General features: G+C 37.3%; 9 protein-coding genes across 10 annotated transcripts; 3 read left to right on the top strand and 6 right to left on the bottom strand.

Moving 5' to 3' along the window:
* Positions 1–102,889: 102,889 nt before the first annotated feature.
* LOC100370516 (E3 ubiquitin-protein ligase arih1-like) lies at positions 102,890–130,906 on the bottom strand. 2 transcript variants are annotated; one of them, XM_006818883.3, is made up of 12 exons: positions 130,366–130,906; positions 127,768–127,923; positions 126,574–126,657; positions 124,352–124,444; positions 122,286–122,341; positions 121,219–121,392; positions 120,945–120,987; positions 119,088–119,237; positions 118,867–118,983; positions 107,999–108,259; positions 105,509–105,621; positions 102,890–104,614 (listed from the first exon to the last, which is right to left on the bottom strand). In XM_006818883.3, the coding sequence occupies exons 1-12, from the start codon at positions 130,588–130,590 to the stop codon at positions 104,530–104,532; spliced, it is 1,557 nt and encodes a 518-aa protein (XP_006818946.1). In that variant the 5' UTR covers positions 130,591–130,906; the 3' UTR covers positions 102,890–104,529. The 2 variants fall into 2 exon arrangements, with proteins under 2 accessions (XP_006818946.1, XP_002736743.1); XM_002736697.4 differs by having other exon boundaries at positions 118,873–118,983.
* An 11,893-nt stretch (positions 130,907–142,799) lies between these two features.
* LOC100371577 (pentatricopeptide repeat-containing protein 2, mitochondrial-like) lies at positions 142,800–166,692 on the bottom strand. Its single transcript, XM_002736704.4, has 11 exons — positions 166,600–166,692; positions 155,828–155,920; positions 153,104–153,233; positions 151,929–152,046; positions 150,555–150,633; positions 150,275–150,366; positions 149,414–149,527; positions 149,178–149,252; positions 148,543–148,656; positions 145,577–145,633; positions 142,800–144,020 (listed from the first exon to the last, which is right to left on the bottom strand). The coding sequence occupies exons 1-11, from the start codon at positions 166,676–166,678 to the stop codon at positions 143,856–143,858; spliced, it is 1,116 nt and encodes a 371-aa protein (XP_002736750.4). The 5' UTR covers positions 166,679–166,692; the 3' UTR covers positions 142,800–143,855.
* A 4,722-nt stretch (positions 166,693–171,414) lies between these two features.
* On the top strand, positions 171,415–173,593 carry LOC100371420 (uronyl 2-sulfotransferase-like). Its single transcript, XM_002736703.3, has one exon. The coding sequence runs from the start codon at positions 171,415–171,417 to the stop codon at positions 172,828–172,830; it is 1,416 nt and encodes a 471-aa protein (XP_002736749.2). The 3' UTR covers positions 172,831–173,593.
* A 12,056-nt stretch (positions 173,594–185,649) lies between these two features.
* LOC100370370 (elongation factor 2b-like) lies at positions 185,650–198,827 on the bottom strand. Its single transcript, XM_002736696.4, has 14 exons — positions 198,722–198,827; positions 196,235–196,449; positions 195,936–196,117; positions 195,116–195,324; positions 193,290–193,523; positions 192,435–192,687; positions 191,776–191,971; positions 191,284–191,422; positions 190,924–191,151; positions 190,083–190,226; positions 189,375–189,584; positions 188,980–189,162; positions 186,597–186,729; positions 185,650–186,239 (listed from the first exon to the last, which is right to left on the bottom strand). Exons 1-14 carry the CDS (start codon positions 198,722–198,724, stop codon positions 186,046–186,048), a joined length of 2,523 nt encoding a protein of 840 aa, XP_002736742.1. The 5' UTR covers positions 198,725–198,827; the 3' UTR covers positions 185,650–186,045.
* A 2,145-nt stretch (positions 198,828–200,972) lies between these two features.
* On the bottom strand, positions 200,973–208,271 carry LOC146734945 (uncharacterized). Its single transcript, XM_085506836.1, has 5 exons — positions 207,929–208,271; positions 204,075–204,718; positions 203,166–203,316; positions 202,559–202,706; positions 200,973–201,891 (listed from the first exon to the last, which is right to left on the bottom strand). Exons 1-5 carry the CDS (start codon positions 208,268–208,270, stop codon positions 201,743–201,745), a joined length of 1,434 nt encoding a protein of 477 aa, XP_085362962.1. The 5' UTR covers position 208,271; the 3' UTR covers positions 200,973–201,742.
* A 2,414-nt stretch (positions 208,272–210,685) lies between these two features.
* LOC100370964 (protein fem-1 homolog B-like) lies at positions 210,686–213,127 on the top strand. The gene has a single exon (XM_002736700.3). The coding sequence runs from the start codon at positions 210,769–210,771 to the stop codon at positions 212,677–212,679; it is 1,911 nt and encodes a 636-aa protein (XP_002736746.1). The 5' UTR covers positions 210,686–210,768; the 3' UTR covers positions 212,680–213,127.
* A 1,107-nt stretch (positions 213,128–214,234) lies between these two features.
* LOC100370813 (proton-coupled zinc antiporter SLC30A5-like) lies at positions 214,235–229,977 on the top strand. The gene is made up of 15 exons (XM_085506879.1): positions 214,235–214,389; positions 215,853–215,975; positions 216,459–216,525; positions 220,203–220,288; positions 220,778–220,862; positions 221,517–221,601; positions 221,874–221,950; positions 222,385–222,555; positions 223,569–223,860; positions 225,059–225,270; positions 225,683–225,840; positions 226,824–226,953; positions 227,104–227,323; positions 228,112–228,338; positions 229,073–229,977. The coding sequence occupies exons 1-15, from the start codon at positions 214,322–214,324 to the stop codon at positions 229,385–229,387; spliced, it is 2,316 nt and encodes a 771-aa protein (XP_085363005.1). The 5' UTR covers positions 214,235–214,321; the 3' UTR covers positions 229,388–229,977.
* A 1,693-nt stretch (positions 229,978–231,670) lies between these two features.
* On the bottom strand, positions 231,671–244,942 carry LOC100370666 (uncharacterized). Its single transcript, XM_085506835.1, has 11 exons — positions 243,905–244,942; positions 242,816–243,018; positions 242,411–242,517; positions 240,326–240,489; positions 239,736–239,843; positions 239,375–239,498; positions 238,804–238,882; positions 233,815–233,872; positions 233,388–233,476; positions 233,185–233,260; positions 231,671–232,659 (listed from the first exon to the last, which is right to left on the bottom strand). The coding sequence occupies exons 1-11, from the start codon at positions 244,868–244,870 to the stop codon at positions 232,492–232,494; spliced, it is 2,142 nt and encodes a 713-aa protein (XP_085362961.1). The 5' UTR covers positions 244,871–244,942; the 3' UTR covers positions 231,671–232,491.
* Positions 244,943–249,287: 4,345 nt separating this feature from the next.
* LOC102802231 (N6-Methyl-AMP deaminase-like) lies at positions 249,288–288,110 on the bottom strand. Its single transcript, XM_085506697.1, has 9 exons — positions 288,047–288,110; positions 265,724–265,869; positions 264,421–264,569; positions 263,345–263,426; positions 261,794–261,920; positions 261,098–261,175; positions 260,818–260,953; positions 252,785–252,885; positions 249,288–249,563 (listed from the first exon to the last, which is right to left on the bottom strand). Exons 1-9 carry the CDS (start codon positions 288,098–288,100, stop codon positions 249,372–249,374), a joined length of 1,065 nt encoding a protein of 354 aa, XP_085362823.1. The 5' UTR covers positions 288,101–288,110; the 3' UTR covers positions 249,288–249,371.
* Positions 288,111–288,358: the final 248 nt, after the last annotated feature.

Below are 288,358 nucleotides of genomic sequence, written 5' to 3'. Positions count from 1 at the left end.
AGGTATGGGAATATCAACATTCTCACATAGCTGAATCATGTGAACAATGTGTGTGAATATCAACATTCAAGCATAACTGTTCCAGGTTAACAATGTTCAAAAATATCGGCATTCTCACATAGCTGAATCATGTGAACAGTGTGTGTGAATATCAACATTCCAGCATAGCTGATCCACGTGAACAAGGTATGGGAATATCAACATTCTCACATAGCTGAATCATGTGAACAATGTTCGACAATATCATCATTCCCACATAGCTGAATCATGTGAACAGTGTGTGTGAATATCAACATGCCAGCATAGCTGATCCACGTGAACAAGATATGGGAATATCAACATTCTCACATAGCTGAATCATGTGAACAGTGTGTGTGTATATCAACATTCCAGTATAGCTAATCCACGTGAACAAGTTATGGGAATATCATCATTCTCACATAGCTGAATCATGTGAACAGTGTGTGTGAATATCAACATTCCAGCATAGCTGGCTCACGTGAACAATGTATGGGAATATCAACATTCTCACATAGCTGAATCATGTGAATATCAACATTCTAGCATAGCTGATCCAGGTGAACAAGGTATGGGAATATCAACATTCTCACATAGCTGAATCATGTGAACAGTGTGTGTGAATATCAACATGCCAGCATAGCTGATCCACGTGAACAAGGTATGGGAATATCAACATTCTCACATAGCTGAATCATGTGAACAGTGTGTGTGTGTATCAACATTCCAGCATAGCTGATCCACGTGAACAAGGTATGGGAATTTCGACATTCTCACATAGCTGATCCACGTGAACAAGGTATGGGAATATCAATATTTTCACATAGCTGAATCATGTGAACAATGTTCGACAAAATCATCATTCTCTCATAGCTGAATCATGTGAACAGTGTGTGTGAATATCAACATTCCAGCATAGCTGATCCACGTGAATAAGGTATGGGAATATCAACATTCTCACATAGCTGAAACATGTGAAAAATGTGTGTGTATATCAACATTCCAGCATAGCTGATCCACGTGAACAAGGTATGGGAATATCGACATTCTCACATAGCTGATCCACGTGAACAAGGTATGGGAATATCAACATTCTCACATAGCTGAATCATGTGAACAATGTGTGTGAATATCAACATTTCAGCATAGCTGATCCAGGTGAACAAGGTATGGGAATATCAACATTCTCACATAGCTGAATCATGTGAACAATGTTCGACAATATCATCATTCTCACATAGCTGAATCATGTGAACAGTGTGTGTGTGTGTGTGAATATCAACATTCCAGCATAGCTGATCCACGTGAACGAGGTATGGGAATATCAACATTCTCAAATAGCTGATTCATGTGAAGAATGTGTGTGAATATCAACATTCCAGCATAGCTGATCCAGGTGAACAATGTTCGAGAATATCGACATTCTCACATAGCTGAATCATGTGAACATTGTGTGTGAATATCAACATTCCGGCATAGCCGAATCATATGAACAATGTGTGGGAATATCAACATTCTCACATAGCTGAATCATGTGAACAATGTGTGTGAATATCAACATTCCAGCATAGCTGAATCATATGAACAAGGTATGGGAATATCAACATTCTCACATAGCTGAATCATGTGAACAATGTGTGTGAATATCAACATTTCAGCATAGCTGATCCAGGTGAACAAGGTATGGGAATATCAACATTCTCACATAGCTGAATCATGTGAACAATGTTCGACAATATCATCATTCTCACATAGCTGAATCATGTGAACAGTGTGTGTGTGTGTGTGTGAATATCAACATTCCAGCATAGCTGATCCACGTGAACGAGGTATGGGAATATCAACATTCTCAAATAGCTGATTCATGTGAAGAATGTGTGTGAATATCAACATTCCAGCATAGCTGATCCAGGTGAACAATGTTCGAGAATATCGACATTCTCACATAGCTGAATCATGTGAACAATGTGTGTGAATATCAACATTCCGGCATAGCCGAATCATATGAACAATGTGTGGGAATATCAACATTCTCACATAGCTGAATCATGTGAACAATGTGTGTGAATATCAACATTTCAGCATAGCTGATCCAGGTGAACAAGGTATGGGAATATCAACATTCTCACATAGCTGAATCATGTGAACAATGTTCGACAATATCATCATTCTCACATAGCTGAATCATGTGAACAGTGTGTGTGTGTGTGTGAATATCAACATTCCAGCATAGCTGATCCACGTGAACGAGGTATGGGAATATCAACATTCTCAAATAGCTGATTCATGTGAAGAATGTGTGTGAATATCAACATTCCAGCATAGCTGATCAAGGTGAACAATGTTCGAGAATATCGACATTCTCACATAGCTGAATCATGTGAACAATGTGTGTGAATATCAACATTCGAGCATAGCTGATCCAGGTGAACAAGGTATGGGAATATCAACATTCCCACATAGCTGATCCATGTAAAGAATGTGTGTGAATATCAACATTCCAGCATAACTGATTCACGTGACCAATGTTCGAGAATATCAACATTCTCACATAGCTGAATCATGTGAACAGTGTGTGTGAATATCAACATTCCAGCATAGCTGATCCAGGTGAACAAGGTATGGGAATATCAACATTCGAGCATAGCTGATCCATGTGAAGAATGTGTGTGAATAACAACATTCGAGCATAACTGTTCCAGGTGAACAATGTTCAAAAATATCAGCATTCTCACATAGCTGAATCATGTGAACAATGTGTGTGAATATCAACATTCAAGCATAACTGTTCCAGGTTAACAATGTTCAAAAATATCGGCATTCTCACATAGCTGAATCATGTGAACAGTGTGTGTGAATATCAACATTCCAGCATAGCTGATCCACGTGAACAAGGTATGGGAATATCAACATTCTCACATAGCTGAATCATGTGAACAATGTTCGACAATATCACCATTCCCACATAGCTGAATCATGTGAACAGTGTGTGTGAATATCAACATGCCAGCATAGCTGATCCACGTGAACAAGGTATGGGAATATCAACATTCTCACATAGCTGATCCACGTGAACAAGGTATGGGAATATCAACATTCGAGCATAGCTGATCCAGGTGAACAATGTGTGTGAATATCAACATTCCAGCATAGCTGATCCAGGTGAACAAGGTATGGGAATATCAACATTCTCACATAGCTGAATCATGTGAACAATGTTCGACAATATCATCATTCTCACATAGCTGAATCATGTGAACAGTGTGTGTGTGTGTGTGTGTGTGTGTGTGTGTGTGTGTGTGTGTGTGTGTGTGTGTGTGTGTGTGTGTGTGTGTGTGTGTGTGTGTGTGTGTGTGTGTGTGTGTGTGTGAATATCAACATTCCAGCATAGCTGATCCACGTGAACAAGGTATGGGAATATCAACATTCCCACATAGCTGATCCATGTAAAGAATGTGTGTGAATATCAACATTCCAGCATAACTGATTCACGTGACAATTGTTCGAGAATATCAACATTCTCACATAGCTGAATCATGTGAACAGTGTGTGTGAATATCAACATTCCAGCATAGCTGATCCAGGTGAACAAGGTATGGGAATATCAACATTCGAGCATAGCTGATCCATGTGAAGAATGTGTGTGAATAACAACATTCGAGCATAACTGTTCCAGGTGAACAATATTCAAAAATATCAGCATTCTCACATAGCTGAATCATGTGAACAATGTGTGTGAATATCAACATTCAAGCATAACTGTTCCAGGTTAACAATGTTCAAAAATATCGGCATTCTCACATAGCTGAATCATGTGAACAGTGTGTGTGAATATCAACATTCCAGCATAGCTGATCCACGTGAACAAGGTATGGGAATATCAACATTCTCACATAGCTGATCCATGTGAACAATGTGTGTGAATATCAACATTCCAGCATAGCTGATCCATGTGAAGAATGTGTGTGAATATCAACATTCGAGTATATCTGTTCCAGGTTAACAATGTTCAAAAATATCGGCATTCTCACATAGCTGAATCATGTGAACAATGTGTGTGAATATCAACATTCGAGCATAGCTGATCCAGGTGAACAAGGTATGGGAATATCAACATTCCCACATAGCTGATCCATGTAAAGAATGTGTGTGAATATCTACATTCCAGCATAGCTGATCCACGTGAACAAGGTATGGGAATATCAACATTCTCACATAGCTGAATCATGTGAACAGTGTGTGTGTATATCAACATTCCAGTATAGCTAATCGACGTGAACAAGTTATGGGAATATCATCATTCTCACATAGCTGAATCATGTGAACAGTGTGTGTGTGAATATCAACATTCCAGCATAGCTGGCTCACGTGAACAATGTATGGGAATATCAACATTCTCACATAGCTGAATCATGTGAATATCAACATTTCAGCATAGCTGATCCAGGTGAACAAGGTATGGGAATATCAACATTCTCACATAGCTGAATCATGTGAACAATGTTCGACAATATCATCATTCCCACATAGCTGAATCATGTGAACAGTGTGTGTGAATATCAACATGCCAGCATAGCTGATCCACGTGAACAAGGTATGGGAATATCAACATTCTCACATAGCTGAATCATGTGAACAGTGTGTGTGTGTATCAACATTCCAGCATAGCTGATCCACGTGAACAAGGTATGGGAATTTCGACATTCTCACATAGCTGATCCACGTGAACAAGGTATGGGAATATCAATATTCTCACATAGCTGAATCATGTGAACAATGTTCGACAAAATCATCATTCTCTCATAGCTGAATCATGTGAACAGTGTGTGTGAATATCAACATTCCAGCATAGCTGATCCACGTGAATAAGGTATGGGAATATCAACATTCTCACATAGCTGAATCATGTGAACAATGTGTGTGTATATCAACATTCCAGCATAGCTGATCCACGTGAACAAGGTATGGGAATATCGACATTCTCACATAGCTGATCCACGTGAACAAGGTATGGGAATATCAACATTCTCACATAGCTGAATCATGTGAACAATGTGTGTGAATATCAACATTCAAGCATAACTGTTCCAGGTTAACAATGTTCAAAAATATCGGCCTTCTCACATAGCTGAATCATGTGAACAGTGTGTGTGAATATCAACATTCCAGCATAGCTGATCCACGTGTACAAGGTATGGGAATATCAACATTCTCACATAGCTGAATCATGTGAACAATGTTCGACAATATCATCATTCCCACATAGCTGAATCATGTGAACAGTGTGTGTGAATATCAACATGCCAGCATAGCTGATCCACGTGAACAAGATATGGGAATATCAACATTCTCACATAGCTGAATCATGTGAACAGTGTGTGTGTATATCAACATTCCAGTATAGCTAATCCACGTGAACAAGTTATGGGAATATCATCATTCTCACATAGCTGAATCATGTGAACAGTGTGTGTGAATATCAACATGCCAGCATAGCTGATCCACGTGAACAAGGTATGGGAATATCAACATTCTCACATAGCTGAATCATGTGAACAGTGTGTGTGTGTATCAACATTCCAGCATAGCTGATCCACGTGAACAAGGTATGGGAATTTCGACATTCTCACATAGCTGATCCACGTGAACAAGGTATGGGAATATCAATATTCTCACATAGCTGAATCATGTGAACAATGTTCGACAAAATCATCATTCTCTCATAGCTGAATCATGTGAACAGTGTGTGTGAATATCAACATTCCAGCATAGCTGATCCACGTGAATAAGGTATGGGAATATCAACATTCTCACATAGCTGAATCATGTGAACAATGTGTGTGTATATCAACATTCCAGCATAGCTGATCCACGTGAACAAGGTATGGGAATATCGACATTCTCACATAGCTGATCCACGTGAACAAGGTATGGGAATATCAACATTCTCACATAGCTGAATCATGTGAACAATGTGTGTGAATATCAACATTTCAGCATAGCTGATCCAGGTGAACAAGGTATGGGAATATCAACATTCTCACATAGCTGAATCATGTGAACAATGTTCGACAATATCATCATTCTCACATAGCTGAATCATGTGAACAGTGTGTGTGTGTGTGAATATCAACATTCCAGCATAGCTGATCCACGTGAACGAGGTATGGGAATATCAACATTCTCAAATAGCTGATTCATGTGAAGAATGTGTGTGAATATCAACATTCCAGCATAGCTGATCCAGGTGAACAATGTTCGAGAATATCGACATTCTCACATAGCTGAATCATGTGAACAATGTGTGTGAATATCAACATTCCGGCATAGCCGAATCATATGAACAATGTGTGGGAATATCAACATTCTCACATAGCTGAATCATGTGAACAATGTGTGTGAATATCAACATTCCAGCATAGCTGAATCATATGAACAATGTTCGAGAATATCAACATTCTCACATAGCTGAATCATGTGAACAATATGTGTGAATATCAACATTCCGGCATAGCCGAATCAGATGAACAATGTGTGGGAATATCAACATTTCAGCATAGCTGATCCAGGTGAACAATGTACGAGAATATCAACATTCGAGAATAGCTGATGCACATGAACAATGTATGGGAATATCAACATTCCCACATAGCTGATCCATGTGAAGAATGTGTGTGAATATCAACATTCCAGCATAGCTGATCCAGGTGAACAAGGTATGGGAATATCAACATTCTCACATAGCTGAATCATGTGAACAATGTTCGACAATATCATCATTCCCACATAGCTGAATCATGTGAACAGTGTGTGTGAATATCAACATGCCAGCATAGCTGATCCACGTGAACAAGGTATGGGAATATCAACATTCTCACATAGCTGAATCATGTGAACAGTGTGTGTGTATATCAACATTCCAGTATAGCTAATCCACGTGAACAAGTTATGGGAATATCATCATTCTCACATAGCTGAATCATGTGAACAGTGTGTGTGAATATCAACATTCCAGCATAGCTGGCTCACGTGAACAATGTATGGGAATATCAACATTCTCACATAGCTGAATCATGTGAATATCAACATTCCAGCATAGCTGATCCAGGTGAACAAGGTATGGGAATATCAACATTCTCACATAGCTGAATCATGTGAACAATGTTCGACAATATCATCATTCCCACATAGCTGAATCATGTGAACAGTGTGTGTGAATATCAACATGCCAGCATAGCTGATCCACGTGAACAAGGTATGGGAATATCAACATTCTCACATAGCTGAATCATGTGAACAGTGTGTGTGTGTGTCAACATTCCAGCATAGCTGATCCACGTGAACAAGGTATGGGAATTTCGACATTCTCACATAGCTGATCCACGTGAACAAGGTATGGGAATATCAATATTCTCACATAGCTGAATCATGTGAACAATGTTCGACAAAATCATCATTCTCTCATAGCTGAATCATGTGAACAGTGTGTGTGAATATCAACATTCCAGCATAGCTGATCCACGTGAATAAGGTATGGGAATATCAACATTCTCACATAGCTGAATCATGTGAACAATGTGTGTGTATATCAACATTCCAGCATAGCTGATCCACGTGAACAAGGTATGGGAATATCGACATTCTCACATAGCTGATCCACGTGAACAAGGTATGGGAATATCAACATTCTCACATAGCTGAATCATGTGAACAATGTGTGTGAATATCAACATTCAAGCATAACTGGTCCAGGTTAACAATGTTCAAAAATATCGGCATTCTCACATAGCTGAATCATGTGAACAGTGTGTGTGAATATCAACATTCCAGCATAGCTGATCCACGTGAACAAGGTATGGGAATATCAACATTCTCACATAGCTGAATCATGTGAACAATGTTCGACAATATCATCATTCCCACATAGCTGAATCATGTGAACAGTATGAGTGAATATCAACATTCCAGCATAGCTGATCCACGTGAATAAGGTATGGGAATATCATCATTCTCACATAGCTGAATCATGTGAACAGTGTGTGTGAATATCAACATTCCAGCATAGCTGGCTCACGTGAACAATGTATGGGAATATCAACATTCTCACATAGCTGAATCATGTGAACAATGTTCGACAAAATCATCATTCTCTCATAGCTGAATCATGTGAACAGTATGAGTGAATATCAACATTCCAGCATAGCTGATCCACGTGAATAAGGTATGGGAATATCAACATTCTCACATAGCTGAATCATGTGAACAATATGTGTGAATATCAACATTCCGGAATAGCCGAATCAGATGAACAATGTGTGGGAATATCAACATTTCAGCATAGCTGATCCAGGTGAACAATGTACGAGAATATCAACATTCGAGAATAGCTGATGCACATGAACAATGTATGGGAATATCAACATTCCCACATAGCTGATCCATGTGAAGAATGTGTGTGAATATCAACATTCCAGCATAGCTGATCCAGGTGAACAAGGTATGGGAATATCAACATTCTCACATAGCTGAATCATGTGAACAATGTTCGACAATATCATCATTCCCACATAGCTGAATCATGTGAACAGTGTGTGTGAATATCAACATGCCAGCATAGCTGATCCACGTGAACAAGGTATGGGAATATCAACATTCTCACATAGCTGAATCATGTGAACAGTGTGTGTGTATATCAACATTCCAGTATAGCTAATCCACGTGAACAAGTTATGGGAATATCATCATTCTCACATAGCTGAATCATGTGAACAGTGTGTGTGAATATCAACATTCCAGCATAGCTGGCTCACGTGAACAATGTATGGGAATATCAACATTCTCACATAGCTGAATCATGTGAATATCAACATTCCAGCATAGCTGATCCAGGTGAACAAGGTATGGGAATATCAACATTCTCACATAGCTGAATCATGTGAACAATGTTCGACAATATCATCATTCCCACATAGCTGAATCATGTGAACAGTGTGTGTGAATATCAACATGCCAGCATAGCTGATCCACGTGAACAAGGTATGGGAATATCAACATTCTCACATAGCTGAATCATGTGAACAGTGTGTGTGTGTATCAACATTCCAGCATAGCTGATCCACGTGAACAAGGTATGGGAATTTCGACATTCTCACATAGCTGATCCACGTGAACAAGGTATGGGAATATCAATATTCTCACATAGCTGAATCATGTGAACAATGTTCGACAAAATCATCATTCTCTCATAGCTGAATCATGTGAACAGTGTGTGTGAATATCAACATTCCAGCATAGCTGATCCACGTGAATAAGGTATGGGAATATCAACATTCTCACATAGCTGAATCATGTGAACAATGTGTGTGTATATCAACATTCCAGCATAGCTGATCCACGTGAACAAGGTATGGGAATATCGACATTCTCACATAGCTGATCCACGTGAACAAGGTATGGGAATATCAACATTCTCACATAGCTGAATCATGTGAACAATGTGTGTGAATATCAACATTCAAGCATAACTGTTCCAGGTTAACAATGTTCAAAAATATCGGCATTCTCACATAGCTGAATCATGTGAACAGTGTGTGTGAATATCAACATTCCAGCATAGCTGATCCACGTGAACAAGGTATGGGAATATCAACATTCTCACATAGCTGAATCATGTGAACAATGTTCGACAATATCATCATTCCCACATAGCTGAATCATGTGAACAGTGTGTGTGAATATCAACATGCCAGCATAGCTGATCCACGTGAACAAGATATGGGAATATCAACATTCTCACATAGCTGAATCATGTGAACAGTGTGTGTGTATATCAACATTCCAGTATAGCTAATCCACGTGAACAAGTTATGGGAATATCATCATTCTCACATAGCTGAATCATGTGAACAGTGTGTGTGAATATCAACATTCCAGCATAGCTGGCTCACGTGAACAATGTATGGGAATATCAACATTCTCACATAGCTGAATCATGTGAATATCAACATTCTAGCATAGCTGATCCAGGTGAACAAGGTATGGGAATATCAACATTCTCACATAGCTGAATCATGTGAACAGTGTGTGTGAATATCAACATGCCAGCATAGCTGATCCACGTGAACAAGGTATGGGAATATCAACATTCTCACATAGCTGAATCATGTGAACAGTGTGTGTGTGTATCAACATTCCAGCATAGCTGATCCACGTGAACAAGGTATGGGAATTTCGACATTCTCACATAGCTGATCCACGTGAACAAGGTATGGGAATATCAATATTTTCACATAGCTGAATCATGTGAACAATGTTCGACAAAATCATCATTCTCTCATAGCTGAATCATGTGAACAGTGTGTGTGAATATCAACATTCCAGCATAGCTGATCCACGTGAATAAGGTATGGGAATATCAACATTCTCACATAGCTGAAACATGTGAACAATGTGTGTGTATATCAACATTCCAGCATAGCTGATCCACGTGAACAAGGTATGGGAATATCGACATTCTCACATAGCTGATCCACGTGAACAAGGTATGGGAATATCAACATTCTCACATAGCTGAATCATGTGAACAATGTGTGTGAATATCAACATTTCAGCATAGCTGATCCAGGTGAACAAGGTATGGGAATATCAACATTCTCACATAGCTGAATCATGTGAACAATGTTCGACAATATCATCATTCTCACATAGCTGAATCATGTGAACAGTGTGTGTGTGTGTGAATATCAACATTCCAGCATAGCTGATCCACGTGAACGAGGTATGGGAATATCAACATTCTCAAATAGCTGATTCATGTGAAGAATGTGTGTGAATATCAACATTCCAGCATAGCTGATCCAGGTGAACAATGTTCGAGAATATCGACATTCTCACATAGCTGAATCATGTGAACAATGTGTGTGAATATCAACATTCCGGCATAGCCGAATCATATGAACAATGTGTGGGAATATCAACATTCTCACATAGCTGAATCATGTGAACAATGTGTGTGAATATCAACATTCCAGCATAGCTGAATCATATGAACAATGTTCGAGAATATCAACATTCTCACATAGCTGAATCATGTGAACAATATGTGTAAATATCAACATTCCGGCATAGCCGAATCAGATGAACAATGTGTGGGAATATCAACATTTCAGCATAGCTGATCCAGGTGAACAATGTACGAGAATATCAACATTCGAGAATAGCTGATGCACATGAACAATGTATGGGAATATCAATATTCCCACATAGCTGATCCATGTGAAGAATGTGTGTGAATATCAACATTCCAGCATAGCTGATCCATGTGAAGAATGTGTGTGAATATCAACATTCCAGCATATCTGTTCCAGGTTAACAATGTTCAAAAATATCGGCATTCTCACATAGCTGAATCATGTGAACAATGTGTGTGAATATCAACATTCGAGCATAGCTGATCCAGGTGAACAAGGTATGGGAATATCAACATTCCCACATAGCTGATCCATGTAAAGAATGTGTGTGAATATCAACATTCCAGCATAACTGATTCACGTGACCAATGTTCGAGAATATCAACATTCTCACATAGCTGAATCATGTGAACAGTGTGTGTGAATATCAACATTCCAGCATAGCTGATCCAGGTGAACAAGGTATGGGAATATCAACATTCGAGCATAGCTGATCCATGTGAAGAATGTGTGTGAATAACAACATTCGAGCATAACTGTTCCAGGTGAACAATGTTCAAAAATATCAGCATTCTCACATAGCTGAATCATGTGAACAATGTGTGTGAATATCAACATTCAAGCATAACTGTTCCAGGTTAACAATGTTCAAAAATATCGGCATTCTCACATAGCTGAATCATGTGAACAGTGTGTGTGAATATCAACATTCCAGCATAGCTGATCCACGTGAACAAGGTATGGGAATATCAACATTCTCACATAGCTGATCCATGTGAACAATGTGTGTGAATATCAACATTCCAGCATAGCTGATCCATGTGAAGAATGTGTGTGAATATCAACATTCGAGTATATCTGTTCCAGGTTAACAATGTTCAAAAATATCGGCATTCTCACATATCTGAATCATGTGAACAATGTGTGTGAATATCAACATTCGAGCATAGCTGATCCAGGTGAACAAGGTATGGGAATATCAACATTCCCACATAGCTGATCCATGTAAAGAATGTGTGTGAATATCTACATTCCAGCATAACTGATTCACGTGACCAATGTTCGAGAATATCAACATTCTCACATAGCTGAATCATGTGAACAGTGTGTGTGAATATCAACATTCCAGCATAGCTGATCCAGGTGAACAAGGTATGGGAATATCAACATTCGAGCATAGCTGATCCATGTGAAGAATGTGTGTGAATATCAACATTCGAGCATAACTGTTCCAGGTGAACAATGTTCAAAAATATCGGCATTCTCACATAGCTGAATCATGTGAACAATGTGTGTGAATATCAACATTCGAGCATAGCTGATCCAGGTGAACAAGGTATGGGAATATCAACATTCCCACATAGCTGATCCATGTAAAGAATGTGTGTGAATATCTACATTCCAGCATAACTGATTCACGTGACCAATGTTCGAGAATATCAACATTCTCACATAGCTGAATCATGTGAACAGTGTGTGTGAATATCAACATTCCAGCATAGCTGATCCAGGTGAACAAGGTATGGGAATATCAACATTCGAGCATAGCTGATCCATGTGAAGAATGTGTGTGAATATCAACATTCGAGCATAACTGTTCCAGGTGAACAATGTTCAAAAATATCGGCATTCTCACATAGCTGAATCATGTGAACAGTGTGTGTGAATATCAACATTCCAGCATAGCTGATCCACGTGAACAATGTACGAGAATATCAACATTCGAGAATAGCTGATGCACATGAACAATGTATGGGAATATCAATATTCCCACATAGCTGATCCATGTGAAGAATGTGTGTGAATATCAACATTCCAGCATAGCTGATCCATGTGAAGAATGTGTGTGAATATCAACATTCGAGCATATCTGTTCCAGGTTAACAATGTTCAAAAATATCGGCATTCTCACATAGCTGAATCATGTGAACAATGTGTGTGAATATCAACATTCGAGCATAGCTGATCCAGGTGAACAAGGTATGGGAATATCAACATTCCCACATAGCTGATCCATGTAAAGAATGTGTGTGAATATCAACATTCCAGCATAACTGATTCACGTGACCAATGTTCGAGAATATCAACATTCTCACATAGCTGAATCATGTGAACAGTGTGTGTGAATATCAACATTCCAGCATAGCTGATCCAGGTGAACAAGGTATGGGAATATCAACATTCGAGCATAGCTGATCCATGTGAAGAATGTGTGTGAATAACAACATTCGAGCATAACTGTTCCAGGTGAACAATGTTCAAAAATATCAGCATTCTCACATAGCTGAATCATGTGAACAATGTGTGTGAATATCAACATTCAAGCATAACTGTTCCAGGTTAACAATGTTCAAAAATATCGGCATTCTCACATAGCTGAATCATGTGAACAGTGTGTGTGAATATCAACATTCCAGCATAGCTGATCCACGTGAACAAGGTATGGGAATATCAACATTCTCACATAGCTGATCCATGTGAACAATGTGTGTGAATATCAACATTCCAGCATAGCTGATCCATGTGAAGAATGTGTGTGAATATCAACATTCGAGTATATCTGTTCCAGGTTAACAATGTTCAAAAATATCGGCATTCTCACATAGCTGAATCATGTGAACAAAGTGTGTGAATATCAACATTCGAGCATAGCTGATCCAGGTGAACAAGGTATGGGAATATCAACATTCCCACATAGCTGATCCATGTAAAGAATGTGTGTGAATATCTACATTCCAGCATAACTGATTCACGTGACCAATGTTCGAGAATATCAACATTCTCACATAGCTGAATCATGTGAACAGTGTGTGTGAATATCAACATTCCAGCATAGCTGATCCAGGTGAACAAGGTATGGGAATATCAACATTCGAGCATAGCTGATCCATGTGAAGAATGTGTGTGAATATCAACATTCGAGCATAACTGTTCCAGGTGAACAATGTTCAAAAATATCGGCATTCTCACATAGCTGAATCATGTGAACAGTGTGTGTGAATATCAACATTCCAGCATAGCTGATCCACGTGAACAAGGTATGGGAATATCAACATTCTCACATAGCTGATCCACGTGAACAAGGTATGGGAATATCAAAATTCGAGCATAGCTGATCCAGGTGAACAAAGTATGGGAATATCAACATTCCCACATAGCTGAATAATGTGAACAATGTGTGTGAATATCAACATTCGAGCATAGCTGATCCAGGTGAACAGGGTATGGGAATATCAACATTCCCACACAGCTGATCCATGTGAAGAATGTGTGAGAATATCAACATTCCAGCATAGCTGATTCAGGTGAACAAGGTATAAGAATATTAACATTCTCACATAGCTGAATCATGTGAACAATGTTCGACAATATCATCATTCACACATAGCTGAATCATGTGAACAGTGTGTGTGAATATCAACATTCCAGCATAGCTGATCCACGTGAACAAGGTATGGGAATATCAACATTCTCACATAGCTGAATCATGTGAACAATGTTCGACAATATCATCATTCACACATAGCTGAATCATGTGAACAGTGTGTGTGAATATCAACATTCCAGCATAGCTGATCCACGTGAACAAGGTATGGGAATATCAACATTCTCACATAGCTGAATCATGTGAACAATGTTCGACAATATCAACATTCTCACATAGCTGAATCATGTGAACAGTGTGTGTGAATATCAACATTCTAGCATAGCTGATCCAGGTGAACAAGGTATGGGAATATCAACATTCGAGCATAGCTGATCCATGTGAAGTATGTGTGTGAATATCAACATTCGAGCATAACTGTTCCAGGTGAACAATGTTCAAAAATATCGGCATTCTCACATAGCTGAATCATGTGAACAATGTGTGTGAATATCAACATTCAAGCATAACTGTTCCAGGTTAACAATGTTCAAAAATATCGGCATTCTCACATAGCTGAATCATGTGAACAGTGTGTGTGAATATCAACATTCCAGCATAGCTGATCCACGTGAACAAGGTATGGGAATATCAACATTCTCACATAGCTGATCCACGTGAACAAGGTATGGGAATATCAACATTCGAGCATAGCTGATCCATGTGAAGAATGTGTGTGAATATCAACATTCGAGTATATCTGTTCCAGGTTAACAATGTTCAAAAATATCGGCATTCTCACATAGCTGAATCATGTGAACAATGTGTGTGAATATTAACATTCGAGCATAGCTGATCCAGGTGAACAAGGTATGGGAATATCAACATTCCCACATAGCTGATCCATGTAAAGAATGTGTGTGAATATCTACATTCCAGCATAACTGATTCACGTGACCAATGTTCGAGAATATCAACATTCTCACATAGCTGAATCATGTGAACAGTGTGTGTGAATATCAACATTCCAGCATAGCTGATCCAGGTGAACAAGGTATGGGAATATCAACATTCGAGCATAGCTGATCCATGTGAAGAATGTGTGTGAATATCAACATTCGAGCATAACTGTTCCAGGTGAACAATGTTCAAAAATATCGGCATTCTCACAAAGCTGAATCATGTGAACAATGTGTGTGAATATCAACATTCAAGCATAACTGTTCCAGGTTAACAATGTTCAAAAATATCGGCATTCTCACATAGCTGAATCATGTGAACAGTGTGTGTGAATATCAACATTCCAGCATAGCTGATCCACGTGAACAAGGTATGGGAATATCAACATTCTCACATAGCAGATCCACGTGAACAAGGTATGGGAATATCAAAATTCGAGCATAGCTGATCCAGGTGAACAAAGTATGGGAATATCAACATTCCCACATAGCTGAATAATGTGAACAATGTGTGTGAATATCAACATTCGAGCATAGCTGATCCAGGTGAACAGGGTATGGGAATATCAACATTCCCACACAGCTGATCCATGTGAAGAATGTGTGAGAATATCAACATTCCAGCATAGCTGATTCAGGTGAACAAGGTATGGGAATATTAACATTCTCACATAGCTGAATCATGTGAACAATGTTCGACAATATCATCAATCTCACATAGCTGAATCATGTGAACAGTGTGTGTGAATATCAACATTCCAGCATAGCTGATCCACGTGAACAAGGTATGGGAATATCAACATTCTCACATAGCTGAATCATGTGAACAATGTTCGACAATATCATCATTCACACATAGCTGAATCATGTGAACAGTGTGTGTGAATATCAACATTCCAGCATAGTTGATCCACGTGAACAAGGTATGGGAATATCAACATTCTCACATAGCTGAATCATGTGAACAATGTTCGACAATATCAACATTCTCACATAGCTGAATCATGTGAACAGTGTGTGTGAATATCAACATTCTAGCATAGCTGATCCAGGTGAACAAGGTATGGGAATATCAACATTCGAGCATAGCTGATCCATGTGAAGTATGTGTGTGAATATCAACATTCGAGCATAACTGTTCCAGGTGAACAATGTTCAAAAATATCGGCATTCTCACATAGCTGAATCATGTGAACAATGTGTGTGAATATCAACATTCAAGCATAACTGTTCCAGGTTAACAATGTTCAAAAATATCGGCATTCTCACATAGCTGAATCATGTGAACAGTGTGTGTGAATATCAACATTCCAGCATAGCTGATCCACGTGAACAAGGTATGGGAATATCAACATTCTCACATAGCTGATCCACGTGAACAAGGTATGGGAATATCAACATTCGAGCATAGCTGATCCAGGTGAACAATGTGTGTGAATATCAACATTCCAGCATAGCTGATCCAGGTGAACAAGGTATGGGAATATCAACATTCTCACATAGCTGAATCATGTGAACAATGTTCGACAATATCATCATTCTCACATAGCTGAATCATGTGAACAGTGTGTGTGTGTGTGTGTGTGTGTGTGTGTGTGTGTGTGTGTGTGTGTGTGTGAATATCAACATTCCAGCATAGCTGATCCACGTGAACGAGGTATGGGAATATCAACATTCTCACATTGCTGAATCATGTGAACAATGTGTGTGAATATCAACAGTCCAGCATAGCTGATCCACGTGAACAATGTTCGAGAATATCAACATTCTAACATAGCTGATCCAGGTGAACAATGTTCGAGAATATCAAAATTATAACACAGCTGATCCATGTTAAAAATGTGTGGGAATATTAACATTCTCACATGGCTGAATCATGTGAACAATGTGTGTTGATATCAGTATTCTCACGTAGCTGATCCATGTGAAGAATGTGTGTGAATAACAACATTCCAGCATAGCTGATCCAGGTGAACAATGTTCGAGAATATCGACATTCTCACATAGCTGATCCACGTGAACAATGTTCGACAATATCAACATTCTCACATTGCTGAATCATGTGAACAATGTGTGTGAATATCAACATTCCAGCATAGCTGATCCACGTGAACAATGTTCGAGAATATCAACATTCTAACATAGCTAATCCAGGTGAACAATGTTCGAGAATATCAACATTCTAACATAGCTGATCCATGTTTAAAATGTGTGGGAATATTAACATTCTCACATGGCTGAATCATGTGAACAATGTGTGTTGATATCAACATTCTCACATAGTTGAATCATGTGTACAATGTGTGTGAATATCAACATTCCAGCATAGCTGATCCACGTGAACAATGTTCGAGAATATCAACATTCTAACATAGTTGAACCATGTGTACAATGTGTGTGAATATCAACATTCCAGCATAGCTGATCCTCGTGAACAAGGTATGGGAATATCAACATTCTCAAATAGCTGATCCATGTGAAGAATGTATGGGAATATCAACATCCTCACATAGCCGATCCACGTGAACAATGTTCGACAATATCATTATTCTCACATAGCTGAATCATGTGAACAATGTGTGTGAATATCAACATTCCAGCATAGCTGATCCACGTGAACAATGTATGGGAATATCAACATTCCAGCATAGCTGATCCAGGTGAACAAGGTATGGGAATATCAACATTCTCACATAGCTGAATCATGTGAACAATGTTCGACAAAATCATCAATCTCACATAGCTGAATCATGTGAACAATGTGTGTGAACATCAACATTCGAGCATAGCTGATCCAGGTGAACAAGGTATGGGAATATCAACATTCCCACATAGCTGATCCATGTGAAGAATGTGTGTGAATATCAACATTCCAGCATAGCTGATCCAGGTGAACAAGGTATGGGAATATCAACATTCGAGCATAGCTGATCCATGTGAAGAATGTGTGTGAATATCAACATTCGAGCATAGCTAATCCACATGAACAAGTTATGGGAATATCATCATTCTCACATAGCTGAATCATGTGAACAGTGTGTGTGAATATCAACATTCCAGCATAGCTGGCCCACGTGAACAATGTATGGGAATATCAAAATTCTCACATAGCTGAATCATGTGAACAATGTGTGCGAATATCAACATTCCAGCATAGCTGATTCAGGTGAACAAGGTATGGGAATATCAACATTCTCACATGGCTGAATCATGTGAACAATGTTCGACAATATCATCATTCCCATATAGCTGAATCATGTGAACAGTGTGTGTGAATATCAACATGCCAGCATAGCTGATCCACGTGAACAAGGTATGGGAAGATCAACATTCTCACATAGCTGAATAATGTGAACAATGTGTGTGAATATCAACATTCCAGCATAGCTGATCCAGGTGAACAAGGTATGGGAATATCAACATTCTCACATAGCTGAATCATGTGAACAAGGTATGGGAATATCAACATTCTCACATAGCTGAATCATGTGAACAATGTGTGTGAATATCAACATTCCAGCATAGCTGATCCAGGTGAACAAGGTATGGGAATATCAACATTCTCACATAGCTGAATCATGTGAACAATGTTCGACAATATCATCATTCTCACATAGCTGAATCATGTGAACAGTGTGTGTGTGTGTGTGTGTGTGTGTGTGTGTGTGTGTGAATATCAACATTCCAGCATAGCTGATCCACGTGAACGAGGTATGGGAATATCAACATTCTCACATTGCTGAATCATGTGAACAATGTGTGTGAATATCAACAGTCCAGCATAGCTGATCCACGTGAACAATGTTCGAGAATATCAACATTCTCACATTGCTGAATCATGTGAACAATGTGTGTGAATATCAACATTCCAGCATAGCTGATCCACGTGAACAATGTTCGAGAATATCAACATTCTAACATAGCTAATCCAGGTGAACAATGTTCGAGAATATCAACATTCTAACATAGCTGATCCATGTTTAAAATGTGTGGGAATGTTAACATTCTCACATGGCTGAATCATGTGAACAATGAGTGTTGATATCAACATTCTCACGTAGCTGATCCATGTGAACAATGTGTGTGAATATCAACATTCCAGCATAGCTGATCCACGTGAACAACGTTCGAGAATATCAACATTCTCACATAGCTGAATCATGTGTACAATGTGTGTGAATATCAACATTCCAGCATAGCTGATCCACGTGAACAATGTTCGAGAATATCAACATTCTAACATAGTTGAACCATGTGTACAATGTGTGTGAATATCAACATTCCAGCATAGCTGATCCTCGTGAACAAGGTATGGGAATATCAACATTCTCAAATAGCTGATCCATGTGAAGAATGTATGGGAATATCAACATCCTCACATAGCCGATCCACGTGAACAATGTTCGACAATATCATTATTCTCACATAGCTGAATCATGTGAACAATGTGTGTGAATATCAACATTCCAGCATAGCTGATCCACGTGAACAATGTATGGGAATATCAACATTCTCACATAGCTGAATCATGTGAACAATGTTCGACAATATCATCATTCTCACATAGCTGAATCATGTGAACAGCGTGTGAATATCAACATTCCAGCATAGCTGATCAAGGTGAACAAGGTATGGGAATATCAACATTCGAGCATAGCTGATCCATGTGAAGTATGTGTGTGAATATCAACATTCGAGCATAACTGTTCCAGGTGAACAATGTTCAAAAATATCGGCATTCTCACATAGCTGAATCATGTGAACAATGTGTGTGAATATCAACATTCAAGCATAACTGTTCCAGGTTAACAATGTTCAAAAATATCGGCATTCTCACATAGCTGAATCATGTGAACAGTGTGTGTGAATATCAACATTCCAGCATAGCTGGCCCACGTGAACAATGTATGGGAATATCAAAATTCTCACATAGCTGAATCATGTGAACAATGTGTGCGAATATCAACATTCCAGCATAGCTGATTCAGGTGAAGAATGTGTGTGAATATCAACATTCGAGTATATCTGTTCCAGGTTAACAATGTTCAAAAATATCGGCATTCTCACATAGCTGAATCATGTGAACAATGTGTGTGAATATCAACATTCGAGCATAGCTGATCCAGGTGAACAAGGTATGGGAATATCAACATTCCCACATAGCTGATCCATGTAAAGAATGTGTGTGAATATCTACATTCCAGCATAGCTGATCCACGTGAACAAGGTATGGGAATATCAACATTCTCACATAGCTGAATCATGTGAACAGTGTGTGTGTATATCAACATTCCAGTATAGCTAATCGACGTGAACAAGTTATGGGAATATCATCATTCTCACATAGCTGAATCATGTGAACAGTGTGTGTGTGAATATCAACATTCCAGCATAGCTGGCTCACGTGAACAATGTATGGGAATATCAACATTCTCACATAGCTGAATCATGTGAATATCAACATTTCAGCATAGCTGATCCAGGTGAACAAGGTATGGGAATATCAACATTCTCACATAGCTGAATAATGTGAACAATGTTCGACAATATCATCATTCCCACATAGCTGAATCATGTGAACAGTGTGTGTGAATATCAACATGCCAGCATAGCTGATCCACGTGAACAAGGTATGGGAATATCAACATTCTCACATAGCTGAATCATGTGAACAGTGTGTGTGTGTATCAACATTCCAGCATAGCTGATCCACGTGAACAAGGTATGGGAATTTCGACATTCTCACATAGCTGATCCACGTGAACAAGGTATGGGAATATCAATATTCTCACATAGCTGAATCATGTGAACAATGTTCGACAAAATCATCATTCTCTCATAGCTGAATCATGTGAACAGTGTGTGTGAATATCAACATTCCAGCATAGCTGATCCACGTGAATAAGGTATGGGAATATCAACATTCTCACATAGCTGAATCATGTGAACAATGTGTGTGTATATCAACATTCCAGCATAGCTGATCCACGTGAACAAGGTATGGGAATATCGACATTCTCACATAGCTGATCCACGTGAACAAGGTGTGGGAATATCAACATTCTCACATAGCTGAATCATGTGAACAATGTGTGTGAATATCAACATTCAAGCATAACTGTTCCAGGTTAACAATGTTCAAAAATATCGGCCTTCTCACATAGCTGAATCATGTGAACAGTGTGTGTGAATATCAACATTCCAGCATAGCTGATCCACGTGAACAAGGTATGGGAATATCAACATTCTCACATAGCTGAATCATGTGAACAATGTTCGACAATATCATCATTCCCACATAGCTGAATCATGTGAACAGTGTGTGTGAATATCAACATGCCAGCATAGCTGATCCACGTGAACAAGATATGGGAATATCAACATTCTCACATAGCTGAATCATGTGAACAGTGTGTGTGTATATCAACATTCCAGTATAGCTAATCCACGTGAACAAGTTATGGGAATATCATCATTCTCACATAGCTGAATCATGTGAACAGTGTGTGTGAATATCAACATTCCAGCATAGCTGGCTCACGTGAACAATGTATGGGAATATCAACATTCTCACATAGCTGAATCATGTGAATATCAACATTCTAGCATAGCTGATCCAGGTGAACAAGGTATGGGAATATCAACATTCTCACATAGCTGAATCATGTGAACAGTGTGTGTGAATATCAACATGCCAGCATAGCTGATCCACGTGAACAAGGTATGGGAATATCAACATTCTCACATAGCTGAATCATGTGAACAGTGTGTGTGTGTATCAACATTCCAGCATAGCTGATCCACGTGAACAAGGTATGGGAATTTCGACATTCTCACATAGCTGATCCACGTGAACAAGGTATGGGAATATCAATATTCTCACATAGCTGAATCATGTGAACAATGTTCGACAAAATCATCATTCTCTCATAGCTGAATCATGTGAACAGTGTGTGTGAATATCAACATTCCAGCATAGCTGATCCACGTGAATAAGGTATGGGAATATCAACATTCTCACATAGCTGAATCATGTGAACAATGTGTGTGTATATCAACATTCCAGCATAGCTGATCCACGTGAACAAGGTATGGGAATATCGACATTCTCACATAGCTGATCCACGTGAACAAGGTATGGGAATATCAACATTCTCACATAGCTGAATCATGTGAACAATGTGTGTGAATATCAACATTTCAGCATAGCTGATCCAGGTGAACAAGGTATGGGAATATCAACATTCTCACATAGCTGAATCATGTGAACAATGTTCGACAATATCATCATTCTCACATAGCTGAATCATGTGAACAGTGTGTGTGTGTGAATATCAACATTCCAGCATAGCTGATCCACGTGAACGAGGTATGGGAATATCAACATTCTCAAATAGCTGATTCATGTGAAGAATGTGTGTGAATATCAACATTCCAGCATAGCTGATCCAGGTGAACAATGTTCGAGAATATCGACATTCTCACATAGCTGAATCATGTGAACAATGTGTGTGAATATCAACATTCCGGCATAGCCGAATCATATGAACAATGTGTGGGAATATCAACATTCTCACATAGCTGAATCATGTGAACAATGTGTGTGAATATCAACATTCCAGCATAGCTGAATCATATGAACAATGTTCGAGAATATCAACATTCTCACATAGCTGAATCATGTGAACAATATGTGTGAATATCAACATTCCGGCATAGCCGAATCAGATGAACAATGTGTGGGAATATCAACATTTCAGCATAGCTGATCCAGGTGAACAATGTACGAGAATATCAACATTCGAGAATAGCTGATGCACATGAACAATGTATGGGAATATCAACATTCCCACATAGCTGATCCATGTGAAGAATGTGTGTGAATATCAACATTCCAGCATAGCTGATCCAGGTGAACAAGGTATGGGAATATCAACATTCTCACATAGCTGAATCATGTGAACAATGTTCGACAATATCATCATTCCCACATAGCTGAATCATGTGAACAGTGTGTGTGAATATCAACATGCCAGCATAGCTGATCCACGTGAACAAGGTATGGGAATATCAACATTCTCACATAGCTGAATCATGTGAACAGTGTGTGTGTATATCAACATTCCAGTATAGCTAATCCACGTGAACAAGTTATGGGAATATCATCATTCTCACATAGCTGAATCATGTGAACAGTGTGTGTGAATATCAACATTCCAGCATAGCTGGCTCACGTGAACAATGTATGGGAATATCAACATTCTCACATAGCTGAATCATGTGAATATCAACATTCCAGCATAGCTGATCCAGGTGAACAAGGTATGGGAATATCAACATTCTCACATAGCTGAATCATGTGAACAATGTTCGACAATATCATCATTCCCACATAGCTGAATCATGTGAACAGTGTGTGTGAATATCAACATGCCAGCATAGCTGATCCACGTGAACAAGGTATGGGAATATCAACATTCTCACATAGCTGAATCATGTGAACAGTGTGTGTGTGTGTCAACATTCCAGCATAGCTGATCCACGTGAACAAGGTATGGGAATTTCGACATTCTCACATAGCTGATCCACGTGAACAAGGTATGGGAATATCAATATTCTCACATAGCTGAATCATGTGAACAATGTTCGACAAAATCATCATTCTCTCATAGCTGAATCATGTGAACAGTGTGTGTGAATATCAACATTCCAGCATAGCTGATCCACGTGAATAAGGTATGGGAATATCAACATTCTCACATAGCTGAATCATGTGAACAATGTGTGTGTATATCAACATTCCAGCATAGCTGATCCACGTGAACAAGGTATGGGAATATCGACATTCTCACATAGCTGATCCACGTGAACAAGGTATGGGAATATCAACATTCTCACATAGCTGAATCATGTGAACAATGTGTGTGAATATCAACATTCAAGCATAACTGGTCCAGGTTAACAATGTTCAAAAATATCGGCATTCTCACATAGCTGAATCATGTGAACAGTGTGTGTGAATATCAACATTCCAGCATAGCTGATCCACGTGAACAAGGTATGGGAATATCAACATTCTCACATAGCTGAATCATGTGAACAATGTTCGACAATATCATCATTCCCACATAGCTGAATCATGTGAACAGTGTGTGTGAATATCAACATGCCAGCATAGCTGATCCACGTGAACAAGATATGGGAATATCAACATTCTCACATAGCTGAATCATGTGAACAGTGTGTGTGTATATCAACATTCCAGTATAGCTAATCCACGTGAACAAGTTATGGGAATATCATCATTCTCACATAGCAGAATCATGTGAACAGTGTGTGTGAATATCAACATTCCAGCATAGCTGGCTCACGTGAACAATGTATGGGAATATCAACATTCTCACATAGCTGAATCATGTGAACAATGTTCGACAAAATCATCATTCTCTCATAGCTGAATCATGTGAACAGTATGTGTGAATATCAACATTCCAGCATAGCTGATCCACGTGAATAAGGTATGGGAATATCAACATTCTCACATAGCTGAATCATGTGAACAATATGTGTGAATATCAACATTCCGGCATAGCCGAATCAGATGAACAATGTGTGGGAATATCAACATTCCCACATAGCTGAATAATGTGAAAAATGTGTGTGAATATCAACATTCGAGCATAGCTGATCCAGGTGAACAGGGTATGGGAATATCAACATTCCCACACAGCTGATCCATGTGAAGAATGTGTGAGAATATCAACATTCCAGCATAGCTGATTCAGGTGAACAAGGTATAAGAATATTAACATTCTCACATAGCTGAATCATGTGAACAATGTTCGACAATATCATCATTCACACATAGCTGAATCATGTGAACAGTGTGTGTGAATATCAACATTCCAGCATAGCTGATCCACGTGAACAAGGTATGGGAATATCAACATTCTCACATAGCTGAATCATGTGAACAATGTTCGACAATATCATCATTCACACATAGCTGAATCATGTGAACAGTGTGTGTGAATATCAACATTCCAGCATAGCTGATCCACGTGAACAAGGTATGGGAATATCAACATTCTCACATAGCTGAATCATGTGAACAATGTTCGACAATATCAACATTCTCACATAGCTGAATCATGTGAACAGTGTGTGTGAATATCAACATTCTAGCATAGCTGATCCAGGTGAACAAGGTATGGGAATATCAACATTCGAGCATAGCTGATCCATGTGAAGTATGTGTGTGAATATCAACATTCGAGCATAACTGTTCCAGGTGAACAATGTTCAAAAATATCGGCATTCTCACATAGCTGAATCATGTGAACAATGTGTGTGAATATCAACATTCAAGCATAACTGTTCCAGGTTAACAATGTTCAAAAATATCGGCATTCTCACATAGCTGAATCATGTGAACAGTGTGTGTGAATATCAACATTCCAGCATAGCTGATCCACGTGAACAAGGTATGGGAATATCAACATTCTCACATAGCTGATCCACGTGAACAAGGTATGGGAATATCAACATTCGAGCATAGCTGATCCATGTGAAGAATGTGTGTGAATATCAACATTCGAGTATATCTGTTCCAGGTTAACAATGTTCAAAAATATCGGCATTCTCACATAGCTGAATCATGTGAACAATGTGTGTGAATATTAACATTCGAGCATAGCTGATCCAGGTGAACAAGGTATGGGAATATCAACATTCCCACATAGCTGATCCATGTAAAGAATGTGTGTGAATATCTACATTCCAGCATAACTGATTCACGTGACCAATGTTCGAGAATATCAACATTCTCACATAGCTGAATCATGTGAACAGTGTGTGTGAATATCAACATTCCAGCATAGCTGATCCAGGTGAACAAGGTATGGGAATATCAACATTCGAGCATAGCTGATCCATGTGAAGAATGTGTGTGAATATCAACATTCGAGCATAACTGTTCCAGGTGAACAATGTTCAAAAATATCGGCATTCTCACAAAGCTGAATCATGTGAACAATGTGTGTGAATATCAACATTCAAGCATAACTGTTCCAGGTTAACAATGTTCAAAAATATCGGCATTCTCACATAGCTGAATCATGTGAACAGTGTGTGTGAATATCAACATTCCAGCATAGCTGATCCACGTGAACAAGGTATGGGAATATCAACATTCTCACATAGCAGATCCACGTGAACAAGGTATGGGAATATCAAAATTCGAGCATAGCTGATCCAGGTGAACAAAGTATGGGAATATCAACATTCCCACATAGCTGAATAATGTGAACAATGTGTGTGAATATCAACATTCGAGCATAGCTGATCCAGGTGAACAGGGTATGGGAATATCAACATTCCCACACAGCTGATCCATGTGAAGAATGTGTGAGAATATCAACATTCCAGCATAGCTGATTCAGGTGAACAAGGTATGGGAATATTAACATTCTCACATAGCTGAATCATGTGAACAATGTTCGACAATATCATCAATCTCACATAGCTGAATCATGTGAACAGTGTGTGTGAATATCAACATTCCAGCATAGCTGATCCACGTGAACAAGGTATGGGAATATCAACATTCTCACATAGCTGAATCATGTGAACAATGTTCGACAATATCATCATTCACACATAGCTGAATCATGTGAACAGTGTGTGTGAATATCAACATTCCAGCATAGTTGATCCACGTGAACAAGGTATGGGAATATCAACATTCTCACATAGCTGAATCATGTGAACAATGTTCGACAATATCAACATTCTCACATAGCTGAATCATGTGAACAGTGTGTGTGAATATCAACATTCTAGCATAGCTGATCCAGGTGAACAAGGTATGGGAATATCAACATTCGAGCATAGCTGATCCATGTGAAGTATGTGTGTGAATATCAACATTCGAGCATAACTGTTCCAGGTGAACAATGTTCAAAAATATCGGCATTCTCACATAGCTGAATCATGTGAACAATGTGTGTGAATATCAACATTCAAGCATAACTGTTCCAGGTTAACAATGTTCAAAAATATCGGCATTCTCACATAGCTGAATCATGTGAACAGTGTGTGTGAATATCAACATTCCAGCATAGCTGATCCACGTGAACAAGGTATGGGAATATCAACATTCTCACATAGCTGATCCACGTGAACAAGGTATGGGAATATCAACATTCGAGCATAGCTGATCCAGGTGAACAATGTGTGTGAATATCAACATTCCAGCATAGCTGATCCAGGTGAACAAGGTATGGGAATATCAACATTCTCACATAGCTGAATCATGTGAACAATGTTCGACAATATCATCATTCTCACATAGCTGAATCATGTGAACAGTGTGTGTGTGTGTGTGTGTGTGTGTGTGTGTGTGTGTGTGTGTGTGTGTGTGTGTGTGTGAATATCAACATTCCAGCATAGCTGATCCACGTGAACGAGGTATGGGAATATCAACATTCTCACATTGCTGAATCATGTGAACAATGTGTGTGAATATCAACAGTCCAGCATAGCTGATCCACGTGAACAATGTTCGAGAATATCAACATTCTAACATAGCTGATCCAGGTGAACAATGTTCGAGAATATCAAAATTATAACACAGCTGATCCATGTTAAAAATGTGTGGGAATATTAACATTCTCACATGGCTGAATCATGTGAACAATGTGTGTTGATATCAGTATTCTCACGTAGCTGATCCATGTGAAGAATGTGTGTGAATAACAACATTCCAGCATAGCTGATCCAGGTGAACAATGTTCGAGAATATTGACATTCTCACATAGCTGATCCACGTGAACAATGTTCGACAATATCAACATTCTCACATTGCTGAATCATGTGAACAATGTGTGTGAATATCAACATTCCAGCATAGCTGATCCACGTGAACAATGTTCGAGAATATCAACATTCTAACATAGCTAATCCAGGTGAACAATGTTCGAGAATATCAACATTCTAACATAGCTGATCCATGTTTAAAATGTGTGGGAATATTAACATTCTCACATGGCTGAATCATGTGAACAATGTGTGTTGATATCAACATTCTCACATAGTTGAATCATGTGTACAATGTGTGTGAATATCAACATTCCAGCATAGCTGATCCACGTGAACAATGTTCGAGAATATCAACATTCTAACATAGTTGAACCATGTGTACAATGTGTGTGAATATCAACATTCCAGCATAGCTGATCCTCGTGAACAAGGTATGGGAATATCAACATTCTCAAATAGCTGATCCATGTGAAGAATGTATGGGAATATCAACATCCTCACATAGCCGATCCACGTGAACAATGTTCGACAATATCATTATTCTCACATAGCTGAATCATGTGAACAATGTGTGTGAATATCAACATTCCAGCATAGCTGATCCACGTGAACAATGTATGGGAATATCAACATTCCAGCATAGCTGATCCAGGTGAACAAGGTATGGGAATATCAACATTCTCACATAGCTGAATCATGTGAACAATGTTCGACAAAATCATCAATCTCACATAGCTGAATCATGTGAACAATGTGTGTGAACATCAACATTCGAGCATAGCTGATCCAGGTGAACAAGGTATGGGAATATCAACATTCCCACATAGCTGATCCATGTGAAGAATGTGTGTGAATATCAACATTCCAGCATAGCTGATCCAGGTGAACAAGGTATGGGAATATTAACATTCGAGCATAGCTGATCCATGTGAAGAATGTGTGTGAATATCAACATTCGAGCATAGCTAATCCACATGAACAAGTTATGGGAATATCATCATTCTCACATAGCTGAATCATGTGAACAGTGTGTGTGAATATCAACATTCCAGCATAGCTGGCCCACGTGAACAATGTATGGGAATATCAAAATTCTCACATAGCTGAATCATGTGAACAATGTGTGCGAATATCAACATTCCAGCATAGCTGATTCAGGTGAACAAGGTATGGGAATATCAACATTCTCACATGGCTGAATCATGTGAACAATGTTCGACAATATCATCATTCCCATATAGCTGAATCATGTGAACAGTGTGTGTGAATATCAACATGCCAGCATAGCTGATCCACGTGAACAAGGTATGGGAAGATCAACATTCTCACATAGCTGAATAATGTGAACAATGTGTGTGAATATCAACATTCCAGCATAGCTGATCCAGGTGAACAAGGTATGGGAATATCAACATTCTCACATAGCTGAATCATGTGAACAAGGTATGGGAATATCAACATTCTCACATAGCTGAATCATGTGAACAATGTGTGTGAATATCAACATTCCAGCATAGCTGATCCAGGTGAACAAGGTATGGGAATATCAACATTCTCACATAGCTGAATCATGTGAACAATGTTCGACAATATCATCATTCTCACATAGCTGAATCATGTGAACAGTGTGTGTGTGTGTGTGTGTGTGTGTGTGTGTGTGTGTGTGTGTGTGTGTGTGTGAATATCAACATTCCAGCATAGCTGATCCACGTGAACGAGGTATGGGAATATCAACATTCTCACATTGCTGAATCATGTGAACAATGTGTGTGAATATCAACAGTCCAGCATAGCTGATCCACGTGAACAATGTTCGAGAATATCAACATTCTCACATTGCTGAATCATGTGAACAATGTGTGTGAATATCAACATTCCAGCATAGCTGATCCACGTGAACAATGTTCGAGAATATCAACATTCTAACATAGCTAATCCAGGTGAACAATGTTCGAGAATATCAACATTCTAACATAGCTGATCCATGTTTAAAATGTGTGGGAATGTTAACATTCTCACATGGCTGAATCATGTGAACAATGAGTGTTGATATCAACATTCTCACGTAGCTGATCCATGTGAACAATGTGTGTGAATATCAACATTCCAGCATAGCTGATCCACGTGAACAACGTTCGAGAATATCAACATTCTCACATAGCTGAATCATGTGTACAATGTGTGTGAATATCAACATTCCAGCATAGCTGATCCACGTGAACAATGTTCGAGAATATCAACATTCTAACATAGTTGAACCATGTGTACAATGTGTGTGAATATCAACATTCCAGCATAGCTGATCCTCGTGAACAAGGTATGGGAATATCAACATTCTCAAATAGCTGATCCATGTGAAGAATGTATGGGAATATCAACATCCTCACATAGCCGATCCACGTGAACAATGTTCGACAATATCATTATTCTCACATAGCTGAATCATGTGAACAATGTGTGTGAATATCAACATTCCAGCATAGCTGATCCACGTGAACAATGTATGGGAATATCAACATTCTCACATAGCTGAATCATGTGAACAATGTTCGACAATATCATCATTCTCACATAGCTGAATCATGTGAACAGCGTGTGAATATCAACATTCCAGCATAGCTGATCAAGGTGAACAAGGTATGGGAATATCAACATTCGAGCATAGCTGATCCATGTGAAGTATGTGTGTGAATATCAACATTCGAGCATAACTGTTCCAGGTGAACAATGTTCAAAAATATCGGCATTCTCACATAGCTGAATCATGTGAACAATGTGTGTGAATATCAACATTCAAGCATAACTGTTCCAGGTTAACAATGTTCAAAAATATCGGCATTCTCACATAGCTGAATCATGTGAACAGTGTGTGTGAATATCAACATTCCAGCATAGCTGGCCCACGTGAACAATGTATGGGAATATCAAAATTCTCACATAGCTGAATCATGTGAACAATGTGTGCGAATATCAACATTCCAGCATAGCTGATTCAGGTGAACAAGGTATGGGAATATCAACATTCTCACATGGCTGAATCATGTGAACAATGTTCGACAATATCATCATTCCCATATAGCTGAATCATGTGAACAGTGTGTGTGAATATCAACATGCCAGCATAGCTGATCCACGTGAACAAGGTATGGGAAGATCAACATTCTCACATAGCTGAATAATGTGAACAATGTGTGTGAATATCAACATTCCAGCATAGCTGATCCAGGTGAACAAGGTATGGGAATATCAACATTCTCACATAGCTGAATCATGTGAACAAGGTATGGGAATATCAACATTCTCACATAGCTGAATCATGTGAACAATGTGTGTGAATATCAACATTCCAGCATAGCTGATCCAGGTGAACAAGGTATGGGAATATCAACATTCTCACATAGCTGAATCATGTGAACAATGTTCGACAATATCATCATTCTCACATAGCTGAATCATGTGAACAGTGTGTGTGTGTGTGTGTGTGTGTGTGTGTGTGTGTGTGTGTGTGTGTGTGTGTGAATATCAACATTCCAGCATAGCTGATCCACGTGAACGAGGTATGGGAATATCAACATTCTCACATTGCTGAATCATGTGAACAATGTGTGTGAATATCAACAGTCCAGCATAGCTGATCCACGTGAACAATGTTCGAGAATATCAACATTCTCACATTGCTGAATCATGTGAACAATGTGTGTGAATATCAACATTCCAGCATAGCTGATCCACGTGAACAATGTTCGAGAATATCAACATTCTAACATAGCTAATCCAGGTGAACAATGTTCGAGAATATCAACATTCTAACATAGCTGATCCATGTTTAAAATGTGTGGGAATGTTAACATTCTCACATGGCTGAATCATGTGAACAATGAGTGTTGATATCAACATTCTCACGTAGCTGATCCATGTGAACAATGTGTGTGAATATCAACATTCCAGCATAGCTGATCCACGTGAACAACGTTCGAGAATATCAACATTCTCACATAGCTGAATCATGTGTACAATGTGTGTGAATATCAACATTCCAGCATAGCTGATCCACGTGAACAATGTTCGAGAATATCAACATTCTAACATAGTTGAACCATGTGTACAATGTGTGTGAATATCAACATTCCAGCATAGCTGATCCTCGTGAACAATGTATGGGAATATCAACATTCTCAAATAGCTGATCCATGTGAAGAATGTATGGGAATATCAACATCCTCACATAGCCGATCCACGTGAACAATGTTCGACAATATCATTATTCTCACATAGCTGAATCATGTGAACAATGTGTGTGAATATCAACATTCCAGCATAGCTGATCCACGTGAACAATGTATGGGAATATCAACATTCTCACATAGCTGAATCATGTGAACAATGTTCGACAATATCATCATTCTCACATAGCTGAATCATGTGAACAGCGTGTGAATATCAACATTCCAGCATAGCTGATCAAGGTGAACAAGGTATGGGAATATCAACATTCGAGCATAGCTGATCCATGTGAAGTATGTGTGTGAATATCAACATTCGAGCATAACTGTTCCAGGTGAACAATGTTCAAAAATATCGGCATTCTCACATAGCTGAATCATGTGAACAATGTGTGTGAATATCAACATTCAAGCATAACTGTTCCAGGTTAACAATGTTCAAAAATATCGGCATTCTCACATAGCTGAATCATGTGAACAGTGTGTGTGAATATCAACATTCCAGCATAGCTGGCCCACGTGAACAATGTATGGGAATATCAAAATTCTCACATAGCTGAATCATGTGAACAATGTGTGCGAATATCAACATTCCAGCATAGCTGATTCAGGTGAACAAGGTATGGGAATATCAACATTCTCACATGGCTGAATCATGTGAACAATGTTCGACAATATCATCATTCCCACATAGCTGAATCATGTGAACAGTGTGTGTGAATATCAACATGCCAGCATAGCTGATCCACGTGAACAAGGTATGGGAAGATCAACATTCTCACATAGCTGAATCATGTGAACAATGTGTGTGAATATCAACATTCCAGCATAGCTGATCCAGGTGAACAAGGTATGGGAATATCAACATTCTCACATAGCTGAATCATGTGAACAATGTTCGACAATATCATCATTCTCACATAGCTGAATCATGTGAACAGTGTGTGTGTGTGTGTGTGTGTGAATATCAACATTCCAGCATAGCTGATCCACGTGAACGAGGTATGGGAATATCAACATTCTCACATTGCTGAATCATGTGAACAATGTGTGTGAATATAAGCAGTCCAGCATAGCTGATCCACGTGAACAATGTTCGAGAATATCAACATTCTAACATAGCTGATCCAGGTGAACAATGTTCGAGAATATCAAAATTCTAACACAGCTGATCCATGTTAAAAATGTGTGGGAATATTAACATTCTCACATGGCTGAATCATGTGAACAATGTGTGTTGATAACAGTATTCTCACGTAGCTGATCCATGTGAAGAATGTGTGTGAATATTAACATTCCAGCATAGCTGATCCAGGTGAACAATGTTCGAGAATATCGACATTCTCACATAGCTGATCCACGTGAACAATGTTCGACAATATCAATATTCTCACATTGCTGAATCATGTGAACAATGTGTGTGAATATCAACATTCCAGCATAGCTGATCCACGTGAACAATGTTCGAGAATATCAACATTCTAACATAGCTAATCCAGGTGAACAATGTTCGAGAATATCAACATTCTAACATAGCTTATCCATGTTTAAAATGTGTGGGAATATTAACATTCTCACATGGCTGAATCATGTGAACAATGTGTGTTGATATCAACATTCTCACGTAGCTGATCCATGTGAACAATGTGTGTGAATATCAACATTCCAGCATAGCTGATCCACGTGAACAACGTTCGAGAATATCAACATTCTCACATAGCTGAATCATGTGTACAATGTGTGTGAATATCAACATTCCAGCATAGCTGATCCACGTGAACAATGTTCGAGAATATCAACATTCTAACATAGTTGAACCATGTGTACAATGTGTGTGAATATCAACATTCCAGCATAGCTGATCCTCGTGAACAAGGTATGGGAATATCAACATTCTCAAATAGCTGATCCATGTGAAGAATGTATGGGAATATCAACATCCTCACATAGCCGATCCACGTGAACAATGTTCGACAATATCATTATTCTCACATAGCTGGATCATGTGAACAATGTGTGTGAATATCAACATTCCAGCATAGCTGATCCACGTGAACAATGTATGGGAATATCAACATTCTCACATAGCTGAATCATGTGAACAATGTTCGACAATATCATCATTCTCACATAGCTGAATCATGTGAACAGCGTGTGAATATCAACATTCCAGCATAGCTGATCAAGGTGAACAAGGTATGGGAATATCAACATTCGAGCATAGCTGATCCATGTGAAGTATGTGTGTGAATATCAACATTCGAGCATAACTGTTCCAGGTGAACAATGTTCAAAAATATCGGCATTCTCACATAGCTGAATCATGTGAACAATGTGTGTGAATATCAACATTCAAGCATAACTGTTCCAGGTTAACAATGTTCAAAAATATCGGCATTCTCACATAGCTGAATCATGTGAACAGTGTGTGTGAATATCAACATTTCAGCATAGCTGATCCAGGTGAACAAGGTATGGGAATATCAACATTCTCACATAGCTGAATCATGTGAACAATGTTCGACAATATCATCATTCTCACATAGCTGAATCATGTGAACAGTGTGTGTGTGTGAATATCAACATTCCAGCATAGCTGATCCACGTGAACGAGGTATGGGAATATCAACATTCTCAAATAGCTGATTCATGTGAAGAATGTGTGTGAATATCAACATTCCAGCATAGCTGATCCAGGTGAACAATGTTCGAGAATATCGACATTCTCACATAGCTGAATCATGTGAACAATGTGTGTGAATATCAACATTCCGGCATAGCCGAATCATATGAACAATGTGTGGGAATATCAACATTCTCACATAGCTGAATCATGTGAACAATGTGTGTGAATATCAACATTCCAGCATAGCTGAATCATATGAACAATGTTCGAGAATATCAACATTCTCACATAGCTGAATCATGTGAACAATGTGTGTGAATATCAACATTCCGGCATAGCCGAATCAGATGAACAATGTGTGGGAATATCAATATTTCAGCATAGCTGATCCAGGTGAACAATGTACGAGAATATCAACATTCGAGAATAGCTGATGCACATGAACAATGTATGGGAATATCAACATTCCCACATAGCTGATCCATGTGAAGAATGTGTGTGAATAACAACATTCGAGCATAACTGTTCCAGGTGAACAATGTTCAAAAATATCAGCATTCTCACATAGCTGAATCATGTGAACAATGTGTGTGAATATCAACATTCAAGCATAACTGTTCCAGGTTAACAATGTTCAAAAATATCGGCATTCTCACATAGCTGAATCATGTGAACAATGTGTGTGAATATCAACATTCAAGCATAACTGATCCAGGTGAACAAGGTATGGGAATATCAACTTTCTCACATAGCTGAATCATGTGAACAATGTTCGACAATATCATCATTCCCACATAGCTGAATCATGTGAACAGTGTGTGTGAATATCAACATGCCAGCATAGCTGATCCACGTGAACAAGTTATGGGAATATCATCATTCTCACATAGCTGAATCATGTGAACAGTGTGTGTGAATATCAACATTCCAGCATAGCTGGCCCACGTGAACAATGTATGGGAATATCAACATTCTCACATAGCTGAATCATGTGAACAGTGTGTGTGAATATCAACATTCCAGCATAGCTGATCCACGTGAACAAGGTATGGGAATATCAACATTCTCACATAGCTGATCCATGTGAACAATGTGTGTGAATATCAACATTCCAGCATAGCTGATCCATGTGAAGAATGTGTGTGAATATCAACATTCGAGCATATCTGTTCCAGGTTAACAATGTTCAAAAATATCGGCATTCTCACATAGCTGAATCATGTGAACAATGTGTGTGAATATCAACATTCGAGCATAGCTGATCCAGGTGAACAAGGTATGGGAATATCAACATTCCCACATAGCTGATCCATGTAAAGAATGTGTGTGAATATCAACATTCCAGCATAACTGATTCACGTGACCAATGTTCGAGAATATCAACATTCTCACATAGCTGAATCATGTGAACAGTGTGTGTGAATATCAACATTCCAGCATAGCTGATCCAGGTGAACAAGGTATGGGAATATCAACATTCGAGCATAGCTGATCCATGTGAAGAATGTGTGTGAATAACAACATTCGAGCATAACTGTTCCAGGTGAACAATGTTCAAAAATATCAGCATTCTCACATAGCTGAATCATGTGAACAATGTGTGTGAATATCAACATTCAAGCATAACTGTTCCAGGTTAACAATGTTCAAAAATATCGGCATTCTCACATAGCTGAATCATGTGAACAGTGTGTGTGAATATCAACATTCCAGCATAGCTGATCCACGTGAACAAGGTATGGGAATATCAACATTCTCACATAGCTGATCCATGTGAACAATGTGTGTGAATATCAACATTCCAGCATAGCTGATCCATGTGAAGAATGTGTGTGAATATCAACATTCGAGCATATCTGTTCCAGGTTAACAATGTTCAAAAATATCGGCATTCTCACATAGCTGAATCATGTGAACAATGTGTGTGAATATCAACATTCGAGCATAGCTGATCCAGGTGAACAAGGTATGGGAATATCAACATTCCCACATAGCTGATCCATGTAAAGAATGTGTGTGAATATCAACATTCCAGCATAACTGATTCACGTGACCAATGTTCGAGAATATCAACATTCTCACATAGCTGAATCATGTGAACAGTGTGTGTGAATATCAACATTCCAGCATAGCTGATCCAGGTGAACAAGGTATGGGAATATCAACATTCGAGCATAGCTGATCCATGTGAAGAATGTGTGTGAATATCAACATTCGAGCATAACTGTTCCAGGTGAACAATGTTCAAAAATATCGGCATTCTCACATAGCTGAATCATGTGAACAGTGTGTGTGAATATCAACTTTCCAGCATAGCTGATCCACGTGAACAAGGTATGGGAATATCAACATTCTCACATAGCTGATCCACGTGAACAAGGTATGGGAATATCAAAATTCGAGCATAGCTGATCCAGGTGAACAAAGTATGGGAATATCAACATTCCCACATAGCTGAATAATGTGAACAATGTGTGTGAATATCAACATTCGAGCATAGCTGATCCAGGTGAACAGGGTATGGGAATATCAACATTCCCAAATAGCTGATCCATGTGAAGAATGTGTGAGAATATCAACATTCCAGCATAGCTGATTCAGGTGAACAAGGTATGGGAATATTAACATTCTCACATAGCTGAATCATGTGAACAATGTTCGACAATATCATCAATCTCACATAGCTGAATCATGTGAACAGTGTGTGTGAATATCAACATTCCAGCATAGCTGATCCACGTGAACAAGGTATGGGAATATCAACATTCTCACATAGCTGAATCATGTGAACAATGTTCGACAATATCATCATTCACACATAGCTGAATCATGTGAACAGTGTGTGTGAATATCAACATTCCAGCATAGCTGATCCACGTGAACAAGGTATGGGAATATCAACATTCTCACATAGCTGAATCATGTGAACAATGTTCGACAATATCAACATTCTCACATAGCTGAATCATGTGAACAGTGTGTGTGAATATCAACATTCTAGCATAGCTGATCCAGGTGAACAAGGTATGGGAATATCAACATTCGAGCATAGCTGATCCATGTGAAGTATGTGTGTGAATATCAACATTCGAGCATAACTGTTCCAGGTGAACAATGTTCAAAAATATCGGCATTCTCACATAGCTGAATCATGTGAACAATGTGTGTGAATATCAACATTCAAGCATAACTGTTCCAGGTTAACAATGTTCAAAAATATCGGCATTCTCACATAGCTGAATCATGTGAACAGTGTGTGTGAATATCAACATTCCAGCATAGCTGATCCACGTGAACAAGGTATGGGAATATCAACATTCTCACATAGCTGATCCACGTGAACAAGGTATGGGAATATCAACATTCGAGCATAGCTGATCCAGGTGAACAATGTGTGTGAATATCAACATTCCAGCATAGCTGATCCAGGTGAACAAGGTATGGGAATATCAACATTCTCACATAGCTGAATCATGTGAACAATGTTCGACAATATCATCATTCTCACATAGCTGAATCATGTGAACAGTGTGTGTGTGTGTGTGTGTGTGTGTGTGTGTGTGTGTGTGTGTGTGTGTGTGTGTGTGTGTGTGTGTGTGTGTGTGTGTGTGTGTGTGTGTGTGTGTGTGTGTGTGTGTGAATATCAACATTCCAGCATAGCTGATCCACGTGAACGAGGTATGGGAATATCAACATTCTCACATTGCTGAATCATGTGAACAATGTGTGTGAATATCAACAGTCCAGCATAGCTGATCCACGTGAACAATGTTCGAGAATATCAACATTCTAACATAGCTGATCCAGGTGAACAATGTTCGAGAATATCAAAATTATAACACAGCTGATCCATGTTAAAAATATGTGGGAATATTAACATTCTCACATGGCTGAATCATGTGAACAATGTGTGTTGATATCAGTATTCTCACGTAGCTGATCCACGTGAACAAGGTATGGGAATATCAACATTCTCACATAGCTGATCCACGTGAACAAGGTATGGGAATATCAACATTCGAGCATAGCTGATCCAGGTGAACAGTGTGTGTGAATATCAACATTCCAGCATAGCTGATCAAGGTGAACAATGTTCGAGAATATCGACATTCTCACATAGCTGATCCACGTGAACAATGTTCGACAATATCAACATTCTCACATTGCTGAATCATGTGAACAATGTTCGAGAATATCAACATTCTAACATAGCTAATCCAGGTGAACAATGTTCGAGAATATCAACATTCTAACATAGCTGATCCATGTTTAAAATGTGTGAGAATATTAACATTCTCACATGGCTGAATCATGTGAACAATGTGTGTTGATATCAACATTCTCACATAGCTGAATCATGTGTACAATGTGTGTGAATATCAACATTCCAGCATAGCTGATCCACGTGAACAATGTTCGAGAATATCAACATTCTAACATAGTTGAACCATGTGTACAATGTGTGTGAATATCAACATTCCAGCATAGCTGATCCTCGTGAACAAGGTATGGGAACATCAACATTCTCAAATAGCTGATCCATGTGAAGAATGTATGGGAATATCAACATCCTCACATAGCCGATCCACGTGAACAATGTTCGACAATATCATTATTCTCACATAGCTGAATCATGTGAACAATGAGTGTGAATATCAACATTCCAGCATAGCTGATCCACGTGAACAATGTATGGGAATATCAACATTCCAGCATAGCTGATCCAGGTGAACAAGGTATGGGAATATCAACATTCTCACATAGCTGAATCATGTGAACAATGTTCGACAATATCATCAATCTCACATAGCTGAATCATGTGAACAATGTGTGTGAACATCAACATTCGAGCATAGCTGATCCAGGTGAACAAGGTATGGGAATATCAACATTCCCACATAGCTGATCCATGTGAAGAATGTGTGTGAATATCAACATTCCAGCATAGCTGATCCAGGTGAACAAGGTATGGGAATATCAACATTCGAGCATAGCTGATCCATGTGAAGAATGTGTGTGAATATCAACATTCGAGCATAGCTAATCCACGTGAACAATGTATGGGAATATCAACATTCCAGCATAGCTGATCCAGGTGAACAAGGTATGGGAATATCAACATTCTCACATAGCTGAATCATGTGAACAATGTTCGACAATATCATCAATCTCACATAGCTGAATCATGTGAACAGTGTGTGTGAATATCAACATTCCAGCATAGCTGGCCCACGTGAACAATGTATGGGAATATCAAAATTCTCACATAGCTGAATCATGTGAACAATGTGTGCGAATATCAACATTCCAGCATAGCTGATTCAGGTGAACAAGGTATGGGAATATCAACATTCTCACATGGCTGAATCATGTGAACAATGTTCGACAATATCATCATTCCCACATAGCTGAATCATGTGAACAGTGTGTGTGAATATCAACATGCCAGCATAGCTGATCCACGTGAACAAGGTATGGGAAGATCAACATTCTCACATAGCTGAATAACGTGAACAATGTGTGTGAATATCAACATTCCAGCATAGCTGATCCAGGTGAACAAGGTATGGGAATATCAACATTCTCACATAGCTGAATCATGTGAACAAGGTATGGGAATATCAACATTCTCACATAGCTGAATCATGTGAACAATGTGTGTGAATATCAACATTCCAGCATAGCTGATCCAGGTGAACAAGGTATGGGAATATCAACATTCTCACATAGCTGAATCATGTGAACAATGTTCGACAATATCATCATTCTCACATAGCTGAATCATGTGAACAGTGTGTGTGTGTGTGTGTGAATATCAACATTCCAGCATAGCTGATCCACGTGAACGAGGTATGGGAATATCAACATTCTCACATTGCTGAATCATGTGAACAATGTGTGTGAATATCAACAGTCCAGCATAGCTGATCCACGTGAACAATGTTCGAGAATATCAACATTCTAACATAGCTGATCCAGGTGAACAATGTTCGAGAATATCAAAATTCTAACACAGCTGATCCATGTTAAAAATGTGTGGGAATATTAACATTCTCACATGGCTGAATCATGTGAACAATGTGTGTTGATATCAGTATTCTCACGTAGCTGATCCATGTGAAGAATGTGTGTGAATATTAACATTCCAGCATAGCTGATCCAGGTGAACAATGTTCGAGAATATCGACATTCTCACATAGCTGATCCACGTGAACAATGTTCGACAATATCAACATTCTCACATTGCTGAATCATGTGAACAATGTGTGTGAATATCAACATTCCAGCATAGCTGATCCACGTGAACAATGTTCGAGAATATCAACATTCTAACATAGCTAATCCAGGTGAACAATGTTCGAGAATATCAACATTCTAACATAGCTGATCCATGTTTAAAATGTGTGGGAATATTAACATTCTCACATGGCTGAATCATGTGAACAATGTGTGTTGATATCAACATTCTCACGTAGCTGATCCATGTGAAGAATGTGTGTGAATATCAACATTCCAGCATAGCTGATCCACGTGAACAACGTTCGAGAATATCAACATTCTCACATAGCTGAATCATGTGTACAATGTGTGTGAATATCAACATTCCAGCATAGCTGATCCACGTGAACAATGTTCGAGAATATCAACATTCTAACATAGTTGAACCATGTGTACAATGTGTGTGAATATCAACATTCCAGCATAGCTGATCCTCGTGAACAAGGTATGGGAATATCAACATTCTCAAATAGCTGATCCATGTGAAGAATGTATGGGAATATCAACATCCTCACATAGCCGATCCACGTGAACAATGTTCGACAATATCATTATTCTCACATAGCTGAATCATGTGAACAATGTGTGTGAATATCAACATTCCAGCATAGCTGATCCACGTGAACAATGTATGGGAATATCAACATTCTCACATAGCTGAATCATGTGAACAATGTTCGACAATATCATCATTCTCACATAGCTGAATCATGTGAACAGCGTGTGAATATCAACATTCCAGCATAGCTGATCAAGGTGAACAAGGTATGGGAATATCAACATTCGAGCATAGCTGATCCATGTGAAGTATGTGTGTGAATATCAACATTCGAGCATAACTGTTCCAGGTGAACAATGTTCAAAATATCGGCATTCTCACATAGCTGAATCATGTGAACAATGTGTGTGAATATCAACATTCAAGCATAACTGTTCCAGGTTAACAATGTTCAAAAATATCGGCATTCTCACATAGCTGAATCATGTGAACAGTGTGTGTGAATATCAACATTCCAGCATAGCTGATCCACGTGAACAAGGTATGGGAATATCAACATTCTCACATAGCTGAATCATGTGAATATCAACATTCCAGCATAGCTGATCCAAGTGAACAAGGTATGGGAATATCAACATTCTCACATAGCTGAATCATGTGAACAATGTTCGACAATATCATCATTCCCACATAGCTGAATCATGTGAACAGTGTGTGTGAATATCAACATGCCAGCATAGCTGATCCACGTGAACAAGGTATGGGAATATCAACATTCTCACATAGCTGAATCATGTGAACAGTGTGTGTGTGTGTATCAACATTCCAGCATAGCTGATCCACGTGAACAAGGTATGGGAATTTCGACATTCTCACATAGCTGATCCACGTGAACAAGGTATGGGAATATCAATATTCTCACATAGCTGAATCATGTGAACAATGTTCGACAAAATCATCATTCTCTCATAGCTGAATCATGTGAACAGTGTGTGTGAATATCAACATTCCAGCATAGCTGATCCACGTGAATAAGGTATGGGAATATCAACATTCTCACATAGCTGAATCATGTGAACAATGTGTGTGTATATCAACATTCCAGCATAGCTGATCCACGTGAACAAGGTATGGGAATATCGACATTCTCACATACCTGATCCACGTGAACAAGGTATGGGAATATCAACATTCTCACATAGCTGAATCATGTGAACAATGTGTGTGAATATCAACATTTCAGCATAGCTGATCCAGGTGAACAAGGTATGGGAATATCAACATTCTCACATAGCTGAATCATGTGAACAATGTTCGACAATATCATCATTCTCACATAGCTGAATCATGTGAACAGTATGTGTGTGTGAATATCAACATTCCAGCATAGCTGATCCACGTGAACGAGGTATGGGAATATCAACATTCTCAAATAGCTGATTCATGTGAAGAATGTGTGTGAATATCAACATTCCAGCATAGCTGATCCAGGTGAACAATGTTCGAGAATATCGACATTCTCACATAGCTGAATCATGTGAACAATGTGTGTGAATATCAACATTCCGGCATAGCCGAATCATATGAACAATGTGTGGGAATATCAACATTCTCACATAGCTGAATCATGTGAACAATGTGTGTGAATATCAACATTCCAGCATAGCTGAATCATATGGACAATGTTCGAGAATATCAACATTCTCACATAGCTGAATCATGTGAACAATGTGTGTGAATATCAACATTCCAGCATAGCTGATCCATGTGAAGAATGTGTGTGAATATCAACATTCGAGCATATCTGTTCCAGGTTAACAATGTTCAAAAAAATCGGCATTCTCACATAGCTGAATCATGTGAACAATGTGTGTGAATATCAACATTCGAGCATAGCTGATCCAGGTGAACAAGGTATGGGAATATCAACATTCCCACATAGCTGATCCATGTAAAGAATGTGTGTGAATATCAACATTCCAGCATAACTGATTCACGTGACCAATGTTCGAGAATATCAACATTCTCACATAGCTGAATCATGTGAACAGTGTGTGTGAATATCAACATTCCAGCATAGCTGATCCAGGTGAACAAAGTATGGGAATATCAACATTCGAGCATAGCTGATCCATGTGAAGAATGTGTGTGAATAACAACATTCGAGCATAACTGTTCCAGGTGAACAATGTTCAAAAATATCAGCATTCTCACATAGCTGAATCATGTGAACAATGTGTGTGAATATCAACATTTAAGCATAACTGTTCCAGGTTAACAATGTTCAAAAATATCGGCATTCTCACATAGCTGAATCATGTGAACAGTGTGTGTGAATATCAACATTCCAGCATAGCTGATCCACGTGAACAATGTATGGGAATATCAACATTCTCACATAGCTGAATCATGTGAACAATGTTCGACAATATCATCATTCTCACATAGCTGAATCATGTGAACAGCGTGTGAATATCAACATTCCAGCATAGCTGATCAAGGTGAACAAGGTATGGGAATATCAACATTCGAGCATAGCTGATCCATGTGAAGTATGTGTGTGAATATCAACATTCGAGCATAACTGTTCCAGGTGAACAATGTTCAAAAATATCGGCATTCTCACATAGCTGAATCATGTGAACAATGTGTGTGAATATCAACATTCAAGCATAACTGTTCCAGGTTAACAATGTTCAAAAATATCGGCATTCTCACATAGCTGAATCATGTGAACAGTGTGTGTGAATATCAACATTCCAGCATAGCTGATCCACGTGAACAAGGTATGGGAATATCAACATTCTCACATAGCTGAATCATGTGAATATCAACATTCCAGCATAGCTGATCCAAGTGAACAAGGTATGGGAATATCAACATTCTCACATAGCTGAATCATGTGAATAATGTTCGACAATATCATCATTCCCACATAGCTGAATCATGTGAACAGTGTGTGTGAATATCAACATGCCAGCATAGCTGATCCACGTGAACAAGGTATGGGAATATCAACATTCTCACATAGCTGAATCATGTGAACAGTGTGTGTGTGTGTATCAACATTCCAGCATAGCTGATCCACGTGAACAAGGTATGGGAATTTCGACATTCTCACATAGCTGATCCACGTGAACAAGGTATGGGAATATCAATATTCTCACATAGCTGAATCATGTGAACAATGTTCGACAAAATCATCATTCTCTCATAGCTGAATCATGTGAACAGTGTGTGTGAATATCAACATTCCAGCATAGCTGATCCACGTGAATAAGGTATGGGAATATCAACATTCTCACATAGCTGAATCATGTGAACAATGTGTGTGTATATCAACATTCCAGCATAGCTGATCCACGTGAACAAGGTATGGGAATATCGACATTCTCACATACCTGATCCACGTGAACAAGGTATGGGAATATCAACATTCTCACATAGCTGAATCATGTGAACAATGTGTGTGAATATCAACATTTCAGCATAGCTGATCCAGGTGAACAAGGTATGGGAATATCAACATTCTCACATAGCTGAATCATGTGAACAATGTTCGACAATATCATCATTCTCACATAGCTGAATCATGTGAACAGTATGTGTGTGTGAATATCAACATTCCAGCATAGCTGATCCACGTGAACGAGGTATGGGAATATCAACATTCTCAAATAGCTGATTCATGTGAAGAATGTGTGTGAATATCAACATTCCAGCATAGCTGATCCAGGTGAACAATGTTCGAGAATATCGACATTCTCACATAGCTGAATCATGTGAACAATGTGTGTGAATATCAACATTCCGGCATAGCCGAATCATATGAACAATGTGTGGGAATATCAACATTCTCACATAGCTGAATCATGTGAACAATGTGTGTGAATATCAACATTCCAGCATAGCTGAATCATATGGACAATGTTCGAGAATATCAACATTCTCACATAGCTGAATCATGTGAACAATGTGTGTGAATATCAACATTCCAGCATAGCTGATCCATGTGAAGAATGTGTGTGAATATCAACATTCGAGCATATCTGTTCCAGGTTAACAATGTTCAAAAAAATCGGCATTCTCACATAGCTGAATCATGTGAACAATGTGTGTGAATATCAACATTCGAGCATAGCTGATCCAGGTGAACAAGGTATGGGAATATCAACATTCCCACATAGCTGATCCATGTAAAGAATGTGTGTGAATATCAACATTCCAGCATAACTGATTCACGTGACCAATGTTCGAGAATATCAACATTCTCACATAGCTGAATCATGTGAACAGTGTGTGTGAATATCAACATTCCAGCATAGCTGATCCAGGTGAACAAGGTATGGGAATATCAACATTCGAGCATAGCTGATCCATGTGAAGAATGTGTGTGAATAACAACATTCGAGCATAACTGTTCCAGGTGAACAATGTTCAAAAATATCAGCATTCTCACATAGCTGAATCATGTGAACAATGTGTGTGAATATCAACATTTAAGCATAACTGTTCCAGGTTAACAATGTTCAAAAATATCGGCATTCTCACATAGCTGAATCATGTGAACAGTGTGTGTGAATATCAACATTCCAGCATAGCTGATCCACGTGAACAAGGTATGGGAATATCAACATTCTCACATAGCTGATCCATGTGAACAATGTGTGTGAATATCAACATTCCAGCATAGCTGATCCATGTGAAGAATGTGTGTGAATATCAACATTCGAGCATATCTGTTCCAGGTTAACAATGTTCAAAAATATCGGCATTCTCACATAGCTGAATCATGTGAACAATGTGTGTGAATATCAACATTCGAGCATAGCTGATCCAGGTGAACAAGGTATGGGAATATCAACATTCCCACATAGCTGATCCATGTAAAGAATGTGTGTGAATATCAACATTCCAGCATAACTGATTCACTTGACCAATGTTCGAGAATATCAACATTCTCACATAGCTGAATCATGTGAACAGTGTGTGTGAATATCAACATTCCAGCATAGCTGATCCAGGTGAACAAGGTATGGGAATATCAACATTCCAGCATAGCTGATCCATGTGAAGAATGTGTGTGAATATCAACATTCGAGCATAACTGTTCCAGGTGAACAATGTTCAAAAATATCAGCATTCTCACATAGCTGAATCATGTGAACAATGTGTGTGAATATCAACATTCAAGCATAACTGTTCCAGGTTAACAATGTTCAAAAATATCGGCATTCTCACATAGCTGAATCATGTGAACAGTGTGTGTGAATATCAACATTCCAGCATAGCTGATCCACGTGAACAAGGTATGGGAATATCAACATTCTCACATAGCTGATCCATGTGAACAATGTGTGTGAATATCAACATTCCAGCATAGCTGATCCATGTGAAGAATGTGTGTGAATATCAACATTCGAGCATATCTGTTCCAGGTTAACAATGTTCAAAAATATCGGCATTCTCACATAGCTGAATCATGTGAACAATGTGTGTGAATATCAACATTCGAGCATAGCTGATCCAGGTGAACAAGGTATGGGAATATCAACATTCCCACATAGCTGATCCATGTAAAGAATGTGTGTGAATATCAACATTCCAGCATAACTGATTCACGTGAACAATGTTCGAGAATATCAACATTCTCACATAGCTGAATCATGTGAACAGTGTGTGTGAATATCAACATTCCAGCATAGCTGATCCAGGTGAACAAGGTATGGGAATATCAACATTCGAGCATAGCTGATCCATGTGAAGAATGTGTGTGAATATCAACATTCGAGCATAACTGTTCCAGGTGAACAATGTTCAAAAATATCGGCATTCTCACATAGCTGAATCATGTGAACAATGTGTGTGAATATCAACATTCAAGCATAACTGTTCCAGGTTAACAATGTTCAAAAATATCGGCATTCTCACATAGCTGAATCATGTGAACAGTGTGTGTGAATATCAACATTCCAGCATAGCTGATCCACGTGAACAAGGTATGGGAATATCAACATTCTCACATAGCTGATCCACGTGAACAAGGTATGGGAATATCAACATTCGAGCATAGCTGATCCAGGTGAACAAAGTATGGGAATATGAACATTCCCACATAGCTGAATAATGTGAACAATGTGTGTGAATATCAACATTCGAGCATAGCTGATCCAGGTGAACAGGGTATGGGAATATCAACATTCCCACATAGCTGATCCATGTGAAGAATGTGTGAGAATATCAACATTCCAGCATAGCTGATTCAGGTGAACAAGGTATGGGAATATTAACATTCTCACATAGCTGAATCATGTGAACAATGTTCGACAATATCATCAATCTCACATAGCTGAATCATGTGAACAGTGTGTGTGAATATCAACATTCCAGCATAGCTGATCCACGTGAACAAGGTATGGGAATATCAACATTCTCACATAGCCGAATCATATGAACAATGTGTGGGAATATCAACATTTCAGCATAGCTGATCCAGGTGAACAATGTACGAGAATATCAACATTCGAGAATAGCTGATGCACATGAACAATGTATGGGAATATCAACATTCCCACATAGCTGATCCATGTGAAGAATGTGTGTGAATATCAACATTCCAGCATAACTGATTCACGTGACCAATGTTCGAGAATATCAACATTCTCACATAGCTGAATCATGTGAACAATGTGTGTGAATATCAACATTCCAGCATAGCTGATCCATGTGAAGAATGTGTGTGAATATTAACATTCGAGCATATCTGTTCCAGGTTAACAATGTTCAAAAATATCGGCATTCTCACATAGCTGAATCATGTGAACAATGTGTGTGAATATCAACATTCGAGCATAGCTGATCCAGGTGAACAAGGTATGGGAATATCAACATTCCCACATAGCTGATCCATGTAAAGAATGTGTGTGAATATCAACATTCCAGCATAACTGATTCACGTGACCAATGTTCGAGAATATCAACATTCTCACATAGCTGAATCATGTGAACAGTGTGTGTGAATATCAACATTCCAGCATAGCTGATCCAGGTGAACAAGGTATGGGAATATCAACATTCGAGCATAGCTGATCCATGTGAAGAATGTGTGTGAATAACAACATTCGAGCATAACTGTTCCAGGTGAACAATGTTCAAAAATATCAGCATTCTCACATAGCTGAATCATGTGAACAATGTGTGTGAATATCAACATTCAAGCATAACTGTTCCAGGTTAACAATGTTCAAAAATATCGGCATTCTCACATAGCTGAATCATGTGAACAGTGTGTGTGAATATCAACATTCCAGCATAGCTGATCCACGTGAACATGGTATGGGAATATCAACATTCTCACATAGCTGAATCATGTGAAAAATGTTCGACAATATCATCATTCCCACATAGCTGAATCATGTGAACAGTGTGTGTGAATATCAACATGCCAGCATAGCTGATCCACGTGAACAAGGTATGGGAGTATCAACATTCTCACATAGCTGAATCATGTGAACAGTGTGTGTGTGTGTATCAACATTCCAGCATAGCTGATCCACGTGAACAAGGTATGGGAATTTCGACATTCTCACATAGCTGATCCACGTGAACAAGGTATGGGAATATCAATATTCTCACATAGGTGAATCATGTGAACAATGTTCGACAAAATCATCATTCTCTCATAGCTGAATCATGTGAACAGTGTGTGTGTGTGTGTGTGAATATCAACATTCCAGCATAGCTGATCCACGTGAATAAGGTATGGGAATATCAACATTCTCACATAGCTGAATCATGTGAACAATGTGTGTGTATATCAACATTCCAGCATAGCTGATCCACGTGAACAAGGTATGGGAATATCGACATTCTCACATAGCTGATCCACGTGAACAAGGTATGGGAATATCAACATTCTCACATAGCTGAATCATGTGAACAATGTGTGTGAATATCAACATTTCATCATAGCTGATCCAGGTGAACAAGGTATGGGAATATCAACATTCTCACATAGCTGAATCATGTGAACAATGTTCGACAATATCATCATTCTCACATAGCTGAATCATGTGAACAGTGTGTGTGTGTGAATATCAACATTCCAGCATAGCTGATCCACGTGAACGAGGTATGGGAATATCAACATTCTCAAATAGCTGATTCATGTGAAGAATGTGTGTGAATATCAACATTCCGGCATAGCCGAATCATATGAACAATGTGTGGGAATATCAACATTCTCACATAGCTGAATCATGTGAACAATGTGTGTGAATATCAACATTCCAGCATAGCTGAATCATATGAACAATGTTCGAGAAAATCAACATTCTCACATAGCTGAATCATGTGAACAATGTGTGTGAATATCAACATTCCGGCATAGCCGAATCAGATGAACAATGTGTGGGAATATCAACATTTCAGCATAGCTGATCCAGGTGAACAATGTACGAGAATATCAACATTCGAGAATAGCTGATGCACATGAACAATGTATGGTAATATCAACATTCCCACATAGCTGATCCATGTGAAGAATGTGTGTGAATATCAACATTCCAGCATAACTGATTCACGTGACCAATGTTCGAGAATATCAACATTCTCACATAGCTGAATCATGTGAACAATGTGTGTGAATATCAACATTCCAGCATAGCTGATCCATGTGAAGAATGTGTGTGAATATCAACATTCGAGCATATCTGTTCCAGGTTAACAATGTTCAAAAATATTGGCATTCTCACATAGCTAAATCATGTGAACAATGTGTGTGAATATCAACATTCGAGCATAGCTGATCCCGGTGAACAAGGTATGGGAATATCAACATTCCCACATAGCTGATCCATGTAACGAATGTGTGTGAATATCAACATTCCAGCATAACTGATTCACGTGACCAATGTTCGAGAATATCAACATTCTCACATAGCTAAATCATGTGAACAGTGTGTGTGAATATCAACATTCCAGCATAGCTGATCCAGGTGAACAAGGTATGGGAATATCAACATTCGAGCATAGCTGATCCATGTGAAGAATGTGTGTGAATAACAACGTTCGAGCATAACTGTTCCAGGTGAACAATGTTCAAAAATATCAGCATTCTCACATAGCTGAATCATGTGAACAATGTGTGTGAATATCAACATTCAAGCATAACTGTTCCAGGTTAACAATGTTCAAAAATATCGGCATTCTCACATAGCTGAATCATGTGAACAGTGTGTGTGAATATCAACATTCCAGCATAGCTGATCCACGTGAACGAGGTATGGGAATATCAACATTCTCAAATAGCTGATTCATGTGAAGAATGTGTGTGAATATCAACATTCCAGCATAGCTGATCCAGGTGAACAATGTTCGAGAATATCGACATTCTCACATAGCTGAATCATGTGAACAATGTGTGTGAATATCAACATTCCGGCATAGCCGAAACATATGAACAATGTGTGGGAATATCAACATTCTCACATAGCTGAATCATGTGAACAATGTGTGTGAATATCAACATTCCAGCATAGCTGAATCATATGAACAATGTTCGAGAATATCAACATTATCACATAGCTGAATCATGTGAACAATGTGTGTGAATATCAACATTCCGGCATAGCCGAATCAGATGAACAATGTGTGGGAATATCAACATTTCAGCATAGCTGATCCAGGTGAACAATGAACGAGAATATCAACATTCGAGAATAGCTGATGCACATGAACAATGTATGGGAATATCAACATTCCCACATAGCTGATCCATGTGAAGAATGTGTGCGAATATCAACATTCCAGCATAACTGATTCACGTGACCAATGTTCGAGAATATCAACATTCTCACATAGCTGAATCATGTGAACAGTGTGTGTGAATATCAACATTCCAGCATAGCTGATCCAGGTGAACAAGGTATGGGAATATCAACATTCGAGCATAGCTGATCCATGTGAAGAATGTGTGTGAATAACAACATTCGAGCATAACTGTTCCAGGTGAACAATGCTCAAAAATATCAGCATTCTCACATAGCTGAATCATGTGAACAATGTGTGTGAATATCAACATTCAAGCATAACTGTTCCAGGTTAACAATGTTCAAAAATATCGGCATTCTCACATAGCTGAATCATGTGAACAGTGTGTGTGAATATCAACATTCCAGCATAGCTGATCCACGTGAACAAGGTATGGGAATATCAACATTCTCACATAGCTGATCCATGTGAACAATGTGTGTGAATATCAACATTCCAGCATAGCTGATCCATGTGAAGAATGTGTGTGAATATCAACATTCGAGCATATCTGTTCCAGGTTAACAATGTTCAAAAATATCGGCATTCTCACATAGCTGAATCATGTGAACAATGTGTGTGAATATCAACATTCGAGCATAGCTGATCCAGGTGAACAAGGTATGGGAATATCAACATTCCCACATAGCTGATCCATGTAAAGAATGTGTGTGAATATCAACATTCCAGCATAACTGATTCACGTGACCAATGTTCGAGAATATCAACATTCTCACATAGCTGAATCATGTGAACAGTGTGTGTGAATATCAACATTCCAGCATAGCTGATCCAGGTGAACAAGGTATGGGAATATCAACATTCGAGCATAGCTGATCCATGTGAAGAATGTGTGTGAATATCAACATTCGAGCATAACTGTTCCAGGTGAACAATGTTCAAAAATATCGGCATTCTCACATAGCTGAATCATGTGAACAATGTGTGTGAATATCAACATTCAAGCATAACTGTTCCAGGTTAACAATGTTCAAAAATATCGGCATTCTCACATAGCTGAATCATGTGAACAGTGTGTGTGAATATCAACATTCCAGCATAGCTGATCCACGTGAACAAGGTATGGGAATATCAACATTCTCACATAGCTGATCCACGTGAACAAGGTATGGGAATATCAAAATTCGAGCATAGCTGATCCAGGTGAACAAAGTATGGGAATATCAACATTCCCACATAGCTGAATAATGTGAACAATGTGTGTGAATATCAACATTCGAGCATAGCTGATCCAGGTGAACAGGGTATGGGAATATCAACATTCCCACATAGCTGATCCATGTGAAGAATGTGTGAGAATATCAACATTCCAGCATAGCTGATTCAGGTGAACAAGGTATGGGAATATTAACATTCTCACATAGCTGAATCATGTGAACAATGTTCGACAATATCATCAATCTCACATAGCTGAATCATGTGAACAGTGTGTGTGAATATCAACATTCCAGCATAGCTGATCCACGTGAACAAGGTATGGGAATATCAACATTCTCACATAGCTGAATCATGTGAACAATGTTCGACACTATCATCATTCACACATAGCTGAATCATGTGAACAGTGTGTGTGAATATCAACATTCCAGCATAGCTGATCCACGTGAACAAGGTATGGGAATATCAACATTCTCACATAGCTGATCCACGTGAACAAGGTATGGGAATATCAAAATTCGAGCATAGCTGATCCAGGTGAACAAAGTATGGGAATATCAACATTCCCACATAGCTGAATAATGTGAACAATGTGTGTGAATATCAACATTCGAGCATAGCTGATCCAGGTGAACAGGGTATGGGAATATCAACATTCCCACATAGCTGATCCATGTGAAGAATGTGTGAGAATATCAACATTCCAGCATAGCTGATTCAGGTGAACAAGGTATGGGAATATTAACATTCTCACATAGCTGAATCATGTGAACAATGTTCGACAATATCATCAATCTCACATAGCTGAATCATGTGAACAGTGTGTGTGAATATCAACATTCCAGCATAGCTGATCCACGTGAACAAGGTATGGGAATATCAACATTCTCACATAGCTGAATCATGTGAACAATGTTCGACACTATCATCATTCACACATAGCTGAATCATGTGAACAGTGTGTGTGAATATCAACATTCCAGCATAGCTGATCCACGTGAACAAGGTATGGGAATATCAACATTCTCACATAGCTGAATCATGTGAACAATGTTCGACAAAATCAACATTCTCACATAGCTGAATCATGTGAACAGTGTGTGTGAATATCAACATTCTAGCAAAGCTGATCCAGGTGAACAAGGTATGGGAATATCAACATTCGAGCATAGCTGATCCATGTGAAGTATGTGTGTGAATATCAACATTCGAGCATAACTGTTCCAGGTGAACAATGTTCAAAAATATCGGCATTCTCACATAGCTGAATCATGTGAACAATGTGTGTGAATATCAACATTCAAGCATAACTGTTCCAGGTTAACAATGTTCAAAAATATCGGCATTCTCACATAGCTGAATCATGTGAACAGTGTGTGTGAATATCAACATTCCAGCATAGCTGATCCACGTGAACAAGGTATGGGAATATCAACATTCTCACATAGCTGATCCACGTGAACAAGGTATGGGAATATCAACATTCGAGCATAGCTGATCCAGGTGAACAATGTGTGTGAATATCAACATTCCAGCATAGCTGATCCAGGTGAACAAGGTATGGGAATATCAACATTCTCACATAGCTGAATCATGTGAACAATGTTCGACAATATCATCATTCTCACATAGCTGAATCATGTGAACAGTGTGTGTGTGTGTGTGTGTGTGTGTGTGTGTGTGTGTGTGTGTGTGAATATCAACATTCCAGCATAGCTGATCCACGTGAACGAGGTATGGGAATATCAACATTCTCACATTGCTGAATCATGTGAACAATGTGTGTGAATATCAACAGTCCAGCATAGCTGATCCACGTGAACAATGTTCGAGAATATCAACATTCTAACATAGCTGATCCAGGTGAACAATGTTCGAGAATATCAAAATTATAACACAGCTGATCCATGTTAAAAATGTGTGGGAATATTAACATTCTCACATGGCTGAATCATGTGAACAATGTGTGTTGATATCAGTATTCTCACGTAGCTGATCCACGTGAACAAGGTATGGGAATATCAACATTCTCACATAGCTGATCCACGTGAACAAGGTATGGGAATATCAACATTCGAGCATAGCTGATCCAGGTGAACAATGTGTGTGAATATCAACATTCCAGCATAGCTGATCCAGGTGAACAAGGTATGGGAATATCAACATTCTCACATAGCTGAATCATGTGAACAATGTTCGACAATATCATCATTCTCACATAGCTGAATCATGTGAACAGTGTGTGTGTGTGTGTGTGTGTGTGTGTGTGTGTGTGTGTGTGTGTGTGTGTGTGTGTGTGTGTGTGTGTGTGTGTGTGTGTGTGTGAATATCAGCATTCCAGCATAGCTGATCCACGTGAACGAGGTATGGGAATATCAACATTCTCACATTGCTGAATCATGTGAACAATGTGTGTGAATATCAACAGTCCAGCATAGCTGATCCACGTGAACAATGTTCGAGAATATCAACATTCTAACATAGCTGATCCAGGTGAACAATGTTCGAGAATATCAAAATTATAACACAGCTGATCCATGTTAAAAATGTGTGGGAATATTAACATTCTCACATGGCTGAATCATGTGAACAATGTGTGTTGATATCAGTATTCTCACGTAGCTGATCCATGTGAAGAATGTGTGTGAATATCAACATTCCAGCATAGCTGATCCAGGTGAACAATGTTCGAGAATATCGACATTCTCACATAGCTGATCCACGTGAACAATGTTCGACAATATCAACATTCTCACATTGCTGAATCATGTGAACAATGTTCGAGAATATCAACATTCTAACATAGCTAATCCAGGTGAACAATGTTCGAGAATATCAACATTCTAACATAGCTGATCCATGTTTAAAATGTGTGGGAATATTAACATTCTCACATGGCTGAATCATGTGAACAATGTGTGTTGATATCAACATTCTCACATAGCTGAATCATGTGTACAATGTGTGTGAATATCAACATTCCAGCATAGCTGATCCACGTGAACAATGTTCGAGAATATCAACATTCTAACATAGTTGAACCATGTGTACAATGTGTGTGAATATCAACATTCCAGCATAGCTGATCCTCGTGAACAAGGTATGGGAATATCAACATTCTCAAATAGCTGATCCATGTGAACAATGTTCGACAATATCATCAATCTCACATAGCTGAATCATGTGAACTATGTGTGTGAACATCAACATTCGAGCATAGCTGATCCAGGTGAACAAGGTATGGGAATATCAACATTCCCACATAGCTGATCCATGTGAAGAATGTGTGTGAATATCAACATTCCAGCATAGCTGATCCAGGTGAACAAGGTATGGGAATATCAACATTCGAGCATAGCTGATCCAGGTGAAGAATGTCTGTGAATATCAACATTCGAGCATAGCTAATCCACGTGAACAAGTTATGGGAATATCATCATTCTCACATAGCTGAATCATGTGAACAGTGTGTGTGTGAACATCAACATTCGAGCATAGCTGATCCACGTGAACAATGTATGGGAATATCAAAATTCTCACATAGCTGAATCATGTGAACAATGTTCGACAATATCATCATTCCCACATAGCTGAATCATGTGAACAGTGTGTGTGAATATCAACATGCCAGCATAGCTGATCCACGTGAACAAGGTATGGGAAGATCAACATTCTCACATAGCTGAATAATGTGAACAATGTGTGTGAATATCAACATTCCAGCATAGCTGATCCAGGTGAACAAGGTATGGGAATATCAACATTCTCACATAGCTGAATCATGTGAACAAGGTATGGGAATATCAACATTCTCACATAGCTGAATCATGTGAACAATGTGTGTGAATATCAACATTCCAGCATAGCTGATCCAGGTGAACAAGGTATGGGAATATCAACATTCTCACATAGCTGAATCATGTGAACAATGTTCGACAATATCATCATTCTCACATAGCTGAATCATGTGAACAGTGTGTGTGTGTGTGTGTGTGTGTGTGAATATCAACATTCCAGCATAGCTGATCCACGTGAACGAGGTATGGGAATATCAACATTCTCACATTGCTGAATCATGTGAACAATGTGTGTGAATATCAACAGTCCAGCATAGCTGATCCACGTGAACAATGTTCGAGAATATCAACATTCTAACATAGCTGATCCAGGTGAACAATGTTCGAGAATATCAAAATTCTAACACAGCTGATCCATGTTAAAAATGTGTGGGAATATTAACATTCTCACATGGCTGAATCATGTGAACAATGTGTGTTGATATCAGTATTCTCACGTAGCTGATCCATGTGAAGAATGTGTGTGAATATTAACATTCCAGCATAGCTGATCCAGGTGAACAATGTTCGAGAATATCGACATTCTCACATAGCTGATCCACGTGAACAATGTTCGACAATATCAAAATTCTCACATTGCTGAATCATGTGAACAATGTGTGTGAATATCAACATTCCAGCATAGCTGATCCACGTGAACAATGTTCGAGAATATCAACATTCTAACATAGCTAATCCAGGTGAACAATGTTCGAGAATATCAACATTCTAACATAGCTGATCCATGTTTAAAATGTGTGGGAATATTAACATTCTCACATGGCTGAATCATGTGAACAATGTGTGTTGATATCAACATTCTCACGTAGCTGATCCATGTGAAGAATGTGTGTGAATATCAACATTCCAGCATAGCTGATCCACGTGAACAACGTTCGAGAATATCAACATTCTCACATAGCTGAATCATGTGTACAATGTGTGTGAATATCAACATTCCAGCATAGCTGATCCACGTGAACAATGTTCGAGAATATCAACATTCTAACATAGTTGAACCATGTGTACAATGTGTGTGAATATCAACATTCCAGCATAGCTGATCCTCGTGAACAAGGTATGGGAATATCAACATTCTCAAATAGCTGATCCATGTGAAGAATGTATGGGAATATCAACATCCTCACATAGCTGATCCACGTGAACAACGTTCGAGAATATCAACATTCTCACATAGCTGAATCATGTGTACAATGTGTGTGAATATCAACATTCGAGCATAACTGTTCCAGGTGAACAATGTTCAAAAATATCGGCATTCTCACATAGCTGAATCATGTGAACAATGTGTGTGAATATCAACATTCAAGCATAACTGTTCCAGGTTAACAATGTTCAAAAATATCGGCATTCTCACATAGCTGAATCATGTGAACAGTGTGTGTGAATATCAACATTCCAGCATAGCTGATCCACGTGAACAAGGTATGGGAATATCAACATTCTCACATAGCTGAATCATGTGAATATCAACATTCCAGCATAGCTGATCCAGGTGAACAAGGTATGGGAATATCAACATTCTCACATAGCTGAATCATGTGAACAATGTTCGACAATATCATCATTCCCACATAGCTGAATCATGTGAACAGTGTGTGTGAATATCAACATGCCAGCATAGCTGATCCACGTGAACAAGGTATGGGAATATCAACATTCTCACATAGCTGAATCATGTGAACAGTGTGTGTGTGTATCAACATTCCAGCATAGCTGATCCACGTGAACAAGGTATGGGAATTTCGACATTCTCACATAGCTGATCCAGGTGAACAAGGTATGGGAATATCAATATTCTCACATAGCTGAATCATGTGAACAATGTTCGACAAAATCATCATTCTCTCATAGCTGAATCATGTGAACAGTGTGTGTGAATATCAACATTCCAGCATAGCTGATCCACGTGAACGAGGTATGGGAATATCAACATTCTCAAATAGCTGATTCATGTGAAGAATGTGTGTGAATATCAACATTCCGGCATAGCCGAATCATATGAACAATGTGTGGGAATATCAACATTCTCACATAGCTGAATCATGTGAACAATGTGTGTGAATATCAACATTCCAGCATAGCTGAATCATATGAACAATGTTCGAGAAAATCAACATTCTCACATAGCTGAATCATGTGAACAATGTGTGTGAATATCAACATTCCGGCATAGCCGAATCAGATGAACAATGTGTGGGAATATCAACATTTCAGCATAGCTGATCCAGGTGAACAATGTACGAGAATATCAACATTCGAGAATAGCTGATGCACATGAACAATGTATGGGAATATCAACATTCCCACATAGCTGATCCATGTGAAGAATGTGTGTGAATATCAACATTCCAGCATAACTGATTCACGTGACCAATGTTCGAGAATATCAACATTCTCACATAGCTGAATCATGTGAACAATGTGTGTGAATATCAACATTCCAGCATAGCTGATCCATGTGAAGAATGTGTGTGAATATCAACATTCGAGCATATCTGTTCCAGGTTAACAATGTTCAAAAATATTGGCATTCTCACATAGCTAAATCATGTGAACAATGTGTGTGAATATCAACATTCGAGCATAGCTGATCCCGGTGAACAAGGTATGGGAATATCAACATTCCCACATAGCTGATCCATGTAACGAATGTGTGTGAATATCAACATTCCAGCATAACTGATTCACGTGACCAATGTTCGAGAATATCAACATTCTCACATAGCTAAATCATGTGAACAGTGTGTGTGAATATCAACATTCCAGCATAGCTGATCCAGGTGAACAAGGTATGGGAATATCAACATTCGAGCATAGCTGATCCATGTGAAGAATGTGTGTGAATAACAACGTTCGAGCATAACTGTTCCAGGTGAACAATGTTCAAAAATATCAGCATTCTCACATAGCTGAATCATGTGAACAATGTGTGTGAATATCAACATTCAAGCATAACTGTTCCAGGTTAACAATGTTCAAAAATATCGGCATTCTCACATAGCTGAATCATGTGAACAGTGTGTGTGAATATCAACATTCCAGCATAGCTGATCCACGTGAACGAGGTATGGGAATATCAACATTCTCAAATAGCTGATTCATGTGAAGAATGTGTGTGAATATCAACATTCCAGCATAGCTGATCCAGGTGAACAATGTTCGAGAATATCGACATTCTCACATAGCTGAATCATGTGAACAATGTGTGTGAATATCAACATTCCGGCATAGCCGAATCATATGAACAATGTGTGGGAATATCAACATTCTCACATAGCTGAATCATGTGAACAATGTGTGTGAATATCAACATTCCAGCATAGCTGAATCATATGAACAATGTTCGAGAATATCAACATTATCACATAGCTGAATCATGTGAACAATGTGTGTGAATATCAACATTCCGGCATAGCCGAATCAGATGAACAATGTGTGGGAATATCAACATTTCAGCATAGCTGATCCAGGTGAACAATGAACGAGAATATCAACATTCGAGAATAGCTGATGCACATGAACAATGTATGGGAATATCAACATTCCCACATAGCTGATCCATGTGAAGAATGTGTGCGAATATCAACATTCCAGCATAACTGATTCACGTGACCAATGTTCGAGAATATCAACATTCTCACATAGCTGAATCATGTGAACAGTGTGTGTGAATATCAACATTCCAGCATAGCTGATCCAGGTGAACAAGGTATGGGAATATCAACATTCGAGCATAGCTGATCCATGTGAAGAATGTGTGTGAATAACAACATTCGAGCATAACTGTTCCAGGTGAACAATGCTCAAAAATATCAGCATTCTCACATAGCTGAATCATGTGAACAATGTGTGTGAATATCAACATTCAAGCATAACTGTTCCAGGTTAACAATGTTCAAAAATATCGGCATTCTCACATAGCTGAATCATGTGAACAGTGTGTGTGAATATCAACATTCCAGCATAGCTGATCCACGTGAACAAGGTATGGGAATATCAACATTCTCACATAGCTGATCCATGTGAACAATGTGTGTGAATATCAACATTCCAGCATAGCTGATCCATGTGAAGAATGTGTGTGAATATCAACATTCGAGCATATCTGTTCCAGGTTAACAATGTTCAAAAATATCGGCATTCTCACATAGCTGAATCATGTGAACAATGTGTGTGAATATCAACATTCGAGCATAGCTGATCCAGGTGAACAAGGTATGGGAATATCAACATTCCCACATAGCTGATCCATGTAAAGAATGTGTGTGAATATCAACATTCCAGCATAACTGATTCACGTGACCAATGTTCGAGAATATCAACATTCTCACATAGCTGAATCATGTGAACAGTGTGTGTGAATATCAACATTCCAGCATAGCTGATCCAGGTGAACAAGGTATGGGAATATCAACATTCGAGCATAGCTGATCCATGTGAAGAATGTGTGTGAATATCAACATTCGAGCATAACTGTTCCAGGTGAACAATGTTCAAAAATATCGGCATTCTCACATAGCTGAATCATGTGAACAATGTGTGTGAATATCAACATTCAAGCATAACTGTTCCAGGTTAACAATGTTCAAAAATATCGGCATTCTCACATAGCTGAATCATGTGAACAGTGTGTGTGAATATCAACATTCCAGCATAGCTGATCCACGTGAACAAGGTATGGGAATATCAACATTCTCACATAGCTGATCCACGTGAACAAGGTATGGGAATATCAAAATTCGAGCATAGCTGATCCAGGTGAACAAAGTATGGGAATATCAACATTCCCACATAGCTGAATAATGTGAACAATGTGTGTGAATATCAACATTCGAGCATAGCTGATCCAGGTGAACAGGGTATGGGAATATCAACATTCCCACATAGCTGATCCATGTGAAGAATGTGTGAGAATATCAACATTCCAGCATAGCTGATTCAGGTGAACAAGGTATGGGAATATTAACATTCTCACATAGCTGAATCATGTGAACAATGTTCGACAATATCATCAATCTCACATAGCTGAATCATGTGAACAGTGTGTGTGAATATCAACATTCCAGCATAGCTGATCCACGTGAACAAGGTATGGGAATATCAACATTCTCACATAGCTGAATCATGTGAACAATGTTCGACACTATCATCATTCACACATAGCTGAATCATGTGAACAGTGTGTGTGAATATCAACATTCCAGCATAGCTGATCCACGTGAACAAGGTATGGGAATATCAACATTCTCACATAGCTGAATCATGTGAACAATGTTCGACAAAATCAACATTCTCACATAGCTGAATCATGTGAACAGTGTGTGTGAATATCAACATTCTAGCAAAGCTGATCCAGGTGAACAAGGTATGGGAATATCAACATTCGAGCATAGCTGATCCATGTGAAGTATGTGTGTGAATATCAACATTCGAGCATAACTGTTCCAGGTGAACAATGTTCAAAAATATCGGCATTCTCACATAGCTGAATCATGTGAACAATGTGTGTGAATATCAACATTCAAGCATAACTGTTCCAGGTTAACAATGTTCAAAAATATCGGCATTCTCACATAGCTGAATCATGTGAACAGTGTGTGTGAATATCAACATTCCAGCATAGCTGATCCACGTGAACAAGGTATGGGAATATCAACATTCTCACATAGCTGATCCACGTGAACAAGGTATGGGAATATCAACATTCGAGCATAGCTGATCCAGGTGAACAATGTGTGTGAATATCAACATTCCAGCATAGCTGATCCAGGTGAACAAGGTATGGGAATATCAACATTCTCACATAGCTGAATCATGTGAACAATGTTCGACAATATCATCATTCTCACATAGCTGAATCATGTGAACAGTGTGTGTGTGTGTGTGTGTGTGTGTGTGTGTGTGTGTGTGTGTGTGTGTGTGTGTGTGTGTGTGTGTGTGAATATCAACATTCCAGCATAGCTGATCCACGTGAACGAGGTATGGGAATATCAACATTCTCACATTGCTGAATCATGTGAACAATGTGTGTGAATATCAACAGTCCAGCATAGCTGATCCACGTGAACAATGTTCGAGAATATCAACATTCTAACATAGCTGATCCAGGTGAACAATGTTCGAGAATATCAAAATTATAACACAGCTGATCCATGTTAAAAATGTGTGGGAATATTAACATTCTCACATGGCTGAATCATGTGAACAATGTGTGTTGATATCAGTATTCTCACGTAGCTGATCCACGTGAACAAGGTATGGGAATATCAACATTCTCACATAGCTGATCCACGTGAACAAGGTATGGGAATATCAACATTCGAGCATAGCTGATCCAGGTGAACAATGTGTGTGAATATCAACATTCCAGCATAGCTGATCCAGGTGAACAAGGTATGGGAATATCAACATTCTCACATAGCTGAATCATGTGAACAATGTTCGACAATATCATCATTCTCACATAGCTGAATCATGTGAACAGTGTGTGTGTGTGTGTGTGTGTGTGTGTGTGTGTGTGTGTGTGTGTGTGTGTGTGTGTGTGTGTGTGTGTGTGAATATCAGCATTCCAGCATAGCTGATCCACGTGAACGAGGTATGGGAATATCAACATTCTCACATTGCTGAATCATGTGAACAATGTGTGTGAATATCAACAGTCCAGCATAGCTGATCCACGTGAACAATGTTCGAGAATATCAACATTCTAACATAGCTGATCCAGGTGAACAATGTTCGAGAATATCAAAATTATAACACAGCTGATCCATGTTAAAAATGTGTGGGAATATTAACATTCTCACATGGCTGAATCATGTGAACAATGTGTGTTGATATCAGTATTCTCACGTAGCTGATCCATGTGAAGAATGTGTGTGAATATCAACATTCCAGCATAGCTGATCCAGGTGAACAATGTTCGAGAATATCGACATTCTCACATAGCTGATCCACGTGAACAATGTTCGACAATATCAACATTCTCACATTGCTGAATCATGTGAACAATGTTCGAGAATATCAACATTCTAACATAGCTAATCCAGGTGAACAATGTTCGAGAATATCAACATTCTAACATAGCTGATCCATGTTTAAAATGTGTGGGAATATTAACATTCTCACATGGCTGAATCATGTGAACAATGTGTGTTGATATCAACATTCTCACATAGCTGAATCATGTGTACAATGTGTGTGAATATCAACATTCCAGCATAGCTGATCCACGTGAACAATGTTCGAGAATATCAACATTCTAACATAGTTGAACCATGTGTACAATGTGTGTGAATATCAACATTCCAGCATAGCTGATCCTCGTGAACAAGGTATGGGAATATCAACATTCTCAAATAGCTGATCCATGTGAACAATGTTCGACAATATCATCAATCTCACATAGCTGAATCATGTGAACTATGTGTGTGAACATCAACATTCGAGCATAGCTGATCCAGGTGAACAAGGTATGGGAATATCAACATTCCCACATAGCTGATCCATGTGAAGAATGTGTGTGAATATCAACATTCCAGCATAGCTGATCCAGGTGAACAAGGTATGGGAATATCAACATTCGAGCATAGCTGATCCAGGTGAAGAATGTCTGTGAATATCAACATTCGAGCATAGCTAATCCACGTGAACAAGTTATGGGAATATCATCATTCTCACATAGCTGAATCATGTGAACAATGTGTGCGAATATCAACATTCCAGCATAGCTGATTCAGGTGAACAAGGTATGGGAATATCAACATTCTCACATGGCTGAATCATGTGAACAATGTTCGACAATATCATCATTCCCACATAGCTGAATCATGTGAACAGTGTGTGTGAATATCAACATGCCAGCATAGCTGATCCACGTGAACAAGGTATGGGAAGATCAACATTCTCACATAGCTGAATAATGTGAACAATGTGTGTGAATATCAACATTCCAGCATAGCTGATCCAGGTGAACAAGGTATGGGAATATCAACATTCTCACATAGCTGAATCATGTGAACAAGGTATGGGAATATCAACATTCTCACATAGCTGAATCATGTGAACAATGTGTGTGAATATCAACATTCCAGCATAGCTGATCCAGGTGAACAAGGTATGGGAATATCAACATTCTCACATAGCTGAATCATGTGAACAATGTTCGACAATATCATCATTCTCACATAGCTGAATCATGTGAACAGTGTGTGTGTGTGTGTGTGTGTGAATATCAACATTCCAGCATAGCTGATCCACGTGAACGAGGTATGGGAATATCAACATTCTCACATTGCTGAATCATGTGAACAATGTGTGTGAATATCAACAGTCCAGCATAGCTGATCCACGTGAACAATGTTCGAGAATATCAACATTCTAACATAGCTGATCCAGGTGAACAATGTTCGAGAATATCAAAATTCTAACACAGCTGATCCATGTTAAAAATGTGTGGGAATATTAACATTCTCACATGGCTGAATCATGTGAACAATGTGTGTTGATATCAGTATTCTCACGTAGCTGATCCATGTGAAGAATGTGTGTGAATATTAACATTCCAGCATAGCTGATCCAGGTGAACAATGTTCGAGAATATCGACATTCTCACATAGCTGATCCACGTGAACAATGTTCGACAATATCAAAATTCTCACATTGCTGAATCATGTGAACAATGTGTGTGAATATCAACATTCCAGCATAGCTGATCCACGTGAACAATGTTCGAGAATATCAACATTCTAACATAGCTAATCCAGGTGAACAATGTTCGAGAATATCAACATTCTAACATAGCTGATCCATGTTTAAAATGTGTGGGAATATTAACATTCTCACATGGCTGAATCATGTGAACAATGTGTGTTGATATCAACATTCTCACGTAGCTGATCCATGTGAAGAATGTGTGTGAATATCAACATTCCAGCATAGCTGATCCACGTGAACAACGTTCGAGAATATCAACATTCTCACATAGCTGAATCATGTGTACAATGTGTGTGAATATCAACATTCCAGCATAGCTGATCCACGTGAACAATGTTCGAGAATATCAACATTCTAACATAGTTGAACCATGTGTACAATGTGTGTGAATATCAACATTCCAGCATAGCTGATCCTCGTGAACAAGGTATGGGAATATCAACATTCTCAAATAGCTGATCCATGTGAAGAATGTATGGGAATATCAACATCCTCACATAGCTGATCCACGTGAACAACGTTCGAGAATATCAACATTCTCACATAGCTGAATCATGTGTACAATGTGTGTGAATATCAACATTCGAGCATAACTGTTCCAGGTGAACAATGTTCAAAAATATCGGCATTCTCACATAGCTGAATCATGTGAACAATGTGTGTGAATATCAACATTCAAGCATAACTGTTCCAGGTTAACAATGTTCAAAAATATCGGCATTCTCACATAGCTGAATCATGTGAACAGTGTGTGTGAATATCAACATTCCAGCATAGCTGATCCACGTGAACAAGGTATGGGAATATCAACATTCTCACATAGCTGAATCATGTGAATATCAACATTCCAGCATAGCTGATCCAGGTGAACAAGGTATGGGAATATCAACATTCTCACATAGCTGAATCATGTGAACAATGTTCGACAATATCATCATTCCCACATAGCTGAATCATGTGAACAGTGTGTGTGAATATCAACATGCCAGCATAGCTGATCCACGTGAACAAGGTATGGGAATATCAACATTCTCACATAGCTGAATCATGTGAACAGTGTGTGTGTGTATCAACATTCCAGCATAGCTGATCCACGTGAACAAGGTATGGGAATTTCGACATTCTCACATAGCTGATCCAGGTGAACAAGGTATGGGAATATCAATATTCTCACATAGCTGAATCATGTGAACAATGTTCGACAAAATCATCATTCTCTCATAGCTGAATCATGTGAACAGTGTGTGTGAATATCAACATTCCAGCATAGCTGATCCACGTGAATAAGGTATGGGAATATCAACATTCTCACATAGCTGAATCATGTGAACAATGTGTGTGTATATCAACATTCCAGCATAGCTGATCCACGTGAACAAGGTATGGGAATATCGACATTCTCACATAGCTGATCCACGTGAACAAGGTATGGGAATATCAACATTCTCACATAGCTGAATCATGTGAACAATGTGTGTGAATATCAACATTTCAGCATAGCTGATCCAGGTGAACAAGGTATGGGAATATCAACATTCTCACATAGCTGAATCATGTGAACAATGTTCGACAATATCATCATTCTCACATAGCTGAATCATGTGAACAGTGTGTGTGTGTGAATATCAACATTCCAGCATAGCTGATCCACGTGAACGAGGTATGGGAATATCAACATTCTCAAATAGCTGATTCATGTGAAGAATGTGTGTGAATATCAACATTCCAGCATAGCTGATCCAGGTGAACAATGTTCGAGAATATCGACATTCTCACATAGCTGAATCATGTGAACAATGTGTGTGAATATCAACATTCCGGCATAGCCGAATCATATGAACAATGTGTGGGAATATCAACATTCTCACATAGCTGAATCATGTGAACAATGTGTGTGAATATCAACATTCCAGCATAGCTGAATCATATGAACAATGTTCGAGAATATCAACATTCTCACATAGCTGAATCATGTGAACAATGTGTGTGAATATCAACATTCCGGCATAGCCGAATCAGATGAACAATGTGTAGGAATATCAACATTTCAGCATAGCTGATCCAGGTGAACAATGTACGAGAATATCAACATTCGAGAATAGCTGATGCACATGAACAATGTATGGGAATATCAACATTTCCACATACTGTAAAGGGGGTAATTATTCACTGGGTTTTAATTTAGCTTATTTCGCTGACTGGAAAAATGCGCTAAATTAAAACACAGTGAATATGTAAAATTTAGCATAGAACACATTATCTAAATGATAAAACCGTGAATTTAAAACCCACTGAATATGCCTGAAATGGTAAATCAGTGAAATTTAAACCCAGTGAAAATTAGTCATTTTACAGTAGCTGATCCATGTGAAGAATGTGTGTGAATAACAACATTCGAGCATAACTGTTCCAGGTGAACAATGTTCAAAAATATCAGCATTCTCACATAGCTGAATCATGTGAACAATGTGTGTGAATATCAACATTCAAGCATAACTGTTCCAGGTTAACAATGTTCAAAAATATCGGCATTCTCACATAGCTGAATCATGTGAACAGTGTGTGTGAATATCAACATTCCAGCATAGCTGATCCACGTGAACAAGGTATGGGAATATCAACATTCTCACATAGCTGATCCATGTGAACAATGTGTGTGAATATCAACATTCCAGCATAGCTGATCCATGTGAAGAATGTGTGTGAATATCAACATTCGAGCATATCTGTTCCAGGTTAACAATGTTCAAAAATATCAACATTCCCACATAGTTGATCCATGTAAAGAATGTGTGTGAATATCAACATTCCAGCATAACTGATTCACTTGACCAATGTTCGAGAATATCAACATTCTCACATAGCTGAATCATGTGAACAGTGTGTGTGAATATCAACATTCCAGCATAGCTGATCCAGGTGAACAAGGTATGGGAATATCAACATTCGAGCATAGCTGATCCATGTGAAGAATGTGTGTGAATAACAACATTCGAGCATAACTGTTCCAGGTGAACAATGTTCAAAAATATCAGCATTCTCACATAGCTGAATCATGTGAACAATGTGTGTGAATATCAACATTCAAGCATAACTGTTCCAGGTTAACAATGTTCAAAAATATCGGCATTCTCACATAGCTGAATCATGTGAACAGTGTGTGTGAATATCAACATTCCAGCATAGCTGATCCAGGTGAACAATGTTCGAGAATATCGACATTCTCACATAGCTGAATCATGTGAACAATGTGTGTGAATATCAACATTCCGGCATAGCCGAATCATATGAACAATGTGTGGGAATATCAACATTCTCACATAGCTGAATCATGTGAACAATGTGTGTGAATATCAACATTCCAGCATAGCTGAATCATATGAACAATGTTCGAGAATATCAACATTCTCACATAGCTGAATCATGTGAACAATGTGTGTGAATATCAACATTCCGGCATAGCCGAATCAGATGAACAATGTGTGGGAATATCAACATTTCAGCATAGCTGATCCAGGTGAACAATGTACGAGAATATCAACATTTGAGAATAGCTGATGCACATGAACAATGTATGGGAATATCAACATTTCCACATAGCTGATCCATGTGAAGAATGTGTGTGAATAACAACATTCGAGCATAACTGTTCCAGGTGAACAATGTTCAAAAATATCAGCATTCTCACATAGCTGAATCATGTGAACAATGTGTGTGAATATCAACATTCAAGCATAACTGTTCCAGGTTAACAATGTTCAAAAATATCGGCATTCTCACATAGCTGAATCATGTGAACAGTGTGTGTGAATATCAACATTCCAGCATAGCTGATCCACGTGAACAAGGTATGGGAATATCAACATTCTCACATAGCTGATCCATGTGAACAATGTGTGTGAATATCAACATTCCAGCATAGCTGATCCATGTGAAGAATGTGTGTGAATATCAACATTCGAGCATATCTGTTCCAGGTTAACAATGTTCAAAAATATCGGCATTCTCACATAGCTGAATCATGTGAACAATGTGTGTGAATATCAACATTCGAGCATAGCTGATCCAGGTGAACAAGGTATGGGAATATCAACATTCCCACATAGCTGATCCATGTAAAGAATGTGTGTGAATATCAACATTCCAGCATAACTGATTCACTTGACCAATGTTCGAGAATATCAACATTCTCACATAGCTGAATCATGTGAACAGTGTGTGTGAATATCAACATTCCAGCATAGCTGATCCAGGTGAACAAGGTATGGGAATATCAACATTCGAGCATAGCTGATCCATGTGAAGAATGTGTGTGAATAACAACATTCGAGCATAACTGTTCCAGGTGAACAATGTTCAAAAATATCAGCATTCTCACATAGCTGAATCATGTGAACAATGTGTGTGAATATCAACATTCAAGCATAACTGTTCCAGGTTAACAATGTTCAAAAATATCGGCATTCTCACATAGCTGAATCATGTGAACAGTGTGTGTGAATATCAACATTCCAGCATAGCTGATCCACGTGAACAAGGTATGGGAATATCAACATTCTCACATAGCTGATCCATGTGAACAATGTGTGTGAATATCAACATTCCAGCATAGCTGATCCATGTGAAGAATGTGTGTGAATATCAACATTCGAGCATATCTGTTCCAGGTTAACAATGTTCAAAAATATCGGCATTCTCACATAGCTGAATCATGTGAACAATGTGTGTGAATATCAACATTCGAGCATAGCTGATCCAGGTGAACAAGGTATGGGAATATCAACATTCCCACATAGCTGATCCATGTAAAGAATGTGTGTGAATATCAACATTCCAGCATAACTGATTCACGTGACCAATGTTCGAGAATATCAACATTCTCACATAGCTGAATCATGTGAACAGTGTGTGTGAATATCAACATTCCAGCATAGCTGATCCAGGTGAACAAGGTATGGGAATATCAACATTCGAGCATAGCTGATCCATGTGAAGAATGTGTGTGAATATCAACATTCGAGCATAACTGTTCCAGGTGAACAATGTTCAAAAATATCGGCATTCTCACATAGCTGAATCATGTGAACAATGTGTGTGAATATCAACATTCAAGCATAACTGTTCCAGGTTAACAATGTTCAAAAATATCGGCATTCTCACATAGCTGAATCATGTGAACATTGTGTGTGAATATCAACATTCCAGCATAGCTGATCCACGTGAACAAGGTATGGGAATATCAACATTCTCACATAGCTGATCCACGTGAACAAGGTATGGGAATATCAACATTCGAGCATAGCTGATCCAGGTGAACAAAGTATGGGAATATGAACATTCCCACATAGCTGAATAATGTGAACAATGTGTGTGAATATCAACATTCGAGCATAGCTGATCCAGGTGAACAGGGTATGGGAATATCAACATTCCCACATAGCTGATCCATGTGAAGAATGTGTGAGAATATCAACATTCCAGCATAGCTGATTCAGGTGAACAAGGTATGGGAATATTAACATTCTCACATAGCTGAATCATGTGAACAATGTTCGACAATATCATCAATCTCACATAGCTGAATCATGTGAACAGTGTGTGTGAATATCAACATTCCAGCATAGCTGATCCACGTGAACAAGGTATGGGAATATCAACATTCTCACATAGCTGAATCATGTGAACAATGTTCGACAATATCATCATTCACACATAGCTGAATCATGTGAACAGTGTGTGTGAATATCAACATTCCAGCATAGCTGAATCATATGAACAATGTTCGAGAATATCAACATTCTCACATAGCTGAATCATGTGAACAATGTGTGTGAATATCAACATTCCGGCATAGCCGAATCATATGAACAATGTGTGGGAATATCAACATTTCAGCATAGCTGATCCAGGTGAACAATGTACGAGAATATCAACATTCGAGAATAGCTGATGCACATGAACAATGTATGGGAATATCAACATTCCCACATAGCTGATCCATGTGAAGAATGTGTGTGAATATCAACATTCCAGCATAACTGATTCACGTGACCAATGTTCGAGAATATCAACATTCTCACATAGCTGAATCATGTGAACAATGTGTGTGAATATCAACATTCCAGCATAGCTGATCCATGTGAAGAATGTGTGTGAATATCAACATTCGAGCATATCTGTTCCAGGTTAACAATGTTCAAAAATATCGGCATTCTCACATAGCTGAATCATGTGAACAATGTGTGTGAATATCAACATTCGAGCATAGCTGATCCAGGTGAACAAGGTATGGGAATATCAACATTCCCACATAGCTGATCCATGTAAAGAATGTGTGTGAATATCAACATTCCAGCATAACTGATTCACGTGACCAATGTTCGAGAATATCAACATTCTCACATAGCTGAATCATGTGAACAGTGTGTGTGAATATCAACATTCCAGCATAGCTGATCCAGGTGAACAAGGTATGGGAATATCAACATTCGAGCATAGCTGATCCATGTGAAGAATGTGTGTGAATAACAACATTCGAGCATAACTGTTCCAGGTGAACAATGATCAAAAATATCAGCATTCTCACATAGCTGAATCATGTGAACAATGTGTGTGAATATCAACATTCAAGCATAACTGTTCCAGGTTAACAATGTTCAAAAATATCGGCATTCTCACATAGCTGAATCATGTGAACAGTGTGTGTGAATATCAACATTCCAGCATAGCTGATCCACGTGAACAAGGTATGGGAATATCAACATTCTCACATAGCTGAATCATGTGAACAATGTTCGACAATATCATCATTCCCACATAGCTGAATCATGTGAACAGTGTGTGTGAATATCAACATGCCAGCATAGCTGATCCACGTGAACAAGGTATGGGAATATCAACATTCTCACATAGCTGAATCATGTGAACAGTGTGTGTGTATATCAACATTCCAGTATAGCTAATCCACGTGAACAAGTTATGGGAATATCATCATTCTCACATAGCTGAATCATGTGAACAGTGTGTGTGAATATCAACATTCCAGCATAGCTGGCTCACGTGAACAATGTATGGGAATATCAACATTCTCACATAGCTGAATCATGTGAATATCAACATTCCAGCATAGCTGATCCAGGTGAACAAGGTATGGGAATATCAACATTCTCACATAGCTGAATCATGTGAACAATGTTCGACAATATCATCATTCCCACATAGCTGAATCATGTGAACAGTGTATGTGAATATCAACATGCCAGCATAGCTGATCCACGTGAACAAGGTATGGGAGTATCAACATTCTCACATAGCTGAATCATGTGAACAGTGTGTGTGTGTATCAACATTCCAGCATAGCTGATCCACGTGAACAAGGTATGGGAATTTCGACATTCTCACATAGCTGATCCACGTGAACAAGGTATGGGAATATCAATATTCTCACATAGGTGAATCATGTGAAAAATGTTCGACAAAATCATCATTCTCTCATAGCTGAATCATGTGAACAGTGTGTGTGTGTGTGTGAATATCAACATTCCAGCATAGCTGATCCACGTGAATAAGGTATGGGAATATCAACATTCTCACATAGCTGAATCATGTGAACAATGTGTGTGTATATCAACATTCCAGCATAGCTGATCCACGTGAACAAGGTATGGGAATATCGACATTCTCACATAGCTGATCCACGTGAACAAGGTATGGGAATATCAACATTCTCACATAGCTGAATCATGTGAACAATGTGTGTGAATATCAACATTCCAGCATAGCTGATCCAGGTGAACAAGGTATGGGAATATCAACATTCTCACATAGCTGAATCATGTGAACAATGTGTGTGAATATCAACATTCCGGCATAGCCGAATCATATGAACAATGTGTGGGAATATCAACATTCTCACATAGCTGAATCATGTGAACAATGTGTGTGAATATCAACATTCCAGCATAGCTGAATCATATGAACAATGTTCGAGAATATCAACATTCTCACATAGCTGAATCATGTGAACAATGTGTGTGAATATCAACATTCCGGCATAGCCGAATCAGATGAACAATGTGTGGGAATATCAACATTTCAGCATAGCTGATCCAGGTGAACAATGTACGAGAATATCAACATTCGAGAATAGCTGATGCACATGAACAATGTATGGGAATATCAACATTCCCACATAGCTGATTCATGTGAAGAATGTGTGTGAATATCAACATTCCAGCATAACTGATTCACGTGACCAATGTTCGAGAATATCAACATTCTCACATAGCTGAATCATGTGAACAATGTGTGTGAATATCAACATTCCAGCATAGCTGATCCATGTGAAGAATGTGTGTGAATATCAACATTCGAGCATATCTGTTCCAGGTTAACAATGTTCAAAAATATCGGCATTCTCACATAGCTGAATCATGTGAACAATGTGTGTGAATATCAACATTCGAGCATAGCTGATCCAGGTGAACAAGGTATGGGAATATCAACATTCCCACATAGCTGATCCATGTAAAGAATGTGTGTGAATATCAACATTCCAGCATAACTGATTCACGTGACCAATGTTCGAGAATATCAACATTCTCACATAGCTGAATCATGTGAACAGTGTGTGTGAATATCAACATTCCAGCATAGCTGATCCAGGTGAACAAGGTATGGGAATATCAACATTCGAGCATAGCTGATCCATGTGAAGAATGTGTGTGAATAACAACATTCGAGCATAACTGTTCCAGGTGAACAATGTTCAAAAATATCAGCATTCTCACATAGCTGAATCATGTGAACAATGTGTGTGAATATCAACATTCAAGCATAACTGTTCCAGGTTAACAATGTTCAAAAATATCGGCATTCTCACATAGCTGAATCATGTGAACAGTGTGTGTGAATATCAACATTCCAGCATAGCTGATCCACGTGAACAAGGTATGGGAATATCAACATTCTCACATAGCTGAATCATGTGAACAATGTTCGACAATATCATCATTCCCACATAGCTGAATCATGTGAACAGTGTGTGTGAATATCAACATGCCAGCATAGCTGATCCACGTGAACAAGGTATGGGAATATCAACATTCTCACATAGCTGAATCATGTGAACAGTGTGTGTGTATATCAACATTCCAGTATAGCTAATCCACGTGAACAAGTTATGGGAATATCATCATTCTCACATAGCTGAATCATGTGAACAGTGTGTGTGAATATCAACATTCCAGCATAGCTGGCTCACGTGAACAATGTATGGGAATATCAACATTCTCACATAGCTGAATCATGTGAATATCAACATTCCAGCATAGCTGATCCAGGTGAACAAGGTATGGGAATATCAACATTCTCACATAGCTGAATCATGTGAACAATGTTCGACAATATCATCATTCCCACATAGCTGAATCATGTGAACAGTGTGTGTGAATATCAACATGCCAGCATAGCTGATCCACGTGAACAAGGTATGGGAGTATCAACATTCTCACATAGCTGAATCATGTGAACAGTGTGTGTGTGTATCAACATTCCAGCATAGCTGATCCACGTGAACAAGGTATGGGAATTTCGACATTCTCACATAGCTGATCCACGTGAACAAGGTATGGGAATATCAATATTCTCACATAGGTGAATCATGTGAACAATGTTCGACAAAATCATCATTCTCTCATAGCTGAATCATGTGAACAGTGTGTGTGTGTGAATATCAACATTCCAGCATAGCTGATCCACGTGAATAAGGTATGGGAATATCAACATTCTCACATAGCTGAATCATGTGAACAATGTGTGTGTATATCAACATTCCAGCATAGCTGATCCACGTGAACAAGGTATGGGAATATCGACATTCTCACATAGCTGATCCACGTGAACAAGGTATGGGAATATCAACATTCTCACATAGCTGAATCATGTGAACAATGTGTGTGAATATCAACATTTCAGCATAGCTGATCCAGGTGAACAAGGTATGGGAATATCAACATTCTCACATAGCTGAATCATGTGAACAATGTTCGACAATATCATCATTCTCACATAGCTGAATCATGTGAACAGTGTGTGTGTGTGAATATCAACATTCCAGCATAGCTGATCCACGTGAACGAGGTATGGGAATATCAACATTCTCAAATAGCTGATTCATGTGAAGAATGTGTGTGAATATCAACATTCCAGCATAGCTGATCCAGGTGAACAATGTTCGAGAATATCGACATTCTCACATAGCTGAATCATGTGAACAATGTGTGTGAATATCAACATTCCGGCATAGCCGAATCATATGAACAATGTGTGGGAATATAAACATTCTCACATAGCTGAATCATGTGAACAATGTGTGTGAATATCAACATTCCAGCATAGCTGAATCATATGAACAATGTTCGAGAATATCAACATTCTCACATAGCTGAATCATGTGAACAATGTGTGTGAATATCAACATTCCGGCATAGCCGAATCAGATGAACAATGTGTGGGAATATCAACATTTCAGCATAGCTGATCCAGGTGAACAATGTACGAGAATATCAACATTCGAGAATAGCTGATGCACATGAACAATGTATGGGAATATCAACATTCCCACATAGCTGATCCATGTGAAGAATGTGTGTGAATATCAACATTCCAGCATAACTGATTCACGTGACCAATGTTCGAGAATATCAACATTCTCACATAGCTGAATCATGTGAACAATGTGTGTGAATATCAACATTCCAGCATAGCTGATCCATGTGAAGAATGTGTGTGAATATCAACATTCGAGCATATCTGTTCCAGGTTAACAATGTTCAAAAATATCGGCATTCTCACATAGCTGAATCATGTGAACAATGTGTGTGAATATCAACATTCGAGCATAGCTGATCCAGGTGAACAAGGTATGGGAATATCAACATTCCCACATAGCTGATCCATGTAAAGAATGTGTGTGAATATCAACATTCCAGCATAACTGATTCACGTGACCAATGTTCGAGAATATCAACATTCTCACATAGCTGAATCATGTGAACAGTGTGTGTGAATATCAACATTCCAGCATAGCTGATCCAGGTGAACAAGGTATGGGAATATCAACATTCGAGCATAGCTGATCCATGTGAAGAATGTGTGTGAATAACAACATTCGAGCATAACTGTTCCAGGTGAACAATGTTCAAAAATATCAGCATTCTCACATAGCTGAATCATGTGAACAATGTGTGTGAATATCAACATTCAAGCATAACTGTTCCAGGTTAACAATGTTCAAAAATATCGGCATTCTCACATAGCTGAATCATGTGAACAGTGTGTGTGAATATCAACATTCCAGCATAGCTGATCCACGTGAACAAGGTATGGGAATATCAACATTCTCACATAGCTGAATCATGTGAACAATGTTCGACAATATCATCATTCCCACATAGCTGAATCATGTGAACAGTGTGTGTGAATATCAACATGCCAGCATAGCTGATCCACGTGAACAAGGTATGGGAATATCAACATTCTCACATAGCTGAATCATGTGAACAGTGTGTGTGTATATCAACATTCCAGTATAGCTAATCCACGTGAACAAGTTATGGGAATATCATCATTCTCATATAGCTGAATCATGTGAACAGTGTGTGTGTGAATATCAACATTCCAGCATAGCTGGCTCACGTGAACAATGTATGGGAATATCAACATTCTCACATAGCTGAATCATGTGAATATCAACATTCCAGCATAGCTGATCCAGGTGAACAAGGTATGGGAATATCAACATTCTCACATAGCTGAATCATGTGAACAATGTTCGACAATATCATCATTCCCACATAGCTGAATCATGTGAACAGTGTGTGTGAATATCAACATGCCAGCATAGCTGATCCACGTGAACAAGGTATGGGAGTATCAACATTCTCACATAGCTGAATCATGTGAACAGTGTGTGTGTGTATCAACATTCCAGCATAGCTGATCCACGTGAACAAGGTATGGGAATTTCGACATTCTCACATAGCTGATCCACGTGAACAAGGTATGGGAATATCAATATTCTCACATAGGTGAATCATGTGAACAATGTTCGACAAAATCATCATTCTGTCATAGCTGAATCATGTGAACAGTGTGTGTGTGAATATCAACATTCCAGCATAGCTGATCCACGTGAATAAGGTATGGGAATATCAACATTCTCACATAGCTGAATCATGTGAACAATGTGTGTGTATATCAACATTCCAGCATAGCTGATCCACGTGAACAAGGTATGGGAATATCGACATTCTCACATAGCTGATCCACGTGAACAAGGTATGGGAATATCAACATTCTCACATAGCTGAATCATGTGAACAATGTGTGTGAATATCAACATTTCAGCATAGCTGATCCAGGTGAACAAGGTATGGGAATATCAACATTCTCACATAGCTGAATCATGTGAACAATGTTCGACAATATCATCATTCTCACATAGCTGAATCATGTGAACAGTGTGTGTGTGTGTGAATATCAACATTCCAGCATAGCTGATCCACGTGAACGAGGTATGGGAATATCAACATTCTCAAATAGCTGATTCATGTGAAGAATGTGTGTGAATATCAACATTCCAGCATAGCTGATCCAGGTGAACAATGTTCGAGAATATCGACATTCTCACATAGCTGAATCATGTGAACAATGTGTGTGAATATCAACATTCCGGCATAGCCGAATCATATGAACAATGTGTGGGAATATCAACATTCTCACATAGCTGAATCATGTGAACAATGTGTGTGAATATCAACATTCCAGCATAGCTGAATCATATGAACAATGTTCGAGAATATCAACATTCTCACATAGCTGAATCATGTGAACAATGTGTGTGAATATCAACATTCCGGCATAGCCGAATCAGATGAACAATGTGTGGGAATATCAACATTTCAGCATAGCTGATCCAGGTGAACAATGTACGAGAATATCAACATTCGAGAATAGCTGATGCACATGAACAATGTATGGGAATATCAACATTCCCACATAGCTGATCCATGTGAAGAATGTGTGTGAATATCAACATTCCAGCATAACTGATTCACTTGACCAATGTTCGAGAATATCAACATTCTCACATAGCTGAATCATGTGAACAATGTGTGTGAATATCAACATTCCAGCATAGCTGATCCATGTGAAGAATGTGTGTGAATATCAACATTCGAGCATATCTGTTCCAGGTTAACAATGTTCAAAAATATCGGCATTCTCACATAGCTGAATCATGTGAACAATGTGTGTGAATATCAACATTCGAGCATAGCTGATCCCGGTGAACAAGGTATGGGAATATCAACATTCCCACATAGCTGATCCATGTAAAGAATGTGTGTGAATATCAACATTCCAGCATAACTGATTCACGTGACCAATGTTCGAGAATATCAACATTCTCACATAGCTAAATCATGTGAACAGTGTGTGTGAATATCAACATTCCAGCATAGCTGATCCAGGTGAACAAGGTATGGGAATATCAACATTCGAGCATAGCTGATCCATGTGAAGAATGTGTGTGAATAACAACATTCGAGCATAACTGTTCCAGGTGAACAATGTTCAAAAATATCAGCATTCTCACATAGCTGAATCATGTGAACAATGTGTGTGAATATCAACATTCAAGCATAACTGTTCCAGGTTAACAATGTTCAAAAATATCGGCATTCTCACATAGCTGAATCATGTGAACAGTGTGTGTGAATATCAACATTCCAGCATAGCTGATCCACGTGAACGAGGTATGGGAATATCAACATTCTCACATAGCTGAATCATGTGTACAATGTGTGTGAATATCAACATTCCGGCATAGCCGAATCATATGAACAATGTGTGGGAATATCAACATTCTCACATAGCTGAATCATGTGAACAATGTGTGTGAATATCAACATTCCAGCATAGCTGAATCATATGAACAATGTTCGAGAATATCAACATTATCACATAGCTGAATCATGTGAACAATGTGTGTGAATATCAACATTCCGGCATAGCCGAATCAGATGAACAATGTGTGGGAATATCAACATTTCAGCATAGCTGATCCAGGTGAACAATGTACGAGAATATCAACATTCGAGAATAGCTGATGCACATGAACAATGTATGGGAATATCAACATTCCCACATAGCTGATCCATGTGAAGAATGTGTGTGAATATCAACATTCCAGCATAACTGATTCACGTGACCAATGTTCGAGAATATCAACATTCTCACATAGCTGAATCATGTGAATAATGTGTGTGAATATCAACATTCCAGCATAGCTGATCCATGTGAAGAATGTGTGTGAATATCAACATTCGAGCATATATGTTCCAAGTTAACAATGTTCAAAAATATCGGCATTCTCACATAGCTGAATCATGTGAACAATGTGTGTGAATATCAACATTCGAGCATAGCTGATCCAGGTGAACAAGGTATGGGAATATCAACATTCCCACATAGCTGATCCATGTAAAGAATGTGTGTGAATATCAACATTCCAGCATAACTGATTCACGTGACCAATGTTCGAGAATATCAACATTCTCACATAGCTGAATCATGTGAACAGTGTGTGTGAATATCAACATTCCAGCATAGCTGATCCAGGTGAACAAGGTATGGGAATATCAACATTCGAGCATAGCTGATCCATGTGAAGAATGTGTGTGAATAACAACATTCGAGCATAACTGTTCCAGGTGAACAATGTTCAAAAATATCAGCATTCTCACATAGCTGAATCATGTGAACAATGTGTGTGAATATCAACATTCAAGCATAACTGTTCCAGGTTAACAATGTTCAAAAATATCGGCATTCTCACATAGCTGAATCATGTGAACAGTGTGTGTGAATATCAACATTCCAGCATAGCTGATCCACGTGAACAATGTATGGGAATATCAACATTCTCACATAGCTGATCCATGTGAACAATGTGTGTGAATATCAACATTCCAGCATAGCTGATCCATGTGAAGAATGTGTGTGAATATCAACATTCGAGCATATCTGTTCCAGGTTAACAATGTTCAAAAATATCGGCATTCTCACATAGCTGAATCATGTGAACAATGTGTGTGAATATCAACATTCGAGCATAGCTGATCCAGGTGAACAAGGTATGGGAATATCAACATTCCCACATAGCTGATCCATGTAAAGAATGTGTGTGAATATCAACATTCCAGCATAACTGATTCACGTGACCAATGTTCGAGAATATCAACATTCTCACATAGCTGAATCATGTGAACAGTGTGTGTGAATATCAACATTCCAGCATAGCTGATCCAGGTGAACAAGGTATGGGAATATCAACATTCGAGCATAGCTGATCCATGTGAAGAATGTGTGTGAATATCAACATTCGAGCATAACTGTTCCAGGTGAACAATATCGGCATTCTCACATAGCTGAATCATGTGAACAATGTGTGTGAATATCAACATTCAAGCATAACTGTTCCAGGTTAACAATGTTCAAAAATATCGGCATTCTCACATAGCTGAATCATGTGAACAGTGTGTGTGAATATCAACATTCCAGCATAGCTGATCCACGTGAACAAGGTATGGGAATATCAACATTCTCACATAGCTGATCCACGTGAACAAGGTATGGGAATATCAAAATTCGAGCATAGCTGATCCAGGTGAACAAAGTATGGGAATATCAACATTCCCACATAGCTGAATAATGTGAACAATGTGTGTGAATATCAACATTCGAGCATAGCTGATCCAGGTGAACAGGGTATGAGAATATCAACATTCCCACATAGCTGATCCATGTGAAGAATGTGTGAGAATATCAACATTCCAGCATAGCTGATTCAGGTGAACAAGGTATGGGAATATCAACATTCTCACATAGCTGATCCACGTGAACAAGGTATGGGAATATCAACATTCGAGCATAGCTGATCCAGGTGAACAATGTGTGTGAATATCAACATTCCAGCATAGCTGATCCAGGTGAACAAGGTATGGGAATATCAACATTCTCACATAGCTGAATCATGTGAACAATGCTCGACAATATCATCATTCTCACATAGCTGAATCATGTGAACAGTGTGTGTGTGTGTGTGTGTGTGTGTGTGTGTGTGTGTGTGTGTGTGTGTGTGTGTGTGTGTGTGTGTGTGTGTGTGTGTGTGTGTGTGTGTGTGTGTGTGTGTGTGTGAATATCAACATTCCAGCATAGCTGATCCACGTGAACGAGGTATGGGAATATCAACATTCTCACATTGCTGAATCATGTGAACAATGTGTGTGAATATCAACAGTCCAGCATAGCTGATCCACGTGAACAATGTTCGAGAATATCAACATTCTAACATAGCTGATCCAGGTGAACAATGTTCGAGAATATCAAAATTATAACACAGCTGATCCATGTTAAAAATGTGTGGGAATATTAACATTCTCACATGGCTGAATCATGTGAACAATGTGTGTTGATATCAGTATTCTCACGTAGCTGATCCATGTGAAGAATGTGTGTGAATATCAACATTCCAGCATAGCTGATCCAGGTGAACAATGTTCGAGAATATCGACATTCTCACATAGCTGATCCACGTGAACAATGTTCGACAATATCAACATTCTCACATTGCTGAATCATGTGAACAATGTGTGTGAATATCAACATTCCAGCATAGCTGATCCACGTGAACAATGTTCGAGAATATCAACATTCTAACATAGCTAATCCAGGTGAACAATGTTCGAGAATATCAACATTCTAACATAGCTGATCCATGTTTAAAATGTGTGGGAATATTAACATTCTCACATGGCTGAATCATGTGAACAATGTGTGTTGATATCAACATTCTCACATAGCTGAATCATGTGTACAATGTGTGTGAATATCAACATTCCAGCATAGCTGATCCACGTGAACAATGTTCGAGAATATCAACATTCTAACATAGTTGAACCATGTGTACAATGTGTGTGAATATCAACATTCCAGCATAGCTGATCCTCGTGAACAAGGTATGGGAATATCAACATTCTCAAATAGCTGATCCATGTGAAGAATGTATGGGAATATCAACATCCTCACATAGCCGATCCACGTGAACAATGTTCGACAATATCATTATTCTCACATAGCTGAATCATGTGAACAATGTGTGTGAATATCAACATTCCAGCATAGCTGATCCACGTGAACAATGTATGGGAATATCAACATTCCAGCACAGCTGATCCAGGTGAACAAGGTATGGGAATATCAACATTCTCACATAGCTGAATCATGTGAACAATGTTCGACAATATCATCAATCTCACATAGCTGAATCATGTGAACAATGTGTGTGAACATCAACATTCGAGCATAGCTGATCCATGTGAAGAATGTGTGTGAATATCAACATTCCAGCATAGCTGATCCAGGTGAACAAGGTATGGGAATATCAACATTCGAGCATAGCTGATCCATGTGAAGAATGTGTGTGAATATCAACATTCGAGCATAGCTAATCCACGTGAACAAGTTATGGGAATATCATCATTCTCACATAGCTGAATCATGTGAACAGTGTGTGTGAATATCAACATTCCAGCATAGCTGGCCCACGTGAACAATGTATGGGAATATCAAAATTCTCACATAGCTGAATCATGTGAACAATGTGTGCGAATATCAACATTCCAGCATAGCTGATTCAGGTGAACAAGGTATGGGAATATCAACATTCTCACATGGCTGAATCATGTGAACAATGTTCGACAATATCATCATTCCCACATAGCTGAATCATGTGAACAGTGTGTGTGAATATCAACATGCCAGCATAGCTGATCCACGTGAACAAGGTATGGGAAGATCAACATTCTCACATAGCTGAATAATGTGAACAATGTGTGTGAATATCAACATTCCAGCATAGCTGATCCAGGTGAACAAGTTATGGGAATATCAACATTCTCACATAGCTGAATCATGTGAACAAGGTATGGGAATATCAACATTCTCACATAGCTGAATCATGTGAACAATGTGTGTGAATATCAACATTCCAGCATAGCTGATCCAGGTGAACAAGGTATGGGAATATCAACATTCTCACATAGCTGAATCATGTGAACAATGTTCGACAATATCATCATTCTCACATAGCTGAATCATGTGAACAGTGTGTGTGTGTATCAACATTCCAGCATAGCTGATCCACGTGAACAAGGTATGGGAATTTCGACATTCTCACATAGCTGATCCACGTGAACAAGGTATGGGAATATCAATATTCTCACATAGGTGAATCATGTGAACAATGTTCGACAAAATCATCATTCTCTCATAGCTGAATCATGTGAACAGTGTGTGTGTGTGTGAATATCAACATTCCAGCATAGCTGATCCACGTGAATAAGGTATGGGAATATCAACATTCTCACATAGCTGAATCATGTGAACAATGTGTGTGTATATCAACATTCCAGCATAGCTGATCCACGTGAACAAGGTATGGGAATATCGACATTCTCACATAGCTGATCCACGTGAACAAGGTATGGGAATATCAACATTCTCACATAGCTGAATCATGTGAACAATGTGTGTGAATATCAACATTTCAGCATAGCTGATCCAGGTGAACAAGGTATGGGAATATCAACATTCTCACATAGCTGAATCATGTGAACAATGTTCGACAATATCATCATTCTCACATAGCTGAATCATGTGAACAGTGTGTGTGTGTGAATATCAACATTCCAGCATAGCTGATCCACGTGAACGAGGTATGGGAATATCAACATTCTCAAATAGCTGATTCATGTGAAGAATGTGTGTGAATATCAACATTCCAGCATAGCTGATCCAGGTGAACAATGTTCGAGAATATCGACATTCTCACATAGCTGAATCATGTGAACAATGTGTGTGAATATCAACATTCCGGCATAGCCGAATCATATGAACAATGTGTGGGAATATAAACATTCTCACATAGCTGAATCATGTGAACAATGTGTGTGAATATCAACATTCCAGCATAGCTGAATCATATGAACAATGTTCGAGAATATCAACATTCTCACATAGCTGAATCATGTGAACAATGTGTGTGAATATCAACATTCCGGCATAGCCGAATCAGATGAACAATGTGTGGGAATATCAACATTTCAGCATAGCTGATCCAGGTGAACAATGTACGAGAATATCAACATTCGAGAATAGCTGATGCACATGAACAATGTATGGGAATATCAACATTCCCACATAGCTAATCCATGTGAAGAATGTGTGTGAATATCAACATTCCAGCATAACTGATTCACGTGACCAATGTTCGAGAATATCAACATTCTCACATAGCTGAATCATGTGAACAATGTGTGTGAATATCAACATTCCAGCATAGCTGATCCATGTGAAGAATGTGTGTGAATATCAACATTCGAGCATATCTGTTCCAGGTTAACAATGTTCAAAAATATCGGCATTCTCACATAGCTGAATCATGTGAACAATGTGTGTGAATATCAACATTCGAGCATAGCTGATCCAGGTGAACAAGGTATGGGAATATCAACATTCCCACATAGCTGATCCATGTAAAGAATGTGTGTGAATATCAACATTCCAGCATAACTGATTCACGTGACCAATGTTCGAGAATATCAACATTCTCACATAGCTGAATCATGTGAACAGTGTGTGTGAATATCAACATTCCAGCATAGCTGATCCAGGTGAACAAGGTATGGGAATATCAACATTCGAGCATAGCTGATCCATGTGAAGAATGTGTGTGAATAACAACATTCGAGCATAACTGTTCCAGGTGAACAATGTTCAAAAATATCAGCATTCTCACATAGCTGAATCATGTGAACAATGTGTGTGAATATCAACATTCAAGCATAACTGTTCCAGGTTAACAATGTTCAAAAATATCGGCATTCTCACATAGCTGAATCATGTGAACAGTGTGTGTGAATATCAACATTCCAGCATAGCTGATCCACGTGAACAAGGTATGGGAATATCAACATTCTCACATAGCTGAATCATGTGAACAATGTTCGACAATATCATCATTCCCACATAGCTGAATCATGTGAACAGTGTGTGTGAATATCAACATGCCAGCATAGCTGATCCACGTGAACAAGGTATGGGAATATCAACATTCTCACATAGCTGAATCATGTGAACAGTGTGTGTGTATATCAACATTCCAGTATAGCTAATCCACTTGAACAAGTTATGGGAATATCATCATTCTCATATAGCTGAATCATGTGAACAGTGTGTGTGAATATCAACATTCCAGCATAGCTGGCTCACGTGAACAATGTATGGGAATATCAACATTCTCACATAGCTGAATCATGTGAATATCAACATTCCAGCATAGCTGATCCAGGTGAACAAGGTATGGGAATATCAACATTCTCACATAGCTGAATCATGTGAACAATGTTCGACAATATCATCATTCCCACATAGCTGAATCATGTGAACAGTGTGTGTGAATATCAACATGCCAGCATAGCTGATCCACGTGAACAAGGTATGGGAGTATCAACATTCTCACATAGCTGAATCATGTGAACAGTGTGTGTGTGTATCAACATTCCAGCATAGCTGATCCACGTGAACAAGGTATGGGAATTTCGACATTCTCACATAGCTGATCCACGTGAACAAGGTATGGGAATATCAATATTCTCACATAGGTGAATCATGTGAACAATGTTCGACAAAATCATCATTCTCTCATAGCTGAATCATGTGAACAGTGTGTGTGTGAATATCAACATTCCAGCATAGCTGATCCACGTGAATAAGGTATGGGAATATCAACATTCTCACATAGCTGAATCATGTGAACAAAGTGTGTATATCAACATTCCAGCATAGCTGATCCACGTGAACAAGGTATGGGAATATCGACATTCTCACATAGCTGATCCACGTGAACAAGGTATGGGAATATCAACATTCTCACATAGCTGAATCATGTGAACAATGTGTGTGAATATCAACATTTCAGCATAGCTGATCCAGGTGAACAAGGTATGGGAATATCAACATTCTCACATAGCTGAATCATGTGAACAATGTTCGACAATATCATCATTCTCACATAGCTGAATCATGTGAACAGTGTGTGTGTGTGAATATCAACATTCCAGCATAGCTGATCCACGTGAACGAGGTATGGGAATATCAACATTCTCAAATAGCTGATTCATGTGAAGAATGTGTGTGAATATCAACATTCCAGCATAGCTGATCCAGGTGAACAATGTTCGAGAATATCGACATTCTCACATAGCTGAATCATGTGAACAATGTGTGTGAATATCAACATTCCGGCATAGCCGAATCATATGAACAATGTGTGGGAATATCAACATTCTCACATAGCTGAATCATGTGAACAATGTGTGTGAATATCAACATTCCAGCATAGCTGAATCATATGAACAATGTTCGAGAATATCAACATTCTCACATAGCTGAATCATGTGAACAATGTGTGTGAATATCAACATTCCGGCATAGCCGAATCAGATGAACAATGTGTGGGAATATCAACATTTCAGCATAGCTGATCCAGGTGAACAATGTACGAGAATATCAACATTCGAGAATAGCTGATGCACATGAACAATGTATGGGAATATCAACATTCCCACATAGCTGATCCATGTGAAGAATGTGTGTGAATATCAACATTCCAGCATAACTGATTCACTTGACCAATGTTCGAGAATATCAACATTCTCACATAGCTGAATCATGTGAACAATGTGTGTGAATATCAACATTCCAGCATAGCTGATCCATGTGAAGAATGTGTGTGAATATCAACATTCGAGCATATCTGTTCCAGGTTAACAATGTTCAAAAATATCGGCATTCTCACATAGCTGAATCATGTGAACAATGTGTGTGAATATCAACATTCGAGCATAGCTGATCCCGGTGAACAAGGTATGGGAATATCAACATTCCCACATAGCTGATCCATGTAAAGAATGTGTGTGAATATCAACATTCCAGCATAATGATTCGTGACACAATGTTGAGAATATCATCAACATTCTCACATAGCTAAATCATGTGAACAGTGTGTGTGAATATCAACATTCCAGCATAGCTGATCCAGGTGAACAAGGTATGGGAATATCAACATTCGAGCATAGCTGATCCATGTGAAGAATGTGTGTGAATAACAACATTCGAGCATAACTGTTCCAGGTGAACAATGTTCAAAAATATCAGCATTCTCACATAGCTGAATCATGTGAACAATGTGTGTGAATATCAACATTCAAGCATAACTGTTCCAGGTTAACAATGTTCAAAAATATCGGCATTCTCACATAGCTGAATCATGTGAACAGTGTGTGTGAATATCAACATTCCAGCATAGCTGATCCACGTGAACGAGGTATGGGAATATCAACATTCTCACATAGCTGAATCATGTGTACAATGTGTGTGAATATCAACATTCCGGCATAGCCGAATCATATGAACAATGTGTGGGAATATCAACATTCTCACATAGCTGAATCATGTGAACAATGTGTGTGAATATCAACATTCCAGCATAGCTGAATCATATGAACAATGTTCGAGAATATCAACATTATCACATAGCTGAATCATGTGAACAATGTGTGTGAATATCAACATTCCGGCATAGCCGAATCAGATGAACAATGTGTGGGAATATCAACATTTCAGCATAGCTGATCCAGGTGAACAATGTACGAGAATATCAACATTCGAGAATAGCTGATGCACATGAACAATGTATGGGAATATCAACATTCCCACATAGCTGATCCATGTGAAGAATGTGTGTGAATATCAACATTCCAGCATAACTGATTCACGTGACCAATGTTCGAGAATATCAACATTCTCACATAGCTGAATCATGTGAATAATGTGTGTGAATATCAACATTCCAGCATAGCTGATCCATGTGAAGAATGTGTGTGAATATCAACATTCGAGCATATATGTTCCAAGTTAACAATGTTCAAAAATATCGGCATTCTCACATAGCTGAATCATGTGAACAATGTGTGTGAATATCAACATTCGAGCATAGCTGATCCAGGTGAACAAGGTATGGGAATATCAACATTCCCACATAGCTGATCCATGTAAAGAATGTGTGTGAATATCAACATTCCAGCATAACTGATTCACGTGACCAATGTTCGAGAATATCAACATTCTCACATAGCTGAATCATGTGAACAGTGTGTGTGAATATCAACATTCCAGCATAGCTGATCCAGGTGAACAAGGTATGGGAATATCAACATTCGAGCATAGCTGATCCATGTGAAGAATGTGTGTGAATAACAACATTCGAGCATAACTGTTCCAGGTGAACAATGTTCAAAAATATCAGCATTCTCACATAGCTGAATCATGTGAACAATGTGTGTGAATATCAACATTCAAGCATAACTGTTCCAGGTTAACAATGTTCAAAAATATCGGCATTCTCACATAGCTGAATCATGTGAACAGTGTGTGTGAATATCAACATTCCAGCATAGCTGATCCACGTGAACAATGTATGGGAATATCAACATTCTCACATAGCTGATCCATGTGAACAATGTGTGTGAATATCAACATTCCAGCATAGCTGATCCATGTGAAGAATGTGTGTGAATATCAACATTCGAGCATATCTGTTCCAGGTTAACAATGTTCAAAAATATCGGCATTCTCACATAGCTGAATCATGTGAACAATGTGTGTGAATATCAACATTCGAGCATAGCTGATCCAGGTGAACAAGGTATGGGAATATCAACATTCCCACATAGCTGATCCATGTAAAGAATGTGTGTGAATATCAACATTCCAGCATAACTGATTCACGTGACCAATGTTCGAGAATATCAACATTCTCACATAGCTGAATCATGTGAACAGTGTGTGTGAATATCAACATTCCAGCATAGCTGATCCAGGTGAACAAGGTATGGGAATATCAACATTCGAGCATAGCTGATCCATGTGAAGAATGTGTGTGAATATCAACATTCGAGCATAACTGTTCCAGGTGAACAATATCGGCATTCTCACATAGCTGAATCATGTGAACAATGTGTGTGAATATCAACATTCAAGCATAACTGTTCCAGGTTAACAATGTTCAAAAATATCGGCATTCTCACATAGCTGAATCATGTGAACAGTGTGTGTGAATATCAACATTCCAGCATAGCTGATCCACGTGAACAAGGTATGGGAATATCAACATTCTCACATAGCTGATCCACGTGAACAAGGTATGGGAATATCAAAATTCGAGCATAGCTGATCCAGGTGAACAAAGTATGGGAATATCAACATTCCCACATAGCTGAATAATGTGAACAATGTGTGTGAATATCAACATTCGAGCATAGCTGATCCAGGTGAACAGGGTATGAGAATATCAACATTCCCACATAGCTGATCCATGTGAAGAATGTGTGAGAATATCAACATTCCAGCATAGCTGATTCAGGTGAACAAGGTATGGGAATATCAACATTCTCACATAGCTGATCCACGTGAACAAGGTATGGGAATATCAACATTCGAGCATAGCTGATCCAGGTGAACAATGTGTGTGAATATCAACATTCCAGCATAGCTGATCCAGGTGAACAAGGTATGGGAATATCAACATTCTCACATAGCTGAATCATGTGAACAATGCTCGACAATATCATCATTCTCACATAGCTGAATCATGTGAACAGTGTGTGTGTGTGTGTGTGTGTGTGTGTGTGTGTGTGTGTGTGTGTGTGTGTGTGTGTGTGTGTGTGTGTGTGTGTGTGTGTGTGTGTGTGTGTGTGTGTGTGAATATCAACATTCCAGCATAGCTGATCCACGTGAACGAGGTATGGGAATATCAACATTCTCACATTGCTGAATCATGTGAACAATGTGTGTGAATATCAACAGTCCAGCATAGCTGATCCACGTGAACAATGTTCGAGAATATCAACATTCTAACATAGCTGATCCAGGTGAACAATGTTCGAGAATATCAAAATTATAACACAGCTGATCCATGTTAAAAATGTGTGGGAATATTAACATTCTCACATGGCTGAATCATGTGAACAATGTGTGTTGATATCAGTATTCTCACGTAGCTGATCCATGTGAAGAATGTGTGTGAATATCAACATTCCAGCATAGCTGATCCAGGTGAACAATGTTCGAGAATATCGACATTCTCACATAGCTGATCCACGTGAACAATGTTCGACAATATCAACATTCTCACATTGCTGAATCATGTGAACAATGTGTGTGAATATCAACATTCCAGCATAGCTGATCCACGTGAACAATGTTCGAGAATATCAACATTCTAACATAGCTAATCCAGGTGAACAATGTTCGAGAATATCAACATTCTAACATAGCTGATCCATGTTTAAAATGTGTGGGAATATTAACATTCTCACATGGCTGAATCATGTGAACAATGTGTGTTGATATCAACATTCTCACATAGCTGAATCATGTGTACAATGTGTGTGAATATCAACATTCCAGCATAGCTGATCCACGTGAACAATGTTCGAGAATATCAACATTCTAACATAGTTGAACCATGTGTACAATGTGTGTGAATATCAACATTCCAGCATAGCTGATCCTCGTGAACAAGGTATGGGAATATCAACATTCTCAAATAGCTGATCCATGTGAAGAATGTATGGGGATATCAACATCCTCACATAGCCGATCCACGTGAACAATGTTCGACAATATCATTATTCTCACATAGCTGAATCATGTGAACAATGTGTGTGAATATCAACATTCCAGCATAGCTGATCCACGTGAACAATGTATGGGAATATCAACATTCCAGCACAGCTGATCCAGGTGAACAAGGTATGGGAATATCAACATTCTCACATAGCTGAATCATGTGAACAATGTTCGACAATATCATCAATCTCACATAGCTGAATCATGTGAACAATGTGTGTGAACATCAACATTCGAGCATAGCTGATCCATGTGAAGAATGTGTGTGAATATCAACATTCCAGCATAGCTGATCCAGGTGAACAAGGTATGGGAATATCAACATTCGAGCATAGCTGATCCATGTGAAGAATGTGTGTGAATATCAACATTCGAGCATAGCTAATCCACGTGAACAAGTTATGGGAATATCATCATTCTCACATAGCTGAATCATGTGAACAGTGTGTGTGAATATCAACATTCCAGCATAGCTGGCCCACGTGAACAATGTATGGGAATATCAAAATTCTCACATAGCTGAATCATGTGAACAATGTGTGCGAATATCAACATTCCAGCATAGCTGATTCAGGTGAACAAGGTATGGGAATATCAACATTCTCACATGGCTGAATCATGTGAACAATGTTCGACAATATCATCATTCCCACATAGCTGAATCATGTGAACAGTGTGTGTGAATATCAACATGCCAGCATAGCTGATCCACGTGAACAAGGTATGGGAAGATCAACATTCTCACATAGCTGAATAATGTGAACAATGTGTGTGAATATCAACATTCCAGCATAGCTGATCCAGGTGAACAAGGTATGGGAATATCAACATTCTCACATAGCTGAATCATGTGAACAAGGTATGGGAATATCAACATTCTCACATAGCTGAATCATGTGAACAATGTGTGTGAATATCAACATTCCAGCATAGCTGATCCAGGTGAACAAGGTATGGGAATATCAACATTCTCACATAGCTGAATCATGTGAACAATGTTCGACAATATCATCATTCTCACATAGCTGAATCATGTGAACAGTGTGTGTGTGTGTGAATATCAACATTCCAGCATAGCTGATCCACGTGAACGAGGTATGGGAATATCAACATTCTCACATTGCTGAATCATGTGAACAATGTGTGTGAATATCAACAGTCCAGCATAGCTGATCCACGTGAACAATGTTCGAGAATATCAACATTCTAACATAGCTGATCCAGGTGAACAATGTTCGAGAATATCAAAATTCTAACACAGCTGATCCATGTTAAAAATGTGTGGGAATATTAACATTCTCACATGGCTGAATCATGTGAACAATGTGTGTTGATATCAACATTCTCACATAGCTGAATCATGTGTACAATGTGTGTGAATATCAACATTCCAGCATAGCTGATCCACGTGAACAATGTTCGAGAATATCAACATTCTAACATAGTTGAACCATGTGTACAATGTGTGTGAATATCAACATTCCAGCATAGCTGATCCTCGTGAACAAGGTATGGGAATATCAACATTCTCAAATAGCTGATCCATGTGAAGAATGTATGGGAATATCAACATCCTCACATAGCCGATCCACGTGAACAATGTTCGACAATATCATTATTCTCACATAGCTGAATCATGTGAACAATGTGTGTGAATATCAACATTCCAGCATAGCTGATCCACGTGAACAATGTATGGGAATATCAACATTCTCACATAGCCGATCCACGTGAACAATGTTCGACAATATCAACATTCTCAAATAGCTGATCCATGTGAAGAATGTGTGTGAATATCAACATTCCAGTATAGCTGATCCAGGTGAAAAATGTTCGAGAATATCGACATTCTCACATAGCTGATCCACGTGAACAATGTTCGACAATATCATCATTCTCACATAGCTGAATCATGTGAACATGTGTGTGAATATCAACATTCCAGCATAGCTGATCCAGGTGAAAAATGTTCGAGAATATCGACATTCTCACATAGCTGATCCACGTGAACAATGTTCGACAATATCATCATTCTCTCATAGCTGAATCATGTGAACAATGTGTGTGAATATCAACATTCGAGCATATCTGTTCCACGTGAACAATTTTCGAGAATATCAACATTCTCACATAGCTAAATCATATGAACAATGTGTGTTGACATCAACATTCTCACGTAGCTGATCCATGTGAACATTGTGTGTGAATATCCACATTCCAGCATAGCTGACCCACCTGAACAATATTCGAGAATATCAACATCCTCATATAGCTGAGTCATGTGAACAACGTGTGGGAATATCAAGATTCTAACGTAGCTGAATCATGTGAACAATGTGTGTGAATATCAACATTCTAACATAGGTGAATCATGTGAACAATGTGTGGGAATATCAACTTTCTGATATTCATTGCTGATCCATTTTTCAACTAAGAATCAAATTAATTTACAACTGCAAGATGTACTGCATTGTGACTATAAATACCGGGTCGATTGAAGCGCAGATTTATTTCCTCTATTTTATTAAAATTTGTTCAGTAGTATACTTTCAGCGTGAAGGCATGCAATTCTTAGATCAAAAACAAAAAAAGTGTTGCTTCTTACCTCAAAATATTCAAGTCGGCCTTTAAATATACTCTCAATAATTATGCCATACATTCAAAATTTGGCTTTGGTTTTGAATGTGACAGTTTTGTGCACCGTTTCCATATAGTTGAGTTGAACACGTACTATTAAACTCCGATGTCGCAATCGTAATACAATTTCATGAAGATGAAAGTTTATTTTTGTTGAGATTCTATGCAATATGGCTGACCAGCAGCCATTTTGTTTGATGAAAATTGACGATTATGCTTATATTTCAAATTCACACCGTCGAATGATGCCCAAACTTGGTTTACAGACAATTGTGTGCTAGCACATCAACAAAAGTTAATTTGTGTTACATTTCAATCCAAGTCGGTCGACTGTTGGCTATTATTTTTGACACAAATCAAAAAATTTTGTCTTTTTAACAAATTTCTGCCTATTCTCGGGGACATCCGGGCATTTTCACCGCATGGCGACCGTCACAGTGAAAACAAATGCCGAAAACTGCGTGTATAACACATATAAATCTGGTTGTTTAGGATTACAATCCATTCAGGATGGTCGCCTAGTAGCCATTTTGTTTGACGAAAATCTCGAAATCTGAAATAACTATCCAACATTGCACTACAATTTGGAATTGCGATATATGTTTTACATTTTGCCGACATAGAGACTCGCACATAATAAATTGTCTGGCAGCCGAGTGATTTGTTCAATGTAAAACTGGTACCAATATGATTAAATGAAGTCGCAGTTAGAGTTTTTTTTTTTTTTTTTTTTGGAAATATAATTTGGTTAAAATTTTATTCATGAGTGAGCTTTCGCGATTACCAAAACTTCAAAAAATACCAGCAAATAAATTCGAATAAAAGAAAATGTATGAAAAAAAATCTTATTTTAACCAAATGTTCAATGTCCAAGAACAGAGGGGTTGTGACATTTTCAATGGCTTTGAATTATTTGTCGTTAAATAAGATGTCCATACTAACGATTTATGAAATAAGCGTCCTCATCTTAGGCAAAAAGCGGGGGGAGGGGTTGGCACGAGAGGGCGCCATCCGATCTGAATGGAACGTTTGGAAGTCAGTCGACCGAAGCCTATCGTCAAAGCAATAAAGTCCCTTTTACGAACAGATAATAATTTCAGCAATTTCTTTACAGAATAATCCTCAACAAAACTTAGAAACATTTCATAGAAAAATACAGGCTCCAAAATTCTGTCTATTGCAAAACTATTCGACCGACAGCCAGATTGACGCCACAATTTATTGTTGGAGCCCGAGTTCTACACGTGATTTTATTGCGTTCAAAACTGTTCCATTTCAAACTGAGCATGCACACACATTGTGGTTTGTCGAAATGCATAATAATTAGAAAAAAATGAACTGAAAAAATAGTGAGAAATTTTGAGCAGTAGTAATAGAGTGAAATATAAACGTGCCTCTGCGTTCTCCATGAATTTCGTAACTTGCTATGATCAGGGTAAAGAAAAAATCTGTGCAACAGTTTGCTAGAGTCTGATTGAAAACGTCTCAAAAATCACCTTTACGTCAGTTTTTCGATTATTTTTTTCAGCTCGTAACGATAGAATCAGTCAATTTAGAACTATCGTACATGTTATCGGAAAGCATTTTGGCACAATTGTACTGAAAAGACGAGTTTTTCATTGCTCGTGAATATTAATTTATATTAAAGACGATTATTTCAACCAATCGTGCCATGTACCCCCTCCCCCGGGCTAAAAGAATGAAAGTTATTGATGCGTGACCGCCGCCCCAGCAAATTAATTCCAAAAAATATATATATGAAAAAACATAAACTAAATTATATTTCATAGCAGCCCTAACTAAGATCTTATTTTAATCGAATTGTACAAGAACAGAAGGGTTGTGACATTTTCAATGGCTTTGAATTATTTGTCAACAAATAAGAAGCCTATACTGAAAATTTATGAAATAGGCGTTCTCATCTTAGGCCTAACGAATGAAAGTTAGAAATGACTGTCCATCGTCCATCCATCAAAACATTAACTGAACGCGGTTCAACCCATCTCTATGACAACGATACACAAATCTGCCACAGCTAAAGACAAAGTCGACCGCGGAGCTAAAAAAAGGGACATGGTGAACAAAAGTATTGACGGGATCTCTATATTATGCACTTTATTTAACTTTTTACAAAACAATAATATGTTTAAATTTGGGACTCTTACAGCCATTTTAATTGTGAGCACTAGCAAACTTCATTCTGAGTGAATGAATGAATGGTTGCAAATTAGCCATTATCTCCACTTGTGTTTTTCAGTTTACCAGGGAAGTTCAAATCTAAATAGCTCTCATAATTATTATTTCAAGTAAAACTTTCACACTACGTTTATCAATTGTTTATTAACAAATCGGCATCCGGGGGCATAAATAGCATGTTTTGTTTTCATATTACAAAGTTGTCAAGCAGGATGTGTGCCGTTTATTCAATCCTAGTCAGTATTGCACACTCTATGTGAAATTACATATATATATTTGGTTATTATCAACTTACATGCAATATTTCAGGCTGTAGTATTTTGTGTTGGCATTTGTTAATCAAAATGAACTTCTCACATTCGGCAAGGGGTATTTTCGTAAGCTGTAATCAATTGTTTTTATTTTCATAATAATGTAATTTAAATAAATGGAAAACGTAAATTCGTAGACATGGGCAAGGTGACGTAAGGGAAAAAAGTCTTGAGGTCATGGGTCGTCTCCGACCTAGATTTTATCTCTCCGTCATTGGCAGAATCGCTGATTAATGCCTACAGTTCTAAATAGTAATTTTGACTGACCGGAGTCTATGGTGGGTATGAACTATGTGAATAGGCTGGTTCGGAGAACCCTCTGCCTAAATTCACTACGTTCAATTACCCGCCATAGACTCTGGTCAGTCGAAATGACTACTGTATTTTGAACTGTAGGCAGAGTTAGACGCCGATAGGTGGCGGGTTTTCCGAGCAAACAGAAAATGATGAGAGTCCGAGTCCGGAATGATACACTCTACACCACTCATCACCTAGATAGCTAAGACCCCCAAAAGAGGGTGGTGTCTTACCTTGCCTGTGCTGTCCCCGGAGCAAAAAGCCCAAAATGCTGCTACGGTAACAGGGTTTGGTGTTCCCGAGAAAGCTAGACCTAAAACCCAGTTCAGGCGGTTGTATGTAGACCGAAACAGTTCTGCATGAGGATATAGGTCGAAAAACGAGACCTGGAAACATCCAAGGAGTGTTGATGGTAGACAAATCGAGGGCCAGTAGAAAGACTGTTTTCCACGTAACAAATTTGAGTGGTGCTGATCGGAGAGGCTCAAAGGCGGTCTACTTAGCAGACAACACACCTGACAAATCCCAGTTGGGTGGTTCCCTTGTACGGGGTCTCGACCTCTGATTATGGGAAGCAGTAAATAGTCTCCTAATAATAGAACAATCGGCTAGTCTTGTTCCCAAGGCGTTCTCAATAGCGGGGGACAAGGCCGACCTGTAGCCAATGATTGCTGTGTGGGACAAACTCACTTCGTCAAACAGGTGTACAAAGGAGTCTGCTACCTGGCCAATAGAGGGATGGTATGAATCAACCTTGCTACCGCTACACCAATCAGTGTATGCTCGCCACCTAGAATTGTAGGCAGCATTGGTGGAATCCCTGTTTGCCCTGGCCAGGACGTTAGCAGCCCGCTCAGATAAACCTTTCGTCTGTGCGAGTCTACTGAGAGTCTCTATGCATGTAAGTGATACACTGCTGGGCTCGTTGGTAGTGCGCAATCCGGTTGGGACAGCAGGTTCGGTAAGTCCGGAAGCACTACTGGTGTTTCAACTAGCATTTCCAACAGAAGTGGAAACTAGGCCTTGGTTGGCCAATCGGGTGTGACCAATGTCAATATGCAGGTGTGCACCTGTCGAAGTTTTCTCCGGTGCCCAGTGAACTAGCAGGAAGGGAGAGAAGGCGTACACATCGGGGTGTGGCAAGCCGGTTTATCTTTGGACCCTCCCACAGCCAGAACAGCCTAGAGACTACCCACTGGGGTATCTGCCACTCCGTGTTCTGGAGACAGAGACGCTTTGAAAGGGTGTCTGCCAGACTGTTCCTCACCCCTCGAAGGTGGTGAGTGGTTAGCTCCACATTGTACTCCAGTCACCAAAAGTAAATTTGCTCTGCTAGGACTGACAACGATGGAGAACGCCCCCCCCCCACCCTCCGCTTGTTGAAGGAGACCACCGCTGTGCTGCCTGTGCTAAGTGCACTGCTATCAGTTTGAGCCGGTTGATATGGCGATCCCAAAACTAATTCCGGGGGCCATATACCTTGGGCTTATTCGTCCAATAGATGCGCTCCCCAACCTTGGAGGGAGGCATCTGTTACTAGAGTCCTAGTTGCAGTGAGTGGGTCCAAGGGGACCCCCTGTTTAAGGTTGATTGGTGATGTAGCAACAAGCGTTGTACCTGGCGGCTACGTAATGCGGCCTGGGGAACTATCCTTCGAACCGAGGTCATCATTCCGATGATCCACATTAGTTCTCGGTGGGACACTGTGAGAACGCTGACTAGGCATTTGGCTAGGCTGCTTAGTGCCAAGCAACACGCTTGAAATAGATATACCAAGCATACCTCTGTGTCGAACTCCATGCCCAGGAACACCAACTGTTGCGTTGGATAGGGATGGGACTTTGTCTGATTTACTAAAGAGCCCAACTGGTGAAGTAAATCCTGTGTTAGCCTTACTTGCTCGGCTAATAACCCCTTGTTTGGGTTATGTAATAACCAGTTTCCTAGGTATGGATTGATGTGTACTGACGTTTGGTGAAGCAGCAGCATCACCTGTTCCATCCATTCTGGTGAAATGTAGGAGCTGTGCATAACCCGAAGGGGGGGGGGGGCACCCGAGATTCGAATACTTGGCCCAGCTGGGTGACTCGAAGGAGATGGCAACTTGCTGGGTGCATCAGTATGTGCAGGTAGGCTCCGCTTAAGTCTAGTGAGGCTAGCCAGTCAAAACGGTGGATGGAGAGAAGAACGCTGCATGGCGTCTCCATGTGGAACCAATCGAGGAGCACATACTAATTCAGTCTGCCTAAGTCCAGAACTGGATACCCACCACCTATAGATTTGGTACTACAAACACATTTGAGTAGAAGCCTGGACTTAATGCCGGCTGATCTACCTTGTGTATGGCACCTTTTTCCAGCCGTTGCGAGGTGGGTGCTCTATTCTCCCATGAGGTGAGTTTCCCAAAGGCCTGGAGCAGTCACTAAGTTGTGACCTGGCCACTCGCCAAACACATGCCTGTCCCCTGGACGCAGATGTAAGCGTCAAACATGCTCTACTCTCTGTTGGGTGGACGACCGCCCGAGGAGGATGAGGAGCCACCACCTGGTACCTTCTTCCCTGGGGTTGTGCCGCTACTCTTCCCTCCCTCAGAAATGTATGAGCGCTTGCCTCCTGGCTGACTCTGGCTAGCGGACGTTGCCTTAGGGCGTTGTGTTTCCTGTGCTTGGGGCACCCTCCATTTACCCTTGGCAGTGGCCAACTGGCTAGCGGATTCGACCTGAACCATCTGGTTTGTTGCACTCCGAAGCTCCAGGACTGCACCCCCCCCCCCATCAAAGAGGGTGGCAAATGTCCAGTCTGCGTAACTGAGGCGGTGACGTACCCCTGACTCAGTTCACCGGTGAAAACATATGCATCTAAAACTGCGTCTCGTTGCACAGTGGTAGCCCCGGCCAGGAGAGCCAGGTGACACTGGAGGATGTCGCATGTAGCTATACGGTGGCCACCAGTAAATGTGTCGCCTGGTCTAGGAGGCTGGTGCGCTCTGCCTCAGAGGTCTCAGAGTTCTGGGTTTGCACAATAATGCGCTCCAGCAACTCTGTCCTCAGGGCGTGATGGGTCGTCTCAGGCTTAGCTAGCGAGAACGCCCATGGAATGGGTCTGTCCCTCTTTGCCTGGTTTGCCAAACAGAAAGTCGTGGTACTGGGGTATGGGGGAGGAGCCTTGGGATCCGGTTGAAAACGTTTGGTCTTATCCCACACTTTGGGGTCTGATTTCGAAACCACCCGACCGGGTAGCGCTTGGTCCAGCGGAAAGCGTTTACCTAAGATTTACCCCACCTGGGGGCCTTAGGCGTTACCTCCTCCGCGGCTGACCAACACCGTCTGCACCTTGCGCCCCACTCAGCACTCGGCCGGGGTTGCTTTAGATCCCGGTGCCTGTGATCCTAGAAGCGTTGAAGCAACAGTAAGTAGTTGTCTTAGGATCGTGGGTGAGGGTATATACATCGATCACTAGGGTCGATGATACATCACTTTAACAGTGTGGTTCACTGAGTCGTTACGGCTGGAAGACTCTGAGGGACCGCCCGAGGTACCAGCTGCATCCGAAGCGGACAAGCTGTCTCCTTTCAACTTAAATATGTGAGCAAGAGCGTGCTCGACTGTGCGTCTCATGACAGGGTCGATTCCCTTTGGGGACGCTCGTGGGTCAGCAAGAAGGAAGTCAAACCCACAGTGGAGCCCAGACTCAATGGTAAATTCCTGACTCCGGTACTGCGTGACGTTCCCTGGCCGGCTGAGAGTAGGGGGAGGCACAACATGTGCCCTGACACGAGAGCCTTGCCCCAAAATCGGAGGCTTGGCTGCCAGCATCCCTGTTGGCATTCAATGCCCGAGGTCCCGGAGGAGACTCGGTGCAACTAGCATGAGCCTCGGCCTCACTCAAATCATTGGGAGAGTCCCGACTGGGAACGGGGGGTTCCTCGGAAGAGACATGTTTTGAATGCGAACGATGCTTTCTGTGTTTATTCTTGTTTGCCGGTCTAGGGGCCACAGTGGAGACAGCTCGCTCTGACTGCATCTGATCTACCCGGCCTGCCAGGGACACAATTTGCCCCAACAGTCCTTCGACCAAAGCCCTCATCTCAGAGGCAAACCTGGTGCTGTGTGAGGACGGATCCACAAAGGGACCCGCAAGGGGCCCCATAGGAAGAAAGACCTCCAGGGGCATAGCCTCGTCGTTGCCGGTAAAATCGGGTAAACCAGTGCCTGAATAAACAGACTGTGAAGATGCCCTCCAATCAGCGGGGAGAGACCGAAAAATATCAGTACCTCCACCGTCAGACCTCCTACTCGACGTCTCACTTTCCACTCATGCCAACACACAACTCACTTTAACCGATTTTTACTGGACGCGCGACCTTGCTGTGAAATACGAGTGAAGCGGTCAGTCTCAGCGATTTTGCATAGCTCTGGAAAACATCCCAGGCCTCAGAACCCCAGTGAAAACACACGCCTTATAGGTGGGGCACGTAGACACGGCAAAAATAGCATTTCAGTTCCATGCTGGTAAATTCTGATTATAACCAATGAGGAGACAAAACCGGCGGCGAGTCTCTGGTGCTGTCATTAGATCTATCCATTTCTAAATACATAATGTACAAAATAAAAATGAACACGACATGCATGAGGGAAACGAAATACAGTTGGAAAAGGCAACACAAAGAAAACCAACGTGGTTTAATTGTGTCGCTGGGTTTTTCTTTGTCGTAAAAAATTATACAGACAAAGGGGAAAAACGACACGTGGGTAAAAATATTAAGAAAAACTTATCCTACCAGCCAGTGTCGGCTGCAGCGCCAGCAGCAGCAACCCAAGCCAGAAACCCAGACAGAAAAAGGCAGGCCTTCCAGGCAGAGCCGCTTGACTTCATCCCCGTCGGTACGGAAAAAAGGGTGAATTACAGAGTCACATGGTTCGAGACGCAAGGGAAAAAAATATTGGGGTCATGGGGCGTCCCCTAACATAGATTTTATCTCTCAGTCATTTAGCGAAACCGCTGATTAATGCCTACAGTTCAAAATAGTCATTTCACCCACCGGAGTCTATGGTGGGTAATTGAACGTAGTGAATTCCACTATTTCTCTATTAATCTTCTTTTAGTGTACATCTTTGTTTTATCAAAATGATCAATCAAAAGAGTACTATTTAGTAGGCACTAATCAGACTTTGTGAATAAGGTAAACATGAACAATACAGCATCAGCGATTTTTGTTACCGGTAAATTTACACATTTCACTATCCGAATATAAAAACAAACAAAATATTCTGGTAAAAATTAACAAATAGACATTTAAAAGTAAAAAAAAAAAATTGTTGAGACTGTTTTTTTTTGTTTTATTCTATCTTTTTCAAGAAAAAAAAATTGTGTTATCCTTTTAATTTTTTCACATTATCTATTTGAATGATGGATTTATTTACTTAGTAGTCATGTGACCACATGAAGGTTATAATGTATCATTTTTTACATAGTGCCAGCTATGAGCTTTTATAAAGTATACAAGTTTGACATGATTTAAAGACATTCTTCTATGAAAATAATTAGCGTGAATTTCACTTCTGAAATCTCTACAGCATCCTTATTCAAGCATTTAATTTGTTTTATGGATTTTTCTGAAAGTAAATGATGGGTGTTGACACCTTATTGCTGAGCATGGGCAAGAGGTCAAGAGGTAGCTGGTATTCTGGTTGGCAGAGAAATGATGCAAGCTGCATGCATAATTAACCAGAATAGCAACATTTTAAAAATAATCTCCAGATTGATATCATAGTAAAAGTTTTAGAAATTAGAATGTTTTCATAATTTGTACTACAAGGGTCATGGCATGATTTTCAAAACCACTGCTCATACACAGAAACGGCTGGTCCCGTACCGATGACCCTCAGTGACTGGGACTAATCAATGATAAACTTTATACCAAACCTTGAGATCCATTGTACTATACATCTCTTGGAATTGGGTGTATCAATGCCACACAGGAGCAGTTTCATGGCAATTTGCTTTAAAAGTGTATACAAAATAACTCACAAAGCATTTTTTTTTCAATGATTGGGGTTTATTACTGAAAAAAATGGCTGCAGGTGGAAAAAGTCAATGAACCAAGTACGCATGGATGAGGTATAGCTACCAAACATCTAAAAACAATACTGTAATTTTTAAAAAAAGGAATCAAATTGTTTTAATGAAAACACAAGTTACTCTATAAAATATTTGGACAACTTTTCAATGTGCCAACAAGTTCTGCCCACTATCATCACGAGTAGTTTAGATGAACTGCCCTGGAATTCAAGTTCTTAGTAGACTTTTCAAGTACCAACCACACTTGAATAGATTTGACAGAATAAATCAAGAAAATGCATAGAACAGAAGCAGTAGTCTAATTTGAAAACACTTTGTACAACACACTAAAATCTGCTCATACAGGTGTATCTTTCCCTGTGACAAGTGGTGTATTAGGAGTACACATCAAGAACCTTTAATGCGTCCCGTCCCATCAAAATATTTGCACTTGGCAGCATATGCTGCTATTTTAAGGAAATAAAGATGAATATTCTAAAAATAGATATTTTAATTATGGGTTATAGACGAGTTTCTAAAGAGAATTGTAAACTATATCAAGGCAATCCAATGTCATTCAATTACACCACCAAAGTCAACAAACATTAAAGGTAGCACCACAGTGACCTGGTTAATCAGCATTGCATGTCAGACTTATAAGCACATGCTTAAAATTCTGACAAATACAAACATTGTTTCACACAGCAAGGATTACATTGTTTTACAATAATTCTATCTTTCTTCTTAAAAAAAAAAAGTGCCATGAAGTAAGTACTATGTGCAGTTGACATATAGAGAAATATTATACAGGCTACTGTTTCATTACTTGTTGGCAGAAGACACTTCAAATATTTTTAATTGACACTTGTTTCAATTATCTGAGTGTGGAAGGGGGGGGGGGGCTTTTATAAAATTTATATATTTGCACAAGCAGCAGAACTCGAGCTTGGACACAAAAAGGCTGGGGCTAAAAGCATTAATCAGAACAGTTGTAACACACCCCTTCCCCTACCATACCATACCATATTTGCTCTATTAAGGGCACATCTCCCATAAGACTGGTCAAAAAATTACATTACCATACGCTTGGTCATTAAAACATGACCTCAGTTTGACCACAGACACTTAAATAAGTGCAACTAATAGAAGAAATATGGTAGCTGAAGCTGGTAATGTTAGTGGATTGTCACTAAGTTTATTCCAGTCACATCTAACCATGTATATTCACTCAGCCAATCACATTTGTCTTATCAGGAACAAAGTTTTAATTCCCAAGCAGAGCAACATGCATGTATGTATGTATGTATGTATGTATAAAACTGTTTGACTTTAAATAAAATATAACAGTAGTTTTCAGCAAAAAACAACAAATTTTCTCCTATAATACATTTGCGGATTTTCCTACATTACCATATAAATTACAATAATTCTTATAAAGGCAATAAGAACATAATTAAATATTTTTATAAAGTGCACAATGCAAGTAAAAGCACAGATAATAGTTTTCACCAAGCTTTATTTTTAAGTATGTCCTCTCCTAGAGAACCCTTCCCCTTACTATGACAACTTTACAGTGGATGTGTAAATTCTATACAAGACTGTACAGTGTAATTCAGTTACAATTCTGTATACTCCCATAGTTCCTTGTCATACCCCTCGTGCACATGTTCCAGTAACACCTTTCTTCTACTTTCACAGTACCTACATAGATTAAGTACAGAAATAAGTTATTTTCATTATAGTCATAGATCCTGCATGTAGGTAATGCTTCTCATGATTGAACATGTTAGATTGAAACCTGCACCTCACATTTTTTTTAGCAGGAAAGTGTGCCACATGCATTCAAATAATTAGTGACAACAAAAAACATTAGACGCGATATACATGTTGCCTCATTTGTTGTCAGAAAAGCAACAGTTCTGCAATTACCCAAAAAAGATTATGAATACGAGTTTTATTTTAAAAAGTGCAAATCTCCTCTTCAAAATCATACTGCAATACCAGGTACTGACAGGTAAATATTTTTTTAAAAATTAAATTGAAGCCTAAATTTGAGTCAAACCATTGTGCCAGGAGGAAAATCTGAAGTGAGTGAAATTTTGGAGAACAAAAAAAAGCATAATTTTGTGACCGACTGGAATCCTAAATGCCAATAAATTATGAAAACCTGCTAAATAAATAGGTGGTCGAATTTTTAGAGTGGATGGAATTTTTATGGTTTGGTGGAATGGGGAAATGTTGATTGTGTTATCCTATGATAAGATTAAGAACTGTCACTGATTAAGAACTGTCACTGATTAAGAACGTTTGAATCAATAATGAGAAATGCTTTCAACATTAACATTAAAAATTTGACTTCAGAAATAGTCTTTTTTCAGAGCATCAAAAGGAAAAAACCAGAGGATGAATTGGTGATGACCCCCTCAGATTCTGAAAACATAATCAACAGAAATGCTTGGTAAAGCTATTTGCAAGAAACAATTGCTTTTATTACATCATAGACTTTCATTGTAGTATTAGTGACAATACAGCGTAAAAGATAACAGTCACGATTTGCATGATATGCCAACATACTTGTAGTGAACGAGAACTCACCTATATTTATCTTGCACCTTTTGTTTAATGTCTACTAAAGAATCTTGAGTAATATCTCTTTCTAAATACTCTGACAACTTTTCTGTAGCATGTTCAAGGTCTTTCTGGTTATCCTATAAAGGCATCAATAATATGGTAAATAAAATGATGTGCATCAAGGTCCCATAATGTTGAATGTATGCACCAAGTTTCAACAAAATCCATCTGGAAATGCTTGACTTTGATGATTTTCCAGCACAAAAATGACTGCCATTCGGCCATCTTGAATTAGAATGTTAAACAAATTGATATGTATATGTATGTATAATATTATGTATGATGTATGTATGAAGTTTGAATGTAATCAGTCCAGGCATGTCAAGATACAGGTCCGGACACACAAACAGAGGTCAATCCATATATCCAGTTTTCGGACTGTGTTCGAATGAGAACTAAAAATGATGTGCAACAAGAACCAATAATGACTAATGTATGTGCCAAGTTTGAACAAAATCCATCCATAAACAACCAAGATCTGGTTTCGAAATGCCAGAAATGCTTGATTTGTATGATATTCTAAAACAAAAATGACCTCTACTTGGTCATTTTGAATCTGATCGTAAACCAATACATCTGTATATCAAATTTGAACATAATCATGTCTAAGATAAAGGTCCGGACGGAAGCTCGACCATATAGACACACAGACACATGCATATAAGTCAATCCATAAGTTCCTGTTTTCAACAAAACTGTTGAAGGGATGTCTGAGAAATGATTAAAGACACTAAAAAAAATAAAAAATATTACTATTACAACCTTGCCCATTGAGAATCTAGATATTAAATAACGAATGAAAAGCCAGGATGGATAACTATCTAGACTCTGTTCATTATACTGGTGATTATCTGACTGAAAGAATATAAATTATAAACAAGTCATTGTCAATGACAAGTCCCAGTCAAGTTTACTCTTAACATGAGTGACAAATAATTGTTTACATTCAAGTGATATACATGAATGGAACCAGTTTATATGTGTGATTCATTTCTTTATTCTGCCTGTGACATTCATAAAGCTTTTCTAAGCATGAAAATGATGTTTGGCCATCTTGAATCCAGATACTACATTATCTAAGCAACAGATATTAGTAGGAGAGTATATTACTGAAATCTTGTTCTCATGAGCATCAGTGCAAATGTCTCCATTTCTGCATTTATTTCTATGTCTTAACAAATATTTTATTGTAGACAAATTTTCACCAAAATCTTGAAAATCAGACATGCTTGTCCACCAAAATTGGTTGATACTGATTGAAAATATTTACATAAAATGATGTGATAAAAATTGTTTTACTTATTGTAACCACAAGACAATTTTAAGTTTTTTAGAATTTTTTAGAATATCTTTAAAAATAAACAAGTGAATCATATCGTAATTGAACTTGGGCAGCATTTCATACTGAATAATATGATTATCAAGTTTATAGATGATTGGATAAGAATTGTTATAAGTTATTGTAACCACAAGAAACAGAGTTAACAACTAGATATTTTTCACTGCATATCCTTTCATTAACATCACAGGCAAGCTAAAACAAGCCATGCATGGCACAGTCCCCATTAGTTATCAAATTTATAATATATAGTTTTGTTTATAGTAATATATAGCTGGAACATAAACATGTCAGGAATATGATTATGATGATTGTTCAACATTAAAATGATTGACATTTGTATCTGATCGTCAAACGAGTATTGAGAGATATTGCTCTGGAACAGCATTAATTAAAACAAAATCAGCCATTTTGAATACATGTATAATGAATATATAAAATTTGAACATAATCAGTCAAAGCATGTCAGAGATATGGCTCTAGAAGCCCATTCATTAAAACAAAATGGCCACCAGTCAGCCATTTTGAATCCGAATAAAATGACGTGCATCAGGAACCTGTTATGTTTAATGTATGTTACAAGTTTGAACGAAATCCATCCATAAATGCCAGAAATGCTTGATATTTGGTGATTTTTTAGCACAAAAATGGCCACCATTCGGCCATCTTGAATCAGATCGTAAAACAAATTGCATGATGTATGTGTGAAGTTTGATTGTGATTTGTCCAGGCATTTCTAAGATACAGGTCTGGACGCACGCACGTACAGACACATAGAAACACGGACGCACGGAGGTCAAAACACAAGTCCCCGCTTTCGGACTGTGTCCGAACAGGGACTAATTAACCATTCTCAATTTAATCATGAAAACAAAATAAAGCATCAGTAGTCCAACATGTATGATTTATATCAATTATTAATGAAATTAGCCATGCCTATATAACAATAAATGGAATGTTGACATATTGTATATGTAACACATTGCTCATTCGTTTTCACTATCTGTTGAGGCTTATAATAGGTGATGTGTTAACAAAACTGCATGCAAACAATCTGAAACAAACTAATAATGGCATTTTTAGACAGGACCAAATAAATTAGTGACATCACTTACCTCAAATATTATGGATTGATTGTTCTTTCTTAAATAATAAGCAAATACGTAGGTATACATAAGGGTTTGGCGACACAGGCATAAAACATCTACAGCTTTCTTTAAAAATTGTACTTCAATCCAAGACATGTTATGGTGCTGCATCTCGTCCATTTTAGCTCTAATTTGTGCATACAGCTTATGTTCAAACCTTAGACTTTGCATATGGTTCATGTAACGATTACAGTAGAATAAGTAACGCTGGAGAGCTGCCCGCGACCTCTGAAATGACACAAATCACCAAGACTAAAATAGTGCCCTCTAGTATTTCCATACAGATTAGAGAGAAAAATTAATACAGCAGTTGTAGTAGTTAATGTGTGTAGGTCAGTATACCTTGAAGTCAATACTGCAATGGTTGGAGTTTATGTGTGTAGGTCAGTATATACCTTGAAGTCAATACTGCAATGGTTGTAGTTTATGTGTGTAGGTCAGTATACCTTGAAGTCAATACTACAATGGTTGGAGTTTATGTGTGTAGGTCAGTATATACCTTGAAGTCAATACTGCAATGGTTGGAGTTTATGTGTGTAGGTCAGTATACCTTGAAGTCAATACTACAATGGTTGGAGTTTATGTGTGTAGGTCAGTATATACCTTGAAGTCAATACTGCAATGGTTGTAGTTTATGTGTGTAGGTCAGTATACCTTGAAGTCAATACTGCAATGGTTGTAGTTTATGTGTGTAGGTCAGTATATACCTTGAAGTCAATACTGCAATGGTTGTAGTTTATGTGTGTAGGTCAGTATATACCTTGAAGTCAATACTACAATGGTTGGAGTTTATGTGTGTAGGTCAGTATACCTTGAAGTCAATACTGCAATGGTTGTAGTTTATGTGTGTAGGTCAGTATATACCTTGAAGTCAATACTGCAATGGTTGTAGTTTATGTGTGTAGGTCAGTATACCTTGAAGTCAATACTGCAATGGTTGTAGTTTATGTGTGTAGGTCAGTATATACCTTGAAGTCAATACTGCAATGGTTGTAGTTTATGTGTGTAGGTCAGTATATACCTTGAAGTCAATACTGCAATGGTTGTAGTTTATGTGTGCAGGTCAGTATACCTTGAAGTCAATACTGCAATGGTTGTAGTTTATGTGTGTAGGTCAGTATACATTGAAGTCAATACTGCAATGGTTGTAGTTTATGTGTGTAGGTCAGTATACCTTGAAGTCAATACTGCAATGGTTGTAGTTTATGTGTGTAGGTCAGTATATACCTTGAAGTCAATACTACAATGGTTGGAGTTTATGTGTGTAGATCAGTATATACCTTGAAGTCAATACTGCAATGGTTGTAGTTTATGTGTGTAGGTCAGTATATACCTTGAAGTCAATACTGCAATGGTTGTAGTTTATGTGTGTAGGTCAGTATACCTTGAAGTCAATACTGCAATGGTTGTAGTTTATGTGTGTAGGTCAGTATACCTTGAAGTCAATACTGCAATGGTTGTAGTTTATGTGTGTAGGTCAGTATACCTTGAAGTCAATACTGCAATGGTTGTAGTTTATGTGTGTAGGTCAGTATACCTTGAAGTCAATACTGCAATGGTTGTAGTTTATGTGTGTAGGTCAGTATATACCTTGAAGTCAATACTGCAATGGTTGTAGTTTATGTGTGTAGGTCAGTATATACCTTGAAGTCAATACTACAATGGTTGGAGTTTATGTGTGTAGGTCAGTATATACCTTGAAGTCAATACTGCAATGGTTGTAGTTTATGTGTGTAGGTCAGTATATACCTTGAAGTCAATACTGCAATGGTTGTAGTTTATGTGTGTAGGTCAGTATATACCTTGAAGTCAATACTACAATGGTTGGAGTTTATGTGTGTAGGTCAGTATATACCTTGAAGTCAATACTGCAATGGTTGTAGTTTATGTGTGTAGGTCAGTATACCTTGAAGTCAATACTGCAATGGTTGTAGTTTATGTGTGTAGGTCAGTATACCTTGAAGTCAATACTGCAATGGTTGTAGTTTATGTGTGTAGGTCAGTATACCTTGAAGTCAATACTGCAATGGTTGTAGTTTATGTGTGTAGGTCAGTATACCTTGAAGTCAATACTGCAATGGTTGTAGTTTATGTGTGTAGGTCAGTATACCTTGAAGTCAATACTGCAATGGTTGTAGTTTATGTGTGTAGGTCAGTATACCTTGAAGTCAATACTGCAATGGTTGTAGTTTATGTGTGTAGGTCAGTATACCTTGAAGTCAATACTGCAATGGTTGTAGTTTATGTGTGTAGGTCAGCATATACCTTGAAGTCAATACTGCAATGGTTGTAGTTTATGTGTGTAGGTCAGTATATACCTTGAAGTCAATACTACAATGGTTGGAGTTTATGTGTGTAGGTCAGTATATACCTTGAAGTCAATACTGCAATGGTTGTAGTTTATGTGTGTAGGTCAGTATATACCTTGAAGTCAATACTGCAATGGTTGTAGTTTATGTGTGTAGGTCAGTATATACCTTGAAGTCAATACTACAATGGTTGGAGTTTATGTGTGTAGGTCAGTATATACCTTGAAGTCAATACTGCAATGGTTGTAGTTTATGTGTGTAGGTCAGTATACCTTGAAGTCAATACTGCAATGGTTGTAGTTTATGTGTGTAGGTCAGTATACCTTGAAGTCAATACTGCAATGGTTGTAGTTTATGTGTGTAGGTCAGTATACCTTGAAGTCAATACTGCAATGGTTGTAGTTTATGTGTGTAGGTCAGTATACCTTGAAGTCAATACTGCAATGGTTGTAGTTTATGTGTGTAGGTCAGTATACCTTGAAGTCAATACTGCAATGGTTGTAGTTTATGTGTGTAGGTCAGTATACCTTGAAGTCAATACTGCAATGGTTGTAGTTTATGTGTGTAGGTCAGTATACCTTGAAGTCAATACTGCAATGGTTGTAGTTTATGTGTGTAGGTCAGTATACCTTGAAGTCAATACTGCAATGGTTGTAGTTTATGTGTGTAGGTCAGTATACCTTGAAGTCAATACTGCAATGGTTGTAGTTTATGTGTGTAGGTCAGTATACCTTGAAGTCAATACTGCAATGGTTGTAGTTTATGTGTGTAGGTCAGTATACCTTGAAGTCAATACTGCAATGGTTGTAGTTTATGTGTGTAGGTCAGTATACCTTGAAGTCAATACTGCAATGGTTGTAGTTTATGTGTGTAGGTCAGTATATACCTTGAAGTCAATACTGCAATGGTTGTAGTTTATGTGTGTAGGTCAGTATACCTTGAAGTCAATACTGCAATGGTTGTAGTTTATGTGTGTAGGTCAGTATATACCTTGAAGTCAATACTGCAATGGTTGTAGTTTATGTGTGTAGGTCAGTATACCTTGAAGTCAATACTGCAATGGTTGTAGTTTATGTGTGTAGGTCAGTATACCTTGAAGTCAATACTGCAATGGTTGTAGTTTATGTGTGTAGGTCAGTATACCTTGAAGTCAATACTGCAATGGTTGTAGTTTATGTGTGTAGGTCAGTATACCTTGAAGTCAATACTGCAATGGTTGTAGTTTATGTGTGTAGGTCAGTATATACCTTGAAGTCAATACTGCAATGGTTGTAGTTTATGTGTGTAGGTCAGTATACCTTGAAGTCAATACTGCAATGGTTGTAGTTTATGTGTGTAGGTCAGTATATACCTTGAAGTCAATACTGCAATGGTTGTAGTTTATGTGTGTAGGTCAGTATACCTTGAAGTCAATACTGCAATGGTTGTAGTTTATGTGTGTAGGTCAGTATATACCTTGAAGTCAATACTGCAATGGTTGTAGTTTATGTGTGTAGGTCAGTATACCTTGAAGTCAATACTGCAATGGTTGTAGTTTATGTGTGTAGGTCAGTATATACCTTGAAGTCAATACTGCAATGGTTGTAGTTTATGTGTGTAGGTCAGTATACCTTGAAGTCAATACTGCAATGGTTGTAGTTTATGTGTGTAGGTCAGTATACCTTGAAGTCAATACTGCAATGGTTGTAGTTTATGTGTGTAGGTCAGTATACCTTGAAGTCAATACTGCAATGGTTGTAGTTTATGTGTGTAGGTCAGTATACCTTGAAGTCAATACTGCAATGGTTGTAGTTTATGTGTGTAGGTCAGTATATACCTTGAAGTCAATACTGCAATGGTTGTAGTTTATGTGTGTAGGTCAGTATACCTTGAAGTCAATACTGCAATGGTTGTAGTTTATGTGTGTAGGTCAGTATATACCTTGAAGTCAATACTGCAATGGTTGTAGTTTATGTGTGTAGGTCAGTATACCTTGAAGTCAATACTGCAATGGTTGTAGTTTATGTGTGTAGGTCAGTATATACCTTGAAGTCAATACTACAATGGTTGGAGTTTATGTGTGTAGGTCAGTATATACCTTGAAGTCAATACTGCAATGGTTGTAGTTTATGTGTGTAGGTCAGTATATACCTTGAAGTCAATACTGCAATGGTTGTAGTTTATGTGTGTAGGTCAGTATACCTTGAAGTCAATACTGCAATGGTTGTAGTTTATGTGTGTAGGTCAGTATATACCTTGAAGTCAATACTACAATGGTTGGAGTTTATGTGTGTAGGTCAGTATATACCTTGAAGTCAATACTGCAATGGTTGTAGTTTATGTGTGTAGGTCAGTATACCTTGAAGTCAATACTGCAATGGTTGTAGTTTATGTGTGTAGGTCAGTATACCTTGAAGTCAATACTGCAATGGTTGTAGTTTATGTGTGTAGGTCAGTATACCTTGAAGTCAATACTGCAATGGTTGTAGTTTATGTGTGTAGGTCAGTATGCCTTGAAGTCAATACTACAATGGTTGGAGTTTATGTGTGTAGGTCAGTATACCTTGAAGTCAATACTGCAATGGTTGTAGTTTATGTGTGTAGGTCAGTATATACCTTGAAGTCAATACTACAATGGTTGGAGTTTATGTGTGTAGGTCAGTATATACCTTGAAGTCAATACTGCAATGGTTGTAGTTTATGTGTGTAGGTCAGTATGCCTTGAAGTCAATACTGCAATGGTTGTAGTTTATGTGTGTCAGTGATTATACCTTGACTAATATGGAAGATTATTTGTTGCACAAAGACAAACGCAGAATTTGGATTATTTAACAAGTGACTGTTTGAAAATGGTCTCACAAACTTGTATACAATATATGCTGGAGATGAATCCAATGAATTCTTTACTTTCAAGTAATATAAAGTATCACTGGTAGCATAGTGGTTGTCGCATCAGACTCATGATCGGTAGACCCGAGTTTAAATCCAACCTTAGGCTGAACATCAAAGGGTTGACCCCTACCCTGGGTGAGTGTGCCACAGACTCAATGGGAAGGCCAATTCCACTTGCCGAGATTCATTCACTAACGAATGCGACTTTGAGGGAACCTTGGTTAAGGTTCGCAGGTGCTTGTGTTCGACCGGGCCTGGTTGACGCCAGGATAGCGCATTAAAATTGCCATTTGATAGGGAGATGGCCACACAGCCCTGTCATGTAGTCCCAAACAGGAAATGACTTCTGTGGCAAAATGCACTATGTGTCAGCACTAGCACTTGCACTTACAAAAAAAAAGTCAGGAGAGACAACAGTGACATTCAATGTCTGGAACTGTCGCCTGGCACAAAAACATTTATTAAAAAAAAAAGTATATTGAAGGGAATTTTATAGACAGATAATGTGTTTTCAATTGGTGTGGCCTAAAAAAGATATGGTTAACAACAAGATAAAGTAGTGATACTTTACATAAAACTCTACACTGGCAAATCCTGGTATTGTGTCTGACCCATCAAGGCCATACAAGCTATCAGAAACAAAACCATTAAACGAACTGGTTACTTAATACCCTAAATTAGATGGCCTGTTTTTAAAATCCCTGATAATTATCTTGATATACCTTGTACTTGAGTCAGATCATATGGTTTTTATAGGTCCATGAAAGTCAGAAGTCAGTTCAGTCGAGCTGGTGCTAACTGACTTTGCAAAAAAATTAATTTCTGGTAAATAACCAGGCTACAGGTACAGCACAGCTCACAACTTGTAACCAAAATGCTAGCCTTGCGCACTAACCATTGCTGACACTATATTATCGCAAAGCTAACGTGTGTTAGCACCTATCTAACATGCCTATGCATAGGCGCATTTCGCTGTTAATTGCCATGATGTTGTCTCTACTTTCTTATTCATACAGTGTTGTTCAACTTAAAAACACAACTACATGTATTAGAATTAAGCTTGTCGTATAAAAAGTGACAACCTCCAACAAGTCCTGTTAAAAAATGGTACAGTGATATAAAATGGTTAAACTATTCCTTTCTGAACTTCTTGGAAATCTGTACACAACCTGACCCTTTTACCTAGATTTGCTCTAACGTATTATTTTATATTCAATTCTCACAACTCTGCTGCTGTGTGCATTTTTAGTGACTGTGGTTGTCATTTTGCATCGCCAACCATCAATCGGCGGTAGACAAGTTGCAATGAAGCTTGAAACTGACTTCATAAATGAGTGAAACAAGACTCAGATAATAGTCTCAGATAAACTGCTTTGACCACCCTAAGTTGAACAGTCATGGGGCTTGGTGTATATTCACACAACTTGTATAATATTGTTTTACTGCTCCCTTAATAGCTTTGTGCATGTGGTGGTAATGTGCATACCACATGTCAACAACATGGCCACTTTTAAAAACTATCAATCTCAGTTGAGTCTTGTTTATTTTCCTGCTCAAAATGGAGGTTAATTGTGCTTTCTAAACATTTAAACTGTACTCCTGACTGAATCAGTAAGGAAATAAATAGCTGATTATGAAAATGTGTCTCTTGTGACAGAGGTTTGATTTACCATTAAACTTTCTTCGGTGTGTCTAGTTTTCCACAATCAACGATGAAGGAAAGCCATAGATGTAGTCATTTCTCTGGCAATCTCGGGACTACTTTTATTTCAAAGCTATTTTAAAAGTGATGATAGATTCATTGATAGTGAATTACTTCTAAATTTCATCACTTCCTTCAATCAGTGTTGGTTGGCTAAACTTGACTAGTATTTTTCATGATAATTCTAGTTTAGTGCGTTCTCATGTTTATTAGCTTTCTACACTATTAGCTTCACACTTTCTTTCAGCCTACTAGAAGTATTCTACAGTCAAACCTGTGTTAACGGCCACCTGGATACAGTGGCCACCTGCCTATAGTGGTCACAACCGAACAGTCCCTACGAATTTTACATGTTAAAGTACGCTTCAGCGGCCGCAGTGATCAGTTGAACTGCATATAACGGACATAGTTCCCGGATATCTTGCAGACTACTGCCTTCCATCTCAGACAACTAATAAGCTCACAAAGGACAAAGTTAGCACGTTTTCACACCTTTCATTCAACCGATGGCTTCGACAATTATGTTTTATTCTTATTTATAATTTAGTTTACCACGGCAAGCACACCGTACCGATGGCTATGGAACGCCAAAAACATAATTAAGAATTTGAAAGTGTCTTGATAAAAAAACATGCTGTCATTAATGTTTTGTTGAAATATGTATACCATGAGAATAACTTACTAGTACAATTTTGTTCAATGAATGAATGAAACCAACCACAACGATGACGACCCGCAAAAGTTTTGTGAGTCGCCGGGACACAGTCATAGTCCCTATGCATGTGGCTGGGGTGAATCGGAATGCCGAAGGAAAATTCCCGATCGAATTGATTACCAACAAAAAAACATAACAACTCACTTGTTATTTAGTATTGATATTTATTCACTTTGAACTCCTATAAATATCGATAAATACGCATGTAACTGGAACTGATAGCGAAAATGAAAAAAACCAACGCAACGACCATGTCTGTTGTTTATCCATCCAAATAAATTATGCTAACTAGCCTTGCGCATGCGTGTTCTTGTTCTTCCGGGGTTATGATAACTCGGGCCAAAAAGTAGAGTCGCTTCCGTTACTGCCTATCGATCACTGTGAGGGAATCTGTGTGCAGTATCGTCTCGTTGTCCAACTAAATTAATTCAACTATTTTGTTTTCTCGGTTGCTACTGCCTCGGTACATTTAACAATAGATGCTTTTAACAATGATGTTAAATTGACTACAGTTCACTGGCCAAAGTCGCCAGGCATATTTCACATGTTTCTATTGTTGCATCAGTACAATAACATGGAAGTCGCACAGATTTCGATTTCGCAAAGTAATGTTTTGATTAGGGATCAACCATTTCATAAGTGAGGTAGGTCGAGAAGATTTTTGAAAAAAAATTAACAAAATGTTAAGGGAATTGTGATTGGGGAGGAAACTTTCAAGTTGTCACGTAACTGGAAGGAGATCCATCACTACAATAGATGAGTGTTTTTTTCGTATACGTTGTAGGGATCAATAAAGCACTGCTAACTGTCCCTCTCCCTTCTCCTTGAAAGAATTTGCTATAGTCCAAAGACACTCCGATTTATTAGAACAGTTACCAGACACAATAGATATTAAAAGAAACATACAAATTCAGAATAGCTAAGCAAAGCAAGCCGAGTGATTTTTTTAGTAGGAAATGAGACTCAAACTGCTGCTGAACATGAACTTTACTGTACAAATCTTCAAACAACTCATTATTGTGCAATGATCAATTTTTGTGAAATTATTTCAGTTTACATAATACAATTTAAAATCAACATTTTTTATTTGTAATAAAGTGTTTGGATACTGTGTACAGTAGTGTAAGGTATGTCAACTCTAGACAGGAGTTTATTGAGTACTTTATCAATAGCATGGCAAACCTGTTTCCACAAGAATACAGTGTTCTCCACGAGGGGTTTAAGAGGGGCGCAGCGCCCCTCTTCAATTTGTAGCGCCCCTCTATTTATCTTCAGCATCATCCTTTGTTTTTGGTAAACAGCTGTTTCACGAGTCCCGGAAGATGTCCCAACGACATTATTGAGAGACCTTTTATTATGAAATTGACAGGCGATAAAACAAAGAACTAAGAGACATATAGTGGCATAGGTGACAACTAGGACAATGGATTGGATGTCTGGGGAAAAACTGGCTGAATAAATAAACAAAAAACAATGACTAGATGCGTGAAGTGATTGTCACAAGTATTGTGTTAATCACGCAATGGGGGGGGGGGGAGTCAAAACAAGCTCCCTCATCATTCCTGAATTAGCTTAAATACTTAAGAACAGAAGAACCAACAACAATTTATTGGTCCAATTGCTTGTTACTTGCCTTTTATTGGTGAAAAGTAAAAAGAATCATAAAAAGAATCAGCAAAACAAAACATACGGTAAACACCGAAACATGGATGATACGGTATCTGATTTGACCTTCGTCCTCAGTACCCACAATGCAATCAACATAATGATCAATTTATTTACAGTCATCGGATTCGATTTTTTCTTTTTTCTTTTAAATGATAATTTTGTTATGTGAAAATATTTTTCTTCTTATTACTTGAGTTTTTTCAACTATTACAATATGTCAGTGAATTTATAAAATTGATGAAAATGAGAAATACTTGAAAGAAATTTAAAAGAAATGAATGAAAGGCTAGAATTTCACAACTTGTTCTATTACAGAGAGTAAAATGGATATTATTCATCTGTCCATGGAGCTAAAAATCTGTTTACCCCTCCATGATCTGTCAAAGTTGATATTATTTTACATCAAGTGGTTTAATTTATTCATCAAAATAATTCAAGAACATTAATATTGTATTTGTACACAGTATTTGAAGGTTGATGTAAATATATAAAAGTGCTAAGAATTTTCTTTGAAATGTTTGATTAGTATGCTAATCATATGCAAATTAGATATGCCAATTTTATGTAAATTAGCACCCCTCTTTAAATTTTATTTGTGGACAACACTGCTGATATACTCGTCTGTTTATACAAAGTTTTGAATGCCAGCAAATTTCCAGAGGGAGATGCCAGACTATGCAATCACTGCCTTGAAGTATTGGGTACAGTGGTTGATTATTTCAAAGATTATGATAATATTGTTTTCACCAACAACGTTGGCGAATCTAAAAACACACACACAAAGCCATTTCAAATCTGAAGTGAACGATATTTCGTTGGTCCATGCTGGATGAAACAGCGAAAGAGATTTTACTGAACTCACACCAGAATTAGTGCACAAAATAGTGGCATTAATAAATTTGTCCAAACCAGACAACACACCAACAATGAACAGTTGCTATTTATTTAAATGATGTGATTTGCAAGTACAATTCATACAACACCATGATTTGAAACATGTAACTCATTCAATTTGTAACATATGTTGAATAATGTAACATAATTTGTTACTCCAATACAAAAACCAAGCCACACTTTAGCAGTCTTGTTTTGAAATGTTTTGTTTGCAAATGTCCAGCTACCTTGTTGTTTTCAGTTGCATGAAAACAATGTGCAAAATTAATGAGCAAAGCTACATGCGCAAATAAAATGTGAATAAGGTGTAATGCAGTGCCATCGTACCCAATAAGCAATAATTTTGAGCTGTACTGTAACCGATCATTTGTCGCAACAAAAGTTTTGAAGTAATATAAAATGCCAGATAAACCAATAACAGGGATTGAACTTCGGAGTTGAGATGGCACTCATTTTCAAAGCAAAATTTTATAAAATTGCCTTAGCATTTAGGAATTGTATAGGAAAAATCAGTAGTTTTTGAAGAGCATCAAAGCAAACTTTATGGACATCAAGGCAATTGCCTATAATGCCTCTGTGAAGTTCAAGCCCTGCAATTTCATTCCTTATTCCTTTGTTGTATGTATTTTATTGTGCATGTTGAGAGAGATAATAAAAGCATTTCGCTGGTACTTACGCTTACCTCTTGGGAATCCCTCGCTTTCTTCGCTTCATCCTCATTGTAACGATTACAATTATACCAGGATGAACCATGTGGCTCCCAAGGGCCTAAACAAACCCAACAGAAATCAGCCTGCAATAAACAAGAACAGACAGATGGTACAGGGATGTAAAATAACATACATATAAACAGATATGTATGAATATCACAACTGGCATCTTTGAGAAGCAACTTACTTTACAGTTTTGATTTCTGCAAACCATATGGTTACATCCACCGTCTTTCTCTATAGTTACATGGCACTTAGGGCATTCTTTAGTATTAGCAGCAATCCAATTGGAAGTCTCACTGTCATCATCACATTTCTTTATCCATTTCCTCAACCACTACAATACAAATACAGAATACAATTGAATATAATATTGCACTGAAAGGTATACATTTAGGGTGCAAATGTAGCGTATCAATCTGATAATCTATTCACAACCACTATCATTTCTCTTCTTTTGACACATTGATCTGTATACTGTAAATGCATTAATTATTCACTGGGTTTTAATTTAGCTGATAAATAACATAGTTGAACTCTGGTGACCTTGCCCTTTGTCATATAATATAATTCCCTTTATCATAGTTTGTTTAAATATAAATATGCATTGTCATAATTAATTTTGAATACAAAAAAGTTTTGGGGTTGAACCAACAGTGGGGAATCAGTCTACCGAATGTCCTTAAAAGATGTAAATATCTTACAAAAACATTGGTGCCTTATTTGTTTAACTATTTTAAGGGACATAATTTCCAGCTTTATTCAAAGTAATTCACATATTTTAGTATAAAAACAAATGTCTCATTGCAAAAAAAAAAAGTGCTGCATTTAGATGTGAATAGATTCATAAAACATGCAAGATAACAGACAATTTTAGCTGGCTTTAGTCCAAGTATTTTGTACAGGTGTCTGTCAAAAATTAATGATTTACTGAGACAAATATGAACTGCCTCATTGTGTGACTACTGTATTATATGAAAAGTAAAAAAACACCCTTTATGAATTGCTATCATGTTGCAAGCTCTGCTTTGTATGCAAATCAACTTAAATAGTTAGTTGGTGTCCAGTGGAGGGAGAAGTCAACAGTACTGTTGCCTCCTGAGAATCTACATCTTCAAACACTGCAATCTTTGAAGTGCGTTTTTAAACTAGTATTATAAAAACTCTATCATTCTGTTCTAATAGCTGAAACATATTCCTGTGAGTTTTCATTTGTCGAATGAACTGTTTGTCAAATACAGAATACATATATTTTAGAATAATTTTCTTTTTAAAATGTGGATGAAATGTTTTGCTTTTAATGTATTTTTTATGTATTGTTTTTGATTTGATAACTTTGAACTAAACAGATTTTCTATTAGCTTCAGATCTTGATCAAAGTTAGGCACCCAGTTCATAGGAGTGCTTATATTGATTTTCTGACATCTTGTTTTCTGTAAAGATTTTATTGGTAGCTTTGCAAATGTGTATCAGACTGTGCAATCTCTCCACGAGTTGGTTTTGAAACCCAGTATGGGATTCTGAGATACATTACCAAGGATATTATTACAAGATAAATCATTTGCTTCATTGAACACATACAACAATGCATATTTCCACTGAGCTCAGTTACCTTTGATGTGTATCACCAGTGATCAGTCAAGTAGAAACAGTCAAAATATTTTATCAGATTTTCTCAATTTTTGCATATTTTCATACAGGACATCTGTTGTTCAAACTCAGGGAAGACTTTATACTGATGAATAAGGTGACCAAGTTTGATAAAGTTTGGAATAGAATTAGTAAAGTTATTATGCACACAATAACAATTATTAACGACGACGACAACGCCGGACAAAATTTTTCCCTTAATATACCCTTTCCCTTCCATCTTTGATGGTACAGGCAAGGTAAAGATCCACTAAATTAAATCTACATGTAAAATAACAACAAAACTCATTGTTTCTCGGTCAAATTTGTGCAACTAAAACACAGCGAATAGGTTTAGAGTATTAAAATAGTGAACTTAAATGTTGGGGAAAATAAATTGTTTCATAGTACACACCTTACACCGAACTGGATCATGCCAATTCTCCTGACAATTGAAACTAAAAGAAAAAATCAGAATTAGTGTACATCAAAAATAGTTGTGATCATGATCTAAATAGGAATAAACAAAGGTTCTATTGCTGATATCAACAAATAATAGTAACATAGCCACATAAATTGTAGATGACATACACAATTGTGTATGACTGAAAAAATCTTGTAACAATGTAACAATAAATTTCCTCCTAAATATCCCCCTAAGATTGTTGAATTAAATAAACAATACTTACCAGAATATGTGTCCACATGCACATGTCACAGGTTTTGCATCAACATAAATAACTTTAACAGCATTTGGACAGTCTGGCGCAGGGCACCATTTCATTAAACGGTTACATTCCACAAAGCTATTGGTGATAATATGTTGATATTTTAGTTTTACTTTACCATCTTTGACTAATTTCCTAACAAAGAAACAAGAAAAAACGAGTTAGGTAACTGCTAGGTAAACTGTGTCAGTAGCTGACAGTAGTGTCAGTCAGGTAAACATGTCATTTTCTATGGGTTCTCTCAAGACCTTACACAAAGCATTTCATGTTGTGATGAACAAGAAAATATAGGGTACTGTTTATAACAACCAAGAATTATTTGGACAGTCAGTCAGCAAGATTGCTTGCAACTTTACAAAACAGTTTGTATTCAATCATGACTTGACGGCTCTGTATCACTGACATGTGTACAGATAAGATCATTCCATTATCATACTAGATTTGGGTTAAGTGCAGTTTTTCAATATGAAAAGTGTTTATTAGAATATTCGAACAGGTTATTTTCATTTTCATTTTAACATTTCTTGGATTTCCAAACAATATAGATAAAACAAGAACTAAAGAATAGTAATTGAATATGTATACTATAATCACCCTATATTAGTGAAATATACACAGCACGCCATTTGTCAAATAGTGCTGCCAAGTCTACAACTAAGCAAAAGCCAAATGTTTTGCAAAGTTGTGAGCCATCTTGCTGAGTTTCGTATTTTTTTTTAGTTTGATCAAGATCCTGGCATAACTTTGATGTTGCAGCTGTCTAAAATTATCTAGATTTATTTTATCATCAAAATTTGGCTTTGCTATTCAAGGGAATGATTTTTTTACAAATTTTATGTTGGCAATTATTTATTTTATCAAATTATTTTCTTATTTTCATATGCCAATGACTGCATGTAGCTGTGAAAGCATGGAAAATCTTGTATTACTCTTGTATGGTTTTACAGTATTCAGATTTCCCTAGTCAGTCCCTAACTATAAATGTAATAAGAATACAATAGCACAGTTAGCCATTATTTTATACTTACATAACAGTAGCATCGTCTACTAAAATATCACAGGCATGGGCAGCACAGGATATAGTCTATAAAATAAAAGTTGTTTTGATTTGATTTGATTTGATTTAGAGTGCTGTACAATCTACTTTTGGTAACTATCAAAATGCAAATGTTTAACACACTTTTTTTAATTTAAAGCATGAAACAAGATACAACAAGTCATTGTCAATGACACGTCCCCGTTCCGTTCATATTTGAGTGACATATACATTCAAAGCAGATCATGACCAAAATGCACCTGCATATGTACAACACATTGTGCTAAATCTGAACAAAATCCATCCATGCATGACTGAGATCCGGTTCTGGAATTGTGAAAATACGTGATTTTGATGCATTTTCGGCCTTAAAATGGCCATCATTTCGCTATTGTTAAGCAGATCATGAAACAAAGGCACATATCTATTTGTGACATGATGTACCATGTGTGTGTGAAGTTTGAACTTGATCAATCCAGACATGTCTTGGATACGGATCCAGAACTGAATTCTTTAACAAAATGGCCGCCAGTCGGCCATTTCGAACTTGATCCGAAAAAAAAAAAGACGTGCATCAAGGTCCTATTATGTTTAATGTATGTACCAAATTTGAACAAAATCCATCCATGCATAACTGAGATACGGGTCCGGAATGGTGAAAATGTGCGATTTCAATGCATTTTCGGCCTTAAAGCGGCCGCCATTTGGCTATCGTTAATGAGATCATGATACAAATGCACATACATATTTGTGACATGATGTACCTTGTGTGTGTGAAGTTTGAACTCGATCAATCCAAGCATGTCTCGGATACGGATCCAGAACTGAATTCTTTAAAACAAAATGGCCGCCAGTCGGCTATTTCGAACTTGATCCGAAAAAAAAATGACGTGCATCAAGGTCCTATTATGTTTAATGTATGTACCAAGTTTGAATGAAATCCGTCCATGCATAACTGAGATCCGGGTCCGGAATGGTGAAAATGTGCGATTTCAATGCAGTTTCGGCCTTAAAGCGGCCGCCATTTGGCTATCGTTAATGAGATCATGAAACAAATACACATACATATTTGTGACATGATGTACCTTGTGTGTGTGAAGTTTGAACTTGATCAATCCAGACATGTCTCGGATACGGATCCAGAACTGAATTCTTTAAAACAAAATGGCCGCCAGTCGGCTATTTCGAACTTGATCCGAAAAAAAAAATGACGTGCATCAAGGTCCTATTATGTTTAATGTATGTACCAAATTTGAATGAAATCCGTCCATGCATAACTGAGATCCGGGTCCGGAATGGTGAAAATGTGCGATTTCAATGCATTTTCGGCCTTAAAGCGGCCGCCATTTGGCTATCGTTAATGAGATCATGAAACAAATGCACATACATATTTGTGACATGATGTACCTTGTGTGTGTGAAGTTTGAACTCGATCAATCCAAGCATGTCTCAGATACGGATCCAGAACTGAATTCTTTAAAACAAAATGGCCGCCAGTCGGCCATTTCGAACTCGATCCAAAAAAAAAAATGACGTGCATCAAGGTCCTATTATGTTTAATGTATGTACCAAATTTGAACAAAATCCGTCCATGCATAACTGAGATCCGGGTCCGGAATGGTGAAAATGTGCGATTTTGATGCATTTTCGGCCTTAAAATGGCCGCTATTCGGCTATCGTTAATCGGATCATGAAAAAAATGCATGTGCATATGTCCCATATAATGTGTGATGTATGAGTGAAGTTTGAACTCAATCGGTCCATGCATGTTCGAGATACAGGTGATCACGGACGCACGGACGCACGGAAGCACGGACGCACGGACGCACGGACGCACACAGGGCAAAACATAAGTCCCCGTTTTCGGACTGCGTCCGAACGGGGACTAATAAGTACTCTCGAACAGAATTTTCGGAAACAAAATGCATTTTAAATATATTTCACGAAAGAAATCAAGAAAAACTGAAAGCTGCTATTATTGGAAACAATGTCAATGTGACGCATTAAAAAACTGAAATAATAAAGAGGTGGAAAAAAAAGAAGTTATTCAAGCCTTACTTGTCCCATGCCTTCTTCCATGATTTTGGTAGTTAAATATTCTGTCCAGCATTCTACACAAAATTTATGACCACACTCCAAACCAGTCAAACACTACAAGAATTACAGTGAGTAAATACATCAGTTTTACAATCTTTCATGACTGACAGTACAACACAGCATTCTGATTGGTTAGTAGCATTCTTATCAAAACATCATATTAGGACATCACATTCACATTAATCATTTCACCACCAGTTCCCTCTTTTCATCACAAATTCACAAATAGTCCTGTTTATAGTTTGCACTTTCTTTCAGAACATTGCACAAAAATAGCGAAATGTTTTGATTAAAAATTAACTCAAATTTTGTCTGTTGGCTCCAAAATTAGGATTCATTTCCAGAAATGTTAAAGAATATAAAATAAATGCAGAAAAATTGGGCAAAGAAGTCTGGTGGCAAAAAGGTAAGGTGTTTGCGAGGACTAAAGCCAGTCAGTCACCAGAAAACAAAGATGACTTAACTTTTTAACCATCTTCGTCAGTTGCCATGTTTAATTATCAGTGTGTGATTCTATAAAACTATCCAATTTGAATCTACTTGAAATGCAATCTGATTAAAATCAGATCTTTTTTTTTTTAATTGCGCATACAGAAACTACACTAAGCAATACAATGAGCAAATCTGAGTGCCAACAGTTACCTAAGGTACTTGCAATTAAAATGACAGCAATATGATATTATTTTGAAATACAAATTTTAAATGATCAGTAATAGAAATATGTCTGGACCATCGACTATATCAACAGTAAAGATTGAAAATACAGCAGCAGTGTTCTCCACAAGGGTTTTAGGTGGGCGACCCACCCATCAAGTTTTACGGCCGCCTAGTAATTCTCAACACCCGCCCAACAGCGTACATCCAGCTGAAATTATTTGTAAAAAGCTTGCATTGTTCTTCCCAAGACTAAACAAAAGAGTAGTTGCCCAACCCTTTATTTTGCTATTGTTTCAAGAGTCCAAACATAAACAATGACCACTGGAAGTCTGCAAGCAGTTATCAAGTGTATTCATGGCGATGTGTCAATTGCCTAAATTCATTGTCGGCTGACATTGTTGCCACTTATTGCTCACAAAACGCAACTACAGTGGTTTCAATTTACAGCTGTATTTTTAATAATCGTCTTCCGACCACGAACGAAAGAAGTAAATACGAACGAAATGTATATGCACAGAAAATAAACAAATATATTAGCAGATTGCATGTAAACTCGAACAAAAATTAAAATTCTAGCCGTATTTACAACGTTCGCTCGATTTTCATCGTGAAAACAGCATGGAGAAGGCAAACTGATGCCCTTTTGGCCTACCCCATTCAACGACCGTCGGCCACCCACCGCTGTTGGCGCTGTAACGATTTAGTATTTAAATTGCATAGGGGAACAGTGCATTCTGGGTGTTCGTGTACTGATTAGTTTACCGCGAGTATTTGTAATTGAATAATATTTTAGTTATCTTTTCCACGTACTTTTTTCAATTTATCCATTTTTTATGTCTAATCTTTCGAGAACATATCAGATTCTTTTATTTTGCCGATTGCTAGCATTTTTTCTTGAATTCCAAAACAACGTGTGAAAACGCAACGTATCGTGACAGTACATGCGTAAATGCATCCTACCGTCTGTCGGCACGGGTGAGTACTGTTGCCACAAATAAAAATGTTATGGGTTTTGTTTTGACAAATCGTCTGTTTTGGCTTTGGGGGCAAATTACCTCGTATATTTTCTACATTATAACTCAATTATGTTTTTAACTTGCTCTTGGTCATTCGAATTGCATTTCATGAACGCAGAATAATTTGCGAATGTATAAATCACAGATTTCAAACTTTTTGCATTTCGTAAATATTGATAGTGACCAATCTGTTTGTATTTCAAAAAATTGTAACATGTTTCAATTAAATTAAAAAGAGAATAGTAAATAACTTAGTGTGTATTGCAGTTCATGTCATATATGCTAGAATGCTGTATGTAAATGATATGCAAATTAATATGCAAATTTATGCTAATTAGACCCACCAGCTATTTTGGATTGTGGAGAACACTGAGCAGTCAACACTGATTTGACATGTAGTCAAAATTTGGCACTGATAACATGTGTTAGGCAAACACAAAATATTATTTTCCAAATAGCAGCAGAATCATGCGGCAAATAAATGGAAGGGCAGACTTACTGATCACTTACCGAATGAGAAAAACTACTCAAACAAATTTCACATACTACTTCGGCAGCTGCTAATAGTGATGATGACCTTGTATTCATATGCGACTGAAACAGTAAAACAGTTTTACATTTAACAAATAAACTGAGTGTGACAAAATTATATTTGAATTGACACGAATGAAAATTTACAAAAGGTTTTCCATTAGCAAAATAATTACTAGTCAATTTACCAAATTTTGAGCAAATTTATCAAAGCTTCCAAATTACTTTGAACAGATTCAAAGAACCATTCAACAGGGGTCAGATCATTGAAGATTATTTACTGATATTAACACTTGAATGAATGCACAATAAAAACAAATGGAGTAAATCATATTGTACATAATGCCACAGTAGATAGTAATACAGTATAATTCACAACGCTTTTTGATCAGTGTGTACATCCATGCAAAAGAAACATCTCACACCTTTTTACTTGTGTCTGACAAAATATTGTGAAAATAAAAGAAAAAACGACAACACCAACTGAAAAAAACATGCTCAGGACCAGAAATTTGTGTTTTTATTATAGCTTTACTTTATAGCTAACAGCTGTACTCAACAGAACATGTGTAACATATCATTCATTGCATCAAACCAAATCATGAATATCAGCTTTGAGTGCTTCATTCAAGTAGTACATGTCATTTTTGAGTGTGTCAACAAATTAAAATAAAATTTTAACAGTGAATTTTCAAATATTTTCCTACAACTCAGTCCCAGCGCAGTTACAGACAGCTTTGCTATGTACTATGTCTTAAAGATCATCATGGGACTAGATTCTCACAATACACACAAAATAGTCCCACTAAGTTTCCAACTCATTGCTACGCAAGTCTCAAAATAATCATTTTTACTAAGGTTTGCCATTTGAGTGAATGCGTGCTAACTCTATTAGCATTATAATGCAATGCACTAGATATTCAACAGCAATTGTGTTCTGAGACTGCATATTATATTTATTTTTTTATTTGTCATACAGGAATTTATATGATTGAATAAAATAAATTGAAAGAAAATTACATCTTCTATTGATAATCAACATGTTCGTTAGTATTAGTCTCCAGTTCATGATAGTTTGACTCGGCTTGTTCAAATCACGCAACAATCTAAAGAAGCTCATAGCAAATTAGTCAGTAGCAAAGAATGTTATTGTTTGGGCAATTCTCAACTTACTCTAGTTTGTTTAGCTGATGATGATGTTCTATGTGGGTTAACAACATGTGCTTCTGCAAACAATTTTTCTTGATCTTCTCCATAATATCTTTCCATTAATTTTTCTTTATCCCATTTGAAATGATTCAATAAAATTCTAGTAATAGTAGCTGGTATCTGGATAAAAAATAAGACCAATTGTGGAATGTGTTAGACATAACTATCTAAATATAAAACAATTCATAGTGTAATGTGTGAGACATAACTTTCTAAATACAAGACAACTAAGTGTTGTACATTTTCATTCAGTTAAAGTTAAACTGTATGTTTATCAATTCTATTATACTTTCACAAACCAGTTTACCTTGGTGCCCTTTAAAATTATATATATTTTATTCTTATAGGGTAAAGCAGCTTTATCTAACTTGGCCTTTAAACATTTTAATAACAATGATATAATGTTTGAGTGTAAAATACAGAGTACCGTAAAATCTGTATTAGCTGGTTCCCTAGTAGCGACTTCGCACACATTCATGTGTAGATGATTTAATAGAAGCCGCATTCCCTCTGTTGCATTGTACCATTTTAATAGAAGCTGCTGCTTCTAATAAGGGTTTACCATACTTTTCAATAGTGGTAAATCAGTGAAAGTGATATTGCTTTGAATTAACAAGAGACAGGTTTTAAGAGTATTTAAAAATTACAATTTGAGGTAGTGTCATTTGCGTTCTTAAAAACAATGACTTCTACTAAAGTATGAAATTATCAAGTAGAGTTAAATGTCTATGCATATAGTAAGTGAAATGGAATATATAAATAGAAAGTTGAATAACAACTAAGGCATGCAATACTGGAATGATTTGATGAAATTTGAACCTTCTACTCAGGTATATTTTTATATAATTATAAGCAAAATATATAGCATTCACTGACAGTTTACTGTTTAAAGCTTAATTATTCACTGGCTTTTACTTTCACTTATTTAATACACAATGTAGCTGAATGATTTAAACTAAAAACCTAGTGAATATTCAAAGTCTATATTGTTTCTATCACATTTTAAATATTAAATATAATTAGTGAGTCCCTGCATCAAATCAGCTGAAATTAAACATAAGGAAATTTCTCCCTCTAGAATAATTTCACTTGACTTTGGTAGTGTTTTGAATTTATATGAATATTGTAATTTTTGAACGGGGCTCCAAGAGCAACTAGTTTATAGATCATGCTGTGACATACATTTGTAATTTTACTTTGCACTAATTTTAGACTGCTATGAATGTTTTTATAAAAACTATTTAAAAATTTTAGATACCAGTTGAAAAAAACTGGACCAATCACATATAGAATTCACAACTGTCAGCAAATCTTTGACCTGTCACAATTTCACTGCTATCTAAAATTAAATTTGTTTTACAATTTAAACATTCCTTACCAAATTGTAGTGATGCTGTTACTTTTAGTACTAATCAAGCAGTTCATGTAAAGCAGTTCAAATACATTGATAGGATTTCGTTCCACATATTTTAGCTGCAATTATTTGTTGTTTGGGTTGATGCATAAATTGACATGGTTGTTGATGTTTGCGAAATTTTGTCTTCATGAATTTATTTGGGAGATTATGAACAATAATATTTACTTAAAATAATCAAGACTGGAATATGATTGAATAATCAAGAGTGACAGCCATTTTAGTGTTAATTATCCAGTGCTGCAACAAATTTCATAACCACAATTTCATAAACAAGACCATGTTTATTTCATTTCACTTGCTTCAGCGCCAAATAAAATTTGTATTTGGGAAATCACAGAAAAGGCTACAAGATCATCATTAGAAGCTAATCTACAGGCATCTGAGAGATTACCTAAAGTGCTGAATATATAGAGCAGTTTGTGTTAACTTTCCCTTGCCCCAGACATGGACTTAGAGAGGCCCCAATGATGGCATTCATTCTTTAGCATGACATCCAAATGAAAGACAGGGATGCTTTAGAGGACTATGGTAAAACATATTTCAAAATTAGACACGTAATTGAACAAATTGAAATTAAAAAAATCAGTAGTAAGTAACACTACAAACGAGGTATGTATACAGTGTGGATTTGGAGATTGACAACATTCACAAAGACAGGAAACAAAATGTGGCAACTGTGACTCAGTTGCATTCAAAATATACATGCAATTGTATTACGTCCACAAACGAAAAACAATCAAACTATCTCCGGTTATCAAAATACACTGCATATAGCCAGCCAATGGTAGTCTGCTGTTGTATTTTATAAATCATATGTCACTGTTGAACAAAGGGCAGACGAGGTCAAATGAGCCAAAACAACTGCGTTTCGCATATCTTTTATGTCCACAGCATGTTATTAGTTGACTCCATGTAGCAAATAGCAGTGGATATCCCGGACAAAACTCATTTATAACGACGAAATAGAATATATAAACACAACGACGCTGTGTCGATTGCGACTCGAACTTGGTTGTCGCATGGAGGTTGTCGCCATCTTGAATTGCTGCCCTTTCTAACTTGCCGGACTCCCTTTCATTTTGGGATTAATTCCTAATATGTCGAGTGCTTTTGTGTGATTTTCATGAAACCAATAAATTATATACCTCTACAACCACATTCACTTCTTTTATACAATCTACCATGTGCTGGACGATTTTATCAGGAGTAAGAACTTCGAATGGGAATTCGTCCTCCCGATCGTGATGGTCAGTATGAACTGATGGTTCAGCCTCAATTCCCATGTCAAAATGATCGTCTTCCACACTACTGGACCCGGCCTCCGCCTCATCTTCGTCGTCATCATACAAGAAATCCTCGTCTGAGTCCATGGTTATTAAAATGATCAATAACAGTATTTATTTGCCGATAGATAGGTTCCGATCGTGTGTCTGGTCTGGCTTGTACACAACCCAACTCTGCTTGCCTGTACTATTCGCGTTTATCTAGATGACGTCATTTTCGGCTACACTATATACCAATGACACAATTTCTGAAAATAGACGTTACTTTATAAAGTTAATGGCCGGAAGGGTCATGAGTATAACGCGATGGTGTCCGTGAAATAACTCGTCTCCCGACAGCCTGACAATTGTGTCAAATCCCAGATAAAGTGAATGGTTTCCGAAGATGACGTCACCTTCGTGTGTCATTGTGCGTGTTGCATTATGGGAATATTCATTCGTTCTCGGCAGCTTGTCGGGATTGTCAGATGGTCATTTCATTTCGTATCATTAAAACCACACTGGAAGATTCACGCGTTTTTGTTTTGTTTAAAAATGTCCCATACTCAAATTGTTGATTTAGACACTTATCTGCTTTCAAATCTCGCATGATTTTTTTAGCATATGAAGCAATTTACCCAAGCTGCTAGTGAAAAATATTGAAGCGGAGAAAAATGATAGAGACAGCTGGGGTAGACGCAATTATGGTGAAATGCTAAAAACATCATGCGTCATTGACTCATTTTTTGTGCGAAAAGTAGTTTGGTGAGCATACTTTTTTTTTATTTGGACTTTATAGGTAACATAAAGCCATGCAGTAAAAGTCGAGGATAGCCGGTTGACATGTTTTAATGACAACCTGGGGAATTCAATACATTACAGGCTTACTAGCATGTTACTGCATATACACGCAAAGCCTTACGGGAGATATCCCCACGGGCTGACCCCCCACCCCCCCCCCCCCCATTGTACAAGCTGAAAAAACTGCAATATTACCGTTGCATTTTTCTTGTGGTCACAGTAATATCACTAATAAACATGAACATTTGTGCCATTTTTTGTGACATTTTAAACTCTTGTCTCTCGAAGTGTCTTTATTTCTTTTCCACAGAAGGCGTAATTATAAACAGGTTTTGACATTGCATGTTGCCATGCTATATTCAAGGGCGGAAGAAAGCTCCAACATTTTCAATGATACAATTGACCCATAGAGGGCGCTTCTTTATCCGGGGCGGCTAAGTGTTCTTAGATATTATACCACTGGATTATATAATATTGTACATGTACATCCATTGTTAAAGATGAATGTGTTTGCGATTGTATCTCGACAAAACAATGTTGTATGATTTTGCTACCTAAAGGGGTATTTTTATGGAAAACTATATTCCATTTTTATCAAAATATGCAATATAGAAACACATGTTAACATCTAAAAAGACTTGTTGTTCGTAAAACTTCGTCAACCCTATCTATTTTCAAATTATATTCATGAAATTTAATTCCTCACCTCTTGACCCCTTGGCTATAATTATGTAAATTCTTTATAAAACTACTCCCTGAAATGTTAACGTGGCAGTCTAGCGATATTTACGTCATTTTAGGTAAAGACACACATGCACAATCTGGATAGCAAATACATTCCGAGAAGACATGATTTATATTATTGATAATGTAGCAAGAATTTATGTAAATATGAATGAGAAACCATTTTTACGATTTAATCACCGAAAAGCTGTATTTATTTGATTGATTCGAATATAAAATGTGTGAGCTCGGGATTATACAATATTTTTGAGTCATTGTCACATCTCTCCCATAACTGTGAATGTGGATAGACTACTGGCTGTCGACAGCTCAATTTGGCAGATAAGTGTATCATATATGTGGTTGACAACGGTCACAGTAGATGGGAGTCTTGACACGAGTTTTCGTTTTGGTTTCAATCGAGTGTGGTCTTTCTTTTCAAAACAAAACTTTGTTTTCAAGTGGTTTGTTCCCTTTTCAAATGGAATCCAGTATAAATTACATACACCATGATGGTTTTAAACCGAGATGTTTTCTCAGAGCTAGCAAATATTGGATTACTAGTACTTGTATAGTGTTATTCGGGTAATGTTTATGTGCCCGTCTTTAAAAGGGTATTTCGATTCCAACTCTATCTACGTAAATATTGGTTTGAATTATTATAATATCATATAATATGAGGTCCTGGGGGACATCCTGAATTTTGTGGACGTTGCTTACGTATTTCTCCTGGACTTATAACAAAATAAACGATAATGTCTGGCTTCAGATTTCATTCTTTGGATTCTCGTCTGTGACATGATATAACAAATGTATCACAGCATTAGCATATACCTAGTTTTAGAGGGTCTATGATCATAGCAGGCAAATATATGGTATGTGTTTTTTTTAAATTATTTAAAGGGCGCGAGATATATGAGTTTCATATAAACATGATGGCGACTTTAACTGTTGCGCAGATCAATGAGTACAAACTGAGACGTTACCAAGCTTTAACTAGGTATTTGTATGTGATTGGACGGTATCGAAGGAGTCGCCGTCGGTATTCAGTGTAAGTCGCGCCCAGGTCAAATCTCATACACGTGATTTCCAGTTGAAGTGCGCATTGGATTGTGGGACAATCAATGTTTATCAACACAAGGGTCGCACATGCGCAGCGCGACGACCACCACCCTTTAATAAATTCTCTCACTACTAGTACATTGTATATCGATTATATTATTTTAATTATAATTATTGACACGTTTCTCTGAGTATAAGTAGTCACACAAACAGTTTAATTTTAAGTCAGTGAATTGTTAGCCCCTGGTACGAAAACAAATACAATCATACGTATATAGTGTTTGTGGGCAATTATTTATAAGACTTTTCTTACTGCAAAATCAACATACAATTGAGCAGGACTGTTTATTGTTTTTTACAAGGTGACCTGGACCCCTGTAGCCCACTTAAACTTGGCCCTGTATATCTTTCACTATTCAATAAGATATTATATCACTCTTGGTCATGTGACCCATTGCTCTGGCCGTTGATTTACACACTTTTTTTCATAAGCAGAATATAATTTCCATAGTTGTATTCATATGACGAGTGTAACAGCTACAGTTAAATGTACATAGCTTGCAGACCGGCATTGTCTTAGCCACGTAACTGAGACAGTACATAGCTTGCAAACCGGCATTGTCTTAGCTACGTAACTGAGACATATTTTGTAAATTAGCTGCGCAGCTTTGGTCAAAGTGCCACATCTGGAGGTGGCTAAGAGACACAGTTCTTTCTCAACTATTAAAAAGTTGGCCAAGGAATGGGTCCGACCAGTCATTCAGTGTTGAATAAAATAGGAAACCTGAACTTAGAAGGTTCATTTCAATGTCAAGTGGTAACTTTGAATTATTCATACGCCAATGACAAAGTGTACAATATATCTTTTGTATTTATGTAAATTAATAAACGTTCAGCACTGTGTACTGCAGCTCATCGCCGAATCTTTCACTTTGTTCGTTTTTTCGCGGTATAATTATAAATAATTGTCTGATATAACGCTAGAGATAATCGTCGGATCACTTCATCAAATGTATTTGCCACGAAATACGCAACAAAGATTAAACGTGTGGTGGCGCCCTTTACGAAGTAGGGATTCGTATTTTCAGACTTTCAAAGCGAAGCTGAAACGATTGTGTGATTTCTCCGGATCAAACTTCACCTGATAGACTGGAATGCCGTATATTTAATTATTTTGTCTGATATGAAGCCAAAACACAGTTACATTTTACCTTCTTGATTATCCACACATTCAACGTATGTACGGGGAATACGCAACGTATTGTATATTCACACATTCGGAACATACTGATACGTAAATATACACAGCAGTATATTTACGCAGACCGGAAGTATACAGTGCGCACATTAACGTACACCTAATCACCGTCCCTCATCTCGGTGTTGAGGGACGGTGACCTAATGCAGAACAATGCTGTCTAACGTATTCCTACGTATACGTAGTACTGTGGAATACTTTATTTTCGCTGGAATTAATTTTCGCTGAAAAGGCTTTTTGGGGGTTTTGCTTGGAATTTATTTTCACTGATTTTTCATGAGTTTAATGTGAAATATAGGAAAAAAAGTATATTCACTGGATTTTATTTTCACGGAATCATCCCTTCAGCGAAAATAAATTCCAAGCGAAAATAAAGTATTCTACAGTATATACGAACACGTGATAAACCACTGCACAGAGTTAATACTGACGCAGATCGACGTATACGTAGCGTATACGGTCACGCAATAAACCAGTGCACACAATTAACATCGGCGTAGATCTACGTATATTTTGCGTATACTTGGCATATTTAAAGCGCATGCTATTGGCTGATTATTCAGGAACATTTGCATACAGGTCACATATTTTAGGTCATGCTTCATTTCCGGTTAATCATTCACGTAGTAATTTGGTTCTTGGGCGCCGCACGTGCTTGTAATTTTTCTAGGTACTAGTATTTTGTTAAGAAATAAAGTATCGATAGTATTACTCGTGTTCGCTACCGCAACACATTTATTTATAAACACAATACAACAACCTAACAATATCACGAGCTCCTGTTATAGTCATATACATGTAAAGATAAAGAAATGGTTATTGCCACACCCATGGCCATCCCAGTGATCATACGTTTTTTTTTTATGAACACAGGACCAGCAACGAGGCATTAACCCTTTCTTTATCTGTAAGTTACAAGTGACTGTTCTCCCGTGACTTGCATCAGACTAGATCGCATGCCACAGGAAATTAAACGTGGGAGGTGATTCACAATGACATATTTGGCCACTCGATGTTCAACACAAGTAGGATCAGGGCAACGTGAACAGTTCATAATCGGAAATAACGTTTACAGTAGATCTACGGTCAACGATAACACATTGCAAATAATGCAATTTCGTGTTAATTAATATTGAGGAGTTGTTTTTGGGTAATTGCAAAGGTGGGAATAAAAGACATACATTTGTGATTCAAGTGATTTAGTATTTATTTGTAATTAACAATACACACACAAGTACACAAATCTTCCTCGACATACATAAATAAATCATATGAGGTTTTAATTCCAATTTAATTGAAGGTGAAAAATAAGTTCATTTCAAGTGGTTTAAATTTAGTAGAATTCTTTAACAGAAATAACGAAATTCAACAATTAATGCATTTAAAGTCAAGTAATTTATAAATTCAATGAAACAAAAGAAATAAAATTCCAGTTATAAGCTAAAAATATTGAAAGGGTTTGGGTTTGGGTAGGAATCAGAAAAAATCACGCTGGTCATCAAAACTTAGGGCAATCACGTGGGGTTTGACAGGTACATGGTGGTCCTACTTAATTCTGGAGCATGCGGATCGGTTGTCTCCTTGCCACTCGGTTGTCTTAATCCAAAATCAAGTCGTTCAGTGCCATGACCTGAATGTCGGAGACCTCACAATGAACATTCCTTTCCGATCTTCTTCGCCGTCTTCCTCATCTGACATCATAAGGTCCACAACTTTCGTCACCATCTCCCACATCTCTTGTTCTTCCTCTTTAACCTCTTTTCCCGACATTCCGTCACCTGCAATGATAGAAATGTTATTTATAACTAACACTATATTTATTATTACTGCTATTTTAACAAGCTTGAATAAAACGAATTCAAAATTATAAAAACTATAAATTAACACTTACTCATCTCCTCCTTGGTTCTTTATTTGTTTTTTCCAAGCTGTATAAAAACACTCTCGTCTTTCACTGTCATTTTCTGGTAACAGTATCTAAAATAGAATATGTAACAGTTTAATTGAGATTTGTCAAGCAAATTTGAATAGGAAAAGGTGTTGTATTATAATGTTTGGTGACCTGGACAGTTTTTACTCAATATATTACCGACTCAACAGTGGGCAATGAGATTCAAACCTACCTCCCCCTCGAAATCAAAATGTGCTAATCATTGTAGTAATAACTTATGTATTTTATATTTAAATTTATAGGGGTGAAAAATGTGTTAAGAAAACGCAAGCCAATCACCAAGAATAAAAAATGCACGCGAGCTGTAGCTGGAACAAACGTTGACACATTCAAGAAAAAATAAAAAAAAATATAAATAAGACAGCGTGAAAAAAATTAATTGCAATGGTCATATCCCGTGATTTCAAATGTTTGCCTCAAATATTATGCCACATAAAACTGTTGTTAAAATGCAAGTTGGTATGAAGTATTAGTGCTATATGACCACATCCACCCACACTTGCTTACAGGAAGTCAGTAGAAGACAAAAGATTTGTTCGTTAGTGTGGGGAAACGTTGGTCAGCGTGGGGGGGGGGGGGAACAGAGGTGTTAATCCGAAAATTCATTGTCTGTTCTTGTTTGTGATTGGTTCAGGCAACGTTTCAAGGATCGCGTCGTAGCTCCTTCGTTGGTAGTGGGAGCGTGTAAATGGTGAGAGCCGGGTTACCACGAAAGTTGGGTTACCGCTATCGCCATTTATACACTAGCATATTTTATTTAATAAAAAAATAAAACAAGAGACTGTATGCAAGTCTAACGCCCACTTTACACTAGCCTGTATCGGTTAATTGCTGAACAGCCTGAGCTCTTTGTCAATTTGAGTAGAGCCCTTTGAAAACAATGAAAGATCAGACAAAAGCATGGAACAACGGACATCATATGATATAACCAGGCCAACATGAATTACTAGTAATTTGGGTGAGGAGGTCAATTGATTAGATCGGACATCAATTTTCGACTTTCGCATACTTGCGTTTTTTCTGACACATAAAATAAAATTGCGTATATAGCGATTTACAGGCTGTAATCAAAATCGATGCACTGAATACAAGTTATAATAGTTACAATGAAATGGTATGAACTAAGTGTGAAAAATTGAACAGCGACTTTTCTATGCGTGTTTGAAATGACACAGCTAGACACGCTACATCGACTGAAAGTTAAACACAACTTACACAAATACTGCAGGGTCAATCCGGACACGCTGATTTTCAGAACTTCTAAAAGGGTTGGTATCATTCTCTTGTGGTGACTTGGTGTCGGTTTTTAAAATAGCACGCGTTTTTCTGTCTGTTTTGATGTAGCCATGACTTCCTTGCGCAAACGATTTACTGTTGTAACTAAAGATCGCATAATGTTGGTGATCCGAGATGCTTGAAGACTGTGGGCGAGATCTATCAAAACTTCCGAATAAACTTTGACTTGGTGAAGATGAGATGGGGATTGAGATCAGCCTGAACGTCAGACAATCGACAACTACGATGGAAATGGGACATCTTGTTCCTGGATTAATGCAACAATTACGTAACTGATTTCAAAAGGGCTCATCACTTCAGTCACGTTAGCGTATATAGCATTTTGTTAGTAGGGGTGTGCGATTGCGAAATTCGACATTTCACAGTTTCATCATGTTCGATTATTATTTTATTTCCACCAGTAATATAGATATTTGTTATTTTACTATTCTGTACGTACTAAAAACGTAGTGTTTGATTTGTTAGTGACGACGGTTCCAACTCAGCCCATAATGATAACGTCCAACCAGTGTATTGCGCCCTCATTATTTTGGACAGTGTGAATTCTACGGACGCCTGTTCGCGCAAAGAGTTGTGGGACACAAAGATGAAATGAATATATATATATACCCGAACGAGAGACTGCACCATTGGAGTATCTCTCACGTATACCATAGACTATGGAAAACGGAAAATTTCTAGTAAAATGTATTTAGGAATTCAAATGATAGTAAGAGACAAACATTTATTTAAATTTATAAATGAAACCTGATAACAAAATACAAGTTTACAGACAGATTCGGAAAAGAATCGTCGTGATCTAAGTATAAATAGGCTTCTAAACAATATGAATTATTTCTTTGCAATTCTTGCTGCAGTAAACAGTAGATGTGTGTGGCTATGAATATCACTGCAGTTATTCAATGTTGTATTTATGACAATAATTAAAGATAAAATTAAGATTTTGTTGAATAAAGGTACCAAAAAAAAAACATGAACCGGTAAACCGTTGCGCTGCTAAGCATAAATAACTGATGTCAATCGATGTCACGTGATGTGAATGCACTAAAACATGAATCGTCAGTCTAGTTTTCACAAACATTTACACAGTTCCTAATATGTTGCCAAGTACCACATAGCAGGTTCAACCATAGACTGTCTATGGTTCAACGAAGACAATGAGAATTGTGTTCGCAAATCTGAAACGTCACTGCAAAGAGTACTAGCCAGAAATATCCATAGTTGTTTTAAATGAAAATGCGATGTTTAGCGTTGTTCACTGTATGTGTTCCGAGTGTATGTGGTGATATCACAGTCACTCTACTAGTAGAGTGACTGTGGTGATATAGATCGTATTCTGAAAATAACGCAGCGTACGATGGTAAATGGAATAAAAATGAAACTCCGTAATCAAACGATCCCTAGAAATTGCGATGACAGCAAATTCGACCAATTTTGTTACATGTGTCTCAGTGAGAATTCATTTCACTTTCTTGGTATGGACTTTGTGGCTATTCTTACCAAAATGCCGATCGGCCAACATTCACGTGTTTGAGACCACAAGCCGGCCCCGAGAAACACGCACACGACCCGAATGGAAAGTATTTTAACACTCGCCAAAATATTCACAACTGTATTGTTCGCATTCATTCAGACTTGCGAATGATATTGCAATTAATCAACGTATACTCTATTGTGCAATTTCCTGTCTTGTGTTCGAATTCACCAGTGTATAGTGAGACAAATGAAGACGTCACGTTAATATCAAAGTGATGGTACACTTCAGTCAGGAAATGTTTTTTTTTTTTTTTTTTTTTTTAGAAATTAGTAACAACCGTTTCTAAATTGTACCTGTACATAGCCATTTCTCAATTACATGTACTCGGCAAAACAGGAGACGTTTTTAGATCGATTTAAGACGCCATGCGAGTCGACAGTTCCGGTAATTATTTATAAGTACTGGCGGCCGCGATCCCAAATAAAACCGGACAATTCCACGCGCACAGTATACTCCACGTATGCGTAAATATACAGACTTCGTAAAACAACGTTAACTGTACTACGAGAATGCATGTAAAATACGTACGTATACGCTGCGTGCCACCCAAGGCGGGCATGTGTGAAAGAAACCATAAAAATACGTAGCGCATATGTACGTATATTCAACGATTTGTATACGTAATCATATCTGCGTATACTAAACGTATACCGTGAATATACACAAAATGTATATCTGCGTATACAATCGTATGTCAACGATTTTGCCCAGTGTATAGTGTATTAATAAGTTATTACGATCATATTTACACGTTCTATTTATACTTGAATTGCTTTAAAACACACCATGACACGCTCCATGACAACCCCAAAAAGCATATCGACAGATACCCAGCCGTGTTGTCGCAATAACTGACGATCGCCAATAATCTGCTCCATGCAAACTCACATACAATATAACACTTTGGCTTATTTCACTTTGAATTGTTACAAACTAGAATGAAGAAGTAACACATCGATGAGAATCCCTCTGACCTGGTCCTTCTTCCCCTCCAACGTTAAGTTTTAATAGTTTTACCCCAACAAAATACTTCCAACGTGTATCTATTTTTATATTCAAATGTTGGATCGTTTCATTGTTCTACTCTTCAGCTGGAAATAAATATAGGAAGGTGAATCATAAACTCTCTTTCAGGGGGTCTATGGGCGAATTAAGGATTTTGGTCTGGTTAACAATTGCAATGAAATCGAGCTAGTAACCATGCTTTGCATATTTACCTTGCTGGATTTGTGAATTTAAAAACCGACAGGCACGAGACTAGAACATTGCCCTACACAAATGCTTGCATACTATAACCATACATTTATAATCGATGATGCATATAGCAAATTATTTACACTAAAAAACAAACTTGATAGTCACATGATATATGATAATAGTTGCGTTCACGCACAGCTCCTTAGCACGGGCTAAGAGGTCAAATTCCTTAGCCCGTGCTAAGAAAACGTGCGTGAACGCTTAGCACGGGCTAAGGAATGCTAAGTACGGGTTAAATCTGATCCGAATTTAAGACGCGGTCTGGACCTTAGCACGGGCTAACGAAGTATGCGCGAACGCTTAGCCCAGGGCTAAGCGCCCTCTGCGGCGACCTTTGGGTGTGAAAATTGTCCCATGTTCGTATAACGACACTATTCCACCAGTCATTACTCCGCACTCGCTTCCACACTAATCGGGTCACTGTAGTAGTAGAGCGTACAGCAGCTCCAATCGTAGACAAAAAAAAATTGGTTCGCTGTCTGCGACATGCATTAATAAAACGCTGTATTCTGTTACGCCCGTTGTATACTGTTTATGTGCATCCAAATAAGTTGGGTCAGTCTTCTCTCGCGTTCCTGTGCACGTCGCTTCAAAATTAGAACGAAACATGCCAGCAGCAGAAATAGAACCTAGCGCGTGTCATCCATTTTTCGTTCGTAAATAGCGGCTTACCAAAGGTCACCGACTAATGGCACCCCTTAGCCCGTGCTAACGACTGGCCCTCCCTGTGCGTGGACGCAATTGGGTCTAGCCAAAATGCAAATATGCTAGATAAGCCTAAATCAGCTTAAATCTTAGTTCGTGTAACGTGAACACAACTAATGTACTGAAGAAAAATATGCCTTTGTCATGCGTACATGGTAATCTAAATATGGATCAAAAGGGAAAGACAACGACAATCAATCACTGTGTAAAATTGTAGCCCTGTGCTTCGCGCCATGATTTACCCCCAGTCTCAGCCTGCACTTTGAAATGTTGTTGCCCAAAGCCATTAAATCATGCAATTTTACATCTTTGGGTAGTTTGGATTTGCATATGCTAGCCTAATGGTCCCAAAAAACCATCTAGGCAGATTAGCACAGCTTGCTGGAAACAAGTCTACCCTTGGCATGAAAAATGGACATTTAAGACAGAGCGGCGCTGACCTCCTGTGTGTGGCACTGGCGCTTGTTATGTGCAGCAGCAGTAGTAGTGCCACGCGTGCATTGGACACAGAGTCAGGTGCCCCCCCCCCCCCCGTTGAACTGGTAGCAGGTATTAACCATGTGGATGTGTAAGGAGACAGCTGGTTAACTTAGCCTTAGGATTTTAGCCCCATAGAGCTGATTGGTTCACGAGGTGACAGAGTTTACTTGAAAGACGACTCGCTGCATCACCTATCCAACAACAAGAAGAGTCTTCAAGACACCAATACTAAAGACTAAGCAGGTTAGAAACCTTGGTGGTGTAATGCTCAGTGAGTGTTAAAATGCTTTAACATGTAAATCTTGGCAAAGCTCCTACCCAGAATGACCAACTGTAGTGTTTATAGCAGCTTTGATATAGAGGGCGCTTTCAGATCTGTGTTAGCTATGTGGAAATTTACCAAATGGGGCACAGAAAGAATGGGTTCTGTGTTAATGAAACGAATTCCTCCACCACATTTCCAAAGAGTTTGTCAAAATTGAGAAAGTCACGTGAAGTAGGATGTTTGAGGATGGTCCACCACAGCGGGGTTTGCTGAACAGTCTAACATACAAGTCCAGATTTTTCAGGGACAATTTCTATGTCTGAATAACTGAACAGATCTGGCACGAGATGTTGTTTGAGGCACCAGACCCACTTACAGTCAAAACATGTTAACTGTACCCATAAGTTGGGAGTGTTGTTGACTGTACAGCAGGATGGGTCACACATTGCCTGATTTTTTCATGGCATTTGTCCAGAGGGGGTCAATCATTGGAGTGTATCTATATTCATCCCAAGGCGAGGCAGATTTTGCCTTATTGAAAATAATCCCCAGTGATCACTCACAGTAGAAGGCAGAATGGTATTTTGTCCCCATATTCTACATTCGAGTGGCTGTGAAAGACCCCTTCTGCTGCACCACACAATAGTAGACAGAGTGTGGCAGAACACAGTCCCTCAAGGTGTTGTAAAAGTAGTGGAGACAGTGTGTCTAGGCATGAAGTAAGTGACTTGATCTGACTTAAAGGTTAACTTGTGTAAAGAAGAATTTTTAGAAATGAATCAACTTTAAGCCAGATTTGAATACTGAAACAGTCTCCATAACTATGCATGCAACAGGCTTAACACAACATTGAAGCACGAGTTGACAAAGAATTTGTGAAAGGATGCAGTAAATGCTAGTAATGAGATCTATACAAGATATTCAAATGTGCATGTATGTAGGACAATTTCAACAACAAAAATAAAATCACTTAAGCAACTCATTTATAGAAGTAACAAATTTTATCTTTTATACTTGAAATGAAATTAAAATTGACACGCACGTTATTTTCAAAATACAATATCCTGTCAAATACAATTGTAGAGTTGAATTGACCCATAAACTCCCAGGAACATTGATGATGTTTCTATAATTATTTTTCACATTTACTGTGTTTTTACATCACCTTTGGAGTGGTCAAAATATGATTAAATGGGGAAAATGCGCAATGCCAAAATGAGGTGTAAAAATTCATGTTGAAACTGATTGAGACTCAAACATATCAACAGCCATTCAGTCGTCACTCCGTTTTGATGAATGATTCTCTGGAAAATATGCAAATGAGCATGCAATTTACATCATTTTTCCACTAGAACTGTAAGACCATCACACACACACACCAAGTTTTAAATGATGAGTTTTGAATTGTTTAGTTATAACTTGTACACACCTGTATAAACAAGCAGACACTGAGATATATAACAGGTTATAAACCTGTATGGTTACCAGTTATGAAAGCCGGTAGTCATATGCTTATGCTAGGTAGTTCCAATTTAATATTGGGAAGTCTTAAGAGTGGTGAATACAAATGAATATTGCTATATTGGTCAATTTGTGTATGACATCAACAAGGTTGAAGTATCAATTCTTTGAAAATGGCTAGTTGAATTACTAATTTGGAATAATGGTAGTCTTAGAACAAGAAATATTAGTCTGTGTGACTTGGGAGCCTTGCTACACAATAAATATATAAAAAAAAAATGGAAGGTGGTTTTCAAACAGAGACTAAACTTTTTCATTTAATATATGCACAATATATTAATAGGTGTACCCAGTCATCTGTGCACACAGTGAATGGCAGATAAGATTACAGTCCAGTTTTGCAAGTAGTGTTCTATTTTTCATATGAACAACGACAGGTCCTCGTTGATCATTGTCTCGATGAATGACAATAATAGTGTGTGAAGAATCCATAGGGCTAATAGGAATTCTTGTCGAATGAAGTGGTCTGTTCTTCCACCAGTATAGAGCTAATAGAATTCAAGTCTAATAAAGTATTTTATTCTTCCATTAGTGAAGGGCTGACACGTTTAAATGACTTCCTTCTATTTGAGCCATTGTCGAAATTAAATTTCTTCATTTTCACTACGGGTATTGCACACAATAAATTCTCTATTGTCTCTGTGCATATATGCTCCCCTGTTTCAAGACATCTGTATATTTCCTGCAATCAAACATAACAAATACAAACCAGCTGATTTAATTAAATCTATGATATTAAAAATCTATTGACTCAAAACAACACTGTTGGTATTAATTTGCATAGAATAAGAACAAAGAAAATAAGATCTGTTCTTTCAAATGCACAACAAGCATGCATATGTAAATTACTCTTTTCTCGAGCATGAATTAAAAAGATACTTTGAGCAATTAGATAAATAAATTCATTCTATGTTTATGACTGGAGTTTACAGTTGAAGCAGAAATTATTTCAATTGAATAAATAGTATTTATTAAAATTGATTCATAGTTTTCAGATAAAAAAAAATGATAACTGAATTTGTAATAATGTGATACAACATAGGAAGGTTGAGAAATTCACCTACATGGCATAGTTGAGGATGGATGCCTTGCAATATGCCAACAAAATGGATAATGTCACATTCAATTTACAGTCAACACAAACATTCAGATACTGTAAAATGCTTTATTTTCGCTTGCAGCTAATTTTCGCTGAAGGAGTGATTTAGTGAAAGTAAAACCCAGCGAATATACCTTTTTTTCTACATTTTACATTCAACTCATCAAAAATCAGTGAAAAAAAATTCCAAACAAAACACCCAAAAAGTCTTTTCAGCGAAAATTAATTCCATCAAAAGTAAAGTATTTTACAGTAACAGGAAGTCTGGTTTCTCCCATCAACCAGCAACAATTTATGATAAAAGTTAATTGTTTGAGTAACCTAAAATCTAATCAGAATTTCAAAATTATACAATTAGACATAATTGGTATCCATCATACTAAACTATGACATTGAGTCAAGCAGTTATTCAATCAATTAATGTCACGCAAGGCGTCCATATGTAGTTGTTTGCGTTGAACTCAAGAATGATCTTTCAACAACATGGCAATGTCAGGATTATCAAAGTTCTTTGAATTCATCTAATGATCTATGCATTATCTCAAAGCATTATTTTTTTTGCCACATGACAGTAGTAATGTTCCAGATACAAGTTCACATTTTGATGAAATGTGCAGTATTGATAGTGAGGTAAATAAGGAACAATTTAATAAACATCCGGTTTTATGACATGCTTTATTTTTATCTTAATTCTCTTGAAAGAGGGAATTATATAGAACTAAAATGTTGGTAGATATTTAAGTTTAAGGCTGTGAATCGGAATTACTATATATTTAAATTAAGTGAATAAGAGGTGTATATCACTTAATATTAGAGTTGATTGATACTTGTGATGTCATGAGTTGACATCATTTTATTGATAATAGTAGCAATGATGTCACTTGTATCAACCGGCTCTACAAACAGGTGATATCATGTGATGACCACCCTTTGCCTTCCCACAATGCTTTGTATTTATTTAATTTAGATAGGAGCGATTTTTAGTATTGGCTGATCACTATTTAAACACTCCAAGATGTCAAATCATTTATGTGCATTTCTTGCATATTTGCCTACCATAGTAACCAAACAAATAGTAGAATATATTTTATGAAGTTAACTGAATGGTAGAAGAAACAAGAATTAAATGGAAAACTCACCTCAAACTCTGATGATATTTCGTCATTTTCCTGTACTTTTGATCGCAATGCATCAAGCTAAAATCAAACAATGTAAATTATCAATATAATAGTATATTTTCAGTTCATTCAACTTGCAGCCAATCAGAACCCAGTAACCCTGCATGTATTGTTAAAATTCAACTTGCAGCCAATCAGAACCCAGTAATCCTGCATGCATTGTATACAATTCAAATCATAGCCAATCAGAATCCAGTAACCCTGCATGCATTGTATACAATTTAAGTCACAGCCAATCAAAAAACATAGTTGAACTCTGGGGACCTTGCCCTTTGTTATATAATATAATTCCCTTTAACATAGTTTGTTTCAATATAAATATACATTGTCATAATTAATTTTGAATACAAAAAAGTTTTGGGGTTGAACTAACAGTGGGGAATCAGTCTACCGAATGTCCTTTAAAGATGTAAATATCTTACAAAAACATTGGTGCCTTATTTGTTTAATTATTTTAAGGGACATAATTTCCAGCTTTATTCAAAGTAATTCAGATATTTTAGTATAAAAACAAATGCCTCATTGCAAAAAAAAAGTGCTGCATTTAGACGTGAATAGATTCATAAAACATGCAAGATAACAGAAAATCTTAGCTAGCTTTTGTCCAAGTATTTTGTACAGGTGTCTGTCAAAAATTAATGATTCACTGAGACAAATATGAACTGCCTCATTGTGTGACTACTGTATTATATGAAAAGTAAAAAAAAAAACACCCTTTATGAATAGCTATCATGTTGCAAGCTCTGCTTTAAATAGTTAGTTGGTGTCCAGTGGAGGGAGAAGTCAACAGTACTGTTGCCTCCTGAGAACCTACATCTTCAAACACTGCAATCTTTGTTTGAAGTGAGTTTTTAAACTAGTATTATAAAAACTCTATCATTCTGTTCTAATAGCTGAAACATATTCCTGTGAGTTTTCATTTGTCGAACGAACTGTTTGTCAAATACAGAATACATATATTTTAGAACAATTTTCTTTTTAAAATGTGGATGAAATGTTTTGCTTTTTAATATGTATTTTTTATGTATTGTTTTTGATTTGATAACTTTGAACTAAACAGATTTTCTATTAGCTTCAGATCTTGATCAAAGTTTGGCACCCAGTTCATAGCAGTGCTTATATTGATTTTCTGACATCTTGTTTTCTGTAAAGATTTATTGGTAGGTTTGCAAATGTGTATCAAACTGTGCAATCTCTCCATGAGTTGGTTTTGAAACCCAGTAAGGGATTCTGAGATACATTACCAAGGATATTATTACAAGATAAATCATTTGCTTCATTGAACACATACAACAATGCATATTTCCACTGAGATCAGTGACCTTTGATGTGTATCACCAGTGATCAGTCAAGTAGAAACAGTCGAAATATTTTATCAGTTTTTCTCAATTTTTGCATGATATTTTCATACAGGACATCTGTTGTTCAAACTCAGGGAAGACTTTATACTGATGAACAAGGTGACCAAGTTTGATGAAGTTTGGAATAGAATTAGTAAAGTTATCATGCACACAATAACAATTATTAACGACGACAACGACGACGACGACAACGCCGGACAAAATCTTTCCCTTAATATACCTTTCCCTTCCATCTTTGATGGTACGGGCAAGGTAAAAATTAAACCTGCACACATTTTTTTAAAAATTAAAGTCACAGCTCAGAGCGACTTCCTCAGGGCATTCAACTTGCAGCCAATCAGAACCCATTAACCCTGCACGCTCACAGTGACTCCCCCAGTGCATTCAACTTGCAGCCAATCAGAACCCAGTAATCCTGCATGCATTGTTAAAATTCAACTTGCAGCCAATCAGAACCCAGTAACCCTGCATGCAATGTTAAAATTCAATTTGCAGCCAATCAGAACCTAGTAACCCTGCATGCATCGTATACAATTCAAGTCATAGCCAATCAGAACCCAGTAACCCTGCATGCATTGTTAAAATTCAATTTGCAGCCAATCAGAACCTAGTAATCCTGCATGCATTGTTAAAATTCAATTTGCAGCCAATCAGAACCCAGTAACCCTGCATGCATTGTTAAAATTCAATTTGCAGCCAATCAGAACCCAGTAACCTTGCATGCATTGTTAAAATTCAACTTGCAGCCAATCAGAACCCAGTAACCCTGCATACATTGTTAAAATTCAACTTGCAGCCAATCAGAACCCAGTAACCCTGCATGAATTGTATACAATTCAAGTCATAGCCAATCAGAACCCAGTAACCCTGCATGCATTGTTAAAATTCAACTTGCAGCCAATCAGAACCCAGTAATCCTGCATGCATTGTATACAATTCAAGTCATAGCCAATCAGAATCCAGTAACCCTGCATGCGTTGTATACAATTTAAGTCATAGCCAATCAGAATCCAGTAACCCTGCATGCATTGTATACAATTTAAGTCACAGTCAATCAGAACCCAGTAACCCTTCATGCATTGTATACAATTTAAGTCATAGCAAATCAGAACCCAGTAACCCTGCATGCATTGTATACAATTCAAGTCACAGTCAATCAGAACCCAGTAACTCTTCATGCATTGTATACAATTTAAGTCATAGCCAATCAGAATCTAGTAACCCTGCATGCATTGTATACAATTCAACTCACAGCCAATCAGAACCCAGTAACCCTGCATGCATTGTATACAATTCAACTCACAGCCAATCAGAACCCAGTAACCCTGCATGTATTGTATACAATTTAAGTCACAGTCAATCAGAAAAAAATTAAACCTGCACACATTTTTTTTTAAATTAAAGTCACAGCTCAGAGCGACTTCCCCAGTGCATTCAACTTGCAGCCAATCAGAACCCAGTAATCCTGCATGTATTGTATACAATTCAACTCACAGCCAATCAGAACCCAGTAATCCTGCATGCTCACAGTGACTCCCCCACTTTAAAGTTTACTATTCAACTCACAGTCTCCTGACAAATTTTCCATTTCTGCACAAAAACAGGAACATCTCTGTTGTATATACTCTGCAATGACTGGAAGGCTTCAGTGTATCTTTCTAACATTGTTAATCCAATCACCTGCAAGTAAAACAAATTGTATTGCATGCTCTCACTCAGTAGTTGACATCACCTAGTATGTTTCTATAAGATTAACCTTTTCACCACCAGACTTTCTTGCCCAAATTTTTTAGCACTTTCTATTTATATTCTTCAATATTTCTGGAAATGAACCATAATTTTGGATTCGACAGACACAATTTAAGTAAATTTTCAGTTTTTACTAAAAAAATATGGCTATTTTTGTACCAATCTTTTAACGGACAGAACAGACTATAAACGGGACTATTTTGTGAATTTGTGATGAAAAAGGGAACCTGTCGTGACAAGATTCAACAGTAATGCATGATAACATTTGTCCAATGATTTGCATTTACATGTGGTGTTCAATGCAATTAGCAATTTTCACTGCTAGAAATTTTTGTGATTTGTTCTATGATTTTCATTTGTTTTTTCTGAAATTAAAGTGGTTTACTGTAGATAAAACTCTTATGAGTAATTTATCAATGAATTTATTTTTAAATTATACTTATTTTTATTACCTGTAAACTTCGACAGATTTCATGGTCAGCATTCCGTACAAAAGACAGTATTGTCAGTGCTCTTTCGGCATTATTCTACAAATAAATAACAAAGATATGTCAATTAAACAAAAAGATATGTCAGTTAAACCACGAGATATGTCAGTTAAACCACGAGATATGTCAGTTAAACCACGAGATATGTCAGTTAAACAAAAACAAGGCATTTAAATTAAATATGTTGAAAACCATCTTACTTGATTGATGGCTAGTGCTGCGGCAAAGTTGTATCCCAATCTGGTCATACCTTTGTCTCTTATCTGGCATTCTTCCAGTATTGTTTGTGACAAGTCATATGACTCTGTTGTATTCTGAAATTAATGAATTACACATGCATGATAATCAAGCAATGATGGTTTCGAAACATTCTGTCCCAGCAATACAGGGCAGATTTAAATAAAATATAGGCAGCTGTGATTTCTGCTTGATAGGGCAATCAAATTTACTGTTCCAAATACTGGATCAGATGAGGAACACTTTCTATCGGCTTGTCGGAAATATGATACTGAATGAAAATTCTTTAACAAAATCAAAATTTCATCAATGATGAAAAACAGTAGAAATCTATTTACATATTTACTTTCAAGTACAGATACTAACATTATTTTATATTTAGCTAAATATATGTATTCTTGAACTAATATTTACTTACATTCTATCGCATTTCACAAAACATCACTTTTTGCTATACCCCAATGCCTGAGAAATACGACCAAATGTTGATTTTTGTTTTTGTTTTTTGTTTTTTAACAAAATGGGTCACTAGCCAGTTAAAGGTCAACCAAATGAAAAAAAAAATAACATGCATATGTAATCTATTACGACTCATCTTTTAACAAAATCTGTCAACATATGTCTGAGAAAAAATGACAAACAACGGGAAAGATGGATGGACAAATGGACAGAGGGAACCCAAAGCATAAGTCCTTGGTTTTGAACCACGTCCAATGGGGAGTATTAATCACCATGTAGCACATTTAGGATAGGGTAGATAATACATACATATAACAGAAAACTTGTCCTGATGATTTAATATTAATATTGACATGAGAACATACCAATCGATAACAAGCAGCAAGCGTCAATGTGTAAGCATCTTTCAGTTTCATTATATTTTGTAATTCCATTTCTTTATAAACTTCTAAAACCTCTGAAAAATGAGTGGTGAGTGAGAGTATGGTTCTTCTCAGATTTTCTTTCATAAACAATGCAGTACATAGCACAAAACTGATAACTATGTATGTACAATAATGGGCGTGAATAAATACGACAAATTTACTGTTGCTGACCCCCCTCCCCTCATTAATGATCGACAGTTCCTAACATAATTAAACTTACTGTTGTATTGTTCTGATTCAAAATAAGCATCCATGGCTAGAATGAAAGATGTGGAATCACTGAAAAATCCTTGGAGTTCCTGCAGACATAAAATTAAGTAAATAGACATTATGTTTGTTACATATTTCACATTGTATCTCATATTCTCAGACATACCACACAGTATGTATGCATATACCAAAACATATGTATATCGAGACATAACTATATACTGCATACCAACATACATCTTTCTCATTGTATCTCATATTCTCAGACATACCACACAGTATGTGTTCATATACCAAAACATATGTATATCAAGACATAACTATATACTGCATACCAACATACATCTTTCTCATTGTATCTCATATTCTCAGACATACCACACAGTATGTGTTCATATACCAAAACATATGTATATCAAGACATAACTATATACTGCATACCAACATACATCTTTCTCATTGTATCTCATATTCTCAGACATACCACACAGTATGTGTTCATATACCAAAACATATGTATATCAAGACATAACTATATACTGCATACCAACATACATCTTTCTCATTGTATCTCATATTCTCAGACATACCACACAGTATGTGTTCATATACCAAAACATATGTATATCGAGACATAACTATATACTGAATACCAACATACATCTATGTATAACCATCCATATCTATATATTCATACATACCAGGGGGTTTTCTGCAAACAAAATTTTAAGAAGGAGCACACTTCTAAAGAAAGTAATTATAGGACCTGAAACCTCAGAAACTAAGACTACATAAACTGTTGAGCATATCTGTAAGAGGGTACAAGTCTGAGGTATGAGGGAGCTGCACCCCTATTCCTGTCTGAATGAACCCCTGCATACCTATATGCCCAGATCATTTGTACACCCAGACATACATTTGTATACCCAGACATACATTTGTACACCCAGACATACATTTGTATACCCAGACATACATTTGTACACCCAGACATACATTTGTACACCCAGACATACAATTGTACACCCAGACATACATTTGTATACCCAGACATACATTTGTACACCCAGACATACATTTGTACACCCAGACATACATTTGTACACCCAGACATACATTTGTATACCCAGACATACATTTGTACACCCAGACATACATTTGTATACCCAGACATACATTTGTACACCCAGACATACATTTGTACACCCAGATATACATTTGTATACCCACACATACATTTGTACACCCAGACATACATTTGTACACCCAGACATACATGCACATAACTGTTATGTTGATATGATACATTATAACTTATTCTACAAATATTAAATTTTGTTTACAACCCAGAAGAACATTGTACATAATAAGAAAAGTGCAATACCTTATCTTTTAGAAGATCTAACATTTTATCACATAGTTGCAAATTATGAAACATTCTCATAACAATTGAACCAAAGCGAAACTGCTGAAAAGGAGCATTACGGATTTTGCTGTGATACCTGTCAGAAAAAGAAAATATGTTTGTTAGTTATAAAAGTCACTGTAAATGGCATAACCTCTACATTGGATGGACATTAACCATCCACCCAACCAACCAGAACTCTATTCAACTAACCAGGTCAATCATGAATACATGCACAAAATATAAGTCCCCATTTTTGAACTACGTCTCAACAGTTCAAAATTACAACATATAGTATTTCGCACTGTGTGCATGTTTGTGTTCAGTGACAGGATTCTATTTCTATCATGTGATAGAAGCACTGCTCTATTTGAAGTAAACAAAGGAAAGTGTTAAAATATGATGCACAATTTCCAATTAAAGAAGACATTCAAGTGCGCACGTAACACTTTCGGACACGTCTGTATGGCATTTTATGGACGGTAAAAATTACATTTAATTACAGATGTATAATAATTACATTTACAATTTAATCAAGGTTTGAGTCTTTAGGTGGGCACTGCTGTCCACAATAGTAAAATAACTAACTCATGTACAGGTACTGTGCAGATTATGTCTCCTGTATTTGAGTTGACTATTGGAGTATCCTGTGCTTTTTTCAAGTATCATTGCTTTGTAAATCAACCTACCAGACTACATGTAAAAAAATTAAAAATAATATTAATAATTTTACAAATCTCAAAAGACCATGAAAGTATCAAAAGAAAAATGTCTGCCACTTTTGTTGGTTTCAAGAAAAGTTGATAATATCATTTTCTTATGAAAAATGACAAAAAAATTTGCTAAAAAGTTATTGTCAAAACAAATTTATAGGAAGCCACTTAATGTACCCTACATGCCAAGTATCAAACCAATCAGACTGATAGTTTTCAAAAAGTAGAAAATTTATAGGTTTTTCTAACAATGCATTGTCAACTACATCATTCACATCCAGATTTAGTAATCTATAATTATAATTAAAGGTTGGGAGCAGTATTCAGCATGATAACTACAATGCCACCACATCCAGGTTTTGTTCAATCAAAGTGGCACCTAATAATATCAAGCAAGATAAATAGCAAGATGGCAGCATGAGGATGGCTGGCAATACTTACATCTTCATTATTTGAATTGCTAATTCCGCATCTTCTGCACTATTACACGTATGAAGCATAACTTTCAACTCATCAGTAAATATCACGTCGTCTCTCTTCACTTTTTTGTCCATTGCTTTGTGAAAAGTATCTGAATAAAATGAATCAATATGAGATTACAACTGCAGAGAAGGGAGAGAATGTCTCAGAGTTGTTGGATTGAGCTCATGATCGGTAAGAAGTGTATCAGAAAGAACATGCAGGAATCTTGGATGACAAGTCATTAAAAAAGACACAGTCCCCGTTAAATTTTTGAAAGTTCTCTTTGTGCTCGTCATATTAAAGTGGAGGGGTTGTCGCAAGCATGTCCTTGAAACTTGAGTCCAAAATGGCGTATACAACAGATTGTTTATTCACATCAAATTCGAACACATGTTGCATGATGACCAAAAAATAGATCACAAGTGAAAGCATGTCCAAGTTATTACATTTCAAACAAACAAGATGGCCGCGTGGCGGCCATATTTGATCAAATTGCAAATTGAATTGACATGTTCATGTATCCATTTATGACATGCTAAATATCAATAAAAATGATACATGGGTGACAGAGATATAGTACTATGGCTAAAAACAAAACAGCCGTTATTCGGCCATCTTTGATCTGATTATGAAACAAAGTGACATGTATGATGTATGTGCCAAAAAGTCAGATGGCTGTCAATCGGCCATCCTTGATCCGATTTTGAAACAAATTGCCACGGACATGTATCCTAACATGTATAAAGTACGTGCCAAATTTGAATGAAAACTGACAAAGCATGTCCAAGATACCACATTTAAAAAAACAAGATGGCTGCCAGTCGGCCATCTTTTATCCAATTGCGATAGAAATTGTCATGGACATGTATCCTAACATGTATAATCTATGTACCAAAGTATGTCCAAAATACAACATTTTCAAAAAACAAGATGGCTGCCAGTTGGCCATTTTGAATCGAATCGCTAAAGTTCTATGCACATGCAAAGAATGAATAGAATTGATCAAAAGAAATCTGAAATATGACTCTGGACGCTCAGACGGATGGACGGAAAGACGGATACAAGGATGGTCAGTGGACATGTATCCTAACGTGTATAATCTATGTACCAAATTTAAATGAAAACTGACAAAGCATGTCAAAAATACGACATTTTCAAAAAACAAGATGGCTGCCAATCGGCCATTTTGAATTGAATCGCTGAACCACTGCATGTGCATATGTCCCACATAAAATACTGGGCACATACAAATAATGAACCAAACAGAGACCGAATTATAAGTCCCCGTTTTCAGATTTTGTCCAAACAGGGACTAACAAGGAGACATGCAGGCATCTTGTATAACAAGAAAACATGCAGCCATCTTGGATAACGAGGAGACATGCAGCCATCTTGGATAACAAGGAGACATGCAGCCATCTTGGATAACGAGGAGACATGCAGCCATCTTGTATAACAAGAAAACATGCAGCCATCTTGGATAACGAGGAGACATGCAGCCATCTTGGATAACAAGGAGACATGCAGCCATCTTGGATAACGAGGAGGCATGCAGCCATTTTGGATAACAAAGGGACATGCAACCATCTTGGAGAACAAGGTGCATGCAGCCATTTCGGATAACAAAGGGACATGCAACCATCTTGGAGAACAAGGTGCATGCAGCCATTTTGGATAACAAAGGGACATGCAACCATCTTGGAGAACAAGGTGCATGCAGCCATTTTGGATAACAAAGGGACATGCAGCCATTTTGGATAACAAAGGGACATGCAGCCATCTTGGAGAACAAGGTGCATGCAGCCATTTCGGATAACAAAGGGACATGCAACCATCTTGGAGAACAAGGTGCATGTAGCCATTTCGGATAACAAAGGGACATGCAACCATCTTGGAGAACAAGGTGCATGCAGCCATTTCGGATAACAAAGGGACATGCAACCATCTTGGAGAACAAGGTGCATGCAGCCATTTTGGATAACAAAGGGACATGCAACCATCTTGGAGAACAAGGTGCATGCAGCCATTTTGGATAACAAAGGGACATGCAACTATCTTGGAGAACAAGGTGCATGCAGCCATTTCGGATAACAAAGGGACATGCAACCATCTTGGAGAACAAGGTACATGCAGCCATTTTGGATAACAAAGGGACATGCAACCATCTTGGAGAACAAGGTGCATGCAGCCATTTCGGATAACAAAGGGACATGCAACCATCTTGGAGAACAAGGGACATGCAACCATTTCGGATAACAAAGGGACATGCAACCATCTTGGAGAACAAGGTGCATGCAACCATTTCGGATAACAAAGGGACATGCAACCATCTTGGAGAACAAGGGACATGCAACCATTTCGGATAACAAAGGGACATGCAACCATCTTGGAGAACAAGGTGCATGCAACCATCTTGGATAACAAAGGGACATGCAGCCATCTTGGAGAACAAGGTGCATGCAACCATTTCGGATAACAAAGGGACATGCAACCATCTTGGAGAACAAGGTGCATGCAGCCATTTCGGATAACAAAAAGAACACAGCCAACTATGATTACAAGGTGCATGCAGTCCACTATGAACTGCCACATTTTCGTCTCAGACTAATGTTAGTATTTTAACTCCAAAAAGCAACTTGAATTATAGTTTCTGCTTTCAGAAGTATTCACATGATGTTTCAATAAATAGGTCACATGTCTTACCTATTTCTCCAAATAGTTTTTCTTCTGTTCTGTACTTTTGTGTTTTGAAGTGTTCATATTTAGTGACTTCTGCAGGGAGTAAATACCTTACATCTGTTGAAGAAATATAATTGTTAATCATTAATGGAATCATGATCAGCATCAATTTTGGTGTGAAATGTTTCTTTAGAAATATGTTAGTACTGTAAAATCACATAATTATAAGACTTTTGTAATTTTTGGCTTTCAAAATTCTGATTGCATTGGAAAAAAACATTTTAGGACAAATCAACACTTTTGTTTCTGTATTTTGTCTTTCATTTTCTCTTGTCAGTCACTATCATGCCATGCTGGCAAGCCAACGACAAGTAATTGAAAAAATATGGCTTGACATAGGCAATGAACCTCAGCTAACTAAACACAACTATCTCAAATTTCACTCAAACACTATGGTAACACGAGTAACACAGCCATCCTATAAATACAAAGGCCAATATTTACAGGAGATAACTCAAGAATTGGGTGTTCATTTCTAACGAATCTTAATGATTCACATATAAATATTGTTTTTGTAGCTCGATAATTCATTTTCAGTCATCAACCGGAAGGCCAGAGTAATAATAATAATACATGTAATTTCCAGACAATAATCCCTCAAAAAATGTGTTTAGACTGGCACAGACTCTTCAGTACATCACATGAAATGCTTCTCATGTATTTGCAAACAGAATTACAGGAAGTTGCTATTATTTGTAACAGATAATATGAAAAGTCATAATGATACATGTGCTTGTTTGGGTCTGCAGCCCAGTCACGTTTGAGACCAACTTTGAATCTATTTATTACTACCGTATTACCCCGGGCACGCACCCTTCCCTGGGCAAGCGCCCACCCCCCTGTTTTCACAAAAGTTACATGTTGGGGACATCCTTGGTTAAACGCCGAGGGTGATTTTTAGCCAAGAACGGGGTCAACAATAAAGTATTATTTGTCAAAAACGAACGCGCTTGATTTATTTAAATAGTGTGTTTGTTACGGTAGTTCTCTTTTGGGAGTGTGTGGTAGCCCTGAAAAGGGCCGTTTTGTTTGTGTTTTTATGTAAAAACTCATTAAAACTTAACGACGTGAGATGAACCACGCAGCATGTGGCGCACACGTTCTGCTTTCTCTTCATTCACGATGAATCCAATTATGCAATAATCCATACCTTGGTGAGTGGTTTGAAGCACTTAGCTTTGGTTTCAAAACGTAGCATCGCCAGGCGATGGGCGCGGGGCTTTTTGGCAACGACCGCAAACGTATCCGTGTCCAGCCATTGGTTGGCCACGTAGAAGTCAAAATACGCGTTCTATTTTTATGCGTTGAGTTTGGCTCTTCCGTTTCACCCCCTCCGGAATGTTCTACTTTCGCAGCCTAATCGCAGGTTTTTCAAAAAACGTCGAAAAAAACACAAGAATTAGTAGAAATGTTCCTGTTTTGGGCGGATTATTGATAGAAAATAATGTCTTTATTACAAAAATGCTGAATAACCGCGAGTTTTTGCCTTAGTTATTTTTTATTGGCGAAAAACTGCGAACTCGGCAAATTTGGTTGCACAACTTCCCTTTATCCACAGTCAGCTGGCGCACACGTGATAATAAAATAAATATGATATTTACTATATGGGGGCCGCCATCTTGAATGACGCATAAAACTAAATAAGAGACAAGTTGTGAAACGCGTTTTTCAGATTCCTACAAATCTGGACAAAAATACCAATCTTTCACAAAATTGCGATCCATTGATTGAGGTTATATTAAGCCAACCGATAACAAAATTCGGCCGAATTCGGCGTTTTTTGCGTGGAAAAATCTCTTGCATACAAACACCTAATTACGCGAAGAAATTAGAACACTAAGCCGGGGTATTTGAAACCGAAATTGTCATCTAAGCCGTCGCTGATTGGCTGCTGAGCTGGAATGCCAATTTTTAGTTTTAAATACCCCGGCTTAGTGTTTTAGGTTCTTCGCGTAATTAGGTGTTTGTATGCAAGGGATTTTTCCACATAAAAACCACAAATTCGACCGAATTTTGTTATCGGTTGGCTTAATATAACTCAAACGGACCGTATTTTTGTGAAAGATTGGTATTTTTGTCTTGATTTCTGGGAATCTGAAAAACGCGTTTCACAACTTGTCTCTTATTTAGTTTTATGCGTCATTCAAGACGGCGGCCCCCATTTAGTAAATATTGTATTTATTTTAATAAACACGTGTGCGCCAGCTGACTGTGCCTTTATCATATACACCCAGCGACACCGGTGCCAGCTGACTGTGAACAGGAGCTAGCACTTTTGAGACATCACGTCGTAAACTTGCTACTTTCTTTCCATCCTTCATCACAGCTATGGCATTACGGTCATGTGGATTATTTTTCTGTCGTTGAAGAAAAAACATTTTGCTGACCTCAAGTCTATTACGATAACCATAATGAGGCATGCTGACGATGGGAACTTGTTGCATCATAATTTTGTCATGTGTGTGGGTGCGTGAATAAATCATGTTAATGAGGTCGACCAGAGTTTATTTTCAGTCTGTTTTTTATGTATCGCCATTTAAGCATGTATTCACAATAGTTTGTAAACATTTCACATCAGTAATAAAAGGTTTATTTGTTTCATAACCCTGTCTGCTATTCTTCAGTAATTACGATGCGATGTATCAATACGTGCGTGAACAAAATTATGCTAATGAGGTCATCGCCATCTTGGATTACAAGTGAGTAATACAACTTTATTCGCTGACATAAAATAAGTTTTATTCTTGAAATTCGACCCTATGTCTTAGTGTTCCCACAGTTTTTGACCGAGTGCTCACGTTTATTGAAACCTCGCATAAATCAAGAAATAAGTACATGTACAAAGTGTACGAAAGCATTCCTTTATTTGACCTTATCATACGATCACAAAAACAACTTTTTTAAATCTTTTTTGGAGTGGTCCTCGGGTAAGCGCCTACCCCCAATTTTCACGATTTTGTATGTTCAGGCCCCTGGGCGCGTGCCCGGGGTAATACACTCTTTATCAGCTCTTACTTACTGTGTTTTTGTTTTTTTTTGATCTGCCATTCCACAATGAAGTCCAGTTTAAAATTTTCAACTTGGAATATTTATGGCAGTCTAGTCCAGAAAATTAATGACGTAGATTTTTTAAATAGTATTAGTGATTTTGATTTTGTTAGTTTAGTTGAAACCAAAACTGATTTTGGTTCAAAAATTAAAATCCCCAACTATTGCCACTTTCATTCCTTTAGGAGGGAAAAATATAAAAATGCTCGTACTAACTCTGGTGGGATTGTTATGTATTTTAAAAACTTGTATAAACAGGGTGTAAAACAAATGGCAAGAAGCAGTGATGACTTTATCTGGGCTCGCCTAGATAAAGAATTCTTTCAACTAGATGAAGATATATTTCTGTGTGCATTATACTTGAGTCCTCAGTCATCCAGCATTTTTCGTTGGAAAAATTCTAACCTATTTGAACTACTGGAAAATGATATCACAAGATATTCTCAATTTGGCTCAGTAATGCTTACGGGAGACTTTAATGCACGTATAAAAAATGAAAAAGATGTGGCATCTTTCGACAACCCTATTTACCAGCAGTCTGGAAATACTAAAAACCCATAAAGAGAAAGAACAACACAAGATCTAACAGTTAAAAACTAGTATGGTAACCAACTGATAGAACTGTGTATTGGTGCAGACCTAATTATACTAAATGGAAGGTGCATAGGCGACCTCACTGGCAAATTTACCTGCTATCAAAGCAAAGGACGTAGTATTGTAGATTATAGTATTGTTAGTAGCAACTTATTTAAACACATTTCCTTTTTTCAAATACATCCACTTAATTTGACACTTTCGGATCACTGTCAAATGTCTTTTCTCCTTCAAACAAATGCTGTAACAAATTGTGAAACTGCTAAAACTAATCAAAATAATTATACTACAATTCATGGCCCGAAATACTTTTATTCTTGGCATGATAATTCTAAGCTTCTTTATAATGATGCTTTACACAGCAAAGAGATTTATAAGCTAATCAATAATTTCTCCAATGCAAACTTTGATGACACACAACAGGCAGTTGATGAAGCAGAACATTTACTCTCAAATATTTACCATGAGGCAGCTGGTAAAAGTCTTAAAAAAAACTTTATTAGAAAAAACAAAAAACATCAAAAAATTAAACCAAAATGGTACTCCAATGATCTTGGCAATCTTAAAAAAGATGTCCAGAAAATATCCAGGAAATTAAGTTCTGACCCATACAATAATGATTTGAGAAACAACTGCTATAGTCTGAAAAGGAAATACAAACAAATGGTTAAGAGAACGAAAAGAAACTATAAAAAAAATATACTAAATAAACTTGAAGAGATGGGTAATTCTTCTCCAAAGGAATATTGGAATTTGATCAAGGAGCTTAGAAATGGTCAAATTAATAATGACAGTGAAAACATTGAAGACCAAAAATGGTATGAACATTTCAGACAATTAAATGCAATAAATAATACTGATGAAAGCACTTTAAACGAAGAGATTGCTAAGCTTGAAAATGAAATTAAACCTACTACTGAGCTAGACCAAAATATTTCACAGTTAGAAATACAAACTGCAATTAGCAACTTGAAAAATAAAAAATCTCCAGGCATTGATAATATTAGAAATGAGATGATTAAAACAGGGAGAAATGTGCTCATCAAACCTCTACAAAAAATGTTCAATCTCATCCTAACGAGTGGCCACTTAGCTCTTGGAATTTGGGCATTATCACTCCAATATTTAAAAAAGGGGAAAAATCTGATCCAGGCAACTACAGAGGGATAACTCTCTTAAACAGTCTTAGCAAGCTCTTCACAGCCGTATTGAAACAAAGGTTGACCAAACATGTAAAAAGCAATAATATCATAATTAAAGAGCAAATTGGTTTTCTTCCAAAATTCAGCACAGCGGACCATATCTTTGTTCTCAAACAGCTAATAACAAAATATCTTAATAAAGGAAACTATTTATTTGCATGTTTCATCGACTTTAAGAAGGCGTTTGATTCCATTTGGCACCTCGGTCTTTTATATAAACTTCACAAAAACAAAATCTCAGGAAAATTTCACAACATAATTAAATCTATTTATCAGAATGCCACTGGCTGTGTTAAACTAAAAGGTGGTTTGACTGCTAGCTTTCCAGTTCAAAGGGGTATCAGACAGGGAGATGGTTTAAGCCCACTCCTTTTCAATCTTTTCATTAATGATATCAAATGCCAGATAGAATCATCCAATAATGAACCTCCTTTACTTTTAAACAATCATTTGTCATGTTTGATGTATGCGGATGACCTCCTCCTTCTATCACAATCTAAAAATGGTCTGCAAAATGCAATACGCACAGTGGAAACATACTGCAAACAATGGAAACTAGATATCAATGTGTCAAAATCAAAAATTATCATTTTTAACAAGCAAGGTAAAATACTTAGTAAGTTCAGATTTCAAATTTATAGCCAAAAATTGGAAAACGTCTCATCATACTCCTACCTTGGTGTTAAAATCAATGCTACTGGTAAACTGAACAGGGCTCAAGAAGACCTTAGTCACAGAGCAATGAAGGCACTTTATAAACTAAAACAATTACTCTATGCAGACCCAAATATCCCAATCAAAACACATCTGAAATTGTTTGATGCTATGGTTAAACCAATTTTACTCTACTGTAGTGAAATCTGGGCAAGCGATATTATTAATATGCACTCAACAGACTTGTTTAAACAATCCTTGCCTATGGAAAAATTACATCACAAAATGTGTAAGTACCTACTACAAGTAAACTGTAAAGCCACAAACTTGGCATGTTTACTTGAACTGGGAAGATATCCACTTATCATCTCAAGCATCAAACGTATGATTAATTACTGGCTGAAAATAAAACATATGGATGAAAACACTCTGATCTCTGAGGCCTACAAACTTGGCACCAATTTGGACAAAGAAATCGTCAGTAATTGGACCACAGGCATAAAAAAATTACTGAACCTTTTAGAAATTAGTGATGTTTGCGAAAAAAACTGTATTATCCCATTAGCTACAAAAAAACTAAAAAATATGTTTGGGAAACACTGCACAGAAACAATGCATAATGACAATAAAGGCACTAATCACAAAAATAAACTTCGTACCTACAGACAGCTGAAAACTGATTTTGCACTTGAAAAATATCTTGAAATTATTAAAAAACCCATCCACAGATCTTCTATGACTAAACTCAGGATAAGTGCCCACATACTTCAGATTGAAGTTGGGCGATATCACAACATAGATGTCTCAAATAGAACATGCCCTGTCTGTGACTCCAATGAAATTGAAGATGAAGAACACTTCCTCTTCAATTGTAACCTGTACAAATTTGAAAGAGATGCTTTGTTTGAAAACGTAAACTTATCCGGTAATCTGAAAGCACTTCTCAATAACAAAAATTCTGAAACCGTCCAAGCAATTGCCAAGTTTATCAGCGACTGTTTCAATAAAAGAGAGAATGGCACAGATCTAGAAGCAGTACCTACACACGAATTGGTGACGTCATAAAATACATGACCTTCAATCGGGGTCGTTTCCTCGGTATATACGAATTGGTATATACAAATTACAATAAAGATACTTAAGACATTACACATAAGGTAAAACAAATCACGTGACAATATAATGATAATAACGGTAATAAATCCTAGCTTAACAGTTGAACAGAACGCTCGTATAGTCAGTCGGGTGACGCCGAAGGTCACGAACTGTGTTGCAAAATGGCCGTGTGGTTGAAACTGGGTCATGGCGTGACGGGTGAGGAAGACATCATTAAACACTCAAAATCACAATAAAACGGGGAAGTGGTTGCATATTACGGCGTAGCTAACATGGAAAATAAAAAAACGCCCAATACAAACGACATGGGTTCGAATCACACTAGATACACACTCACCAGAACCGAAGCAATCAGAAACCAGCAATCGTTTTGGCTTTTCCGTTCAACTCATCGGAACACTGGAGTAGTTAGAAAAATGAACACCACTTAACGACCAACATCGTGGCGTGGTACACAAGCGTGCCATCAAAATAAAACAAAATTAGCTTGAAAAGACAGTGGGTTCGAGTCCCGCTCAGAGCTACCGTAAAAACGTAAATCAAATAAACTGAAATCTCTCAAACCGTAAACAAGTAAACAAAGAACGTCGCAAAAAAATAATAAACCTCACAAAACTCCACCATACAAAACTGAATGAATAAATAATAAAATAACTAACGTCTTAAACTGGACGACGCGCAATTTGTTCAACAGTTTCCAGATTGTGACAAGAGATAAACAAGACCTAAGTCAAGGTAAGTTTTGTTAAAGTGTCGATGGCGTTCCCTATATTACGAAAACAATTCAGACAACAGACGAATATCTTCTGTGGTGTTGTGGAATTTATACCGTGTCTGCGGAATTGTTGATTGAGGGTTCGAAGCCAGCAGTTAACAATTTGTTAGAAAGTTTCACAATTAAATCAAATATCCAATGATACCAGTATATTTATTTCATTATTTTAACAACTTGCAATGGTGGAAGTTGGTCAAACAAGAGTTCTTACACCTAAATAAGTATCAAATATTTGTCGACACATTTATTCTCTCAACCTTGTAGAGGTGGAAATTAATTAAACAACAGGTTTTTACTCACAAATATAATGGTCAATATTTGTCCATACATTCATTCTGTCAATTTAAGAACTTGTAATTGTTGGAATTAATCAAATGAGAGTTGTCTACACCAAAATAAGTTTCAAATACTTGTCCATACATTTCTTCTCTCAATTTAACAACTTGTAATGGTGTAAAATAATTAAACGAGAGTTGTCTACACCAAAATAAGTCTAAAATATTTGTCCGCACATTTATTCTCTCAATTTAACAACTTGTAATGGTGTAAAATAATTAAACGAGAGCTGTCTTCACCAAAATAAGTCTAAAATATTTGCCCATACATTTATTCTCTCACGTTAACAACTTGTAATGGTGTAAAATAATTAAACGAGAGTTGTCTACACCAAAATAAGTCTAAAATATTTGTCCGCACATTTATTCTCTCAATTTAACAACTTGTAATGGTGTAAAATAATTAAACGATAGCTGTCTACACCAAAATAAGTCTAAAATATTTGTCCGTACATTTATTCTCTCAATTTAACAACTTGTAATTGTGGGAATTAATCAAACGAGAGCTGTCTACACCAAAATAAGTCTAAAATATTTGTCCGCACACTTATTCTCTCAATTTAACAACTTGTAATGGTGTAAAATAATTAAACGAGAGCTGTCTACACCAAAATAAGTCTAAAATATTTGTCCATAAATTTATTCTCTCAATTTAACAACTTGGAATTGTGTAAAATAATTAAACGAGAGCTGTCTACACCAAAATAAGTCTAAAATATTTGTCCGCACATTTATTCTTTCAATTTAACAACCTGTAATTGTGGGAATTAATCAAACGTGAGTTGTTTACATCAAACTAAGTATTTAATATTTGTTGAGACATTTATTCTCTCAATTTAACAACTTGTAATGGTGTAAAATAATTAAACGAGAGCTGTCTACACCAAAATAAGTCTAAAATATTTGTCCATACATTTATTCTCTCAATTTAACAACTTGGAATTGTGTAAAATAATTAAACGAGAGCTGTCTACACCAAAATAAGTCTAAAATATTTGTCCGCACATTTATTCTTTCAATTTAACAACCTGTAATTGTGGGAATTAATCAAACGTGAGTTGTTTACATCAAACTAAGTATTTAATATTTGTTGAGACATTTATTCTCTCAATTTAACAACTTGTAATGGTGTAAAATAATTAAACGAGAGTTGTCTACACCAAAATTAATCTCAAATATTTGTCCACACATTTATTGTCACAATTTAACCACTTGTTAATAGTGGAAATTACTTAAATGCGACTTGTTTAATCAGTTGACATCAATGCAACTTACTGTAAATGGGGTAATTATTCACTGGGTTTTAATTTAGCTTATTTCACTGACTGGAAAATGCGCTAAATTAAAACACAGTGAATATGTACAATTTAGCATAGAACACATTATCTAAATGACGAAACCGTGAATTTAAAACCCACTTAATATGCCTGAAATGGTAAATCAGTGAAAATTAAACCCAATGAAAATTAGTCATTTTACAGTACCCGCAGACAGTGCACAACAGAGTATCATTATTGAGCAATTATAAACAGGAACGTGTCTTGGCATTAGGGTTAGGGTCGGGTCAGGTATGGGCAACGCAAATGGCAAACACCCAATTGGCAAGATGTACACTAACGGGTTATGGCATGCATATAGTTTACACAAGTAAAAACACAAAATTGGCAATTTTTTGGACAATTGTAACTCAATAATAGAAATATGTTGTATTTCTATATATATACACACTATATAGTCTTATCAAATGCAAACACATCCAGTTAATCCATTGTGGTCTTGTGGGTCAGTTCTGTACATAGTGATCAGGAGGACCTGGGTTCAATTCCCTTGCCTGCCCATCTTTTTCTCGCAAACACCATTTGGCAATAAAGCTAAATATGACTACAAATTATTTAATTTGCATGACCACCCACATAGCTCAGTTGATTTGTACTATGTCAGCAATGTGAGCGATCGCTGGTTCAAATCCAGTATGTTTAGTTAGATTTTTGAATGCTAGTGAAGACAGTGCTCCTATGAGTAGGACTTAAATCCTAACTCCTGTGTGAAGACACTCGTGGTACAGTGGACAAGACAGTGCGCTGGGAACTCAAAGATCGCAAGTTCGAATCACGGATTGGACACTCCTACAAAAGACATGAAAGACGTTAAAAACATAAACAGCGGATTCAAAAACTCAAGTCAGGAAAACAGAACACAAGAATACTACCCCACATGGAAGCCAGTCGAAGAACGAACACAGTTGACAGCTGTAGGTCACGTGCAACAACAGACACGAGGAGCATGGCTGCTCTCCAAATGGGTCCCTTCTTTTGTATTGACCCCCTAAGGATTGCTAATCCCCCTTTCTAACTCTTCCCCCAAAAATAATATATCGCCCCTTTTAAAATGTATTGAGCCACAAATTAATGAATATTCATGAGCACAGAAACTGCTACGTCATGAATAAATTAGCATAATTTTAAAAAATTTGCATAAAGTGTAGGTACTCCTTCTGGAGCTCTGCCGAGAGAATTTCATGAAAAGCAATTTACCAGCTGCCTCAAAATAACACCAAAAAATATACTTATGTATTTTATTGTTCCTTATATCCTTATTGTATTCTAATCTAGATCCCAGAAGGGATACGATATCAATAAAGGTTGTTACATTTACGGTAATAGCAGATAAAGTATTCTGGCTCAAGTGATTCCAGTCATTAAGTACAACTTTGACTGGAATGAATTTAGCTCTTCGATTAACAGCTTTACATGTTCTATATTACCCTGACCCACATATTTCTTTCTGTGTTGATCAGGCGACCTAATGGGCAATGGTTTGGGCGATCGACTGTCCGTAATATGATCTAACCCCTTCACCACCACCACCACCCACCACCACTGCACGCATGTCAGGCTTCAACACAATTCTGCCGACAAAACAACTTTGGCGAATGTGACAAGGCCATGCAAGATTCAACGGATCGCAATTCTTAGACCGATATTTACGGAACTATAACAAAGAGGCACTTACTGATAACATTAGGTTGGAAAACACGCCGCCAATTGCTAGAAAGTGGTCCAGCACACCGACGAGCCATGAGGGCAGCCATGTTTAAATGAATTTAAAAGTATTCATATTTTTTTCAGACCGTGTGTTCGTAGCTCGGTTTACTGAGACTCACACAGCCCATTCTACGTCAGTACTATAACATATAAATTTATATTTTGACTATTGATAGTGTATAGTGATATTTGGATATTGCTACATTTATAGATTTTACATTCTCGCTAGCGATGGTTTTCCCTCTACATTTGTTGCCGTAACCATCAAGTGCCGCAAAAAGGCCACAGTTTTACGACAATGAGGCGGATTGGTCAAAGTGTGATATAATGGAGAGAATTTGATACGTCAACAAAAACTGTGAACAAACAAGCTGCTCTCTGATGGCTGAAATGTGTACATTTGACTTCTCAAAAGGATTGACATCCAGATTCAGATATAAAAAAATAAAATTTTCATAAATGCAGCCCTCCCACACACATTTGCATGCAAAACAGAATGATGTATCAGACATAAAAATATGTATAAATAATACTACTAATAATAACTTCATTACACAACTGCACCATCAGTGGGTGCTGTATGGTACTGATACAGATCAAAAAAGACAAAAAAAGTTTCAAATTACAAATATAACAAACTAAAGGATATATATGAAATACGGATTCACAATTAGGTTTTATAAATTGTGTTTTTGCAAGTGCAGTACTACTATTTAATATGCAAGTGAATATTAAACTGATTAAAGCGCGGTGGTCGTCGCGCAGCGCGTGTTCGAATTTCATGTAAATAAACAATGTATTGTACACGCGTTGTATCTCGTTATGAGTCCCATATCGAACAGGGCGCGGCACGACGACTGCCGCCTTTTAAATTTTGGTTAGCTGTAATATATGTAATTTACAGTCTTCTAAGAGAGTACAGTCAAGGATGAAATGTTCTTCATCTTCTACAGTACCCGTGTTGCATTTTTTACACAATCTGTTGTTTGCCTCAATTCTTGGGAATTTTCTCCTGCCTAATTCTATTTCCAAATTATGGTCACTAAGTCGAAATTTGGTAGCCATTCTTCTCAAATTGAAATCCTGAATTTCTGTTAAATATCCTTCAAACTCATATTCCATTTTAAACTGTTTATACGTCGTAATTTGTTTCCTGGATTTCTGTTTTTTGGGACATGACTAAGCTGCTAATTCCATGTATAAGTCACATGACTAACTTCAGATATTAAATCTTGAACTCCAGGACCTATCGTTTGTTCCTCTGTTGATGACGCAAATTTGTCGAGAAATGTAAGTTCAATAAAGTTTTGAATATTACAATTGTACAGCAGTTACAAAGATGTGTTCGAGCAGTCATTATTCTTGATATATCTTGATATAGATATCGGTCGACACCTCATCCCACACACACACACTGGCTTGGAGTACAGTTTATAGTTTCTGGGCTCCTCGCTGAACATGTACACCGGGGTCTATATCGAAAGTACCTATTGAGGACGCGACGCTTTAATGGGTTCTGTTTTTCAATATTCTATGTATATATGGGTCTCATTTACTGTCCAAATACGTATCATAATGAATTCAGGGTATAAATATCTGGCGGATTGTAGCTGTCCGGATAGCATTTTTGAATAAATATGGATTACAAATCTCGGATTCCAGGATCTTGATTACAAAGCAGCAGACTGATTCATGGACATATGGACTCAGATGAGACTGTACAACCATCCACAGTTTCGCCCACAACTTGTGATTCATAACACTTGAGTCTTCGTTTCTCCTTATTAGAAAATCTGTACGACAGTATTTATAAACACGTGAGTGAGACTGCCGAGGTAGTTCACCAGCACGATGACGTGTGAAACGCTTCATATAATGAATTGAAAGACATGTCGTAGAATAGGATTAATTTGTTATGTTGTTTTCTTCTTTATATTTTTATAACACTTTACAACAAATCTCATACATTAATAATGTGGACCACTGATTCTGGGCGAGATAAAAACAAACATAAAACGTTCGTCTTCTCTGTAATTTTTAGCCTCACATTGTAAGCGTGAGTAGGCCATCGCCGGCCGAACGGCATCACATTTGTTGTTGGCGACCTCGTCAGGCACGTTTCAATTTATAAATACTTAAACCATAATCGAGAGGGGGTAAACCTACCAACTACAATTTTTAGTTTATGTAAATTATCGATGTTCTATCCACAACAAATGGGATAACAATTAGGTAAAATAAAATTAAAACCCTACCTACCCAGTATTTTTTTTCTACTATGCAACTTATTTCCTCCAGGTTTTGAGTTCGTTTTGTCTTAAGCTTTGCTCTAACAAATACGCGTGGGATTATTTTCATGAATACTTTTTTTTGTAACTTTTGCTGTAGATTTCTGTTTCTCAAAATCAGCCCAATAGTTTGAATGGTTAATCACCAAGGAGCTGGAGCTAATGACCAACTGATTTACAATTTAGATTTAGAAAGTTCTTGACCAATGACTACATAATATAAGATACATGTTTCAGAACTAAAAATGAGCCAAAACTGAAAATATATATGAAAATAATTGTCTCGATGTGTAGAATATGACTACGTTATGAATTGAATAAGTTTGTTTTGAATTATTCGGATTTTAATGACAGAAATTATGATTTTTCGAAACAAATTAAAAAAAAAACTATTTTCTGCAATTTTGAAAACTAAGGCTCGAGCGTCATTTTTTTTAAACCAAAAGGGATAATGTGAACTGGCAGACTTTCTTGATGTTTCATAATGCATACCAAAAAATGAAAAATTCCATAAAAATCATTTATCAATGTATGATTTTATATTAGAACTAAATTCAACATTACAGCGTCTTTCATTTGATATATCACATAATGTTTGTTTCTGTGTGTTGAATATAGAGTAATAATAATACGATTACATCATTTCTGAACCTAAATATGCAAAATAAGTAGGAACAGTCCGAGCATGTATAATGCTAAAACGGGAGGGTCGTCACCTGCGCACGCGCGGGAATTGAGTCCCAAACGACGATAACAACTCACGTGATAACAACTCACGCTAAAAATGCAAAAGCTCATGGGTAGACGCTTGTTTGTAAACAATGACACGCTATGGCCATCTGGCGCATGCGCAGGTGACGACTCCCCGGCTTTAATACCATTTCCCTTTATATAGGCACCCTGTAGACATTACATCAACTAAAAACTCTTGCATATAGCGCAGGCTAAAAGCTGCTGGTTTTTCTTGTTCATCATAAATAAAACCTGATCCACATAAATCATGGACTACATATATCACTACGGGGAAACGTTCCTGCGTAAAGTGGGTGTACGTGGCCAGCACACACACACGTATCGTCTTTCACCAAATATGTATTTATCATGCTGTTAATTTCATACTTTAGCCTGATAATTTGATTCGCTATGAGTATGAAAATCAAATCATTCGTATTGCCAATGAATCCATTTAATGTGTTTAATTGCGTTAAATGTTCCATGTTAAATCAATTTAATATCATAATATGTGCCAAATTTGGCAGATGAATACCAAACACTGATATTAATGGATTACTACACTCTTACCATTGTTATAACCAACAGCTGTGGTTCGTACGACAGCTTGGTATCTGCATGACAGACGCCTTCTACAGGCGAAACACTGCCTCCACGCACATGCATCGTGACTGTACATACGTCTCTGTCGATGTTATCGGACAGTCCGTCATATATCATCCGTACGCAGTGCCAAACTCATGAAATGGATAAACAATAATGACAACAATTTACTAAATGGTAAGTACGTTTTTTTTCACGGAATTAAGTTTACCAAGTGATAAATATCATCTGAATGTGTTACTATGTGTATTATATCAAAAACATTATAAACAATTTGGCAAATCTAAGAGCACAAGCAACAATCTTGAAATCAATATGTCTAATCTCACTGTGCTGTCCAGAATCCAAGTGAATGTACTTGCTGCCAATATTTGGAAAAATGAACGCTATAATTTGAACGCAACTACAAATTTGGTGCAACTTACACAATTTATGTATTTTTTAGAATTTCTAGATAGTTTTATACCAAATAGACATAATTTCTCATTGCCTACAAGTCTTGATCAAAACATTTTATGAATGGTGACAAAAGGGTAAAGATGAAATGTTTTTGTGGGTGATCACGTGACAAGACGCCCATCCGGTTGTCCGGGAGAGGGGCGGTTGCTATGGAAATATTTGGTGATTTGAAGCATTTATACGAATTGTTATGTGAGTTATGCTTTACAAATAAAAGTACATATAACACATATAGATGCTATTACTATTCAACTATGCAAATTAACAACATGTAGCTGGTCGTTCATTCACGTAAGCTCGGATGAGTTTGTAATCGCGATACGACCATAGTTGCAGAATAAATGTTTCATTTCCCAGAACAAAGTGTACAAGCTGTGTTCATCGTGTATTTGAATAAAGCAGAGACATTGTATTTACACAAACCTGTCATCGTCATATGTCGACAGCTGCAATGCTTACAGGCTCTTTTGTCTATGAAGACAAATATTTCATTACAGCAAAAACATTATGTTTTCTCAATTTATTATATTTAATTTCCACCAACCATGATTCATTTCATATTCACAAAACTCGACTTATGTTAATTTTATATTTTTTTACACAGAGAACAGAGAAAAACATTCGAACGCTGTTGTTTATAGTTGTTCGCTCGTCTGTCGATATTAGGTGTACCACGTGACCACAACATGTTAAGTCGAAACATGCTCAACTTTGTTCTTTTTATTGTGTGTATGGCAACTGTCGCAAACACACTATTTTACCTTTCTGTCACTCAAGACATTAAATTCACACCAAACGAAGATTCTTCGCTAGATGGTTTACGGAAATATGGCGAGTCCTTTCACAAAGTTGCCATCGACAGGGTGAATGATTTTGTTAAGTACGGCGGGAAATTACAAAATGCCACCTCTATGATGATGCAGCAGTTGTTGGAAAAAAGGCAGAGAATGAGCGGTGGAATGACCATCACCGATATGTATGATATACTGTGGCAAAAAACAAAACTCGCCCACGCCTCGGCCATGGATAAAATTTACGATCTGTATCATCAGTTTAGGTCAAGACAATCGAACGAAGTAGAGAGTGACTTTGACGAAGATATAGGGGACCCAGTATTTCTTGAAATGTTGGAAAATCTTACCAGAGTGGAAGTGATCGAGAACGAGAATGTAATCCCAAGTAATGCTACCGTCATTGGTGTTCTACCCAATGACACAGACTTGTCAACAAACGGATACATTGCACAATCTCCCCCAGATGCAGGTTCATCTTTGTTGCCAGAGACGTCACCGATTCACCCCTCTTCCAAACTACCATTGGACATAACGGCGCATTGGAACGATACACGCCTTGTATACAACCGTGTCGATAAATGCGGTAGTCAAACGCTATTGGCAGTAATCGGCATTCTCTCATTTGATAACGACTACAGAAGTATTTGGAGTCGTGTCTGGAATATCTACAACGTCACTGAAACTCGTCAGAAATGGATAGCAAGTATTATCAACAAACAGAAACCGCCGTACATTTTTAATCGTCATCTCCATTATTTGAATTTGAGTAAGTTCGGATTTGAACAGATTCCTTATATTAACATAATCCGTGACCCCCTACCTAGATTCATTTCACGTTACTACTTTAAAAGATTCGGTGATAACTTGCAACCGAACGAAGATTTTCAAGGCAACAGAACACAAACTTTTGATGAGTGCGTTTTTGAAAATAAACCGGAGTGTATGGAAGAAATGGCGTTTCAGATGATACCATACTTCTGTGGACAGGAGCCCGAGTGTCGAGTTCCGTCCCGATGGGCTCTAGAGATGGCGAAGAATCGAGTTGTGAGCGATTACGTATTTGTTGGAGTTTTAGAAGACTTTGAACAATCACTTCGTATCTTTGAAATATTATTACCACAGTTCTTCGAAAGCGGCCTCAAAGTCTATAAAACCATGATATTCGGCTTAAAGAAATACGAAGAATTCCAATCCCCGGCGAAATTTACGCCATCAACGATGGCTTTAGAAATAATGAGTCAGCGACTCGCTCTGGAATACGAATTTTATGATTTTGTAAGAGCTCGGATGGAATTGATCAAGGAACAACTGCAACTTGCTTAATAAGAAAGCATTATAAGGTTGATATTCTGACATTTCTGTATCGCACGGTACAGAATTATTTCCTATTTTAGTTTCAAATTTCATTGAATTTTCCGTTTTTATCAATCCTAATTGGTGCAGAGCGCGATTTGTGAGTTGCTGCAACAAACACTGACATGTCAAATAAGAAATATGAACATCGAAATCATGTTTTTTTTTGCGCTAGCAGTATACATGAAATTCAGTAGATGGGGTTCAAGTGCTTTAAGCACTTATTTGTGATTTGTACTCTAAATAGCTTTCATCTGATATTCTGTAAATAAAGATAACAACCAAACCCGATACTTACACATCATGTTGTACAATTGTAGTTTTTGAATATACTATGGCCATCAATTTTACAACTACATACGTGGCCACCAGGTGGCCATCTTGAATCGGAACATAGAACATGACGTACTTTTGTTTGTGTGACATTTACCAGTCTGAGAATTCATTATCAAACATTGTAAGAAAATTCGTTGCGAGACATTGTACCACAGTTCATTGTCAGTTATTTTACCAGAATTCACCACGAGATATTGTACCACAGTTCATTATCAGTTATATTACCAGAATTCACTACGAGATATTGTACCACAGTTCATTATCAGTTATTTTACCAGAATTCACTACGAGATATTGTACCAGGATAATTAGTTATGTGTTGATATCTATTTTGATGTCAAAACATAGAAGTTTTGTATTAGCAAAAATTGTTCGATTAAAGAGTATTAATGAGAAATTTATTGTACTGATATTTTGATTAATATTTACAAAATATTCCGATAATACAAAATAAACTATCAATGCGTTATGTGATCTGTGCCTGTATAGGTAGAATATGTTATAAATAAACAAGATAGGAATATAAATAGATAGGCATAAAGGAATTTTCTCAGTAAACAAGAAACCCCGTGGCGTTTTGAGAGTGTAAAGTCAAGTCTCAGTGCGCATAAAGGCAGACGTGAAAATATGAAATACCTTTCAAATGTAGATTTTCATTTATTAGTCATGTGCTGTAATTGCTTTCACGAAGTACAACGCCACATAAACGAAATGCGCCAGAATTATAATGTATATGATGTATTATTATTATAAGGCCGACATGGAGAGGAATAGTAAACGGGAGATAGACACATCACAACAGTACGTTTGTTAATTTATTTGGAATATACAACATTAGCATACGAACATGATATAACCAAAAGTTATTTTCAATGAGAACTTGGGGCAGTTTTGTTGGGGTGGGCAGTGTTGAAATTTCGTCAAGTTACTGCAGATTCGGATCTGGCGTAACATCACAGTTTCAGTACCGGACATATACATATTCAGGGTGAACGGAACCTTACCAAATAGCTAGGCTAGGCTAGGTTATATTGGGTTCAAGTTTAGTTTACAAAAAACTGTTTTCAGAAAAGTCACACAACAAAATTAAATATAAAAAGTACACTATATTGTATACCTAATAGGCTATAACTCTTTCTTTAAAACATATTTTCTACATGAGAATTTATCCATGTACATTAGATAGACCATTTTCATGAAATCAGCGCGTACATATTTACGCTTGTAAGCAGGCCTCTACATTATTAATGTGTATAACAAACAAAAGCCGCGAATATGGTTCTAATTATCAAAGCAAATTGATATAGATCAGAAAAAATAGTCCTCAAACGATGCATGCGTAGTATTCGGAGTTCCATGCGAATTTAACTTCTTGGGTAATATGCAATAATTCACCTTACAAAACACCTTTTAAGATCTAAGGATACAACCCCAACCATCCCTTCCATAGTATAAATCGTCAAGGAAATCTTCAGAGAGGCACAACAGGCCTGTTTCAATGGAATGGCCATTTTTAATGCCTGACTGAGGGGCAGTAGATAGACTGTTTGAACTTTGGTTGTATAATTGTTATAATCATTCAAATGCCTTGAAGAGGGTCGGCAAGAGGTATTTTCGGAAGCCGTAATCAATTGTTTTTTTTTCTCGTAATAATGTAATTTAAATAAATAAAAAAACGTAAACTTGTAGACATTGGCAAGGTGTAAAATGTAATTAGCTATTTTATTCGTCCGTAATTTGTACAAAGATCTTATTTTTCGTAAGCGTATAAAGCATTTTTCACATTAAATGTCGTAATTTTTACGCAATTTCAGGATTTTGATTCTAAAACACAAATTATCAAATATATCATAAAATGTAAAATGAAATTTGGAGTTTGCTTTATCTGCAAAGTGTAAAAAAAAAAACAAACTATTTTTTACTGTACATGGAACTTTTGTTTTATTTCTTGTATAAACGTATTTCCTGTAACCCCCTTGCCCCCTTGAAATAAATCTATAAACTCCCAGATTTGTCCGCGTCTACCGATTTTGAAATCAACGCTCTTTTTAGAATATTTAGACAATTACCGATTTACTGAGAAACCTGTCACTATGAGATATGACAGAAGCGCACATCTTCAGTAACTTCAGCCTGGATCTTATCATGGTCAGCAGAACAACAACAATATTACATATTTTAGATATATTTAAATCAAGAATTATATTATATCTATTATATACTAAAATAACGTATTTCTCTCAAGTTGAAATGTAAACTGGTAATTTATGAAATACGTAGTGCTCGCTGAGAATGTGGGAAAGGGAGAAACAATGTTATAACCTATTAATATCCCAACAACTCTTTCCTTATGAGTTCCATTCGGGATTTTACAAAATAATAAAATTCATATTCCAACTCAAGTCGTTTGGTCATTTCCTGTAACGCAGTTTGCGATGGTGGGTGTTTCAGAGACGAGACATTTCGATCAAACAGTTCAAGTCCAACCACGGAGTTGTATACTTTGAGTGCACTCCCGAAAAACTGTGGTAGTAAAATCTCAAATATGCGTAGGGAATTTTCAAAATCTTCCAAAATTCCAACAAATATATAATCGTTGACCACTCGTTGTTTTGCCTTTTCCAGTGCCCATCGTCCAGGAATTCGACATCCAGGTTCTTGACCGCAGAAAAATGGTATGATGAAAAAAGTGTAATATTGCACATTGTTCAGGGAACACTCTGCTCTATGTCTCAGTACGCAGTCGTCGAATGTCTCGTACCGTTCTGTTTCGTTCAAGATGAATACCGGGTTGAACATTGAATCCCCGAACCTTCTAAAGTAATAATAAGAAATGAACCGCTGCAGGGGATCTCGTATCACATTTATGTAGTATGGCTGCTCAAAGCCAAATTTAGCAAAGTCTAAAAAATGTAAATGTCGCTCGTATATGAATGGTGGTTCTTGAGTGTTGATAATTCTAGCTAAATATTCTTGATGTTTTTCGGACAAGTATTTGAGGTGAAAAACTTGATTTCGTATGCTGATGAATCCATGTCCGAACGAAAGAAATGCAATCATGGTTAAGAACATTCGGCTTCCACATTTTTCAATTCGGTTGTATACGAGTCTGGAAACGTTTGCATAAAAAGTAGCATCGAGTGGTAAGCCGGTATCTGGTAAGACGGGGTCTGGTAAAACGAGTCGCGGCCATGGCTCGCTAGGAGTCGTGTTCTCACCAAATATCGTGGACGAGTTTAACCAGTTACCACTTTCGTCCTTGTACAACTTTTGTTCTTCGCTCAAGACGACCACTGTGGTGTTATTGAGCACCATTTCAATTAACGCTCTTTTACCTTCTCTAGATCGGTAATTGATATTAAATATCTTTCCCGCAACCTTAGCATACTGCCACGAGTTACTGTAAAAGTTGTTGGCCGGTAAACGTTCATCGAGTCCCAGAAATTTCATGAACTCTTTAACCTTTTTGATTCTCGCATCGCGGACGACATCATCTTTGTCTGTCTCCCAAAGTTCATTCAAGGTTGACGACATCGTGTCAATGGCAACGAGGCGACTGGTCACGTGATACGATACGAAGACGTAATATATGCAAGTAGTGACGACAGAAAAAATCAGAACAAGACACAAACACATGCATCTTTTACTTTTGCTGTTACGTACACAACACATCTTGAAACGCCACGTCACACAACAAAAGGTTGGCAGGCTGCTTTGTCTTGTAAAATGAAGTCAGAAATCTGTGCAAAGCAAAAATAATTACCATCAATTACTGTTTGAATAAAATAAATGAAACTCATAGACAAAACACATCGTGGAACATTAAATGCAACAAATGCATCCAATAAATAAATATATCGTCAGATCAACTAATTCCGTAAAAACACCATGCCGGTGTATATTCTGACCAACCAATACACCATGCCGTTGTATATTCTAACCAACCAATACACCATGCCCTTTATATTCTGACCAGCCAATACACCATGCCGTTGTATATTTTGATATTTTGGCCAACCCATACTCCACGATGGTGAAATTGTATAAATATAGAATAAGTTTGTTTGTCTTTGTTTGAAAAACTGATTCTAAAACCGGCCACACAATAATCCAATCAACTGTTATATCAGCAACGTAGACAAATTTGAATAGCCATGCTGATGAAGTCAAACAAAGGTCAATGTCACACTACTGTCGGATTACCATTGTTACGTGTGCTATTATGACTAATATGTTAAACCGAATACATCGATCAAACCCGGTCGAAAATATATCTGGACCCATTCAAATAGAAGTGTTCTCATATAACCCGAAGACAATTATGTTCCCTAGTGTCAAGTATTGGTATGAACATACCTTTTACACCAAGGAACATGGGCGAAACAAGAAACCGATAACAAATATAAAACGAACCTGTAACTGCAATTCTGATTTCTACGTTTCCACAAGCAAACGCATTACCAAAATAACATGCATGCAATCCACCATTTTGTGTTCATCTGGACTGAACATACCGTAAGTTAATCATTTGTAACTTTTCGATTGTGAAGAGCGCCCCCAATATATCAATATCCGTCTGAAATAGTTTGAATACTGGGCTTTCTATCCCGCCATCACCGATGCCTATGTTATAATACATTACGTAATGTAATATAGACGAAACTACGTTGGTCAAACTGCTCGCATTATTGGGATTTTTTAAGAACCACATTTTATAAAAAAAAAAAAAATACTCGATCGGCACATAACCTCATCAATAGAGGGCGTTGCTTAGTGGCGAAATAAGAGGGGAAAAGAGCTGCTCGTATTTTATGACGAGTATCAAATAGTCTTGGTTTCTAGATTTAAATATCATTTATTTATTTATTTAATTTACATGGCGATGTTTCAAATATGAATAAATTTGAACTGTCAAAATTCGCCTTGAACCAGAACGTTATTTATTTTATGTGCCTGGCTCCGTTGACCATCTTTGAAAAAAGACTAGAAAAGGGACATTGAAAGAAGATGTATATCGTGTTTTAGTAAATATTCCGTATTTAATATTATTTTACACTTTCTTGATATACTAAATTCTTGGGATTTTTGAGGAAATCTATGATGGCAGCTTATCTTTATCATTCATTGAAACTAAGATAAGACATTTACAAAAATAAACAGTTATGTGATTTTACAGTATGTTTTATTATTTGCTTAAGTTACTATTTCATAACTCATAGTTGGAAGATCAAAATTTACTGAAATACCCAGGGTCTTTTGATTACCAATCAAAAATGTAATACCTAGAGGTTTTTTTCTTTCAAAATCTCTGCTCCAAACATAAGTTGGGGGCGCATGTCACATTTGAATATCGTGGAACGGTAGTTAATTAATAACTTAACGCATGTGGTAGAAAAGGGTCCAGAGTCCAATGTAGCAGAGTTGTGAATTGAAATCAACAAAATCTGAAACAATTCTGAAACAGCAACGAGCAGCCGTGAGTGTATATTGTGTCAGCAACGCATGGTGGTTACTTACGATAACATACAAGAGTACGTAGATTTGTCTGCATTGCCATTAATCAACACAATCATAATAGTCATATTTATTGCCATAATCTGATCAGGTTGTTTGAGATTAATAATCATTTGATATATGCGCCATACGGTAATATGATATGTATCACGTGATACCAAGTGTATATTTTTAAGCGGCAGGGTCACGGTTTCCCTTAAACCGACGTGTTGCATAAACTATCAGTTATCAAACATGGAACTCAAGACATTATAGTACATACTGACAACTTAGTAACTGTTTTTTGTTTTTCAGATATACACAACCGATCTCGTTTGGACTTCCAGTGTAACACAATGCGTTGCTGTAGTAGAAAATGTAGGCGATACTGTTGTCTCTGTTTAATTTTGTTGACTTCTGTTGTCACGACTTCCATGTATTACGTCTTCACAACATACCACGTGACCAGTCGTCTCAAAGCCATTCACACTGTGTCATCAACCTTGACTGAACTTTGGGAGAATGATAAAGACGATGTCGTCCGCGATGCGAGAATCGAGAAGGTAAAGGAATTTCTGAAATATTTAGGGATTGGTGAAGATTGGGCCATCAACACTGGATACAGTACCTTGTGGCAATATACACAGCTTACCCGCAAAATATATAACGTTTATCGAGAGTCAGACGACGGTAAACGACTATTCATGACAATGGTAGCAAACATGTCGACGGTCGTGATGTTGGACGAAGAGGAACAACTTTACAAGGATAGAAATGGTAATTGGTTGAACCAGACAATAATTTTTGGGGAGAATACAACTCCGATAGCTACATCTGCAGAAATAGTGACGTCATATTCTCCGTTACTCGACACAATATCGCCACATACCGGTCTACCACTCGATGTGTCAGCGACTAGAAAGGTCTCCAGACTCGTGTACAACCGCGTCGATAAATGTGGGAGTCGTTTATTCTTAGCGGCGATTGCGTTCCTGTCGTTCGGTCACGGTTACATCAATATATGGAGCCGAGTTTATCATCTTAAATACTTGTCCGAAAAACATCAAAAATATTTAGCTAGAATTATCAACACTCAAGAACCACCATTCATATACGAGCGACATTTACATTTTTTAGACTTCGCTAAATTTGGCTTTGAGCAGCCATACTACATAAATGTGATACGAGATCCCCTGCAGCGGTTCATTTCTTATTATTACTTTAGAAGGTTCGGGGATTCGTTAGTATCCGACCCATTCTTCGCTGGAAACGAAACAGAGCGGTACCAGACATTTGACGAATGTGTTTTGCAACACAGTATCGAGTGCTCAATGAAAAATCCGTATATGTTTTTCATCATACCATTCTTCTGTGGTCAAGAACCTGAGTGTCGAGTACCTGGAATATGGGCACTGGAGAAGGCAAAACAACGAGTGGTCAACGATTATATATTTGTTGGAATTTTGGAAGATTTTGAAAATTCTTTACGCATATTTGAGATTTTACTACCACAGTTTTTTGGAAGTGCGCTCAAAATATACAACTCTGTGATTGAACTTGAACTTTTCGATAGAAACGCATCATCATTAAAACATACGCCCTCTACGGCTGCAATACAAGAAATGACAAAACGACTTGAGTTGGAGTATCAATTTTATTATTTTGTGAAATCACGAATGGAACTAATAAGAAAACAGTTATTGGGGGTACTAAACTAACTTTGTATTTTTGTTTCCGATCTTGAACTGTACGCGCTAAGTACAGAAGGAAAATTCTTTCTAATTCTGTACTTTGGTCTATATATAGATCAGTGAACAGTTTGAAGAACTTTGGTCAATTACGATTTGTCACATGGAAATTTATGGTTGTTTTAGTAAATGAATAACTGAGAAGAAATGGAAAAGAGAATCAAAGAAAGCTTAGAAGGTATTGGGGGCAAATACAGAATTTGCAAATACAGAATTTAAAAATATAACTGCAAGCAATGATCTGGGGGGTTCCAACTAGCTATGATTTAACAATATAAATATTTAATGAAATAATGACCATATATGATGACTTAATATTTTGGTCATATATCTTGTCAGACAAAATTATAGCTCAAGTTGCATGACCCTATCAGCAACAACACTTATGAAACATTGATTTCAGCCCCAGGGCATCCATGTACCACATTTCATCTGTTGAATGGTACTTGAGAAACAAATGAAAATGCCTATAATGTGCTAATAAATATGCAAATTAGGTTATTAATATGCATAGATTTTTAACATTATGTACCAAGTTGAAATATTAAGATTAGTACTTGAACATCAGCAGCAGAAAATTTACTAATTACACAAATTAGATAACATGCACGAATATTAATCCAATACATATCATGTATATATCATATCATTATGCAAATTAATATGCATGAAGTTGCTACCCAAAACTGCGCATTAGCCCAGAGCATCTATGCATCAAGTTTCATCAAAAACCAACATATGGTTCTTAAGATAACAGTGGAACAGACAGACACACACATAGTCTAACTGCAAAGACGCCCATTGCTTTGCACACTGGAGTAATCAAAGAAAGCTTAGAAAGAACTCCCATGTGCTGAGAGTATTGGAGACACATTAAATATAATTCGAAATTACTTAGCTGAAAATTAATTATGAAAATCAGAAAATTAATATGACCAGATTTGAGTGTAAAACTAATGAGGTCTGCGCAATGTAACAGAAAATCTATGTCTCCAAGTTTAATTGAAATGTGATTAGAACCAAAAAATTATGAATTATTATGCTTATTAGGGAATTAATATGAACAGATTTTTACCCCAAACTATTTAGGTTTGTACATTGTCCTAGAGCATCTTTGTACTAAGTTTCATTGAAATGGAATAATTAGTACCGTGAAAATTCCAAAATTTCGACCCCTCTAAAAATTCGTCCGCCTATTTATTTGCCGGGTTTCGGTGTTTTATTTACCTCCAAATTTTCGACTCCACTAAAAATTGCCGACTCATTCTTATTCGAAAATTGCGACCAGTTTTAGTTTTCCCCCAAACGAAAAAAAAAACGATGTGAGCGTTCAAACGGGACCTTCCTCGAAGGCATGAATCCGGGTTTCTGATTGACTGAGAGATTTTTATTTTATTGGTAACGAAAATATATTCTAAATAAACGAAGTTTCAAATAAAAACGAACACAAAAATCTCGGCATGCTGCGTTTCTGAATTGTTGATTATTACTGTACTCAGTAGTGATTATAATAATGTACACAAAATAAATTTGTTGAATGGTTATGAAATACAAATAAAAGTCAACTTAGTTTCATCGTAAGCGAATGATTCCGGTCTCGTATAAACGTTTGATGCTGTAGGATATCCGCCATGTTCTCTTAGGTCAAATAGGTCAAATCGCTAATTAACCAATCAAAAAGCTGGATGATGCCAACGTGTTCAAATTACCATAGCTTATTTAAATATGTTAATGTTATTGAACGCAATGCGGAAGAGATTGATGTTGTAGTACGATATTTTGGCTTGGATTTTGATGCGAAAACGGCATGATTTTTTTTAAATAAAAAAAATTAGTTGTTTTTAAAAAATAAACTGGTCATCTGAAGAATAATTTAACATTGTTCACAGTGATAACAGCTCATTCTCGAAAGGAAGCTTACCCGCTCACGCTAGTCACGATAAAAATCATACATGTGTACTCTTGAATAGACAAACATCAATGACTACGGTAAAACTTAGACTCTATTTTAGCCGGCAGGATTGATTGAAATATCCGAAAAATGACGCCAAAATACACCTTAAAAGTCCCATTTTATTTTCTTAAATCCCATTTTATTTTTTAATCCAAGGGCGAATTTACGGCAGAATTTGGTCCCTCAAATAAGGGACACGTGAGCTTTGATTCTAACCGGATACATTGCACTGGGTCGGGGAGATAGTTTGCTAAACTTCCATGCATCTTTTGTCCAAAATGCAACTTAATTTTGACTCTAAAAACACGTCACATATCTAACACCAATTATTTAAAACCGGTCGAAATTTTGGAGTTTTTACGGTACTTTAGATATCAATGTGAAAGCTTAAAATTGGTTAATTATGCAAATTAGGTAATTAATATGTACAGATTTTAACCCACAATTATTCAGGTCTGTCTATTGTCCTACAGCATCCATGTACATTCATTGATATGTGATGTATAGTACCTGAGATATCAGTGTGAAAGTTGGTTAATTATGCAAATTAGGTGATTAATATGCACAAATATTTACCGGAAACTAATTGGGTCTGCATAATTCTAGATTCATTGAAATGTGATGATTAGTACTTTAGATATCAGTAGAAAAGCTGAAAATTAATTATGCAAATTAGGTAATTAATATGCACAATTATTTACCCTAAAACTAATCAGGTCTCTGCATAGTCCTAAAGGATCTATGTACCAAGTTTCATTGAAATGCGATGATTAGTACTTGAGATACCCGTGGAAAAGCTGAAAATTAACTAATTATGCAAACTAGGTGATTAATATGCACAAATATTTATCGAAAACAATCAATCTCTGCATAGTCCTTGAGTATGTAAGTACCAAGTTTCATTGAAATGTAATGCTAACTACTTATATCAAATGCTGAAAATTAATTAATTATGCAAATTAGGTAATTAATATGTACTGATATTACCATAAAAACTATCAGGTCTGTGCAGTGTCGTATGACATCTATGTACCAAGTTTCATTGAAATGTGATGATTAGTACTTGAGATATCAGTGGAAAAACTGAAAATTGACTAATCATTATGCAAATTAGGTAATTAGTATCCACGGATTATTACCAAAAACTAATCAAAACCTAGCATTAGTTCAGAGCATCTATGTACCAAGTTTCATCAAAATCCAATGAGTGGTTGTTTAGATATCAGTGGAACAGTCATGGAACCACTAAAAAATAGCTAATTATCATGCAAATTAGGTAATTAATATGCACGGATTTTTACCAAAAATTAATCAAATCTGCGCATATGTTCAGAGCATCTATGTACCAAGTTTCATCAAAATCCAATGAGTGGTTCTTTAGATATCAGTGGAACAGTCATAGAACAGCAAAAAATTAGCTAATTATCATGCAAATTAGGTAATTAACGAGCATGGATTTTTACCAAAACCTAATCAAATCTGCGCATTGGCCCAGAGCATCTATGCACCAAGTTTCATCAAAAACAGATGTATGGTTCTTGAGATAGCAGTGGAACAGTCGGACACACATACACACACACATACACACACACACACACACACACACTAACTGCAAAGACTCCCATTTTGTGCTTCGCACATGGGAGTCAAAAATTGCTTTCTGCAGTATTAGTAAATTATGTCGGGTTGTTAATCGCCCGACGAATTTTCAACATGTACTAATTCTACTTGGAAGATCAATTTTACATTTCCTTAATCCAACTGTTAAATCATGCGATTAATTTTAGTCGTTACCCTGCACATGTGATTGACAGTGTACATATGACCACCAATCCATGCAACAATTTTAGGCGAGGTGAGAGGTTTAATAGAGCGCCAGTTCACATCAGCCCAACTATTACTTCAACTTTGTGACAATTTCATCTAAGGATTCTCAACTATTACAACACTGTACGCTATCCAATTTTGTTTTCGCACTGATTGTACAATTGTTCACACAATCATACAATTTACTTTTAATGCTATGCATTTGTTAACCAACCTGAATTAATCAAACACATCCCACTCATTTCAAATCAATGATACGTACACATCCTACAACTTATTTTGTGTATAAAACGAGCTGTACCACTCTTTGCCTCATGTCAATTGATCCAAGCAAGAAGTTTATTTTGTGCAGCAATTCCTTTGTCAGCATTTATGAGGCAAGTACTGCATTTATTAGGAGCGTACTGTTCTAAACACATTGTGTTCACTAGTTTTTCATATGATCTAAGAGGTACATCCTGGATTTGAATCTACAAGCAGTAGATGCAGTCACTCTAGCAATTTGTGATGGAATAAATGAAATGTGTATTAGGTGTGGCATCAACAGGTTATTGGCCTTCATACAAAAGTTGCACAACAAACTGCCCACAATGGGGTGTACATGGAAGGGAAAAACTCCCTACAGCTTTGTGTTAAAGTAGTCCTACTAGGTAGTTATTAATACAATTCTTGAGCATTGTCGGACGAGGATAGCTACCTCGGTCGGTCAGTCACACCAACCACTCTTTGCATCATACAATTGATCTTGGTGTAATACTTTCAATGGACAGTTTGGTAGAAATCCTTTGCATTTACAAAGGTAGTTTTATTAATCTGCATTACTAGTTCTATTGTTCACAATACCAGTTTACTTTGGATGTTTGTTTAAAATTTACGAGTCTTATTCAGAACAGGGTTGTTCTTATATCAAAGTATGGAGTAAGGACATTTTTTGTAGTAAAAACCACGACTAAAACAATTTTCATATCCCGGAGCTGTATGGATGACACCACCACAAAGTGCCACCCATGCACATTAGGGGAATGGCGAGCACCAGATAAGGAATCCTCATTGCAAACCACTATTTTTTTTCAATGCACTAAATTGGCAGCCATCTTGAAAATTTAAATACAATTTGCCAAGGGCATGTCCAACATAAAGGTGTGCAATTACAAGTCTTGTTTTTAAGACTACATCCTAACAGGAAGTAACGTTTTGGGCTCTGATGGAGCAAATGCCATGGTAAAGCATTATCGGTAGTTTTTCCATGCACAATTATCAATATCTCTTGCATTGAAACCTGAACATTTGGTAGATATCAATTAAACCATACAAGGTTTCTTTTATTGAGGCATGTGCAATCTTTCCAGGTAATTTACTTATGAACTGAATTGACATAGCATGCATACATACAGCATACAAGTAAAGAATAAATGCTGGTTTCAAAAAACCTTATTTTGTAACTGATGTTTTATTAACTTAGGTAGGTAATCTTTCTATTTTTCAGACCTTCTGCAGAACAGGTCTGGCAATTCTTTATGAACAAATATATTCTTTTTTTCTCACCCACTTTGAATGGGACATTTCTCATCTTCACACCTATTTAAAATAAAAAGGTGATCAAGCCCAGAGGAACAGTATTTCAAGCTTTTAATAGCATACAATTCAAGCAGTTCCTTAGAATAAAAGTCTTTGCAATTTTTAGTCTGCTGCCAGTTACATTCATCAATAAACATACAATTGTTTTGATATTATTAAATTTAGGGTACTTGACAAATTGGTGAAGATGCTAGTGATTTTTCTTGATCAGTTGTATTTGTTTTTCAGGTTTGTTCAAATGGGTTGTGTTTAGAGCTTGTCCAGGTAGTTCTCCAATGCTGGAACACCTTCTTTCAGACCCTTACGCTTCCTTGTATCAGCAACAACTGTGAATGGTTTTGAACCATGGTCAAATGGATCACCGGGAAGAACTTGCCAATGGTTGAATACACACTGCGGGAAGGCCTGGCCACCAGTGTTGGAGCGCAGATCAGCTGTGAAACCTAAAACAATTATATAATGAAACTGTCAATGTGAAGCTTGTGCCTGATTGGTTAACCAACCATAACCTTTAACAGACCAAATCAGAGCACAACTTGTTGACAGTTTTTTTTTAAACATGTCAAATACTACCTTGTGTATACAAGTGAAACTTTGCAGTCACTCAAGGCAAACTAAAATGTACATCAGCATGTTTCTGAGTTGCATTGTATTTTTTGTCATAGTTCACTGAAAATTGAAACAAGTTTTATCAGGTCAAGGATGTAAAACCCGAAAGTGTGGGGAAATCACAATTGACTTCACAGTTTTGTGTTGTGTTAATTAGGTTTGAGGCTTGTGAAAATGAAAGTACAACTTACCGAAAGATTCCATTACTGGCAAATATGCTTTTACTAAAAACATAGGAGTACCAGCAACTTGGTTTTCTTCAAATACATGACCACGCCTTCTCGTCAACACGCCATAAATACCACCAACGGCTACTTCAGGACACTAAGAAAACAGATCAAATGAATAGCATTACTACTTCGATAACATAGTTGAACTCTGGTGACCTTGCCCTTTGTTATATAATATAATCCCATTTATCATAGTTTGTTTCAATATAAATATGCATTGTCATAATTAGTTTTGAATGCAAACAAGTTTTGGGGTTGAACCAACAGTGGGGAATCAGTCTTCCGAATGTCCTTAACCCTTTGCACACCATACTTTGTTGCAACAATGTTGCAGGGCCCATTACTAATTTGCACTCCCATTACCCAAAACTTTTTACCAATTCAGTGTGAGCCAGGTAGGTTGACATGTACACAGGGAAAAGACTATGACACTAGTTTAGTTTCATTTCATTTTAAAAAAAAACACATTTTATTTACAATTCACTTTGTTTCTAATTTATTATAAACAAATATTACTCAATGCTGTAGCATACAGGCATGGTATCCGAGATAAAGCACTCATCTTTACACAGAAATACATTACAAAACTTGCACCCAAATGAAGTCTCCACAGAATAACCCTTAGGAGTTTTCTTACCAATTCTAGAACAATATTTACAAGAACGTTTCTTTCGCTTGGCATTTGGTTGCATCATTTCACACTTATGAGTAGGGAGGTTGGCGTAACTCAAGCTGTTTTCAACACCGAGTGACTGGTTGTGGCCCACGTTTTTTACGACTACAGGACCCAGCAATGAGCTGACTTGATAAATCAAGACGAAAATCTAATTGCCTATACCTTCTTGGATTAGGGGAGTGAGCAATTAAATATAAAATAAAAGAATCAACAATCATTCGTTGGATAAAGAAGAAAAAAAGATACTTCGAATATTTCATATACTTTTTACTAATGGAATAGTAAGATGCCAACTGGTCACTCAGATGTCCTGATTATATTGCAAAACAGAATCAAAGAAAGCTTAGAAAGAACTCCCGTGTGCTGAGAGTATTGAAGACACATTAAAAATTAATTCAAAATTACTTGTACACGAGATATTGATGGAAAAGCTGAAAACTAATTATGTAAATCAGGTATCTAATATGAACAGAACAGAACAAAAAAATTATGAATTATTATGCTAATTAGAGAATTAATATTAATCAAAATTAATCAGGCCTGTCTATTGTCCTGGAGCATTTATGTACCAAATTTTATTCAAATGTGATGATCAGTAATTGAGATATCAGTGTTAATTATGTTAATTAGGTGATTAATAAGCATAAATATTTACCAAAAACTAATTGGGTTTCTGCATAGTTCTCTTTAAAAGTTTCATTAAAATCCAATTTGTGGTTCTTTATATATCAGTGGAACATTATGCAAATTAGGTAATTAATATCCAATTAAACCTAATCAGGTGTCTGCATAATCCTAGAAGATCTATGTAGCAAGTCTCATTGAAATATGATGATTACTACTTGATATATCAAAAGCTGAAAATTAATTATGCAAATTAGGTATTTAATATGTACTCATATTACCATAACAACTATCAGGTCTGTGCAGTGTCCTACGACATCTATGTACCAAATTTTATTGAAATGTGATTATTACTTGAAATATCAAAAGCTGAAAATTAATTATGCAAATTAGCTAATATATACTGATATTACCCTAAAAACTATCAGGTCTGTGCAGTGTCCTATGACATCTATGTACCAAGTGTCATTGAAATGTGATGATTACTACTTGAGATATCAATGGAAAAGCCGAAAATTGATTAATCATTATGCAAATTAGGTAATTAATTTTGCACAGATTTTTACCCAAAACTAATCAAATCTGCGCATTACTTTGGAGCATATGTGTGCTAAGTTTCATCAAAATCCAATAAGTGGTTCTTTAGATATCAGTGGAACAGTCATGGAACAGCTAAAAATTAGCTAATTATCATGCAAATTAGGTAATTAATATGCATGGCTTTCTATCAAAACCTAATCAAATCTGCGCATTGGCCCAGAGCATCTATGCACCAAGTTTCATCAAAAACTGATGTATGGTTCTTGAGATATCAGTGGGACAGACACACACACATACAGACACACTAACTGCAAAGACTCCCTCTTTGTGCTTCGCACACTGGAGTCAAAAATGCACAAAGTAGCAAGTTTGACTGAATGTGGCTAATGCAGGTCTGAGAAATTACTCAAATCTACCAAATACAATTGGTCCAGAAATGAATATTTAAAACTAGATAAAACGGAAGTCATGGTCACTTTGTGTAAAGCTAGAACAGTAACTCACCTGTACTTCTACTAAATACACAGGTTCAAGAAGACGAGGAGTTGCTGTGAGTGCACAGGCGTACAGAACTCTCCTTGTTGTGGGTATAATTTGGCCACCACCACGATGAATAGCATCAGCATGAAGAGTCACATCATGAATATTGAACCGGATACCACGCATATTTTCTTCACAAAGTACACCCTATGAATAAAAGACAGTAATAACAGGACTGAAACACCAGTGTGTCATTGATTACAAAGCAAAAAATATTCAGTAATATTGAGACAATTCAAGTATGATGACTTATAAACTTATTGACCAATCTGTAGCACTCTGCCCACCACAATCAAGTTATCACAAACTGAATGGTTACACTGGTTACACTTGAACACAAATGCACCAAGCATGCTTACCTCTTTTGAAGCCCACTGAAAACCAGCAATAACGCTGTCTTTAATTTCACTCAAGTACTGTACTCCTTTTGTGCAATCAATAACTAGATTGGGACCTGTGCCTTCAGGACCGAAGCACCAAATTTTACGAGCTTCAGTGAGGTCAAATTCATATTTCTCTGCTAGGTATCTTGCTCTAGACTTCACTTCCTGTTTTGGTGTAACCTCATCCTGAAATACACAAACATGGTTAATCTTTTTATCACCAGACTGCAGGCAAATTTGTCTGCACTTTTTTACATTCTTTAATATTTATGGATATGAAACCTAAATTTGGAGCCAACATACAAATTTGAGTCAATTTTCTGTTTGGAATGCACTTCTCTAAAGTTGGTAAATAAACAAGCAATCTCTTGACTGGGATAGCTCCACTGTCTGTACATTTCAATCAAAGAACTGAAGATATTAGAAAAAAAACAAATCTGTCAAAAATATCACTTTTAACCAGTTTAATCCTGCAGTTCAATCACAAAACATACTGAAATTTCACAAAAGACCAGATTCATTAATGATTCTAATGTGTTAATTTTCAAAAAAAGAATTTTTACAGTATCTTGATAGTATTGAAAAGTAAACATGCATTTCATTTTCATTGTTGTCCCGTGCTAAATATGGTTATCTGGTCAACCAGACTACTTGTCTTAACATGAATGAAGAATTTCATCTTACATTGTCAATGTCTTCTGCAAGGCCATCAGGTAGAGGAGCTGCCCTCATGAAAAGTCTGTTGTGCTTGTTTGGGGATTTAGCCAGACACATCCTGTCAGACATCTCAGTAACAGTTTCACGGTAGGATACAACAGGATCAGATGCCTGCAAAAATGGAAAAAAATATGCTGATTCGTCCATAGACAAATTGCGTAGACCACTTCTATCACAATGAAATGCAAATAGTGGATTCACATTCACGAGTGCAAATGAGTGCAAATGAGTAGGAAGAAGGTAATTAACATTTTCACAAATTGGCATGAAACAAGTCCATCTAATACACCAACCTACCCACATTTAAAATTAGCAATTGCACTTTGTTTTCTAGAAACACGTAATTTACCATTAACACAAGATGGGGGGGGGGGGGGGGGGAAGAGAAATGGACAATCACCAATGTGACTTATTTGGTAAACTTTTATGTTTGAAAACAAGAATTCTCATGAAAGAGGATCTGAACAATAATACAATCATAACCTTGCCCTTTGTTCACATAACAGATGAACTAGAACTATTAGAAAAGTTTGAAGGTGTAATTAGGTGTTAAAGATAGCCAAACGCATATTCTGAACGACTTTCAATATCAGTTTTGAGCAATGAATGAAATGATGTAGGAATTTCATAAAATATTAATTTCAAAATACATCGTTGTCACAATATCCCAAGGATTGTCAGGTTACAACCTCCAATACCAAAAATTTGGTTGTCTAAACGAGCTTTTGAGTGCATGCAAGTCTTGTTTTTTTGCAACTATGAACAAAATTGATCTGGGCATGTCAAGAAATTTAATGAGTAATATTACCTTGATTTGTATACAAGCATGGTCCTCTTCTAAATCCTTGAGGCAAATTTCTAAATGTAATTCACCAGCTCCAGCAATGATGTGTTCACCAGACTCTTCAATAATACACTGAACCATAGGATCAGACTTGGCAAGACGTTTCAAACCTTCAACCAGCTTTGGAAGTTCAGAAGGGTTCTTTGCTTCAACTGCAATACGTACTACTGGACTGACCGAAAATTTCATAACCTGCAAAGTAATAACATACAAGTTTTATTCATTACTAAGAATCTTTAAAGAAATTGCAGGCGACAACAGGTAACTATAAGTATATTTTATAACAGAAACAACTATATAGGGGAATTTAAAAGCAAAACTTACTCTCAAATTGTGAGCACCATCAAATGTAGTGATAGTACCGGTCTTAACAAGGTACTGATCTACACCAACAAGACCAACAATATTTCCGCATGGAACTTCTGGAATGGGTTCAATGTAACGTCCCATCATAAGAATAGTTCTAAAGCAAAAAGAAGCAAGGTTAGAAAAATCCCCAAAACATTAACAACTTTCTCATTCAATTATCAGGATTAATTTTTCTTTCACAAGCATGTAAAGCCAGTTTGGAAAATATTCAAAACAAGTATACAATGCATTTGGCACATTTTGCACTATTGAAGATAATGAATACCAGCAAAATGTGGAACATTGTCAATAAGCTCACCACCGTTGTAAACTATGAATGAAACATTGCACAAATAAAGGAAGCAATGCGCAGTCTAATTCCACTCATCTTTTACAACACAGGCTTAAAAAATCCGAGATTGAAAACTGGTCACACACATACGCAAAACAAGTCTATAAAATACACACCTTTGAATAGGTTTGATGTACAAATCCTCTTTCTTTCCTGGAACATAATTTGGTCCCATGATTCGGGCTTTCATGCCAGTGGACACAATACCAGAGAACACACGGCCAAAAGCATAGAAACGTCCTTTATCAGTAGTAGGCACCATCTTTGAGATGTACATCATCAATGGTCCATTGGGATCACAGTTCTTGATACCTAGATTCAAAATAAAACATTTTTAATCCTTCAAACGCACAATTTTAGCGATTTCTTAAGCACTTGTTTTATACATATTCCTCCAGCACAGCTAATTCTAACAAAAGATAAAAACAAGCAGCCTGTCAGCCGAGATAGCTTCGCTGTTAGTAATGCACATGGCAATTAATGAACAGAAGATATCATTAGAAAATGCACAAATCTGAGAGAGGTCCACATGTAGTAACCTATATGTATAGTATCAAAGCAATTGGACTTGCAGTTTTCAACAAGAAGTCGAACAAGTAAAACATTGACACAGACGACGACGGACGACAATCACTCATATGATAAGCTCTGCTCGACAAAATCGACAGCGGAGCTCAAAAAATGGTATCTGTCTGATACAATGTATGCGTAAAGCTTGGATGTGGCCAAGAAATTTCCGATGAGTCTTAATTATAACTATGGTAGCTGTATATACCTAATGCAGCTTCATCATCATGAGGACCTTCATAAAGTAGCTCCATACGATACTTCTGTGCTGTCACAGGTGATGGTAAATGGATGGTGATCATTTTCAACAGAGCATCACCAGCAGGAAGCCAGTTACGCATAACAACTTTCAGCAAAGGCTTTCCTTCTTTATCTTTGTCATCTCCAGTTAACTTAATAGAAAGCTTCTCTAGAAGTTTGACAGTGTCGTCCTTCTTGAAATTCATAATTGCATCAAAGACCTATTAAAAGACAGTGTTCAAGATGAAAACATTTGTACCATATTTGAAGACTATAACAGAGTGCATGTGCACACATCTTATGATACATATTTATAATAGTACAAATATTCTAGTTATCAACCAAACTCGTGCATTAATGCCTGATATTCTTAATCAAGACGTTCTTGATCACAAGGCATGTGCAATAAACAGCAACATATTGGCATTTAGCACTGCATGTTAATGTGCATCACAATGCAAATTTCAAATTGTCTAGGTTTTCAGATTGCTCTAGAAATGGCCACCCTTAAGCCATTTTCAAACTAATCTGTATAACAAACTAACATGCACGAAGGCCCTATTGTGTTCAATAGAAGTACCAATTTGTATAATCCATCAATACACGACCAATATCTGAAATGATGACTGTTTTGATGAATTTTATAGCCATCTTGACTTAAAATGCACATGCAAATGAGGTTTATGTACATAAAGATTAACGTTATCAGTCCATTCAGATAACAGAAATAGATTCATCCACACTCACACAGAAGTGAATCTACCGGTCACCAAAAAGACCCTAACAAAATATCCTTGCAAATCTGCCACGAGTATTGTCTTACCTTGTAAATTGGGTCCAAAATAAACTGGACAAATCCTCTCACATAGCCCGCACCAGAATTTTTAGACCACTTTCTCTCTTTAGGATTAAAGAACTGATCACCCCATAGTCGCTTCATCATTTTGCCACGGTCAATCTTGAACTTATCACAGTACATTTCGGCAAACTGCATTAGGGTGAAAGCCCAACCATGAAGACCTGAACCAAATCCAACAGTACCCTTTGATGGGTCAACCTGCAATACAAAGTTAAACAGGTATTAAACAAGCAAAATTCTTCAGAAAGTAAATTTATTTATTGTACAAGAACAATTTTGATCAAAGAATATCTTTCCATTAACTAAAATAGATACAGATAATCTTTAATATGTAATGTCATCACATTTAATTAAAATTTTCAGTGTACATAATCAAATGTTGGCATAACCACATCTTGCACCCAAAATAGCGACTATTCACCAATATTTGATTAAAACCAGAAATTCCAATTTGCATGCGCAGAACTCAAAATTAGTAGCCCAAGAAACTGATTCAATTCTTCAAATAATTAATCTAACTACTACTAGAAATTGTCAACTTATTAATTTCTTCGCCATGATATACTAAAATAAAGTATGGGTTGTTCTACACAAAGCGAGTTGGTTATTTTTATGTTACTTTATTGTTAGGCCACAAGCTTTTGAATTAGGTAGTCCACTACCAATTTAAATCTGTGAGACATCGTCCGCCTGCACAGTGTTGTTCCGTTCGGATATTCCTCCCTCTACGTGCGGTAATTCTATTCATAGCCGTGTATGTCACATGGTTGCGCGATAGAAAGTTTACCGACCAATAGAAAGCTTTGTTACAATGACTGCCAGAAACAACTGGAGCTTTGCATTTGTGATGTTTTCGGCTTCATTTCTGCCGATGTATCTTGCAGTGACGACATGAACTTTGCGGTATAGCACCTACTCTTCTATAATACTCAACAGTGGTGACAACACAATTACCACGCTCGATGGTCGCAAGGCCGGTAAAGCATAATAACATAAAAATTTACTATTTCCAGTGCGACTAAAAACGAACACAGACACGGCACTAAGTATAGTTTGAATAGCTTTAGTCTGAATATGAGTGAGTTGCATGATGTATGGGTATCGTCGCTGTATTGCCTTGACACCCAAGCCAACACAGCTTCCACTGTGCGCAGCAAAATTTATTCTCGGGTCAAGCATTTTCACCGTCTGTCAACCATCATGGTGAAAACAAAGTCCAATAAATTCTAAGAAAACTATTTTGAGATGGTCGTTGACACCACTGAACAGTGCAACAAGATTACCCCTACATATGCAACATATTTAAATTTGGTTGTTTAGTTAAGGATGTGCCGTTCTCGTATTTAGCTGTTTTCACCGGCTTTTCGACCGGTACTTAACAGCAGCTCGCGCAGAGCCCATAGAAATAAATACATGGTAGAGTGGAGTGCGTCTTTAATAGCAGCGTGGGGCATCTCGTGAAGACTTTGATAGCTTGGTCAAGTGCATTTTAGAAAGAAGCAATATGATTGGCTGTTGGTAAATTGATTCTAAACTGTGAGGGCATTGTCACATACACATATTCCTAATGAAGGTGATAAGCGAGTTCTTCGCCGAACACTCACCTTGAAAATTCAAGATGGCGAGACATGTAATACATGAATCTTTCTATGAAGTTTACAAAACAAGTCAGAAATTTTATGTTGTATTGAAAATAAGACTAAACATTTACAAATTTACTACAACAAACCAATCAATAACTTCGGCTTAAACATATGCTAAAGTAACAACCAGGAAATTGTATAATTTACCATGACATTGCCCATTGGGCCGTCTTCATCACCGTATGTTGCAACGATAACATTGATATTTTCAACAATTCTCTGGAAAGTCTGATAAAGATCTTCTTTGTCCAACTGAAGTTCAAGCAGTGCACGGTCCATTTTGTTCATAAACACTACAGGCTTGATACGTTCTGCAATAGCCTGACGAAGCACTGTTTCAGTTTGTACACATACACCTGGATGGATAAGGAGGTAAAAGGGAAATGAGAAACCTGATTCACTAAATTTAAAATTCACAAAATTGACAACAGTTTACAACAAAATTCACAACAGTTTACTTTAAAATACTGCAGAATACTTCATTGTTTTATTTGATCAGGTTCTAGAATGAAGTAAATTGCATGATTTAATGCCATTCAGGCATCTCAAATTTGAGGTGAGCAAATGCATGTGGGGTGACTAATTGGTCTAGGCACATTGGATGCATCTCTGCACATCAAATGGCCACCAGTCAGCCATTACGAATGTTTTTTTTCCAAAACGCACATCAAAGTCCCACGTCTATTGCATGTAGCAGGTTAGATTGAAATGTGTCTATACACAGCTAAGATGTAGCATGGCAGCAATGGTTGATTTTAGCAATCTTGAATCGGATCCTGAAATAAATGCATATGGGGCAAATATTTTCTGAAATTTAGAAAGTATGAGTGAAGTTCGATCAGTCCAGGCATGTGGTTAGATACAAGCAAGGACAGACTCCAAATTAATACCAAGAATTCCCCCACCAAGCCAGATACTACAATCTACCTGATTTTTTAAAGCACAAACAAAGGTTAGCCAAACTTACCACTGACACAATCAACTACAACAAGGGCACCATCAGTAACACGAAGGGCAGCAGTCACTTCGGAAGAAAAATCAACATGTCCGGGGGAGTCAATCAAATTAATGAGAAAACCTGTTCCTGTCGTTAGTTGGGTAATAAACTGTAGATCTTTTTCTTCAAGTTCATAATATAAAGAAATTGCCCTGGCAAAGAAAAAATTCATAAAAGTTAATGTTTTGTGCACATTTCTAACTGGTATTGTACAATTTAACAGTTTTAGTCTCATCTGAGATCTGAGAACTAATGTTATAGTTACTTACGTTGACTTAATCGTAATGCATCTTTCTTGTTCATCCTTCCTGGTATCTGTAAAACGAGCCTCGCCTGCTTTTTGACCAGCAATGATACCAGCTTTGCTGACAAGTGAATCTGTTAGGGTAGATTTTCCGTGGTCAACGTGGGCTATCACAGACATGTTTCTAATGTTGGACTTTTTGTCCATGATCCCACGGATCTGATCGATTGTGAAGTTCACCTGAAGAGGAAAGAAGAAAGGCAAACACTGAAAATATTTCATATGAAATGCAAATACTGTAAAAATTACTTTATTCTCACTTGAAATTTAAAGGATGAACAAGTGAAAACGCAATTCCAGTGAAAATACAGTTATCCTTTTATTTTACATTCAACACATCAAAGTAGATTTATTTACACCAACTCTAACTGAAGTTATGACACAATTACATACTAATTAAAATACTATCATCATTTAGTTATATTTCATGCATTTAGTTTTTACTATAAATCAGTGTTCTCCCCAGGCCAAAACAGCGTCGCGACGCGACCGGATTTGCCCGTGACGCTACACGTTTCCTCCGCGATGCTATTATTTATCCCGTGATCTGATTTCTTCAGTCTCTCACAAACTGTAAAGTTTCCTGGCTAACTAGTTAAATCTACAAATGCATTGTATTTCCCGGGATAATCCCCTGTTGTTTCTCATTGGTTGGATATAGTTTTAAAAAAACAAAGCAGTTCTATAAAGACAAAGCAGTTCTATAAAGACAAAGCCGTAAGCCCCGGTGTCAAACGCTCTTTGCCAAACGTATATTCATATGCAAATGATATAGTCACACTTGGGGTCAAAAGCCACATGTTTCTAGTGTGTACGAAACATATTTTCATTATTTTTAGAAATGTAGTCTTACTATAATTTGAAGTTTTGATTTTTGTCAGTATTTTTGATATTCTATTTGTTTTTTTGAGATCAAAATGTGAAAAAATATATATTTATGATGTAAACAATTTTGACCTCGTGATTATGAATCCAAGATGGCGTCACCCTGGACCAAGCAAAGGAACAGAAAACTCGGTATTTCTGCAGGACATTTGCAATACTAAACATGCAGTGCAATAATTGTATACAGATTGTACATAAAATAAATAGAAAAAAAGGAAAAAAACTGGTTTTGTTTTATTTCCCCATATGACAAACAATGTTAATTTATGCTAATTGTATGCTCAATATTATGCAAATTAGCCATGACTATGAAAAATTTCTGGGGAGAACACTGAATAAACTAGGATAAATGACCTTGAGAAACCTACAGTGAAAATGTTATACTGCCAAAATATAAGTATCCACTAAAACAATTATTTTCTAAAACACCAACTTTGTTAAAGTCAATGACCTTGTATTGCCTTAGAGTAATATTTATTGCAAAACGTATAAATTCTGGGTATTTGCATTTATGAATAGGCTTCTACCTTAACTTGTACCCAAAAGTCCCTTAATGTAATTCTTGTATGCCAAAAATCAATTTAAAAATCTTGCCCTTGAAAATGAGTGCCCTTCCAACCTTGAACTTCAGGCACTAACACTAACTTTTTTACTGCAAGATTGTATTTACAAAAGATAATTATTCATCTCTATTCAACATCAATGACATTTCTTTCACCTTCCCAGTCTCATAACAGTTTAAATCTCAAGAAAAATAATAAAGTGTGTCTGTGCAGCAAGAGCAGAACTCAATTGAGATATTCATTGTATTCAAATTGATGTGGCAATGACCCAACAGCATGTAAATTGCTGGACAGTGGCGACAGGTCATACAAGGATACAAACTTGATGGGGGGAGGGAGGTGATAATTTCGCAATAAACTTAATGAATTGAGATTTATCAATACATCTTTAAATGGCTAGGTATTTCAGAGTTCGATGACCACGAAATTAGAACGTGGTCACAAACATTTGCTTGTCACGATGTCGCCATATGTGTCAATAGTAAACAATTTTCCTTACGCACTTGATTTTATTTTGAAAACAAGCGTGAAAAGTAACATTTAAAGAAGATCAAATAACCATAAAGCGATGATAGGAAATGAAAAGAAAATGTTTAGCAGTTTCACAGTGTTGTGCAAACCCTTTCATAATGAAAACCAAATACGTCATAGCCGGCCATTCTTGCCACATGCCACGTACATTGCCCGATGGAGAAAATAAGTTGCTTTTCTTCAACATTCTACATCGGAAAAAAACTATTAATCATATCCATGTCATTTACTGTTCTGACTAGTCTTCATCAACGAGTTGACAAGAATTACGGACATTTACGGCAAAAATGTGTCGCATGTCGAAAAGCCGGCTTCAACGATATGTGATACAAATGAATGGAATTCAGGCATCGTCGAAACAACTGGAATAAACTCCGAATATACTACATCATTGACAACAAAACCTAGTCAAACAAGTAACTGACATAGTACATAATATGGATTGCTCATAAAAATTGAGCGATGGTACCTACCATCTTGACTTTCTGGCGCTGAACTGTTGTTCACTTCACAAAATAACGCCACTATGGCGGACTCGTCGGTAAAAGAGAACGATACGAGATCACGTGGGAGTGAAATGGACCCCCAGCATGGAAATCGGACATTGCGCAACCTTGATAAAACAGTCATCGTTGAGGGCACAGTTGCTTCAAAAATGTCATATCTTATTGGCGTGTTTTGGATATTCTATGTACAAAATTTAGAACAGAGAAGAGTTAAGGGTTGGATGTTTTATTAACAGAAAAATGAGTCATATTTACGTTGTTTATGACTGTATCACGTTACAAAATTGAAAAACCCATCCATGATTGCCACTAACAACGATATATGTTGGATTCATATCAACAAAATGTTCTCTACATCAGACAACACACATTTTCCCCAAACGGATAAATTGACATATATTATAATAGACTGCTCAATTATTTGTTGGTCTTGTAAATACATCATCTGTGATGGTCTAGTATTCCTACAAAAGTCTCGCATAGAGACTCGTTTCGACATTATTCAATGTGTAAACCACCATTTAGAACGAACTGAGATGAACTACAACTTGTGCAGGTCAAATCTAGATTGAAAACTTCTTGATCACGTTACATACAAATGTACCAGACTGTAACAACACGACTAAATAAAATATTTGAAATACATTTGTTGTGGCATTCCACAACGTCTTTATCATAGTGTTAAATAAAATACTCTTGATATCGTAAATATATCATTTGAAATACCCATAATAGATTACTGTTCTGGAATCTGAGAGCGAATACCTTTGATATTTCTTCGTTGAAGTTTAAAATCCACCTAAATTGGTTTGAATGAAATGAGCGTTGATATCACACAAATCATACATATAATTGGTGATATTTCAAACCTATGGGATAAGAAGGTGGGCGTGCCTGCTGGTAAATGCGTTTCTATGGGATTACATATTTTCAAGTAGTCACGCGTAAATCACTGTTTGTGTTTTTCAGTTCGTTTAATTGCCACGTTACTATGCCCAAAGGAATTGAAGTCATTTTCACTTTTATTTTTGTATTATTATGCATACGACAACTTTAGATTTAGAAATAATGCCGATATCGTTTCAAGTTGGCGTGTAAAAAAATGGCAAACCATTGATTCAACTTCTGTCTAGAATAATATATAATCTACTCCCAGGGCTTGTAGTACGACATTGACTCCATGGGAACCCATTGGGATGCAGTATAATTGAGAACATTCATTGTGGAACATTCACCTGTTACTCCTACTGAATGCGGTATTGTTGGGAATGCTATGTGCGTACCCATCTGTTACTACCCTGGAATATTACGCAATCGGAAACTCTCACGTGATGCGGTATAATCGGGAACGCCATGTGCGCACTCACATGTGATTGAGTTTTCAGTATTTATTACAATAACTCAACACTTAGTTCATTGCACAAATGCTACTGTGATGTCCCAAAGTTGTTACATATTCATTCATAATATCCTACTTCATGCATATGAAGTTCATCCTTCCCCAATTATTTTTAAATGCACTAATCAAACTGGGGTTTGAATACTAACTCGAATAAGAAATGTACTACCTATAACAGCCACTGTATCATTTTGTTGACGTCTTCTTTGTCACAATTTTCACAGAGGATGCAATTGGCACAGATAACAACTTGTAATGATACAAGTTTATAATAGCTTGGCGGGAGAGCGCACTGGGGTTTCCAGAAAGTGGTCCTCTTGTCTAAAGGTGTGCAACTTTTAATTTCACCATTGAGGAAGAAAGTCAAAAGACTTTCCCTTTCAAAGCTGTTAAATAAAGATTATAACTATACATCTGCAACCGTAAGGTCATAAGTTACAGCGTGCCGTAATTTTGCAGTATTGAACTAGGTATTTGCATTCTACCATATCAGAAACTGTGAATTCCAAATACTAGTATGTAATGATTACGCGCGTGAGCGTCGTCTAACAATAAAAACAAAAATGGCGCCCCATGGTTTGACCTGATCCCAAACAAAGAAGTTCGCTAAATCTGTTTCAAACTTTTTGGATTTCGGCATTCCAATAAGGTATCCTTGGGAGGAAAAGATGTATAATAATAAGATTATTACGAGGATACCGCAAAGTATGCACTCAGACAGTACGCGGGCGCATCGACCTCCACTGCGCGTCTTCGTGACTACTTTGCAGTATCCCGGTATGTATAAACCATCTATCTAAAGACAATAAAACAGTGGACTGTTATTAAGGTTATTTATTAATATGAATATTTAACGAATACCTGACATATACATTCTGATTAACCAAGTCTGTAGAACTATTGTATTTTTAACATTTCATTTCAATATTTCAATTTCGCACCATAATCATGAAGCAAATACTAATGAGCCAAATCGTCTGGACTACACATCCAGTGTAGTAGACTGGCAAAGCCGGGACTTCTTTTTTGTTTTACAACAAAAAAATATAATTAAATGTCAATTTAGCCTTTTTAACGTGATCATTAAAACTAGTGTGACTGCGAAAGTAATCACGACTGGACGCATCTGCAAGCGACTCCCTGCATTGGAGTGAAAACCGGAGCGAAATCACTCCGGTGATTATGCTAATTAAAAGCTGTTGACTAGCACTGACAACGAATCAGAGTGTAGTCGTGTTTATTTAAATCGACTTGTTTTCAGTAAACATAGATGAAAGTATCGACTTTGTACTTAGAAGGTTAATGTATCCATCTCTGCGATCGAATCGAATCAACCTTTAAAAGGTCATGTTTACTTCCACACACCCACTCATGAATAATCAATGAATAATGAATAATTAATAGCAGTCAAATTCCCGCAGATGCGTCCAGTCGGAATTTCTTTAGCGGTCAGGTTAGTTTTCGCGATCACGCTAAAAGGACTAAAAGAACAATTAATTACTAGTATTTCTTTTTGTAAAACAAAAAAAGAAGTCCCGACTTTGCCAGTTTACTAGTATGGCAGTTGTACCAAACATCTTCTTGTATATCTATAACTTCCGCCTCTTTAACACAACTCCTGGAGCTTTCCAGCTTATCAATTGAGACAGACGTATGGTCTCTAAGCCAGGCTGTACATCACGTGCATTTTGTATCATCATTGACAACGATGAATAATGAGACAAAAACAAATGAGAACCTATAAAATATGAATTACACTTGTAATTAGATAGATACAGATATAATTTTAGAAAATGATAGGAATGTACAGTTATAGTATAAGATGTATAAGGTTTGTGCCGATATAGATTGTGATTTGATTGCCATTTGTTAATCATAATATTGTTTGGAAAAACGATCGAATACTGTTTAAGATGGAAATACACAGGTATAAGAACGCTTATACAGTACGCAGTACAGACTGACTGACCTCATTTTTTTTTAAGAGAGTACTTCTTTTGCGGGTAGGATGGGGTATAACGACAAATAACAGACCAAGAACTATAGTAAGGGTGGTTATCTGTGTCGATATTGAAATATATTTAACACGTACCGTCAATTTCTCAAAATAAATTGATTTGCCACAAAATGTGGCCGATGCACTATTACTTTTAGGAAGGTTCTTACGAATGTCAAACTTGTAAGGAACAGTCAAAATTGATAATAACGTGAACTTGACAACACAAACTTTCCCGTCTGTAGGAAATTGGACAGCGTTCACCAATAAATTAACAGTAGAGCTTCACCCCAAACCAATGTAATGTACATAAGACATATTTTGCAGATATACCATATATTATAATAAAATAGGGTTATGCAGATATAGTAGAAGGAGAGAGTAATACAAATGTACGTTGGATACTTACGAATACAAATTTCTTGTTCAAGTAATGCAGTGTGATAGTTATCTAGTCTCACATGTTCGGGAAGCTTTACTGGATAGAAGGAACTAGTAATAATTTTTCTAGTGACAACATTGGGAACGTGGGCATTCTTTAAGATTTTCACCATTCCCTGAATAAGATAATAGCATAATATTCGTAACATGTATTTATATAAATTATTATCTCGTGTATCATGTGTTATATTATATATATAGGTATATATGTGAAGACTTACAGTGTAAGGCACAACACCGTGGCCTTGTTTAAAAACGTATTTTAAATTATAAAATATGTAAATGCATCAAAATCATCAGCTTTCATTCAAATTCAAATATTTAACAGTGATTGTACTGAATATTGTCTAAACTCATAATGCGCGCATATGCCTCCACATGGCATGACATAACAACTGCAACTGCCCACATATTTAAAATAAGGTGCTTGCTGATTGGATAATGTTGAACTGTCTCACTAATATTAATTATAACTAGTGATGATGTCATAATACAATTTCTGGATTGGTCAATTTGTATATTTTTATTTAGAAAATGTTTATAACAACAACAGCTGAATGCCAATACATACTTACTTCTCCGTGTGGTGGAAAAGCCACATAAATGCACTCCAGTTTTCTTTCAGACATCAACTTTTTAACATCATCAGCTAACACAACAGCTGTCTTATTCACATTGATAACTGTTGTCAAATTTTGACATCGCTCAGTCGATGGACAATGGGCTCTAGAAAAATCAGATTAAATTCATTGCAATAACATATAACATTCAAAGCGAGTACCATCGATGATTACATCGGTAAATTGTGTTAAGTTTACACTCGGTAATAGTTTGCAGGATTCTATAAGGTATTCATTCGATGAAATAGTGAGTTACGCAAATACACACGAATTAAAGTAAATTGCTTCATCAGTAATCATCTGATAAAAAGCAGAAATAAAACTCACATTTCATTGAAAAAATGTCACTCAAACGAAATAGACGTATATTCACCCACACTTTATTGCTGATGAACTGGAAACAACAAATTAAAGTAAGATGCCTGTATTAGCTAGAGGGTAATAATTGCCCATTGTAATTGGATTGACAGATCAGGGGCGGATACAGGATTTGTTTATGGTGGGGGGGGGGGGTCCAAACGTTAAAATCGCCTGAAAATGTTAATGATTTTTACACTAAAAAAAAATTGAATAATTTTTTCAACGGGGACGGGGGGGTCCGGACCCCAAGAACCTCCCTAGATCCTCCACTGCAGATTCACCACGCACTTTTCATGGTAGTGTTAAAATTGCACAATTTCGTCAGCAAAACCGAGCAAGTCAATTGTCCTCGCTATATTTTGCTCCTCGTGTAATCACTCCTATATGGACACGAGTCATTATAAGAACATATATCTACATTTCAAATGAGTCTAAAGTTTATATTGGCACCATGGTGTATTTGTATGCTACTATATAGACAATTTGTTTAACAGTTCAACTTACACTTCCCCTGACCTATTTCTCCAGTGCATACAGATAAAGGGTTTGCCATTACACATTTCTTTTGATATCTTCTCAGCAAGTTTTCTGACTTGTAGCGTTCTGATAAGATGTAGATCAACCTGCTTAGTAATATTAGCTGGTACTTTCACAGGACTCAGTCTATCTGGCTCGAAATAAGCAACACATTTAACAGAACGTGCCGCCATATGTTGATTATATTTTTCTTGTTCTGTCCTCGGTACTGCATTGCTACCAGGCAGTGCTATTGCATATTCAGTAGTGAAAGCTTTTCGACGTAACTCATATTGTTCAATGTACGATAATAATGGAAGAGGAACGCCAAATGGGTCCATTAGGATGGCGTCGACGGTTCCATTGCAAGCTTCTCGGAATTCCTCAACAGATACTATATCAATAATTTTTCTTATTCTATCAACATCAAACGTCTCGTTGACAAATTTTCTTCCACTGTAAGCACTACCAGCTGATCCATGATTACGAAACCACATTTCAACCAACGTCCGATTCTCAGCAAGAGCGTATTTCATAGCTCCTCTGAATGCATGATACTGGCAATTTGGACCATTATTGTCTTCATGTACTGTTAACAAATACCGCCGACTTGGGTGGTCTTGTAACAACGTCTGTAAACAAAGAACACAGTAGTGTTTAACGAATTAACGTGGATAAGTTGAGTAAGTACTCATGTGAATAATATCTGTTTTAGTTTTCACTTGACGATAATAGGACTGAATACTGTAAAATGACTAATTTTGACTGGGTTTAAATTTCGCTGATTTACCATTCCAGGCATATTCAATGATTTTAAATTCGCGGTTTTATCATTTAGATAACGTGTTCTATGCTAAATTTTACATATTTACTGGGTTTTAATTCATCGCATTATCAGGGGGTAAATCTTCTTCACGGGGTTCTCCACACTTGTCAGGGGGAAAACTCGTCTCGTCTCTCTATCTCGTCCCCTTGAGGTACGGGATCGGGAAAGTCACTTTAACTTTACAGTCAAATAAGGCACACACAACGAAATATGTTTCAGCTCTCGTCTTAGTCGGTCTGTCGAGCACTCTGGAAGACACAGCGCCCTGGGGAAAAGTCCCCAAGACTCTCGCAAGGCTGAACCAAGACTCGCCCAAGACTGGACTCTCGACTGCCCAGGACTGCACTCTCTCTATTTCTGCGTCTATCGTGGAGTATTCTTCAAGACCAACTCAAACTCTCTTTATTCATTTTCAAAACTCTAACCAATTACAAAGCAGTAAAAAGACTCTAAGGCGTAAACTTCAATCATAAAGCCAATCACACTAAGTACTGAATACGTCATATCTTTTGATTAATCGTTCACTACATTAATAACTATGAATATAAACTGTCAGAATCGCGACGGTTATCTGGTAATTAGTTCCAAATCACTGAGCCAAGTTCCGTCCAAAACTTCAAATAGACCTAAACGATGACGGACATAACACAGCAATTCAGCTAATAATCAGCTAATTAAGTCGGTTAACAGATACGCAAAAACAAATTCATGACACATTCCTTCACCCAAACTGAGATATGCCTCTCGGCATTGCACGTTCACAAATCAAAGATACCGTCAGCCACTCATCGTCATACGGGTTAAATACAATACTAATAATAAAAGGTATAAATCAAAAAGAGTAAAACACACTAATTAAGTACAATGATTATAAAGTCTAAATACAATGGTTATAAAGTTTCAAATATCAACGGTTATAAATCAAAAACAAGGGAAAGACTACCAATCGACTCACTTTTCTCAAACAGTTCGCTGAGGGTAACCCTTCGCTGCACTGTCTCTGTTACTAAGGTTACAAACTCTATATCAAAAGGTCAAAAAAACTAAGGCGTGGCGGTGTAACCAAGCGATCAGTCAATCGCTGCAGTCGACAGCATGATCACGTGATTACCAGGGATGCGTCTCTCGGTTAAAGCATTGCAAAGCGGTAACTAATAAACAATGAAAAAAAAAGCTATTAATCAAACTCCTGTCATATACGGTTATAAACTTCAACTGAACTCAAAAGTCGTTAATCTAAACAAAAGTCATACAGCGTGGAAACAGAATGCAAAGACAAATCTATCATAACACATTACTCCTCTGGCAATAAAGACGGGAAAAAGACTAAAACGATAGAAACTACTAAGTTACATATAATCCTGTCAATCATGAACAAAAGCTTGCGATATCAAACAATACTTACATAAGCGCACCACACTATCATTTCAAAAAGACATTAAAAAACGTTACAAAGTGCACTCAACTCAAAAAGCGTCAGAAGTATTCCGGAAACAACACAGAAACAACAACAACTCTTAAAACGTCGATATCTCTGTACATCGACAAATCTCAAAACTCTGAAAAACTCGTTAGGGCATTACTTTCCCCATCATAATCCGTACTCATAAACTCATTAAAACACCATAAAACTTCACAAAACTCAAAACACTGTGTTGCAAATACTTGTCCACTGAGGCACGCTTAAATCGTTATAAAGGACCTCGAACGTCACTAAATATCAGTTCAAAACAAAGATCTGGGCGCATACATACATACAATTCGACATCACAAAAAAAAGGTAAGAAAAAAGATAGAAAAAGCAAACAATACATTACATTACTGAGCAATAGGGTTAGGGTTGTGGAAAAGAGTTCAACGTCTTGAGTTACACAGTGTCAGTTACAGTGTCCAGCGAGCGGTACTCTAAGCAAATAGCTAAAGTCAAAGTCTATAAGCGTCTTCTTCTTTTGTCGTCGTGTTAGTCCGGGTCGTTCTTTTTCTTCATCTTCTTGTCTTTAATGTCGCTCAATTCTTAATTATACTGTCCTATACGATATTCGTCCTTCCGAAGGGGTTCTGAAATCTTCATGTCTTCAGCGTCGTTCATCGGTGCCATACTGGTAACGGTGTTAGTCGTCGAGCGCGGTTTCGTCTCTGCCATCGAGCCAGTTAGTTCGGTTCACAAGAAAGACACATCTTCGCCGTTTCACTTCTCTTCACAGGATGTCAATGTGCGTAAAACGCAATGCCCGAATTCTCCACCACGTATCAGGGGGTAAATCTTCTTCACGGGGTTCTCCACACTTGTCAGGGGGGAAACTCGTCTCGTCTCTCTATCTCGTCCCCTTGAGGTACGGGATCGGGAAAGTCACTTTAACTTTACAGTCAAATAAGACACACACAACGAAATACGTTTCAGCTCTCGTCTTAGTCGGTCTGTCGAGCACTCTGTAAGACACAGCGCCCTGGGGAAAAGTCCCCAAGACTCTCGCAAGGCTGAACCAAGACTCGCCCAAGACTGGACTCTCGACTGCCCAAGACTGCACTCTCTCTATTTCTGCGTCTATCGTGGAGTATTCTTCAAGACCAACTCAAACTCTCTTTATTCATTTTCAAAACTCTAACCAATTACAAAGCAGTAAAAAGACTCTAAGGCGTAAACTTCAATCATAAAGCCAATCACACTAAGTACTGAATACGTCATATCTTTTGATTAATCGTTCACTACATTAATAACTATGAATATAAACTGTCAGAATCGCGACGGTTATCTGGTAATTAGTTCCAAATCACTGAGCCAAGTTCCGTCCAAAACTTCAAATAGACCTAAACGATGACGGACATAACACAGCAATTCAGCTAATAATCAGCTAATTAAGTCGGTTAACAGATACGCGAATACAAATTCATGACAGCATTTCTAGTCAGCGAAATAATCAAAATTAAAACCCAGTGAATAATTAATCCTTATTAATTTTTGAGCTGATAATAAAGCATCGGATTACATCACATTGACCATTATTATGAGTATTACCTTAAAATAATTGCTTGATTCCAGTGAATCGTTTACCATATTCTTAGCAATATGTTGTACCGCAATCGAGTGGTCGCTTTTTTCATGGGTGTCCGTTCTTCCTTTCGTATGAACGATGTCGTGATGTTTCATGTGTCTCTCTACAATAGCGATATCAATATCTGCGTTTGATGGAAATGTCTTTGTGTCATTAGCATTAAAAGTATCGCTCCACTTGACATAACTTGTGGGTAAGAACGTTCCTAGCGGAGAAGTATACATTGACCATACATAGTAAATACCACACATGAGAATCGACATCAATACTAACCAGCCTAGTAGATTTTCCTTACCCGTTGCCATTGTACACTGTCAGCGTAAGTTTATATAGTGCTTGACTGCTGTTGCGCTGCACCACGCTATCAAAACATGCGTTTTAAATATTAGAATAATTCACAGGCTGATGCACGAACAAAAACAAAATAGAATTTAAATTGAATTTATATTTTTACAGCGGTTATGGATTCCCCATTTGGAAACAGTGGCGTGAGGTGTGGGATTTTGTCATGGATGAAGAGAAAATAATTATCACGGCGACTAAATGGCGTATGAGAATTGGGAAATGTATTATATTATTAAAAAATGTCAACAGACAGCGATCCCCAGTCCCCTTTGATTTGGGGAACCCCTGAAAGCAACATTTCACCAAGTCATAAAATAGACTATGGTCTGGCAGACTGGCAGACTGTTAGATTTATACGTCGGATAATGCAGACGGCGAGATCAAACGACTAGGAATTGGTGAGATCTCACGAATTTGCGTTCACACAGTATGCTGGTTATACTTGCATACAGCCTGTGTTTCGGTGCGTTGTTTTCAATAAAATATAATCACTACTATCGTTACAATTGTGCAGCTAACATTTGCGAACATTTGTTTAAATTTTATCAAACGTTCGTATCACATATTTATAAAAACAACCGTATTGCTTCATGTTTAGTTCATTGTATTGTTTCATTTCAAGTTGCACGTGATATACTTAGGATCACCGAAATAAGTACGTGATATCGATAAGTATGATAATTATACCGATAAAAATCACCAGACCTGAAAGGAAATAAAAATATCCCGATGGGCTCAAACAATGAGCTTTTTTTCGGAGTTTTGTTACGGTAATACTAAAACTAACATCCACACAACGCAGATATATTTTGTGTCTTTTCAAAGTACTTTCACAAACCAGGACGTAAAACACAAAAGTCGAGAGTCGACACGTGCTGAAATGTGTGTGTGAACGGCCGGCACGTGTCGAACAAAACTCGACCCCGGTCCCAATAGAGAATCGGCGACGCATATTTATGTGCAGCTAGCCAGTTTCTTTTTGCAATGCTACATCGACGTGAACTATTTCTGTGAATACCTTTTTGCCGTTCATGTGCACGATGACTCATAATAAATATCGTAACAGCAAATGATTATTGTCATATGCATAACGTTTACTCTGTCAACCAACGAATCGACGAATGAGGGCGTAATTTTGGCACGAGCCGAGTGGGTCCCGACTAATGTGAACTCAACTGCTGTAATCCCTCTCCAAACCGGAAGGCTTAATAATTTCAGCAAAAGCCGAGATCCCGTAAAATGTCTTCTATGTTTATATCAAATACATTCAATTCAAACCTTTCATTATGTCTTCAAAGTCCTATGTTAATCCGGAAGTCCATTTATTTACTTATTCAAATCCTCGGGGGCGGACATCCGAGCATTTTCACCGCCTGGCAACCCGCGGCGGTGAAAACAAAGTCCCAAAACTCGCAGAAAACGGTACTTTGGGATGATTGTTGAGACTCCGCTGAACAGTGTAACAAGATTAGCCCTACGTGTGTAACATATATAAATTTGGTTGTTCAGGATTACTTCAAAGTTGAGTTTGTGTTGTTTTCTCGAATTTTCACCGGCTCGACCGGCGTTCCACAGCAGCGCGCACAGAGCCCATAGAAATGCATGTACAGTGGTGCGCGTCGTAGCAACGTGGAACGTCTTGTGACGTAGCTCCGCCCCCCAGGATACTAACTTTACCGACGTCCAGGAACAGAAGGGCGGCAACGTTCGATTTAGGCACGGTTACTAAAAACACGTGGTTTAGACATAGACCTAAACACTCTATGGTTTAGAAGGATTCGGGAAAGCAGTGTTCTAATTATGCAGTCATGGTAAATCAAACGCTACACGCTATTTGGAGCTCGCTATGGAGTTATTTACCACAGACTATATCCACCGCTTCATTTTATTCATTGGCACAGCAACTAATCGGAATACAGTGTGAGCAGATTTTTATGTAATATACATATGTATAATGAAAATAACACAATCACAGTGTTAATAAAAAAAATATTATTTCTGAATTGTATCAAACCACATTCGTTCAAATGAATGCAAGAAAGGGGTCATCAAAATTAATCGAGGTGAACGAAGCGAAATACATGCTATATAACATCTAAGGTCAATCACAGTTACCATGTACAATACATTAACAGGTAATATTAAGATGAATGATTGAGATAAATACACATAGGTTTATACAAAAAAATGAACATAGTACAAGAAATATATTTCTTTGGTTTGGTAATATATAAAATGTTTAAACATTTAGCTATTTTTATTAGTTACCTAGGACGGTTACCAAATATTGTTGTTTCACTGTGCGCTAAGCATGCTGGTAGATAGACGCCTTCAGTGGCGGAGCAGGTTCAACCATTATACGCATGCGCATGTGATGTTTGATATGAATGGATGTGAGGAGGTATGAGATAGAAATATGTTTGAAAGTCGAGGCCTTGTTAGCCTAAAATGATGAAATATGGCAAAAACTGTGAAGTCTGTAGGCGAAAGAGTGTTCAACGCTGCCAGAGACGGGAAAGTAATAACACTAGGTGACTTGTTGCACGATAAATCGTCGAATGACGTGAATAACCTGTTGTCTGAGGTTCATGAACATGGGGGGCAGAAGTGTACACCTCTTGTGATAGCTTCCAGGAATGGTCACAACAGCGTAGTGAAGCTACTCCTCGAACAGTACAAGGCCGATGCGGAGCAGGAGGGAATAGTGAAATTCAATGGATACATCATCGAAGGCGCTTCTGCTCTGTGGTGTGCAGCAGGGGCGGGACACTTTGCTGTGGTGGAAACGCTTGTTGACCATGGAGCCAATGTCAATCACACCACAGCTACAAACTCAACTCCTCTTCGAGCTGCTTGCTTCGACGGTCGCCTGGATATTGTGACGTATCTTGTGGAACGCTCCGCTGACATAAACATAGCTAATAAGTACGACAATACATGTCTGATGATAGCGAGTTATAAGGGGCACACATTAGTGGTCAAATACTTACTGGAACATGGCGCCTCTCCGGACGTTAGTGCCCACTGTGGTGCTACAGCCTTACACTTTTCAGCAGAATGCGGGCATTTAGAAATTGTAAAACTGTTGGTAGAGCATGGTGCTACAATGTCTACTAATGAACATAACATGACCCCACTCATGGTCGCTTGTGAAAGCAATCAAGCTGAGGTCGCAAAGTTTTTGATAAATCCTGAAAGGTGTTCGAAAGCTGATCGGGTGAAGGGCTTAGAACTTCTTGGTGCTTCCTATGCGAATGATAAGGATAACTATAGTATTCATAAAACTTACCACTACTTGAGGCTGGCTATGCTTGAACGTTTCGTTGACCCTAACTGTATCATTGAAAAGGAAATAATTGATACAATACCAGCTTATGAGAAGCGCTCTGAGTCCAGAAACTTGAGGGAGTTGGAGATGAAAAAAGATGATCCACATGCTCTCCATCTTGAAGCCCTCATCATTCGTGAGAGAATATTGGGGCCAAATAATCCCGAAATTCCCCATCCTATTATTTACCGTGGTGCTGTCTGTGCGGATAACATGCAATTTGACAAGTGTATATCATTATGGATGCGTGCTATGAAACTCAAGCAAGCGAATAGACGCTCAATCCAAAAAGATATACTGCGTTTTGCTCAGGTATTCTCGCAGATGTTACACATTGGTGAGAGAGTCCCTTACGCTGATATGTTTGAGGTGGTGCAGTGTGGGGTCACTGAAATAGATTATGGTCAGCAGCGCATAAAAGGCTGTGTTGGAAAAGATATTGACCTTGAAGACTCTGCAAACTATGTCGCTATCTATGAGAATAATGTTCACATCATGTTGTATTTGTTCAGTATCGTGTCACAAATGACTTGCACAATACAAGAAGATGTTAGTTTTCACAAACAGGCTTATCGGCTTATACGACTGGCACCCAGACTTTCTGATTTATCAACGCTTCTACATTTAGTGGTGAACCACAATACACCTGTGGATGATTTCCATACTAACGATGTCTGTAAATTTCCTAATGCGTCATTAGTAAAATTGTTTATTGAATGTGGTGCAAATCCAGATGAAATTGATATCAACGGCAATAGTCCACTTCATATAATTGTAAAATATGACAAACCTATCAGTGATTTTTTGAATTTACATTGCTGTATCATGTCGTTGCTAAATGCTGGTGCACATATTGACAGGGTGAACAAGGAGGGGAAGACCCCCATGCAAGTTTCAACAACAGGTGTATCTGAGATAATTTTAAAAACTCAAACTAAGATCAGCTTGAAGTGTTTTGCTGCCAGAGCCGTGAAAATGCATGAAATTCCCTACAAAGGGTGTGTTCCTAAACAGCTTGAACAATTTATTGAAATACATTGATGAGAAAATGTAGATAGTCCAAACATAATCTTAGCAGTATGCATATTGTTCATGTTATGGTGGTAGTATTTTTTCATTTCATGTGCCAGTACTGTATATTCTTGCATGTTGTAAAACGATCTTTTTGCAAATTCACTTTTTTTTCACATGAAACTAAAAATACTGTCACTCTTATGGTGCATGTAATGCTTGTATTCCTCTCTGAACTGCAATATGTAATATTACACGGTTAAAAATACAGAATCCAGAGCTGTGTTATGAGGTACATTGTATAATTCAAGTTAAATGTTTGACACCACCTGTAATCTTGCCAAATCATACCATGTTATGGTAACAGAGTAATTACAGCTCTTCGTTGTTATTGGGGGGGGGGGGGGGTTCTAAGAACAATAAATGTTGTTTGAACTCTAATTGTTAGTCAATAAATTGTTCTATACTATACCTGTGACCCATTGATCAAGTTGTGTGTTTGTACAAGTCAGAGTGTGTTTATGATTGTAAATGCAACAGTTCAATGGGTCACTTACATCATTTTCACTGATCATGATTCCCCTCGCATCTCCTTGCATCTCACACATGCATGAATCACAAGATGAGCAACATTTATCTATGGTGTGCCCAAAGTATAAATAATTCTGAAAACTGTGTGTCAGATATGAGAATAAGGAGTGTGTATGTCTTTATACATGCATGGAATTGTGAGTGTCAATCTAGCCTTAGATTCAGAACCCTGCCTCTTACCATCATATTGTATAGTGTTTATGCAATAAAAAAAATGTACAAAATGAATAAATTGATTCATCAAATATCAGTTTCAGTCTGGAACACAATATTCCAGATTAGTCTGCAGTCAATGTCATTTTTCTGGGCCATTCTGTTTAAAATCTGATGTGGGTCGTTTTTTTTTTATTTAAAGCAAAGGTGGATTGACCTACACATATGCGAAAATTGAGTCCCAAGTGACGATTTCAATGTGTGCTAAAAACGCAAATGCTCATGCATAGATGTTTGTTTGTAAACAACATTGCTATGGCTGTCTGCTGTATGTGCAGATAACAACTCCCCTCTGCTTAACATATTACCGGTATACTGTAAAACCGTTTTCACTGGAATTTAATTTCTCCAAAATTAAATGCCATTTTCACTGGCATTTAATTTCTCTATTTTGATGTTTTGAGCAATTTCAAGTTCACAAACTTTATAGCAGGCAAATGATGAGTTCACATAGGTTTAATTTAATCAATTTTACTTAGCAAAATTAAATACCAATGAATAATTAATGTATTTACAGTATTTTTATTTTCGTGTCTTTATTTCAACCTGGGGTTTTGCGATTACCAAAAATGACATGCATATACAAAAATAATTTAATATATACATATATACATGACTATTTGTATTTGAATCTGCGACTGGGTTCTGAGGCTGGGCTTGGAATCCTCGACGAGCTGGTTTACTCTGGGTTTACACTTTTACGTGGAACGGTCGGCGCCCTCTGGAGAAACTACCACTTCGATAATAATTAACAAACCAACAAACCTCACGTCAATATATGATCGTTTGTATGTCGGTGTATGCTTCCGGTTATGAAGTTTAACATTTAGCAGGAAATTTAGTAATACTATATAACCGATGTAGTGAAATGGAAGGAAAATATGTCGAAACTATGTTGTCTTCCAACCGACAATTGGGGAGAATTGATCCTGCAAGGTGGGTAAATAATTCAAAACCATTAAGCCTTATGTTTTGCGTACTAACGGCGTGTACAAGACGGATCGGGGCTATACAGTCATTGATTCCACAGGGGATCGCATGACTGTAAAATCCTAGCTTGACACACAGTCCTGTACAACACGCACGTGTTCTTCAAAAAATGCAAGGTAAGACGAGAGGTGAGACTTGCTCATCAAACTACAAGTTTGTGGCCGGCTGTCGCGATTCACGATCTTCATAATGTTTTAATGAAATGAGCATTGAAGGTTAAATTTCATATATAACAGCATGGAGGTAATAGTAATGAATTCACATGCCATCACATTAATAATTTTGCTAATACATAGTATCAAATAGTAAGTTTATTCACCGGTACTGAATGGATAAAATTGACAAATCAAAAATACAAAAACAAGCAAAAATCAACAATAATTTTCCTTTCTGTAATTGTTCCTCAGGGCACCTCACCCATAACCCATTCCCCTTCCTCTGTTTTAAATGTAAATTAACCGCTTCTGGAGGGGCTTATACAATTGCATTGGGAGGCTGGAGTGTAAGGTTTAGGTATGGGGGGGGGGTTAACATTTTCCGTACTAGATGACTTGTGATCCTGCCTCGAAACTGAATGAACTGGCTTAAATAGATACATGTAACTGGATAGCAGGTCAACTCGACCCCCCCCCCCCATATAAGTGTAGGTATTGCCCATGTGTCAGTGTTGGTGACACACTGTGTTGTCGATTTCATTGATTTCACTGCTAGCTATTCTCTTGTGGGCTATGGCTATGTCTATTGTTTGAACAGAATGAGACTTAATCTATTCGATTAACAGCGCCAACACCTATTGATTTAGAGGTATATGACACGAGCCGCTATCGGTAGTTTTCACAGCTTGCTCAAACACTACATCTTATTTGGTGTATGTTCCCAACAAAGGCATTCTTTCATCTCAAAATTATATTTGCTGTCCAAAGTTTCTACTAATAGAGGGGTTTGGCTACACGCCAAAAGATGTTCGACATTTTAAATTTTAAACTATAAGCGTGTGCAACTGGCTGTACAACGTGATATGCCCAAACGAGTTTCGTACTACGACTCATAATGTAATTAGTAAACTTTACATTTGTATTACGCCACATTAACGTATACCGGTAGTAGTGACAACATGACCATGGTTTAATACACAGACACAGCTTCAACTGTGGGAATAGCGTACATTTTCATGAAAACATATTCTCTGATTACACATGGCTGTCTGTGAGATAGAGACACCAGTACTGCTGCAGATAGATTGGTTGGTTAACTGATTACCAAACTTTAATTTTAACGTGTCTGATCCCAATGCATAAGCAGCAATCCTCTGTAAATAGCCCACACTGTAAAGGTCACATGTAAGTGGTCAAGCTGGGCATTTCACATATTGTACATATGTCTCATCAATATTTCATTTTTTTTTGCAGACTTGCTCCGTATGTACTGCTTCTTGTGATTGCAAAATTCTTTCGTGCTTTTGGGTTGTTTCTGTCCTACGATACATTGAAGTTAGTGCCTATCGTACCATTCCTTTTCATCGTCAAAGCAGGGTAAGTGATACTTTGAGATTGATTTAAATTATTTGAAGGTGATTTTGTTGCTAATAATGGTGTGGCATCTTGTCTGCAGTTGTTATTTCTGAATGACATTTTGATTTTGGGTTGTTGTTGTTGTTGTACTGGTGGAGGGGGGGGTCGTAATCAGGTCAGGGCACGGAATATGATATCTCTCAACTTTGGATATATTTTGGCTTATTACAACTTCCCCAAGAATCATAGGATAAATTAAATAGCCAGCTCTGGTTATTTGTGTTGGTGTGAACTGTTTGAAACCAAAATACTTGTCATAAGAATTAAAAGCCAGTATTACTGTGACAACGATAAACGATTTCAATAATTTAAGTTGAAATTTAAATCATAGTTGAAACCTCATCAACCTGGAAGTTAAGTCACGCCTTTACTTTACTGTATGTGACCTTCAACATATGTATTAATTTTGAAAGAAATTTGACTGACATGTGCTCTTTTTCCTAGGTCTTCAATTATTTTAGTGTTACTACAAAGGCCTATATCTGCTGGTAAAAAGGTTACCAGAAATCAAGTAAGCATAACAAATTTGATGTTCTGTTGTATGAGTTCATTAAGACCCATCACCGCAATGTATTAGTATATGCCCCTCCACATACAGTTGAAATCGGGATGGGCACTAGAGGGGCAATGTTAGGACTCGCTGTTATATCTAACGCCACAAAATCAGATTTCAAGAAAATTTGTTCATACAATATAGGTCCACTGGGATAATCCACAGATGTTTTTTGGTTGAACCCCATGCATTTTAATTACCTATTAAAATTTGCATCATATTTAGCCAATTTTCAAGTTTGCTACTATTATACCATCAAATTACTTTCTTTTGCTTATTACCGGTAACTCCAATACTTTGGATCAGACTGTTTTTACAATGCACATCCAGGGTTCTCCACGAGGGGTTTTTACAGGGCGCCGCGCCCTGTTATCTGAAATTGGCGCCCTGTTTAAATTGTCAGCGCCCTGTTATATTTCCTGTGCGCCCTGCATGGTCCCATACAAAGAATTGTTTACAAAACAGGCCAACACTCATTGTCTTCCGAAGATGATTCATCGTGCTCATGGTAACTGGTTCATTGTTTTAAGGTGCAACTGTGAAAATTCCGGTTTGTTATCGTAGCAGGTCACCGTGAGGTGATAACACCACCAAACAAAAAGTTACAAGTTTTTTCAACACGATTAAAAATGAACATGTGGCCCAGAAAAGTGCATTACCGTACCCATATTTTTACTGCCAGGGTGACGTCAAATATATAAAATCGTTATCGGTAAAACCATTCGTTAAACATAAGGTCTATGGTTAAAACCAAGTTCACGCCGTGACTAGGTAGCGGCAACATCGTCACCGCCGAGTGGAACAAAGGCAGCAACCGGGCAGCTATGCACTTGCATGATCGGTAAACGACCAGCGCAGCCGATGTACCATCACAGACATTGCTGATCACCAAGAAGTCCACACGAATACTTGCTTGAACATGTAAATGTTTACATTTAAATGTCACTATTTAAAGTTGAATTTTCTTTAAATCACGATTTAAAAACCCCGGTAAAGCGGCCATGCTTTCAACTCGCATCATAAGTGGAAGAAATAAATTTACTTGTGTTCTTTTGGAACAAATATTCTGATTGGTTGTTTTTTGCGTCAATGCATGGCTTTGGCTAATCAAAAGCATCGTTACAAAGTATCCGGGTGCACACAGTAAAATGAACTGTTTCCGGGTCATAGCTGTTTTCAACGAAGCAGACATCAACAAACTTTCGATTCGAATGAAAATTATTCTTTTAAATATGTATTTTGTTTTTTTTATACCTAATTCTATTATTTTTGATAGTAACTGTTAACTGCAGATCGAAAATCTTCCATTGTGTATATTTTATGTCGTTTGATCACCTTGGTTTTTGATGCCATTCATGCATGTTTTTTAATGAACCAATTACGAACGTTTGTGCGACATATATTTTATTTTGCTTCGTCCAAATAAATATAAATCATCAATATAAATTTTTGCTAATAATTAAATAAAGCATGTATGTATCTATTTGGGAAAATAAATTAACAAACTTGTTACGTCTTTTTCTGGACGCGATCATTACTTGTAAACAACTGATGTTGTCGCTTGAGGAATCGTGCAGCTAAAATCAGCTGATTGTACGAGCTGACGTTTACTTAATAATAGCTCTTCAAAATTCCTATTCATTTTGTAATAATAAATATATATTATGCATATGTAATAATATGTAGATTAATAGATTTTTTGGTTTCTATTTTTCAACATCCTTGCCAATGATGCACGTTACAAATGTGCCACGCCCACTTCACATTGGCGCGCCCTGTTTAATTTTCAAACCGTGGAGAACCCTGACATCTCAGGCTGTTGCTCAGTCAATTTACAAACTGCTAGCGAATTGGCTAACTGATTTGGTTTTGACTAAACTGTTGGCTTTCGAATATCGCTGGTGCTGTCTGTTGGTCACGCCCTCTCTGGGAGAATCCATATAACAGTAGGGGACAGTCATCATACTTTAGTGATAGCGATACTTCAACTAATCAGCGATGGTCTTACAGTTGGATGTCAATTTCGCATTCAAATATACCAGGGAAAGTGTTCTATGTTTTGTGTAATGAGGTGTTTGTATACTAGGGACAAAAACAACGAATGAGGTCGATTTTTTTAGCCGTTGGCTTAATGTTACCCTGATTTTCTCCCTGATTTGTAGGAAACTGTTTTTCAACTTGTCTCTTTATTTAGTTGCAATCAGTGTTCACCATGGCTACCTCATATAGTAAATATCGGTAGATTAAACACATTCATCATATTATTACTTGTACGCTAGTTGACTGTGGCCATTCTCAGGCTGACCAGGGAAACTACTTTTTACATTATAATGCCTCGCGTAACAAAGAAAATCATTCAGGGGAATCCAGGCACGTACCAAGCTACGTAAAAGCATTCTATGTCCCCCAATGCGATATAGACTCGCCCAGAGTGGACGCGACCACAACTTGACAAGTCGGTGCCAGCGAGACTCAAAGGCCAACTGTTTAGTCAAAACCAAAGCAGTTAGCCGATTCTCTAGCGAGTTTGCAAATTGGCTGCCCCAATCCTTCTGAGACTTTCTGTAATAGGCTAATCAGGAAATGAGGGCTTGTTACAAGAAACCTTGACTATACTCCCACATGTAGTCCCTATTGACTTGTATGTCTCGTACTTACAATTCTATTCTCAAATACTTGAGTATGGGTGTGTCCTCGCAATCACTTCCACAGAACATCCACATGTCTTTGTGTTCTCCCCAGAAATTTAAACCACTGTGTTGGTAAGAATTTATTTGCATAATTATTCCAAACAGAAATTGTGATGATTGACCTGCTGAATTACGAAATGCACAAAATTATTAATTTACAAAACTGTTTTCAGCAACTTATCTTAACTTATTTTGAAAATCAGCAATGGCACAGTTGAAATGGCACTACATGTGATGGTCAGGATAATGTCTGTGGCAGAGTCAGTCAGTGTGGCAGTAAAACAAATCAGTGTGGCAGTAGTGCCTCACTGTTTGTATCCTGGGAGAACTCGATTATCGCTTGAAGATATAATTATCTTGCTGGGCCTAGTACTACGTCAAAAAATCCTAATATATCCTTGACCAATTAATGGAACTCATATTCACATGTACATCGATTTTCAAGATTTTCTTGTGAGAGTGTCCCTCGTAACCATGACATGCCCATACACAAAACTCAGAAACTGATAGAACTGCAATTTATCATTATACTGTACTGTGATAGCATATCTCATTAGATCCCCTGTTAAAATTAAATATAGCTTAAATTGTCACAGAATAATGTCCCATCAAAAGTATTAGGATAAAAGCTTTTAAGGAGCAGCTGCTTTAACAAATTTCCTTGCTTCTCAGTATTCAGTGTATTTTATAATTCTATAAGTTTAGACAAGATAAACTTATGCACTTATGTAAACAACTGTAAACCTAAAATATAGGAATTTGTTTGTGTTTATGCTGATTGAAGGTTTTGAAAAAGATGTCAGATGGAGAATTCATTACACTATTCTTCCTACCTACCTGTTTTTAATTTTACAATTATCTTGTGTATCTTCCAGAATTTGAAAGGTATGCAAAAAATTTATTGTAGACCTCTTACTCATCTAATACTAATATGTTTATTTTCAGTGGATGCGAGTTATTCGCCACGGCATCGTTGGTAGTGCAATTAACTTGCTATGGTTGTTTGGCCTTACATTGTGTGGTCCCGCTAGGTGAGTGTCTCATAAATCACTTGTACAATAAACAATTTCATTCAAACTTTGTATCAGGATCATGGTTATTGGGTTACAGGTGCATGTCATATTGTTTTTGACATTCAAACAAAAATGGCAAACTTTGTGTTATTTAAGGATTTAATCAAATTTGTCTCTCAAAATCACTTTCTGTATAAGTGTTTATAACCCTTTCTTGGACAAGCGGATCAGTCAGTCTACGCACTTCCAGTCATAGTGTATTGAAGATTAACATAAAGGAATTTTTTTGTCTCCTAGCAACCATCATGTTCATTTTTAACAAGCCTCAAATGAATGTGAAAGTACTAGTATGAAAGCAATGAGAAAACTTTTATTGTTAATTGCTTGTGTTTATGGTTGAAAAATGTATCCTATTTTTATTTTATTGTACATGTATGTGTTCAAGCTCAACTTTTGAAATACAATGTAATTTACTAAACCAATAAATTCTCTTTGTTTTTTGTATAGAACTATCTTAATATTTGAACACAGTGATATTGTAATCATAGCTGCATTAGGAGCACTGTTTACTGGTGGTTCCGGCAAAGCAAAGGTACAGTAGAAGCCGATAGCACCAGATTCAACAATCTGGTGAATAGATCTTATGCATTACCTCAAACAGGTCACACATCCATTTCTTGAGGCATAATGAAACTTTTTCAAATATTTGATCTACTTTTAAGTATAAAACAGATAACATAAAAAAATCTGTGTATATAATTGTAAATAAAGTGTTAGGATGTGTAACTTTTTGTGGTTTCTATTTGCCAAAATGAATGTAGATTGATTAGATTTACCATATCACCCCTTTGAATTACACGTGACTAGCATGTTTGGTTTAGATGTATCAGGAATCTTATTAAATCCAATGACAGGAAAAGGCTGAATGTGTTTTGAATATTTTTGTTCAATAAATTTTGCATTGATGGTCAATAGTAAAACATTACCATGGTAGTAAGAGGTTCACCCTCTTTTCATCACAAATTAACAATATTGTCCCATTTATAGATTGGGACAACATTTTTTGAGTAAAAACTTATTATGAAGAATACAAAAAAAAGTGCAAAACAATTTGGATGAGAAAGTCTCATGGTGAAAAGGTTAAAAAGATCATGATGTCATCAATTAGAAAGAAAGTGAATATTTGATGTTTCTTTAAAAGATGCAGTGTCCAATGTAGAACAACATTTCTCTTTTTCTATTTCAGATGCGTGGTGCCACACTTTTTATATTTGCTATTATTTGTTTGCTGTTATTTGATGTTGATACCCACCTGAAAAAAGTAGATCATCGTATCCTTTCATGTATGAAACATAATTTGTTTTTTACTCCCCGTCAAAGGACAAAGTCAGAGATGAGAGCTAATGGATTTGCTTCCGTCTGTCCGTTGAACAACATTTCGTCGACAAATTGTTTATTATAATGTGCAGAAGCTCAGTAAGTTTCTTTATGATTCATGCACATAATCAGTGAATTCATTAACTTACATTGTACTTCTGAATGACATAATTGTAGAATGTATTGAGGGTGTACAATTTGTCTTTCTTAACATTATCCTACTTAGCTGAAGGCCACCATAGGAGTCCTATGGAACACTTATTTTACTCATCGTTTACATGGTTTGGAGTCTCTGACCATAAGGTATTCAAACTGATTTAAACTGCATAAAAGTATATATTTGTGCATGTAAATTTGGTTTCCTAGATAAATATCATACACATTGGAGACTTGTAAAAAAATGACAGTCTATTTTACCCATGGTGCTCCTGTGTCTGAATCAACAATGCATGATGGGATTTATTATAGTGATGTCAACAATGAAATAGTAGATAAATAAGGAAATAAGTGATATTTTTACCACGATAACTATCAGGCTCCGTAACTTTAAGATTTGTTTTTTATTGCATACAAGAAATACAACTTTTTGAAAATGGTTTATTTAAAGTTACTTTTTACCTAAATATCTATACAATCATAGTGTTCATATACACATGTTTTTCATATAGAGATGTTTTGCTGAGAATAGCACCTCTTACAAGCAGAGTTTATTGATTACTGTATACACTTGTTTTCAGGGTGGAGTTTTATTACTTCTTTTAACACTACTAGTGAATGTTGCTTATAAAAGTGCAGCAAGAAAGTTATCTGTGGATATTGGTGGTGCCAAAAGATTAAATGCTTTATCAACATCGATATCAGCAGTTGTACTCTCCCCATGGGCTTTATTTATTTTAGCAACGCAAGGAGTAAGTATGTACGGTAGATCTAGGGATTGGCAAACGTGGTACATGTGATCCTTCCTTGAGAATGTTGGTTGTGTCAAGTGTGTAAAATGTATACCTAGTATGTGTTGACAAATATAAAAAAACTTTTTGCAGTTTGAAATTTCACTGAATATAATACAAGTATAACCCAATTCCTAGCTAACCTATTCAACTAAATCATATATATTCATGAAATGGCCATGCCCCCTGATGCCACAGTTTTACAGTTGAGTCAAAACATATATACCAGACAGAATCTGATGTGTCATAGGTTTATTTGGCACAGTGTGGTGTATGAACAACTACCTTAGCAAAGCATCATGATAATAAAATGTTTTAGTGTTAGTGCATAAAACATGTTTTAGGTTTGATTACCCTTTATGTTTCACAGCTATCCTATTTTCCATATTATATCACAGTGATTTTTTTATGATCAGAGTAATATTTTAATCATTTAGCATTTTTGCAATTTTTAGCTTCGCTGTCAAGCTTATCATATAATTGACCGTCGTCCGTGTCAACTTTTTATTTTTTTCAAAAAACTACTGTAACAGTTCTTATTGCTTTGATACTTGGTGTATTTGTACCTCAGGCAGACCTCTCGTAGATTTGTTCATTTCATGATGATATCTTCAATTCTTTAATTGAAATGTGCATTGCTAGCATCGTAGCTATCTTAGCCGAGAGGCTGCTTATTGGTTTATATGCACATCTATTGGAGATGCTTTTCTAATAGAGCAAATACGTTAAAAAATAAGTTTGAACTCAGACCCCTAATAAAATTTGTTTATCTAAGGTTTGAAGTAGTAAGAATTGAAATTTTACATGATTAATGACAGGACAAAACTGTGCAATGATTAATATATGGTCTTGGTTCAAGGCAAAAGTGTTTCATTCTCCCTGGTACAGAGACAGCATGTAATAATAGTAAACTATGTAACACATGTCGCCAAGCCAATGTAATAATATCTCATGTTTTGTCCACTTTTTTGCAGACCAATGTTGAATCCTGGTCCTCAATGTTTGTACCATTTTTATCCATAGTTTTGTTTGTCTTCATATTTGATTATTATGTGGAATCGGTTAGTGTTACAAGACTGGATTCGCAGAAAACGAGTCGATTTTCATCTGTTGCTATCATCTGCAGTGCTGTCTTCTTGATCTTCATGTGGAGCCACCCTATTACCTCAGATATGGCACACATGAGTCAAGAAGTCCAGCATCGTTCATCTCATGAACACATTGTGACTGGAGGCTTGATATTTAGTTCAGTTCTTTTTATAATAGGTAAGTAAAAAGAAACTGGTTCCAGAGGGCAATATCTTATATATGTTTTCATATATATCACTTTGGTAGTATTGCGATGTCTTGCACTTATAATAAAAATGAAGACTATGTCATTGACAATGACTTTTTTTAAAAACTTTTGTACAATTCATGTTTTATTATTCTGAGACATTGAGATATACAAGTAATATTATTTGAGAATCATGAATATTAATTAATTTTTTATGTCACTATATTGCCTTATTTGTTCTTGTTCTTATTCTTGTCCTAAATTTTAGCTTGTATTTTTTATGTACAAAATATTTTCATATATTAGGCATTGTATCATATGTACTTATATACTCACTTTTGTTGTGCAAGGAAATGATACTGCATAGGTAAATGTATCAATGGGCAACGTTATGCTATATTTTTATTTTTCTTAATCATTTCTCAGACATGACATGACAAATTTTGTTCAAAGTTTTTACAAATGCAAAACATAATATTGTGTCAATCAAATGTTAAAGCAAGTCTCAGAAGTATCGGAGGCAGCATATTTGCAAACTTGTAATTAATGAACAGCTTTGGTTTGATGTCTTACAGTTTGATTGTTTCCCCTCATTCTGTCAACACCAATTACTAGTAAAAAAAAACACCAATATTTTAAACAAGTTTATGAGGGTTAAAGGACTGAAGAGTACGCAAATTTGTTTTGTCTTATTCCTCATCTTAAAATATTAAATGAGATTGGAACACATAATATGAGGTTATTACGAGGATACCTCAAAGTATGCACAAAGACAGTACAGCTGGAGTATCGACCGTCAATCAGTGGAAGTCAATGCATGGGTACTGTCTGAGTGCATACTTTGAGGTATACTCAAAATAACCTTAGTATCATTCATCTTTTTCTTCCAAGGATACACCATGGGAATGCCAAAATTCCTAATGTTTAGAACAGAATCAGTAAACTTCTTTGTGTGGAGTCCGGTCAAACTTTGGTGGCAGCCATGTTTGTTTTTATTATTAGAGGATGCTTACGCGCGTAATCATTCCATATTTGGGATTCGCATTTCCTAATATGGTAGGATGATAATACCTTGTAAAATACCACAAAATTATGGCATGTTACGGTGACAGATGTATAATAATAAATTTAATTCAAATGTTATTATGACATTTGTGTAAAATGCACTTGTTATGTTGTTGATTGCAGCGTGTCGTATACTGTCAGCACCACTGCCGAAAAGTACCTCTAAAGGCAGTTTTATTGGTTATGATGCCGGTGGTCATCCATTATATAGCTTTGCTGGGGATGCCTTACATAAAACTTCTCAATCTATCATCACTGTTAGTAAAAACATTTTGAGACAGGTTTTAGCAGAGTATGATTCAAGACAGATATTTTATTTCCTTTGCATCAATTTGGTAAGTTGAAAATAGTTTATGTTTTGCTCAGTGGCCAATTTTTATGGCTACCTTGTCTGTGTATATGTGTGTATGTCTGTTCCACATATCCCTAGAACTTCTTTTTGGATACCAATTTGCATAATAATTACCAAATAATAAGAACCACTTGTCAGATTTCTAATGGAACTATTGGTAATCGTTAGCTGTTCCACAGATAACACAAGAAGCATTCATTTACTAGGTACATAGATGCTCTGTGGGTAGTTGTCTGCTTCACATGTAGCGCCAAGTACTGACGCCACACCCCCACGCACATTGTAAGAAACTAGGGGAACCAAATCTCATTGCTTGATACATTTTAACATGTGATTGTGTTTATTGCAATTTCTGCTGCTAATCACCATGACAAATTATGACTTATTTTACTTAGATGTTCACCTTTGTGGAGTTAACATATGGAGTATGGACTAATAGTTTAGGGTTGATATCTGATGGTTTTCACATGTTATTTGATTGTACTGCCTTAGTAATGGGATTATCTGCTGCTGTGATGAGCAAATGGAAAGCAACAAGAATATTCTCATATGGGTAATATAGTCTTATCAAACTTATTTATAAATGGACAGTTTATTTTCCAGTTCCGATTTGGAGTCATTGCCATATTTATGATCATTTCTAACTGATGTTTTGTTTGTCACACTGTATATAGGGAATTCATAATACCACACATACCATATATACAGTGCATACCACACATACCATATATACAGTGCATTATACCATATATACAATGCACACATATCATATAGTGTATTATACCACACATACCATATATATAATGCATTAAACCACACATACCATATATACAGTGCATACCACACATACCATATATACAGTGCATTATACCATATATACAATGCACACATATCATATAGTGTATTATACCACACATACTATATATACAGTGCATTATACCATATATACAATGCACACATATCATATAGTGTATTATACCATATATACAATGCATTAAACCACACATACCATATATACAGTGCATACCACACATACCATATATACAGTGCATTATACCATATATACAATGCACACATATCATATAGTGTATTATACCACACATACTATATATACAGTGCATTATACCATATATACAATGCACACATATCATATAGTGTATTATACCACACATACCATATATACAATGCATTATACCACATATACCATATATACAATGCATTATACCACACATACCATATATATAGTGAATTATACCACATATACCGTATATACAATGCATTATACCATACATACCATATATACAGTGCATTATACTACACATACTATATATACAATGCATTATACCACACATACCATATAAACAGTGCATTATACCACACATACCATATATACAACGCATTACACTATACATCACATTAACTATTACTGTTAACACAGAATGAATGAAGTGGACCACCTGACTAGTACCCCACCACTTAGTAGCTGTTTTAAATGGGTTATCTGTACATCTGTACATGTGCTTCTTGTCTTCCCAGGTACGGCAGAGTTGAAGTGTTATCGGGTTATATTAATGGATTGTTTCTTGTCGTCATAGCAATATTTGTATTTGTTGCTGCTCTTGGTCGTTTGTTTGACCCCCCTCATATCAACACAGACAGACTACTGGTAAGTGAATCCTGATACTACAGATATTACAAACATTAACAATTTGTACTTTGCATACCCCTCACATGCATAGAATTGTGTTAGGCCAGCCATCCATTGATTGGTGCAACATTTTATACATAATATATATTTTATCATTGTTCTTAATAGACTGTCTCAGTTGCTGGACTTGCTGTCAACCTAATTGGAATCTTTGCATTTCGACATGCCCATACACATGCACATGGGAAGGGTGGCTGTAGCCATGGTAACAGTCAAAGTCATGGACACTCTCATAATCACAATCACCATGGACATAGCCATAGTAAACAGCATGGACATGGACATGAACATGAACCTGAGCCACCTAGACAAAACAGAAATATGGAAGGTTAGTGTTTTGAATGTTAAATTATAACCCAGACCTTGGAACTATAGTTTCTTATGTGTGTATGGGAGATTACCCACCCACTTGTTTTGTGCAGATTTCATCTAAACCTTCAGATGAATACTACTACCACTTGTACCCGTGCATAGATGCCTTGGTGTAATCCACACACATGTAATTACATTTACATAAATTTGGCAATTTTCTAACATCTTGTTGGTTCCTGTTCAGTTGTAGTTTGGAAACTTGGACTTATAGATTAACATTGATGTGCGTGTGCGTCTATGCATCTGTATCCAGCATTATCTTGCACATGCTTGGGCCCATCAAGTTCAAACCACACACATACATCAGACGTTATATCGGACATATGCTCATTCATTTTTATGATACGATTCAAGATTGCAAAATAGCAGCCATTTATATTTTTCTGATTGGGTGGTGGCGACTAGTAGCCATTTTGTATTAAAGAACACTGTCCATACTAATCCACATTTCTGACATGGCTGAACTGATCAATTTTAAACTTCACACATCCATCAGGTTCTATAATAGAAACAATGACTATATCATTGACATTGACTTGTTAAATTCAATTTGGTGCATAGATGGTCTAAATTTAATCACATACCACAAACCAGAAATGTATACAATAAAATGTATACAATAAAAAGGAGTTTTCTGTTAGCATTATATGTAGTGATATACCCAACCAATGCTATGATCTCTTCACCCTTACACATACAGGGCAAGCCATGTTTAGTTTAACTATGTTTTGTTTTACTTAACAGGAGTATTTTTACATGTGTTAGCAGACACGCTTGGTAGCGTAGGGGTGATAGTATCATCTTTACTTATTGACCAGTATGGACTACTTGTAGCAGATCCAGTGTGCTCTATATTTATTGCTAGTCTCATATTTATCAGTGTCTTGCCGTTACTCAAGGAGTCATCTCTCGTGCTGCTTCAGAGAACACCACACCATTTAGAAAATAAGTTGGCAGAAGGTCTTGATAAGGTAAGTCATGCAAAACTGTCTAATTCTGTCTTCATTCTCATCCATTGTGATATTCAGCTAGTTTAGTGCAGAAAGCACATGATAAAGCCTGGTTGATAAAAAATAAAAATATACTGGGTTGAAACAAATACAAATTTATCTGAATGCTACAAATCAAAATATGCCTGGCTGATATAAATGAAATTATGTCTGCTTGAAACATATGAAAATATGCCTGGTTGTTGTTGTTGTTGTTGTTGTTGTTTTATTTCCATATTATACAAAGTGAAAAAAGTTACAGTAAAAATAACAAATAAATAGATAAATGAACAAAAGTCTAAGTAAATACGTATAATATGGCTAAGAAGTAGAAATAACTATAGCGAAGCTAGTCGAGCCTGCTACCCAGAGTTTGACTCGTAAGTAATCTGAAATGAATGAAATATGAGCGTGACAAAAGGGGCATATTGTTCTCATAAGGGTTGTCCAAGGTATAAATAAAAAACAACAAAAAATAGATAAATGATAACATAAATATTATATACACAAATAAATAGTAACTATGTAATAACTAACTAAATAAATATAAGAAAAAAAAGCATATAGCGAAATTATTTGGCATAGGGCACCAGTAAACAAACCCTGCCAAACCATACCTCGTTATCACAGTACATCTGGTTGATAAACTTCTACTGTATGTGCATATTTGAAGTTGCATCTCAATCAGTTACCAGTTTTCATTTCTCTTTTTCTAGGTTTTAGCACTAGAGGGTGTCTTGTCCTATAGAGATCAGCATTTCTGGGAGCACTCGTCCAGTCTACTGGGAGGGACTCTTCATGTTCAAGTCATGCCAGATGTCAGTGAGCAGAGAATTATTTCACAAATTACAGCAATATTTAAAGAAGCTGATGTTAAAAATTTCACTGTGCAGGTTGAAAAAGAAGCTTATTTCCAGCACATGTCTGGTTTGAGTACAAGTTTTGATGACGTATTGAAGATGACACGACAGATGCAGGCTTTAAAAAAACATAACTCAAGTGAGACTGTGGCTGACATCAAAGCTATCTGAACTACCATACTAATACTTTGTTGACAATTACAATATCAAGAACCGGATACTTTTTTGAAAAATTGCTGTAACTGGTGTCACTTGAAATAATAGTATGAAGATAGGAAAGCCTACCCTGTGTATAAGTACTTTTGATAGTAGGCAATCATTGTTTACTCACACTTATGGTGAGCAGGAATGTCGGTGTGATCTGGAATTGAAGTAAAACAACATATCTAAAATACATCATAGAATTAGGCCAAACAATGGAAAATAGAAAAATGATGCAGGTTCTAAATTTTATTTTAGATTATTAAATTATATGTTCAATGTATAACATTTGTTCAATAATACTTCAGAATATATGAATTTAACAAACATTTCTATTGTATGTGGCACACTTACAGTACACAAAATAGCCCCCAAAAATGTACAGGTTTCAAACTGAAGCAATCCCCATTTTTTCGTTTGTCTTGTCTTATATTTAATAATGATATGCTTCTATGTAATACAGAACTGTACATTAGTTATTATGGCTCTGTGATGCAACTTTTTTGTGATCGCCAAATAATATTTTTATAGTCATAAGTTAATTAAAGTTGCAAATACAACCCTGTTGTGATAGCGTTGTCAATAACCGAGTGAAAGTTACTGCCCATTTTCTATTGTAATCATTCATTTGTATGTACCACATCAAGTGGAGGATTTACATGAATGCAAAGAGATTGGTTCAGTGTCCTGTTATCAATTTAACTTTGCAGGTTTTACATCTACCTTTATCAATACTGCATGCAGCTTTGCAAACCCTTCACGCAACTTTACAAGTTTACTTTGAATGCCACTTTACTAATTTGCCATGTAACTTTGCATATTTTGCAGACTTCTAACATAGCAATACAGAACTTCAACATAACATTACCAACTTGCATACTTTTCATGGAGCTTTGCCAACTTTTAACACAAATTTGCAAACTTGTCATGTAACTTTAGCAATTTTTCATGGAACTTTGTCGGTTTCCTAACTACCTTTGCAACTTTGCACGCGACTTGACCAACTTGCCTCACAACTTTACCAACTTTGCAGACTTTATGCCATGTTGCAATACAGACTTTCAATGTATTTTCATACCAACATTTGCATGCAACTTTGCATACGTTCCACAAAACTTTCAACTCTCAACTATGCAGGCTTTTGATGAAATTATTACTAACATTGTCCTCAACACATAATTTTTTCAGCTTACCAAGCAACTTAAAAAAACTTAACACGTAACTATACTGATTTTGCACGCATCTTTTGCTACATCAAATCACATTTTCTTTTTTAACTCACCAAAAGCAACAAATACATGCTAAACAGGTCATTGTATTCAAAAATTGAATTCACTCAATTCTTGTACCAAATTTGATCAGTAATAAGAATGTGCTAGTGTCAAATTCAACGTTTTCTAATTACTGTCCAAACCTTGCCTTTCGTTAAAACTGTGTCTATCACTCGGGCAACAGGGTAACTTTATATTCCAACTTTCTCATTCGATTCATATTTCCATATCTATGTACTTATGTACCTTAATATTATTACTTTGATTTGTACTCCCTTTTTTTAATCTCGCCCTTACCCATTTTTTATTTGGGTTAATCATTTTGTAAATGCGTTGTAGTGTTTCGACGTAAGTCAATGCCTGCACAATTATCAGTTTCACCAGATAAGGGATTGGCTCTATCTGGTATTATCTTATTAATTTAACTTCAATTCTAAGTTATTTGCTCCACGTTATTATTACCAATGTTAACATCATCTCGCGTACATCAGATCCTATAAGAAATACGAGTTGTAGGTAAAGTAGGTGCTCATACACAACTTAATTTCATCTTTAAATATCTGCTCTGTATTCCTAAAAACTCAATTTCAGTCAAATAACAAACTGATTGTCTTTGATGACGCACATTTTCGTGAATCGAATCTTCACCTTGCTACGTTTTTATGTCGCTGGCTGACTTCTGATGTCCGTCGTTTGGCCGCTATGTACACGCATTGCATCGCCGTTATCAACGTCTTGTTTAATCAACACTTTCTCCTCTGATTGATTGCTTCTTAGTTCACAGTCCACAGTTTAGCATTCAAGATCACTGGGCACTACTCCTGTTTTGGTATCTAGTTATATGTTGCCAACATAGTTCAACAGGTTTCGTCGTCTAGCCGTGTAGCGTGTTCATAGTTCTTTTGTGGGGCGAGTTTTCTCCATATTGTTAATACTGGGTATCTTTCTCTCATTCCAATAAAAATACACACAACACGATAGATTCAGTTCAATGATGTCGGCTCCGGGCAGAGCTAGGAGTCGGAGCTTCTAACACGCCCATCACAGACTTTCTTTTTTATTGCTACTCAGCTGAAAAACATACAACAGTATAAATTCTAGAAGATTCTGACGCAAACTCTGCCCTCTGAAGTTGAACCAATCACATGGCAATGGCTCATCATATTGAAATATTAAGCCGCTAGCATTATTAATAGTACATGGTGTCATGATCTGGGATAGGTTTGTATCTATCAACCACAACCCCAGGAGGTCACTTGCTGAATGCTTTATGTAAAGAGTACAGTTATTAAAGTTGCTTGTTGCAGTTTGGCATCCTGATTGTGAAAGTTTATAATTATACGACGAAAAACATTTCTATACTTGTTTTTATCTTAATTGGCGCACGTAGTTATAGTAGCCCAGGGTTACGGAAAAACGTTATAGCTACACTAATTGTCTACATTCTAACAGCGTTCCTGGATGGTATACTGTCAGTAGTTTCACATGTCTAAATGTGTCCACTTCTTAGTTGTTTATATTATCCCAATTATTCATTGATAAACTCTGCATTTTTGTTGCCATCAATGCATGTAAATACATCACAGTATTTGTGTCACATTTAGCTTACTATTTTAAGCACTGAAAAAAATACCGAAGCATCTTATTATTATAATTTTATAAACACACAAAGGAAACAAAAAACAGAAACCAAAAAAAGTCGAAGTTGAAAAATGTTTCGAGTCTAATGCAATATGGTGTACAGTAAAACCCAGACAATTCTAAATTAAGGTTAGCATTCACAGAAGTGTCACGTGGTTACATCTAAATGACGTTCGTTACACCTGTGTTCTTTGTTGCCATGCAACACAAACGCCGAATCCATAATTTAAATAAATCGTACACTAATTCAATGAACTCTATCAATGTGAGGAATGATATACCAATCCAGAGTCCCACCTGTCCACCGAGATCACTGGCTAAACTTTCTTCCTACAAAATAAAACAATATGTTACTAAACTACAGTCAATGCCCTGTATTCATTAATGTGTATGGATTCGGTTATATGAGGTTTACTTTATGTACTATAATACAAACTAGTACATACAAGATTTACGAGACTAAATCAGTACGTATGTATCACTCGTACATAATACACTGCACTGGTACAGGCATACACATTTAGTTGTCATTGTATTCGTAAACAATATTCACAATAGCCTTTTCTATACTTTGTGTCCTCTAACAGCGACACGCGTATGTTACGTAAATTGTATTTTCTTCCTTTTAATCATCATTTAATCTATTGTAATGCTTATTTAACAAGAACTACAAATAATTCATGGGCCCCGGAGAAGGTCTTTGATAAACCACAATAATAATTGTGAACCAACATGAAATCGATTATTGAAATTAGATTAAATTCACAAAACTGTCAACATAACACAAACATTGTTGTGTTTAGGGTACACTGTGATAACGTTGAATTGTCACTGTCTAGTCAGTTAAACACTTACCGTGTATGCAATGGATTGCGTGATTCCTTCATAGTTCAGATCTTGATAGAACACCTGCAGTTTTACGATGTTTTCTCTATAGGTGGGAGGAGGTACGTATTACATAACGGTTATCATGGTAATGTACAGTAGTTATCGAACGTAACTTCAAAGCAGTGATGTAAGTAATGTACACGTCATTAATGAAGTAGTCTAAATATTACCTTACAAACTCGTTTCCACCTTTTTCTTCTTCCTCTATCATCAGCTTTAATTGTTGGCTTTTCTTTTTCAACTGCACATTAACGTAGTCCTGGAACAAATATGACATTACGTCATACTGGTATGCCATATTTGCTCCAATAAAACACGCATTTAGTGTCCTATGGATAACAACTTAAAGCGGGAGGGTCTCACCTGCGCACGCACGGGAATTGAGTACCAAGCGACGATAACAACACACACTAAAAACGCAAAGGCACATGGGTAGACGCTTGTTTGTAAACAATGACACGCTATGGCCATCTGACACATGTGCAGGTGACGACTCTTCCGCATTAAATGTCACGTGTACTTCACCGTTATCTTCATGGACCAGGTTATTATTGAATAAAGTGTTATGAATTACAATCCACTTAAATATATCCTTACCTGTGCATTCTTTGAAGGCCATTTTGCCGATGATATGTCCGTCATGAAAGTAGCTGTACTGAAGAAGAAAGTTGCAACATCAATTGTACATGCCAGTGGAGACACACAGACGCATACAACCAAATCTACATCACTGATCAGCAAGACGGTAAAATACAATCATTTGCCATTATGCACTAATTTGTGGTGATAATTTGTTGAATTTTAATCTTTCCTTGACATAATAGTATATCAGAAAACCAAATTGCGTTGCTAATGTCATTGATTTGGTGTTTACTGGATAGTAACGCTATTTGATGAATTGTTTTAATTTGTCTATGTAAGTGAGTCACAGAGATTGAATTGAACATACCATGCTTTTAATATGAAAATATCATTTGATTATCTGGAGTGTAGTCTTGGATATATACAGTACAAATGTTCTTCGCCGCAAAGGTCACTACTTCAAATAGGCATTGGTTGTTTTTGTGCCGTTACCAAGTTAAAGTCATAGTATGTACCGTTACTCTGTTGCAATCGTAGTATGTACAGAAACCCAGCTGAAGTCGTAGCATATACTGGTACTCAGTTGCAGTTATAGTATGTACAGAAACTCAGTCACTCAGTTGAGGTCCTGGTATGTACCGGTACTCAGTCATAGTATGTACCGGTACTCAGTCATAGTATGTACCGGTACTCAGTCATAGTATGTACCGGTACTCAGTTATAGTATGTACCGGTACTCAGTTATAGTATGTACTGGTACTCAGTTATAGTATGTACCGGTACTCAGTCATAGTATGTACTGGTACTCAGTTATAGTATGTACCGTTACTCAGTTATAGTATCACGATTCTGAATTTTTATGTGTAACATTATATTGTTTCTGTAGACCGGGACGACTGATTTTTGTGCTTCTATGAATCTCTCGACATGGACAACTGACTTTTAGATTTCATTTATTACTATTCCGACATTTTCGTGGTCGCATTTTGTATATATTATTAATACTCTGACATGTAAGTAAGTAAGTAAACGGGTAAAATCAGTGAAGGGGACCTAGGGATACTTTGTACCCCATTGTATAAATCAAAATACAGTGTATGTAAATACAATAACAAAAAACCTGCATGGAGAGGTTCACAAGCCCTAATATTACTAAACCGCCAGTTGTGAACTTTGAAACTCATTTATTAAATTAGGAATAATTAAAATATAGACATCATTACTGAGAATGAGTTATACATTTGTTACATAATATAATTTCTCATCTATATTGACAAATTTTTCTGGGGATTATTAATCTCTATAAACAATATTCAGCTCTCAGTTATAGTATGTACTGGTACTCAGTTATAGTATGTACTGGTACTCAGTTATAGTATGTACTGGTACTCAGTTATAGTATGTACCGGTACTCAGTCATAGTATGCACTGGTACTCAGTTATACTATGTACTGGTACTCAGTTATAGTATGTACTGGTACTCAGTTATAGTATGTACTGGTACTCAGTTATAGTATGTACTGGTACTCAGTTATAGTATGTACTGGCACTCAGTCATAGTATGTACCGGTACTCAGTTATAGTATGTACTGGTACTCAGTTATAGTATGTACTGGTACTCAGTTATGGTATGTACTGGTACTCAGTTATAGTATGTACTGGTACTCAGTTATAGTATGTACTGGGACACAGTCATAGTATGTACTGGGACTCAGTCATAGTATGTACTGGTACTCAGTTATAGTATGTACTGGTACTCAGTTATAGTATGTACTGGTACTCAGTTATATTATGTACTGGTACTCAGTTATATTATGTACTGGTACTCAGTCATAGTATGTACCGGTACTCAGTTATAGTATGTACCGGTACTCAGTTATAGTATGTACTGGTACTTAGTTATAGTATGTACTGGTACTCAGTTATAGTATGTACTGGTACTCAGTTATAGTATGTACTGGTACTTAGTTATAGTATGTACTGGTACTCAGTTATAGTATGTACTGGTACTCAGTTATAGTATGTACCGGTACTCAGTTATAGTATGTACCAGTACTCAGTTATAGTATGTACCGGTACTCAGTTATAGTATGTACCGGTACTCAGTTATAGTATGTACCGGTACTCAGTTATAGTATGTACCGGTACTCAGTTATAGTATGTACTGGTACTCAGTTATAGTATGTACCGGTACTCAGTTATAGTATGTACCGGTACTCAGTTATAGTATGTACCAGTACTCAGTTATAGTATGTACTGGTACTCAGTTATAGTATGTACCGGTACTCAGTTATAGTATGTACCAGTACTCAGTTATAGTATGTACCGGTACTCAGTTATAGTATGTACCAGTACTCAGTTATAGTATGTACCGGTACTCAGTTATAGTATGTACTGGTACTCAGTTATAGTATGTACCAGTACTCAGTTATAGTATGTACCGGTACTCAGTTATAGTATGTACCGGTACTCAGTTATAGTATGTACTGGTACTCAGTTGCAGTTATAGTATGTACTGGTACTCAGTTATAGTATGTACTGGTACTCAGTTATATTATGTACTGGTACTCAGTCATAGTATGTACCGGTACTCAGTTATAGTATGTACCGGTACTCAGTTATAGTATGTACTGGTACTTAGTTATAGTATGTACTGGTACTCAGTTATAGTATGTACTGGTACTCAGTTATAGTATGTACTGGTACTTAGTTATAGTATGTACTGGTACTCAGTTATAGTATGTACTGGTACTCAGTTATAGTATGTACCGGTACTCAGTTATAGTATGTACCGGTACTCAGTTATAGTATGTACCGGTACTCAGTTATTGTATGTACCGGTACTCAGTTATAGTATGTACCGGTACTCAGTTATAGTATGTATCGGTACTCAGTTATAGTATGTACCAGTACTCAGTTATAGTATGTACCAGTACTCAGTTATAGTATGTACCGGTACTCAGTTATAGTATGTACCGGTACTCAGTTATAGTATGTACCGGTACTCAGTTATAGTATGTACCGGTACTCAGTTATAGTATGTACTGGTACTCAGTTATAGTATGTACCGGTACTCAGTTATAGTATGTACCGGTACTCAGTTATAGTATGTACCAGTACTCAGTTATAGTATGTACCGGTACTCAGTTATAGTATGTACCGGTACTCAGTTATAGTATGTACCGGTACTCAGTTATAGTATGTACCGGTACTCAGTTATAGTATGTACTGGTACTCAGTTATAGTATGTACCAGTACTCAGTTATAGTATGTACCGGTACTCAGTTATTGTATGTACCGGTACTCAGTTATAGTATGTACCGGTACTCAGTTATTGTATGTACTGGTACTCAGTTATAGTATGTACCAGTACTCAGTTATAGTATGTACCAGTACTCAGTTATAGTATGTACCGGTACTCAGTTATAGTATGTACCGGTACTCAGTTATAGTATGTACTGGTACTCAGTTATAGTATGTACCGGTACTCAGTTATAGTATGTACTGGTACTCAGTTATAGTATGTACTGGTACTCAGTCATAGTATGTACCGGTACTCAGTTATAGTATGTACTGGGACTCAGTTATAGTATGTACTGGTACTCAGTTATATTATGTACCGGTACTCAGTTATAGTATGTACTGGTACTCAGTTATAGTATGTACTGGTACTTAGTTATAGTATGTACTGGTACTCAGTTATAGTATGTACTGGTACTCAGTTATAGTATGTACCGGTACTCAGTTATAGTATGTACCGGTACTCAGTTATAGTATGTACCGGTACTCAGTTATTGTATGTACTGGTACTCAGTTATAGTATGTACCGGTACTCAGTTATAGTATGTACTGGTACTCAGTTATAGTATGTACCGGTACTCAGTTATAGTATGTACCGGTACTCAGTTATAGTATGTACCGGTACTCAGTTATAGTATGTACCGGTACTCAGTTATAGTACGTACCGGTACTCAGTTATAGTATGTACCGGTACTCAGTTATAGTATGTACCAGTACTCAGTTATAGTATGTACTGGTACTCAGTTATAGTATGTACCGGTACTCAGTTATAGTATGTACCGGTACTCAGTTATAGTATGTACCGGTACTCAGTTATAGTATGTACCGGTACTCAGTTATTGTATGTACTGGTACTCAGTTATAGTATGTACCGGTACTCAGTTATAGTATGTACCGGTACTCAGTTATAGTATGTACCGGTACTCAGTTATAGTATGTACCGGTACTCAGTTATAGTATGTACCGGTACTCAGTTATAGTATGTACCGGTACTCAGTTATAGTACGTACCGGTACTCAGTTATAGTATGTACCGGTACTCAGTTATAGTATGTACCAGTACTCAGTTATAGTATGTACTGGTACTCAGTTATAGTATGTACCGGTACTCAGTTATAGTATGTACCGGTACTCAGTTATAGTATGTACCGGTACTCAGTTATAGTATGTACCGGTACTCAGTTATAGTATGTACCGGTACTCAGTTATAGTATGTACCGGTACTCAGTTATAGTATGTACTGGTACTCAGTTATAGTATGTACCAGTACTCAGTTATAGTATGTACGGGTACTCAGTTATTGTATGTACCGGTACTCAGTTATAGTATGTACCGGTACTCAGTTATTGTATGTACTGGTACTCAGTTATAGTATGTACCGGTACTCAGTTATTGTATGTACCGGTACTCAGTTATAGTATGTACAGAAACTCAGTCACTCAGTTGAGGTCATAGTATGTACCGGTACTCAGTTATAGTATGTACTGGTACTCAGTTATAGTATGTACCGGTACTCAGTTATAGTATGTACCGGTACTCAGTTATAGTATGTACCGGTACTCAGTTATTGTATGTACTGGTACTCAGTTATAGTATGTACTGGTACTCAGTCATAGGTACACAAGTCAGTCGTAGTATGTACTGGTGCGACACCTGAAAGACATGTTTGTATGACTTGGGAATGTCTGAATTCATGAACACTTACTGACAAGGCTGGGGACAATCACAATTCATTGATAGATCATAAGAACGGTATTCATCGCCCACATTACTAAGGCAAGTATCTAAAATAGAAATATCATTAAAGATATGTTTTCATAATAGTTTAGTATATTAAAATGTTCAAGTCTTTTGTTAGCAATTTTTAAAACCATGTATGGAAGTAATTTTAAATATATTGATGCAATTTGGACATTTACTTATATTTCTACTGTAGCAAAGCACGGGAACTTAATAACACTGCTAATTGCATTATTAGTGGCATTGTAATATTTAAGTCTCTGGTTACAATACAATCCAAAGCAGTGTATAGTAGTTTTGTTGGTAGGGTATTAGATCTTGTCATACAGTATAGAAACTTACTATATGTGAGATTTTCAAAGGTAATATTATATTGATGTTATTGTTTCCCGTTTTCTGAAAATTTTAAAAATTTCAATTTATGTCAATTTACTTTTCAAAATGAGCATAAATCTTAAACTAATATTTGTGAACTGAAAAACAAATTTCAAAATACCCGGGCAATAAAAGTTATTTTTAAAGAGTTCCGTACTTACACGCTGACATGTTACTATATGCACATATATGCAAATCGTCGTTACCGATAGGCGGAGGATATCTTCCATCTAGACAACGACAACGTTCAGCAACTCGCTTCTGATAACACGATTTCATACATGTCTACAGAAAAATAAGTATATCAAACTTCAACATGGCCGATAACACGTGATTATTTATGTCATGCATTTTGTGATAGTCCGATTCGATAACTTCTACAACTAAGTTGAACATTTGGCAATGCCAGGTCAGACAAACCAAGATATTTATGCGTATGTATTATGGGGCTTTTCAATAAGTATACTTTCAAACGGTAGAAACAGCATGCGTCTCACGTTGTGGATAAATAAACTGGTATACCTCCAAGCTGTAGGAAACACCATATCGTTCTGTGTAGGCATTCTCGTAACCCTCGTGATCGGCTTTAATACACGTAGTATATGGATGAGGTAATCGTGTTACTTCCACCTACGGTAATTAATAATGTGTTATTATATTCATCAATTGAATACAAGAATCAGAATATAATACCACGGCTTGATAACAATCGTGTTTTGAGTAACAGGTGACTGTGAATTTAATTGTTGGCATTGTGTGAGTATTTGTCATTACAAACGGATTCCAATCTATTACAAGTTTTGCAACAAAATGTTTCTTCGATAAATGTTGACACGTTAAAAAACGGCATGCAATATCTGTTCTGTCATCGTCCTGCAATGAATACCAGTGAATATACGACGATATAACCAAACCAAACCAAACCAAACATGGTTGTCGATTTGAAGAATCATCAAAAACAAAACAAAAAAACCCTTTAATGGTTACTGTATATGATGTATATGACCCAATGGACAGAATTGGAAATATGTTTAAACCGATAAACGTACGCATTACCAGACAGCGTCACTGTTAATTAGGCGTCCAACAAATCTTAAAAAAGTATTGTTTACCCTCCTGATACCAACTGACGTTACTCGACCTGGTTCCACGTTAAACCCGTCATCTTCTGGGAACGGCATGGTTTTCTGTGAGTGAATAGCGACCCGCACACCAGCAAAGTCCGGATAGTCATCAAGGTATTCGTTTTGCTCAATGAACAACTCCAGCGTTAAGCCTGTAATAATCAGAAAACATTAAATTTGCACAGGCATACATAAATTTACGTGTTAAATGTTCGATATAAAAAAACAGTAGTTGCTATGGGCGATAAATATGACATATAGAAAGTAGTAATCTTCGTAAATATTCAAAATAAACCGGGTGAGTTTGAAAAATTACTGAAGGATTACGATAGCCAACCTCCAATTTCCAGTCGTGCATTACAGACATCTATGTATGACTGTCGATTTGTGTATTATTCTACGGAGACAATGTTTGTAATTTCATATGATTTAATCGTGTATTAAAATGTTTATGCAAAAGTTCTACCAAATGCTAATTATGGAAGTGAGGTATGAGAACATATCTCAGCGTCATGAATTAAGACATACAACCTGGACATGCTGTAAGAGGATAATCGTTCGAGCACATATCTAGCATTTGATTTATTCACCAGATCTTGAATCTTCAACTTTCTAGGGCGTAATCAACCATGAATACACGTTAGGTTTTCTGAACACGATGTGCAAAGACTTGTGCTTTACTCAGTCACCCCGGACTCGAGTGCCATTCGTCTATCTGTTCACAGTGATATGACAAACTACCAGCTTGAAGGTGTGTTAGATCGATCCAGAGTGTCACATGTCTAATGCAACTTGCTGATGAGCAGGTGAATGAGGGCAGTTAAGGACATATTTTCACTGCCTACATTATCATTGTAACCTTGTCTCTGCAGCATTATTCACAGATGGGCGTGGCGCAGTCTTTTCAAGAAATAATGAGCTGTCGAAAGTTTCACTTTCTGAGTCCGTCGAGATATATAACATATCATATCACCGGGGAGCGGAGTGATAACGGCTCAGTATCATTACACGGTCGATTGTAGTTACTTCTATAACCTGTCAGTGAGATGACCATCACACTATTACAACATTTTACCACTTACCTTAAACAAGCTTACGTTACCGCCACTCCAATGTGAAATTAATAAGGCCCTGGGTGCAGTAACCCCACCTCGTCTGTATTCTACACTAATGGACTTAGTTGTTGAAAGCTGTTAAAACCAGATGGAACGAACACAACCTAAGTCCAAAACTATCTCTACTTCTTTAGCTCTAAAGGAATTTTACTTAGACAACCGCCTAAGAATCATTGTCACCATGTCTCTTATATGTTGTTCGACAATGTATTGACATTACTGGGCAGGATGTGGTTATCGCGAGGCCAGCAATGCCTAGATATGTGGAGGAGGTTACCACATAGCTAAAGGGATGAAGCAATGCAGACATTTGGTTTCTGCCAACCCTGGTCATAAAGTACCCGCTGCACCGACTACGACTACGACGATTCTGACTATATACGGCCTTCATTCATTCAGTCATTCATTCACCATATAACCACATAAATGACGATCTTTACCACCCAACTCATCTATCCAACCATTTTTATCTTGAATTTGGCAATGAGTTTGAGGATATTAGCGAACAGCCTGAGGGGCTTCATCCCCACACTATTGTTAGATACGGTCCCACTAGGAACTACATACTCTATACAAATATTGTTATTATTGAATCAAATATACTTTTGGTGAATAAATGAAATGAAAGATAAACACATAAATGATGACTACCCTCTCTAAGTATGCCCGTGTGATATTAATAAATGCCGACCAAGAATGTTGTAAGAAGATATGACATGTAACAAAATTATTTTCCAATATAAATTACTAGAAACATTCTTATGTAGACGTTGAGCAAGTTAATCAATTGTGTATGCCTTCATGGAAAGAAATAATACCATAGTTTCAATATAATTATCATGAACTGTTCAACACAAATACATCAGTAAAACACTAAGGGTAAATATTATTTCATTTGTTGTGGGAAATACAGGTTTTCTTTGTACAACTATAAGTTATTTATTTATAACTATCCTACCATAATATGGTCCGGCATAGTTGGTTTTTACGACAGTGGAATTGTTAGCACCAGAGTTGAATGTATAACAGTTTCCATATCTCGAACTGACAAACTTTGTAAAATTCCTGTGAAATTAAAAAATGTGGTGATATTGAACGCGATCAGCTCTAATCATGACATCAATACGCTTTAGATCGTCAGCCTGTTTAGAAGACAATGGGGTCAAATTTCCGAATTAATATTCAAAATCAGTGTTATCAACACTAACATTAACTTTCTCCAACTTAACATCGTGCATTATGTGTTATTCCAAAATGTGAATGTTAAAATTATTATCACATGTACTACAGTACATCCCAGAATACGGTATTGTAATTAAGAACAGCGAAAAACGAGTGAGTGGAAAGGGTCGTTTTGACATACTTAGGAGAACACATGACGTCATTCCATTGACAATCCAGCAGAAAATCTTTAAGTTGATGTCCCCATTCTTCTTTTTGCTGAGTTGGCATACTGGCTAACCATTGGTTTAATGAAGCTGATTTGTTCCAGTATTGTGTTGGTTCATTGTAGAACTCTGTTTTTGTATCTAAATCATCCCAATCGAAGTAATCCCATTCGGATGCCTAGAAAGAATTGGTTAACGATCACACTGATGCTTTTTATCTGTACTATTTTGGATAATCTGGCACCTAAAATTAACATGACAACTAAAATTGGCACGATAACTAAAGCATGACAACCTGGGATACCATAGCAACCAAAATCAACACGGCAACTAAAAGTAACTTGGCAACTGCAGGTATCCTGGCAACTGAAAGTAACATGGTAACTTGTCAGTTGGGGAAACCTGGCAACTAAAAGTGCAACACCAAAAATTAAAATTACGTATTTAGAACATTGTCCGTCAACTAGCTTTTCAGTAAAAATGAGTTACTGTCACCACCATTGCCAACCAAGCTGCTGACTCGTTTGCTATAAGCGACTCAAGAAGGTGCGTCGTTAAAGACATCGAGTTACAAAAACGACCACGCGCACACTTTAGCATCGTCCGTCTGCACATGGTTAAACAACAATAGCAATTTATAGTGCCCGTAACTCGAAGTTCTTTTTTGTTATTTTTTGGGTTAACTGTTAATTAAACAGTGAGTTAAAATTTGGGCATAGTCTTGCAAAAGTTGACCTGGTGTCGAAAATTTGGGCGTGGTCATTTCCGTAACTCGAACAATTCAGCATCTCCAAACCAGTCAGCAACTTAGCTGGCAATGTTACTGTCTTTGGTATTCGAGATAATATGGCGGTGACAGTAAATGATTACAAAAAACACAGTGTTAGATTACGTTTTTTTGTCTAGAACATGTAAATTCATTGTAATGGGTACATATTCATTAAATACACAATAATGCTTCGAGATAAGGCGTATACACGCTACCATCTGGCTGAATAACTATTTGTTGCTTTCCGATGTTGTCACCTGTTTTAACAAAATATTTTCTTCTATTTTATTTGTACACAATTACGTCCATCGAATAATAATATCGTCACCTCACTGTCGTCATCGACTTCTGCTTCAGTATCGCCGGTCTCATCGTCATCGACTTTTGCTTCAGTATCGCTGGTCTCATCGTCATCGACTTCTGCTTCAGTATCGCCGGTCGCGTCGTCATCGACTTCTGCTTCAGTATCGCCGGTCGCATCGTCATAGACTTCTGCCTCAGTATCGTTGGTCTCATTCAATAATACATTTACTAGTTCTGGAGCACCCCCTGTACTAGTTTCAGGTGGCGGACGTCCGTTTTCCTCCGAATTCGTAACCGTATCATCTAACGTACGTCCATTCCAATCTGAGTTTGTAACATCTAACGATTGACCATCTGTATTATTTTCATGTGTATAAATTGACTGCTGGTCCTGTTCAACATGATACGTTTGGTGTGTAAAGCGACTATATTGTCGGTTTTCGTAAATCTTTGTTGTTGTCGGCACCTGTGTAAATGGGTTACGTTGTATGTCTTCGGAAACCGCTATATGATTCGGGTGCTGTGTTGTTTCAGTTTTTATGTTCGTACCTTGTGATGTCTGCGAATTTCTCTCAGCCTCTTCCGCCCGCTGCTGCCCAGGGTCTGATGGCCCGTCCATTTGGGTTTTCGACTTTCTCAGCGGATTGAGGTTGCAGATTGTAACAGCCGGGAACGTTAACTCGCGACTAAACTGCATGGCCACTGAAACATTCACGTCATAATCAAAATATCGAACGATTAATGTTGCGCTGATTAGACAAAATATAGCTACCGTTCCTCCAAGTGATATAATCCATAACGAACGGCGTGGAGCGTTTCCAGCACGACTTATGTTTGGTAGTCCGTGTGCCGATGACTGCACAAAACAACTTCCAAGAATGCTAGAAAACGTTTGTTGTTTTTCTTTGCAATTACTGGACCCAGGAGAAACTAAATTGTCTACCCCGATATGTGACATTATGGCGAGCGTGACCAGCAAACACGGAGTAGTGCGAGTTTTACACTCCCGTGGTCGACTGCACACTCAACACAACGACAAAAAGAAGAGATATTCTGCCAATTTTCAGGCCTGGGGCGTACAACAGATATAACATCTGTTTATTATTTATTTCATTTTTGTGAATACAGATGACAAAACAAATACAATGTGGTCTTAACTGAACGCTATCAAAAGAGCATATATCTTTATATTAGACAATATATTGGGTAATTAGACAGTACCACGGCCACTAACAAACACACTCCATTTCTGTGTCAAGCAGTACAGGTAACAACAATGAAAAATAGGACGCGGTGACAATCAGAGGTACATTTATTTTATTTTATTTTATTAAATGCTATATTATATCATATATATCGAAATTCGCTCTCAAAGTTGAAAGTTGACTCACTGCAAATATATATTCAAGGTAGTTCTAACAAAACTGCAATTACGTAATACGCGACTAGTTTTGCTAATTCACCGTCGCTTCATTAACTCAACAGGAAATCATATATTGAAAAACACCTTACTTATAGCTATGGAATTATGAAATTCACATTTCTAAACAAAATAAGTGTAAATATGAAGGAAATCACAACATTTTTGTTTGTGCCTCAAGTCATACCAACTTTCTCAGCAATGAACAAGTCTTCTCAACTTGATTTTGAAGATTGCATTTTGACTCGGATTCCTACTAAATTATTTCTGTCAGTGGGTATTGAATACTGATGACAACATAAGAATGTTAAACCTGTTAATTATATATGGAACTGTAGTGTATGCATATCGCTCACTTTTTATACATTATAGAACAGTTGGCATATATTTACCCGAGGCAGTTTTAAGCTATTTTTATCCATTTATTGAAACAAGAATGAACACTGCATTGTTAACTTTGATGCAAGCTTTAATCAGCTTGCTTATGTTAAATGTATTTCCATATAAAGTAATGCAATGATTAAAACATAAATTGTTCAAATTGAACATAACAAAATTTGTTTTAAGTGCTATAAATAAGACTTAGATGTCACACCAATGGAATACATAACAGTTGTGAAAACGAAGAATAAAACGTATGACAATGTAAGGTAGCCAATTTTATGGAATGCCATGACTGTCTTATCCTACTCATTTTCACTAGATGATAGGCATTTACCACAACGTGATAGTCATTCACCGCAACATGACAGGCAATCACCACAACGTGATAGGCATTCACTATAACATGGTAGACATTCACCCTTACACGATATGGATTCACGATAATATGATAAGCATTCACTACAAAGTGACAGGCAATCAACATTACATGATAAGCATTCGCCATTTAATGATAGGCATTATTCATGTGATAGGCATTTACCACAACGTAACAGGCATTCACCATTACGTGATAGGCATTTACCACAACGTGATAGGCATTTACCACAACGTGATAGGCATTCACCACAACGTTATAGGCATTTACCATTACATAATAGGCATTCACCACAACGTGATAGGCATTCACCACAACGTTATAGGCATTTACCATTACATAATAGGCATTCACCATAACATGATGGGCATTCACCATTACATGGTAGGCATTCACCATTACATGATAGACATTCACCATAACATGGTAGGCATTCACCATTAAATGATGGACATTCGCCATTACATGATAGACATTCACCTCTACATGATGGGCATTCACCATTACATGATGGGCATTCGGCATTACATGGTGGGCATTCACCTCTATATGATGGGCATTCACCTCTATATGATGGGCATTCACCATTACATGATGGGCATTCACCTCTATATGATGGGCATTCACCATTACATGATGGGCATTCGGCATTACATGATGGGCATTCGCCTCTACAAAATGGGCATTCACCATTACATGATGGGCATTCGCCATTACATGATGGGCATTCGCCATTACATGATGGGCATTCGCCATTACATGATGGGCATTCGCCTCTACAAAATGGGCATTCACCATTACATGATGGGCATTCACCATTACATGATGGGCATTCGGCATTACATGATGGGCATTCGCCATTACATGATAGGCATTCGCCATTACATGATAGACATTCACCTCTACAAAATGGGCATTCACCATTACATGATGGGCATTCGCCATTACATGATAGACATTCACCTCTATATGATGGTCATTCACCATTACATGATGGACATCCGCCATTACATGATAGACATTCACCTCTATATGATGGTCATTCACCATTACACGATGGGCACTCGCCATTATATGATAGACACTCACCTGTACATGATAGGCATTCGCCATTACTTGATAGGCATTCGCCATAGCATGCTAGCCATTCACCATTAAATGATGGGCATTTACTATGACATGGTAGGCATTCACCATCAAATGATAGGCATTCAACTTTATGTGATAGGCATTCACCATAAAATGGTAGGCATTCGTCATAGTATGATTGAAATTCATCATTAAATGATAGGAAAATGTATCATAGTGGTTAGCTCATTTAAATATTTCCATGATCCCACCTCCTGTATATGTTCAGCTGACCATACTGGAATATTACTGTTTTCATCATGGCATCCATGGTAAGCGTTATAACCAGGGTGAAGTTGGAATATTTGGTTGATATATTCGAAAGCGAAAATTACACCTGATCTAGTTTGCAAATTGTCTAGTCTGTGTCTGATATGGAATATCGGGGAGTTGGTAGACAGGTAGTCGTACAGACATGATGCTTTTGCAGACAGCATGTTCAACCCTTGGCATTTAAAATAACGCATTTCAACAGTAGTAGACTGTCCAGATTCTCTGACCAATATAAAAAAATGCAGTTATTGAATACATTGGAAAATATCCAACAAATTCTGCGCCTCACGGGAACAGCAAAACAAATACTGCTGAATACGTACAAACATCCGGCATCATGAAACGACGGCTCGACGACATGATTGAAGAAACAAAACCATAACGCGATATATACCAAGAAATGGCTCTTGATTGGTTAACTTGTGCCCAAGAGATTTGAAACAAGTTCAAAATACAAAGTACCTTGCTATGAGACGCAATCAACCAGATAACGGACACTATAGCAAAAATGTAGCAGATGACTTCCAATCATTCCTGTCTGAAATTCACGAACATCCCTTCATCCAAGAAATTGTACAGACAAAAGAAAAGCCAGCATCTGTAATACTTAATACCTGGAAGAAAATCTTAACGACATTCAACAATTGTGTACACTGACAACAGGAATTCCCAAATCCCATCCTGCCTCACAATACCAGGTGACAAATACCATTCTGTATTACAATACCGAGTGACCAACCCCATTATGCCAGGCAACCAATCCCACCTTGCCTCTCAATACCAGATAACCAATCACATCCTGCCTCACAATATAAAGTAACCAATCCCATCTTGCCTCACAATACCAGGTGACAAATACCATTCTGTATATCAACCCAAATATGCCTTACATTGCCAGGCAACCAATCCCATCCTGCCTCACAATACCATGCAACCAATCCCCACCCTGCCTCAAAATACCAGCTAACCAATCCTATCTCATCCTGCCTCACAATATCAGGCAACCAATCACATCCTGCCTCACAATACCAGGCAACCAACCCCCTCCTGCCTCACAATACCAGGTAACCAATCACATCCTGCCACACAATATAAAGTAACCAATCCCATCCTGCCTCACAATACCAGGTAACCAATCCCATCCTGCCTCACAATACCAGGTAACCAATCCCATCCTGCCGCACAATACCAGGCAACTAACCCCCTCCTGCCTCACAATACCAGGTAACCAATCACATCCTGCCAATAATATAAAGTAACCAATCCCACCCTGCCTCAAAATACCAGCTAACCAATCCTATCTCATCCTGCCTCACAATACCAGGCAACCAATCACATCCTGCCTCACAATACTTGGTAACCAATCCCATCCTGCCTCACAATACCAGGCAACCAATCCCATCCTGCCTCACAATACCATGCAACCAATCCCCACCCTGCCTCAAAATACCAGCTAACCAATCTTATCTCATCCTGCCTCACAATACCAGGCAACCAATCACATTCTGCCCCACATTGTAAGGTAACCAATCCCATCCTGCCTCACAATACCAGGCAACCAACCCCCTCCTGCCTCACACAATACTGGGTAACCAAACCCATCCTGCCTCACAATACCAGGCAACCAGGCCCCTGCTGCCTCACAATACCAGGTAACAAATCACATCCTGCCTCACAATACCAGGCAACCAATCACATCCTGCCCCACAATACCAAGTGAACATTGCATCTCAAATTAAAGTTACTAGAACATTTTCTATGCATATATAATCATTATTACAAGACTAATAGTAATAATAATAATAAAATAAAATAAATTTATTTCTTCATAAAACTAGGTACAAGACAAAGATAATAACACCAAAAGTTATTTTGAAGTTAAAAATTCAATTCTTGCTTTTTCTTCTCCCACAATTGTTTCAGTGTTTCTTTAACTTTGTCTGCTTCAAATATATAGTTTATACTTTGGTAAGAAAGTTGCCATATTTGTTCTTTGCTTAAATCAAAAGTCTTGGCAGCTAGTGAATACTCTTCTGATAAAGTAGTGGCATAGACTCCTTTGTCATCAGTCTGAAAATATAAATTATTTGTATAATGTCCAGTCTACAAACCCTGTAATGTTTTTTCAAGAGAGGCCATTGAAATAGTGCACTTTGCCACACGCACAGTATACTCTGACACACGCACAGTATACTTTGCCACACGCACAGTATACTTTGCCACACGCACAGTATACTTTGCCACACGCACAGTATACTTTGCCACACGCACAGTATACTTTGCCACACGCACAGTATACTTTGTCACATGCACAGCATACTTTGCCACACGCACAGCATACCTCGCCACACGCACAGAATACTTATCCACATGCACAGCACACTTATCCACACATGCACAGTACACTTACCCACACGCACAGCATACTTATCCATATGCACAGCACACTTATCCACACGCACAGCATACTTATCCACACACGCACAGCATACTTATCCACACACGCACAGCATACTTATCCACACACGCACAGCATACTTATCCACACACGCACAGCATACTTATCCACACATGCACAGCATACTTATCCACACACGCACAGCATACTTATCCACACACGCACAGCACTTATCCACACACACAGCATACTTATCCACACACGTACAGCATACTTATCCACACACACAGCATACTTTGCCACACACACAGCATACTTTGCCACACACACAGCATACTTTGCCACATACACAGTATATTTGTTCACACACAACATACTTATCCCATGAATTGTGGAGCCACCATTGGATTAACTTTTAATATAGTTGCGATATGAACTTGATTAAAACGCGTTCCTATATAGGGTTGCATTTTAATTGGAGTTTAATTAAACTCAATTACAATGCAATACAATAGAGAATTGCACTTTAATTAAGTTTAATTAAACTAGAGTTGAATATCCCGTGACTGAACATAGAAATGTTTGCGAAGCTTAGGTTTAGTATTGGGGTAAGGTATGGTACAATTATATTAATATTAATATAAACTGAACCATACCTTCCCCGTTACTAAACCTAAGCTTTGCAAACCTGACTTAAATTCGATTAAATATTAATATAAATTATGAAACATTGTGGAGCCCCATGTTAGAGGCTCCACTTGTACAAAGGGCTCCACTTTGTTAGTGTATGTCTGGACTACTGGCTCTACTTCTACGTCTGCACCAACACACACACGGCATACTTTGCCACATGGCATACTTTGCCACACACACAAAACAATTTGCCAAACACACAGTGCACTTTTTTCACACATACATACAGTGCACTTCCTAACACAGTGCACTTTGCCACACGCACAGTGCACTTTGCCACACACACAGTGCACTTTGCCACACACACAGTGCACTTAGCCACACACACAGTGCACTTTGCCACATATACACTGCACTTTGCCACACACAGTGCACTTTGCCACAAACACAGCGCACTTTGCCACATATACAGTGCACTTAGCCACACACACAGTGCACTTTGTCACACATACAGTGCACTTTGCCACATATACAGTGCACTTTGCCACACACACAGAGCACTTTGCCACACACACAGAGCACTTTGCCACACATACAGCGCACTTAGCCACACACGCAGTGCGCTTTGCCACACATACACTGCACTTAGCCACACATACAGTGCACTTAGCCACACACACAGTGCACTTAGCCACACACACAGTGCACTTAGCCACACACACAGTGCACTTAGCCACACACACAGTGCACTTTGCCACACGCAGTGCACTTTGCCACATATACAGTGCACTTAGCCACACACACAGTGCACTTAGCCACACACACAGAGCACTTTGCCACACATACAGCGCACTTAGCCACACACACAGTGCGCTTTGCCACACATACACTGCACTTAGCCACACATACAGTGCACTTAGCCACACACACAGTGCACTTAGCCACACACACAGTGCGCTTTGCCACACATACACTGCACTTAGCCACACATACAGTGCACTTAGCCACACACACAGTGCACTTAGCCACACACACAGTGCACTTTGCCACACATGCAGTGCACTTAGCCACACACACAGTGCACTTTGCCACACATGCAGTGCACTTAGCCACACACACAGTGCACTTAGCCACACACACAGTGCACTTAGCCACACATACAGTGCACTTTGCCACACGTACAGTGCACTTAGCCACACATACAGTGCACTTTGCCACACACACAGTGCACTTTGCCACACACACAGTGCACTTAGCCACACACACAGTGCACTTTGCCACATATACACTGCACTTTGCCACACACACAGTGCACTTTGCCACATATACACTGCACTTTGCCCCACACACAGCGCACTTTGCCACATATACAGTGCACTTAGCCACACACACAGTGCACTTTGTCACACATACAGTGCACTTTGCCACATATACAGTGCACTTTGCCACACACACAGTGCACTTTGCCACACATACAGCGCACTTAGCCACACATACAGTGCGCTTTGCCACACACACAGTGCGCTTTGCCACACACACAGTGCGCTTTGCCACACATACACTGCACTTAGCCACACATACAGTGCACTTAGCCACACACACAGTGCACTTAGCCACACACACAGTGCACTTAGCCACACACACAGTGCACTTAGCCACACACGCAGTGCACTTTGCCACACATGCAGTGCACTTAGCCACATATACAGTGCACTTTGCCACACACACAGTGCACTTAGCCACACACAGTGCACTTAGCCACACGTACAGTGCACTTTGCCACACGTACAGTGCACTTAGCCACACATACAGTGCACTTAGCCACACACAGTGCACTTTGCCACGCACACAGTGCACTTAGCCACACACATTGCACTTTGCCACACACACAGTGCACTTAGCCACACACATTGCACTTAGCCACACACACAGTGCACTTTGCCACACACACAGTGCACTTAGCCACACACACAGTGCACTTAGCCACACACATTGCACTTAGCCACACATACAGTGCACTTTGCCACACACACAGTGCACTTTGCCACACACACAGTGCACTTTGCCACACACACAGTGCACTTTGCCACACACACAGTGCACTTTGCCACACACACATTGCACTTAGCCACACATACAGTGCACTTTGCCACACACACAGTGCACTTAGCCACACACAGTGCACTTTGCCACACACACAGTGCACTTTGCCACACACACAGTGCACTTTTTTCACACATAAAAATATACTGGTACTTACACAAATAGCAAGAGGGTGATTTGAACTATACCAGAACTTGAAATGATGATTATCAAATGATTTAACTGACTGGCACATAACATTAGAAGACAAACATAATTCTGAAACAAAGCATAAAATAATTGAACGTTACTTTATTTTATGTTCTACAGATTGTGTATGTATCACAATTACTGTAGTCTTAGCAACCAGGATAAAACAGACTTTTTATGAAAGTCACTAAGCATGCTACTACAACAACCTATAAATTTTCTGAAAGCTTGAATATATGTGTATATGACAGTGTAATTTGTTGAAAAGATTACCTAATGGCCAATTTTGCTACTGTGCTTTTTTGACTATATTCCAACAATTGAAAACACTTTCAGCCACACAAATGACCTTTAAATTGCCAAAGGTTTGTTTAATGTATTGGACTGTGATTGGCCACGCCATGGTTTCCTTGGTGCAGGAACTACTATCAGGGTTCATGTAGTATTGCAGGGCTCTACTTTTTGTTGGGCTAGCTAGTAAAATAGGAGTGTGATAGGCTTTGTGTTTTATATCAAGGATATATGGTGGTACAACAAGTCTACAGTGCTGGTACAACAAGTCTACAGTGCTGGTACAACAAGTCTACAGTGCAGGTACAACAAGTCTACAGTGCAGGTACAACAAGTCTACAGTGCAAGTACAACAAGTCTACAGTGCAGGTACAACAAGTCTACAGTGCAGGTACAACAAGTCTACAGTGCAGGTACAACAAGTCTACAGTGCAGGTACAACAAGTCTACAGTGCAGGTACAACAAGTCTACAGTGCAGGTACAACAAGTCTACAGTGCTGGTACAACAAGTCTACAGTGCTGGTACAACAAGTCTACAGTGCTGGTACAACAAGTCTACAGTGCAGGTACAACAAGTCTACAGTGCAGGTACAACAAGTCTACAGTGCAGGTACAACAAGTCTACAGTGCAGGTACAACAAGTCTACAGTGCTGGTACAACAAGTCTACAGTGCTGGTACAACAAGTCTACAGTGCAGGTACAACAAGTCTACAGTGCAGGTACAACAAGTCTACAGTGCTTGTACAACAAGTCTACAGTGCAGGTACAACAAGTCTACAGTGCAGGTACAACAAGTCTACAGTGCAGGTACAACAAGTCTACAGTGCTGGTACAACAAGTCTACAGTGCAGGTACAACAAGTCTACAGTGCAGGTACAACAAGTCTACAGTGCTGGTACAACAAGTCTACAGTGCTGGTACAACAAGTCTACAGTGCAGGTACAACAAGTCTACAGTGCAGGTACAACAAGTCTACAGTGCAGGTACAACAAGTCTACAGTGCTGGTACAACAAGTCTACAGTGCTGGTACAACAAGTCTACAGTGCTGGTACAACAAGTCTACAGTGCTGGTACAACAAGTCTACAGTGCTGGTACAAGTGTATGATATTTTGTCTTACCTAGCGGTGTATGATATTTTGTGTTACCTAGTGGTGTATGATATTTTGTCTTACCTAGTGGTGTATGATATTTTGTCTTACCTAGTGGTGTATGATATTTTGTCTTACCTAGTGGTGTATGATATTTTGTCTTACCTAGCGGTGTATGATATTTTGTCTTACCTAGTAGTGTATGATATTTTGTCTTACCTAGTGGTGTATGATATTTTGTCTTACCTAGTGGTGTATGATATTTTGTCTTACCTAGTAGTGTATTATATTTTGTCTTATCTAGCAGTGTACGATATTTTGTCTTACCTAGCGGTGTATGATATTTTGTCTTACCTAGTGGTGTATGATATTTTGTCTTACCTAGTAGTGTATTATATTTTGTCTTATCTAGCAGTGTACGATATTTTGTCTTACCTAGCGGTGTATGATATTTTGTCTTACCTAGTGGTGTATGATATTTTGTCTTACCTAGTAGTGTATGATATTTTGTCTTACCTAGTGGTGTATGATATTTTGTCTTACCTAGCGGTGTATGATATTTTGTCTTACCTAGTGGCGTATGATATTTTGTCTTACCAAGTGGTGTATGATATTTTGTCTTACCTAGTGGTGTATGATATTTTGTCTTACCTAGTGGTGTATGATATTTTGTCTTACCTAGTGGTGTATGATATTTTGTCTTACCTAGTGGTGTATGATATTTTGTCTTACCTAGTGGTGTATAATATTTTGTCTTACCTAGTGGCGTATGATATTTTGTCTTACCTAGTGGCGTATGATATTTTGTCTTACCTAGCGGTGTATGATATTTTGTCTTACCTAGTGGCGTATGATATTTTGTCTTACCAAGTGGTGTATGATATTTTGTCTTACCTAGTGGTGTATGATATTTTGTCTTACCTAGTGGTGTATGATATTTTGTCTTACCTAGTGGTGTATGATATTTTGTCTTACCTAGTGGTGTATGATATTTTGTCTTACCTAGTGGTGTATAATATTTTGTCTTACCTAGTGGCGTATGATATTTTGTCTTACCTAGTGGCGTATGATATTTTGTCTTACCTAGCGATGTATGATATTTTGTCTTACCTAGTGGTGTATGATATTTTGTCTTACCTAGTGGTATATGATATTTTGTCTTACCTAGTGGTGTATGATATTTTGTCTTACCTAGTGGTGTATGATATTTTGTCTTACCTAGTGGTGTATGATATTTTGTCTTACCTAGTGGTGTATGATATTTTGTCTTACCTAGTGGTGTATGATATTTTGTCTTACCGAGTGGTGTATGATATTTTGTCTTACCTAGCGGTGTATGATATTTTGTCTTACCTAGTGGTGTATGATATTTTGTCTTACCTAGTGGTGTATGATATTTTGTCTTACCTAGCGGTGTATGATATTTTGTCTTACCTAGTAGTGTATGATATTTTGTCTTACCTAGCGGTGTATGATATTTTGTCTTACCTAGTGGTGTATAATATTTTGTCTTTCCTAGTAGTGTATGATATTTTGTCTTACCGAGTGGTGTATGATATTTTGTCTTACCTAGCGGTGTATGATATTTTGTCTTACCTAGCGGTGTATGATATTTTGTCTTACCTAGTGGCGTATGATATTTTGTCTTACCAAGTGGTGTATGATATTTTGTCTTACCTAGTGGTGTATGATATTTTGTCTTACCTAGTGGTGTATGATATTTTGTCTTACCTAGCGGTGTATGATATTTTGTCTTACCTAGTGGTGTATGATATTTTGTCTTACCTAGTGGTGTATGATATTTTGTCTTACCTAGCGGTGTATGATATTTTGTCTTACCTAGTAGTGTATGATATTTTGTCTTACCTAGCGGTGTATGATATTTTGTCTTACCTAGTGGCGTATGATATTTTGTCTTACCAAGTGGTGTATGATATTTTGTCTTACCTAGTGGTGTATGATATTTTGTCTTACCTAGTGGCGTATGATATTTTGTCTTACCAAGTGGTGTATGATATTTTGTCTTACCTAGTGGTATATGATATTTTGTCTTACCTAGTGGCGTATGATATTTTGTCTTACCTAGCGGTGTATGATATTTTGTCTTACCTAGTGGTGTATGATATTTTGTCTTACCTAGTAGTGTATGATATTTTGTCTTACCTAGTGGTGTATGATATTTTGTCTTACCTAGCGATGTATGATATTTTGTCTTACCTAGTGGTGTATGATATTTTGTCTTACCTAGTGGTGTATGATATTTTGTCTTACCTAGTGGTGTATAATATTTTGTCTTACCTAGTGGCGTATGATATTTTGTCTTACCTAGTGGCGTATGATATTTTGTCTTACCTAGCGATGTATGATATTTTGTCTTACCTAGTGGTGTATGATATTTTGTCTTACCTAGTGGTATATGATATTTTGTCTTACCTAGTGGTGTATGATATTTTGTCTTACCTAGTGGTGTATGATATTTTGTCTCACCTAGTGGTGTATGATATTTTGTCTTGCCTCGTAGTGTATGATATTTTGTCTTACCTAGTAGTGTATGATATTTTGTCTTACCTAGTAGTGTATGATATTTTGTCTTACCTAGTGGTGTATGATATTTTGTCTTACCTAGTGGTGTATGATATTTTGTCTTACCTAGTGGTGTATGATATTTTGTCTTACCTAGTGGTGTATGATATTTTGTCTTACCTAGTGGTGTATGATATTTTGTCTTACCGAGTGGTGTATGATATTTTGTCTTACCTAGCGGTGTATGATATTTTGTCTTACCTAGTGGTGTATGATATTTTGTCTTACCTAGCGGTGTATGATATTTTGACTTACCTAGCGGTGTCAGATATTTTGTCTTACCTAGTGGTGTATGATATTTTGTCTTACCTAGTGGTGTATGATATTTTGTCTTACCTAGTGGTGTATGATATTTTGTCTTACCTAGCGGTGTATGATATTTTGTCTTACCTAGTAGTGTATGATATTTTGTCTTACCTAGCGGTGTATGATATTTTGTCTTACCTAGTGGTGTATAATATTTTGTCTTTCCTAGTAGTGTATGATATTTTGTCTTACCGAGTGGTGTATGATATTTTGTCTTACCTAGCGGTGTATGATATTTTGTCTTACCTAGCGGTGTATGATATTTTGTCTTACCTAGTGGTGTATGATATTTTGTCTTACCTAGCGGTGTCAGATATTTTGTCTTACCTAGTGGTGTATGATATTTTGTCTTACCTAGTGGTGTATGATATTTTGTCTTACCTAGTGGTGTATGATATTTTGTCTTACTTAGTGGTGTATAATATTTTGTCTTTCCTAGTAGTGTATGATATTTTGTCTTACCTAGTGGCGTATGATATTTTGTCTTACCTAGTGGCGTATGATATTTTGTCTTACCTAGCGATGTATGATATTTTGTCTTACCTAGTGGTGTATGATATTTTGTCTTACCTAGTGGTATATGATATTTTGTCTTACCTAGTGGTGTATGATATTTTGTCTTACCTAGTAGTGTATGATATTTTGTCTTACCTAGTGGTGTATGATATTTTGTCTTACCTAGCGGTGTATGATATTTTGTCTTACCTAGTGGTGTATGATATTTTGTCTTACCTAGTGGTGTATGATATTTTGTCTTACCTAGCGGTGTATGATATTTTGTCTTACCTAGTAGTGTATGATATTTTGTCTTACCTAGCGGTGTATGATATTTTGTCTTACCTAGCGATGTATGATATTTTGTCTTACCTAGTAGTGTATGATATTTTGTCTTACCTAGTGGTGTATAATATTTTGTCTTTCCTAGTAGTGTATGATATTTTGTCTTACCGAGTGGTGTATGATATTTTGTCTTACCAAGTGGTGTATGATATTTTGTCTTACCTAGCGGTGTATGATATTTTGTCTTACCTAGTGGTGTATGATATTTTGTCTTACCTAGTGGTGTATGATATTTTGTCTTACCTAGCGGTGTATGATATTTTGTCTTACCTAGTAGTGTATGATATTTTGTCTTACCTAGCGGTGTATGATATTTTGTCTTACCTAGTGGTGTATAATATTTTGTCTTTCCTAGTAGTGTATGATATTTTGTCTTACCGAGTGGTGTATGATATTTTGTCTTACCTAGCGGTGTATGATATTTTGTCTTACCTAGCGGTGTATGATATTTTGTCTTACCTAGTGGTGTATGATATTTTGTCTTACCTAGCGGTGTATGATATTTTGACTTACCTAGCGGTGTATGATATTTTGTCTTACCTAGCGGTGTCAGATATTTTGTCTTACCTAGTGGTGTATGATATTTTGTCTTACCTAGTGGTGTATGATATTTTGTCTTACCTAGTGGTGTATGATATTTTGTCTTACTTAGTGGTGTATAATATTTTGTCTTTCCTAGTAGTGTATGATATTTTGTCTTACCTAGTGGCGTATGATATTTTGTCTTACCTAGTGGCGTATGATATTTTGTCTTACCTAGCGATGTATGATATTTTGTCTTACCTAGTGGTGTATGATATTTTGTCTTACCTAGTGGTATATGATATTTTGTCTTACCTAGCGGTGTATGATATTTTGTCTTACCTAGTGGTGTATAATATTTTGTCTTTCCTAGTAGTGTATGATATTTTGTCTTACCGAGTGGTGTATGATATTTTGTCTTACCTAGCGGTGTATGATATTTTGACTTACCTAGCGGTGTCAGATATTTTGTCTTACCTAGTGGTGTATGATATTTTGTCTTACCTAGTGGTGTATGATATTTTGTCTTACCTAGTGGTGTATGATATTTTGTCTTACTTAGTGGTGTATAATATTTTGTCTTTCCTAGTAGTGTATGATATTTTGTCTTACCTAGTGGCGTATGATATTTTGTCTTACCTAGTGGCGTATGATATTTTGTCTTACCTAGCGATGTATGATATTTTGTCTTACCTAGTGGTGTATGATATTTTGTCTTACCTAGTGGTATATGATATTTTGTCTTACCTAGTGGTGTATGATATTTTGTCTTACCTAGTAGTGTATGATATTTTGTCTTACCTAGTGGTATATGATATTTTGTCTTACCTAGTGGTGTATGATATTTTGTCTTTCCTAGTAGTGTATGATATTTTGTCTTACCTAGTGGCGTATGATATTTTGTCTTACCTAGTGGCGTATGATATTTTGTCTTACCTAGTGATGTATGATATTTTGTCTTACCTAGTGGTGTATGATATTTTGTCTTACCTAGTGGTATATGATATTTTGTCTTACCTAGCGGTGTATGATATTTTGTCTTACCTAGTGGTGTATAATATTTTGTCTTTCCTAGTAGTGTATGATATTTTGTCTTACCGAGTGGTGTATGATATTTTGTCTTACCTAGCGGTGTATGATATTTTGTCTTACCTAGCGGTGTATGATATTTTGTCTTACCTAGTGGTGTATGATATTTTGTCTTACCTAGCGGTGTATGATATTTTGACTTACCTAGCGGTGTCAGATATTTTGTCTTACCTAGTAGTGTATGATATTTTGTCTTACCTAGTAGTGTATGATATTTTGTCTTACCGAGTGGTGTATGATATTTTGTCTTACCTAGCGGTGTATGATATTTTGTCTTACCTAGTGGTGTATGATATTTTGTCTTACCTAGTGGTGTATGATATTTTGTCTTACCTAGTGGTGTATGATATTTTGTCTTACTTAGTGGTGTATAATATTTTGTCTTTCCTAGTAGTGTATGATATTTTGTCTTACCTAGTGGCGTATGATATTTTGTCTTACCTAGTGGCGTATGATATTTTGTCTTACCTAGCGATGTATGATATTTTGTCTTACCTAGTGGTGTATGATATTTTGTCTTACCTAGTGGTATATGATATTTTGTCTTACCTAGTGGTGTATGATATTTTGTCTTACCTAGTAGTGTATGATATTTTGTCTTACCTAGTGGTGTATGATATTTTGTCTTACCTAGCGGTGTATGATATTTTGTCTTACCTAGTGGTGTATGATATTTTGTCTTACCTAGTGGTGTATGATATTTTGTCTTACCTAGCGGTGTATGATATTTTGTCTTACCTAGTAGTGTATGATATTTTGTCTTACCTAGCGGTGTATGATATTTTGTCTTACCTAGTGGTGTATAATATTTTGTCTTTCCTAGTAGTGTATGATATTTTGTCTTACCGAGTGGTGTATGATATTTTGTCTTACCTAGTGGTGTATGATATTTTGTCTTACTTAGTGGTGTATAATATTTTGTCTTTCCTAGTAGTGTATGATATTTTGTCTTACCGAGTGGTGTATGATATTTTGTCTTACCTAGTAGTGTATGATATTTTGTCTTACCTAGTAGTGTACGATATTTTGTCTTACCTAGTGGTGTATGATAATTTGTCTTACCTAGTGGTGTATGATATTTTGTCTTACCTAGCGGTGTATGATATTTTGTCTTACCTAGTGGTGTATGATATTTTGTCTTACCTAGCAGTGTACGATATTTTGTCTTACCTAGCGGTGTACGATATTTTGTTTTACCTAGTGGTGTATGATATTTTGTCTTACCTCATGGTGTATGATATTTTGTCTTACCTAGCGGTGTATGATATTTTGTCTTACCTAGTGGTTTTTGGTATTCTTTCATCAATGAAACAAGGTGGTCTGACCCGCCATAATCGGGGTGTAAACATGTTCCATGTCCAATTCTGTCTGGTAAGATTTGTAAAAGAGCCTCATCATCTGTCATACTGGCAACCTAGAAAACACAATGTTGTCCATCACATTTCATAGATTCACGAACATTGCAATATATTATACTGGACAGTAAACCAGCTGAGCCTATTTAGCCAATCTTCACAATTGATGTACCTTCATAGAGATGATTTGATGTAATGCATACCTCTGCAATGTGTATAGCTATTTTTAAACCTCTATCTTTTGCATACTTTAACACTGATATCAAATGACTTGCATCAACCTATGAACAAAAAATAAGGCTATATATTTAGTTGTATATGTTTTTATATATAATACCATATTATTTTCTCTAAAGTCAGCAGACACAAGTGATTATTGACAGACTTATGTAAAACAGGAAAGAGGAACAATTTCTAAAATAATGCTGAATCAGAGCAAGTACCCGATATGCTAATTTTGTTGATGCCACGTTGTTTTAATTCACACGAATGTCTTGTGTACGCTGTATATCAATTCTCTTCATTCATGTTTTCTGCTCAAATTTGGTAGAATTTGTTTTAATTCAACCAACATTTTGGAGGGACTGAATAATCATACACACATAAGCTTGCCAAAATGACTCATTTCCACGACAACCCGTAGTTATCGTTTCCGTATATAAACCCAGAGGCTTCGGACAACTTTCTGGCAGCATGTACAATGAAAGTGTGGCAGTATGTGATGTCACACTGTGTAATATGCATTTTTGATCTGTCCTGTATTACCTCACACTGTGAAAGTTTGCACATCATATATGTGATAAAGTACAGAACTGATTCTAGTACATGTGTGATATAGAACTAAGCCAGTCCTGTACCATACATAATGTCATTAGACAATATGGTTACATTGTACCTACCTTTGGATCACCGCTCAAGTCTACTCCTAATACTATCCCATCACTAGACTTTTTGTATTCTTCAGCTAAATCAACTATTTCCATGGCAACCTCTTTAGATACCCTTCGATCGATGGATAAAAGTAGCCTATAAGTAAACAATCAGTATCAACTTAGTCTTAGTCTGTAATTAAATCAATTTTAAATTAATCCTTGCCTACAGAACAATGGACCATTTTTTGCTCACTGTGAGATCCTAAGTTGGGACAGCTGTTATAGCTCCGCTGTATACTGTAAAATACTTAATTTTTGATGAAAAGTCTTTTGAGGTGTTTTGTAATGAATTTAATTTCACTGTGTTGAATGTAAAATATAGAGAAAAGTTATTTTCACTGAATCATTCCTTCAGGGAAAATAGGTAAAATTAATTCTAAGTGAAAATAAAGTATTTTACAGCAGTTAGACATTTGAAAATAGCATTTTTTACCAAAAATATTAAAGAATATTGAAAATTAGAAAAATGAATATATCATCACAAAATGTTATCAAAAAAAAGCTTAGAAAGAACTCTCATGTTCTGAAGGTATTGAACAACATGAAGTACAAATAAGGAATACTGTATTTACTATATATTTACAGTTAGCACATGTGAATCTATTAGAGCAAATAAACTATTTAAAAATATACCTGCAAGCAATGATCAGGATAGTCCTAAGTAACTATGATTTAATAATTACAAATAGTGAATGAAATAATGACCATATATTACCCCAGAGCATCTATGTTCCAAGTTTCATTAAAATCTGATTATTATCTATTCCTGGTAACCATCCTGACTCCATCCACATATCCCTTCTTGGCTACCATCGTCACTCTCCCCACATATCCCTTCTTGACTACCATCATGACTCTACCCACATATCCTTTCTTGGCTACCATCTTCACTCTCCCCACATATCCCTCCTTGGCTACCATCCTCACTTTCCCCACATATCCCTTCTTGACTACCATCATGACTCTCTCCACACATCCCTTCTTGACTACCATCCTCACTTTCTCCACATATCCCTTTTTGACTACCATCCTGACTCTCCCCACATATCCCTTCTTGACTACCATCCTGACTCTCCCCACATATCCCTTCTTGACTACCATCCTCACTCTCCCCACATATCCCTTCTTGACTACCATCCTCACTCTCCCCATATATCCCTTCTTGACTACCATCCTCACTTTCCCCACATATCCCTTTTTGACTACCATCCTCACTCTCACCACATATCCCTTCTTGACTACCATCCTGACTCTCCCCACATATCCCTTCTTGACTACCATCCTGACTCTCCCCACATATCCCTTCTTGACTACCATCCTCACTCTCCCCACATATCCCTTCTTGACTACCATCCTCACTCTCCCCATATATCCCTTTTTGACTACCATCCTGGTTCCACCCACATATCCCTTCTCGACTACCATCCTGGTTCCACCCACATATCCCTTCCTGTCTATCATTCAAAGCATCCTGAATTGAATTTTGTAAGCTGACATATTGTTATACACTAAACCTACCTAACTATAGTGTTTATACCAGCTTGTTGGCATTGCTGAATACCAAGGAGAACTGTGTCAATGTATTGCCTTTTTGTCATACCTATAACAGACAATGGTGACCATGCATATTAGTAAAATTGAAAAAAAAACACATTACATTATAAACTTAAAAGCATATATACAGGTTCCTGGCATACTAGGACAATAATTTCACTTCAAATTTACAAGATTCAAATTAATAATAAAATAGGTAATTCAATAAGTAACAGAATTTTCCTCATCTGAAAATATTTCCAGAAACTATACATTTATAGTCTGTGCACACAACTAATTCTTTGGCATTTCATATTCTTTCACAACATAACTATGGCAACATGCGTGTTTACATAAAGCTGGGTTAAGACACATTTCCAACTGAAAAACAAACAAACTTGTGAATCACTGCAAGTTATACCACAATGTCATAATGTCAGTATTTCATCTATCAACCCTATCGTACATGAATTTTAGAAGGACACTGCCAACACTCATTTGACATTTCCTGTTAAAAATGTGAAAAAAATTTGAAAAACTGAATTATTAATTTTATTTGTACATGTACAGACCATATGCAAACTTTTATTTTTAAAAGTGAGTATGATTGTCATCCATAATTTCAACTTATTCTTTGTGTTATTTACCAATGTTACTAACATGAGAAATAATCATGTAGATTACTATACTGTTATATATGGTGGTTTTAAATGTGAGCATTAAGCCAGCTTTAAGTTAGGTAAATGTTAAGATGCATTCAGACCAAAGTATGACTAACTCAAATTCTATATGGCTGTGTGTAAAACTCAAAGCTGTAAGGCATACAATATTATTATTATTTCTACGAAAACAAAATAGGTATAAATGTATAGTCCCAATTTTTATTTATTTTTCATTTATTTGTTGAAACATGCAATGCTAATACATATTCTAACATGTTTGCTGAGTCCATCTTTAATAAAGGGCGATGCTAGTGATATTCATGTAAAAGTGAATTGAAAGGCATTAGCCAAAGATCAAAGACCCACAGATGAAGCTACATTTTTGTATAACATAGCTACCTGTAGTCGGTACATCTCTTGGTGTGCTTCTCAACTCTAAATAATAAACACCATCATCATTGAATTCTTCTATAACATCTTTGATTACCATGGCAACTGCATCAATATTGTCTACTAGTTTATGTATCATGCCAAATATCTGGAAACACCTACCAATAAAAATAAATAAAATGTCATCATCAGTGTTCAGAAATAAAACATATAAGTATTATGACAGAACCTCATGAATTCACTCTGATGATTGTGATTTTCAAGAGTCATGCTGTGTATTTTGTCTGTGGCCGTATTTTAATGAGAAAATCCAGTGGAAATACAGCATGGACACACTGCATCAAAGGTGTGATTTGAATACCAGTCATTAAGTAATATAATAATTTGCATATGACCAGTTAAAATTGTTCGACTTGTTTGTTTTACCAATTTGTTTTTCCGGTTGTTTTACCAATTTGTTTTACCGATTGTTTTACCAATTTGTTTTACCGATTGTTTCACCAATTTTTTTGCTTATTTTGCTTATATGCATAGCAACAGTAGAAACACTGATTGTATTTTCAGCAGTGCAACAAAATAGACTAGTACAAATGTGATAATGAATATCTGAAATGACACTATTATGGTAAATGCATAAATAAGGCTTAGCAATAAGTTGTGGAGTTGTTGAAAGTCTGGTGAGAATTCACAGGCACAAGAGTAAATACCAGGACTTGACAAAACAATAATCTTGTCTTCGATTTTGGCATACACCCATACAGCATATGAATGAACAGAGAACAGTGCATGTTATGTAGTATAAACAACACCTGTGTATTCTGTCTTAGTATCCCCTTAATCCCAGCAATGTCCATATTCAAGCATTGATTGAGTGAGTAAATACTTTACTGTTTCATGGTGATTCGAAAAATACAATAACTCAAGAGCAGGATTTTGCATTTTATGGAAATTAAGTAAATTCAATCCTCATGTTTCTGTCACTCTGGATAAATACTCTGCACAGAATATCTTGGTAATTCAGATAGCGAGAACTCTGTCTACAACACAGAATATCGAGGTAATCCAGATAGCGAGAACTCTATCTGCAATACAGAATATCGTGGTAATTCAGATAGCGAGAACTCTGTCTGCAACACAGAATATCGTGGTAATTCAGATAGCGAGAACTCTGTCTGCAATACAGAATATCGTGGTAATTCAGATAGCGAGAACTCTGTCTGCAATACAGAATATTGGTAATTCAGATAGCAAGAACTCTGTCTGCAATACAGAATATTGTGATAATTAGAAAAAAATTAATCTCTATACTCACTCCTCCATGGTTCTGTTTTCACCTTTCGTCATAGCAACCATACATTTATCTATATAATGATTCTGCTTGTGAGATTCATTATAGTCTTTATAGAGTTTATTCATTGTCTTCACACTAATAGACCCATTCAAATGTGCGTGTAACTCCTAAATGAACATCAGTAATATCAAACATGTGGTTGGAATTTGGTTAGCATGTGGTTGGAATTTGGTTAGCATGTGGTTGGAATTTGGTTAGCATGTGGTTGGAATTTGGTTAGCATGTGGTTGGAATTTGGTTAGCATGTGGTTGGAATTTGGTTAGCATGTGGCTGGCATGTTCACCTTGTTTCAGGGATTGAAGATTGTAGGTTTGATTTTTGGACCCAACTGTTTACACAGCAGTATAGTTTACGCAGGAGTACAGTCTGTGCTGCACTTGCAATTAGTACCAAAACAAATCAAAGAAAGCTTAGTACTCCTGTGTGCTGAGAATATTGAAGACACATTAAAATTAATTCAAAATTTTAGATTTGCTTTCAAACGAGAAGCTTGGCAACTAATTTTTGAGATGCATAACATAAAAAAATGTGATTCACATTACAAACATTTATAATACATATAGTCTAGTTTATTCCAGAGCACCTCTGCGATGAATTCAATTTAAATTTGATTTTTGTAGATATCAGAAATAGGCTAATAATAGATAAATCAATATGTATGTTTATCAACATTAAACTAATCATGTCTGTGGACTACCTCAATGAACCAAATGTATTATTATACAAATTAAGCAATTATTATGCATAGATTTAGGTATGTATATTGTTTCAGGGTGCCCATGTACAAAGTTTCATTATAATGTGATGATTAATCCTAACTAAACTAGTGAAAAGCTGAAAAGTAAATTATTATGCAAATTAGGTAATTATTATAGATGTATATAAACCTAAAACTAATTTGATCATCACATTGTGTTAGAGTACATATGTACCAAGATTCATTAAATTAAGATAAGTACTGTCACAGACCATCTATGTACGAAGTTTTATTGTGATTATTTATGTGATTAGAACCAAAATTATGATTTATTATGCAAAACTAATTAGGTCTTTGGATTGTTCTAGAGCATCTATGTACGAAGTTTCATTGAAAAATAATGAACTAATAGTACTTGAAATATCAAAAGCTGAAAAATGATTAATTATGCAAATTAGGTAATTAATATTTCACATATCTGTCTGTTCATCGTCCTATGTATCTATGTAAGTTTCATTGAAATGTGATGATTAGGACCTGAGATATCAGTGGAAAAGCCAAAAATTGACAAATCATTATGCAAATTAGGTTAATTATATGCATGGATTTTTACCCAAAACTAATCACATCTGTGCATTGATCCAGAGCATCTATGTACCAAGTTTCATCAAAATCTAATGAATAGCTCTTCAGATATCAGTGGAAGAGTCAAGGAACAGCTAAAAATTAGCTAATTATCATGCAAATCGGGTAATTAATATGCATGGATTTCAACCAAAACCGAATCAAATCTGCGCATTTCATTAAAATCCAACATACAGTTCTTGAGATATCCGTGGAACGGACACACACACATACATACACACATACATATACACACACATACAGACAGGGTAACTGCAAAGACTCTCATTGTGTGCGTAAAAAATGTCTAGAGAGACAATAATGACTTGAAACAGAACAATTATTAAAATTATTAATTATTATTCCATAAATATTTGATTTGATGGCATCTGCCACATCAAACAACATAACAATATTATATATATATTTTTGTGGTGAATGATTCTAGCTGATTTAATCAATTGTGGCTGAATGCATTAACTGATAATGTAGAATAATTCCTATGAGATGAAAGGCACTGGGAAACATAAATTATATGCAACCACTGAAAATAAAAAGTAGAATTATACTTGACTGAAAATATTTATATATTCATATTTATTCTATTCAATAAAATAATCATCAAAATTACAAATAAACAAAAATTATAGATATATTACCAACTAAGAAACCTGGGATGCTAATAAGATAATCATGGTAAATATAATATAGAATAAAAAAACATGAAAGTCCCTGTGAAATGCCCACCCACACATTTTGGATTTGTGTCCCACTGAAATTGGCAGTTATTGATATTTTGTTTGAAAATGGTTACTTGTACCCAAGTGAATGAGATATTTCTTGTGTTGTAGCCACTCCCACCTATCCTGAAACAGTAGACTGTTTCCGGCTTTCCGACTTTAGGCAAAAGTAAAAGGGCGCCACCAAATGCCAAAATATTAGAGGAAGCCATACTCTTGCACAATACTTGTATAATACTGCATGATTTAACGAGAATGTACGCGTATGCAAATGATTCTAAGGTGTGACATCAGTACACAAAAGCCGTAAAATCAATGAGAAAAAATTGGGATGGACATTCTCCTTATACCGCCATACTGCAAATTGTTACGCCAAACATTTGTCCTTATTTATAAAAGAACAACTTGGTTTTAAAGACAAGAGCCAACAAGTTAAACCTGGCACAGTACTAACACTTTTTAAGAAACCAGATTCCGGACCAGCCCATGTTCACAGTACCAAGTTTCAAAGAGAGACAATTGTTGGGTAAGTATTTCAAATGTTTTGTAGAGGCTGTGTAGTTTATGTTATGTAAGAGGTTGCCATGACATGACGCAAAAACCGATGCGTCGACCAAACAGGAAAATATGCAGAACTCGCACGTTTGTAATTGTTTTTTAATTTACCTGAAGTGTTTGATGATTGATGTTGAATGACGACTTCACACTAATGTGATGTTTTCTCGCAATTTGATCTGCGTAATAAGTGGGCTGTCAATTTTTTGCGAACACATATTTTTAATGTGATGTTTGACAATCACAATAACTCGAATTTTTGCTGTGTTTCGCTCTCAATTATTTCTATTTCATGCACTTTTCCTTGAAGTGACCCAATGCGTTCACCCATTTCAACAGAATGTCAATTCACTTGTACGCGGCTATCATTTAGTAACTGTGATTTACGAATCATCGACTCATTATATCATTTTTTTATTATTTTTCTATATCATTGATCGCTAATAGTTCAATGTTTAGAATGTTGAAATATTTTCCCTTTTCTTTGAATTTTGAATTTTTTTCTTCACTTTATAGATGATTGATGGAATACATCAGTGTATGAACATACCCAGTAACCTGACAATAACTAGAAGACAAGCACTTCAACCGACTTCATCGACCACAATACAAATGACTATGATTGTGCAGTACACAATTGATCACGGTAACCAGCTACGCCAGAGAAGAGACATTTTTCGTATCTAACTCAACCCTAGACAATAAACTTGATATGTGTTTTTTATGTACATGAGTAGCAATTTAGTCAAAGATGAGAAAATTGAATAAGACATGTGCCTTTATATATACATTATCGGCAATGCACGCTGGCCAGCAAGTTGCCCTTCATACCTCACAAGGGATATTTGAGTATGCAAATGAGAAGTTAATGAGGAGCCTCGTTTTAAAATACATAAAAATAAAATTGGCGTAGATTGAGTTTGAAACCCTTTTTTTCACTTTAAATATTTTACACTTAATAACTTATAAAATAATAAAACTGATGTACCAATAAATGATTTGGGGCTAGAAAATAGCAGGCATTTCATAGGCACTTTAAGATGAGATTATGTTACAGACAACCTCTCTAATTAGTTGACCACATCTGTCACACGATTTGCAGGTATTTGCTGTCAAATATGGTTTTGGGTAATTAATACATCTATAATGGAAATAAAAAGTGCTGTTTCTCTTTCTACATGTGATTTTAATTAATTGTCAGTAAAAACCATAGTCATTTTATTATCATGTATTTTACACTCATTGTATATATGTTGTATGGGACGCATAAATCATCATTGAGACAGTAATGTAAGGTGATTGTCTCGTTCATTCTAAAAGAATGGTTTGAAATTTCCCCATTTCAAGAATTAATATAGATACTTTACTCTTATATTGCTCCATTAAACTAAACAAATTTGGCAGAGAGCACCCAGAAGTTCTAATCACATAATAATCTTGACAAGTGTATCACAAACTAGTCAGTACTTTAGCTGACAATGTTACTGTTATTATGTACAAAACAATATGCCAGCCACAGTAAATGAATCAGAGAGTAACCAATGGTAACAAAAATATATAAGCATTCTAGCAAACATTTTCAATAGTAGTCAGAAATATTTAGAAACCAATATCAACATCACAATGCTCATTTGCATAATACTGAAAGTCCTGTGAACACTGTCTATTCCAGGAATTATCAGCTGTAATAATGACAAGACCTTCTGACCTGAATATTTTGTAATTGCTATATTTGTTATGTCTTATATTCAATCAATTGTATTTCTAACTACCTATGCCATCACATCACTACAGTGGATGATAGTGAAGGTTCCATTGAAATGAGTAAGGTTATTACCATATTCAAACACATTTACAAATGTATGTACATGAACACTAGAAAAAACATTCCTAGATGAACACTAACCAATGCTTTTACAGAATCACCCACTTGTATTAGTATTTCTAGAAACATGTACAGTTGTTTTTTCTTGCAATGTTGTGTGAGTAGGATTTCTAAATATAACTCTCATCATATGCTAATTTACCAAATTCAAAATTTTATATTTGATATTGGACATCCAAACTAGTCTTGATTCATGGTGTTGATGAGCTCATTTGTGCCACCATCCTTATCTAATTTCAGTAGTACCTATATATGTAATATCAAAGCAATTGGACTTGCGGTTTTGAATGCATTGATACTTGGTGTATATGTAGACTTGGGTAGACCTCTCTTAGATTATTCATTTCATGATGATATCTTTAATTCTCTTATTTTGGTAAATATTTTTGTCATTTTTGGTAAAAAGTAATATTTTCGACTTCTTGTTAAAATCCGCAAGCTCGATTTCTTTGATATTACATATATAGGTACTATATGTGGACCTCTCTCAGATTTGTTCATTTCATGATGATACCTTCAATTCTCTAATTTTGGTGAATATTTTTGTCATTTTTTGTAAAAAGTGATATTTTCGTCTTCTTGTCAAGTCCGATTGCTTTGATACTATACATATTGTTCATTTTCTAATGATACATGTATCTTCAGTTCTTCAATTGAAATGTGTATTGCAGAGCTATCTCAGCTGACAGGCCACTTGTTTTAAAATGCTAATTCTGTGACTAATATGATGTCCCTCCCCTTTACCGCAGTTGGAGTTTGAACTTGGAAAATTGGCATCATATGACGAGAGTTATATTTGGAAATCCTGCTCTGTATGGTGGCACGAATGAGCTCATCAACACCGTGAATCAGGACTAGTTTGGATTTCTATTATCAAATATAAAATTTTGAACTTGGTAAATTAGCATATGATGAGAGTTATATTTGGAAATCCTACTCTGTATGGTGGCACAAAGGAACTCATCAACACCATAAGTAGGAACTATAGTTTTGGATTTCCATTACTGTATGGTGAATGGTGATTTGGAAATACAACTTTGTATGACTTATACACCCATGGAAATTATACCCTGTATGAACTAAACACACAAACTCATCAACAGGGGGGGTGCAGATATAAACTGGAATGGCCCATTAACATTTTACATTTCTAGCTTTCATGTTCGAAATCTAATTTGCATGGTGAACGTGAGTGAACTCATCATTCTGGACTGATTTATACACTTGTCAATGTGTTTCCACCAAATAAAGTGTTAATACGATGTTATAATTATGACAATCATGCCATGGATCACGCTAACTTGAATCCACTCTGTATGTGTGTCGATCTTGATTATTTTTGTTATCCAATTAAACGCCGCTTTTAACGCACTTGCCCTCGTCGTGACCCGACGCGTTTTCACGCGGCTGTCATTTATTTAGTAACTGTGATTTGTTTTGTTTTTAATTATTTTATAGTGATCACTATAGTCTAATGTTTGGAATGTCAAAATATGTTCTCTTTTATTTTAATTTTGAAAGTTTTACTCAGATCGATGAAATAAAACAGTGTAGTGACGTGCCTAGTAATAAATAACCTGCTAAATAACGAGATAATTCCAACGTCAAATTCTATTTTGTCCAGCGACAGTGTACAAACGTGCGCCGGTGTCGGTGACGATCACGGTGACCAGCTACACCAGAACGGACATATTTCGCATCTAACTCAATCCCATGCAACAAAAATTGATACTATGTGTTCATTATGGTCCATTCTTCCTCGACGAACAAGTACATAAGTGACAACTTAGTCAAAGACGAGAAAACTGTACAAGAAATTTGACTTATTTACATGTATCGGCAATGCAACCTGCCATGCGACTTCCCCTTCTGACGTCACAAGGGGAATTTCTGTATGCAAATGAGAAGCTAATGAGAAATTGACTAGAATTGACTAAATTGATTTGACTAGGAAGCACCTGTCTCTTGATGTAAATCAGACAAAAATTACAACATATTTTATGCACTGCTTTAACTAATAGTATTTTTAACAGCTGTTCGTTTTTTTAATTGCTTTGTAGGCGCGACTAAAAGATATGGATATTATAATCGAGTTAAGGTAGCGAGACTATTATTTGCATACTTGTTTTCATCTTCTAATTGTGACTAAATGGCTACAAAAATACCCAGGAAAGTATATATTTTTGGAATCGCCAGACTTCAAACTTTTCAAAAGTGTGTTTTTAATGCCTGCATCTTTATTCTACGAAGCATTACTCAATCAAAGGTAAACAAGCTATGCATGGCACAGTCCCCGTTAGTTATCAAATTTAAGATATATAGTTTTGTTTATAGTAATATAGCTGGAATATAAACATGTCAGGAATATGATGATTGTTTAACATTTAAATGATTGACATTTGTATCTGATCGTCAAACAAGTACTTGTCCATATTGAGAGATATTGCTCTGGAACAGCATTCAAAATTAGCCATTTTGAATTTTTGAATACATGTATATATATATATATATATATATATATATATATATATATATATATATATATATATATATAAACATGATGCATAACGAATATATAAAATTTGAATATAATCAGTCAAAGCATTTAAGAGATATGGCTCTAGAAGCCCAATCATTAAAACAAAATGACTGACATTTGGCCACTTTGAATAGGATTGTCAAACCAATATATCTGTCTATCTATTACATGATGTATAATGAATATTTAAAATTTTAACATAATTAGTGAAAGCAAGTCAGACATATGGCACAAGAACCACATTCATTAAAACAAAATGGCCGCCAGTAGGCCATTTTGAATCTAATCTGAAAAACAAAATTATTTCCATCAAGGTCTCACAATGTCCAACGTATATAAAAAGGTTTGAACATCTTTTAACAAGAGATAGGTCTCACAATGTCCAACGTATATAAAAAGGTTTGAACATCTTTTAACAAGAGATATGGCACTAGAACCACATTTATTAATACAAAATGGCCACCAGTCGGCCATTTTGAATCTTATCTGAAAAACAAAATGATGTGCATCAAGGTCCTATGATGTCTAACGAATATACCAATTTTGAACAAAATCCATCTGTAAACAGCCGACAAATGCTTGATTTTGATGATTTTTAGTACAAAAATGACCGCCATTCGGCCATCTTGCATCAGATCGTGGAACAAATTGACGTGCATATGTATGATATCATGTATGATATATGTGTGAAGTTTGATTGTGATTGGTCCAGGCATTTCTGAGATACAGGACACGGAGGTCAAAACAAACGGGGACTAAAAATGACCTTTTCTGTAAACAAGCAGCCTGTCAGCTGAGATAGCTCCGTTGTTAGCAATGCACATTTCAATTAAAGAAGAGAAGATATCATTAGAAAATGAACAATATGTATAGTATCAAAGCAACAGGACTTGCTGTTTTCAACAAGAAGTCGAAAATATCACTTTTTACCAAAAATGACAAAAATAATCATCAAAATTAGATAATTGAAGATATTACCACGAAATTAACAAATCTGAAGGAGGTCCACATGTAGTACCTGTATATGTAATATAAAAGCAATCAGACCAGCGGTTTTTAACAAGAAGTCGAAAATATTACTTTTTACCCCAAAAGACAAAAATAATCATTAAAATTAGAGAATTGAAGATATCATCACAAAATGAGCAAATCTAAGGAAGGTCCACATGTAGTACCTATATATATATATATACCGGGGGTAATAGCGAAGTAATCAGACTTAATCAACAATAAGTCGAAAATATCACTTTTTACCAAAAATTACAAGAATATTCACTAAAATTAGAGAATTACAGATATCATTACGAAATGAACAAATCTGAGAGGTCCACATGTACCGGTAGTACCTATATATGTAATATCAAAGCAATCAGACTTACGATTTTCAACAAGAAGTCGAAAATATCACTTTTTACCAAAAATGACAAAAATATTCACCAAAATTAGAGAATTAAAGATATCATCACGAAATGAACAAATCTGAGAGAGGTTTACCTGTAGTACCTATATATATAATAGCAAAGCAATCAGACTTTCGGTTTTCAGCAAGAAGTCGAAAATATCACTTTTTACTAAAAATTACAAAAATATTCACTAAAATTAAAGAATTGAAGATATATCACAAAATGAACAAATCTAAAAGAGGTCCACATGTAGTACCTATATATGTAATATCAAAGCAATTGGACTTTTGGTTTTTAACAAGAAGTCGAAAATATAACTTTTTACCAAAAATATTCACCAAAATTAAAGAATTGAAGATATCATCATTTAAATGAACAAATCTAAGAGAGGTCTACCCAAGGTACATATTCACCAAGTATTAAAGCATTCAGACTTGTAGTTTTCAAGAAGAAGTCGAAAAAGTAAAACATTGACACGGATGACGACGGACGACTATGACTGACAAACACTCATATGATAAGCTCCGCTTGACAAAGTAGACAGAAGAGCTAAAAATGACAAAAATATTCACCAAAATAAGAGAATTAAAGATATCATCACAAAATGAACAAATCTGAGAGAGGTCCACATGTAGTACCTATATATGTAATATCCAAGCAATTGGACTTGTGTTTTTTAACAAGAAGTCGAAAATATCACTTCTTAACCAAAAGAGACAAAAATATTCTCCAAAATTAGAGAATTAAAGATATCATTACAAAATGAACAAATCTGAGAGAGTACCAATCTGTAGTACCAATATAATATCCAAGCAATTGGACTTGCAGTTTTTAACAAGAAGTCAAAAATATCACTTTTTACAAAAATTGAAGATATCATCATGAAATCAACCTAAGGTACATATATGCCAAGTATCAAAGCATTCAGGCTTGTAGTTTTCAAGAAGAAGTCGAAAAAGTAAAACATTGACCTGGACAAGAACAATCACTCATATGATAAGCTCCGCTCGACAAAGTCGACAGCGGAGGTAAACAAATAAATAAGCATTTATTTTTTCACTTTTCCTAGTTGTTCAACAGTCTGGTAAATAGAATGTGTCCTGTCAGTTTTATTCAAGCAACGCGTTTTTAAAAAGTAGTGTGCTGAATTTTAATTTCAGTTTTAGTCGCATTTAATTGCCCAAACTCAAACCAAACACATTGGTAAATAATCCACAAAATAGTTAGTCTGGACACATTCAAGTTTCTCACATTGTCATCTTAAAGCTATGAATATTTGGTGTTAATCTGACGACAATAAGTATACGTTATTTTTTGTTAAAGACCTCATATTTTGAAAAACATAAACTCCTAGAAAACGTCAATCAAGTCATAGCAAAGATTTTCAAGCTTGTTTATCGGCACAATCAATTTGTTTTCACATCAAGGTCTGTTTTAACATGTGTAGGGACATCCTAATGCATGAGGCTATTAGAAACCAAAAAAATAAAGGAATGGGAGAGCTAAAATTCGATAAAATCGGCAGATAAGAACACCAAAATCAATGATTTTTTTTACTGGCTGAGTGACCTTGTGTCTGACATATTCATATACAAATGACTAATCTGTGAAACAAACAGGGGCGAAGACCAACCACTCAAGTGTTTTGAACACTCATATGCTATGTTCACAGGGCAGCATTCTATCGGAGTCGAACTACTGCTCTTCCCACTGATTAACAGAAGATTATCTCCAATGCGTTCATACGGTCGGGAGCCGAACGAGAGCCGAGATCTGCCAGTGTTTGATTCAGTTCGATCAGAGCCGAACAGAACAGTGCCCTCGAATAATTAGTGACTGAAAACGATTTTAGTGTCGTGCTTGTGTTTTTTACATGGCACGATGCTGTTGAGCTAAGAGAAAAAAGAAACAGTCGCGAGCCTGAGCATGGAGGTAGAAAAAACAATGACTGGTATTATGATTTAGGTACTAGTACTAGTATCTCGAATAAACAGGAAACACGACAGCTAAAATCCGTTTAATACAGCCTATTCGTTCAAGTTATTGTCATGCAAAATTACCTTTTTGTAACTATTCAACTGTAGTGATATATCTAAACTACTAGGAAGAATCACAGATTCTCTCTATCTATCATAGAGGGAATATGAAAGAATCTAAACCTACCAGGAACACGTCACTGTACCGCGATTGCTTCTACGATTTCTATATATAGTGTCTAAAAAAAGTTTCTGTTCAGTCGTTCTGTCAAGTTTTTGTTGCATAATGTCGTACGACACTTTTCCCGTTTCCTGTTGAGCTATCAATCTATCGCAGTGGCAGTAATTCTTTGCTCTGCCAAGTGTATATTAGGGCGCGTACCTCTTCTTCAAGCCGGAAAATGCGTGAAATTACGAAATATGTTGTCTTCGCCATAATTGAAATGATAGGTTACTTGAAGATGACGATTGGGGGCGTTATTTCGGATCCGATAGTTGGGCTCTGATGCGTTTACACGATCGGAGCCATGTCGGGACTCAACCCTATCGGAGTTCAACCCCGAGGGTTTAGTGGAGCCAAACTGGGCTCGAGCCGAACGCGTTCACACGTCCATTTTTTCTGGCTCGAGCCGTAGGGCTCCAATAAAATGCTGTTGTGTGAACATAGCAATTGTGTATCAGAAAGCTACTGATAACACATCCTAACTTTATGGATTAAATGAAAGAGTGTAAGACTCCCAAATGCAGACGGGCAGCAGTTAATTCAGTCATGGAAGGTACGAACGGAAGGAGCCACGACGTCTATCAAGTGGCCACTTAAGCCTCTTAACTGGCTTATTTCCTTTTGTTTCAAGCCAAATTAATCCTGATAAGGACATTGTCTAGCTCATCTTTGATGTCCATGATAGTTTGCGATTGTTTACACAAGTAACGAGTTAGCGGAGTATGATACAACCCCGCCATTTTTTTAATGTGACTATAAAATATATGCGCATTATGAAACTACGGTCATCACACATGCGCACTGGGTTTGTTTAGGTGTGAAAGTTCAAAATACATATTTCACAACCGGAAATTCAACAGATGAACGCTTGTCTTCATGTTTTAATTATTAGCAACTGTAAGAACTAGAACAAGATTTCGAGTGCCTACAACAACAATTCCTAAGAACTCCTAAAAAATATTATCAGAAAGTGTCTAGGCATGCTCTACTTTCGATACTATCTTTTCTGTTGGTGTCCCCCGATGTCTGGTGGTCAACAATTTCGACACAAGCAATCATTGATTAAGTCTTATTACCATTACAAATACAAAATTCACGATATTTCATCAGTTCTTCTTCAATCAATATTAAAGTTCGCCAAGATCTCCAGAAACAACAGCATTCAAACTAGACGCAATTTTCAATATTGTACAAACAAGATTCGACTATTGCTTCCGAACATGCTCCGAATATTACCGAATGCTCGAGATTAGCGTTATCCATTGTACGAAGGTGCTAAAAGCTAACAAGAACAATGTTTGTGAACAAACACTGACAAACGGTCATGGGGTAAAGCTAAAACAATAGTGTCGTGGCTCCTTCCGTTAGTACCTTCCATGATTCAGTTAAGGCCATGAAAAAATCAAGTAGTCGGCAACGTAAACCCAAGGCTCAAACCCAAGGCTCAAGCAGTCACAGCGAAATCAGGTGTACAATAGATACTCCCAGAACTTTGATTAGTTTTGAAAAAATTGCTTGTTCAGGGCTCAGACTACTATAGCATTGATGTACTAACACGTCTATGACTATAGATAGTAGTCTGATTTCAGAGTGAGAACAATAACATTCATACTTTTCAGGACTTTGCAATACATACAACCAGGTTTTTGTGTGTGCGTGCGTGTGCGTGTGTGTGTGTGCGTGTGCGCGTGCGCGTGCGTGTGCGTGTGTGTGTGTGTGTGTGTGTGTGTGTGTGTGTGTGTGATTAGAACTTCTAGTATGTCGGACCTTTCATATGCCGTAGTAGGCAGCGTGAAAAATTAATCATGAAGGTCATATTTTTGCATTAGTGTTTTTGATTGAATTCTGTCTCAATATGGAAGAACCCCATTTCCCATTAATTGTATGCGCGCAGTGGAACAAAAGGCATGCAAATATCAACATAACCGGTGTTGGCAAATAAACATTGCATTGTCTTAAGATAATCTTTGAAACTTATAGGCACACAGATTAAACCTGTGTTGTTGATTTTGGCAAACACTACTTCAGAAAATCTACATTTTAACCAACTTACATGACATATTCTATGTTATGTTGACTTTATCATATGAAAGTTTATAGTGAATTTCATCAATTAAGAAATAAATGTGAAAATCATAATTTTCAACTCAAATAATAGTCTCACTACCTAAAAAAAATAAAATAAAAATTGTTATAAGCATTCCAATCCAGCAATGGTGTTTTGACATCACTGATCAATTATAGTTAATGACTTAGTTTGACATAATTCAATCAGCAAAAGCTATAATTTGAATGAGGGGTGGTTGCAGACAGAATGTCACATTCAGATATGACATGTGTGCACAGTGGGAGCATTGCCAGTGTTGAATGAGGGGTGGTTGCAGACAGAATGTCACATTCAGATATGACATGTGTGCACAGTGGGAGCATTGCCAGTGTTGAATGAGGGGTGGTTGCAGACAGAATGTCACATTCAGATATGACATGTGTGCACAGTGGGAGCATTGCCAGTGTTGAATGAGGGGTGGTTGCAGACAGAATGTCACATTCAGATATGACATGTGTGCACAGTGGGAGCACTGCCAGTGTTGAATGAGGGGTGGTTGCAGACAGAATGTCACATTCAGATATGACATGTGTGCACAGTGGGAGCATTGCCAGTGTTGAATGAGGGGTGGTTGCAGACAGAATGTCACATTCAGATATGACATGTGTGCACAGTGGGAGCACTGCCAGTGTTGAATAAGGGGTGGTTGCAGACAGAATGTCACATTCAGATATGACATGTGTGCACAGTGGGAGCATTGCCAGTGTTGAATGAGGGGTGGTTGCAGACAGAATGTCACATTCAGATATGACATGTGTGCACAGTGGGAGCATTGCCAGTGTTGAATGAGGGGTGGTTGCAGACAGAATGTCACATTCAGATATGACATGTGTGCACAGTGGGAGCATTGCCAGTGTTGAATGAGGGGTGGTTGCAGACAGAATGTCACATTCAGATATGACATGTGTGCACAGTGGGAGCATTGCCAGTGTTGAATGAGGGGTGGTTGCAGACAGAATGTCACATTCAGATATGACATGTGTGCACAGTGGGAGCATTGCCAGTGTTGAATGAGGGGTGGTTGCAGACACAATGTCACATTCAGATATGACATGTGTGCACAGTGGGAGCATTGCCAGTGTTGAATGAGGGGTGGTTGCAGACACAATGTCACATTCAGATATGACATGTGTGCACAGTGGGAGCACTGCCAGTGTTGAGTGAGGGGTGGTTGCAGACAGAATGTCACATTCAGATATGACATGTGTGCACAGTGGGAGCATTGCCAGTGTTGAGTGAGGGGTGGTTGCAGACAGAATGTCACATTCAGATATGACATGTGTGCACAGTGGGAGCATTGCCAGTGTTGAGTGAGGGGTGGTTGCAGACAGAATGTCACATTCAGATATGACATGTGTGCACAGTGGGAGCATTGCCAGTGTTGAGTGAGGGGTGGTTGCAGACACAATGTCACATTCAGATATGACATGTGTGCACAGTGGGAGCATTGCCAGTGTTGAATGAGGGGTGGTTGCAGACAGAATGTCACATTCAGATATGACATGTGTGCACAGTGGGAGCATTGCCAGTGTTGAATGAGGGGTGGTTGCAGACAGAATGTCACATTCAGATATGACATGTGTGCACAGTGGGAGCATTGCCAGTGTTGAATGAGGGGTGGTTGCAGACAGAATGTCACATTCAGATATGACATGTGTGCACAGTGGGAGCATTGCCAGTGTTGAATGAGGGGTGGTTGCAGACAGAATGTCACATTCAGATATGACATGTGTGCACAGTGGGAGCATTGCCAGTGTTGAATGAGGGGTGGTTGCAGACAGAATGTCACATTCAGATATGACATGTGTGCACAGTGGGAGCATTGCCAGTGTTGAATGAAGGGTGGTTGCAAACAGAATGTCACATTCAGATATGACATGTGTGCACAGTGGGAGCATTGCCAGTGTTGAATGAGGGGTGGTTGCAGACAGAATGTCACATTCAGATATGACATGTGTGCACAGTGGGAGCATTGCCAGTGTTGAATGAGGGGTGGTTGCAGACAGAATGTCACATTCAGATATGACATGTGTGCACAGTGGGAGCATTGCCAGTGTTGAGTGAGGGGTGGTTGCAGACAGAATGTCACATTCAGATATGACATGTGTGCACAGTGGGAGCATTGCCAGTGTTGAATGAGGGGTGGTTGCAGACAGAATGTCACATTCAGATATGACATGTGTGCACAGTGGGAGCATTGCCAGTGTTGAATGAGGGGTGGTTGCAGACAGAATGTCACATTCAGATATGACATGTGTGCACAGTGGGAGCATTGCCAGTGTTGAATGAGGGGTGGTTGCAGACAGAATGTCACATTCAGATATGACATGTGTGCACAGTGGGAGCATTGCCAGTGTTGAATGAAGGGTGGTTGCAAACAGAATGTCACATTCAGATATGACATGTGTGCACAGTGGGAGCATTGCCAGTGTTGAATGAGGGGTGGTTGCAGACACAATGTCACATTCAGATATGACATGTGTGCACAGTGGGAGCATTGCCAGTGTTGAGTGAGGGGTGGTTGCAGACAGAATGTCACATTCAGATATGACATGTGTGCACAGTGGGAGCATTGCCAGTGTTGAGTGAGGGGTGGTTGCAGACAGAATGTCACATTCAGATATGACATGTGTGCACAGTGGGAGCATTGCCAGTGTTGAATGAGGGGTGGTTGCAGACACAATGTCACATTCAGATATGACATGTGTGCACAGTGGGAGCATTGCCAGTGTTGAATGAGGGGTGGTTGCAGACACAATGTCACATTTAGATATGACATGTGTGCACAGTGGGAGCATTGCCAGTGTTGAGTGAGGGGTGGTTGCAGACACAATGTCACATTCAGATATGACATGTGTGCACAGTGGGAGCATTGCCAGTGTTGAATGAGGGGTGGTTGCAGACACAATGTCACATTCAGATATGACATGTGTGCACAGTGGGAGCACTGCCAGTGTTGAGTGAGGGGTGGTTGCAGACAGAATGTCACATTCAGATATGACATGTGTGCACAGTGGGAGCATTGCCAGTGTTGAGTGAGGGGTGGTTGCAGACAGAATGTCACATTCAGATATGACATGTGTGCACAGTGGGAGCATTGCCAGTGTTGAGTGAGGGGTGGTTGCAGACAGAATGTCACATTCAGATATGACATGTGTGCACAGTGGGAGCATTGCCAGTGTTGAGTGAGGGGTGGTTGCAGACACAATGTCACATTCAGATATGACATGTGTGCACAGTGGGAGCATTGCCAGTGTTGAATGAGGGGTGGTTGCAGACAGAATGTCACATTCAGATATGACATGTGTGCACAGTGGGAGCACTGCCAGTGTTGAGTGAGGATGGTTGCAGACAGAATGTCACATTCAGATATGACATGTGTGCACAGTGGGAGCATTGCCAGTGTTGAATGAGGGGTGGTTGCAGACACAATGTCACATTTAGATATGACATGTGTGCACAGTGGGAGCACTGCCAGTGTTGAGTGAGGGGTGGTTGCAGACACAATGTCACATTCAGATATGACATGTGTGCACAGTGGGAGCATTGCCAGTGTTGAGTGAGGGGTGGTTGCAGACAGAATGTCACATTCAGATATGACATGTGTGCACAGTGGGAGCATTGCCAGTGTTGAATGAGGGGTGGTTGCAGACAGAATGTCACATTCAGATACATGTATGACATGTGTGCACAGTGGGAGCATTGCCAGTGTTGAATGAGGGGTGGTTGCAGACAGAATGTCACATTCAGATATGACATGTGTGCACAGTGGGAGCATTGCCAGTGTTGAATGAGGGGTGGTTGCAGACAGAATGTCACATTCAGATATGACATGTGTGCACAGTGGGAGCATTGCCAGTGTTGAATGAGGGGTGGTTGCAGACAGAATGTCACATTCAGATATGACATGTGTGCACAGTGGGAGCATTGCCAGTGTTGAATGAGGGGTGGTTGCAGACAGAATGTCACATTCAGATATGACATGTGTGCACAGTGGGAGCATTGCCAGTGTTGAGTGAGGGGTGGTTGCAGACAGAATGTCACATTCAGATATGACATGTGTGCACAGTGGGAGCATTGCCAGTGTTGAATGAGGGGTGGTTGCAGACAGAATGTCACATTCAGATATGACATGTGTGCACAGTGGGAGCATTGCCAGTGTTGAATGAGGGGTGGTTGCAGACAGAATGTCACATTCAGATATGACATGTGTGCACAGTGGGAGCATTGCCAGTGTTGAATGAGGGGTGGTTGCAGACAGAATGTCACATTCAGATATGACATGTGTGCACAGTGGGAGCATTGCCAGTGTTGAATGAAGGGTGGTTGCAAACAGAATGTCACATTCAGATATGACATGTGTGCACAGTGGGAGCATTGCCAGTGTTGAATGAGGGGTGGTTGCAGACACAATGTCACATTCAGATATGACATGTGTGCACAGTGGGAGCATTGCCAGTGTTGAGTGAGGGGTGGTTGCAGACAGAATGTTACATTCAGATATGACATGTGTGCACAGTGGGAGCATTGCCAGTGTTGAGTGAGGGGTGGTTGCAGACAGAATGTCACATTCAGATATGACATGTGTGCACAGTGGGAGCATTGCCAGTGTTGAATGAGGGGTGGTTGCAGACACAATGTCACATTCAGATATGACATGTGTGCACAGTGGGAGCATTGCCAGTGTTGAATGAGGGGTGGTTGCAGACACAATGTCACATTTAGATATGACATGTGTGCACAGTGGGAGCATTGCCAGTGTTGAGTGAGGGGTGGTTGCAGACACAATGTCACATTCAGATATGACATGTGTGCACAGTGGGAGCATTGCCAGTGTTGAATGAGGGGTGGTTGCAGACACAATGTCACATTCAGATATGACATGTGTGCACAGTGGGAGCACTGCCAGTGTTGAGTGAGGGGTGGTTGCAGACAGAATGTCACATTCAGATATGACATGTGTGCACAGTGGGAGCATTGCCAGTGTTGAGTGAGGGGTGGTTGCAGACAGAATGTCACATTCAGATATGACATGTGTGCACAGTGGGAGCATTGCCAGTGTTGAGTGAGGGGTGGTTGCAGACAGAATGTCACATTCAGATATGACATGTGTGCACAGTGGGAGCATTGCCAGTGTTGAGTGAGGGGTGGTTGCAGACACAATGTCACATTCAGATATGACATGTGTGCACAGTGGGAGCATTGCCAGTGTTGAATGAGGGGTGGTTGCAGACAGAATGTCACATTCAGATATGACATGTGTGCACAGTGGGAGCACTGCCAGTGTTGAGTGAGGATGGTTGCAGACAGAATGTCACATTCAGATATGACATGTGTGCACAGTGGGAGCATTGCCAGTGTTGAATGAGGGGTGGTTGCAGACACAATGTCACATTTAGATATGACATGTGTGCACAGTGGGAGCACTGCCAGTGTTGAGTGAGGGGTGGTTGCAGACACAATGTCACATTCAGATATGACATGTGTGCACAGTGGGAGCATTGCCAGTGTTGAATGAGGGGTGGTTGCAGACAGAATGTCACATTCAGATATGACATGTGTGCACAGTGGGAGCATTGCCAGTGTTGAGTGAGGGGTGGTTGCAGACAGAATGTCACATTCAGATATGACATGTGTGCACAGTGGGAGCATTGCCAGTGTTGAATGAGGGGTGGTTGCAGACAGAATGTCACATTCAGATACATGTATGACATGTGTGCACAGTGGGAGCATTGCCAGTGTTGAATGAGGGGTGGTTGCAGACACAATGTCACATTCAGATATGACATGTGTGCACAGTGGGAGCATTGCCAGTGTTGAATGAGGGGTGGTTGCAGACACAATGTCACATTCAGATATGACATGTGTGCACAGTGGGAGCACTGCCAGTGTTGAATGAGGGGTGGTTGCAGACACAATGTCACATTCAGATATGACATGTGTGCACAGTGGGAGCATTGCCAGTGTTGAATGAGGGGTGGTTACAGACACAATGTCACATTCAGATATGACATGTGTGCACAGTGGGAGCATTGCCAGTGTTGAGTGAGGGGTGGTTGCAGACAGAATGTCACATTCAGATATGACATGTGTGCACAGTGGGAGCATTGCCAGTGTTGAGTGAGGGGTGGTTGCAGACAGAATGTCACATTCAGATATAACATGTGTGCACAGTGGGAGCATTGCCAGTGTTGAGTGAGGGGTGGTTGCAGACACAATGTCACATTCAGATATGACATGTGTGCACAGTGGGAGCATTGCCAGTGTTGAATGAGGGGTAAGCAAATAACACCGAATAAACGGCAAGGTAAAGCCTATGTCTAATTATAGTAAACACGTACTACGTGCGTGACTCGAACCGGCGCTCGCGTACGGCACCTAATCGCCTAGCTTCACGCCACTACACGTCTTCCCCTCGGCCACCGGGCATCCCCAAAAAAGGATGCTTAATAACTGAGCTTATTACGTGCAGAGAACATGAAACCCGTCCACGCGATCCGCGCCACACAGCGTGGCCAGAATGCGGCAAAGGCCTTCAGATCTGGCTGTAGTAGGATGGTGAAAGTAATGGTACAGCATTGTAACAGTGAATAAGTACTGAGAAATAATTTTAAACTCATGGTTGCTGTCGACATAGGAAGTAAAGTAAGCAAATAACACCGAATAAACGGCAAGGTAAAGACTATGTCTAATTATAGTAAACACGTACTGCGTGCGTGACTCGAACCGGCGCTCGCGTACGGCACCTAATCGCCTAGCTTCACGCCACTAAACGTCTTCCCCTCGGCCACCGGGCATCCCCAAAAAAGGATGCTTAATAACCGAGCTTATTACGTGCAGAGAACATGAAACCCGTCCACGCGATCCGCGCCACACAGCGTGGCCAGAATGCGGCAAAGGCCTTCAGATCTGGCTGTAGTAGGATGGTGAAAGTAATGGTACAGCATTGTAACAGTGAATAAGTACTGAGAAATAATTTTAAACTCATGGTTGCTGTCGACATAGGAAGTAAAGTGAACACGTACTGCGTGCGTGACTCGAACCGGCGCTCGCGTACGGCACCTAATCGCCTAGCTTCACGCCACTACACGTCTTCCCCTCGGCCACCCCCAAAAAAGGATGCTTAATAACCAAGCTTATTACGTGCAGAGAACATGAAACCCGTCCACGCGATCTGCGCCACACAGCGTGGCCAGAATGCGGCAAAGGCCTTCAGATCTGGCTGTAGTAGGATGGTGAAAGTAATGGTACAGAATGTCACATTCAGATATGACATGTGTGAATGAGGGGTGGTTGCAGACAGAATGTCACATTCAGATATGACATGTGTGCACAGTGGGAGCACTGCCAGTGTTGAGTGAGGGTGGTTGCAGACAGAATGTCACATTCAGATATGACATGTGTGCACAGTGGGAGCATTGCCAGTTTTGAATGAGGGGTGGTTGCAGACACAATGTCACATTCAGATATGACATGTGTGCACAGTGGGAGCATTGCCAGTGTTGAATGAGGGGTGGTTGCAGACAGAATGTCACATTCAGATATGACATGTGTGCACAGTGGGAGCATTGCCAGTGTTGAATGAGAGGTGGTTGCAGACACAATGTCACATTCAGATATGACATGTGTGCACAGTGGGAGCATTGCCAGTGTTGAATGAGAGGTGGTTGCAGACACAATGTCACATTCAGATATGACATGTGTGCACAGTGGGAGCATTGCCAGTGTTGAATGAGGGGTGGTTGCAGACAGAATGTCACATTCAGATATGACATGTGTGCACAGTGGGAGCATTGCCAGTGTTGAATGAGGGGTGGTTGCAGACAGAATGTCACATTCAGATATGACATGTGTGCACAGTGGGAGCATTGCCAGTGTTGAACTCTTTCATGTCAATAACAATTACATATTTAAATTTGATTGAATTTCATTGTTTACCCTGCAAAATATTGAGATGTGCGATAATTTAAATAATTCCGCCTCAGTGACCATAACTTGAAAATGGAGACTGGCAGACACAACGGAATACCCCTTGCTAATAGATTATGCAACCTTTGTGATCAGAATCAAGTAGAAGATGAGTATCACCTAATGATGTCATGCAAAAGTTATACCCCTGATAGAAATGTCTTATTTGGCAAATTTAAATGGCACAAACCAAAATTTTCAAAATTTGTCACCAAAGACACAATTCATAGTCTTGCTAAACAACAGTGGCTTAACACTCCCCGTAGCAAGGTACCTAAAGAAGTGTTTTGAAATAAGACAACAACCCCAGTGTTACAGTAATGTATTAGCTTAGTTTTTTTTATTTCTTTATTTTATTTTATTTCATTTATTTAATTTTTTAACCTTTATTCTTTCTTTCCGGGGAATGTGTAAGTATTAATTTTAATACTATTTTAATAAATTTAAAAATAAATTTAATATTATTTAATTAATGACCCCACACATTAGTGATTGGTCTTGGCTAGTTGAAGAGGTTTTTAAATGGGCGACTCGATAGAAGTATTCGCCGTGACTCCGGACTTTTCATTCGGGTTTATACAACGCTTACATGTTACTATCAGGAAGGTTTAATGTCTTGTTTGTATTTGCACAATGTGAAAGATGGGTTTATTGTCAAAATATACTAGTATATGGGTGGTTGTATGCGTATTGAAACTATACAAGTTTACTTATGTCACCAAACTGTACGTTTTGACGACTCATATGCAATTGTAAGATCAGATATACTCGAAGTGAATCTCAGCACTGTGCTTTTTATAAATGTTATGGTTCGGTTAATAATTTTCTGAAAACTGTACAGAAAATCACAGACTTTCATTATTTATTGTTCATAGTTTTTCTCAATTTTAGTTTTTATTGTTCATAATTATTTACACAATAACACTTTTTTTCGTTGTGAAACCATTTCCAGTTATTATGATTGTGTGCATGACAGCTTTGCCCAACACAATAAGACAGATATGTGTGAGTATGTTTCATGGATTATTGGTAATAGGCCACTTCTTCACTTTAATTCCAACTATATCTCTGGAAATATCACTTGCTGTTTATCATCCATATTTCGATATCCCACAATGTCTGGTAATTCTAACTAACTACTATTTCGCAAAATGTGCCCAGCTTGGCTTCTACTGCCATATTGTCCTTCACAGTGAAGGTTAATTCAGATATATTGTAAATTACACAGAGGTAACACTACAATACATTTCCCTTTACATTACCTAGTATTATACAACAGCCTTTGTGCTGAGGCAGTTATGGTTCATAACATCACCAGTTCTCTTGTTGCAGATGTATATCATCTTACATCTACACCTTGAACTACATCTACACCTTGAACTACATCTACAATGTACACCTTGAACTACATCTACACCTCCACAGTTAGTGGGCTAGTAAAATCCCTACCCGGTCCACAATGCAACAATTGCTCGATGGCGATTGATCAACGCCGCACATGCGAGGCTCAACATTAACAAAACAAATCAGGATTCCGAAATGAATATAACACAAACGTTTACTCACAACTTTTGGGATATCCCGACAGAACTGCACGATGTCACGATAGCAGGCAGCCATTATGCCAATATATTATCGAATCCTTAGTCTGGTTAACAAAGTCAAGGTGGTGAGCACCCCTAGCTTCACCACCTTCAAGGTGGTGAGCACCCCTAGCTTCACCACCTTCAAGGTGGTGAGTACCCCTAGCTTCACCACCTTGTATTGATTTGCTATACTTAGTAATTTAATCAAATCGTTTTTTATATTTAATATCTTGGGAGGTTATCAATTTGAAAATGCGGGAGGCTGACTAGAAGGGTGTAACAATAAACCACA

This window comes from Saccoglossus kowalevskii, chromosome 13 (genome assembly GCF_978046115.1).
Source record: "Saccoglossus kowalevskii chromosome 13, keSacKowa6.1, whole genome shotgun sequence".
NCBI lineage: Eukaryota > Metazoa > Hemichordata > Enteropneusta > Harrimaniidae > Saccoglossus > Saccoglossus kowalevskii.
This window is presented reverse-complemented; position numbering and strand designations above follow the sequence as displayed.

Excerpts from the sequence above, each read along its gene's own strand:
- LOC100370370 (XM_002736696.4), bottom strand. Across the intron at positions 196,118-196,234 it reads TGCATTACGATTAAGTCAAC|GGCAATTTCTTTATATTATG; the intron begins GTAAGTAACTAT and ends TTTCTTTGCCAG. Across the intron at positions 189,585-190,082 it reads TTGCAGAAGACATTGACAAT|GATGAGGTTACACCAAAACA; the intron begins GTAAGATGAAAT and ends TGTGTATTTCAG.
- LOC100370964 (XM_002736700.3), top strand. The coding sequence starts at position 210,769 with ATGGCAAAAACTGTGAAGTCTGTAGGCGAAAGAGTGTTCAACGCTGCC.
- LOC100370666 (XM_085506835.1), bottom strand. The coding sequence starts at position 244,870 with ATGTCACATATCGGGGTAGACAATTTAGTTTCTCCTGGGTCCAGTAAT. Across the intron at positions 242,518-242,815 it reads GACGTCATGTGTTCTCCTAA|GAATTTTACAAAGTTTGTCA; the intron begins GTATGTCAAAAC and ends TTAATTTCACAG. Across the intron at positions 239,844-240,325 it reads CGTCAGTTGGTATCAGGAGG|GTGGAAGTAACACGATTACC; the intron begins GTAAACAATACT and ends TAATTACCGTAG.
- LOC100371577 (XM_002736704.4), bottom strand. The coding sequence starts at position 166,678 with ATGGCTGCCCTCATGGCTCGTCGGTGTGCTGGACCACTTTCTAGCAAT. Across the intron at positions 152,047-153,103 it reads GCAATTCAAATAATGAAGAT|GTATCACAGCAAAATCCGTA; the intron begins GTAAGTATTGCC and ends TTTTTCTGACAG. Across the intron at positions 145,634-148,542 it reads GGAAAATTTGTCAGGAGACT|CTTGATGCATTGCGATCAAA; the intron begins GTGAGTTGAATA and ends GTTTGATTTTAG.
- LOC146734945 (XM_085506836.1), bottom strand. The coding sequence starts at position 208,270 with ATGGCAACGGGTAAGGAAAATCTACTAGGCTGGTTAGTATTGATGTCG. Across the intron at positions 204,719-207,928 it reads AATCAAGCAATTATTTTAAG|ACGTTGTTACAAGACCACCC; the intron begins GTAATACTCATA and ends CTTTGTTTACAG. Across the intron at positions 202,707-203,165 it reads CTTTTCCACCACACGGAGAA|GGAATGGTGAAAATCTTAAA; the intron begins GTAAGTATGTAT and ends TATCTTATTCAG.
- LOC100370516 (XM_006818883.3), bottom strand. The coding sequence starts at position 130,590 with ATGGACTCAGACGAGGATTTCTTGTATGATGACGACGAAGATGAGGCG. Across the intron at positions 121,393-122,285 it reads GTAGACGATGCTACTGTTAT|GAAATTAGTCAAAGATGGTA; the intron begins GTAAGTATAAAA and ends TTTCTTTGTTAG. Across the intron at positions 118,984-119,087 it reads GCAGAAATCAAAACTGTAAA|GCTGATTTCTGTTGGGTTTG; the intron begins GTAAGTTGCTTC and ends TGTTTATTGCAG.
- LOC100371420 (XM_002736703.3), top strand. The coding sequence starts at position 171,415 with ATGCTCAACTTTGTTCTTTTTATTGTGTGTATGGCAACTGTCGCAAAC.
- LOC102802231 (XM_085506697.1), bottom strand. The coding sequence starts at position 288,100 with ATGGCTGCCTGCTATCGTGACATCGTGCAGTTCTGTCGGGATATCCCA. Across the intron at positions 261,921-263,344 it reads GGTATAAACACTATAGTTAG|GCTACTTTTATCCATCGATC; the intron begins GTAGGTTTAGTG and ends GTTTACTTATAG. Across the intron at positions 249,564-252,784 it reads ATCACCCTCTTGCTATTTGT|ACTGATGACAAAGGAGTCTA; the intron begins GTAAGTACCAGT and ends TTATATTTTCAG.
- LOC100370813 (XM_085506879.1), top strand. The coding sequence starts at position 214,322 with ATGGAAGGAAAATATGTCGAAACTATGTTGTCTTCCAACCGACAATTG. Across the intron at positions 214,390-215,852 it reads GGGAGAATTGATCCTGCAAG|ACTTGCTCCGTATGTACTGC; the intron begins GTGGGTAAATAA and ends TTTTTTTTGCAG. Across the intron at positions 222,556-223,568 it reads TTATTTTAGCAACGCAAGGA|ACCAATGTTGAATCCTGGTC; the intron begins GTAAGTATGTAC and ends ACTTTTTTGCAG.